Consider the following 247,447-nt stretch of genomic DNA (forward strand, 5'->3'; position numbering starts at 1 on the left):
CACCAGGCTGGTGTTTCAGGCACCTGATACCCTCTCAGGCCCCCAAGGTGATTCAGGAGTAGCTACACTGGGATTTACCAGAGGAGGGATGTTCTGGAACAGCTGCCCAGTAGGGACAAAAAACCCTAACTGGCTTCAAAACTGAGCTTGGTAAATTCGTGGAGTGGAGGGGATGATGAGACGGACTACAATGGCATGTAGCCAATCCATGACCACTACTAGCCAATACCTCCAATGGCTGGAGGTGGAACACCAAATGGGGAGGGCTTTGAGTTACTACAGCGAATTCTTCCCCAGGTGTCTGGCTGGTGGGTCTCACTCTCAGGGTCAGGAAGGAATTTTCCCCTGGGTCAGATTGGCAGAGACCCTAGGGGCTTTTCACCTCCATCTGCAGCATGGGGCACAGGTCACTTGCAGGTTTAATCTAGTGTAAATGGTGGATTCTCTGTAACTTGAAGTCTTTAAACCACGATGTGAGGATGTCAGTAATTCAGCCAGAGGTCGGGGATCTGGTACAGGAGCCGGTGGGGGAGGTTCTGTGGCCTTCAATGTGGTGGTTGAAAGATCAAACTCAAAAAGTAGTTTAGCAATAGTTCGCTGTCAAACTGGGAGGACGTATCTAGTGGAGTCCTGCAGGAGTTAGTCCTGTGACCTGTGCTAGTCAATATTTATGACTTCGATAATGGAGTGCAGATTATGCTTATAAAATCTGTGGATGACACCAAGCTGGGTGGGTTTACAGACATTTTGGAGGGCAGGATTAGAATTCAAAATGACCTTGCCAAACTGGAGAATTGGTCTGAAACCAACAAGATGAAATTCAATAAAGATATGTGCAAAGTACTTAACTTAGGAAGGCAAAATCAAAGGCACAGCTACAAAGGGGGAACAACTGGCTAGGCAGTAGTACTGCTGAAAAGGATCTCGGTGTGATAGTGGATCACAAATTGAAAATGAGTCACCAGTACGGTGCTGCTGTGAAAAAGGCTAATATCATTCTGGAGTGTGTCAAGGTTCCTTCCCCGCTCTGAACTCTAGGGTACAGATGTGGGGACCTGCATGAAAACCTCCCAAGCTTACTTTTACCAGCTTAGGTTAAAACTTCCCCAAGGTACAAAATTATTTTACTCTTGGATTTCCACTGCCACCGCCAAACTTTATCTGGGTTTACTGGGAAAACATAGTTTGGACACATCTTTCCCCCCAAAATCCTCCCAATCTTTGCACGCCACTTCCTGGGGAAGGTTTGGTAAAAATCCTCACCAATTTGCATAGGTGACCACAGACTCAAACCCTTGGATCTTAGAACAATGAAAAAGCATTCAGTTTTCTTACAAGAAGACTTTTAATAGAAGTAAAGGAATCACCTCTGTAAAATCAGGGATACCTTACAGGGTAATTAGATTCAAAACATAGAGAATCCCTCTAGGCAAAACCTTAAGTTACAAAAAAGACACACAGACAGGAATAGTCATTCTATTCAGCACAGCTCTTTCTCAGCCATTTAAAGAAATCATAATCTAACACATATCTAGCTAGATTACTGACTAAAAGTTCTATGACTCCATTCCTGTTCTGTCCCCGGCAAAAGCAGCATACAGACAGACACAGACCCTTTGTTTTTCTCCCTCCTCCCAGCTTTTGAAAGTATCTTGTCTCCTCATTGGTCATTTTGGTCAGGTGCCAGCGAGGTTATCTTTAGCTTCTTAACCCTTTACAGGTAAGAGGATTTTTCCTCTAGCCAGGAGGGATTTTAAAGGGGTTTACCCTTCCCTTTATATTTATGACAGGATGTATTAATAAGAGTGTTGTATGTGAGACATGGGAGGTAATTGTCCCACTCTGCGCTGCACTAGTGATAACATTAACAGGCATCAGGTTTAAAACAAACAAAAGGAAGTATTTCTTCACACAATGGAGTCACCTGTGGAACTCGTTGCCAAGGGATGCTGTGAAGGCCAAAACTATAACTGGGTTCAAAAAAGAACTAGGTAAGTTCATGGAGGACAGGTCCATCAGTGGCTATGAGCCAAGCTGGCCAGGGATGCAACCACATGACCTCAGCTGGAGTACTGTGTCCTGTTCTGGGTGCCACATGTCAGGGAAGATGTGGACAAATTGGAAAGAGTCCAGAGGACAGCAACAAAAATAATCAAAGGTTTAGAAATCTATGGGGAAAGGTTAAAAAAACTGAGCCCGGTCAGTCTTGAGGACAGATGACAATGGGGGACCTGATAACAGTCTGCAAATAAGTTATGGACTCCTATAAAGAGGATGGGGATCAGCTGTTCTCCATGCTCACTGGAGAGAGGACAAGGAGCACTGGGCTCATTCTGCAGCAAGGGAGAGAGAGGTTAGATATTAGCAAACATTTTCTAACTCTTAGGGCCGTTCAGTTCCGGAACAGGCCTCCAAAGGAGGTTGTGGAAGCCCCATCACTGGGGGCTTAAGAATAGGCTGTACAAACCCATCAGGGCTGGACTAGGGTTACTGTTGTAGCACAGGGGGCTGGCCTCTCAAGGCCCTTCCAGCTCCACATTTCTATGGTCCCATGCTCCACTGAGCAGGCGCAGGCTCATGCCAGGCTGCCAGGAGGCCAGGGAGAGGCTGACTGTGAATCCAAGAACCTCCCTTGGCGCCCAGGAGACCATACATCCATCCCCAGCCCTTACACGTGACTTGGATCCCAGGAGCAGGGGGTTCCCTGGGCCCTTCCATTCCCTGGGCACCCCCTAAGTGCTCTAGTCCATGTGCAGCTCTGTCTCCACCTGAGCCGTGGGGCTGACAGGCCGGCTGGCCCAGCGGGCTGGGCACTAGCATGAGCCCTGGGTTCAGTCAGTCCCTGGCTCTGTCACAAACTCCCTGTGTGGCTTGGGGCCTCGGTTCCCCCCGGTCCTGGGGATGGCAGCCCTGCCCTGCCCCTGCGAGTGGGTGAGGGTGAGTACCGGACACCTAAGGAGCCCCCAGAGGCTCTGGAGGTGGGAGCCAGGTACATACCATAGACAAATGGGCTCTCATGTAACAACTCCCCTCGCCTGGCTAGGGGTGACTAGTGGCTCCCTAGAGAGAGGGTCAGGGGGCTGGCTCAGATTGGTGCTGGGCACTGCCAGCCCCCACTGGGATTAGTGGAAGCTGTGGGCACTCAGATTGGAACACCCTCCATGCTGGGAGGGACAGGCCTCATCTCCACTCCTGGCTGAGGCCCCCAAGTGTCAGCGCCACAGCGTGCCCGCCCTGTGCTCAGAGTGGTTTGAGGCCCCAGCGGGACCTTTACCCTTCTCAGCACAGTGCCCCCTCAGCGCCCAGGGTCTCTCTGTCACAGAGCCGGCTGAGCACCCCCCAAGGGCCGGGCACCAGAAGCAAAGCGCAAAGCCTGGCAGGGAGCTAGGGGACCTGGCTCATGCCCCAGAGCTCTGTTTGCAGACCCTGTACGTGATACCCAGCCGGCTGATGTGGCCAGAGCCAGCCAGCCACTGCCCCAAACCCTGCCAGAAAGCGTGGGAGTCTCAGGGCTCTCCACCTCATCACCCACTAGGGCTGGGATCACAGGGGTGTCCCAACCAAAAGCTGGGGGCCTAGGCCTGTACCTCAGCTCTCCCAGTAATACCCACAGGTGAGTCTCAAACCCAGCGTGGCACAAGGGGAAGAGTTGCCTGCTCCTCTAGTGCAGGCCTTGCCACTGAGCCAGCCCCACACACCTTTCTGACTGCGGGCGCTTGCTCCCCAGCCACGACTGCTGTGAGCCAGAGCTCAGTGTTCCCATGGCTTCAGAGGTGCTTTTGAGGCGGTGAGCGGGACTTTGTAATTCTCTTTGGCTTGTCAGTGTGGCTGCTCTCGATAGTTCTTCGCACGGAGCCAAGTGCCTCTCTGCCCATGTAGTGCCGGGGCCCTGAAGGACTGGGCAGGAGAAGAGGCTGCCTCCTAAACGTTGTAGCCCTCAGAAATATTCCACGTTCCCCACCTGGAGACTGATGCCCATGAGGCGTCTGACTGTCCTCTGGCTACTGAATAGCAAAGGCTGAAGGAAGCACGGGGGTTTGAAAGTCTTTGACCAGGTCTCTGTAGCTTTTGTGTCATCCTCTCATACCTAAGGTACGCCCCCAGCTTCTCCGTGGGGTGTGTGGGACTCACTTGCTAGCTAAGGAGCACAGTAGCCACCTTGGGAATAAGGGGCACATTTAACTGTGAGGCAAAAGGTATAGTAACAGGAGAAGTGGGATCTAGTGATTAGATCTGGTGGGACTGGGAGCTTGGACTCCTGGGTTTTCTTCCCAGCTCTGGGAGGGGAGTGGGGTCTAATAATTACAGGGGCTGAAAGCTGGGAGCCAGGACTCCTGGATTCTATCCCCAGCTCTGGCAGGGGTCTAGTGCTTCGAGTGGAGGGCAGGGGGTCTCCTGGGAGTCAGAACTATCCTTCACTCAGGGTCCCCCTGAAGTGCTGGAGCCGGAGCTAGGAGGGAGCCAGTCACCTTCCAAACAAATGCCAGGGCCTGGGTTTGCAGACCTCAGGACGTAGTTGCTTGTGACCAGAGGGGTCCCTCCTGCCAGCAGCTGGAGCTTCAGGGCACAGAGGCTGCACTGAGGCATCCGTGCTCTGATCCCCAAAGCTGATCCCAGTCCTGGGGGGGACATGGCACTGGGGGTGCTGCCTCTGCCCCTCCCCCATACCCTCTGGCTTCCCCACCTTGCTGCTGTACGGAAACCTAGCTCTGCAGTGTCATTGGGGGCTGGGGATGCACAGGGCCAAGACTCTAAAAGGGGTCACTGAGGGGCATGGCTGAATAATATCAGGCCCAACACAGTGGCTGAATTAGGGGAGCATGGTCTAGTAGCTAGAGCAGGGGCCTGGGAGGCAGGACTCCTGGGTTCTATCCCCAGCTCTGATACTGGGAGGCTGTGTGCCATGGGTCGAGCTGTGTCATTCAGTGCCTCAGTTTCTCCATCTGTAAACTGGGCTAGTGTCACTGCCCCAATGTCACAGGACCTTGTGCTACCCGGGGCTGGAACAGACAAGAATTCTGCCACAGCTTCTGACCTGATGGTGCCCCCTGCAGGGAACCTCCTAGTTAGCACACACCCCCTCCCCGCCCCCAGCTGTGCAAGGCACGGCTGGCAAAGGGCCAGCAGTGCAGCAAAGTGCTTTGATCCTCTGGGTGATGGTTTCTAATTGGAGGGGAAACAATTTTCAGGCCAGGGTTTCCCAGCATGGAGATTCAGCTGGTCGATAAAATGCATTTCCTTGTCTCTCTGCCTTTGGAATCTATCGATTTCACTCAGAAATAGCCTGATGGCAAAGGGGATGAGTCAGACAGACATTGAGCCTCCCTGCTCCCCCTGCCTCCAGAAAGCAAAAGGGTGGTCTGGGGGGACCTGGCTGAGAGCAGGCAAAACCTCTCATGGCTGGGTACTGATGCTGGCCTGAGGTGGGGCAAGGAATCGGCATGGCAGTACAGGGCTGAGGCCTCATCTTTGTGCCAGCACAGCACCTACATCCCCCACCCCCGCAATGTATCGCACTGATCATCTCTGGCATAAGGTGGCAGCTCCAGGGGGGTGGCCTGCTCGGCTGCCTGCTCCAGGGTAGGCCATGGGAGCCAGGCAGGGGCTTCAGCTCTGGAGCTGCTGCCTGTGATGGTGTTGGTTTCAATCCCGCTCTGGCTGGCACTGAGCGGACAGGAGGAGCACGGGTGCGACAAAACCCTCCACGCTCAGGCACCACATGCTGAGCCCTAGGGAAGGCAAGGGAGGGCATTACTGGGGAGCGGCTGCCATCTTGTGGCTGTTGTGCATCACCCCTTCACACACAAACCCTGCAAAGCTGCGGCTGTGAGTTAGAGGTTTACAGCTGCAGACCAGCTGTGGGACAGTAGAGGTTCCCCTCGCCTCCATTTCCCGTATTCTGCCATTGAGGATCAAGAGATTTTCCTTGCATGCAAGGTTGTCTGGGAAGGGCCTCATCCCTGTTCCTGGCTCCTTTCCTCCCTGCATTCTGAATGCTGGGGAAATGCAAAGGGATAGCCTTGTGATCAAGGCGCAGCAGAGCTCTGCAACTTCTCACGGGGGCTATGCAAAGGCTGCAGCGCATTAACTAGCCTGGTTAATGGAAGCAGCACAATCCCCAAGGCAGATTCATGATTCCAAGGCCAGAAGGGACCATGGTGATCATGGTCTGACCCCCTGAATAACCCAGGCCCACAATAATCCCTACAGCTGAGCTCTAAGAAAAGTAGCCAATTATGATTTAAAAATTGCCTGTGGTGAACCCACCATAGCCCCTGCTAAATGGTTTCCATGGTTCATTACGCTCAGGGTTAAAAATGTACCCCTTCTTTTCAGTCTGAATGTGCCTAGCATCAACTTCCAGCCATTGGGCCATGTTAGACTTTTCTCTGCTAGACTGAACAGCCCATTGTGAAGTATTTGTTCCCTGTGAAGGTACTTTTATAGGCTAATCAAGTCACCCCTTCACCTTCTCTTTGCTAAGCTAAATACCCCAGCAGATCAATCACTGTAAGGCAGGCTTTCGAATCCTTTAATCTTTCTCATGGGCCTTCTCTAATTTAACAACAACCTTTTTGAATTGTGGACACCAGAACTGGACCCAGGATTCCAGCAGCAGTGTCAAATACAGAAGTTAAAATAACCTCTCTGCTCCTACTGGATACTCCCATACAAATCCCAGGGTCATATTAGCCCTTTTTACCACAGTGTCACACTGGGAGCTCACATTCAGCTGATTATCCACCACACCCACCAAATCTTGCTCAGTCTCTGCTGCCCAGGATCGAGTCTCCCACGTTGTAAGGAGGGCCTGCATTCTTCGGTTCTAGAGAGCGTGCATTTACATTTAGCCATATTAAAAAGCCATTTATGGAGCAATGCAGATCATTCTGTATCAGTGACTGGATGCAGTTACACTGGTGTAAGAGGATGAGGCCTGTATAGATTAATCCTGGATGGGCAACTCACCTCCGCGGAAGCAGGGAGACCCTGGCATTTCCTTCCCATCCTGACCCTTCCTTCCAGCCCACAGCCTGGAGCATTTTGTTGCCAATATTGCTATGGTCGATGCCATCTTTACGGGGGTGTGCGTGAGTCCATAGGGGAATAAGCTACAAAGGAATAAAGCTCCTTTTGCCTAGCATGGTTGCATCCATACTAGGGCTTGGGTTGCTTTAACTACACGGGGAGGGGGGAGAAACAACACTCCTAACTATCATGGAGACCAAGCCTCAGGAGAGGAACAGGGAGAATATGGCCCTGGAGCATCTGGAGAACATGCGCTGTGACTGTTCAACAGAACCCAGCCCCCAGGAGGGGGCCTCTAGCGAAGGAGCAGAGACGCAATGCAAGGGGTACTCTGGGCTCTTTTCAAGCTCTGTAACAATTCTGCAAGGACACAAACGGACAGGTAGGCGCACACGCACACACCTGCAGCGCTGGACAGATTTCCCTGGTGGCTCCACTGGCTGACTTGAAAGCTGCGTGAAAATTCTTTTCAGCAAGTGGTGCTAGGAAAGGTCAAAGGGGAGGAGGGGTGTCATTTCCCAGGCAGGTGGGGGACATGGAAAGGATCCAACATAAAGATGCAGCCACTTCTTTAGGACCAAAAAAAGACATCCTCATAATACTCCAATGGTTGTGGAATCCCTACTCCTGTCCCCTCCTCCCCCTTGAGAGCCCCCCAATTTATTACAAACATTTGAGAAAAAGTTTGCTACAGTTCTGAAAGCAGGGCAGACGAGCAGTAGAAGCTGCAAAGATGGCAGTACGAGAAACAATAGACATATACATGTGTCATCTTCAATCACAGTTAGGGAATGGGGCAAGCCTCAAGCTCCGCCCACAAGACAAGCTCCACCCACCCAGATCAGTAGGAGATTCCACTTACAGCACATTGTGTGCCTTCAGAATACACCCACCCCCTCCTTTGTTGCCAGCACTGAAATAGTTAATGACACTGACAGCCAACATTAGGTTTCAGAGTCAACACAAAGTAGAGACAAACTGGGGAAGGTCAAGCTTTCAGAGCTATCATTCCAGGCTATCTGCAGACCCAGGTACATACATGGTGCTGCATTAGTAGTTTTTCTTCACAACCAGACTTAATTCCAGAGCGTAAGTTGCCAACTCTGCCATTCACCCCCCAAACAGAGCCCTGGGGCTGTGACAGATCTGGGAAGAAGAGAGGCAAAGTCACAGCTGTAGCCCTTTTTAAAGACTGGATTCACTGGCAGGGGGGCTGGAACCTTTGTCCATTGGCTTATGGAAGATAACCTGGAGCAATAACATCGGGTGTGGTATGATGGGGCTTGACAAAGAGCAGGGAAAGCCGCTTGGTGTCCACAGTGGGCTGGAGAGCATCTCCTCCGAAGCTACTAGAACTTCTGGAAACCCAGGGGCTCCTTAAATGCAAAGCCCATCCCAAGCAGCCTGAAGGCATGGAAGGGGCCTGCCCCAAGTGGGGTGTGGCTAATTCACCCTTCCTATGTCAGGAGCCACCCATTCCAGAGTGCAGCATGCTAGAGGCCCAGAAACCTGCACCCACCCTCTGCAGCTTCATAAGTAGTAGCTGCATCAAGCTCTACAGCTGGATGGTGAGAATCCAGCACAGGCTACAAAGGATGATTTGAGCCCATGAGGGTGAACAGGGTCAGTTTTGAGTGTTTTTCTTGTGGAAAGAAGCCAAACTGGCAACTAGAATCAAAATCTTCAAAAAGTCTATACAAAGGTATATCATACAAAATATACAGGAAAGTTGTGCCAAAAAAACCCAAGACAATACAACAAAGGAGAGCACAGACAGTGTCAAACCACAGCTAACACATCCCTCACCTGCTCCAGAGACCTGGAGTGACATTGACACTACGCACTCTGAACTCAAAGTACATTATATTACACTATGTACAAGAATGTATAAAGATGCAGCATCCCCTTTGGCCTGGCCACGAGCTCCCCAGCATGAAGGTATAGCAATTCAGACAGTCCCTCATAGAAGCTACATGGTGGAAGGGAAGACAGTCCAAGGGAATGAAATGGTTAATCCTAACCCATACTCAGAATACAGCACTGCCACCAAGGTCCCAAGGTTTAACAGTCAGTTCCAGGTAACAGACAAGTCAAGTGCTTTGGTAGCTCGTAAGCCTCGAGGGTGTGGAACTCATCATTCCATCTCAGTGAAGCGAGCAAACATGGCTTTCCGCACTGCATCCTTGTATGAGTCGGCTGTGGAGACTCCGTAAGAACTCCCCTTAGCTCCCAAGCCAGCTCCTCGCATGCGCACTTGAGCCTGGAAGGAAACAGGCACTTTAGGATTGGGTGCACAGTATCCTGCACCCCACACCCACTATAGAAATCCCTATGCTCGCTACCTAAGGGAATCTACTACAGTGGGAAGTACAATACTTATCAGGTTATGAGAGAGGGGAGATGAGAGATTTGTTGCATTCTTTTAACAGCTATTTAAGTCCCTCTAGTAGATTTATTACTAGGAGGCCTGTCTCTGGGAAGGGCCCCCAAGTCCACAGTCTACATGCTTAGCTTTCACCTGTACACAGCTGACCTGCTGCCAGGAAACACGCTGTAACAGGATGAGGGAATGTGCCTGACACATTAGCCAAGCTGCTATTCAAAACAGAAAACATGTCAGACGCAGCCCCGCTAATAGAATCAGAATAGATGTTAGAACCATGTGCATAGAAGTGACCCACCTTGGAGCAGTACAATGGGATAAGCACCTCTAGCCTTGCCCACTTCCATGTCATCTTAAAGTCAGAGAAAACTAGATTCTGAATTATAGTAAATTTGGTGAAGTGCAAACTGTTCTAGCCCTTAACTTAACCCATGACCCCAACACTGACTGCTGCACTACATAAGTTTACCTTCTTGTTAGACAGCTTTTCAAAACTACATGTATGTCATCCTGTGCACACAGCTGCGGGACAGTTTCAGGAGCCCTAATCCCACAATGGTGCAGATCCTTGCTGACTGGGGAGGGGTGTCACAGCTGGGGGTTCATGCCAGTTCAGACCTTAGTTGCAGCATATTCTGCTCCAACTGTCAGGAAAGTACTTCTTCAGGGCATCTAATTGCTCGGGACAGCCTCCACTGTAATTAGCAAAGCCAACAGATCATACAGCCAGTAAATTCTCTCCTCCTACACCATGCTTACCTCAATGGGAGCTGTGATACCCTGGCATTTCCTTCCGAGTCCCGAACCTTCCCTCCAGCCCATGGCCTGAAGCATTTTGTTGCCAATATTACTATGGTCAATGCCATCTTTAGTGGGTTGCTCATAATTCCTACACAAGAGAATAAACCATTAGATTAAGGAAAGCTTGTTATGTACTCTAGAAAGGCACTACAGTGCCTGGCAAATACATACACTGTGCCAGCATCAAACACCTTCTTGCGCTTCGGCTCAGGGGGTTCCGGGATACCATATTTCTCTCGCCGTTCAGCAGCTCTGTCTCTGTATTTCATCTGCAATGAGATATATTCTGTAGGACTGAGTGCAAATGGCTGTAAGTGGGATGCCAACTCCACCAGACACCCAAAGTCAAAGAATTCCCTCTTGGCACTTTGATACAGCAAGAGCTAGGTGCTCAGAATACTACAAGTTACTGTTGGTTTGCACAGCTGCAGGTGCACCAAGTTCTGGGTTAATTGTTTAAGCCACCCTCATCTTTCACAGTCTATAATACCAAGTACAAGCATTAGAGATGCTGCTTTTGGAGCAGGCTGAACATTAACAGGAAACACTTTTTCTCTGCACATAAATACCCAGTCTATTCAACTGGGCAGTTTTGCCAACTGAACGGAAGATAGTTGGGAAGATTCACAGAAAGCCACAAATAGGAATCTATCATTCTGAAAAGCTTTTAGCAGTAAATAGAGGATAGGAGCCGTGTGTTTGATGACTTTGCATTAGCACAGAGGTTCTCTCACATACTCCACCTGTGACACCCACACCAGCTCAAATTTTGCATCATGACCAAAATGCAGTTTATAGTCACTCCACTAAAACTGAGGGTTGGTTTGGTTGAAGGGCTTCCTTTTCTCCCCTCCCTAGTGCTTGCACTATGCCCTGGACTTGACACTTAATCATGGTGAGGAGCAGGACAAGCAGGATCAAGGAAACTGGCTTCTCAAGATGTCGGAGCTGTGCATCCCTGGAGCATAACATGATGTGGCACAGGGAGTAATTACACTGGGGTGCGACTAGCAGGGCAATGAGGACACAGCTACTCCCCTCCCGAGTCCTGGCAAAATAAACAGAGCTCTGCAGTTGCTAAGATCCCCCACTTCCCAGCCCACTTAGGGTCACTACCTCCAGCATGGGAGCCCATACATAAAAATACTGCTGTATAGCAAAGAGTGAAAAAGTCACCCTCCCTTCCCCGATAAACAGAACTTATGAGCACCTGAATATTCAGGTCTTATTCACTGGGAAAGCCCCCCAAGCTTGTCACAAGGCAGATGTTTAGGATAATCTAGCTCCTGGTTATCCCCAGCTGGTGACATGGAACTGGAAAGAAACATCCCATCCATCACAAATGCATGTTCATCTCTGGATCCTGTCTTGCCACATGGCCACTGACCTCTCTCTCACGCAGCTCCAGTGCTTCAAGTTCCTGCTCCGACAGCCTAGATCGCCTGTAGATATCCATGTTTTGCTGTGTCAAAGGAAGTACATCACATTAGGAGGATGCTCAAGGAGGCCACATGGCTGCTGTTTTAGAACAGTAACACCTTGGTGGTATACCTGACGAACAGATGTTGGTGGTTTCTGGAAAGCAAAGCTTTCTAGTACAAGCAGTGCCACAGTACCTTAACTCCATTGTAAAACACTGCAACCTCAGAAATGGGAGCTGCTCCCACAAACAGTTACCTTGTGCAGGTCAGAGAGCTGCTGGTGTCGGACCAAGGCATCTTTGTTTGGAAACTGCCTCCTACACAGCAGACAGGCCAGCTTCTTCCAGTCAGTCAGCTTCTCTTCCTCATTCTCAATTCTTTCCAGCAGGTCCTCCTCATTATCGCTATCTCCACTGTAGGCAGCCACCAGGCCACGCTGGAAGGCAGGCAGGGCCACCATTAGCAAAGGGAACATTGTACAGGAAGGCAACTGCAGCAGGTGGCAAGATCCTCAGTTTAAAGAGTGGGTTTCACAGAAATGGGCACAACTGAAGGAAGTGCATCTCCTCACCCGCAAACTTCCTGACAGAGTAGGGCAACAACATCATGCAAGATCTCATGCCCTCCCCAATGGGCACAACTCTTCAAGGTAGTTCCACAGCTTAACATCAGGGACACCACATCTAGAGTCCTGCAAATCCACGGACATCCATTTTATATCCGCAGATGTGGAATCTGAGGACCATGTTTGTGGACTGGATGCGGATACAAATTTTATATCCGCACAGGGCTCTAACCATATCCTAGAAGTGGGAATGCAGCAGCCCTGGAAGAACTAATTATTCCTTCCAGCTGGTCTGCTACAACACTAACTAAAAAACTGTCTGCAGGGCCAGGACCCTTACCTGAGCCTATCCCTTTGCACAAAGGACCCCAGGACTTCAAAGCAGAACAGTATCAGCTGACACTCAGATAAAAGCTGGATGCCATGTTCCCAGCAGCATTATCCAAAGCTGCAGCAATATGGGAATGAGCTGAATGTGTGTACACTTACTTTGAGTGGATTCTCCTCCTCTCCATTCTTTACCACCTCTGGCATGACCTGCTGTCTCTCAGACAATGTGCCCTAGGAAAGAGAAAGACATGAGCTCTGGGCTCTGCACAGCTTGCCCTGCTCTGTAACCACGCTCCTCCACATGACTACCTTTTTCTCGAAAAGAGCAAAGCCAGCATCTGCTGCTGCCGATTCCCTCCTTTCTTCCTCCCTGGAGCAGAGTGGCTGGAAGCTATTCTTAAAATTCTCTTTCTGTTTGTTTAAGCTCTTTGCCCAGCGCTCCATGTCTTTAGCAATCTGAAACACAGACAACAGGGACTGAGTCAGACAACTCACTTTGCACGATGCCTCCTGGGACTTTGGATCTAGTCATTCCAACATCTCTACCCCCTGTAGGAGGTGACACACACACTTTGACCCTATGATCTTTTAGGATCTTAATAAAGCCGTGTTATGGGATCATATCATCATCCCACTTTTACAGTGCTTTTCTTTGAAAAGGAATTTTCACTGTCTACAGTATGCCAGAATTGAAATTTACCCATTGCCACTTGAAAGTCTTTGAGGAATCTAGTAACCAGCTTTGGCTCAAGCTACAGTGAAAGCAACAGCTTACAATTACCTCCTTAGCCTAGACACCAGCCCCTGTAGGCTGCTAGTCAAAGACTGTGGGGTGCTCCTGTTATGTTAGAACCCCTTGGTTTTCACAAAACTTTCCAACTCCTCCCCAGTTCTCTACTATGCCTACTCTGAGGTGCAGCTACCCATCCAAATGGCTCAACCCAGATGTCCCCTGCTTCAAAAAGAACCCTGAGTTTAAGAGGTTACATGTGACCATTCAGTTCCAGAAAAGCTCACAGATTTCCCATCCCAGCTGTGATCTGATTTTCTTCTCCTCACCTGCTGAGCGGTTTTACTCTTGGGTTTCTCTTTCTTCTCCTTCCCTTCTTTGCTGGAAGGTGCACTAGTTTGCTGGTATGTTATACCCTCTGCAGCAGGCATGTAGGTCTCTTTCTCGCCATCCCAGTAAAGGTACTGCTGGGTTAGGGCATTGTAGTAATACTGAGGGAGAAGTGAAAAATCAGACAGTTATCCATCTGAGATGAGCTAAGTGTACAAGGGACAACTGCTACTCCCCAACCAAGAGGAATGTTAGATTCAGATTGTTAGATTTGAGTCAGAGCTTTTCACAGTATCCCAAATCTCCACAAAGTGGTCAACCAGGTATCAGCCTGTTAAATCCCCTGCTTGCAACCACATGCATTCTAACCAGGTAGCATTACAGGAAGAACTTTCTCCTCTACTTCACAATTTCTTTTGGGACACCCCACTAAAGCCCAGAGCTAGACAAGTTTAACTAGATTCTGCAGAGCTAGAAGTCACACCAATAGGATCTATAGTTAGAGACCTATACTCATATGGGTTGTTCAGGGGAAAAAAAAGCAATGTGAAAAACTGCTACACTGTCGGGAACAGACAGCAGCCCTGAATCACTGTTGAGGGAGTGCGCAGCATTCACTATTTTACCCCCTCCCAGGAATGTCAGTTTCACTCACAGTTGATGAGGCATGAAACTAACAGACCTCAAAAATTATGATGGATGGGAAGAACTTGCGTTTACCTGGGAGTTAGGATCATAATAGAGCCCTGTTATGGGATCATAATAATATCCTGAAGACTCATCGTATTGGTAGGTAGAGGTGTCAGGGACAGCTGTAAAAATCAAGATGTGGGACATGATCGTTCCAGTTGAATTGAAACAGGTACCTTTTCGTTTCAGTTAAGACAACTGTGATTATAGCAACTACAAGGATAGAAAAGGCTATAACACACATTGCATTACCCCCAAGGATGGCTTCACTGCCAACAACATGGGAAGGAAACACTAAATCAAGGGAATATATTTATCTACTACCACACAACCACAGATGTGCTTCTGCCAACAAGTATGACTCAGCATTGCTTACCACATTTGGTGCCAGGGACCACACCAGTTGGAGAAGCTGACTGTGCCTGGGTGCTGGTGCTTGGCTGTGCTGTTTCAGTCTGGAAAGAATAGAAACCTCATTCAGGATGTCCTTGCAGGGTCCATGGAAATCAAGACCAGCAAAGCCAGCCACTAGCAACATATTAGTATGCACACCAGCTGTTCTTAACCCACGTGCTCTATATATTCTCTCTCTCTCTCTCAAAGAGAGGAATCAAAGCCAGTGTAGAAAGAATGGCAGATAGCTGCTCTTTTGTAACTAAAAGTTCCCGATAGACTAATTTCAGTCTACAGAGAGATTAAAGTTTAGGAAGAAATGATTCCCCAGTTTTGCTACATGCTCAGTTGCAAAGCAGCACAGGAATGCCCCATGATCAATTCCAACCCTGCCTGCACAGAAAGTCAGTTGCAAGAGCTCTACAAAGTTCTATATTTACCGGAGAGTCAGGAGAGTTGGGCTGTTGATTATATAGCTGAGGACTCTGGGATACAACAGCTGCTGTAGTGGTAGTAACTGGAGCACCTGCCAATGTATAGTTTGTCAGTTGGTCAGTGAACTTATTTCCTGGAACTCTTGGGACAGCACCTCATGCCAGAGCTAGAGTAATTCCACTTACTGAAGCGTGTATCAGCTCCCATTATCACCTCCAACAGTCCCCTTGGGCAAGGGCATTCAGAGAATTGTCACAGATAATGGGCATATAATTCAATCTACACAGACGGGGAAATACTTTCTTTACAGAAAGAAATATAAACAGACTCTCTGGGAATGGAACAGTTAATACAGCATGGTCAATACATGCAGGATCTTTCTTAGCATGAATGTTACGCATTTACTATGCCAGAAGGCAGCCACCTTGCCTACATGCAACAGTAATTCCTGGTAAACAACAGCTGCTAGCATCAAAGATTAGGCTGGAGCAGCTAAGGTGTGGCTTTGAGACAAATGCATATCTGAGTTCTATAGGGGAGTCCATAGCTGCCCTCCATTTTAAATGAGTTGCAACCAGAAGAGACTAGAGGTCCCTACATGCTCCATCTTGAGCAGACCTTGGCCACCCTGGTTTACTGGAGATCAGAGACTCCTTTATTCCAAATGGCAGAATCAGCTAGAACTGCTGACACTAAATGGGATTCACTTGATTCTGCAGAGATTAATACTGCTACACAACTCACATAACCCAAAAAAGAGCTACTCGGAAATGTAAAGAAGATATTACCTGATATAATAGCTGCTTCTGTGTCCAACGCTCCAGCCTGACTCTGGTAGTACTGCTGGTAGTCCTGCGAGTACTGTGAAGGGAAGCAAACGACAAAGTAAGCATCCAGTTGAACAGACTTTTGCCTCAGACAACGAGTAAACACGGTTAACAACATTAATCAACATTACCCACCTGCGCATACTGGGTATAACCATCTTGCCCTGGCTGGAGATAGCTGTAGTCAATGGTGCCTCCTTCTCCGCTATGAGGCTGCAAATTCCAGCAGACAGTTTTTATCAGAGACAAGTCAGTTCCTTTATTTCACTGTTTCTAAAACGTGCTAATACTGTATCCAAGCCAACAAGCTCACTAACTGTAGTGACCATTTCCTTCCTTAGTACCCTGCTCTGTGTCTCCATTTAGCCAAGTCAGGAATGTTAAACTGTCATTAGCGGGACTACGAATTCTCTAGTTTCATTTTAGCAAAAGTAACGTGCTAGTGTATGGAAGCCTCCCCACCAAATCCTACCTGGGTAGATGACCACTGAGCTGCAGCGATGGCTGTGCTTGCCACAGAGAAGGCACTGACCCGGTTACCATCTGGGAGAAGCAAATCTCTGAAACCAGGAAGATCAAGTCACAAGAATGAGCAAGTGATGCTTTCTCTCGGTCAGCCTCCGCGCAGGAAATCTCCCTGTATTCTATTGTTCCAAGGGGATTCACTGACCACGATACATGTGGATCTCTAAAGATACCTACAAACACCCTCTCGGATGTCCCAGCCAGCTAAAGTGCAGCCTGGCAAGTTTGGGGGAACAGGGGAGTTACTTTGAGGCTCACAACTGCAATCCAGAAATACTGAACAGAAATTATTTTGGGGAAATAATTCTGCATCTTTTAAAAAAAATCAGTAGCAGTGGCAATGACGGGCTTGAAATGCAGAGGAATAAGCAGCCGGAGTTGATGAGCCATTTCCCCAAACAGAATGTTGTACTAACAGCAAAGGCCATGATGACACCTGCAAGTCTTAGGCCTTGTCTACAAAACAGGGGAGGTGTACACACTACAAAGCTACTTTTGGCAGCAAAAGTCTGCTGTTTTGCAGACAAAATAGAACTACTTCAACGAGAGGCATAAAGCTCTTTGTGGCAAAGTAAAAGCGACAAAGCATCGATGTAGAGACTGCTGTTTGTTTCTGACATAACTGGCTTCCACCAGTATCCCACAATGCCTGCCGTGACTGCTCTGCTCACTGTTTTGATCTCTGCTGCCCTGCAGTCATGCACCCCTCCACTTTCAAAGCTCCAGAAGTATCCGACAGCTGAGCATGCTGCTCTGGAAACTAACCATTAACCTGGAATGCTCCTGTTCTGCCGTGCATTAGAAAGTGGAGAGGGAAGAACTGCTGTGACATTCCTCAGCAGGGGGAGCTGACAGAGCTGCTCAGGATGCCGTTCCCTGCAGCTGAGGAGGCTGTGGGAGAACTTGGAGGAAACTACAAAACCATGACGAGATAACTGGCTCTGTGGATGAGGGGAAAGCAGTGGACGTGGTATTCCTTGACTTTAGCAAAGCTTTTGACATGGTCTCCCACAGTATTTTTGCTAGCAAGTTAAAGAAGTATGGGCTGGATGAATGGACTATAAGGTGGAAAGAAAGCTGGCTAGATTGTCGGGCTCAACGGGTAGTGATCAATGGCTCCATGTCTAGTTGGCAGCCGGTATCAAGTGGAGTGCCCCAAGGGTCGGTCCTGGGGCCGGTTTTGTTCAATAGCTTCATTAATGATCTGGAGAATGGCGTGGATTGCTCCCTCGCCAAGTCTGCAGAAGACACTGAACTGGGAGGAGAGGTAGATACACTGGAGGGTAGGGATAGGATACAGAGGGACCTAGACAAATTAGAGGACTGGACCAAAAGAAATCTGATGAGGTTCAACAAGGACAAGTGCACAGTCCTGCACTTAGGATGGAAGAATCCCATGCACCGCTACAGACTAGGGACCGACTGGCTAGGCAGCAGTTCTGCAGAAAAGGACCTAAGGGTTACAGTGGATGACAACCTGGATATCAGTAAAAAGCGTGCCCTTGTTGCCAAGAAGGCCAATGGCATTTTGGGATGTATAACTAGGAGCACTGCCAGCAGATCGAGGGATGTGATCGTTCCCCTCTATTCAACATTGGTGAGGCCTCATCTGGAATACTGTGTCCAGTTTTGGGCCCCACACTACAAAAGGATGTAAAAAAATTGGAAAGCGTCCAGCGGAGGGCAACAAAAATGATTACAGGACTGGAACACATGACTTATGAGGAGAGGCTGAGGGAACTGGGATTGTTTAGTTTGTGGAACTAATGAGGGGGGATTTGATCGCTGCTTTCAGCTACCTGAAAGGGTGTTCCAAAGACTGTTCTCAGTGGTAGTAGATGACAGAACAAGGAGTAAAGGTCTCAAGTTGCAGTGGGGGAGGTTTAGGTTGGTTATTAGGAAAAACTTTTTCTCTAGGAGGGTGGTGAAGCACTGGAATGCTTTACCTAGGCAAATGGTGGAATCTCCTTCAACGTTTTTAAGGTTAGGCTTGACAAAGCTCTGGCTGGGATGATTTAGTTGGGGATTGGTCCTGCTTTGAGCAGGTGGTTGGACTAGATGACCTCCTGAGGTCCCTTCCAACCCTAATATTCTATGATAGGCAGGCAGACAAAGACAGCTGCTTCGGGAGAGATAGGTGTGCCTGCCGAGCACAGCCAGGGGCTGACATGGGGGGCACTGGGGGTTGTGAGAATTCTGTCAGCCTGCTGTCTCTCCCTTCCCCCCTCAACCCTTCAGTTGAAAAAGTGGCAAACAATATACTAGTATGCCCCTGGAACAATGGAATTAAGAAACCTGTATCATGTGATGCTGTATCTGCACCATGAGGCACTGCAACCCCTTCCCAAAGCACCCTGCTCTCTGTGTCGATGCAAGAGCTGTTAGTGTGGATGCACTTTGCTGACAGAAGGAGCTAGTGTGGACATAAAACAGCGTTTTTAATTAACAAGCTTTAATTAAAGCGGCATAACTTTTGCCGACAAAACTTTGTAGTGTAGACAAGGCCCTAACAGAGTTAGGAAAAGTTAAGTGCTTATAACTCACTTTCTGGCACTCTTTGCAAAATCAACACCAATTGTTTTGCCATCAATTTTCAATGGTGGCTGAAGACTTTGTAAAATCTGCAACAACTGAGATGCATCCTAAAAAGAGAAAATACCTGTCAACACAGTACAAGCTACCAACTGAAAAAGCAAGGTATTATTGAAGATTCAGTAGTGTTCATCCCAATTAAGTATCAAAAGTGCCAAACTCTAAGGAAAAGATGGATAAATTACATGCAATTGCACATACTATTTGCAAGTAGCTAAGAATACAAACATTTCCCCACTCCCTTCATACTACATAAGGGTAGATTTAGTGCTCTTGAGAGATGACTGCACTGATCAAAACCACGGTCTGTGGACAAGCTCTGAAAGACTCCCAGACGCAGCTTTGTCAATGTACCTTCCTCCTGATCTGCAAAACCCCTGGCTCTTCAATTCTCAATTGGTCAAAATGGTCTGTAAAATGAGGTCCACAGGGAACTTATCTGAGACTAAACTACCTGTTTTTAGTAGACATGATCAGGATTCAAACCTAGTCTACAGAAACCAGAGCACAGATCCTACCCTCTAATACCAAAAAGCTTTCTTTTCTCCTGTATGTACATGTTTCATTTAAGGATCTCTACGTGCTTTTTCACCACCATGAGGATAATGCAGAAATAGGCAAATGGTTAAGTGATACACTCACTGTTACAGTGAACCGGGCAAACCAGGAAATAGCAGCCAAGGTCCTAATTCCTCACTTCAGTCACTAGCCCACGTTGGCAATGCACTGCTCACAAGGCTTCCTTCATATTTTTAAATCAAAGTGCATTATTAAAATCTCACCATTGCAGAAGACAGCTGCACAAATGCAAAACCCCTATTCTGCTGGGTCTGCTTGTCTTTGATAAGGCGAATGTTATTGACTGCCAGCGAAGCATATGGAGTCAGTGCAGTCATGATGGAATCTACCACTGTGTGGGGAGCTATGTTTCGTAAAATGATGGCTGAGGAAGAAAGAGGCAAAGAGTTACAACAGTTATAGTCATAAATACTCCTCACAATACTTTTAGTTATTATGAAACCAACAGCTGTTGGAAGGTCCCTCAGCATTAGACCTTAAATAGCAAAAAGAAATGACTATTTTTAAAAAAAATTTACGAGAAATCTCTCTTATCTAGGAAGAGAAGGGGGGTAACTTTTTTCCAAAGTTTTATGCTACATGCAAATAAAACCTGCCTATACACATTATTGAATTTATGCTATAAGTCATACCTAATGAACATGCGTCATGGAGCACACTACGCTGAACAACCTGCACTGAAAAGGGAACAGGAAGTGGGTCCCAAATACATAGTACAACACAGACACTAGAGAGGATTTTTAGCACTGCTGTATCTCCTGCTAGATCATACTAACACATGAAGTCAAAGAAAAAGCACAGACACTAACTTACTATCGCAGTAGTAATCCACAGACTGAACAGCCTCTGCTGATCCAGGTGGTACCTCCTGTTCTGAATCTTCACGGGAAAGAGGAATAAATTGCTGTTAGTCATACAGCATGGACCTCTCACTCATAGTTAAAACAGACTCTTAATGAGCCAGCCTAGGACCTGTGATCCCATTTAGTTTCCAACTGTGACAGGAAATATTCCACGTAACAAAACGTGCTCAAAAAGCTGAAAGTGACTTACCAAATTTATCTGCTCCACAGCGGAAGCATTTTAACCGTCTCCTGAAGTTGTAAAGGCAGCACTAGGGGACAAAACAATTGTACTGAGATTTTACAGAGTTCATACCCTATCTGGCATGCTATGAAATGTCCATATGTACTGTATATCTTCATTATGATGCTATAATCAAAGAGACTGAACATGCCAGATTAGGTATAAGATGCATCACAGCTGCTACGCCACAAAGTATTAGAACAGCAGTTAACAGGTGATTCTACCTTAAATTAAATTACTCAGGTATTTGATGGCCTCCATTCTATGATCCCAGACATGTAAAATATCCATGTGCTACTATTACAGGCTCATGACTGCCACGCTAAGCCATCCCTCTCTGGTAGGCCACAATGTGCTACTATTGCTTACTTCCTGATTAACTAGACATGGTTTGATTTGCCATGGAGTTTTGGCAGCTTGGTCTTGGGCAGTCCAGTCTCCTCTGCAGATTACAGCATGCACAGGTAAATGAGAGGCAGCAAGCACTGGCTGGTACAACCCAGGTCTCCATATGGTTAACTTGTATAACTGCCAGAGAGAGCTGAGAACAACTTTTCTGTAAGATTTCAGAGTAACAGCCGTGTTAGTCTGTATTCGCAAAAAGAAAAGGAGTGCTTGTGGCACCTTAGAGACTAACCAATTTATTTGAGCATAAACTTTTGTGAGCTAAAGTGAGCTGTAGCTCACGAAAGCTTATGCTCAAATAAATTGGTTAGTCTCTAAGGTGCCACAAGTACTCCTTTTCTTTTCTGTAAGAGACAAGAAACAAGCTAGAGTGATGTAAAGCTTGCATGGAATCAACCCATCTCAACACTGCTGCAGGTAGACAACAGACAAAGCATTTTAAGTTTCAAAGATTGGTCCACTGAGCTCCACAGAGTGATCGGAATGGTTCTTTGGGGGCACAAACATGTTGCAACAGAAAGATCTGAAAGTTTAGTTTCTCCATTAAAAGCTGGCATTTGAGCCTAGCCTAGCCTGCTCAAGGCAGGCATCTTGCTGCGAAGCAGCATCAGAGTAGCTCCCATATAGGTGGGGTCAATGAAACCTGGCCTGCAGATTACCATTTTAAGACTTGTTATTTACACAAGCGTCACAGAAAGTTACATCAGCATTAAAAGAGACTGGAAACAGATTTACTATAACTGCTGCTTAGACAGATCGGCTATCACCACCAACACATCAAATTTAGTTTAGTGACCTATGTCTTAAATACATCATTTAAACTGTATGCTATTTGCTGTGCAACTTGGAACAAAAGATAAATATGAATGGAAGCTTTCTTTAGTGCCATGAAATGCCATGCTGCCAAACGTGTGACCCTGGAGGCTGCTCAGCTACAACATCCTGCCTGCGGGCCAGAGATCTAGTCATGCTCATACCCCCTTTAGATAGCGTTTTATTAAAATGGGGGTACAAGGCTGGGAAGCAATATGGACAGAGCAATCCGGTTTTTGTTCTTGCTGGGTCATTTCCACTTTGGGCTCAGCAAAGAACATGAGAATATTTACTACTGAATAGTAATTCAGTACTGGATTAGGGCGGTCATATCCTACATTAGCACTCAACCTCTACTATAGTAAATATGGAATTCAGCTGATGAATTCTTAAATCTGATGTCAGATGAGAGTCCCATTAGCTCATCTCAATCCTATGCCAAGATACTCAACCGAAAATCCTCGATCAAGATTGGATGCCTTTCTGAAAGATACACTCCAGTTCAGCCACAGGTTACTAGACTCAATGCTAGAACTGCTGGGTGAAATTCCATGGCCTGTGTATGAAGGTCACTTTATAGTAGTCCCTTCTGGCCATAATCTGTGAATTGCTGTCCATGTCACTCCAGGTCTCTCTTAACTGAGCACCTCCCTTTCATTTGATCTATGTTTCGTTTTATTTGGCCCCAGAGATGACACATTTTAATCTTATTTTGTTCCTTAGTATCATCTGATCTCACGTGAATTGGCAACATCTGCAAGGTTAACATACCTCTTTTCCCATATCATTAACAGTGGTAAACAGAACGGAACCCCAATGTTGATTAGAACTCTTTGCAGAAACCATACATCTTACCTTGTTACAAAGCCAGTCTTCAAATTTAGGCCTCGGGTTGCTGTAGTGCATTGCAATCTGCTTCCCCTGAATCACCAGTTTTTTCTGCAAGAAAAGCAGGTTTAAGTTATCCCTGTATCGAGGCACACGTGTCCATTTTCCCATGGCAGAGCACACTTCGGAGGAATCAGTGCTCCTGAATTAAATGGACAACATATGGGGAGGACGTGGAGGACCAACCACCGCCACCTACGCTCTGCCCATCCAATCCTGCAGAGAGGAGGACGTGGGCAGTAAGAGAATGGGATGTGGAATAAAGGTAAACGGAATCAGGGAGTGTTGACCAAGCTGTCAAATACTAAACGCTGACATGGAACAAGGAAGTGTCTCGAAGGAGACAGAGTCCTAAACCTGCTGCATTCAGTATCGCCAGATTTTAGGAGTTTCTTGCACCCAAGTATTTCTACTTCTGGTATACCACTGAGCAGCTTTTTAACCGTGTCCTTACTGCTTCACTTCTTACCCTACTCCAAACACCTACAGCTTTAAATGATAGCATTTTGAATCTTTTTTCCCCCTCAAGTGCTTTCTTCAGGATGTGTCCCTTGGAAATACAGTAATTTTCCCAAAGAGACCCTGCTTAGACTTCTTAGAAGTTGGATTATAAATGCCATCAACTGAAACATAGCTCAAAATGGATGCCTTTGACTAATGCACCAGTTCATGTGAAAGCCTGTGTAAGAGGTTTGTGTTCTTCATTCAGACAGCCAGGAACTCTCTTCAAAATGAGTAACTAGACTGCGAGTAAAGTTCTCCAAGGCGTAAGAAGAGATCATACTGCTTTCATCAGTGTCCTCTCAGTCAAGAGTGTGACATTACAAAGGGGCTGGGAGTTTTAATCTATTTCAGCAGCCAAGGTTCTGAGCTTCAATCATTTCTGAACCCTAGGTATACAGAGTGCCCTTTCAAAGTATGGCCATTTACAGGCTTACAACTTAACAGTTAATTCAGCTGCCTCTTTAAGTGTGGCCCCAGGGACATGTGTTGAGGTAGCATGGGCCAAACCCCAGACATTTTATTCAATTTTTTTTTTTTTTTTCAAATGAGGGTTAAGCTTTATTATACAGGCACTAAAGAAACATCAGGACCAGTCCTTTTGATAACAGGATCTGACAGATCTAGGGTGTAGCACATGAACAGGGCTTTCAAGTTCTGTACTGTTAGACAGGAGAAAGCTAATCTTGTCCTGTGGGCAGAAGGGAGGATTGGAGGGCCCAGTACTCGCTGGATATGCACACATATGAAACAAAGATGCTCGCATTTTTACAATACATCATCTTTTCGTCTAACAGTCAGCAGCAGGGCCACTGGGGAGTCTCAACTACTTTTTTCCCTACTGCTAGGGTGGCTCTGGTTCTTTCGGAGTGAATTTGGATTGTATCCATCTCAATAAATAACACATTAACACAGCTTTGTATACATTAAAACTGGGGTTATTTTAAAATTTTTTTTTGCTAAAGTTAATTTCTTGCCACCAGTAGTTCTGGTGCATATGCTGCAAGCAATAGACATTATGTCAGGAAAATATGACTTGAACATTTTGTTGCTGTGGGGCTATGATATGAAATGCATGACACTCTACTCTAGGAGGCTGCATGTTGTGACTTCTGATTACTGACACAAGAAGTCTCAAAATCCAACATGAATTTAATTTTCTTAAGTGTTAAAAATAAAGGACTATAATATTATGTGTGCCTCCCTTTTAACTTTAATGGTTTTCTAACCACACAAACAGAGCTCTCATTATATTTTGACTCAATGTGAGGAGAGCAATTTGATGAATTTTGCTGCAAGGACTGATAACGAATATCAAAATGCAGCAGAACTAAACATTCCCATTCATGTGCAGTGTATCAGGAAAACTTAATTGTAAAATGGAATGAACTTTTAACAGACTATCTATTCTGGTTTTCAGCTCCTATTATTCTCAGAAAAGAGGTCAGAAATACACAATATCACTTTGAGAAAACTGAGCTTCTAGAGGCCTTTAGCAGGTCCCATGATTTGAATGGACTCCAATAAAGAGTTCCCCCACTAGAGAGGGAGCTAGGGTCTGTCAGTTTACAATCAAATGTCAGTGCCTTCAGGGCTAGTACCAGTGATGCAGATATTCAACGTTACTACTGCACTCCTTTTAAAAGGTCTGGTACTTTGTATGGCAACAGTGAATGGGAAATGTCAGGTGGGAATAAAGAAGGATGTTTCAGAAGACTGGTCTAGGTAAGAGTTTTAAGAGCCAATTAGAACTGTACTATATAATTAAAACACCAGCACACAATTAAAGCAGTGGTTTATGCCTATTTGTTTAACCAGGGGTGGTTCAGCATAGCCAATTATTTTTCTCCTCATACTATCCTTGTTCCACTGTTACTAATTTTAATATATACAAAGCCTTTATTCTTTTAAGTCACTGTTTTGGAACAAACCACTCCTTCCACCTTTTGTTTATTCCTTTTCTTTTCTTTTTTTTTTTAAACTGTACAGACTTGTTCCATTTTCAGGAATATCTAGACTTGGTGAGTGAAGCAACCTGATTGGCTTCCATCCAGCTGGTAGCATCTTGAAAGTGATAAAACTCCACGAAGGCGAAACCACGGCTTACACCTAGAGACAGCATTCAGATATAGACGGGATACTTGTGTTAGTCAGTTCCTTTAAAACAGGTGAATCTCTCTCCAACTGCTTCATTACGTCATGATAAAGCAGCTTTACAAATGCGACGTCAACTGCTGGGATCTGCTTATTTTGCCATGGCAAGGAACCAAGCTGCCTTAACTGGCTACATTTTGCTTGATTTGAATCCATGTTTAAAGGTAACCATGCAACAGACTACATAACTGTCAAATGGGTTTATGCTAGTGTTACTTACCGATACCTTTTAACAAAAATCCCTGAAGACAGAGGTCTTTTACAGTGTTCTTCAGCTATCTAAAACCTATCAAAAGGCCACATTCCTTAGCCATGGCAAACCTTTTATTTTGGTTTTGTGTGCTTGCAGATTTGGGGTAATTCTGGATGTTCTTGTGTGTCTGGGGGTGAGGGGAGAGGAAAATGGCACCAACAGTCAGATTAGAGCACTCACCTGTCTTTCTCTTCATCAGCCTCACGTCTGCAGGCTGAGGGCCTTCGAAGGACTCAATAAGCTCTCGAATCTGTATGGAGTTTAGTCATCAGACAGTTAAAGTTTCAAATCTTGACAAATATCCTTTTTCTCACTGTGAACTAATTTGCAGCCTTCCACCCCAAATATTTACTCTGAATGAGAATCATTGTGCAAAATCACACTTGTGATTTTACTTTAGACTGAACTGAGAGAAAAGTACCACCTCTGTGTAGGAACTAATTTAAGAAAACTAATACTTACTACACCCAACCAATTCTCCCCTTATTTGTATTTAAGTAGTGTCTAGGAGATCCAGTCATGGACCAGGACTCCATGGTGCCAGATGCTGTATGAACAAGACGACTGTCTCTGCCCCCAGGAATCTGCAATCCAAGATATAATCTACAATACTCTTGTCTGCAAAATCGCTAGACCTGTCTCCCTTCCTCTCAAACTCAGAAGACTGAAGGGTATTTATATAAATACTGATCATGGCTTGCAGCCACCTTCTCTTTTTGACCTACTCTCTTCACATTCTCTCAAGGGGAAGAAAGGGATTTGTGCAGAATACTAACATCAAAGAACAAGGCTAACAGGTTAATAAGGCACCACTTCCTCAACTGTACTGAACCTGCTTAAAGCTCCAGAGATGCCCAACGAGAAAGATGAAAAAACCATCAGATTAGTAAGAAGTTCCCCAGGAGGGTGAAGAAAAAGGTTACTATTGGCAGAAACGTTAGAAAATGTATTAAAAGCAGATGAAAGAAATCCCAACGTGGCTCAAAAGGAAGATATGTAACAGCTCAAGAACAGCCCTTACAGTACAGGGAAACCCAAAGGCAGATTTGATCAACAAAGCACAAAGACAGTACATGGCCATCCTGTAGCTTTGCAAGTCAAACTGACCCATGGTTGACTATTGTTGACAGTGGTGTCCTTTGGAGCTGACTTTTACATACATCAACATGCCAAAGAAAAATTAAACAAATAAAGATAGCCATTGCAACTGTCTTCCCTAACCACAAGGGAAGGGCTGCAAATTTGTACAGCAGCAGTTGTTGCATTTTGGAAAGTGCAAACTCAAAACAAAATATGACCAACTGGTACATAAATTAAAAGCCCTACTTACACATTAAAGATTTGTTCAAATTAAATTCTGATCCTAAATGACTCAACATTATTCAAAGAAACTACACTACAGTCATTTTAGCTGTTAGCAGGCATACAAATCAATATTTAAAAACTGTTCAATACAGCTCAGCTAAATCCATTTAAATGCCTCAGAACAAGTAGCAATTTCACACACCATTTATGCCCGATACTCAGGATTCGAATAAAATAAACATCAAACTTAAATAAAAGCATTTACTGAAATTTTATAAAATGAATTGTTTGTTTCATACAAAGCATATATATACTCACATCGAAACTAATCACTATAGCATCAGACTAGTCATGAAAATCAGAAAATAAACTGGGCTGGCTAGTCACTACTTTCCTAGCTAAGTGAAATGCAAAAATTTAAATAGTAAAAGTGGCACACACACAAAAATCTTGGTTTTAATAATCCAGGGAGACATTACTAGAACAGACACTTCAGAATTACAGATGTAGTCTGGTTAAAAAATCAAATATGAACAGTTCTGCTTTTGTGGGTTTGGTATTATTTTAACAGGTATTAGGATTAGATTATTTTGGTTACCCGGCCAACCTGGCAGAAACAGAAGAGATAAAAGAACACTGATAACTAATCACTTCCAAAGACTATTGGAATTTGCATGAACACTGTAAAGACTCGAGAGTTATCAAAAAAAAAAAAATCTAGCTACCAAGCCCCCTTGTACTCCCATCAGCATTATGGCAGCCATTTTACCACTCCAAGAGCTGTTCTGACAGATTATGCTGGTGCAGAGATTTCTTAACAGGCTGAGAAGATAAGTAAATTGGTGTAAAACAGCCAACACATTATCTTCGGCCTTCATCAAAACAGGAAAATAAATCCATATTTTGTCCCTGGAAAAAATCTACGTCAGCTGCCTCTTCTCTACATTTATGGAAAAGTAAATAAAGAAAAATAAGCAGAATTAGCCCTGTAAGTAGTTACTTAATAGCATCTTTTCCATGCCTTAGCCAGGGATGGCTAATAACCACATGCAAAAGGCTTATTTTTAGATAGTTCTATTTTAAAGAGGCACACATGGCCTTAGCTGACCCTTTCACTTATTTAATATACAACAGCTACAGTTTAAACCCTTTCAAAATCCAAGGTTAATAATGGAAATATTAACCAGCCCTTCAAGATAGGATTGTTATCTTTGCAACCTTCAGGAAAGAGGCAGTGATAAATTGTACCTTTAATATGGCATAAGTAAGGCTAAGTTTATGTCATAGATGTCACCTGACCTCCTTGACATTCTCTGCTTCATCCCCAGGGGCTGCTGGACTCTGGAGCTGGCAGCCAGCAGGGGCCCCCTGCAAGATTCCAGCGACAGGTGACAGACTCCTGAGGGGGGCCCTCCTCAGGGCTCCAGCAAAGGGTGACAGCCTTGCGCAGGGGGAAAGGGGGGCCCCCCTCAGACAAGCTGCTGGAGGTGTCCCGTTTTCTCCTTGGGAAATACGGTTACCCTGCAGCTCCCAGCTGCTATGGGTAGAGGCAAAACCCCACAGCTCCCAGTCACCAAGGTGGCAGGAAAAACAGTGGAGCCACAGCAGCAAGTGCCACAGACAGATCACAGCTAACGTGAATTTTTGTTTATTGCCCATTACTTTTATTAAAATTACCATGACAAAAATCTTAGCCTTAGACATAAGTAAACCAAACCAATTTGGATCTCTTGGTAGCCTAGGTAAGCAAAGCCATTTTCTTTGGATACTTACATCGTTTTCTGTAACAGTGATAGGAAGACCACGCAACATGATGGTCTTGCTTTCTTTCTCATCATTAATGTCATTCCTGTAGTCGTGCTCTCCATAGTCACCATCAGAATGGTACCCATCTTCTGATTTATCACTATTCCGTCTCTCACGCTCCCTCTCCCTGTCCCTCTGGTGAGTGAATATCCAGATTAGCAAACATGCACACTGCTAATGGAGAAAGCTTATCACCCAATACAGAAAAAGAAATCCTAACAAAACTGGAACAAGCCCCAGCAGACCTGGAGCTTTAATTTGCAATCAGATGGTAATTCCAAAGAAATAGTAAGAGATGTATCTTAAGTAACTAGCGAAATTCCATTCCTGAGGAGAGTGGGTTTTACACGACTAATAAAAACTGTACTGGAAACCTTAGGGATGCTCTGAAGTGGTTGTTTAAAACCAGATTTGGTTTCTATCATCTCATAATGCCTTCTCCATAAAAGTGAACCTATCACTTCTGCCAGGAAACGGCTCCATGTCTAGTTGGCAGCCAGTGTCAAGTGGAGTGCCCCAGGGGTCGGTCCTGGGGCCGGTTTTGTTCAATATCTTCAGAAATGATCTGGAGGATGGTGTGGATTGCACTCTCAGCAAATTTGCGGATGATGCTAAACTGGGAGGAGTGGTAGATACGCTGGAGGACAGGGATAGGATACAGAGGGACCTAGACAAATTGGAGGATTGGGCCAAAAGAAATCTGATGAGATTCAATAAGGATAAGTGCAGGGTCCTGCACTTAGGACAGAAGAACCCAATGCACAGCTACAGACTAGGGACCGAATGGCTAGGCAGCAGTTCTGCGGAAAAGGACCTAGGGGTGACAGTGGACGAGAAGCTGGATATGAGTCAGCAGTGTGCCCTTGTTGCCAAGAAGGCCAATGGCATTTTGGGATGTATAAGTAGGGGCATAGCGAGCAGATCGAGGGACGTGATTGTCCCCCTCTATTTGACATTGGTGAGGCCTCATCTGGATACTGTGTCCAGTTTTGGGCCCCACACTACAAGAAGGATGTGGATAAATTGGAAAGAGTCCAGCGAAGGGCAACAAAAATGATTAGGGGTCTGGAACACATGACTTCTGAGGAGAGGCTGAGGGAACTGGGATTATTTAGTCTGCAGAAGAGAAGAATGAGGGGGGATTTGATAGCTGCTTTCAACTACCTGAGAAGTGGTTCCAGAGAGGATGGTTCTAGACTATTCTCAGTGGTGGAAGAGGACAGGACAAGGAGTAATGGTCTCAAGTTGCAGTGGGGGAGGTTTAGGTTGGATATTAGGAAAAACTTTTTCACTAGGAGGGTGTTGAAACACTGGAATGCGCTGCCAAGGGAGGTGGTGGAATCTCCTTCCTTAGAAGTTTTTAAGGTCAGGCTTGACAAAGCCCTGGCTGGGATGATTTAATTGGGGATTGGTCCTGCTTTTGAGCAGGGGGTTGGACTAGATGACCTCCTGAGGTCCCTTCCAACCCTGATATTCTATGATTCTATGAAATCAAGAATAAGAATGTGTTACTATATTTAGGGTTACAAGTTTTGAAGAAACTGGATGCTCATCAATAACTTTTCAGGCCAGTACATTTCATCACTAATAGTTTGCTAGATATGTTACTTATGATCCTCAATTTTTGCCTGTTTACAGGAAGGTGGAATTGTGTTGTATTTTCTGTTGTCAGCTACCATGGACTCTTAGCCAAACAGAAAATATCCAACTAAGACACTTAATCAAGTTAATTGTATATCTGATTAGTACTTGCAATGGCAAGGCATTTCACTGATTACTATAGACAAGTGGCAAGATCTATACTATGCTAATTACTGTGTTATCAGAACACTATTAAAAAATTCACTCACAGTCTGAGTGAATGCAAATGTTTTCACTTACCTCAGGGCTGTCATAATCCCGGCTGTCATAGTCCCGGCTGTCGTCATATCTCTCGCTCCTGCGCTCCTCACTGGATCTCTTGTAATCAGAATCCCTTCGCCTGCTTCTAGAGTCCCGATCATCCCGATCCTCTCTATCTATGATAGAGCCATACCTTCCACTCCGTTCAGTCCTACTCACACTGCAAAAGGGTAGTTTGTTCAGTTTGAGAATTCTCTCTCAGGGAAAAGCAGCAATTCAGGGAAATGCCATGGTTCAGTTTACTTTCAATACCATATCATCTGTGTCAGCTCAGGAAATTCTAGCGTTATCAGTTCAAAATTAACCAAATAAGATACAACACTGCCAAAAATGAATCAACTACCACCCGCTCCTCCATTTCGTAGCATCAGATTATTCAATAACACAATGGTCAAATTTGGATGAGAAGCTCTTGTACATATGGAGAGTACGCTAGTGTACACATTATGTGGAAGTGCAGTAATATGTAAATTGAAGAATGTGTGTAACAAAATATACAGATGAAAAATGCATTGACAGAGATAGGTTATTAGGCAACCTAACAGGTCTCTTCCAAACACCTCTGATAACAACCCTGATAACCTTTTGCTATTTTTCTAATAAACTCTTTTAGATAAAAAATTTTGTATAGGTCACCAAGCCTCAATAAAACAGGTACAAAACACCGCTCAGATGAGAGATCCCCGAAATCCAAAAATACATTCACGTTAAGGTTTTTAGTAGAAAAATATTTATCAGGTTCAAATGTGATAACTGGATATAAACCAGTCACATCAACTGGAGACTACTTTTCAAATACAAGAGTTGCTCTTCTCTCTGAAGGAAGGAATAAAAATAGTATCAAGTTCGCTGCCAGCGAGTGATTTCAATTATTTTGGTGGCACTGACTGCTTCTCCAGAGCTGTTTTCCTCCAACCCACATGTACAAGGAATGTGGAGGGTCCACATCATCTGACATTTTAAGCAGTAGTGGCTAAACTATTATACTAAGTGGAAGGTGTTTTCTTTTTCCAATTCCTAATTAATCAAAGCTGCTACTAAGAGTATTGTCAAAAGGTCTTACTGATTTGAAAACTTAAGACACCCTAATGGTTCTTTAAGACTACTAGATCCAGTTATTGAGCGGTATTCACCACTAACCCTGCCCCATAATGTGCTCCTCTAGAACCCCACCGCACATAAAGATTACTATATCACACCCTCTCCACCACCAGTAGCTAGCTTTTTTTTAAACGCCGCTAGAGACTTCCCTCCTAATAGCCCATATAGAAGAACCCAATACCAAACTAGTACCAATTTAACACGTAGTTCTGTTAACAGGCTTCTTTCCTTTTGAGGGAGCAATCTTCTTCGCTTTAGATTCTAATAAAATTCTCACTGGCTTATGACCTGCCCCTCTCGTGAATCCCGGGGTGCTGAGGAACACTGCCCTATAACAAGTGCATTTCCCTACCTATTGGCGTGAGAATAAGTCCTGCTTAAGCCCTAAAGAGAGCAGAAGGGTGGCCACAGGCTGCCCCATAAACTAGCGGATTTACATCTCATTCAGCCATCGGTGCGCTCGCGGGGATGGGCCCGGCGCGGGGAGCTGCCAGCGGCCTGGGCGGCTGCTCGGCGGCGGACTCCCAGTGCCTGCCCTCCGCGGCCCTACGTTCAGGGCGGAGAGGTGGAGCTCATCGGGCACCACCGATCGCTCTCCCGCGAGGAGGGCGCTACCTACCGTTTATCGGAGCCCATGGTCCCACGGCCAGCTAGCCTCCCAGCCCGGCACACGGACGATCAGCCTAAGGGACAAAGAAGAAGTAGCGTCAGACCGCGCACGGGAGCGCGCATGGAGGACGCTCAGGAGCGGCGCGCGAGACCTACGGAACCCGGGAGCGCGCGGGACAAGGGCCGAGGGAGGTGCTATGGACCAGCGCGCGGGACTGGGGGCGGAGGAGCCCCGCAAACGCGCGGGTCAGGGCCGGCGCTGGCCGGGGAGGGGAGGGAGGAGCCCCTACCAGGCAGTGAGGTGATGGGGGGCTCTCAAGGCCAGGCTACCCGCACTTACCGACTCACAAGCTCTGCCGACCCTTCTCTGCCGCTCCGTAAAATGGCGCCCAGGAAGCTCACCGTCTCCTGCCCACAATGCACCGCGCCGGCCGCCTGGAAGCTTCCAGCAGCTACGCGGGCGCAAGCCCCTCAGCCGCACGGCATGCTGGGAACTGTAGTGCCGGCGGCTGGAAGCCTGACCCCATCCGAGAGTTGCTGCTGGAGGCTCCCTGGGGAGACCCGTTCGCAACCGAGCCCAAAGAGGCGGCGGCCCTTAGCCTGTCCCCCAGGATCTCGCTCCCCACTACCGAGCTCCCTGGGTCCCCTCCTGCCCCATACCACCAACCCCCACGGGGCTGGCCACTGGATGGCCACCAACAGGACACGAGGCGCCCCGGAAGGCTGGGGAGGCTAGTGGGGTCAGCCCACCCAGTGCTTGATTTGTGCCGGGGCCGAGCCCCGGGCTTGGCCGATCACAGCCGGGCACTTCTGGCTTTGCGCATCAGTTATGGATTCAAATATATTGCTTTAGCCCAGCCCCTCTTCCATTACACACAAAGCCTGGGTAAGGCCGGAGCTCGCGGGGTAAGGGCCACCCGCGACACTGGGTTGGGGCACTGCGAGAGCAACAGTCGAGGGGAGAGGCCAGGAAACTGCAGCCTGGTGTGAGCTCGATCCTGGGGCGGTCTCTCAGTAACCCGCCGGGGTCAAGCACAGTTCGCGGAGCAGCAAAGCGGACAAGACCGCAGCTGTGTTAGCAACTCGCCTACCCTGGCATGCTTAGCCCTACCCAGAGCTCGCTGCCCGGTGGCAAGGGCCCAACAACGTGGCCCTTTGCTCCTCCTTGCGCCAGGGCCTGGCCCCAAGGCGGTGGCGAGCTATAGTGGGGCCTGAGGCCAAGGCACGGGGCTCTTCACCCTGGGAGCCGCCTGCCATCGGCCGCGCCTATTGCCCGAGCTGCGCACAAGGGAGCTGGCAGCAGCCCCTGTGCCACGAAGGCAGAGGCGAGACTACAGGTCCCAGCCTGCAGTGCGGCGGGGCGGAGCATTGCATGCCGGGAACCTTCTGGTGTCTGTGTGCCGGTCAGCGCCAGTACTGCACTGCAGGGGGCAGGAAACGTACCCCGAGAGCCACAGAAGGGACGTGTTGGGGGCAGGGGGAGAAATGCATCGGCCCTCAGGTGCGGGCGGGGGGCTGTGTGCCCCCTCCTTCCCCAGTGCTGTGCCCATACCAGCTTGTGAGCCCCACCAGTCAGTACCTGCAGAGTGGGGCAGTGCCTTCCCCCGGAGGGCGAGAACATACAGCAGCCCCTCCCTTTCTGTGCACGTACATGGAGCAGAGAAACCACTGCAGCAGCCTCTGCTCCTTCCAGCAGGCTGGCACACCCCATAAAGGAAAATACTCAGCTAGCTGCACCCCGAGTTCCTGGGCACCCCGAGAACAGTCAGTGCTGTGCAGAGCAGCAGTGGGGGTGGGGGGACGTGTGCAGTGTCATTGGCAACCATGGATTGGGGGATGGAGTTAGGAAAAAACGCTGGAAATAAGCCTTCTGGCTTCCTGTCTCCCCCAGGGAGAAATCGCTGTAGGCTGCTTAGATTCAGCTGTATGGGAGCTAGATAATAAAACCTGCAGAGCCTATAGATTTCATACCAGCAAATCCTCTTTGGCTATTCCCCTCCCCCAAAAAACCTAGGAAGCTGCAGGGAGAACAAAAAATACTGTACCGGAAGAGACAATGTAGTAGCTTGTCAGCCCCTGGTTGTGCGAGTCATCGTGCTGTCATTCTAGTGGCGGGTTTGCAAAGCAAGAGCTATGTTCATTTTGAGGAGGCCCCAGTCTCCAGCAAACTCACCAGGAGAAATGATGACGTTACAGCCCTCCTCACTCTGGTGCCTGAGACCCTCACTCAATAGTGAATTTTAGCCCCAAAATGCCTATGGGAGTGAAAGAAGTATTGTCCCCATTTTACAAGGGGAAACTGAGGCCCAACTTAGGTTAAGGGACAGGTCCACAGCCAGGCAGGGACTCAGTGGAGTGGCCAGGAACTGAACCCAGGTCTCAAGTTCTAGGGCCATTGCCCCACCTACTAGCCCATCCCTCCTACCTCTATACTAGGAGGGGGATGTGGATATGAAAAAGCAGCCAGACATGGTCTGAGTGACCAGGCTTCAGAAACATTGTGGGGACAATACCACAATCCTTGACATTTCTGCTGTCATGTGTATCTTATTGTATCACCACCACTCCCCTCTACAAAGCTCTTTCACCACCTCCATGAAACAGCACATGTTAAAGTCACATCTTACCAAGCTCCTGGGCTGTGTAGCAACAGCAGTATAATGGCATTAAATCCAGCTATGGCCATTCCCTTCCATTTATAGACAAGTGACTACATAGTATGGCCAAGTTTAAATGTTCCAAACTCATGAGATTAAAAGGAAAAAAAATAAAGAGAGATTTTTAAGCCAAAGTAAATGTTTGGGCTGTTTTATTTGCTGGTCAGGTGCACTTGATTGGGCACTTAACTTGCAAATTCCTTTCTAAAGAAGCTGACCAAATGCCTTACTAAAGCTACTTAAAATCAAAGTACACAGCCAATATTCATAACTTCGAATACAAAATGACATATGCATACAAATAGGATGAATATATTAAGTAGATCATAACATTTGCAGAGATATCGTTCCTCCCCTCTGTCTGCCAACAGCCTTGTGGCGTACCAGTCTCCCGGATCCAGGCAGGGGATGATGGAAGCCAGGGAGACCACGCAGAACTTCAGTTTCGCTAAGGGCAGGGCTACACTTGCAAATGTAGAGCACTTTGAGTTAAACCAGCCTTCGTAGAGTGCAGTAGGGAAAGCACTGCAGTTTATCCACACTGACAGCCGCAAGCGCACTGGCGTGTCCACATTTGCAGCACTTGCAGCAGCATTGGGAGTGGTGCATTGTGGGCAGCTGTCCCACAGAACACCTCTTCCCATTCTGTGGCTTGTGGGAAGGGGGCGGGGTATTCTGGGTCCTGTCCCAACGCCCCGTGATGCATCGGTTCACATCCCAGCAATCCCTCTGCTTCTGTCCACTATTGGCGCAATCTTTCAATGTTTTTGTACTGCACGCTCTGTCTTCCCTTTTGGTCTGTGGGAATGGAGCCCGAACTGCTGAGGAATATGCTGACAAGTCTCACCAGCACATCACGTTTGGCAGTCGAGTTACTCCTTAAGATCCAAAGTGACAAGTGAGGACTCTGATGATATTGACGCGAGTAACGCACATGACATGAGATCGCTTGTGGCATTCACGGACATGCTCACCACGGTGGAACGGCGCTTTTGGGCTCGGGAAACAAGCACTGAGTGGTGGGATCACATCGTCATGCAAGTCTGGGATGATGAGCAGTGGCTGCAAAACTTTCGGATGAGAAAAGCCACTTTCATGGGACTGTGTGAGGAGCTCGCCCCCATCCTGAGGCACAAGGACACAAGATTGAAAGCTGCCCTGATGGTGAAGAAGCCGGTGGCTATTGCAATCTGGAAGCTGGCAACTCCAGACAGCTACCGATTAGTCACTAACCAGTTTGGAGTGGGGAAGTCGACCATTGGAATCGTGTTGATGCAAGTTTGCAGGGCCATTAATTGCATCCTGTTCAGAACCGTGACTCTGGGTAACGTGCATGACATTGTGGCTGGCTTTGCACAAATGGGTTTCCCTAAATGAGGAGGGGCGATAGATGGGACGCATATTCCAATTCTGGCACCAGCCCACCTAGTCTCCGAGTACGTTAATCAGAAGGGATATTTCTCTATGGTTCTCCAGGCATTTGTGGATCACTGTGGGTGTTTCGTTGACATTAACGCAGGCTGGCCTGGAAAGGTGCATGACGCACGCACCTTTCGGAACACTGGCCTGTTCAGGAAGCTGCAAGCCGGGACTTTTTTCCCAGACCAGAAGATCACTGTAGGGGAAGTCGAAATGCCCATTGTGATCCTTGGAGACCCCGCTTACTCTTTAATGCCGTGGCTCATGAAACCCTACACAGGGAGCCTTGACAGCAGTAAGGAACAGTTCAACAACAGGCTGAGCCCCTATAGAATGACTGTGGAGTGTGCTTTTGGCCATTTAAAGGGCCCCTGGCGCTCTCTGTATGGGAAGCTGGACCTGGCCGATAACAGCATCCCCATGGTTATATCCGCGTGCTGTACCCTCCATTACATTTGTGAAGGGAAGGGTGAAAGATTCACTCAGGCATGGAACTCGGAGGTTCAACACCTGGAGGCTGAATTTGAACAGCCAGAGAGCAGGGCTATTAGAGGGGCCCAGTGGGGGCTGCAAGGACTAGGGATGCCTTGAGGGAGCAATTTGAGGCTGAAAGCCACCAGTAATGTCTGGTGCCCTGCACGGGAGTGAATTGCAGTGGTTCCAATGTTCGTAGGAATCTGTGTTTGCTATGTATGATACACTGACTTGCAGTGCCTGTTGCTTTCCTGGGCTAAGATAGCTTTTATGTTAGGCAATAATAAAGAATGTTTTCAAAGCAAAAAAATCCATTTAATGAAAAGAAAATGCATTTATTGAAAAGAAACACAACTGCTTGGGAAACACAAAGGGCAATGGGGTTGGGGTGGGGGATGGTACAATCACAGGTTTGCAAGAGTCCTGTTATCATACTCAGCCTTCCTGTTTGGAGTGCTGTGCAATGAGTGCTGCATTTTAGGATGGCTATACTGCATGGTGATGGGGGTCGACTGCAGTGGGTAAGGGTTGTAGTTTTCAGGGCTGGGTGGTGAAGCTTCAGGTGTTGGAGGCAGCTGGTGCTGATAAGAACCTGGAGATTGGGGAAAGTGGGTTGGAGGTGACATGGAGGCACAAGGGAAAGAGTTTTGGGACAAGGGCTGCAGGGGGGAAGGGGGGGCGGGCGCACGAGGTAGTGCTCCGCCTGCATGGCTACGATTGTCTGGATCGAGTCCGCTTGGCGCTCCATAATGCTTATCAGCCTCTCTGGGTTTTGGTGCCGGTGATCCGCATTCTGCTGGCGGACCCTCCTTTCACTCTCCTGCCACTCCTGCACTTTTTGATTTTCATTAAGGGAGTGCTGCATGACTTCATGGAGCACGTCCTCTTTGCTTCTACATGGCCTCTTCCTGATTCTTTGCAGCCTCTCAGCCGGTGATAACATGGACAGCTGAGATCTTAAGGTTGCATCTGTAAAGGCAAAATGCAACACTTAACAGAGGCAGCATTGTTCACATCAGACAGAGCAATCATTCCCCCGTATTTAAGGGCAAGCACAGTCTACACAATAGCATAATTTGCCCGTCCCAAAGCAAGTGCACATAACCCACGGGAGCCCCAAAATGGTGAGTAAGCACAGCATCAAGGGGGACTGATTCTTTCATGGCTGTACTGTCCTCTGGGTTTCTGTGCCTTGGGGAGAGCCAACAGCTGCAGGGGGCCCCTATACTGAACACTGTCCCCACATTTTCCACAGGAATTAGTCCTGGAAGATATCTCGCTGCTGAGGGTGACCTGGGAAGCAAGGGAGGGTCTTCTACTACAATGCGGCTTCCGCCCTGGCCCATATGCAGCTTGCCTGTGTGCAGCAATGGTCCCCCCGCCCGTCACTGCACAGTGGCGCAGACATGTTAGCCTGACTGGGACAAGGAGCACAGTGGCTCTCCCACGAAACCTGCGCAAGCACATTGCCCAAGTTCTGGATGAGACCTTTGAAGAGATCACTGAGGCCGATTACCGCGATGTGAGAGAGCACATCAACACCCTATTCTGCATCTAGGCACACATGCAGCCCTAACCCTCCTCGCCCCAAGAGCCCACACCGAATAACTTCCTTCCCAAAATAAAAGCCACTTACAGGGATCCTCCTCTGCTGTTTGTCCTTCCCCAAGCACCGGCCGCCGCGACTGGCTACCTTCCTCCTGGCTTGAGAACAGCTCCGGGCTGCATCCATCTAGTGATGCTGGGATGTCTTCCTCCTCGTCAGCACCCTCGCTCCCACTTTGCTACTCCTCCTCCTGCCTTGTAGAACTGTGCTCTGAAGTGTCCATGGTGGTACTCGGAGTGGAGGTGGGGCTGCATCTAGCTCTTTGTAAAAATGGCAGGTTGCGGGGACAGCACCGGAGTGGCTGTTTGCCTCGCGGGCTTTGTGGTAGGCATTCCGCAGCTCCTTCACTTTAATCCTGCACTGCAGAGCATCCCAGTCATGGCCCCTTTCCATCATATCCCTTGATATCTGCCCAAAGGTATCGTAATTCCTAGGGCTGGAGCGCAGCTGGGACTGAACAGCTTCCTCCCACCAAACACTGATGAGGTCCAGCACCTCGCCATTGCTCCATACTAGGGATCGCCTGGAGCGTAGAGGCATGGTCACCTGGAAAGATTTGCTGAGAGCACTCCACGCCTGGCTGAGCAAACAGGAAAGGGATTTTCAAAATTCTCAGAGAATTTAAAGGGCGGGTCTGATGGTTGGTCACTTGAGGACAGGGCAGTAGAGTTCAAAGTGATGACCAGAGTGGCTAGAATAGGCATTGTGGGACACTTCTGGAGGCCGATCAGAGCGCACTAACAGACCAGGGTGTGCACACAGGCACTATGGCGCTCCAGTGGGGGCGCATCAAACGTTATTCCACTCGCCGAGGTGGAGTACCAGGAGCGCTCTAGCCGCGGAGTCAGAGCGCTCTACGTGCCTTGCCATTGTGGATGCGTCGTGAGTTAGAGCGCACTGGGCTGCTTTAATGCGCTCTAACTCACAAGTGTAGCCATGCCCTAAGTAGCAGTTCAAGCCCCGCAGGTCTACTATGGGCTGCAGACTGCCCTTGTCTTTGGTGATTAAAAAGTATCAGGAATAGAACCCCTTGTTCCTGGACTCCACAGGAACTACTTCCACCACACCCGGCTGTAGTAGACCCTCCACCTCCTGTACAAGAAGATTCTCATGAGAGGGGTGTGACATTGCACCCCATAATGCTTTATGGAAATATGCTTACGAATGTAAATATGTCATGACTGGAATATGTTTTATGCTTCATATGCCATGTAACATATCTCTGCAAAGGTTATGATCTACTGAATATATTCCTCCTATTTGTATGCATGTATCATTTTTGTATTCAAAGTTATTAATATTTGGCTATGTACTTGTTTAATTTTAAATAGCTTCAGTGAAGCAGTTGGTCAGCTTCCTGAGAAAAGACTATTCTCAGTAAGTGCCCAATCAAGAAACACTTAAGCCAACAATGAACTTGGAGACATCAGTCCACATCTGAGCTTTCCCAGGCATGTGGCTTGGCTGGTAAGGAACTCAGTCATGCATGGACATGTGACTTGCCCATATGACTCCAAAAAGAAACTGGGACAAAGGACAGTAACTGCAGGGGGTGTGAGTGATTACGGGACCCAGACTAGAAGGAGGCTAGTCTGTAAAGGAGGCTTATTGGAACTTCTCTGAGGGTGAGATTTTATCTGTATTCAGCTTCTTACTGTATTAGGCATAGGCTTGCATGTTTTATTTTATTTTTCTTGGTAATTCACTTTGTTCTGTATGTTATCACTTGGAACCACTTAAATCCTACCTTTTGTATTTAATAAAATCACTTTTTACTTATTAACCCAGAGTATGTATTAATACCGGGGGCGGGAAAACAGCTGTTCATCTCTCTCTGTCAGTGTTATAGAAGGCAAACAATTTATGAGTTTACCCTGTATACACTTTATACAGGGTAAAACAGATTTATTTGTGGTTTGGACCCCATTAGGAGTTGGGCATCTGAGTGTTAGAGACAGGAACACTTCTTACGCTGCTTTCGGTTAAGCCTGCAGCTTGTGGGATGTAGTTCAGACCTGGGTCTGTGTTTGTAGCCGGCAAGCATGTCTGGCACAACCAGGCAAGGTTCTGGGGTCCCAAGCTGGCAGGGAAGGCAGGGGTAGTCTTGGCACATCAGTTGGCAGCCCCAAGGGGGTTTCTGTGATCCAACTCGTTACAAGGAAGAGGGACGGGGAGGGTGTGTGTGAAGGGGGGGGTAGAAAGTAACTGAAAGGTGTAACTCTGTGCCACCATACTGAGGACCCATCGGTCCAATATTATAGACGCCCATGCAGGGAAGAAGGAAGAAAGGCCTGTGATGGGTTGGATCACAGAAAACCCCTTGGGAACTGCCAACTGATGTGCTGGGACTACCTCTAAGCCATTTTTCCTGCCAGCTTGGGACTCCAGAACCTTGCCTTGTTTGAGCCAAACACTCTAGCCTATTACAAACCCAGACCTAGGTCTGAACCACATCCCCCAACAGCTGCAGGCTTAACTGAAAACAGCTTAAGAAGTGTTCCTGTCTCTAACACTCAGATGCCCAGCTCCCAATGGGGTCCAAATCCCAAATAAATCCGTTTTACCCTGTATAAAGCGTATACAGGGTAAACTCATAAATTGTTTGCCTTCTATAACTCTGATGGAGAGATATGCAAAGCTGTCCCCCCCGCCATTAATACATACTCTGGGTTAATAAGTAAAAAGTGATTTTATTAACTATAAAAAGTAGGATTTAAGTGGTTCCAAGTAATAACAGACAGAACAAAGTAAATTACCAAACAAAATAAAATAAAACATGGAAGTCTATGCCTAATTCAGTAAGAAAGTGATTACAGATGAAATCTCACCCTCGGAGATGTTCTAGTAAGCTTCTTTTACAGACTAGTCTCCTTCTAGTTTGGGTCCAGCAATCACTCACACCCCCGTGGTTATTGTTCTTTGTTCCAGTTTTTCAGGTATCCTTTGGGGGTGGAGACGCTATCTTTTAAGCCAGCTCAATACAAAATGGAGGAGTTTCCAGAGGCTTAAATAGACTTCCTCTTGCTGCAGGACAGTGACTCTGCGTCTGCAGAGCTGGCGAAAAAATCACGTGTGCAACATTCTGGAAGTATCACTGAGACTTAGGCCCATCTCTGCCACTCTAGTCCTGCGCCAGTCACCCAAAGGGCAGCACGAACCCCAGGAGATATGAGGAGTCATCGGCCGGAGAAGTCTTGGGAAGGTTCCAAAGTGAGGTTTGTTTTTAAAGCAGAGACTTTGGGGAAGGAGATAAGGAAACAGCACTGACAAATTTTCCATTTTATTTAAAAAAAAATTCTAGCAGCAAAACCAGTAACAATTTGAAAACAAAGAGAGACCATGACACAGAAAGAGAGAGGGTTGGGTTTTGTGGGATTCCACTTCATTCACTCAAGTTCCTTGTAACGGGCAAACATGACTCTCCTGACAGCATCCCGGTATGTTTCATTGGACTGCCTTTTGCTGGGCTTCCCTTGGGTTCCTAAGCCAGCTCCCTTCTTCTGACCTTCTGCCTGAAAACAACACAGACAGCTTGTTTTCACAATTCTTTGTGTTCTCCTCATCAGCACAGGCTGCCAGGGAGATTGCGTTGGCTTTATTTGACAGCTGTACTAATGACCTGGAAAAGGGGTTACATGGTACACTAACATGCCCAGAGAATACAGAATTGAGAGGAGTTGCTGATGCTGCCGTGGACAAAGAAAGCCAGACAGCAAACAATCTAGGAAGACAGACTCCAAAGCATGGGCAGTCAGTGGGGAGGGAACAATCCAGGAAGCAGCAATGCTCAGAGCACCAGGATGGGTGGGAGCGGACAAGAGGCAGTGGCAGCATGTAATACAGCCAGTAATGGAGGCAATCAGAACCAATTTGATTTGAGGAGGACACTGAGCAAAGGAAAAGAGGCTGAATCTCAGATCTCACAATCTTTCCCATTAGCCTGTCTGAACATCACAACTCTCAGTTGCTCTCCCATCACATGGGATTCCCACAGGCTCTCCTAGCTTGCTCTGAATTCTGACCTTGTGAACAAACAGTATCGTAGAGCCAGTGATTGTATTATGCAATACTGCCTGCCTAGAGCGACCCAACTAAATATTTCCCACAGCGTGGGAGTTGTGTTTACTTTTCAATGCTAGTTATTTGGATGCTGAGGGTCTGATCAATTCAACCAAGGGATCCAAGTCTCCAGAGGCTGAATGAAGCACAAGGCCCCATATTAACACGAAATGGGAGGAGAGGACCTTCCACCTTTGTGGCTTCTCCTTGAGAGCTTGACAGGATTGTCATGAGCTGAGGAATCTTGTTTGCAGGTCAGACTCCCAGGGCTCATCTGAGCTGGCTTTTCTACAGTGCCAGGGGGCAGCTGCAGGGGTCTCCCGGCCAGGGCAGAGTGAGCACCTGGGGACATTTTCTGACAATGTTTGAACTGGAGAGGGAATGGTGTGTTTGCTGCCTGGGACAATGAGCGTTCAAGCACATGCGTTACATTCCAAGCCTCAAATGATCTGCTTTGAATTATACACTGGATCGGAACATGCAAAATTCACAATGCATGCTATGTTGGGGAGTTAAATACATCCTCCATTCAGGGGACAGAAAAAATACCATGTGACATACGTAACCAATACCACACATATTTCACATATAGCAGCCAGCTAGTCACGTGCTAGTCTCATAAGGCAAAACATTTCAAAGAAATCCCCACATTATTTCAAACAAATGCCATTTGAGACTGCTTGAACTGCAAGGGGTAAAATGCAATGACTACATTGTTCATTATGGCAAACTCCCTCCACTGTACTTGTCAAGCACCACTGGCACGTGATTGGGCTCAATGCAAGTGAACCGGAGTGAAATTTCAGTGCCTGTGCTATACAGGAGGTCAGACCAAAGGATGTAATGGTCTCATCTGGCTTTGAACGGTACAAATCTACGAATAGGGGCTATTTCCCTCTTTCAGAAGCTGTGCACGATTCTGATCTCACCAGGCGGATCCCTACCCCCACATTTCTTTCAGATGGGAATGGGAAATGCTACCAAATTCAGGATTGTACTATCTGATTTTAAAAGGAAAGGAAGGTGTTTCACCTCTACTGGCGATGTCATGCCCTGCTGCTGGCGTCCCAGTCCTGAGCCTTCCTTCCAGCCCATAGCCTGCAACATGCGGCTTCCTTTGTTATTACTATCGATTCTTGCTTTACTCACAGGGTTATGGTCACTACAAAAAGAAAACAACTATAAGTATCCATACACATCGCTTTATTCTATTTTCCAACATGGTACCATGGATTTCAACACAGAATTGATTGCACCTTGGATGACATCAAGGGCTTTTTGCAAAGATGCTCCCATATTGCGTGCATGAAACATGCTGTTTGAGGCTTATTTTGGGTTCACTATGGTGCATTATGCATGCATAATTCAGGCACATTTTGGAAAATGTAGCTCCTGAAGTCCAGCTTCAAGGTGATCTGCAGGGGAGTGGGAGGGGAAATGGGTGCGTATCCTTAACAATATATTCTTTAAGATACCCAAAGAAGGCCTGAAAAGTTTTACGTACACACGCGTATACGTACAGGGTTTGGTTTTTATATATAAACTTTGGAAATATCAGGAATGGGAAGTCTGGCCCCTCCTTTCTTACTGGAGCTTTTCTTCTGAACACTGAGCTGGGAGGAATTGGGATCACACTCTCAGATTTGAGCTGAAGGGGTAAAGGTGTCCAATTTTTAACAAGGAGAGTTTTTCTTTCAACTGTTCTCACTGATCATTAGCAAGAACAAACAGCTTTCAACAGTCTGAACAACAATCACTTCCCCTTTCAGTCAGGTTCCACTTTTTAGGTATCTATGCTTTCACGCACACAGTAAATTCTCCAGTCATCTAATCTCTTCCAGGAAGAACGGAGAAGACAAAGACCTGACTTTCTGATCCACAAAACACACAGGGAAAAGCCTCCTTCCAAACCTTCACATGTCAAAAAGAAACAGGGAGCACAAACCCATTTCTCCTCTTTGAAGGTCACTTTTAAGCCAGCCTAGCAAACCCAAGGGTTTTATTCTGCCTAGGGTGCCTTGGCACCTGCAGACACACCATGGCGCTGTGCCCCAAGCACAGGCAGTGCTCTCTTTGTTCAGCCACTCTGACCGAGAAGGAAAAATGCCAAGTGTGTCTGTCTCAGCTGGAGCAGATGAAAACATGGCCCTGCTCCTCCTCCTCCTCCAGCCTGTTCTGCTCCCTTCTCTCTCTCTGTCATTCCAAACTACAGACAGGAGGACAAGGAGAGAACCAGTTGGAACAACATCCCCCGAGGAGCCTGGGAAGGGACACTCACCTGTCCCAGATACCTGGCTCCCAACTTCCTAGGAACAGGGTAGCCAGGCTCCTCTCTTCACCAGCAAGGATCTGGTCCCAGCTTTAAATCCCCCCTCCCCTGCCAGCACATGTTGCTCATTTCAAAGGGCCCCACTGTACAATTGGCATTGAGGCCACTGAAAGGCCAGAAAATTCATGAAAGGCTAAAACTCCACGTTGCTTTACACAGAGAATGCAGCCAGCTGTCCAACCCTTCCCCCCCTCCTCCGGCTGCCCTGCTGGCCTCATCTCCTCCAACTACACACAACGTGACAGTCTGGCGCACCCAGCTGCTGACAGCACCAGCAGCTCTGAGGAGTCCCGGATGCCCTGAAGGAGGCGGAAGAGCAGCTGGTACCTCTCAGAGTCCCAGGCCTCCTTCAGTCGTTTTCTCTCTGGTGAGTCCAGGCGCTGGAATCTCTCTCTCCGGTCATTTCCCTTGTCTTTAATCTTCCCCTTTACAGTGAGCAGAAGAGAGTTAGCATTAGTAGAGAAGCTATGACTGAGTCGCTGCCCTGCCTGCAGCTCCACGGGGAGCAGCAGTCTAGGTAATTGACGTGCTCCCCATCACCGTAAGACCCAATTGCCTCCAAGTATTTGTAAAGCCACAAAAGAGTCATCTTCTCCGCCCTCCTTCCCTTCCAGCCTGCGGGGAGATGCCTGGTTAGTGATCAGGGCGATATGTTTGGGGAGTGAGGGAGACTGCAGAACACAGCTTTTCCTCAATAAGTCATTGCCCTTCGTTCTGAGGGCAGCCAGGCCCCAGCGCCGCTTTTGTGGCATGAGTTCCACAGTCTGGGTCTGGTCCTGTGGAAATTCGGTTTCCCACACTCACAAACATCCCTCTGTCGGGGAGGGAAAAAGGCTCTCAGGTAGCTGGGACCAACCCCAGGGAAGATTTTGTTTATTAGACAAGAGAGCTGGATTCTGGGGAGCAGGCACAAAGGGGGACCTGGTACACACTCACCAGTGGGTTAGAGTAGCACACTGCATGTGGCCCAACAAAGCTAATAGATGGGACTGTCCTTCTGGGATTCCCAGGGATCAGCTGGAACTGCCACTCAGTGCACAGAGAACTATCAACATGCGGCACCTGGGGCCAGAACGCTGCCGGCAGCTCCTTCGCTAGCCCTTCCCTCAGTTTAACCTCCAGTCTGGCGCTTGGGGACTTGGGCCTCCTGCGCTAAACCACTCGGCAATCTGGGCACAATTTCAGAGCTGGGGGCCTGCTCGGAAGGGCCCCTCACTCAGCTGCAGAGATGTATGGGCAGAGATACTATGGGGCAGGGTGCAAGTCTAAGACCAGAACAGTATGGGCTGTATCCATCAATAACGCTGAGAAGGGGGCCCAGGACTGGAATAACGGGGCTGCGGGTCAGGACTGAGCTGCACTGGCAGAGCTCTGCATGCTCCTCCCAATCCAGACTGCTGGGTGACAGAGCTCTGCCATGGTTAAATCTTCTGGCCTGCCTTGCTGCACCTCCCTGGCTGCCACCTTACTGTGGCCAGCTCTTCTCGCTCTCTCTCAGCCTGCACGAATAGCCTCTGCACGGCCCGACTGTCCTGCGAGAGAATCAACAGCTGCTGCTCGTGAGTACAGATCACAGCTAGTTCTATGGCCTGGAATATTTGTCCTCTCAGCCGCCCCACCATCAGACCAGGCTAACCATGACATGTTCTAGCCATGTGGCTGGGTTGGTGGAGAGCCTCTCAGACTGGCATCCTTACGCACATGGAGCTTGGCTGGAAGCACTGATATATCATCAGCTGGGCAATGCAACCAAGGAATTGAGTCTAAGCCCCCTGGGATTAAACAGGCCTGCAAGCTTGGCCCATTGTCAGTCACCTGCACTGATATCCTGTGTACAGCTGGGCTCTACCAGCCTGGTTTGCATCCAGATCACATCTGTGGGCAGTCTGGAGTGTGGGGCAGGGGAGCCGGGGTGGGCTAGAGCTCTCTGGCAGGTTTGCAGCTGGACTCCAGCAGGGCCTAAGCAACCTCTGACATCACAATTAAACTATTCTAGAGGCACGTCTAGGGCTCCTGTCCTAACAGTGCAAAGGTGGAGCTGCAGCCCTGCAAATCCATGTCCCAAGGTTGATGGGGGCTCTGGAAACTGTCACATGCTTTGAACGGAGTAACTAACCAGCTGGGGTAGAACAGAAGAGGCTGGAGTTGCCCACCACCTTGATCTCATCTCCTGACTCCAGGGGCAGGCATTTCTCACTCCAGTTTATCCTGGGAGTAACCCCATTCTAATGATTGAGATCAACGTAAGAGATCCCTGAGATAGAAGAGATACATTGGATCCAGCCCATTCCCTTTCCTGAGCAGGGCAGAGAGCCAAGCTAGCAGACACAGCCACTTACTGTCTGATACTCTAAGCCAGCAGCTGAAGAGCTGCTTTCTTGGCCTACAGACTGACTGCTGGATAAATAGAAGGCTTTTATAGCCCTGTGTCTGGCACCATTCCACGGGGCCTCCCTCAACATGTCACAACATTGCTCCCAGCAAGTCCAGCATCCAGCCCACTTGGGATCAGACCGGAGCTTAAGCTGTGGCTGACACTGGATGGGGAGGGAGGAATATGGACATCAGCCACCCCTCCAGCATTGCAGACACCAAACTCCTGCTGCTCCCCATGCTCCGTAGGGTGTGTGCTGGCCCCTGCTTCACAGACTGGAATGCTCCAGCTCACATGAGCACAGGGGCAGCCTGCAGGGAGCCCTGTAAGGCACACATTGCTGGTGAAACAAGAACCACTTTACATCCAGGTGGGCTGATGGAAATCAAAGCAATTGAAATCAGTGATTTCAAGCTTTGATGTAACCCGTCAATTTTAATCATGTTTTGCATCTGTACTTCAGTTATTGCCCTAAAGAGAGGCTGATTCTCATTGGTCGGAAACCACTAAAACATGTTGATTTGCAGGTAAACAGCTTTTTCACTAAATGTGATGCTACTTTTCGCTAACCAGGAAGATACCCAATATTTACATGCCTTTATTTAAGCCACTCGACAGCTGCACTAAGTTTGCATACAAGTTAGGGTACCCTGAACATCCCACCAGCTCCAGTTGGAACCTCCTCTTTTTGCAAGGACAGCACCACACCAAGGCCATGCCCAGAGCCATTTGAGAGGAACAGCAGACTCAGGCTGTCGTCTGGCCGACATACTCATCTCTAAGGTCATACCTTTGTACCAAGGGCCACAGCATAAGACTCCCCAGACTGCACATGGTTTGCAGGCTGAACTCTGAATGCTTACAACGTGTGCATGGTGGGGGCGAGTGAACACTGGGGGTTGGCTGTGGGTTAGTGCAGGACCCTGCTTCGGCAGGGTGACAGATGTAAAGTGCTGAGCTAAAGCCTCCCCACCTCCACACGCACACACACCTCTCGCTCTCTCCTCTCCAGATATGCCAGCTCTTGCTCGGATCGTTTGATCTTCCTGTGAATCTCCAGGTTTTGCTGGAAGGAGGAAAGCAGAAGTCTCTGTCAGTGGAGAAAGCAAACAGCTGGAATCATGGATTGAATCTAGATGATTTGATCTTTGATTTTGTGCCCAAACAAACTTAACCTGTGACCTCCTGCCTGAACTGCATATATTAGACCATAACCTCCCACGCCGCTCAGCATTGCTGCTTTCATTTAATATCCATGCACTGGTTTATGCCCTTGGACAGTCAGATGTCTTTCCTTTCTCTTCCCAGCAAAGCTGTAGAGCATAGAATCACCGTCAATGCTTCATAGCCTTTTGTGTTCAGAGAGCATGTGAATCTGTACTTACTGAAGTGAGCTGGCTGAAGCTGTGCAGAACGCAGGCAGGTACTGTCCTCGCTTCTGTCTCTGCAACTCTGCCTGCATCCCCCTCTGTGGCCCACCCCACACCCTGAACTGTGTCGCTGTGTGTAGAAAATAGTGTCTAAAGATTCAGGTAGTAAGTGCTAGTTTGTATGGAGCACTCTCAGAAGTACCCAGCCAGGAATCCACAACACCCAACAGCAGGCTCCCTTCATCCACCCCATCAGAGAACTAGCTGGTAGCACATCCCAGGACAGGTATGCTCAGCCTTATCCCTTTAGCGCCCCATCTAGCTGAGGCAGGTTAGCCAATAACCACCCTACAGCACTGATGACTTTCTATACCTCATCTTCACACTATGTCCCAGGTGTAAAGGCACACAGCTCTCCTTAGGAACCCATAGGAGAGAATGCTCCTGTTAGCCTGCTGGGTTCTGCAGCCCATAATACCTCACTTCAGCTAGTTACAGAGCATCCATACATGTTGTCCACACACAAAGGCTCTGAACAGAGAGGCATTGCGGGCTACCGAGACAGCATCCGATCAGTTCCACCCACCCACCTCCTTCCCCTTCCCTCACAAATCACAGGCTAAGTCAATTGCAGCCCCGAAGAGTGGGACTAGCTGGGGCCCCCATAGGCCCTCCAGTACCTTGTGCAAGTTGGAGAGTTGCTGATGCTTGATCAGCACTTCCTTATTGGGGAACTGCCTCCTGCACAGTAAACAGGCCAGCTTATTCCAGTCGGTCAGCTTGTCCTCATCAAAGTCAGGCTTCCTGGGCTGCTCCTCCCGCTGCCTTGGAAGATGGGGAGGCTGTGGCGGCTGCGATTGCACCTCCTCTTCCTCCTCCTCCTCGTTGTCACTGTCTCCTCCATACTCACCCAGCAGCCCTATCAGAGGGTTCACCACCTTGGGCTGCAGACAGAGCAGCAGAGGATAATGCCACTTTGCATCCCCAAGTCTGTTCCGCCCTGCCAGGCCCTGCTGCCTCATGTGATATCCCCACCTCAGTCTCTGCCTGAGGAGAAGGGGGTGGCATTTCAGCAGCATGGGCACCACATTGAAGGAAGCTAGCAGCTAAGTAGTCAAATGTCCCCTGTATTCCCAAGATGGGGTGCCTGGCCATTAGCCACCCAGCCATATATTTAAGCACAGGGGATTGCCTCTCCAAGTCAGGAGGAACTAGGGATGGGGTGTGCAGCAGGATGGCTCTTTCCTGTATGCCAGCTGCAGTGTCACTCTCCCTGGATTTCCCAAGACCTTAAAAAGAGGGAAGGGTGGGTGAGATTCCTGAGTGTTGGCTACAGACCTCTCTGGTCCACGAATCTTGAGCAAAACAAGTTCTGAGTTAAACAAAACCAAAAAAAAACCCTCTGCAGTTCTCTGAACGTTCCTTTCTCTGGCTGATGAGCACCAGAAGCAGGAGTCATCCTAAAGCCAGGGTGTAAATCAAGGGGGAGCTAAAGAGATGCCAGGTGCAGAGAGAGCAGCCTCCAACCCCACTCCATCAGAAGTCTGCATAAAGCTAAGCAAACAGCATGGGGAGGTGGGGAGCGGAGGAGAAGAAGGGGGCCAAGGCTTTGGGGTCTTTGTGCAAATGGAGGGACCCCTGGCTGCATTCCTCTGCACTCCATACCCTGAAGCAACGGGGTTTGTGCCAGGAAAGCTCAATAGAGGATCAGGTCAAGATTCTATCTAGTTTAATTTTTCACCACTAACAAGCCAAACAGCAACACACGCTACGGAGTGTCTTACCGGGGCTGAGCTCTCTTCCTTCTTCGCTATGGGAGGCAATGGTTTTTTAAAGATGTCTTCCGCAGGGGGCTTCTCCTCTACAAATTCATTCTGAAACATCCAAGATCGGGAGTTAAACCAACAGTGTCCCGGAGAGCAAAGTGAGAGTCTCCAAAGAGCGGCTGGGAACTCACTTAGCGAGCATCCCTGACAGTCAGTCAGTGGAAGGATGGAAGGGTTTAATGTTGCAGACACACCTTCTATGGGCTCAGCAGAGGCTGTGTGTCCCCCAGAGGTAATGTCCTTGGAGTCTGACACAGCAGCAGCAGTTCTCCATGAAACCCCTCCCTCCCCACCAGTTTGTTGAGCACTTTCTGCTGGATCAGTCCATTGCAATAGTGACAGCAGCTGCATGTCCCTGCTACAGGCAGGCTGGGGTCTGGGAGCATGACAAGAGTAGGATTACCCATTCAGACACCTTCAGTCCCAGAGGACTATGCAACCTGCTGTATTGAACTCGAAGTGAGGGAAGATGCTGAGCACCCACTGTGCTCGTCAGCAACAGAGCTGCGTAATCTGCCTTCAGAATGTTCCCTGTTCAGGGAGCAGCTCTCTCCCACAGGTGCACTACAGCACGGTAAGGACAGGAGAGGAGGAGAGCGGTTTCTGGCTGCACTCATGTCAAAACCCCCATGCCCATCTTTCCCCTTCTTGCTGGCATTTTGTTACAGTAGCTCCCAGAGACCACAGTCAGAATCAAACCCCGTGTGCTCAGTGCTGTGCCAAACACGGCCTGCCTACGTATGTTTCTCTGAGGTGGATCACGGCTGCCAGCTGGTTCCATATTGCAGCTCCCCTCTGGGCACAGAGGTTAACAACTGTTCATATTGCAATAGCACTTGGGGGCCACAGTCCAGATTCGGGGCCCCACTGTTCTAGGTGCTGTACAGAACAGTAAAAAAGGATGCCTGCCCCTGTCAAGGTTCCTTCCCCACTCTGAACTTTAGGGTACAGATTTGGGGACCTGCATGAAAACCTCCTAAGCTTACTTTTACCAGCTTAGGTTAAAACTTCCCCAAGGTACAAACTATTTTACCCTTTGCCCTTGGACTTTCACTGCCACCACCAAACGTCTAACACTGGTATTATTATTATTAGGAACGAGTTCGTTTGGAAACGTCTTTCCCCCCAAAATCCTCCCAAATCTTACCCCCTTTTTTCTGGGGAAGTTTTAACCTAAGCTTAGGTTAAAAAAGTAAGTAAAAGTAAGGTTAGGATGTTTTCATGCAGGTCCCCACATCTGTACCCTAAAGTTCAGGGTGGGGAAGGAACCTTGACATGGTGGCAGAGCAGTGGGATTAACTTGAAATCATTTTGAGATCAATTTGAGATTTTCTGAACCAGAAGCACAGATTTTAAAAGGGAATTTTTTTTCCTTTGGGCTGCTGGAAAGTAGGTTTCCAACTGAAAGCAGTTAGAGTTTTTTTCTCTGCTTTGGGGCCAGAACAGAGACAAAAGGGAATTGTCTTTTGTGAGCTGGAGTTTTCTCTACCTAAAGGCAGGGTAGTTAACCTCCTGCAGGGAAATTCACCAGTCTTCACAGACCTGAAGAAGATTTTTTTTTTTTACCTAAGAGCAACCAGAGGGGTTTTCTGCCTATTTGCCTGGAGACAAAGGTGTTAGGGTTTGTTTTGTTTGGGTTTTTTTGATTGTTGCTGTTGGTTTGGGTTTTTTTAGGATTTTTCTGTAGGCTGACAATCACTATCAGAGAATATAGGTATCATATTACAGCACAGCAAAATTTGTTTTCTTTCCAACTCTCGGGTATAAAGTTAGTTAAAAACAGAGAGGTTAGGATGACAAACTCCACAGTTCAACAAAAGCTGGAATTAGCCAGATTTGAGGCTGAGAAAAAACAAAAGGAACATGAAAGACAGGCAGAACTCAGACAGAACAGGAATGGAGTCTTAGAACTTAGTAAGTAATCTAGCTAGATATGCATTAGATTCTGTTTGTTTAAATGGCTGAGAAAATAAGCTGTGCTGAATGGAATGGATATTCCTGCCTTTGTGTCTTTTTGTAACTTAAGGTTTTGCCTAGAGGGTGTCTCTATGTTTTGAATCTAATTACCCTGTAAGGTATTTACCACCCTGATTTTACAGAAGTGATTCTTTTTACTTTTTCTTCTATTAAAATTCTTCTTTTAAGAAACTGAATGCTTTTTCATTGTTCTTAAGATCCAAGGGTTTGGGTCTGTGGTCACCTATGCAAATTGGTGAGGATTTTTATCAAACCTTCCCCAGGAAGGGGGGTGCAAGGTTTTGGTGAGGATTTTGGGGGGAAAGACGTTTCCAAATGTGCTCTTTCCTAATAAAATAAAACCAGTTAGACGTTTGGTGGTGGCAGCGAAAGTTCAAGGGCAAAAGATAAAATAGTTTTAACCTTGGGGAAGTTTTAACCTAAGCTGGTAAAAGTAAGCTTAGGAGGTTTTCATGTAGGTCCCCACATCTGTACCCTAGAGTTCAGAGTGGGGAAGGAACCTTGACAGCCCCAAACAGCTTACGATCTAAGCTCTGCCTGAACCGGCTGAAGAGTTTGTCCCCTCCTCCCTCCAGCCCAGGACTGCTGCCGGGCTCTCCTGTCCATGTGTGGTTTGGGGATATGGGCTGGTTGCTCAGGGCATGCAATTGGGCGGGACACAGAGATACATTTGCTGGCATGTTGTCTTTATGTACCATGGGGGTTTTGGTGGCAGTTCTGTTACGATGCCCAGGTGCCTTTGGCATTAGGGGCCTATGGGTTACAAAAGATTCCTAGACTCCAGGGCCTGCAGGGACCATTGTGCTCATCTAGTCTGACCTCCTGGAGAACACAGGCCGGAGAACGCCCCACAATCGTTCTTGGAGCAGAGCTTTTAGAGAAACAACCAGTCTTGAGTTAAAAATGGTCAGGGATGGAGAATCCACCACGGCCCTGGGTAAACTGTCCCAATGGCAAATGACTCTCCCCGTTAAAACACATACGCCTTATTTCCAGTCTGAATTTGTCTAGCTTCAACTTCCCACCCTATAGCTGCGATCTAGCCATAAAGAACGGGAGGGTGGTCGTGACTCTCAGGTGGAGAACCCACACTCTGCAGTGACTCTTCTGCTCTTTCTCTGCCCCTGCTCTCCCTCCTAGACCTTCAGGAGAGCCCCTCTTAGCTCCTTCTTCACAGCTCAGCTGCCGGGCCTTAGACACTGGACCATTCTGATCACAGAGACTATTTACCTTCGCTGAAGTACTTCTGCCTCTCTCCTTTCTGTCCCTGCTAGATGTCTCCTTCCTTTCGCTTGTCCTTTCATGGCTCCCATGCCTCCTTCCCCGGCCGTTCGTAGGGGATGACACTGCTTCTTGGCCCACTGTGACTTGTTTCTGAAATGGAGTGTGTGCAAGAAAGTTAGCGAAAAGCAAACGCCTGGATCCCAGCATTAGACTGATGAGATGGAGACAGCAAAGGAAAGAGATTGCAAGGGCAAAGGGACCGAAGGAGAATGAGACAGTGGGAGTGGTACTGTGGACTTGGCTGGAACAGCAGCGGGGAGTCTATGGCACAGTAACCCTGACCACAGCCACAGGATGCTGATGGCTACTGTCCGTGGGGAAACAGCCCTCCATGGGGTTGAGAAGACCTGCTCTGGATAGCGCTTTCCCAGCAGGGCTGTAGCTAGCACTCTAGGCTCTATGGACACAACAATGGCTCAGCCGTACAGCCAGAAGACGGAGCGAGCGAGAAGACCCGAGATAAAGCTTGGTTTTCACTGTCCATCACATAATGGTGGCAGTCATGTGCTTTTAGTCTCTGGTGAGGTCCAGCAAGGGCACTCTGCCCATGGAATGTCTGATGAACAAAGCAGGGACACAGACCTCTGAGGTGGGACTCTAGGGGACAGGGAAAAGCATAGGCTGGAGCGAAGCACCCTTTAGAGCAGTGATACTCCGACTGAGGCTCAGGAGTCGCAAGTGGCTCTTTAACATGTCTCCTGCGATTCTTTGCAGCACGTGATATTAAAACACTGTGTGATTTCATTATTAACCAGTCTAAGTTATTAACCAATCAGGATGCTTTTACTATGTTATTAACCAATTGTAGTTAATAAAATAATACTTGGTCAGTCATTTTGCTGCAAGAATTAGACAGATTAGAAAGATTGGATTAAAAACTAAATATTTTCCCTGTCATACTGTTTAAGTATGACTATATAATACTATAGTAAATGAAACAATGAATTCACACGACTGTGGTCCTTTTGGGTAATGTCGATCACTAATTCGGCTCCTGAACCCCTGAGGTCTGAGTATCGCTGCTTTAGTGAGTTATCTGAACCAACGTGAATCCAATCAGTTCCAAATCTCTCCTCCCACCAAGTCAGTGCTGTGGACTCTCCTGGGAAGGCAGAGCTTCTTGAACTTTCAGGGGCACTAAGCAGGGGACAGGACGTAGAAATAAAGCCCAATCTGTATTCCCATATCCCAGACCTCCTTCAACTGCACCATCTGACTCCACAGGGGAAAGCGGCACCAACGCTGTGAAATGTGCTTCTTAGAGGAGAGTTCACACAACCTGCTATAAAACCAGCTAGGTGTATACTCCCCTGCCCACCCACTCACCTGTGTCTTGGGGTCGTAGTATAACCCAGCTATAGGGTCATAGTAGTTCCCAGTGTCAGGATCATAGATGAAAGTGGACACATCTGACGGAGCTAAATGGGAAGAGAGAAGAGCCAACATCAGATTCGCCCTAGGAGAAACTTTTACAAAAATACAGGTGTGCGCAAATATTGAGCTGGTGGAAGGACGACCAGCCCTGGAGATGGAAGCCCTCTCTCCACAGAGCACATACAGTGCAAGCTTCCCCACACTGCTCTGCCAATATCTTTCACTCCTCTAAGGCCGAGAAGATGAATTCATTTTCATGACCCATCCAGCTCCGACTTTGGTGGTGCCGGTTAATGCAATGCAGGCACATGCCCACTGGCACCTGGACTGAGACCACCAGCTGATTTCATTTAAAGGGACACAGACAAGTTGAAATCTGGTCAGTTTCAAACGAATGACTTAAAAGTGGTTTGAGAACCTGTCCTTGCCCCTACTTGACAAGGTGTGTGCTTCTACAATGAAAGCTGCTCAGAAACAGGAGGGGAAACACTGATCCTACGGGGCGCCCATGAAACGGGCTGCACACAAAGTGCTGTCAAAGGTCTCAGGCAGGCACATCAAGGAATATGAAGAATTTTTTTTCTCTCTAATCACCATCAGTAGCAGTGATCTGAGATGTCACAAGTAAGGACAGTCAATGCCACACAGAAGTGCAATTTTTTACATGCTATTTGTACAACCCTCCCATACAATTCCTGTAACTAAAAGAGATCGGGGGAAATATTTCTCTATTTTTTACACTGGATGATTGACTGTGTACAGTCAGTTTTGCTACTTTCCTTGTACAATCAGTTGGTTTCCCCTGTCTGTGTGGGTCTTTTACACACAGCAAGGGGGAGAGAAAAACCATAACAAAACAGGACAATGTGATTGTAAACCCAACAAAACTGGTAGGGGAACTGAGAGGCGAGAGTAGGACCAGAGCCTACTTTCAGCTCTTAAAAAGTTGATTGATTTCAAGTTGACAGTGCTCCTTTAAGCACCTATAAAGAAGAAGAGAATCCACTGTAAAAGCAAGGTAGAGCTTAGCCTTACACTGCGCTCGGCTGTGTCTCTGCGATTCGGCACCTCTCCTGTCCCTCATGCCCCTTTTGCCCTGGAACAAGAGAGCTGTTTAGACACAGGTCACAAAAGGAGACTATCTGGCAAGCACTCCTCTCTCACATGGGCTCCAAGAATGCAGGGTGACATGCCTTCAGCCACTTCAAATGGAGGAAGAGCCGGCATCGCTTTTCCTCTAATAAGGGGACAGATGTACTCTCCCAAGGCCTGATCCAAAGCCCACTGAAGTCAAGAGAAAGACCCATTTACTTCGTTAGGTTTTGAAAAGGGCCCCAGTTCAACATACACAGTGATCTCCAACCTGTGCTGTACACAGAGAACATTCCACATCCCATCTTCCCCAGGCCATACAGAAGAGATCCTGCCCCCACCTTGGATTGTCTGTAGCTGTTTTTTTAAAAGGCTCTTACGGGTAAGTACTTTTCTGAAGTTATGGCAGATAATGAGACAAGTATTGATTAATAGACATAAGCCAAGAGAGACTGATTAACTCTGTGAAGGCATTTCAGAGTACAGGCAACAACAAGTTCAGCAAACTTTGTCCTTGGACAGGAAATTGGCTAAGCAGAACAATACAAAAGCTACTGAATTTCTGTTGTGTGAACTGTAGACTAGTAAAGAAGATAGTTGCATTAGTTAGACTAGATGATCACAACGGTTCCTTCCAGTCATGGACTCTACAAGGAAAGAGTTAACATGATTACAATCCTTCTGGGAGGTGGTTTCTCGCAGGATGCTCAGTTCACCTTACACGGGAGGTGCTTTGAAATAAACCCCCAAACCACTTACATTTATAGCACGTTTGCTTACAGCTTACAAATCACTTTATACATCTCTGATGATCCAACACACCTGTTTGCACCAATCCATTAGCTTACTGTTCTGTACCTGTCCTTATGTCACTTCTGGACACTACATTTGAAACCAGTTGCCTGTGAAGGTACTTGTCCTCCAACGTAGAATGAATGTACTTTGTCTTTGACAGGCTTTTTCTTTGCTAATGTCAAAAGCTATGTTTAGCTTTGCGGAGTATTGTAGGATATATATATCTATCTTGACAAGAGTGAGCCAAGTGGACAGAATTGTGGTAAAGCCATAATATAATATGGTATGCCCTATGCTCAATAAGTGTGAACTGGCTAATACAAGCCAGACTATTCGATCCCTTCAAGTGTCTTCCCTGAACCCCTCTACCCTAGGTACTGAAGGTCTGACCACGGTGTTATAGACTGAACGGTGCATGTTGCAATGCCTAGGAGTTTGGAGCAGAGCAGAGCAAAATGTAAGTTTCACCCTTGGCTTAGTGTTCTGCCTTCAACCCGGGGAGTTTTTGGCCATTCAAAGGAAGCAGTCTGGCAAAGGAAAGCCCAGTCCCCCTGCTGGGCACCAGCAGCCCAATCTCCCCTTCAGCGTGAGTGCCATCATAGCCAACGGCACAGATGACGACAACCACAACTAGCCCGTTTTGCTAGCTACAGGTAAGTCACTCCACGATGCAGCACTCGTGCAGACCTACCGGGTTGTAGTAGAGTTTGTTGGCCTGCTCCCCGTAGTCATTTCTAGTGAGAGAGAAACAGAATTTTCTAATTAAAACTAGGTTAGCTTCATTTTAACCTCAGCATCTTCGAGAAGACCAGCAGGGCCACAAAGAGAAGAGGAAAGTCCTCTCAACCCACATGCCACAGGTCATATTACAGCCACCATGGGTCTGCGGGGCCACTCCTCTGTCAGATGTGAGGGGTCATTCCAACTCCAGGAAAGTTGTTGACTCAGCAAAGTCTCTGAGTACAAGCAATGTATTGAACTGGATAACCTTGCCCCCGATGCGCTCGGAAATGCCAAAGCCCCATCTCCTAACCCCCAGGAAATGGGAATTGGTCAGTGGACACCAACTTTAAAGGCCACTTGACTAGGACAGTGGTTCTCAACCAGGGGTATGCCTTCACATAGGTCTTCCAGGGGTTATATCAACTCATCTAGATATTTGCCCAGTTTTCAACAGGCTACAGAAAAAGCACTAGCGAAGTACAAACTAAAATTTCATACAGATGACTTATTTATGCTGCTCTATATACTATACACTGAAATGTAAATACAATATTTATACTCCAACTGATAAATTTTATTTGCATATGATAAAAATGAGAAAGTAAGCAATTTTTCAGTAATAGCGTGCTGTCACACGTTTTCATGCCTGATTTTGTAAGCAAGTATTTTTAAATGAGGTGAAACTTGGGGTCTGAAAGACAATCCAGCCTCCTGAAAGGGGAACAGTAGTCTGGAAAGGCTGAGAACCACTGGACTAGGACTCTTGCCATTTGTTTTTCAGACACCCAAGTCACCTTGTCAAACTTGGATGACTAAAGTTCCCCTCTTAAACTTCTGGGAAGGTACCTAATTACCTATCCAGGCACCTGTGAGCTATTTGGGTCCTTAAGCTTTAGGCATTCAAGTATGATAACGTGGCCTCAACTGGAAAGACTAAGGCACCACAGCCCGTCGTACACTGGATAGCGTTGCCTCTCATCTTCTCTCACCTTCTCTTTCCTGTGGCTAGGTTCACAATTACGGTGTGCCCATCAATGCAGATTGGGGGATCCAGGTTTTGCAAAACCTTCACCAACTGCACCGCTTCCTGGGGAAAGAAGAGACAAGCTTGCATTCTTCAGAAGGAAACAGAAGCCCACTTCCAAAATCCAGCCATAACAGAATGAACTCTGAGGTTGTTCGGGGTGAGATGTTTGAGGCTGAACCCTGGTGAGAATACAAGTCACCCACCACACAGTGTAACAGGTTCCAGAGCTGACTGGATATAAACCAGGTCTTATAGTTTGATTACTGAATTCAGTAAATCCATATCCACTAGGGTCTCTGAGCTGCTAGGAAGAGTTTTGCTGGGCTGGAGGACTCGACCCAGACCCTCCAGGGAGGGAGCCCTCTGAAGGATGGTTTGAGCTGTGCAGGTAGCAGCAGGTTGGAGTACCGCCCTGGGACAATAAACATTACAAGAGCCCCGTCTCTTTTAAACATGTTTCAAAGACTCTTCGGATGTGAGAAAGGGGGAAGTGCATATTTGGGCTCCCTGCCCATCCTCCGGCCCCTTCACCAGCCAGGGAGTGACCTTGCCTGGATCTTGCTTTTCCTGAGGGCTGCTGTTGCCACTAGCCTCTGTGCAAGGCAAGGCCAATAAGGAGGGAGTATTGAAATGGTTCAGCCTGATACAAAGGCAGATCCCTGCAGCTGGTTGGTATGTGAAAGTTTGCATCTCCTAGAGCAGAGGTGGGAAAACTACGGCCCGTGGGAGCATCCTGCCCTTGAGCTCCCAGCTGGGGAGGCTAGCCCCCAGCCCCTCCCCTGCAGCCTCAGCTTGCCATGCGGCCAGGGCTCTGGGTGGCGCAGCTGTGAGCTCCTGCCAGGCAGCATGGTGGCGTGGCTGGCTCCAGCCGGGCAGCGTGGCTGGCTCCAGCCGGGCAGCGTGGCTGCCAGTCCTGGTGCTCTGAGCAGCATGGTAAGGGGACGGGGGGTTGGATGAGGGGCAGGCGGTCCCAAGGCCAGTCAGGGAAGAGGGGATGGTTGGATAAGCGTGGGAGTCCCGGAGGGCCTGTCAGGGGGCAGGAGTGTGGATGGGGTTGGGGCAGTCAGGGGACAGGGAGCAGGGCGGGTTGGATAGGGGGTGGGATCCCAGGGGGCAGTTAGGGGTGGGGGTCCCTGGAGGGGGCAGTCAGGGGAGAGCAAGGGGGGTTGGATGGGTCAGGAGTTCTGAGGGGGGAATTCAGGGGGTGGGAAGTGGGAGGGGGCCAGACTGTTTGGGGAGGCACAGCCTTCCCTCCATACAGTCTCAGAACCACGATGTGACCCTCAGGCCAAAAAGTTTGCCCACCCCTCTCCTAGAGCTACTGATGCAAGAAATTCACACAGCTTAACGGTATCTATGATGGACTAAAGCTCAGACGGTTTGTACTGGAGAGCAAAAGGAAAGATGAAGAGTCGTCAGCCATTCCCCACATCTAGGACTAGGGACTCGGCTAGACAGACCAAAGCGGAACTAGGGAAGGCTGAAACTGTCCTGAGACTGTTGCTTCTACTAGCAAGACAAGCCTTTCCAAGGTAACTGTAGCGTGAACCTGGATGTCTATGATAGGACTATGTTTTCTCTTGCTCTTTCTCTGCACAGACCTTGGGGAAGGGTCAGGGCCACTTACAGCATGCGAGTCCAGTTCCACAAAGCCATAGTTGTCACTTCTCTGGCTAGCCCTTTTCTTAATGATGCTCACGCTGGAGGTGGAGAGACGAACAAATGGTGCCAGCAGCCCCACGATCACTTCCGGAGGGGTGAAGCGAGGAATACGCTTCAGCATAATTGCTGCAGCAGCCCAGGCAGGGGGAGGGAGAGAAGAGAAGACAAAGAACATTGCATGAAGCCAGCCTCTTAATCATAGAATCATAGAATCATAGAATATCAGGGTTGGAAGGGACCCCTGAAGGTCATCTAGTCCAACCCCCTGCTCGAAGCAGGACCAATTCCCAGTTAAATCATCCCAGCCAGGGCTTTGTCAAGCCTGACCTTAAAAACTTCCAAGGAAGGAGATTCCACCACCTCCCTAGGCAACGCATTCCAGTGTTTCACCACCCTCTTAGTGAAAAAGTTTTTCCTAATATCCAATCTAAACCTCCCCCACTGCAACTTGAGGCCATTACTCCTCGTTCTGTCATCTGCTACCATTGAGAACAGTCTAGAGCCATCCTCTTTGGAACCCCCTTTCAGGTAGTTGAAAGCAGCTATCAAATCCCCCCTCATTCTTCTCTTCTGCAGGCTAAACAATCCCAGCTCCCTCAGCCTCTCCTCATAAGTCATGTGTTCTAGACCCCTAATCATTTTTGTTGCCCTTCGCTGGACTCTCTCCAATTTATCCACATCCTTCTTGTAGTGTGGGGCCCAAAACTGGACACAGTACTCCAGATGAGGCCTCACCAATGTCGAATAGAGGGGGACGATCACGTCCCTCGATCTGCTCGCTATGCCCCTACTTATACATCCCAAAATGCCATTGGCCTTCTTGGCAACAAGGGCACACTGCTGACTCATATCCAGCTTCTCGTCCACTGTCACCCCTAGGTCCTTTTCCGCAGAACTGCTGCCTAGCCATTCGGTCCCTAGTCTGTAGCGGTGCATTGGATTCTTCCGTCCTAAGTGCAGGACCCTGCACTTATCCTTATTGAACCTCATCAGATTTCTTTTGGCCCAATCCTCCAATTTGTCTAGGTCCTTCTGTATCCTATCCCTCCCCTCCAGCGTATCTACCACTCCTCCCAGTTTAGTATCGTCCGCAAATTTGCTGAGAGTGCAATCCACACCATCCTCCAGATCATTTATGAAGATATTGAACAAAACCGGCCCCAGGACCGACCCCTGGGGCACTCCACTTGACACCGGCTGCCAACTAGACATGGAGCCATTGATCACTACCCGTTGAGCCCGACAATCTAGCCAGCTTTCTACCCACCCTATAGTGCATTCATCCAGCCCATACTTCCTTAACTTGCTGACAAGAATACTGTGGGAGACCGTGTCAAAAGCTTTGCTAAAGTCAAGAAACAATACATCCACTGCTTTCCCTTCATCCACAGAACCAGTAATCTCATGATAAAAGGCGATTAGATTAGTCAGGCATGACCTTCCCTTGGTGAATCCATGCTGGCTGTTCCTGATCACTTTCCTCTCATGCAAGTACTTCAAGATTGATTCTTTGAGGACCTGCTCCATGATTTTTCCAGGGACTGAGGTGAGGCTGACTGGCCTGTAGTTCCCAGGATCCTCCTTCTTCCCTTTTTTAAAGATTGGCACTACATTAGCCTTTTTCCAGTCATCCGGGACTTCCCCGGTTCGCCACGAGTTTTCAAAGATAATGGCCAATGGCTCTGCAATCACAGCCGCCAATTCCTTCAGCACTCTCGGATGCAACTCGTCCGGCCCCATGGACTTGTGCACGTCCAGCTTTTCTAAATAGTCCCTAACCACCTCTATCTCCACAGAGGGCTGGCCATCTCTTCCCCATTTTGTGATGCCCAGCGTAGCAGTCTGGGAGCTGACCTTGTTAGTGAAAACAGAGGCAAAAAAAGCATTGAGTACATTAGCTTTTTCCACATCCTCTGTCACTAGGTTGCCTCCCTCATTCAGTAAGGGGCCCACACTTTCCTTGGCTTTCTTCTTGTTGCCAACATACCTGAAGAAACCCTTCTTGTTACTCTTGACATCTCTCGCTAGCTGCAGCTCCAGGTGTGATTTGGCCCTCCTGATTTCATTCCTACATGCCCGAGCAATATTTTTATACTCTTCCCTGGTCATATGTCCAACCTTCCACTTCTTGTAAGCTTCTTTTTTATGTTTAAGATCCGCTAGGATTTCACCGTTAAGCCAAGCTGGTCGCCTGCCATATTTACTATTCTTTCGACTCATTGGGATGGTTTGTCCCTGTAACCTCAACAGGGATTCCTTGAAATACAGCCAGCTCTCCTGGACTCCTTTTCCCTTCAAGTTAGTCCCCCAGGGGATCCTGGCCATCCGTTCCCTGAGGGAGTCGAAGTCTGCTTTCCTGAAGTCCAGGGTCCGTATCCTGCTGCTTACCTTTCTTCCCTGCGTCAGGATCCTGAACTCAACCAACTCATGGTCACTGCCTCCCAGATTCCCATCCACTTTTGCTTCCCCCACTAATTCTACCCGGTTTGTGAGCAGCAGGTCAAGAAAAGCGCCCCCCCTAGTTGGCTCCTCTAGCACTTGCACCAGGAAATTGTCCCCTACGCTTTCCAAAAACTTCCTGGATTGTCTATGCACAGCAGTATTGCTTCCCCAGCAGATATCAGGAAAATTAAAGTCACCCATGAGAATCAGGGCATGCGATCTAGTAGCTTCCGTGAGCTGCCGGAAGAAAGCCTCATCTACCTCATCCCCCTGGTCCGGTGGTCTATAGCAGACTCCCACCACTACATCACTCTTGTTGCACACACTTCTAAACTTAATCCAGAGACACTCAGGTTTTTCTACAGTTTCGTACCGGAGCTCTGAGCAGTCATACTGCTCCCTTACATACAGTGCTACTCCCCCACCTTTTCTGCCCTGCCTGTCCTTCCTGAACAGTTTATAACCATCCATGACAGTACTCCAGTCATGTGAGTTATCCCACCAAGTCTCTGTGATTCCAATCACATCATAGTTCCTTGACATCACCAGGACCTCCAGTTCTCCCTGCTTGTTTCCAAGGCTTTGTGCATTCGTATATAAGCACTTGAGATAACCTGTTGATCGCCCCTCATTCCCAGTATGAGGCAGGAGCCCTCCCCTCACAGACATTTCTGCCTGTGCTTCCTCCCGGTATCCCTCTTTCCCACTTACCTCAGGGCTTTGGTCTCCTTCCCCCGGTGAACCTAGTTTAAAGCCCTCCTCACTAGGTTAGCCAGCCTGCTGGCAAAGATGCTCTTCCCTCTCTTCGTAAGATGGAGCCCGTCTCTGCCCAGCACTCCTTCTTCATGGAACACCATCCCATGGTCAAAGAATCCAAAGCCTTCTCTCCGACACCACCTGCGTAGCCATTCGTTGACTTCCACGATTCGACGGTCCCTACCCAGGCCTTTTCCTTCCACGGGGAGGATGGACGAGAACACCACTTGCGCCTCAAACTCCTTTATCCTTCTTCCCAGAGCCACGTAGTCCGCAGTGATCCGCTCAAGGTCATTCTTGGCAGTATCATTGGTGCCCACGTGGAGAAGCAGGAAGGGGTAGCGATCCGAGGGCTTGATGAGTCTCGGCAGTCTCTCCGTCACATCGCGAATCTTAGCCCCCGGCAAGCAGCAGACTTCTCGGTTTTCCCGGTCAGGGCGGCAGATAGATGACTCAGTCCCCCGGAGGAGAGAGTCCCCGACCACCACCACCCGCCTTCTCCTCTTGGGAGTGGTGGTCGTGGAACCCCCAACCTCAGGACATCGCATCTCATGCCTTCCAACCAGCGGAGTCTCCTTCTGCTTCTTACCACCACAGTGATGGCAAAATGAAAATAAACTTGTCTGAATGACTCTGATACAGCTGCTTACACAGACAGGCTGCTCACTTCCTCCCCCAGGTATAGCTTTATGTGGACGAAGACCCAGTCTCCTCTCATTGTCTGTGCCCCTGCTATCTCCGGGCCCTGTAGAAATCTGGGTCTGCCCCTCCTGATTTTGGAATCACGCACAAATGCAATCACTGCTGAATTCATGCCAGTGAGCCCCTGGCAAAGACAGACAAGAAGCAGCCAGGGCAGAAGGAGTTGAGGTCTGAGCTGGTCACTGGACCCCCTAGAGGAGACCTGAGCCAGGCTATGATTAGCAGGAAGCCTCCCTATTTGAGGACACAGATGGGTCCCTGGGAGGGAAAGGAGGGTGGGTGCAGAAGGGGGAGAGCAGAAAGCAAGGCAGGCCCTGACCTGCTTGGCTTTTCACAGGCCCTGTGAGCAATGAACCATCCCAGCTGGCTGCCTCCAATCTCCCACCTCCTCCCTGAACAAACCGGGCTTCCAGGGCAATTGGACTCGCTCTCTGTGCTCCTCAGAGCAGAGGGGGAGAGAGGAACAGGGCGCCAGAGCCACTCCAGCAGCACAGACCTCCTTGGGGCAGCAGGTCTGGAGCACAGCACAGAGGCGGGGCTGAGACCATGAAATTAATGGTATGGGGGTAGGGGCAGCTTGCCCTGAATTAATTTCATCGAGGGCAGTTTGGCCAGGGACCACTCTCTTTCCCCAAATCCTCTCTGAGAAACCCAAGCAGGGCCTCCCTCCCCAAATCCACCAGTACCTGAGCAAGCCAGGCAGAGACACCCCACTCCCCATCAACTATCCCACCCTGCAACAGATCATGAAGCTTCCTGAATTCACACTGAGGAAGCATCCCTCAGACAGGTGGCATAGGGAAAAGCCATTGCACTCTGTCAGTGACGGCCCAACCCCCAGCCAAACCCGGGTGCTCTGCACTTTGGCCCTTTGTCTGAAAGCCTGAGACTCAACTTACTTTTACTCTCGCCCTCCTGAGGTGCGGTCTGCTCAGCTTCCCTCCTGGCAGCAGGCTCCTGGCTCTCCTTCCAGGGAGGGTACCTTTTCTCCTGCGAAGGCCATCGCTCTCTGCCTTCGTCTCTCTTCCGAGGCTCAGGTTCCTGGGGCTGGCTCTGCTGCGGAGGAGCTGCATGCTGGGGAGGCTGTTTCTGAGGCTTCGGGTATCCTGATAGCTCTTGCTCGGGTTTTTCAAGCTTGGTTTCCGTTACTGGAGAAAAGAAATGGAATGAACCCATTTTCAGTGTCCCCCCCGGCACACACTACAAACCTTGTATTTTCTCCCAACCGCCGGCAGTGGGCTGGCAAACTGACTCTGCTGTCCTTTGATTAGCCACGTTTCTGAACATTTAGCAGGAACACGAAAGCTTCCTAGACTTCAACAGACAAGACATTAAAGCTCACATCATCACATCCCTGCTCCAGGAAGGAGCTCATAATTTGGCCTCCCTTTTGCCTAGGCCTACTTTCAGGTTCAGCTGTTATCTGAAAAATGGAATCCCAGATGGGTTTGGAGGCTACCTCCCGGATCCGGCACAGGATCAAGCCCACCCCTTACATTAATCACCCGAGACTTTTATCTACACTTTTATCACCCAAGACTATTCTTGAACACCTGTAGCCAGGAAATGTTAGTGATTGGCCACTGATTCTCCGACCTCAGTGTTCTAGAACAGCTGCGCGATCATGGACTTGTGTAACTACAGCACTGACGGGCAATGTAACGAGATTAATTATGAATTTGATAAGTTGCCTATCCATTCCAGGTGAGGAATAACCTCCCCCCCCTTCCAAAAACCCTTCTTTTGATTTGACTTTTAACATTTCTTGTACTAATTAATATTTCAGACTTGCCTCCCCTCCCCTATAGGCTGGATCATGTCCCCTCCTGCTGCCACCCCCACCTCCATCCTAGCAGCTACTCATGCTGCCTAGACAGGAGCAAAGGAGACACGTCAGGCCCTGGCCATATTCACTGCTAACACCTGTACTGCTTACTTGATAAGATCATGGTCTCACACCTTCCTCCCCGCTCACAATGTATTTCGTTCACATGTGTCACAGGGACAAGTGCACCCAAGATATACATTAAATGAGCCAGGGATGTCAAGATTACCCAGACTAGCCAGTCAGCCAGTCTGAATGCCATGTAAACCATATCAGGGTGGTGCGAGGCCTGTGGAATTCTCTATCTCCTGAATTTGGGCTGATCATGTTACAAGTTGCAGAATCAAGTCCACAGTGGACAGGGATGAACTGTCTGGTTCCCTGGTTACAGAGTAGTGTTTGGAGAGTATGATCTTCAGTACCTGGATTTAGGTCAGTGTCACTCCCTGAGGTATTGGAGGGATTGGAGATACTGAGTACATAACTGTACTTTGGATCCATGTCCTTCCAGGCCAGAGAAGGGTTGATGGAGATTGCTTACATCTCCTCCTTTGGAAGGCTAGGGACTTAGCTTCAATAAAGGAAGATCTTGTGCTACCAGCCATCCCGCAAAAGAGACACTTGGTGGTAACAACCCAGCTAACTACCAAATCTCCTGCTCTTGGCGAACATTAATGGGAAGGCTGTGGAAGACAACTCTCAGAGTGCATGGTCACCTCACATCTCTGACTTATGTCAGTCTGGGGCCAGTCCTGCGTGCAACACCAGCTGCTGTACAGACAGATCTGTCCGCTGTCTTCAACGCTGGGGATTGTGAGGAGTGGCTGACTTGCCAGCAAACCCTGGCAGGAAGCAAGGGGCTTGCCAGTCAGGTGTTTTGTCCCTCTCTCTTGGAGACCCTCTCTGGTTTCTGCTGTGCACGGTTCCACAGAGCTCTGTCTCGTTCAGGGTGTACAAGGGGCTCTTAGCAAGGCCAAGCAACAAACACGGAGGATCAGCTCCTCACAAATCAACAGAACTGAAGACAGCGGATGTGGGCTAGCTGGCTGAAGCTCAGTCCAGACATACCTGAAGTGAGGCTGACAGGATGGGGAAAGCAACCATCCCATGTGATGGAAACATCTGCCTCCTTACTGAAGATGGATCCTCTGTGACCGTTGCTTGAGGTTAAAATCAGGGCTATGGGTGGACCCCCAGCTGCTGCTATATCATTTAGCGTCAGTGACAAGGAAGGTTTTTATCAAGCCATGTCTAACCAAGAAGTTGCAAAGGTTTTTTTCAGATGTGGCTCTTGCTCTCATAATCAATGCTTTCGTCATCTCAATATCAAACTACTGTAATACGCTCTTAATGGGGCTGAACCTTAACCTGAAAATTCAAACTAATGCAGAAAGTTGCAGCTTGCTTTGTAAGAGGAATCTCTCATGACACTAGTGCTCCGTGGTTTGCACTGGCTGGCTACTGATTTCTGAGTGGCGTTTAGGGTGTTTTGAGCTATATATTCCTACATGGTTTGGGATCCCAACACTTGAGAGATCACCTCTTTATTTATGCCTCACTGCCTCAGCTGAGGTTGGCAGAGGCGCTAGAGTTGGCGTTCCCTAGGTTTAACTTTAGAGCCCATTCAATAGCATTACTGCCGCATATTAGACTTGCTGGATGCATCCCCTGGGGCTGCTAAGCTCTGAGAGCCCTCCAGACTGCACCAAACATTGTTACAAGTGTGCTGTGCAAATCCAAGCACCTCATTCCTTCTACTAAACCCCAGACTTCTCTTAGAGGGGAACTCGGAGAAGGCAGGGGGTGAGGTGGGATGGGAAGTGAGAATGAGCAGAGAACCCCATTTTTCATGATAAATAACCTCTTTCTATTCCAAGGCAGCCTCTGCATATGCCCACTGGTGGGAGTCTAGTGAGAAATACATATCCCAGGAAGATGGGCTGAGGACTTTTACCTAAATGAGGGGGAAGGAGAGCCCTCGGATGTTGAAGCACTCCCACCCCTGGCCATGCAGAGGACAGCCAGCATGCAGAGGGAAGGTCCCTGCACTTGCGGTAGGCCATGGAAAGGTAGAAACAGAGGTGGCTGCTCCACAGATTCAGTGCCAAGAGAGGGTCCTTGTGTGACCCCAATGGGCACCGCAGTCCAGAACACTCCCAAAGCTGTGCAGCATCTAGGGAACATCCAAAGAGGGAGGCTACCCTGATGCTAACTCACCGAGGACACTGATCTGTCAGATGGCTATAACCACATATGCAGCACAAATACTGATACAGTTACACACAGGCTTATTTTAAGTTAACACAACTCCTTATGATACAAATGTATACGGTACAGGTGAGAGAACATTTATTCATTCATATCAACACTGCAGCATGTAGCTGGGTTCAGAATGCTGGCTACATACCAAGGTTTTGTGCATGATTTGCACAAGAAATTGCAGAGATTACATGTCCAACTGCAGTAACTGCATGTGTAAATTATGTACGAGCATTTTCCCATGCATTTCTACAGATGGAGCCCACAGACACCTTTCCCTCTCTGAAAGAGCATATCCTCAACCCCAGACTGTGTGATGGTGATTCTCTTACTGAAGTCCTGCTCGGCGTGCACATCCTCTCCCTCCAAACCACTTTTGGGCTCTGTCCCTGGTCTGCTCCCTACAAGAAAAAGGCATAGCAGGAACTATTTCAAGGCCATCAGCCACAAAACATGCAGGAATTCACCCAACAGCTGCTTAGAGAAGGGAAGGGGTTCTCAACTTTTTTCTTTCTGAGCTCCCCGCCCCCACCCCCCCCAATGCTATAAACATTCCATGGCCCACCTATGCCACAAAACTAGTTTTCTGCATGTAAAAGCCAGGACCAGCATTAGGGGGTAGCAAGCAGCGCAATTGTCTGGGGACCCATACCACAAGGGCCCCCAGGAAGCTAAGTTGTTCAGGTTTTGGCTTCACTCCCAAGTGGAACGGCTCAGGGCCCCAGGCTTCAAACCCATACGGTGAGACTTCAGCTTTCTGCCCTGGGTCCCAGCAAGTCTAACACTGGGGCTGCTTGGAGGACGCCCTGCAACTTGCTTGCTCCGGACTCCTGGTTGAAAACCACTGGAGAAGGGGAGAACCCTACCCCTTAAGACTGTGTGTCCTTTTTGTGATCCACTCCATCATTTAAAGACCAGTCACACAGGGTTAACCCTTAAAACACATGCATTCCCATGGCCATCAGCTAACCAGACTAGTAAAATGAGGCACACAGCCGTATAACGTTCACAGCATCTGGAGGGGCCTGAACATTTAACTCGCTATACAGCTGTTTGTATCACCATTTGGTTAAGTTAGCCAAGAAGGCAGAGCTGAAAAGGCCAGCAGTTTGAGCTCTGCTTCCATAACACTGATGGTGGGTTGCTCATGTTACAGTAACAGTGAGAAGGAGTCAGAATCTCTCTAAGGATGGGGCTGCAGTGAATAAAGAGCTCTGAACAGAGCGCAGAGCATGGGGGCTAATAGGCATTGGCAGTTTGTTCTCTGGATCAACAGAGCTTGTAACACACACTGTTTGCCCAAGGTACGTAGACTTGCTCTGTAGGAGGCACAAGACATTCTGAATCTGCTAGCAGAAAAGCAGCAGCGCAAAACCTTGCACTGTGAATGCCTGGCTGTCCGACAGAAGTAGGTTCTTGGATGGAGAACCTGGTAAGACAGAGGTGACACGGGGAGGAACTGGCAGAATCCATGACCACAAACTATTGGGGGTGCCTGCTCTCCTGTCTCTTCAACTGCGCAGAGTCTCAGAGCTGATTGGACTCCGTGGTATTCCCAGACTCTCCAGCAATAGCAGCCAGCCAGACCTTTGACAGCCCCTTCCTGGGCTGGGCTATTGCAGTGAGAAGGCCAGACAAAAGCTCCAGTTGCTACAGTATGCAGCAGCCCGTCTCCTAAGCAAGGCCGCTAGATGGGAACACATCACATCCACAGTCTATACCCTACACTGGGGCACCATCTAATTCTGTGTCTGCTTCAAGGTCCTAGCCCTCATCTTCAATGCCTGTGGCAGTCTAGGCTGCGTAGCCTGGACCAGCTCTCACTCAGCATCCATCCCATAATGTTAGGAATGAAGGAGAACAATGACACTGAAGGAACAGAGGATAGTACTATCAGGTACTGGCAGCAGGATGTTCTGGATGAAGGGCACTGTCCTGTGGAACTCCCTCCCACTACAGATCAGTGTGGCCCTGTGCCTTGCCTCGCATGCAGAGCAAACAGCCTGGCAGCATATCTACTTCCAGTACTGCTACTAATTCTCTTATATGGTACCTAGATATCCCACTGCATGGCACAAAGAAACCAGTCAACAGAGACATTCACTCCCTAGGGCAAACAAAGGCTTTTAATCTACACGTATAAAACCCAGTTTGGCACAGTGACAAAATATACTTACCATCTCTCGGGAGCTTGCAATAGGAGCAGGAAGATCTGTACCCCACAGTACACACTTTACACTGCAGTGAAAGACAAGCAGCATGAAGGAGAGACATTTAAAAGGCTATTGTAACAGCTGTCAGCATGTTCCAAAAGTCAGTCACTGCTTCACTTTGAGAACGTAGCCAGGTTAGTTACATGAGCGAGTAACGCAAAGACTGTGTTTACACTACAAATTTACTTTGGTATAATCCACAGCCCTAAGCGAGGTAAGTTACACTGACCTGGTGTAGACAGTGCTATGGCAGCTGGAGAGCTTCTCCCGCTGACATAGCTACTGCCTCTCCTGGAGGTGGTTTTATTATGTCGATGGGAAAGCTCTCCCCATCGGCATACAGCGTCTTCAACAAACACGGTGCAGCTGCAGTGCTGCATGTCTAAAAAAGCCCTAAGAGCCTGAAGGAGACAGGATGAGTGACGTTAGCTTGCAGAGACCTGGCATGAAGGGTGGAAGCTGGTGAGGCACCCTGAGAACAGCAAGCGGGATTTTCAAGTGACTGAGGAGCACCAATCCCATCTTTATTAATTTGCACCACTGGTTGCTAGAGCTGCATGCCTGGCTCCTGGGCAACTTTTCTAAGACTGGGCACTCCTCCTAAAAAACAAAACCCAGTGAAGCAAGGACCAAGTCGCTCAGCACATGAAAAAGACTCTGCAGACCAGACCTCTCCTTGATTGCCAGCCACCCTGTACTTTGAAAGAATGCAGAGGTGCAGTTAGTTTTCCGTTTCTCAACTGATTCCTGAGGCAGGGAAGTGAAAACTCCCCCAACGTAAAGTGCAGTTTTACTGTGAAGGTATATCTACAGCATGGAGCCAACGCCAACAGAAAGACTGTTCCTGGCAGTGCAGGAACACCCCCTCCTGGATGACATTAACTATGACATTAACATGGGGAACAGATGGCCAGCCGTCTGTGGAGAAAGAGGTGGTTAGGGACTATTTCGAAAAGCTGGACGTGCACAAGTCCATGGGGCCGGACGAGTTGCATCCGAGAGTGCTAAAGAATTTGGCGGCTGTGATTGCAGAGCCATTGGCCATTATCTTTGAAAACTCGTGGCGAACGGGGGAAGTCCCGGATGACTGGAAAAAGGTTAATGTAGTGCCCATCTTTAAAAAAGGGAAGAAGGAGGATCCTGGGAACTACAGGCCAGTCAGCCTCACCTCAGTCCCTGGAAAAATCATGGAGCAGGTCCTCAAAGAATCAATCCTGAAGCACTTACATGAGAGGAAAGTGATCAGGAACAGTCAGCATGGATTCACCAAGGGAAGGTTATGCCTGACTAATCTAATCGCCTTCTATGATGAGATTACTGGTTCTGTGGATGAAGGGAAAGCAGTGGATGTATTGTTTCTTGACTTTAGCAAAGCTTTTGACACGGTCTCCCACAGTATTCTTGTCAGCAAGTTAAAGAAGTATGGGGTGGATGAATGCACTATAAGGTGGGTAGAAAGTTGGCTAGATTGTCGGGCTCAACGGGTAGTGATCAATGGCTCCATGTCTAGTTGGCAGCCGGTGTCAAGTGGAGTGCCCCAGGGGTCGGTCCTGGGGCCGGTTTTGTTCAATATATTCATAAATGATCTGGAGGATGGTGTGGATTGCACTCTCAGCAAATTTGTGGATGATACTAAACTGGGAGGAGTGGTAGATACGCTGGAGGGCAGGGATAGGATACAGAGGGACCTAGACAAATTGGAGGATTGGGCCAAAAGAAATCTGATGAGGTTCAATAAGGATAAGTGCAAGGTCCTGCACTTAGGACGGAAGAACCCAATGCACAGCTACAGACTAGGGACCGAATGGCTAGGCAGCAGTTCTGCAGAAAAGGACCTAGGGGTGACAGTGGACGAGAAGCTGGATATGAGTCAGCAGTGTGCCCTTGTTGCCAAGAAGGCCAATGGCATTTTGGGATGTATAAGTAGGGGCATAGTGAGCAGATCGAGGGACGTGATCGTCCCCCTCTATTCGACATTGGTGAGGCCTCATCTGGAGTACTGTGTCCAGTTTTGGGCCCCACACTACAAGAAGGATGTGGATAAATTGGGAAGAGTCCAGCGAAGGGCAACAAAAATGATTAGGGGTCTGGAACACATGACTTATGAGGAGAGGCTGAGGGAACTGGGATTGTTTAGTCTGCAGAAGAGAAGAATGAGGGGGGATTTGAGAGGTGGTTCCAGAGAGGATGGTTCTAGACTATTCTCAGTGGTAGAAGAGGACAGGACAAGGAGTAATGGTCTCAAGTTGCAGTGGGGGAGATTTAGGTTGGATATTAGGAAAAACTTTTTCACTAGGAGGGTGGTGAAACACTGGAATGCGTTACCTAGGGAGGTGGTAGGATCTCCTTCCTTAGAAGTTTTTAAGGTCAGGCTTGACAAAGCCCTGGCTGGGATGATTTAATTGAGGATTGGTCCTGCTTTGAGCAAGGGGTTGGACTAGATGACCTCCTGAGGTCCCTTCCAACCCTGATATTCTATGATAACCGCACAAGGGGATCTTGCACAACTGAGCATGCATCTAACTCCACCTCACTACCTTCAGAAAGAAAGGGGGCAAGGGAAAAATAAGTGAAATAAATCCTCCATTGCCAAGTACTTACACGTTTGCAGCGCCAAAATTCCGGGCACGGCGTGTACTCAAGGGTCACTTCTTTACCACCAATCACAAGGGTTCCCTGTTGAGACAAGGGAGTCAGTGACTAACATGCCAAACACACTAGGAAATTCAACGGTGGGAAAGAGGCTAAGAAAGTCCCAGGATTCCAACCCAATGGGTTTTGTAAGCAAAGTAGGACAGCAAAAAAAGCCAAAATCACCAGCTCAATTACAGAGCTGGAGGTTTGCCAAGGAAATGAAAGCAGGGAACCAGCCTTTGCCCCTGCCATGGCAGTTGCACTGGACTGCTGACATGGTTAGTGCCAGAGCAGCTGGCCCAGAAAAGCTTTGGCAGCTCCTCAAAGTGCAACAGACAGAATACAATGATCCCAAGATAAACATACATGGGAATTGCTTCGACTCGCTGCAAAGTCAACGGGTTGGGAAAGGGGCAGCTGTCCAAACTGCTCCAACCCAGCCACATTCTTGTCTGCTGGATGGGCCTCAGGAGAGGACACCTTGCTGGCATAGACACTCGAGAAGGAACAAAGGGGAAAACACCACAACCAAAGGCAAGAGGAATTTGGTACCTGTGTTGGCCTCTCCGTCCTTCCTCAGAACCTGGCTTTTCTCCAAGGAAACGTCCCACCCCATGGGGGAGGCTGTTGGCTTGGGAGAAGGCACAGCATGCCACCATGTGGAGAAGGTAGGTTTGGGGCTGACTTTGAGCGCTCAGGCAGTGGCCAGACAAGAGCTGAGAGCACGGCGGGAGGTGGGGGAGGGAGGGAGGGATAGAGGAGCGGACAGGACAATACATGTGGACTATCATGTGCCTGATCCAACTCTAGCACATTCATTTAGAGCTTCCCCTTGGGAGAAGACAGCAGTCTTGGCAGACACTTGGAGCCCTTAGGGACAACAAGCTCTGCTGCGATACAGCTAGGTATATGGATTTAAAAGGGTAAAACTAAGGGAAGGAGAAAGTCCTAGATATCCACTTGGACCCGCCTCTGAAACCACTAAGCAGTGAGGACTCCCAGTGGCATTCATCACAGTCACGCAGAGCCCAGGCTTATATACCCAGGGCGTCAGCGCTCACAAGAAATCCAGAGATTCGACTTGGCACCTGACAAAGAGTTTAGCTCTAGAATAGCTGGGAATAAGTCCCCTTCTCCTTTGATGCTGATTGGGCCAGGCTGTCTGTATCACCCCAGGTGGAGAATGGACAACCTGCACCCAACGCACACTGGCACATGGAGAAAATCTCGTGCTTTCTCTTCATTTCATGCTCTGGTTTTTGATGAGGAACACTCAAGGTTTTTTTTCAGATGCAGACTATCAGCCAGCTCTAGAGAACCCTGGGGACAACAATACTTCTACTTCCTCTCCAGTTTTCAGATGAAAAACAAACCATGCTCTCAGCACACACCCACACTCAGTTAAAGCCCCTTTTCTCCAACTACACACAACCACCGCTAGTGCAAAACAACTGCACTGCTTCAATTTTTTTTTGGCTTTTAACTGCTCCTATCTTCAAAACTGCTTCACCTGTGATAACAGAACCCATTACAGTACGAAGAGCACCACAAGAACAGCAAACACCAAATGAAACTAACGGATCCCACCAGCATGCTGGAGAAAGACAAAAGCACTTGTAGCTCAAATCATTACTCCAGAATGAACATACAACAGAAACCAATTTAGTTTGCAAAATCAAGTGCTCAACTCCAGACCTCCACCCGCTAGCTATCAATTTCTGACACCTGCACTCAAGCTCCTGCTCTCTGGATCTCACACCTGCTGCTCTGGTCTGCACTCACATCTGGAAGACACATTGTAGCATAAGAGAAACAGAGCACAGGTACAGTAATAAAGAGAGTAACCTTCGGTCTCCAACACACAGTGATGGTCTCCAAGCACAATAAGCACCTCAGGATTTGTCACTCGTGCTACAGAATTAAGTTAACCCAGCTTGCTTTTCTTTTTCATTTCCTCATTCAAGACAATCATTGGAAGGCACCCTGCGCCTCACCAAACCAAACTGTCTTCTGGCAGTACCCGGCTACTGCAGGATGACGCATCATCTCCCCTCAACTCCAGGCTCACTTTGGTTTCTAACAAGTCTGTGGGGTGTTTGCTTCAATCCCAGCAGACATAAATTCAGAATGTATTTGCAGTGTGGTGGAGTCCACCAGTGCAACCAGCTAATCCAAAGATGGCTCTTGCTAAGGGTCATTAATTACTAGCGTCAGCTGCTGGACTCCAGTTCCTTAAGATGTTTAGACTCCGGACTGGATTTTTGTTCTGCCTAGCACAATGAGGTTCTGAGGTCCGGTTCCCTTCGTTTGACCCTTTGACCACACTCCTGTCCCTGTTGTTCATTAGTTGTCCCCTGTAATTATTTGGTTTTCCAGGTCCTGTGGACCCCCCCTTAGGCTGGGAGGGATCCTTTAGCAGTGGGCGGGCTTTGCGGACCCGCCCACTTCCTGGATCCCAATATGGACAATGGGGTTCTGAGCTGTAACTCAAGCTCCTATGCACAACAGTAATGCAAATAGGTAATAATAAAATAAATAATAATAAATAATAATAATAATAATAATAATAGAGATAGTCTGACTATAGCAGCACCTCAAAGTTACAAATACCAGAGCTACAAACTGACCAGTCAACAACACACCTTATTTGGAATCGGAAGTACGCAATCAAGCAGCAGCAGACAAGAGGGGGAAGAAAAAAAAAGAAGCAAATACAGTACAATACTGTGTTAAATGTAAACTACTAAAAAAATAACGGGAAAGTTTAAAAAAAGATTTGACGTGGTAAGGAAACTGTTTCTGTGCTTGTTTCATTTAAATTAAGATGGTTAAAAGCAGAATTTTTCTTCATTATTATAAAGTTTCAAAGCTGTATTAAGACAATGTTCAGTTGTAAACTTTTGAAAGAACATCCCTAGCGTTTTGTTCAGAGTTACGAACAGCCTCCATTCCCAAGGTGTTTGCAACTCTGAGGTTCTACTGTACCTAATGTACTAACATGGCTCCCATTACCATCATATCTGAGCACTCCACCTTCCAGAGAGGCAGGGCAGTCCTACTATCTCCACTGCACGGACAGGAGCTGAGACCCAGAGACTGAGGCCATTACACTACTGTGCTGCTGTAACGTCTCTTGTGCCGCCACTCTATGCTGGCAGGAGACACTCTCCCGCCCACACAGCACTGTCCACATTGGCATTTTTGTCGGTGAAACTTATGTCAATCGGAGAAGTGTTATTTTCACACCCCGACCCACAAAAATTTTGCCAACAAAAGTCCTAGGGTAGACATAGACTAAGTGATTTGGCCACGGTCACACAGGGAGTGAGGCAGAGCAGGAATTGAACCCAAGTCTCCCACATTCCACACTAGCATCCTAACCATTCGGCCACCCCTCAGTGGGTGCAGGCAGGGCAGTGGGAGCTGGGAACAGCCGTTCATTGTGGAACCCCGAGTGAACCAGCAGCCTCTCCAGGCCACCTGACCCAGGCGGCTAATTAGTGTTCGGAGGGATTCCCTAGCACATAAACACAGCAAAGCACATTCCTGGGGTTATTTTGCAATGTTAATGCTCAAACCTCGTATGCATTTGTTGCCCCGGAGAATGGGGCGGCCATAGGGAAAGGGGTTTATGGGACGGCTGATCCTCCTACAGCCACCGGAAGAGATGCACTGAGGAGAGCTGGATAAAACAGAAATGGACCTGCCCATCAGGCATCACTTTGGGGGTTAGGCAGCCACCCCCCTCTCACTTTCCCTGCAGCCTGCCCCCTGTGAGCCAACTGCTCTCCTCCTCCCACTGGGCCCGTCCCTGGCTGTCTGCTGGAGGTGCTTCAACAGCCCCTCCGCCACCATACAGACTAGATGAGCTTGGCCAAGCTGACATCTGTAGCTTTTGCTGACACCTTCGTTGTGCACCCAGAGCATAGCGCTGAGACCCACAAGCCAAAGAACCTCTTCAGGGGTCACGTGTGGCACTGAACACAAGCACAAGAGGAAGCATGTACCTAAGGCTTTAAGGCAGAGGTAAGAGTAAATATGGAAAGAAGAGGGGTACAGAAGGCAAAGACTATAGGAACACGGATGCCTCCTTCAGGCCTGACAGTCCTTAGAGGAGGGAGAACACTCTCTCTGGGACCTGTAACACACAGTCAGAGACAGGCACCTCCTGGAAAATGTCCTGTGCCTGAGGACAGAGTGGGTGTAGCAATAGGCAGAGCAAGGAGGTGGGCTGCACAACCTCCTAAAGGAAGCAGTGGCCCCGTCAGTGAACATCAAGGCAGATCTCTAGAGCAGCAGCCTGACAGATTCCTCAACACCCAGGTTAATGGCATCTAAGATATTGCAAAGGACAGGGTGGCAATCAATAGGGTTGTATACCTGTGGAATTTGGCCAAGCCATGTAACAGTGCTCAGAAATCCCTACAAAGCAGCACCCCCACCCACACCACCTGTTGATCAGACACTGAAGCCTGCTTTGCAGGGAGAGGGCTTGGGTGTTACCCTCAAACCCTTCACTCCATACTCCATCCACTATTAGTCACGATTAAAAGAGGGGAAGTCGATATGCCAGCTCCTAAGACCTTCCACCAGCCACCACTACCTTTGCCCTTAGCTGGCACACTCCACCCGCACACCAGGCAGCTGTTTACCAATCTATACAGCAGCATCTGCAGTTATCATACCAGATCCCACATTTGAGAGCCATACGGTCAGACGGCAACAGGATCACCATAAGCCATGCCACCATGACTCAACACCTCACCTCCTGCTGTGTAAGGGATGGACTGCGTCATTCAGCCGAGATCCCTCTGAGCTTTGTCACCAAACTGATGATTCTGGGCCCTTTGCATGGCAGCAGCACAGACCACATGAGAGCAGAAGGGAAGAGGTGTCCTAGCATCACCCAGTCCCTCTTGACTGAGCTCTATGCCCTTCACCATGCCCAGGTGAATCGTAAGGATGTCAGGGGGAGGAGGGAGAAGATTTTGATGTTGCCGATCATAGAGCCATGGCATCAACCGGTCCCATGCTGGCCAAAGCAATGAACTCACGCTCAACCAACTCAATCTACTGCAAGCCAAGTAGAGAAGGTGCTGCCTTCTTGTGCGCCCAATATACTTTGCTGCAACCCGTAATCCCTATGGACAGAGGATGTTGCTGAATCCTTGGACTGTCATGTACAAAACATCACTAAGAAAGGTACCAGGATGAGGCCCCAGGAGCCAATTCACCTACTCAGAGCACACCAGAAAAGGCACAGGGCTCTGGCAGAGCTGGGAACCTGGCACAAAGGTCTCATAAACATTCAAAGCGGGGGGAGAGTGACTGGGTGGCACTCATCCCTCTAAGGACTCTGGGGAGTCCAGCTAAACCCTCCACCTTATAGCATAGCAAGATCCCTACGGGGATCCGGAAAACCAGCACGTTGGACCCCACAGGGCATGCAGGGGAGAGAGGTGGGAAGCCACAATGGAGTCAGCATGATCTCCTATGAACTTCTCCAAAGGCATGGGCCACAGGTCCAGCCATCCGACTCCTTCCCCACCCCTGTGGAAAAACTTTAGAGCCGACATGGACCAAGCCTAGTCCTCCTTGCAGGTGTCTGGAATCGTTCACTGAGGGTCGCTCTTGCAAGGGAGAGCCCCCGGTGACAACAGGCATGTGAGAAGGCATGGACTCTGTCCCCCACAAGCTCCTCGCCTGGGAAACATGCACAGGTTGTAATGGCCACTGTAGAGGTCTGCTCGGTCCTGCCCGTGGGACTGGCATAGCAGCAGCTCCATACCGTGTCCCTGCCATCCACTGTCCTCTGCCATGCAGACAAAGGAGCTGAGACTGCTCAGCACACTCACTCCGCAGTGCCGATAGCGCAACGAGGTGGCAGTGGCCAGCAGGAACAGGGCGCACAGTTGCTGTTGCTGCACCAACCCCACAGGCAGGAGGAGGGGAGCTGGTGTGTTAAATGAAGTGTCAATGAGAGCCAATGGGAAGGTAGAACTTTCAAAAATTGGGAAAGAAACTTTCCCTTTTTCTGTTGTTCTCAATGCTATAAGCAGGAATGCTGTGTAAAGTCTGAACCAGATATGAAAACCATCAGATCTTATCTAGAACTACTTTTAACAACCCAAATATGTAAGTAAATTAGGAATGTTCAAGAAGATGCAATTAGGTTTATTTCTGTTTATTTTTTAAGGCTTGTGGACTCCTCTGTGCTAACCCCAGATGCTTTTGTTTGCTTGTAACCTTTAAGCTAACCTCCAAGAAAGCTATTTTGGGTGCTTAATTTTTGGAATTGCTCTTTTAAAATTTAGCAAAAGCCTAAGTTCCAGATGTATTTTCTTCCTTTTTGTTTTTAATAAAATTTACCTTTTTTAAGAACAGGATTGGATTTTTGGTGTCCTAAGAAGTTTGTGCATATGTTTGATTAGCTGGTGGCAACAGCTAATTTCCTTTGTTTTCTTTCTCAGCTCTTCCTGTGGTGGGGGGGGAGGGTGAAAGGGCTTGAGGGTACCCCACAGGGAGGAATTCCCAAGTGCTCCTTCCTGGGTCCAAGGGTTTTGGTTTTTTTTTGCATTTGTGTGGTGGCAGCGTTTACCAAGTCAAGGTCAGAGAAAAGCTGTAACCTTGGGAGTTTAATACAAGCGTTTAATACAAGAGTTTAATACAAGCTGTAACCTTGGGAGTGGCAAGTATTAATTTTTAGAATCCTTGGGCCCTCACCTTCTGCACTTGGAGTGACAGAGTGGGGATTCAGCCTTGACAGCTGGTCTGACCCGAGAAGGCCCAGTTGTTTTTCTACCCAACCCGACCCACACCTGACACTTGTAGTCGGGTCTCATCAGGTTGGACTCATAAGAACATAAGAGCAGCCACACTGGACCAGGCCAATGGTTCATCTAATCCAGTGTCCTGTCTTCCTACAGTGGCGCTTCAGAGGGAATGAACAGGGCAATTTATCAAGTGATCCATCCCATGTCTAGTCCCAGCTTCTGCCAGAGCATGGGGTTCCATCCCTGATCATCTTGGCTAAGAGCCATTGATGGACCTGTCCTCCATGAACTTATCTAATTCTTTTTTGAACCCAGTTATACTTTTGGTCTTCACAACATCCCCTGGCAACAAGTTCCACAGGTTGATTGTGTGTTGTGTGAAGTACTTCCTTATATTTGTTTTAAAAATCCTGCCTATTCATTTAATTGAGTGACCACTGGTTCTTGCGTTATTTCAAGGAGTAAATAACACTTCCTTATTCACTTTCTCCATACCAGTCATGATTTTATAGATTTCTATCATATCTCCACCCTCCACCCCATCAGCTCTGTTCTAAACTGAACAATCCATCTTTTTAATCTCTCCTCACATGGAAGCTGTTCCATACTCAATCATTTTTGTTGCCCTTTTCTGTGCTTTTGCCAATTCTAATATATCTTTTTTGAGATGGGGCAACCACAACAGTGTGCCGTATTCAAGGTGTGGGTGTACCATGGATTTATATAGTGGCATTATGCTATTTTCTGTCTTATCCTTTTCCTAATGGTTCCTAACATAGTTAGTTTTTTTGACTGTCGCTGAAAACTGAGCAGCTGTTTTCAGAGAACTATCCACAGTGACTCCAAGATCTCTTTCTTGAATGGTAACAGCTAATTTAGATCCCATCATTTTGTATGTACAGTTGGGATTATGTTTTCCAAAGTGCATTGCTTTGTATTTATCAACATTGAATTTCATCTACCATTTTGTTTCCCTGTCACGCAGTTTTGTAACATCCCTTTGTAGCTCTTCACGGTCTGCTTTGGATTTAACTATCTTGAGTAGTTTTGTACCATCTACAAACTTTGCCATCTCACTGTTTTCCCCTTTTTCCAGATCATTGATGAATATGTTGAACAGCACTGGTCCCAGTACAGATCCTTGGGGTACACCACTATTTACCTCTCTCCATTCCGAAAACTGACCATTTATTCCTCCTTTTGTTTTTTATCTTTTAACCAGTTACTGACCCATGAGAGGACCTTCCCTCTTATCCCATAACTGCCTACTTTACTTAAGAGCCTTTGGTGTGGGACTTTGTCAAAGGCTTACTGAAAGTCCAAGTACACTATATCCATTGGATCACCCTTGTCCACATGTTTTTTAATCCCCTCAAAGAATTTTAATTGATTGGTGAGGCATGATTTCCCTTTACAAAAGCCGTGTTGACTCTTCCCCAACAAACCATGTTCATCTATGCATCTGATCTTACTCTTTACTGTAGTTTCAACCAATTTGCCTGGTACTGAAGTTAGGCTTACTAGCCTATAATTGCCAGGATTGCCTCTGGAGACAGGCTGCAGGGCTCTAGGCCACTGCCTCAACACCACTTCCATTTTTCCAAGTTAGTATCTTTTTTATTTCCTATTCATACTTCTAGCCTCCCTGAGTACCACCTTTGGAGTATTTCTTGGTCTTCAGTGGTGTTTGCAGCTGCTCCCAATTTAGTATCCTCCACTGATTTCATCCCATTGCTTTTTACTCCCTCCCCAATCATTACTGAAGATTTTCAGTAAGGCTAAACCAAGCAGTGCTCCTTGTGGCTGTGCACACCACATGAAACATCTCCCCTGCAACTTGGCACATTGCTGCTTATCATCACTTCCCTCTGCCTGTGGCCCTTCAGCCAATTTCAAACCCATGTGAGTGTTCTTATCAACTGCAACTTGAATAAATACCCATGAGGCTTTGTACCAGATGCTTTCCTAAAACCAGGATCTATCACAGCAACTATTTCCATTCACTGATTATGCCATTCTACACAGACATAGTCAAGTCCATGGTCTTCGTCCTTATCTTCAAAGAACTCCATGGCCTGACCCAGGGCACCTAAAAGACCATTTAAAGCTGCGGGATGAAGACTGTGGTTGACAGCTTTGCTCCTCTGGCACAATGGAACTCTCAACAAAGGGTAACACTTGTTGGTGCAGGAAACAGAACCTTCCCTGGGGGGTGGCCCAAGGCTGTGGACTAAACTCCCCCAGAAACAAAGGACCAGCACAAACTTCGCTGCTCCGTGCTCCAAGTGCAGAACATATTTCTTTGATCTTGCCTTTTCTTATATAAAACATACAGTCATAGGTGTATCTATTAATAAATAAAACAAACCCTATAAAAACAAGACACTCCACTGCACACACTTCTCGCTCTGGGGAGAGGATGAAAGAATAAACAATGTGTGACAAATGTAGTCATGATGCTTAACATGCTACTGGAAGGCAGTCAGATATTACAAGGATGAGTGTGATATAAAAACCTTTATAGAAGTCTGTCTGGTGTGCCTGGTTCATCATAAACCCATGCTGATTATTGCTTAAGGTTCTTCCACCCAATATAATGGGGGGTGTCAGGGTAGGAGAAGGTGAGGAATCACTGCAACAGCATTAACAGATTGTTTTTTCTAATACTGGCTTCTTTATTTTACAAGAGATTTAGGCTAAACTTACCATAAGGCTGGAGAAAAGTGACAGTGGTACCAGACTTCTGCAATGATCCCAGCTCTCAAGAGACTTAATTGTCCATAGTTCAATTACCTGAGTCACTAATTTCCTTAATACCCTGTATCAGCCAGACCTGCTGATTACATGCTTACTTTTTTCAAGTGCTTCTTTATCCAATCACTTCACCGCTGACAGTGTCCCCTTGTTGCCAAGAAGGCTAATGGCATTTTGGGCTGTATAACTAGGAGCACTGCTAGCACATCGAGGACATGATCATTCCCCTCTATTCAACATTGGTGAGGCCTCATCTGGAGTACTGTGTCCAGTTTTGGGCCCCACTCTACAAGAAGGATGTGGAAAAACTGGAAAGAGTCCAGTGGAGGGCAACAAAAATGATTAGGGGGCTGGAGCACATGACTTATGGGAGGCTGAGGGAACTGGGATTATTTAGTCTGCAGAAGAAAAGAATGAGGGGGGATTTGATAGCTGCTTTCAACTACTGAAAGGAGGTTCCAAAGAGGATGGATCTAGATTGTTCTCAGTGGTAGCAGATGACAGAACAAGAAGTAATGGTCTCAGGTTGCAATGGGGTAGGTTTGGGTTGGATATTAGGAAAAAAATTTTCACTAGGAGGGTGGTGAAGTACTGGAATGGGTTACCTAGGGAGGTGGTGGATTCTCCTTAGAATCATAGAATATCAGGGTTGGAAGGGACCTCAGGAGGTCATATAGTCCAACCCCCTGCTCAAAGCAGGACAAATCCCCAATTAAATCATCCCAGCCAGGGCTTTGTCAAGCCTGACCTTAAAAAATTCTAAAGGAAGGAGATTCCACCACCTCCCTAAGTAATGCACCTCCTTCCTTATATGTTTTTAAGGTCAGGCTTGACAAAGCTCTGGCTGGGATGATTTTGTTGGGGATTGGTCCTGCTTGAGCAGGGGGTTGGACTAGATGACTTCCTGAGGTCCCTTCCAACCCTGATATTCTATGATTCTATGAAAACAGCTCAGAGCAGTGAGGGGTAGCTAAGGGCTGTGTGCTGGGAGGGCTCCCCTGTGTCCCCTGTTTCCCGAGGGCTCTGCCAGCCACAGAGCCAGGGCCCATAGATTCATAGATTCATAGATATTTAGGTCAGAAGGGACCATTATGATCATCTAGTCTGACCTCCTGCACAACGCAGGCCACAGAATTTCACCCACCACTCCTACAAAAAAAAACCTCACACCTATATCTGTGCTATTGAAGTCCTCAAATTGTAGTTTAAAGACCTCAAGGAGCAGAGAATCCTCCAGCAAGTGACCCGTGCCCCATGCTACAGAGGAAGGCGAAAAACCTCCAGGGCCTCTTCCAATCTGCCCTGGAGGAAAATTCCTTCCCGACCCCAAATATGGCGATCAGCTAAACCCTGAGCATATGGGCAAGATTCATCAGCCAGATACTACAGAAAATTCTTTCCCAGGTAACTTGGATCTTACCCCATCTAAAACCCATCACAGGCCATTGGGCCTATTTACCATGAATATTTAATTACCAAAACCATGTTATCCCATCATACCATCTCCTCCATAAACTTATCGAGTTTAATCTTAAAGCAAGATAGATCTTTTGCCCCCACTACTTCCCTCGGAAGGCTATTCCAAAACTTCACTCCTCTGATGGTTAGAAACCTTCGTCTAATTTCTAATCTAAATTTCCTAGTGGCCAGTTTATATCCATTTGTTCTTGTGTCCACATTGGTACTGAGTTTAAATAATTCCTCTCCCTCTCTGGTATTTATCCCTCTGATATATTTATAGAGAGCAATCATATCTCCCCTCAGCCTTCTTTTAGTTAGGCTAAACAAGCCAAGCTCCCTGAGTCTCCTTTCATAAGACAAGTTTTCCATTCCTCGGATCATCCTAGTAGCCCTTCTCTGTACCTGTTCCAGTTTGAATTCATCCTTCTTAAACATGGGAGACCAGAACTGCACACAGTACTCCAGGTGAGGTCTCACCAGTGCCTTATATAACGGTACTAAAACCTCCTTATCCCTACTGGAAATACCTCTCCTGATGCATCCCAAGACGACATTAGCTTTTTTCACAGCCATATCACATTGGCAGCTCATAGTCATCCTATGATCAACCAATACTCCAAGGTCCTTTTCCTCCTCCGTTACTTCTAGTTGATGCGTCCCTAGCTTATAACTAAAATTCTTGTTATTAATCCCTAAATGCATGACCTTACACTTCTCACTATTAAATTTCATCCTATTCCTATTACTCCAGTTTACAAGGTCATCCAGATCCTCCTGTAGGGTATCCCTGTCCTTCTCTAAATTAGCAATACCTCCCAGCTTTGTATCATCTGCAAACTTTAGTAGCACACTCCCACTTTTTGTGCCCAGGTCAGTAATAAAAAGATTAAATAAGATTGGTCCCAAAACCGATCCCTGAGGAACTCCACTGGTAACCTCCCTCCAACTTGACAGTTCACCTTTCAGTAGGACCCGCTGTAGTCTCCCCTTTAACCAATTCCCTATCCACCTTTCAATATTCCTATTGATGCCCATCTTATCCAATTTAACTAATAATTCCCCATGTGGCACCGTATCAAACGCCTTACTAAAATCTAAGTAAATTAGATCCACTGCGTTTCCTTTATCTAAAAAATCTGTTACTTTCTCAAAGAAGGAGATCAGGTTGGTTTGGCACGATCTACCTTTTGTAAAACCATGTTGTATTTTGTCCCATTTACCATTGACTTCAATGTCCTTAACTACCTTCTCCTTCAAAATTTTTTCCAAGACCTTGCATACTACAGATGTCAAACTAACAGGCCTATAATTACTTGGATCACTTTTTTTCCCTTTCTTAAAAATAGGAACTATGTTAGCAATCCTCCAATCATACGGTACAACCCCTGAGTTTACAGATTCATTAAAAATTCTTGCTAATGGGCTTGCAATTTCTTGTGCCAATTCTTTTAATATTCTTGGATGAAGATTATCTGGGCCCCCCACCCAATCAGCTCTAAAGCGGGCTGGGAGCTGAGGAGGAGCTTCAATCCCCTGCAGCAGCAGGGGACGAGGGAATGCTGCAGCTGCCTGCTCTGTAGCACTAGCCAGAGCAGCAGCTGTCCCACACTGCCCAGCTCTGGCTTTCCGCCTCTGACCTGGCTGGGCGTGGGGGCCTGTGTGGAGCTGCCCTGGGACTGCCCTACTCTTGCACTGTAGGTTTGTTTGGTTTTTTTTTTGTGGGGGGGAGGGGAACTGTAACACCCCCGTGTACTCCCAACTCTGCTCATGAGCTCAGGGCTTTCGCCCCGAGGGGAGCACCAGGGCTCGGAGCTCTGGAATTCAGCCCTGCTGCTCCTGGCTGCAACCCTGTGGGGGGGGCGCCAGGGATCAGGGCTTCAACCCTGCAGCTCCTGGCTTCAGTCCCTTGGGAGGTGCAGGGGCTTGGGCTCTGGGTTTTAGCTGCGGGGCCCCGTGGCCCCCGTAAAAGGGTTTGTGGACCCCCTGTTGAGAACTGCTGATCTAGACTTACCTCCTACATAACACAGACCACACAACTTTCCTGAATTAATTCCAGTTTGAACTAGAGCATAATTTCCACCACAACCTTTGATGAGTCGTTCCAATAGTTAACTACCCTCACTGTTAAAAAATTGTGCCTTATTTCCAGTCTGCATTTATCTAGTTTCAACTTCCAGTCACTGGAGCATGTTAGACCTTCCTCTGCTAGACTGAAGATCCCTCTATTATCAAATGTATTATAGACTGATCAAGTCGCCCCCTTAACCACCTCTTTGTTAAGCTGAACAGACTGAGCCCTTGAAGTCCATCACTATAAAGAAGGTCTCCCAATATTTTAATGATTCTTGTGGTTCTTTTCTGAGCCCTCTCCAATTTATCAACATCCTTCTTGAATAGTGAGCACCAAAATTGGACACAGTATTCCAGTAGCAATGTGTCCAATGAACCCATCCCAGAAACCTCCTACATGCTTTCCAAGATACACAAACACAAGAACCCAGGCCACCCCATCGTATCTGGCGATGGCACTCTTACTGAAGGAATAGCAAGACTCAGAAACCAACCTCAAATCATGCACCAGAAAAATGGCCAAATTCCTCCAAAGCCATCTTCCTTCCTCCAGAAAATCTGCAGCATTTACAACTTCCCCCAAAATGCCATCCTTGCCACCATGGATGTGACTACTTTATACACCAACATCTGTCCCCATGACAGCATTAGCACCTGCCTCAGATATCTACAACAAACAATATTCTGAAATCACCCTAAACACATTGCCAAACTCATCCATTTAATCCCTACCAACAACAACTTCACATTTACCAACAAACACTTTGTCAAAACCATATATACTGGGATGGCTCCCCAGTATGTCAATCTCTCCATGGGCCACCTTCAGGAAGAATTTCTTGAAAAGTGCACCACAAACACAATGTCGTCTCTGAGAGATATGGATAATATTTTTATCCTCTGGACAGATGACCTAAACTCCACTATAGATTTCAACTTCAACCACCACTCATCCAAACCTATGGGTTCTTTTTGGGACTCTTCAGTCTTCTGCCATGTGTGGATTTAACAACAGCACTGGAAACATCTCCTCATCTCTGTTCCTGTCATACTCTGGCTATATTATGTTTAATCCTCCAAAAAAATTGGATTCTTGAAGTGCATTCTGTGAAACTGTTCCTTACCATGCTGAATTAAAAGTAGCTTGTGATCACCAGTACATTAAAATCTATATGAAATTTCACAGGTGATGCGACACAAAATAAACAAAACCACATGATAATGATATTCATGTGATTAATGGAATCTACCACAGCTCAACAATGTGTCATGGACCTATGACTAAGGTTAAGATTTTGTCATGGGTATTTTTAATAAAAGTCAGGGACAGATCACAGGCAATAAACAAAAATTCATGGAAGCCCACGACTTGTCCCTCCCTGACTTTTACTAAAAATACCACTGCTCCTGCAGTGAGAGCTGAAGCCGAAGAAGTCATGGAGGTCTGTTAAAGTCACAGAATGTGTGACCTCCGTGACAAAACCATATCCTTACTGATGAACAACAAGCCTGCACTCTTCTCTGGCCATTAAGCTATCTCCACTGTACCTTAACATTCCAAGCTGCCGAGGAGCTTTGCCTTTTCTTTTTTAAAATCAAGCCACCAGAGAAAGGTTTCCTTGTTCATCCCCAAACTTCCCAGTGAGGAATTTCCTCCTCAAAATGCAGTGGCCTAAAGACCCAGGACAGTCAATATACAGTCGTAGGCCAGTGAATATTTTAGGGTCCAATATGACTCTGCAAAGCTAGACATGGGAGCATTATATCAATGGCAAAGGGAAAAACCTAACATTCCAATGGAAGACACAGCATGTGCTTCTGGTTCTGGGGAGTCCAGAGATATGGGAACTGAATATCACAATGTTAGTATATATGGGGAAACTATTTTAAGGTTATTTTTAAAAGTGGCAAAGAGTCCTGTGGCACCTTATAGACTAACAGACATATTGGAGCATAAGCTTTTGTGGGTTAATACCCACTTCATCAGATGCATGTAGTGGAAATTTCCAGAGGCAGGTATAAATATGCAAGCAAGAATCAGGCTAGGGATAACAAGGTTATTTTTAGGTGTTTTAAACATAGTTGCATGTATCTTCTCCCTCAGAGGTCTGTACAGTTGGATTCATGGTAGTAGGAGCCTGGTCTTGTACTTGATAGGATATAACACAGATAGCATAAAGGATAGCTGATGGTATGGTGGGGTAAAAAGTTATTACTAGCACACATCTGCAATGAGATACAGAACTTGATTGCAAGTTCACCTTTTGAGAGTAATAAGCCAATCCCAAGCTCACTCCAATAAAATCTTTGTTCCATTTAGTATATACTAACAGAAACAGCATTCAAACTTATGGGAAAATACAAGCTCTATATAGTATATTTAATACCCCATTCAGTTTTTACTGATTTTTACCAAAAATTCCCAGGTTTTTCAAAAGCTGATTTGGGGGGGTTATTAATTTATATATCACATTAGATGGACGGATATGTGTGAATAACAAATTAGTCTAAGTGTAAATGAAAAGCTGCCTATTAAAGTAAGGCAATGTGGTGGAAAATTAACAGTACATTGTGTTAATGTACGGTTCATTACATAAACCACAGGATTTACACTGGTTTTACTTTCAATACTCATACTTTCCTCTATTTGCTGCTTTACTTTTGTTCTAGCATCCCCAATAGGAATCCCAAAATTTACCCAGAAAACTATTAAGTTAATTTTTTCACCCATTTTTACCCTTTTAAATTTTTTCTAACAAACAGATAAATTCCTGGGAAATTTTAAACAAAACAACATCCAAAAATGAAAGGTCTTGACTATATTTTATGGTGACATAACACAACAAAGAAAAAAATTTACTGGTAGCCAAGGAAAATAATTCAAACTGGAGAAATATGAAGCAGAAAGGATACCAGAAGCAATGTTATACATCGGCTGCATTGGCTAGAAGTTCCAAAAACACCAGTTACAATAATCTATCCTTGGGAAGCTAAAAATATCAATGTTTCAATTGCCTTGTCAAGCAGAGGTAATAGTAAATGAGACATCAAAAGAATAAGCACCAGCCTTAGTGATGGAAACAAAATACTTCTCAAGAGAGAAGACAAAAGCAATGCAACTCCCAGGGTCTTGATGGTCAGACATGGTGAAATGTTACCCTCAGAGTACTTCATCAGACAAAGCTCTGTAGAGGATCAGGCACCAGAAAATTCAGTTTTATTGGAGTTTAATTTGCAAGCTCTTTGCCACTAAAGCAAATCATGATGACAATGGGATGCTCAGCAGACTGACAGAACTCTGAAGTAAACAGCAACGTTATCAGCATAGTAAGGTTTCAGAGTAACAGCCGTGTTAGTCTGTATTCGCAAAAAGAAAAGGAGTACTTGTGGCACCTTAGAGACTAACCAATTTATTTGAGCATGAGCTTTCGTGAGCTACAGCTCACTTCATCGGATGCATACCGTGGAAACTGCAGCAGACTTTATATACACACAGAGCATATGAAACAATACCTCCTCCCACCCCACTGTCCCGCTGGTAATAGCTTATCTAAAGTGATCATCAAGTTGGGCCATTTCCAGCACAAATCCAGGTTTTCTCACCTTCCACCCCCCCACACACAAATTCACTCTCCTGCTGGTAATAGCCCATCCAAAGTGACAACTCTCTACACAATGTGCATGATAATCAAGTTGGGCCATTTCCAGCACAAATCCAGGTTTTCTCACCCTCCACCCCCCCCACACATACAAATTCACTCTCCTGCTGGTAATAGCCCATCCAAAGTGACCACTCTTCCTACAATGTGCATGATAATCAAGGTGGGCCATTTCCAGCACAAATTCAGGTTTTCTCACCCCCCCCCCCCCACCATACACACACAAACTCACTCTCCTGCTGGTAATAGCTCATCCAAAGTGACCACTCTCCCTACAATGTGCATGGTAATCAAGGTGGGCCATGTCCAGCACAAATCCAGGCTTTCTCACCCCTCCCCCATTTTTTCCAGGGACACACACACACACACAAACTCACTCTCCTGCTGGCAATAGCTCATCCAAACTGACCACTCTCCAAGTTTAAATCCAGGTTAAACCAGAACGTCGGGGGGGGGGGGGGGGGGGGGGTAGGAAAAAACAAGGGGAAATAGGCTCCCTTGCATAATGACTTAGCCACTCCCAGTCTCTATTTAAGCCTAAATTAATAGTATCCAATTTGCAAATGAATTCTAATTCAGCAGTTTCTCGCTGGAGTCTGGATTTGAAGTTTTTTTGTTTTAAGATAGCGACCTTCATGTCTGTGATTGCGTGACCAGAGAGATTGAAGTGTTCTCCGACTGGTTTATGAATGTTATAATTCTTGACATCTGATTTGTGTCCATTTATTCTTTTACGTAGAGACTGTCCAGTTTGACCAATGTAAATGGCAGAGGGGCATTGCTGGCACATGATGGCATATATCACATTGGTGGATGTGCAGGTGAACGAGCCTCTGATAGTGTGGCTGATGTTATTAGGCCCTGTGATGGTGTCCCCTGAATAGATCAGATCAGCGGCACTGCTATGGGTACCCGCATGGCCCCACAGTATGCCAACATTTTTATGGCTGATTTAGAACAACGCTTCCTCAGCTCCCGTCCCCTAAAGCCCCTACTCTACTTGAGCTATATTGATGACATCTTCATCATCTGGACCCATGGAAAAGAAGCCCTTGAGGAATTCCACCATGATTTCAACAACTTCCATCCCACCATCAACCTCAGCCTGGTCCAGTCCACACAAGAGATCCACTTCCTGGACATTACAGTGCTAATAAATAATGGTCACATAAACACTACCCTATACCGGAAACCTACTGACCGCTATTCCTACCTACATGCCTCCAGCTTTCACCCTGACCACATCACACGATCCATCGTCTACAGCCAAGCTCTGCGATACAACCGCATTTGCTCCAACCCCTCAGACAGAGACAAACACCTACAAGATCTCTGTCAAGCTTTCTTACAACTACAATACCCACCTGCGGAAGTAAAGAAACAGATTGATAGAGCCAGAAGAGTTCCCAGAAGTTACCTACTACAGGACAGGCCTAACAAAGAAAATAACAGAACGCCACTAGCCGTCACCTTCAGCCCCCAACTAAAACCCCTCCAACGCGTTATTAAGGATCTACAACCTATCCTAAAGGATGACCCAACACTCTCACAAATCTTGGGAGACAGGCCAGTCCTTGCCTACAGACAGCCCCCCAACCTGAAGCAAATACTCACCAACAACCACATACCACACAACAGAACCACTAACCCAGGAACCTATCCTTGCAACAAAGTCCGTTGCCAACTGTGCCCACATATCTATTCAGGGGACACCATCACAGGGCCTAATAACATCAGCCACACCTTGATTATCATGCACATTGTAGGGAGAGTGGTCACTTTGGATGAGCTATTACCAGCAGGAGAGTGAGTTTGTGTGTGTATGGGGGGGGGGGTGAGAAAACCTGAATTTGTGCTGGAAATGGCCCACCTTGATTATCATGCACATTGTAGGGAGAGTGGTCACTTTGGATGAGCTATTACCAGCAGGAGAGTGAGTTTGTGTGTGTGTTTTTTGGAGGGGGGTGAGAGAACCTGGATTTGTGCAGGAAATGGCCCAACTTGATTATCATGCACATTGTGTAGAGAGTTGTCACTTTGGATGGGCTATTACCAGCAGGAGAGTGAATTTGTGTGTGTGTGTGGGGGGGGGGGGGTGGAGGGTGAGAAAACCTGGATTTGTGCTGGAAATGGCCCAACTTGATGATCACTTTAGATAAGCTATTACCAGCAGGACAGTGGGGTGGGAGGAGGTATTGTTTCATATGCTCTGTGTGTATATAAAGTCTGCTGCAGTTTCCACGGTATGCATCCGATGAAGTGAGCTGTAGCTCACGAAAGCTCATGCTCAAATAAATTGGTTAGTCTCTAAGGTGCCATAAGTACAGCATAGTAAGGTTACCCTAAATCATAACAATAAGAAAGAGAATAGTGTCAGCATATGTACAGCCCACCCACAATTGCAAGGACCCCAACAGAGAAACAGTTGTAGCATGCCAGAACACGGACCAAATGGATCAGACCTCAGTCACCCTACAGGTATGGTCACAGATCACAGAGAAAAATCTTTGCTGGTGAGGAAGCAGCAGGAGATATAATAACCATAATGGTGACCAAAGTTTTTGTATCATTTCCTATCTTAGTGTATTTACTGTAATATTCCTGCAGCAACTAAAGGGATTGTCCCTACCCCTAGAAAGGAACCTTGCCAATCCATACAAATGACTAGGAGAGCCAGTGCATATTACAAAATGTGTCTAGTAGAGGAACAAACCACACCTATGCTTAAAGTTGCCTCTCGCTTTCTTTTATAAGCCATTATTCTCAGTTGCTTACCACTGCCACACTTTAAACTTCATAGGCTGAAATTGTACGTGCTTTTCATGCGCCTCATGCTGTATCTTTTTGTTCGGGGAAAAACCTTTTTGCCAGTGCCAATATTTTTCTCAATAATTTCTTTAAAGAGCTTCTAGTATCTCCAGCCCCAAGAACAGCAGTTACCATATGCTAAGTAATCCTATTTTCTTCAAGTATGTGTCAGTGCAGATCCAACTGTAGGTGAATGGCAACCAGTCTCCTCTTCTAGACAGTGAGAGGGAGGAGTATCACTCATGTTAATTAACTAATGATTGAAGTTCTGCTCTTCTGAGCTTGGCACCTGAGCTCACGGCCATGTCATGTGTACGATGTTTAATGAAAGGCAGCAGGTTGCTCCATGCGGCTGCCTTGCAAATCTCTGAAAACGGATCATTTCTTAAGCAGGCTGATGAGGTTGCCTATGCTCTGGTGGAGTGCAGCTTGACATGCAGTGGGAGAGGTTACCAGCCAGCTGGTAACAGGTGGAAATGCACAATGTGATCCATTGGAGAGTCTGTTAGAAGAGATTGCCTGGCCTTTCAATACATCCAATGTAGCCATAAAGATGGGGGAGAGCCAGAAGGGCTTCCTCCTCTCTAGGTAGTAGAGCAGAGCTCTGGAACCATCCAGTGCATGAACTTTCTTTTCTACTGAAGAAGAGTGAGGTTTCTTGGGGTGTGATCTCATCACCGCCTTGTCCATGTGAAAGGACAGGTATGGCAATCCAGGTCCATAAGGGTCTGCATCTCGCTGACTCTCCGTGCCAACATGATGGCAATATTCTCTCCTTCTGGGCCAGGCTCTGAAGCTATTTGTAGACTGTACTGAGGCCTTGGAAGCCAAATATTTTAGTGTTCTTTCAGTGCATGAGCTCATTAACAGAGTAAATGTGACATCAGAGAGAAGGATTAGGGACAAGTTCTTTGTATACACAATGAATGCTAAGCTCAAGGAACTTACTCAAGATACCATTGGAAGGTGTAAAAAGGACTCTATGATCTTTTATGAAAGAGCAAAGAAGTATCTGCACAGCAGATATGACTTCTCTCAAGGCAGCCTTCACAGCAAAGTATCCAAGCTAGCTCCTAGAAAACCCATCTGGTTTTATTAGCTAACATTTCTGCATTTGTGGTCATGGTGGTGGGGCCAGGGTGGGGGATGTCCTGTATTCTGGGGATGTATCAGTGGCCACCCTAGCATCAGGGGGAATCTGTGGGAAGACAGAGGAGACCTTGAGAATACTGAAGGGAAAAAACGTGTCTGGCAGACATCTTATGCTCATGATACCCCTGGAGCAAAAGGCTTCGCATCTGGCATTTTCCGCTGCACTGTACAGGTCTATGGTTAGGTCCCCTCACTTCTAGAATATCAGATCCAGGATGAATTTCTGCAGTGCCCATTCAAGGTTGGTTACCATGTTCCTGCTCAAGCAGTCTGCAAGGTCATTGTTGACCCCTTGAAGATGCAGGGCCAATAGGGTTAGTGTGTTGGTGACACCATTCCCAGAAATCAATTGCTTCCAGGCAAAGTGGGGACGAACACGCGCCTCCTTGTTTGTTGATATAGTGCATCATCAACATATTGTCCATCATGATCTGCACTACAGAGTTTTATGGAACAGGCAAGAATGCTTTACAGGCCAGCTTCATGGCCCTCAGCTCTAGGAGATTTATATGCAATTTCAGCTTGCCTGGGGACTACACAAGCCTTGCATTTAGGGCACATCTACACAGCAGCTGTATACGAATATGTACCCAGGGGATTGGGCAGGTTTGTATTCAGGCAGCAAGCCTGAGCCACCGCCAGTGCCACCAAAGCACTATGTTTAGCGCACTAGCTCTGCTCAAGCTAACGCATGCCTGTCTACCTGTCCTGGGAAGCACATTCCAGTAGCTGTGAGACATAGCCTGTCGCAATGCCCACAGGCGAAGTTTGGTAAGCAGTAGCATGTAAGTACATGGTGACACGTGTCCTTGGAGTGGTAGGCACATGCAAACCTTTATGGGCAGTCTCACCGGTGTCATGTAAAAGCTTGAAGGGACCTGACTGTCCCCCTGCAGATGAACTCACATTGACCAAGAATCAAGTTGAATTCCTATGAACTGAAAGTGTGAGAGACAATTTCTCATACTTCATTAGGAGAACAGGGAGAGCACTCATTCTAGGGCTGCCTCGGTCTCATTCTGGACTTGCACCTGATCAACCAGTCCTCCAGGTTCGAGAAGACATGAAGTATCCATTTCCTTAGATGTTCTGCTACCACTGCCAGGCACTTTCTGGCACAGTCAAGGAATTATGATCTGATTGGAATAACAGAGACGTGGTGAGATAACTCACATGACTGGAGTACTGTCATGGATGGATGGATATAAACTGTTCAGGAAGGACAGGCAGGGCAGAAAACGGGGAGGAGTTGCATTGTATGTAGAGAGAGCAGTATGACTGTTCAGAGCTCCAGTATGAAACTGCAGAAAAACCTGAGAGTCTCTGGATTAAGTTTAGAAGCGTGAGCAACAAGGGTGATGATGTGGTGGGAGTCTGCTACAGACCACCAGACCAGGGGGATGAGGTAGAAGCAGCTTTCTTCAGGCAACTAACAGAAGTTACTAGATCAGAGGCCCTGGTTCTCATTGGGGACTTCAATCACCCCGATATCTGCTGGGAGAGCAATACAGCGGTGCACAGACAATCCAGGAAGTTTTTGGAAAGTGTAGGGGTCAATTTCCTGGTGCAAGTGCTGGAGGAACCAACTAGGGGCAGAGCTCTTCTTGATCTGCTGCTCACAAACCGGGAAGAATTAGTAGGGGAAGCAAAAGTGGATGGGAACTTGGGAGGCAGCGACCATGAGATGGTCAAGTTCAGGATCCTGACAAAAGGAAGAAAGGAAAGCAGCAGAATACGGACTCTGGACTTCAGAAAAGCAGACTTTGACTCCCTCAGGGAACTGATGGGCAAAATCCCCTGGGAGAATAACATGAGAGGGAAAGGAGTCCAGGAGAGCTGGCTGTATTTTAAAGAATCCTTATTGAGGTTACAGGAACAAATCATCCCGATGTGTAGAAAGAATAGTAAATATGGTAGGCAACCAGCTTGGCTTAATAGTGAAATCCTTGCTGATCTTGAACACAAAAAAGAAGCTTATAAGAATTGGAAGATTGGGACAAATGACCAGGGAAGAGTATAAAGATATTGCTCAGGCATGCAGGAGTGAAATCAGGAAGGCCAAATCACACTTGGAGTTGCAATTAGCAAGGAATGTTAAGAGTAACAAGAAGGATTTCTACAGGTATATTAGCAACAAGAAGGTGGTCAGGGGAAGTGTGGGCCCCTTACTGAATGGGGGAGGCAACCTAGTGACAGAGGATGTAGGAAAAGCTAATGTACTCATTGCTTTTTTTGCCTCTGTCTTCATGAACAAGGTCAGCTCCCAGACTACTGCACTGGGCAGCACAGCATGGGGAGGAGGTGACCAGCTCTCTGTGGACAAAGAAGTGGTTCAGGACTATTTAGAAAAGCTGGACGAGCACAAGTCCATGGGGCCGGATGCACTGCATCCAATAGTGCTAAAGGAGTTGGCGGATGTGATTGTAGAGCCATTGGCCATTATCTTTGAAAACTCATGGCGATCGAGGGACATCCCAGATGACTGGAAAAAGGCTAACATAGTGACCATCTTTTAAAAAGATCCGGTAAGATGGATCGGGGGAACTATAGGCCAGTCAGCCTCAACTCAGTCCCTGGAAAAATCATGGAGCACACCTCAAGGAATCAATTTTGAAGCACTTAGAGGAGAAGAAAGTGATCAGGAACAGCCAGCATGGATTCACCAAGGGCAAGTTATTCCTGATTAACCTAACTGCCTTCTATGATGAGATAACTGGCTCTGTGGATGAGGGGAAAGCAGTGGATGTGTTATTCCTTGACTTGAGCAAAGCTTTTGATACAGTCTCCCACAGTATTCTTGCCAGCAAGTTAAAGTAGTATGGGCTGGATGAATGGACTATAAGGTGGATAGAAAGCTGTCTAGATCATCGGGCTCAATGGGTAGTGATCAATGGCTCCGTGTCTAGTTGGCAGCTGGTATCAAGCAGAGTGCCCAAAAGGTCGGTCCTGGGGCCAGTTTTGTTCAATATCTTCATGAATGATTTGGAGGATAGCGTGGATTGCACCCTCAGCAAGTTTGCAGATGACACTAAACTGGGAGGAGTGGTAGATACGCTGGAGGGTAGGGATAGGCTACAGAGGGACCTAGACAAATTAGAGGATTGGGCCAAAAGAAATCTGATGAGGTTCAACAAGGACAAGTGCACAGTCCTGCACTTAGGACTGCACTGCTACAGACCAGGGACTGAGCACCTAGGCAGCCATTCTGCAGTAAAAGTCCTAGGGGTGACAGTGGATGAGAAGCTGGATATGAGTCAACAGTGTGCCCTTGTTGCCAAGAAGGCTAAACGCATTTTGGGCTGTATAAGTAGGAGCATTGCCAGCAGATCGAGGGATGTGATCATACCCCTCTATTTGGCATTGGTGAGGCCTCATCTGGAGTACTGTGTCCAGTTTTGGGCCCCACACTACAAGAAGGATGTGGAAAAACTGGAAAGAGTCCAGTGGAGGGCAACAAAAATGATTAGGGGGCTGGAGCACATGACTTATGAGGAGAGACTGAGGGAACTAGGATTATTTACTCTGCAGAAGAGAAGAATGAGGGGGGATCTGATAGCTGCTTTCAACTACCTGAAAGGAGGTTCCAAAGAGGATGGATCTAGACTGTTCTCAGTGGTAGCAGATGACAGAACAAGAAGTAATGTCTCAAGTTGCAGTGGGGGAGGTTTAGGTTGGATATTAGGAAAAACTTGTTGACTAGGAGGGTGGTGAAACACTGGAATGCATTACCAAGGGAGGTGGTGGATTCTCCTTCCTTAGAGGTTTTTAAGGTCAGGCTTGACAAAGCCCTGGGGGGGATGATTTAGTTGGGGATTGGTCCGGCTTTGAGCAGTGGGTTGGACTAGATGACCTCCTGACGTCCCTTCCAACCCTGATATTCTATGATTCTTTGACTTTGGGGAACACTCTCAGTCCCATGCAGAGTCTGAAGGGCATAACCTTGTATTGGTAATGATTCTTCCCCACCATGACTCGTAGGTATTTCCTGTGAGCTGGGGGGATAGCAACATAGAAGTACATGTCCGGCAAGTTGAGAGCCATGAACCAATCTTGGGCCTGCAGAGATGGGATTATGGAGGCAAATATTACCATCCTGAATATGAAGCAGTGAATGCATTTGTTGAGTCTCTTCTGGTCTAGGATAGGTTAAAGACCCCTCCCCATTTCTTCTTCAGAATGAGGAAATACCAGAAGAAGCTCCTTCCCCTGTGTTCCTGAAGAGCCCCCTCCAGGGCTCCTAGTTGGAGCAATGAGCCCACTTCTGTTTGTAAAAGGCTTTCATGAGATGGGCCCCTCAGGAGGAATGGGGAAGATGGGTGGTTAGGGATAGCAACTGGATGGAATGGCTACAGGCGATTACCTCAGCACCCATTTGTTGATGGTGATATCTGACCATGACTGGTGGAATGAGGCACAGCAGCTTCCACAAGTACTCACTTGAATCATCTTAGAGCTGTCAAAATTTACTGCCACGTGGACAGAGCACTGTGCGTGCCTGTGGGCGACAAGGATTGACATCAGCCACTTCTTCCACTGATAGTCACCTGCCTGTGGTATGAAGGCATCTTTTGGCTCTGCTGCTCTTGCAGTATGCCAGAGGTGAGTAGATTCCCAGGGGCTCAGAGATTCCGAGACCAAAACGGGTAATTGTCTGACCTCTATAACACAGGCCAGAGAACTTTCCCAAAATAATTCCTAGAGCAGATCTTTTAGAAAAACAGCCAATCTCAATTTTAAAATGGCCAGTGAAGGAGAATCCACCATACGCTTAATTACCCTGTTAAAAATTTGCACCTTATTTCCCGTTTGAATTGGTCTAGCTTCATCTTCCAGCCATTAGATCATGTTAGACCTTTTTCTGATAAATTGAAGAGCTAATTATCAAATATCTGTTCCCCATGCAGGTACTTATAGACCGAGATCAAGTCACCCATAAACCTTCTCTTTGTTAAGCTAAATAGACTGAGTTTCTTGATTCTATCACTATAAGTCAGGTTTTCTAATCCTTTAATAATTCTCCTGGCTCTTCTCTGAACCCTCTCCAATTTGTCAACGTCCTTCTTGAATTCTGGACACAATATTTCAGCAGCAGCCACACCAGTGCCAAATACAGAGGTAAGATCATCTCTCTGGTTCTACTCGAGATTTCCCTGTTTATGTACCCCAAGATCACATTAACCATTTTGGCCACAGCGTCGCAGTGGGAGCTCACATTCAGCTGATTATCCCCACATCTTTTTCAGAGTCATCGCTTCCCAGGATAGAGTCCCCCACTGTGTAAGTATGTTCCTACATGTATACATTTACGTTTCCCATAGGGCTGCCTTGGAATCTTTTATTAAATGTCATGCACTTTTCATTTTCTCACTAAAAATCTCTGACCCTTCAAATGGCAAATCCTCAATTGTTGTTTACACTTTGTGGGGAATGCAAAAAGCCTGGAACCAGGATGCCCTCCTCATGGTCACCACAGTGGCCACAGACCTAGCCAGAGTGTCAGCTGCATCCATTGCAGCTTGCAGGGATGCCTGTGACTAGTTGTCCCTCTTTTACAACATCCTTAAGCTCCTCTCTAGCCTTGTGGGGAAGCTTGCTGATGAACTGCCCCATGTTGGAACGTCATACTGCCTCACTCTGCCCCACATTGGAAGGTCATATTTGGCTTGGGGGGCTTGGCTATTGGCCATTTGTAGCTGGACCGATGCTGAAGAGTAGGACATTCTCCCAAACAGGTCCAATCACTTGGGATTTTTACCTTTGGGTATATTCTTTGCAGAGTATGATCTCTCTTGGATGGTGGAGACTGCAAGAGATTCAGGGCTGGGGTGTGAGTAAAAGTATTTGAACCTGGACGGTGGCACCAGCTACCTTTTTAAAAATGTTTCACTGTTGATGATACTGTGGCTGGCATTTGCCATACACATCTGGCTGGGCCTAGCAATCCCTCATTTATAGAGGTGGTAATTTGGGTGCAGCTGCGGCCAATAGAGTATCAAATTGTTTGCGAGAATTCTCAAATACCATTGAAATCTCAATTGCCATTGATTCATAATTAGAGCTCTTGAAATGCCCTGAAGTTATCAAGCATTGGCATCTATGCTGTGGTGACTGCCTCGTCAGGTGATGAGGGGAGCTCTTTAGGGGGTGACTCTGGGGCTGATGGGTTTGTGCCTCCCAGTATTCTAGTGTCTGTGGTCTTGCCAATGAGGCTGTAGGAGAAGGACATCTTCTCTTTCTCAAAGGGGAGTCAAGCGGCTCTTTGAGGCTTGGGAAAGTGTGCCTCAGAAAGGCGAGGTGGCATCCTGTATGGGTACTGGTGGCTGACAGACTGCAGGTTGGGCCACTGCCAGTCCTGTGGTGGCTGAGTTCCAAAGAAGCCCTCTGGTCTTCCAGTGGTGCCACATAGGGACCATATGACAGACAGATCGACACCAGCAAGGAGGTATGCCTCACTGATGACAGGTATATCTTCGCCATAGAGGGTGTCCATGGGTATGGTTTTGTAGATGCTGGGATTGTTGTTGGTACCAAAAGGTCCTTCGGTGGATAGTTCTCTGAAGACGTCCATGCAGCGTGCAGCAGCAGTCAAAAAAGCAAACGGGATGTTAGGAATCATTAGAAAAGGGATAGAGAATAAGACGGAGAATATCTAATTGCCCTTATATAAATCCATGATACGTCCACATCTTGAATACTACGTACAGATGTGGTCCCCTCATCTCAAAAAAAGATATACTGGCATTAAAAAAGGCTCAGAAAAGGGACACTAAAATGATTAGGGGTTTGGAACGGGTCCCATATGAGGAGAGAATAAAGAGGCTAGGACTTTTCAGCTTGGAAGAGAGGAGACAAAGAGGGGATATGATAGAGGTATATAAAATCATGAGTGGTGTGGAGAAAGTGAATAAGGACAAATTATTTACTTGTTCCCATAATGTAAGAACTAGGGGCCACCAAATGAAATTAATGGGCAGCAGGGGTTAAAACAAATAAAAGAAAGTTCTTCACACAGCACATAGTCAACCTGTGGAACTCCTTGCCTGAGGAGGTTTTGAAGGCTAGGACTATAACAGGGTGTAAAAGAGAACTGGATAAATTCATGGAGGTTAAGTCCATTAATGGTTATTAGCCAGGGTGGGAAAGGAATGGTGTCCCTAGCCTCTGTTTGTCAGAGGGTGGAGATGGATGGCAGGAGAGAGAGAGATCACTAGATCATTACCTGTTAGGTTCACTCCCTCTGGGGCAACTGGCACTGGCCACTGTCGGTAGACAGGATACTGGGCTAGATGGACCTTTTGTTTGACCCAGTATGGCCATTCTTATGCTGACAATGGTTCTGCTGCTCATTTCCCCGGTATCGGAGTTGTGACTGGCAGTGGTGCCTTTGAGCCCAGGACCATCATGACTTATGCCTCTCAGGTGGCAGGGATAGTTTGAAATATCTCTTTTGTTGGCCCAGAGTTTGCAAACATTCTTCAATGTGAACTTTACCATATTAACCTGTATCTGTCACTGCTAGATTACTTAAGGCTACCCTTGAAGACAACTCTAGACCTTTAATTGATACAGAATGTGGGTCCTGGCAGGTACATGAGTGCAACGCTTGGGGCTCTGCTCTGGTGTGATTCAAGATGTAGAATCATAGAATCATAGAATATCAGGGTTGGAAGGGACCTCAGGAGGTCATCTAGTCCAACCCCCTGCTCAAAAGCAGGACCAATCCCCAATTAAATCATCCCAGCCAGAGCTTTGTCAAGCCTGACCTTAAAAACTTCCAAGGAAGGAGATTCCACCACCTCCCTAGGCAACGCATTCCAGTGTTTCACCACCCTCCTAGTGAAAAAGTTTTTCCTAATATCCAACCTAAACCTCCCCCACTGCAACTTGAGACCATTACTCCTTCGCCTGTCCTCTTCCACCACTGAGAATAGTCTACAACCATCCTCTCTGGAACCACCTCTCAGGTAGTTGAAAGCAGCTATCAAATTCCCCCTCATTCTTCTCTTCCGCAGACTAAACAATCCCAGTTCCCTCAGCCTCTCCTCAGAAGTCATGTGTTCCAGAACCCTAATCATTTTGGTTGCCCTTCGCTGGACTCTTTCCAATTTATCCACATCCTTCTTGTAGTGTAGGGCCCAAAACTGGACACAGTACTCCAGATGAGGCCTCACCAATGTCGAATAGAGGGGGATGATCACGTCCCTCGATCTGCTCGCTATGCCCCTACTTATACATCCCAAAATGCCATTGGCCTTCTTGGCAACAAGGGCACACTGCTGACTCATATCCAGCTTCTCGTCCACTGTCACCCCTAGGTCCTTTTCCGCAGAACTGCTGCCTAGCCATTCGGTCCCTAGTCTGTAGCTGTGCATTGGGTTCTTCCGTCCTAAGTGCAGGACCCTGCACTTATCCTTATTGAACCTCATCAGATTTCTTTTGGCCCAATCCTCCAATTTGTCTAGGTCCCTCTGTATCCTATCCCTGCCCTCCAGCGTGTCTACCACTCCTCCCAGTTTAGTATCATCCGCAAATTTGCTGAGAGTACAATCCACACCATCCTCCAAATCATTTATGAAGATATTGAACAAAACCAGCCCCAGGACCGACCCCTGGGGCATTCCACTTGACACCGGCTGCCAACTAGACATGGAGCCATGTAAGGTGGTTGTCATTTATAAATCTTTCTGTATTCTGGACTCAGGCTCCCCTGCGACAGGGGAGGGTCCCAAAACCTGGGCTCAGACAAAGACCAAGACCAAGCCTGAACATCTACACCAGTTTTACAGCCCTGTAGCCCAAGCCCTGACATGGGACAGCTGTGTCTGTTTAATTTCAGTGCAGACATATCCTCCTTCTCCTCCAAATCCCTCAAAAAAGCTCTTCTCCTATAACCCCTCAATCATCCTAATTAATCCCTTCAAACAATAACTAAAATGTAATTACATGTCAGAATAATACAGAAATAATGACTAACACCAAGTGACTGTATCCCCTTAAACCACCCTTACTGTGTAGAACAATGCCTCATTCTGTGTATTTCTCCCTTTGCCTTACCTGTTACTTTCCCTAGTGTTGCGGTTGCTTGCAATCAGTGTGGATCGCAAGCTCTCTGGGGCAGGGATCGTGTCTCTACTCGTTATGTAAAGCATCATGAATACCTTGGGCACTAAATACCCACGTGACAGTAAATAAAGAAATACCAAGTCGGGAAAAAAAGTCAGGCTGGAAGGTTTTGAGATGGATGAAAGTCAGGTGAGAGAGCTCCTTTCTTCCCATGAGCGTCTCAGACAACTCGGCTTGTTACTGTGAACATCCAGTCTGAAGACCAAGCATACATGGATTTGCGTTTATTGGAGCATGTGGCCCTTAGATTGCACATTCATTCCATTCAGCCTGCCTTGAATTTAGTGCAGTATATTCCACAGAACAGATGCCAGCTGGACAGTGACAGGGGCCGTCAGGGGAGGAGTGCAGTTGAAAGTCTCCTCCTCCAAGTCACTCCTCAAAACTCACCTCTCACTTAAGACGGAGAAAATTTCATAAAAAACAGCAGTCTGATGAGGATGAGGCAGGTGGTGAGTTGAGATCACTGCTCCTGATTGGCTAAGAATTGTGCCCATCCTTTAATTTTTGTAACCCTCCTCTACCCACTACTGCACCCCATGTGCTCATCTCATCCGCCTATTATAGAGGGTGGGCGCTTTGGATTGTCATCCATGTACAGTATCTAGCACAGGGGTGGGCAAAGTATGGCCCCTGGGCCGGATCCAGCCCGCCAACCATTTTAGGCCAGCCCTCGAGCTCCCGCTGGGGAGTGGGGGCTGGGTTTGCCCCCCTCCAGCAGGGGAGCAGGGTCGGGGGCTGCTCCACGCAGCTCCCGGAAGCAACGGCATGTCCCCCTATGTGCTCCAATGGCCCCCTCCAGCGCTCCAATGGGAGCTGCAGGGGCAGTGCCTGCGGACGGGGCAGCGTGGAGAGCTGCCTGGCCGCGCCTCCATGTAGGAGCTGGAAAAGGGACATGCTTCTGCTTCCGGGAGCCACTTGGGGTAAGCACTGCCTGGAACCTGCACCCCTGAGCCTCTCCCCATGCCCCAACCCCCTGCCACAGTCCTGATCCCCCTCCCATCCTCCAAACCCCTCGATCCCAGCCTGAAGCACCCTCCTGCACCCCAAACCCTTCATCCCCAGCCCTACACCAGAGCCCTCACCCACCCCCCCGCTCCCCACCCCAGCCCGGAGCTCCCTCCCACACCCTGAACTCCCCATTTCTGGCCCCACCCCGGAGCCCTCCCACCTCCAATTTTGTGAGCATTCATGGCCCGCCATACAATTTCTTTTCCCAGATGTGGCCCTCGGGCCAAAAAGTTTGCCCACCCCTGACCTAGCACAATGGGGTCCCAACATAGCTGGCTTCTAAATGCCACCACAGCATAAAATGAGATGGCTAGACCTGCTGGGTTACTTCCAAATGCCAGCTAAAGGTCAGGGTAGTTAAAGAATCACTCTTCACCACAACCAACGCTGCACACCTTCAGACAATACTGGAAAAGGCCCAGCAACACACACATCTTGCACCCTCTCCTGAGTAGCCAGCCATCCGGCAGTATTTTAAAGGTTAAATGCTGTGAGCACAGTGCACCACCAGGAGTTCTCCACACAGGAAACAGAACATTAGCACCTTCAAAAACATAAACTGGGAGGAGGGTATTATGGAGAATGAAAGGAAGGGGCTGCTAGGCAACATGAGCAGGAAGTTCCAAGGATGAGTCTTCGTCCGCACATCAGTAAGGAAAATATTCCACTAGGCATTCACAATCAGCTGTTTTCAGACATTTGGAATTTATTTTTTTCCTCAACCAAGTTTTATCAGAGGAAGTGCAGCATATGGATGAGGGACATGGCCAGTTGGCATTTTTCAAATAAAGCCACTTTTAAGTTATTCAGGGCCAGAGAAACCCTGAACGGTTTCTTAAACAACAAGTATTTTATTTGACGCTAATTTTTTTTAAATGTCAAAATGAATTAAACTTAAAAAAACCCTTTGGATTTAAAATGAATGGCCCAAAGGTGATTGTTCTGGAAAGCAGAAAGCAACTGACTACAGGAATGAAATCTTTCTTTTTTTTTTTTTGTTAATATGTTTTTGTATAATTGAGTGCCAGTCTGATAGCTCTGAGACTGAAGTTTTCTGTGCATTCAGAGGCAGAGCAAGCTTCTCCCACAACATCCTTCCTGCAGCACCACTACCAACGTAACTAAAACCCTGACCTGGAGGGAGCAACTCTACGGGGTGAGAAGAAAGTTCAGCCTTCATGGACTTTTATTTCTTGGTCTCTCCTGTGAGATTGCCAGCTACTGGCACCTGGACAAATATTCATTGATAACACAACTGTGACCAACCAATTTCACTCAAGCTAAACAGCCATCAGATGACAACAGCTTTTGATCACTAACATCTAGAGTTAGATTTGAACCAAGAAACTGCTTCCTCGACCACAGCTACGGTAAAATGCCGCTTCTGCAACTCCTTGTCTACACTAACGCTGTAAGTCTATCTAAGTTACACCAGTTAAGTTACATAAGTTAAGTCAACGTACTTTACATTGACTTAAAGCGGTGTCCACACCGTGCTATGTCGACAGGAAAGTGCTCTCCCATCTACTTAGCGCATCTTCACCAGACCCTCTACATCGACACCGGTGCATCAATGGCAGCAGCACCAATTTAGCACAGTAGCGAAGACAAGCCCAGTTTCAATTGTAAAGTAACACTCTTATGGGTCATTGAGGTACCAGTTCCAGGTCTGTAGTTGAGTTTGGTTAAGATTTGCACTTAAATCAGAGATTCAACCTGTTATGCATGAAGAATACAGCATATCTTCCCCAAAATTACAGAATTCACTCTGAGAACAGAATGGATTTTATAATTTATATGTGAATTGGTTAATTGATTTAGCAGTTAAATTTAAAAATGGGTCCTTTAAGAAATAGAGTACTGCATCAGAGTTTTTTCCCCTCCCAAATGATGGATAGAATATCACAGACTTGTCAAACTTCCATATAGTTGAAATGCACTGAAATCTTGTGCAGGGACTACATGTAAAGACTTTTTTAGGTTTAATGGCCATTTTTTGCCATTATTCTTCATAAGTGAAAATTTCTCCTCCAGCAGGGACCGAAAAATAGTGCTGTAGTTCAGAGAAGTTCATGTAACCATGTAAAATTGCCCTCTTTCAAAATAGCTTCCATCATCTCTTACTGTTTTCAAATGAGACTGAGGCCACAGGATAGACTTAGCAAAGATAACTGTGCAGAGGGCTGCCATCTTCCTGGAAGGCAGCTTGGCTTCACTGCCACTGGGAGTGAATTAATGGCCATTTTGAAAGCAGAGTTCCTTTGAAGAAGGTTTCAGGTTCTATCCTCTGCTGACAGATACATGATTTAAGGTTGATACTATATATCTCTTAGAAATATCACATGGTAACGACATTTTCTGAATATGTTTATTGTTCATGTATGAACTTTAATTTAAAAAGCCCAAGGAGAAAACACCCAGAGAAAAACAACAGTAAGATGAAGTTGGAGAGAACATATCAGCAATTTAGTGCAAGATACATGACAGGGATGTTGTAATTATCCCAAAATCAAAAGTGGTAAAACCAGAAAACCGAGAGCTAAAGTTACATTTAAAATAAGTTGTTTTATACCAAACATGTTAAGGTATGAAACAGAATTGTTACTTATCTTGCAGTAAGTACGTTAATGATTCTTCCAGAGGTGTTGTCCACATGGATTCCACTTATGATTCCATTTTTAGTGCACATGCACCCCATGCAGGCAAGATCAGATTCTTTTTGCCAGCAATTCTGTTGGAGCTATGCCTGTGCCCTAGATATGCTTGCACCCTCTCACCTGAGGGGGATTAAGAGCAGAATGGGCCCAACCGTCCCCCAGTTCTGCCAATACAGAACCCCAAAGGAGAAGGACTCGGTAGTAGCGGGGAAGGAGGACGGGTCGTGGAATCCATGGAGACAACACATCCAAAAGTTCCAGAGTTACTGTAGGATAAGAAACCATTCTCTCAGAGACTGTCCACACAGATTCCACTCTTGGTGACTAACAAGCACTGACCAGCTTGGAAGTGGGCAGTAGGAGTCCTACTTAGGACATGCCTACCAAAGTGGGTATCGAATCTGGAAGCCTCTACCAAAGAGTATGGATCTTGTAAAGGTGGATTAAGCTCCACGTAAACCTTCTTCAAGGAATGAGGGAGTTTGGAGAAATCTGGGAGATGAATAAACTGGTTCACATGGAATTCTGAAACAACTGTGAGCAGAAACTTGGGATGAGGCCAAAGAGTGACCCTGTCCTTATGACTAATGCGGGGACCACCCACCATAAAGGCCTGAATCTCCTCTACCCTTTGAGCTGCTCATGTAATAATCACTAAAGAGATGGTCTTCATCGATAGGCGGTAAAGGGAACAGGTTGCTAAGGGCTCAAAGAGTGGGCCCCATCAACTTTGCTAGTACTACGCTGTGGCCCCAAGAAGGAGAGGTCTCCTGAACTGAGGGGAGGAGTGGGACATGAATAAGGAACCTTATCACTGCAGGGTGGGAACATACAGCATGGACCTGAATAGGAGGGTGATATGCAGATGCTGCTGCTAGATGGTCTCTTTACGGAGCTGATTCCTAGATTCCAAGACCAAAAGGGACCACTGTGATCATCTAGTCTGCCCTCCTGCATAGCAAAGGCCAGAGAACGTCCCCAAAATAATTTCTAGAGCAGACCTTTTAGAAAATCACCCAATTGTGATTTTAAAACGGCCAGTGATGGAGAAGCCACCACAACCCTCAGTAAATTGTTCCAATGGTTAATTACTCTCACCGTGAAATATTTACACCTTATTTCCAGTCTGAATTTGTCTAGCTTCAATTTTCAGAACTGACTTTATCACTATGTATAGCGCCCATGCTTCCGGGTTTCAGCTCGCCAAGTGCAGGGGCCAGGAAGGGATTCCCCTCCCCGCCCCCAAGTTTATTCTGGTGTTTATCTCCTTCTTCTGAAGCATCAGGGATGGCTATGGCTGTAGATTGGACAGAGAAGAGGAGGGCTGAGAGGCATGCCTCAGTTTCTATCCATACACTGCACTGATACTGAGTGAGTGCAAAAGGGTTAACACTAGGGGGAATGAATACGCTCATTAAAGAGCTGGCTCAAACTGACCCACGTCAACAGAGGAGCCAGCAAGACACAGAGCTGCCCCAAGGTCTGAACAATCAACACCTGACAGCAGGAAACCCCAGCAGGAGGGACTTGGGAACTAAGTTCCCAAGATGTCAGGTGACTGGAAAAAGGGGCCTTTTTGGAAGGATTCAGGAGCCCAGACGGGAGAAGACAAGAAAGGGTGCCAGAGATGGAGTCCATCACAGCCTGGCTGGCTCATCACAGAACCGGTTTGGCCAGGGTGGATTATGGGTTAACTTCTGTCTCTCTGCTAATTTAAAACTATAACATTGCATGTGCCAGGTGACTAATAAATGTTTACTTTCTCTTGAAAAGGCTGCCCATGTCCCTGTAAATTCTCCCTGGGAGCATTGCATCCTGAATGGACATGATACAAGCCTCCCACAGGAGACTGGAATGGCAAGATTCATTGCAGGGAGCGAAACAGGAATTGCTGGTGTCAAAGACCCAGTCTCAGAATCATGGAGACCATGGGCCTGCCCCTGTGGAACTGTGTGGGTCCTTGGGTCCTGGCACACTGAAGGCTTCACTCCCAGCAGACTGGTTATAGGCTGGGGGCATAGACCAAACCCTGTGATTCTGCAACAATATCATTTAATGATTTCTTTGCTATTGTGGGGGCCTCAGGCATTAGCGACCTCAGTGCCTCGTATTTTCTCCCTGTGGCCCATATCAAGCCCCTGTGGGCTGTAATTTTGGTTGTCGGATTTAGTGTGCAGGTGCTGGGTAGTGACAGAGGTCTGTGATAGACAGGAGGTCAGATTAGATCTGGTGGTCCCTTCTGGCCTTAAACTCTATGACTATGAGATAGGTTTTCTAATTCTTTAATCATTCTTGTAGCTCTTCTTCTGAACCCTCTCCAATTCAGCAACATCCTTCTTCACTTGTAGATACCAGAATTGGGCACAGTACATTGTACACTGGCCAAACCAGACAGTCTCTATGTAAAAGAATGAATGGACACAAATTGGACATCAGGAACGGTAACATACAAAAGCCAGTAGGAGAACCCTTCAATCTTCTTGGACATTCTATAACAGATTTAAAAGTGGCCATGCTTGAACAAAAAAACTTCAGAAATAGACTTCAAAGGAAAACTGCAGAAATAAAATTAATTTGCAGATTTAACACCATTAATTTGGGCTTGAATAAGGACTGGATCACTACAAAAGCAAAGGACAGTTACCTGTTCCGTAACTGGCATTCTTCGAGATGTGTCGCTCATGTCTATTCCACAGTAGGTGTGCGCATTCGCCGCGTGCCCCGGTGCTGGACGTGTTCCCTTAGCAGTACCCGTAGGGGGAGCGCTGCTGCGACCCCTGGAGTGGATCCTCTATAGCGCGCTGTAAGGGGAGCCGCACGCTCCCCCCACCCTCAGTTCCTTCTTGCCGGACCAACTCCGACAGAGGGGCAGGAGGGCGGGATGTGGAATAGACGTGAGCAACATCTCGAAGAACACCAGTTACGGAACAGGTAAACGTCCTTTCTTCTTCGAGTGCTAGCTCATGTGTATTCCACAGTAGGTGACTGCAAGCTATGTCTGATGGAGGTGGGTAGGAGTTCACAGATTCCCTGGCTGAGGCACAGCTCTACCGAAACCAGTGTCATCCCTGGCGTGGGAGACAATCGCGTAGTGCGAGGTGAATGTGTGAACTGAGGACCAGGTAACGGCTCTACAGATGTCCTGGATATGGACATGGGCCACAGAGGCAGCCGATGAGGCCTGAGCCCTTGTTGAGTGCACCCTCACGATAGGTGGTGAGGGAACCCCTGCTGGGTCATAGCATGTGTGGATGCATGATGTAATCCACCAGGAAAGCCTCTGGGTGGAGATCGGTTGACCCTTCATGCGCTTGGCTGAAGCAACAAATAGTTGCGAAGACCTGCGGAACGGCTTAGTCCGATCCAGATAAAAAGCCAGTGCCCTACGCACATCGAGCGAATGGAGGTGGCGTTCCCCGTAAGAGGCATGAGGTTTGGGGCAGAGGACAGGCAGGAAGATGTCCTGGCTCATGTGGACAGCGGAGACCACCTTAGGGAGGAACGCAGGGTGTGGGCGGAGCTGAACCTTGTCCTTGTGAAAGACCGTGTAGGGGGAGTCGCAGGTCAGGGCCCTGAGCTCCGAAACCCGTCAGGCTGACGTGATAGCCACGAGGAAGGCTACCTTCCATGAAAGGTGAGACCAGGAGCATGTGGCCAGGGGCTCAAACAGGGCCCCCGTGAGGCGGGATAACACCAAGTTTAGATCCCACTGAGGAACGGGGGTTCTAGCATACCGAAAGGACAGGTCTAGCCCCTTGAGAAAATGCCCGGTCATGGCATGGGAGAAAACCGAGCAGCCCTGGACCGGCGGATGCAATGCTGACATAGCCGCCAGGTGCCCCCTGACGGAGGAAGGTGCCAGACTCTGAGTTCTAAGGTGAAGGAGGTACTCAAGGATAAGTTGGAGCAGGGCAGACCCTGGGGAAGTACCCTGCTCGCCTGCCCACCTGGAGAACCTGGACCACTTTGCCAGGTAGGCTTGGCGCGTGGATGGCTTTCTACTTTCTAGGAGTACACGCCTGACCCCTTCCGAACACCTTCTCTCCTCCGCACCTAGCCATTGAGCAGCCACGCTGTCAAATGGAGGGTGGCCAGGTTGAGGTGGAGGAGAGTAGGTCCGGGTGGAGCAGCAACCGCCACGGCGGGGCCACCAGCAAGCCCAGGAAGGTCCTGTACCAATGCTGCCGGGACCAACCTGGGGCGATCAGGAGGACACGTGCCTTGTCCATTTTCACCTTCTCCAGGACTTTGCCGCTGAAGGAGAATGGGGGAAAGGCGTAGAGGAGTTGACCTGACCATGACAGGAGGAAGGCGTCTGAGATCGCTTTCCTCCCCACCCCCCCTCTGGAACAGAACCGGTGGCAACGCCAGTTCTGTCAGGTCGCAAACAGGTCTACTTGGAGTGCCCCATGCTCAGAAGAGCTGGTGAGTGACCTCCGAGTGGAGCAACCACTTGTGTTGGCAGGAGAAAACCCTGCTCAAGCTATCGGCCTGTGTGTTGTTGACACCTGGCAGGTGGAAAGCCTTCAGGGAGATGTCGTGGGCTATACAAAACTCCCAGAGCCTGAAAGCTTCCTGGCAGAGGGCCGAGGACCTCGCCCCGCCTTGCCTGTTGATGTAAAACATCGCAGCGGTGTTGTCCGTGAGTACTCTGACCACCTTGCCACACAGTTGTGAGCTGAATGCCACACAGGCTAAGCGTATTGCCCTGAGCTCCCTGACATTTATGTGAAGGGACAACTCCCAGGGATGTGGTCGGCCTCGGAGTTCCCTGTGTGGGCCCCCCAGCCCAAGTCCGACGCATCGGACATTAGGTCTAGCGACAGGGTCAAGTCCCGGAAGGGAATCCCCTGGAGCATATTGATCGGACAGGACCACCACTGTAACGAGGCGATCACCGGCGCCGGTACCATGAGGACTTTGTCCTGCCTGTCCCAGGTCTGGGAGAACTGGCGTGGCAGACCACATACGTGCATGCCGCCATGTGGTCCAGGAGCTGCAGGCATGCCCTGGCTGTGGTCACGGGGAACTCCATGACCGAGGCTATGAGCCCCTTCAGGGTCTGGAACCTGCCCAGGGGAAGGAAAGCTGGGGCCTTGCAGGCATCCAGGAGAGTGCCTATGAATTCTATGCACTGCACCTGAACCAGTGTCGACTTGGCCCCATTTACTAGGAGGCCTAGGTTGGCACACACAGCCAAGAGCAGCTCCACATGGTCCTGTACCTGAGACCGCGAGCTGCCCTTGAGCAGCCAGTTGTCGAGGTAGGGAAATATCCGGACCCCTCGGCATCTGAGGTAGGCCGCCATGACCGCCCTACACTTTGTGAATACCCTGGGCGTGGTGGACAGGCCAAATAGGAGGACTGTAAACTGGTAGTGGTCCTGTCCCACCAAGAAACAAAGGAAGCCTCTGTGCCCCTCAAATATATGAATATGGAAATATGCACCCTGAAGGTCCAGGGCCGCATACCAATCACCAGTGTCCAGAGAGGGTATGATACATGCCAGAGAGACCATGCGGAACCGGCATTTGGCCATAAACTGATTGAGGTCTCGCAAATCCAGGATAGGCCTGAGCCCCTCTTTCGCCTTCGGGATAAGGAAGTAACAGGAGTAAAACCTTTTTCCCCGGAACTCCCTTGGAACTTTCTCCACAGCTCCCAAGCTGAGGAGCCAACCCACTTCCTACTCTAGCAGGGGTACATGTGATGGGTCCCCCTGCCAACCCAGGGATGCGGGGGGGAGGCTGGGCGTGAGAGAAACTGTAGTGTGTAGCCCTGGGAAATGGTGTTGAGGACCCAACGGTCCAATGTTATTCGGGACCATTCCGCAAGGAACGCGCACAAGCGGTTGCTGAAGGCAAACGTTATTGGTAGGAGGGTCCTCTCGGGAGGCACCCGGGTACCCTCCTGCAACCAGTCAAAAACGCCTCTTGCCCTGCTGATTGCCCCTCGAGGGCCTAGGCTGTGGGGCAGAGCAAGACTGCCTCTGAGGTCGCCTCTTTTGGGTCTTGGACCTCTTATTAGGTCTCTTAATGAGATGTTCCTACTAGAGATCAGAGGTATTTCCTGTGGGCTGGATGAATGGCTACGTGAAAGCAGGCTGAGTGCCACGAACCAGTCTTGAGGATTCACTGAAGGGATTATAGAGGTCAGAGTCACCCCTGCTGAATTTGAAATTACATGAATTTGTTGAGATGTTGAAGGTACAGAATGGGAATGCTAACTGGGATGAGAAAATAATGCCAACAAAACCCCTGCCCCTGAGGATGCTTTCTCCAGTGCTCCAAGCTGTAGAAGCAAGTCCACTTCTTGTTTTAGCTCATGGGAAGGGTCCCTGAACAGAGCTAAGGAAGAGATTGAAATTGGATAGAATACCCCTCGTTTACAATTTACAAAAAACTCATTGGTCTGAGGTTGTCCAAGTCCAGGTTTTCCGAAAATAAAGTGGTGGTTGCCAAAATCAGGGAGCTGAAGGGAGGTGGCTGGAAAGGAAGAGATCCTTTGAAGGTTCTGTCAGGATATCAAGATTGGTGTTAAACCTGTTGCCTGATAGAAGAGACAGACTGTGCAGCAGTAGAGGAAGAGGGTCGCTATCACTGAAACCTCTGCTTCTTTCTTGGTGGCTCCAAGGTCCTTGGAGACTGGTAATAGTACTGGGCCGAGGGACGCTGCCTGAAGGAAGTCTGTGGTCTCGCTTGCTTCCTTCTTGGGGCTTTAACAACTCAGAGAACAAAGAGTTGCCCAACAATCCTTTAAGAAATAGAGGGCTTCATCTGCCTTTGATTAAGACGTTCATTGCCCTCACAGGTAACGTTTGGACCTCCCTGTAAATCCCTGAACACTGGAACCAGGTAGAACGTCTCATGGCCGCTGGTGTAGACACAGTATGTGTCACTGTGTCGCATGCATCCAGTACCGCCTGTTAGGATGTGCAGGCTATCAGCTGTCCTCAGACACGATGGTCTTTAGCTCCTCTTGGTGTTCATGAGATAATTTGTCCCAATTAAAATAATTAGTGATTAGCCCCACATACATCTGGAGGCTGACAGATAAGAGACTGAGTCTGAAAAGTCCAGTCTCTTTGGGTCTTTCTCCCTCGTTGTGGACCTGGGAGGCCCCTCCTGCTTCAACCTCTCTTGGACTGTACCTACAAGTGACCCTAGTACTAGGTGGGAATAAACTATTCAGATCCCTTGGAAGGAACGTTGTACCTCCTGTCAGATTGCTTGGATGTGGTCAGAATGGATGCTAGCATGTGCCACAGGACTTTTGCAGGTTCCAACAGTCCCTTTTGTTTATAGGTATCGTAGGGTGCACAATGTCTAGGAGTCTGAGAGGTTTCTCTTGAGCCACTTCCAGAGTGTTTACTGTGTACCTGATGAGCTCTTGGAATGCCTTGAAGTCATCAACTGAAGGAGGCGTTGAGGGACTAACTGCCTTGTTGGGAAAGATGAGATTGCAGCAGGGAACAAGTTGTTCTTCTCCTTGTAGATGTTGTTCTTAGTCACTTGCCTCTCCAAGATTTGAGCCTGCACTAGTTGATCTGGCTGTAATAACTTATATTGCCTCTTTGGGGAAGGGGGTAGACCCTAGTGGTGGCCAAAGAGGCAGACTTGCGTGAACAGCACTAACCCCCTGGGGCATCCAATAGGGCCTAGGCTGATATGGGCATAGGCATTGGAGTGGGACTCTCATAGAAGGTACCAGAGGAATGTTCCCTATGAGCCTTAGGTCATTCTCTGCTATCCCTTATTGAGCCCTCCTCAGAGTCTCTTCCCCCCTTGGGTAGCACAGTGGGAGTCAGGAAGCAAAGCGTGTAGGAGAGGAGTCCCTGTTGTGCTTTAAGGGGGATGACAAAAGGAGTACACCTGTTCCAAGCCAGGGGCCATCCTGTCAGGAGTGCCCTGGCTCTGTTGTGCTCTCCCTGGCTGGGCAGGAGGTGCAGGCAATACCAGAGATATTTCCTTTGCCTACTGTATTGACATCTCAGTAGCCAGCAGGTTACACCACCCTCAACCCCTCAAGAAGAGGAGACTCCAGTACCAAGCCCAAAGATAAATCACCTTATATGTATATGCCCTTAGTACTGGTACAGTAGGTACTGACGCACTGGGCACTGAGAACACAGTTATGGGATTGCCGAGTGGTGAGGGATCAGTTCCAGGAGAGACAGTCCACCGGTTTAGTCGGCACTGCTGGCACTCTCCCAACACTCAGTAGCAGTGCACCAGAGGAATTCAAAGCAGCCACTCCACCATGTGTCAGACCAAGCCTTGGGCCTTGATTCAGTAGGCACTAGAGAGGGTGAGCTAACCCTTGGCTCACCTCTGAATTTAAATTGTCAGAGGCTGGAATGGTGGCAGATGACCGAAATTTCTTGGCTGCCGTAGCTCAGGGTGGAATCCTTGCCCACTGGAGCACTTGTGGACAGGGGAAATGCCTGGAGAACTGAGGTTTAACTATCTCCAAGGAGGCTTGCATAGAGTGCTCCAGGGAGAACAATATTAGATGGGCTTCTCTAGCTTTTTGAGTATGCTTATAGGAGGAGACACATATGTTACATTGTCCCTCTCCTAAACAGAGCAGACACCTGGATTGTAGATCATTGAAGCTTCAGAGGAAGGACAGGTTTTAAACACCAGGGATTTCATTTCTGCCATTTTGCTAGAGCCCCTGTACAAGGGGGTTTCTAGCCTAAAAATCAGAACCTGACTGAAAAGAATAGTGTGTGCATCTCCAACAGGCAACAAGCCTACCGAAGCACCAACACTAAACAAGCACAGCGGGGAGAGAAGCAGCCAGACACTGCCTCGCTGCCATGGGTAGTAAGAAGAACATGAGGGATAGCTGGGTCAACTCCACTCTTTATGCCTTTGAGTGTGGGGGATGCACAAACACCACCCATGGACACGGCTGGCCAAAATAATCTGATTTCATGTGCCTGGGACACGTGTACCAAGAGAGAAATCAAAATGGAATCCATGTGGGAAATCATGGAAGAATGCAGGTAGGGCACGTATACTACTTTTACTCTGTCCTGCAGTGACACCATTGGTGGGGGAGAGGAGATGGGGAGGAAGACCCTGTAAATCTGTAACAATGAGTTTAACCTGGAACTACAAACACTAAGTTGCCTTACCAATGACCGCATATAGTGCATGGTTACACTGTCATGGTCCTAATCTGGTGTCCAACGTGTGGAGAAATGGAGCTGAAGCATGAAGGCTGGCACCCAATCCAGAACATTTTGGCCTCTCAAAAACACTCCACTCTGCATTATGTTTAATTCTAAAGGAGCTTATCCTTTGTAAAGTGCTTTGAGAGCACTGGGTGAAAAACACTATGTGCTACAGATTTTTACCATCTCCTTTTCTCAGGCCAGGCAGTTGAAGGCCATCAGAATGACCCCCCCCTTCCCCAGACTCCAAGATGCCATGTGTTTCTTCACAGAAGAGAGGGTCTCCCCCAGTTTCTCTGAAGATAAAAAAAAGAAATCTCTCCTTTTGCATACAAAGAACATCCTGAAGACAACACCCTTTCCAGAGATCAGATTCCTTGAGTCATGTGTCTAGAGCCCTGCCCTTCATTTAGAGTAAAATTTATTCGATGCCACGCTTGACGTCTGCGTACCTTTGAGAATCTGCTTCTGAAAGTGGCCTGCTCATCTTCTACAAGGCACTGAATGCACTCATCTAATTCAATTACCGATAAGAGAGACTTGGCCATAGAATCTGGTCGCTGTGAATGCAAACATTCAGCACTGACACCTATGAGGTGTCACACTGAAGCACTCAAACCAACATGCTACATTTTGTCTGTTATTTCATTGTAATTGGGCCTCATCTTTGAATCAATCACAGAATCATAGAATATAAGGGTTGGAAGGGACCTCAGGAGGTCATCTAGTCCAACCCCCTGCTCAAAAGCAGGACCCATCCCCAATTAAATCATCCCAGCCAGGGCTTTGTCAAGCCTGACCTTAAAAACTTCTAAGGAAGGAGATTCCACCATCTCCCTAGGCAACGCATTCCAGTGTTTCACCACCCTCCTAGGGAAAAAGTTTTTCCTAATATCCAACCTAAACCGCCCCCACTGCAACTTGAGACCATTACTCCTTCGCCTGTCCTCTTCCACCACTGAGAATAGTCTAGAACCATCCTCTCTGGAACCACCTCTCAGGTAGTTGAAAGCAGCTATCAAATCCCCCCTCATTCTTCTCTTCCGCAGACTAAACAATCCCAGTTCCCTCAGCCTCTCCTCAGAAGTCATGTGTTCCAGACCCCTAATCATTTTTGTTGCCCTTCGCTGGACTCTCTTCAATTTATCCACATCCTTCTTGTAGTGTGGGGCCCAAAACTGGACACAGTACTCCAGATGAGGCCTCACCAATGTCGAATAGAGGGGGACGATCACGTCCCTCGATCTGCTCGCTATGCCCCTACTTATACATCCCAAAATGCCATTGGCCTTCTTGGCAACAAGGGCACACTGCTGACTCATATCCAGCTTCTCGTCCACTGTCACCCCTAGGTCCTTTTTCGCAGAACTGCTGCCTAGCCATTCGGTCCCTAGTCTGTAGCTGTGCATTGGGTTCTTCTGTCCTAAGTGCAGGACCCTGCACTTATCCTTATTGAACCTCATCAGATTTCTTTTGGCCCAATCCTTTGGTCTAAAGCATTACCAAGCCGGGTGAGATCTGAACCAGAAACCATGAGAACATTGTACAATTATAGGGATAAAAGTTTGCACAATTCAGTGATCCCAATCAAGTTTATAGTACTTTCTTTCCACCTTCTGTAGGTGGAATTGAACAAAGTGAACCCAAACTTGATTGATATCTTGAGAACAAAACAGACAGGAACCAGTATATCAAGAAGTGAACCCAAATTCACACATCCATTTTAATGTCCCTATGACTCTTTGGAAGAGGAGCTAAATCCAGCCATAGCTTACATAAAATGACACATGACAGCTGCAAAGAGACAGCAGAGAAAATGATCCTGCCTTCCTCCATCCCAACTACTGTGTACAGGTTGAAGTTTCTTCAGTCATTAGACTCACCAGCCTTATCTTACTGTTCCACACAATCCAAGTGCCAATAGCTCAGGCGTTAGAGGAGGGAAAATATTAGCACCAAGGAAGCATAAAAACAAAAAATAAACAAACCTATGTTAAAATGCTACCCAAAGGTGAACATTCTTCTGAGCCTTGCCCTCAACATAGTGAGGTCTGGTATACAGGTAGATCCTTGAAGAGAGATAATCCAGAAGGATCTGGTAAGGTCATATCGCTCTAAAACTGGCTGGAAAGACACTACAATGCACTTGGTATTGTGCCCAATGGTGGGCTGGGGAGGATGACAAATACCACCTTTCTCACAATGTGCACACCACTGAGAACTGTTAATGGAAGATGGACTCTTGGTTGGGAAGGTGTATCTATCACCTCCAGACATCAAGCCATCATAACAGGAGAAATGGGTTCCATCTTCAGACATCTGTAGGGAATTTGAGCCAGGGTTCTGAAGTTCCCCTTATAGTGCCTCACCCTGCATGCTTCAAGAAATCTCAGTAACATTATTGTCTCACTACTTGTCATGGCTCATGGGGATCTCTTGCTGCTTTGGGGAGGACTTTAAAAGCACCTAAGGCAGTTAGGATCATGAGTTCCATTGTCTTTCAGTGGGACTTTGCCCAAAGGATTTAGGAGCTTTTCAAAAATCTCCCCTATTAACTACTCTACACATACACAAAGGAAATTGACTACTCTACTCCAAACATTAATACCCTACATGCTATCTTGTGTTCCCTCTAAGCTGTGTGGTCAGGCGGCTGCCCAGGAGTTATTCAAGTGCCACGCACATCCAGCAGCATGTGTTCAGGTCCTTCCCCCCCCGCTGCTTTGTGGCCACGTTGCTCCTGCCCTCTGCCTTGGAGTCCCTGGCCAGCTGCTCCCGGGACCCTCCTGCTGGCTGTGCAGAGTGCGGGGAGAGGGGGATGCTGATGTCCCTTCCCCCACCCCTGTACCTCATCTCCACAGAGCATGGGAGGGGGGACAGGGCTCAGGAGCAGGAAAGCTTCTGAGGTCTGAATGAGCCTTCAGAGCCATGAGTGAATGCCTTAAAGAGAGAGTGCATGGTCTCTCAGAGACTTCCCCAGCAGCCAGCACAAAGAGTCACACACACACAGTCTCTCACAGAGTCTTTCACACTCACCTCCCAATACATATTTGTATTATTGTTGTTGTTACTCCTTGGTAATTCCTGCAATGCACATATATTCTCGGTAATTTTATTCTTTCAAAGTGCTGTTATTTTAGTGTTTTGACTGGTCTATGCATTTCATAATTTTTATTTCTCTTTTACACTTAAATTTAATTCTTTGAGTAGTGAATTATAAAATGCCTAACCTGTCTTGGCTGGAATTATTATCCCTATGGTAACTTTTTAAAAATATATATTATATCTAGGTTTTTTGTTTCTACTGGTGGCACACATCTGCAAATACCTCAATGCACATAAAATTTATTCCGCATATGGATGGAAAAAATTAGAGGGAACATTGATGCTATCCCCCCTCTGCAGCACTTTGGTGCCAAGATGATAAGCACCTTAGATATACTTAAGACAAAATAAATAATATCTACATTTATGGTTCCTCACACTGAGTCTATCAACTTAGTAGAAGTGCCTTTGAACTTGCCTTAAGGCGGATCTCTGCCCTGACACGATGCTATTCCTTCACACAAAGGTCCTGCTTACACCCTGTAGGAGCAAGGGACCAGATGGCTACATAGACTGGGTAGTGTTTATATCTCCAAAGGTACACATAAGGCGCATCCTTCACAGTCTTAACGCAAGACAAAAATCTTAGCTACCAAGTGGCCTGAAGGAACAAGATGCCAAAGGCCGCATCACTTAGGAAGGGGCCTTGTATTATGACAATGGCTGAAACAGGGTTTTTCTTATTTTAACTTAGCCTCTGCAGTAAATCACATCCTACAGATGCTTACAGACCCATAAGAGATGCATGGAGGAGAGCTACCTGTGGTTTGCACTGCATGTAATATTCACTGGCAAAGGATTTCACATTGCTTCACTTTTCAACAATCCAGTCAATGAATATTGCACAGTATGGGGAGAGTCGAGTGCTGTTATTCAATGGGGGTGAACTGGAACGTTGCGAGCACTAGTGTGCAACCTCACTTCCACAGGCAGGCGCTACAGATGCACTCTAAAAAAGAGAGCTCTTATCCACTCCACCTGGCACTCAGTAAAGGCTTACATTATGTAACTGAGCGTCAGGCAAACATTATATTCCATGATGTTTGCCAGGAGAAAGACAAATGCTCCTCAAAAAAAGTGAGGGAGGAGACTGAGCAGAGCAGGTAGCTGCACAGCCCAACTGGTCGCAGCAGGTTAGTTTGGAACCAAGTTGGCTAATTTGGTTCCTTTGCTCCGTGAGCTAGTAGGGCAGAACACAGCTCCTCAGCAGGAGGATGCGCACCTCACCTGGCAGGCTGGTGGAGCAGCAACATTGATGGGCTCTTGTCCTTAGCTGGGGAAGGGTCAATGAACTGTACAGCCTTTGGAGGAGGGAGATCCCAGAAGACCTTCCATGCAATAAGGGAAGACCGCAAATGAAGATTCAGGGGAAGAGACAGAAAGGCTGAGATTGTGGGAGATGAGGGAAGGAAAAGACCCAGAGAAATGTTAAATACTAGAAGAATGAATCAGTTTCTCAGTTAGTCAAAAGCCGTACAATGTGATGAATTCCCCTTAGCATAAGGAAGATCACTCTGGCGCACAAACATTAAATCATCCCCCTATGCATAGATAAGCACACACTGCAGCCATGTCAGAATGCGAGAACGGATATATACATAGGCATCTATAAGATACCAGGAAGTACAACTCAACTAGCCAGCAAACAAGACTCAGGCTAATGACAGATCTATAACACTGCTGAACTAATCACTTCCCTTTCTCAGGCAATAAAACTCAAGTGACACAGTGATCTAAGGTGGCAGTTACCATGGCGAAACAAGCAGGGGTGAACAATCGGGTGACCCAGCAGCTCAAGACCCACTGAAAAGAGGCTGTGAGTCAGCTCATGACAAATGCGTGTAAGCAACTTTGAATCAAATACAACAAAAGAAATCAACGACGTTGCTGTTTTAGCTGAACATCCTCTCATCCGAACAACATACAGCCCACTAACGGTACCTTTTAACAGCCCACTGGGCTACAAAACATATTAGTTCACCATTCTGCCTGCTCCTCAACTTGGTAGGAAAGTTTATGGGAGGAATCACATCACAGGGATGAGACACCTTCCTCCCACTCTACAAATGAGAGCAAGCAGTACAGGAGACTCCAAAGGACACTGCCAGAAATCCTTATGGTTTAAACCAGGACATTTTGAATACAGAACACAACAGAGGGACATTTTCCCTTGCAACATGCAAAGCTGCAAAACACCCCCTGTGCTTAATACAATTAACAAGAAAAACAGGGTATGTTTAACGCAAACCAGAAAAGAACACGCTTCGTTTTTATCCCAGGACGCTGGTGCCAAGAGGAGTGTGTGACCTGAATGGGGCCTTCTCCTGCTCTCCTTGGGTGCGTGTGGGACATTGGAGTTTACACAGCATGCTGAGGACCTGTAACCTGGGCACGCTTACAAACATTACCACCACTACACACAACTGCAGGAGACAGTAACCTGGAAAGTGTTTCCTTTGCTGAGCAAGTGAAGGGCAGAATGCCTTGCACCCAGGAGAAATATTAATCCTAGAAAAGGTATATAGAGAAGTCTGTTCTCCAATTACATAGAGAACATTTCTTCAGGTTTCTAGACCAATCAGAGGCCCCCACAATTAATACCTCCTGCCAATGCTAGACAAAATTCATTTCCAGCATTCACTTCTATGCTGGATAACAGTTCCCTACATGGATTACAATGTGCTTCTTGTCATGCACACAACGTGCCCCCCAAGACCACCCCACAAGTGCTTACAGATATTTTCAGGCTGAAATTAAGCAGCAAATGCATTGGGGACAATTATAAAAGTCTTCCACACTCAACGTGCTTTGGGCTGAGCATCATAAGTTGTTATTGCAAAATGCCTTCAAGGCCTGTAAATCCTAACCCCTCTGCCTCAAAGGAGGTAAATGGCAGAAAGCAAAATAGCAATCCATTGCTCTTCCAACAGCCACATGGATTTTAACAAACAGCTGTGGTGAAGTAACTGCTGATCATTACTAGGCTCTACTCCGCAGATATATTAGTTTAATGAAAGGATAAAGGAAGAGGGACACACAAGAGCAGAAAAACTCTAGACGTTGATTCATCATTCTGATCTCACCAATGGGGGGTCTGCTTAGGTAAAGCTAAGGGCCTGCTGCTCCCCTCTGGTGCATGGCAAGAGGGGAAGGAGGCATGAGTGCATTAAGAAGAAGAAATGGGAACAGGTGTCACTGCAGTAGAAACTGGCAGCTCTTTGGTATGTGTCACCTACACGGACACATAGATCTCTGTGCAAAGTGAGAGCAAATCATGGAACAACCAATCTAGCATGTGCCCACAGAACTCCAGCATTATAGTAAGTCTGTCCAGGAAATTAACGCTAACCTCCCCTCCACAACTTCCAGACCCCTGTAAGGGAGCAGGAGCAAACAGCAGGCAAGGGTCAGCCACTGGCAGGAGGGCACACGAAATAACCATGCTGCCAACATTTCTTGGGGCAAGGGGCCTGGGAGAAGTTTAGTGTGGCAGGCATGATGAGTACTGTCAAAATCAGTCATTTGCCCCAATTTTCCATTAGTTCTCCTATCCACAAGTCTGACAAGTCACACACCTTGTCCCACACACATCACCATCAGCCCTATCTCACAGAGCGAAGAAAACATCCAAGTAGCAATAGATGCATCTTTTTGCTTCTCCCCTTCTATCCACTATAATGATGGAAGGGAGTGCAAGGAGAAAAACACTCTGCCCTCCTAACATGCAGTGGAAGGCTTGATTTCACTATTCACTGAACACAGTAGCTCCACTGTAGCTCAGATCCCTGCTTCATTTCCTCCCAGAAAAAGCTGATCATTTGGTGCCCAAGAACAAGTCCAGGGGGTTTTAAATGAAGCCAGCATTTATCCTGAAGATGAGAGAGCCCTGCCACGGAGTCACATTTCCTACAACGGACTGCAGCCCCTCAGATAGATCTAACTTAATACCAAGAAGCAGTGTCCTAGTAATTACTTCTTTCATGAGGCTGATCCTGAAGAAGCCAGAGCACTAATCCCACTGGGAGGAACACACCATTGTGCCTGGCAGGCAGCATTGAGTATGTACATGAAGAAGATGAAAGAAGATCGACCTTATATATACAAGGGACAATTCACCTTCCCTCAGGTTTTAAAGGATGGAAAAGTTTTTTGGAAGAAGCCACATAAATCAGCAGCATTAAAGACCAACACAGATAAGTCCTCTGAATATATCCTGCATCTCACCAAAGAAGGCCAAGATTGCCATGTGAACAGGGAAGAAATCTCCACCCTCAAAACGCAATGACGCAGACAACTGACAATGAAACCAACAAGAGCAACAGCTACCAACATCATTAAAACAGAGGCGGCCAAATGCAACCCAGGGAGTTCTGCAAAGCAGCTTGCAGCCAACCTTCTCTAACACAGAGGTGCAGGCCCCTGGAGTTCCAGTTTGCAGCCAGCAATTCTCCATCCTGACCTGAGCAAGCAGGCAGGAGGAGGGCGATTGCAATGTTTCCCATTTCATACATATTGGAGGTGACCTTTGAGCTACTGGCAAGTTGCCAATGCAGCCATGAACTGAGCTGAGTTTGGCTGCCCCTGGATTAAAGTGACCTCTTTGTGCCATTAACCCCTGAAATGTCGCCATGCTAATTAGAAATTGGGATGTTTTAATCCATTTAGCTACAGCTGTGAAAACTGTGGGGTGAGCAGTGGTATGAAAGGCATCCTTCCATCACAGAATCAGGACAGCACAGGAGAAGAGGGAAGTTTCTTCACCTCAATGCATTCAGTAGAAAACCTCCTTGGAAACCCAATACACACACCCATGCTACATTTACTGGACAAATAGCTGGACCTGGTAAATCTGTGATTTGGAATCTGGAAATACCACAATAAACCAAATGCTAGTTTGTATTAAGTGAAGGGAACAAGGAAAAGAGTTGCCAAATTTTATACCGTCAGTGTCAGCGTAAGTTTCCTGCCTCTATGAAAGACCTCACTCCTAGCACGGGAGATGGCTGTTTGGTAGTGGGGCTGTGGCACTCCGGGGGGAATAGCTCGGGGAAGTTATTAGTTCTTGGTCTAGCTATATTATTTGATTTGACTGGGGTAACCAACAGGTTTAGTTATTAGTATATTGTTAAAAGATTATCCAGGGCATCCAAGCCACTGCATAAGCACTCTTATTAGAGTTTGTACAAAATCAGATACATTCTCAACCTGGTGACATGACATTTTCTCCCTAACAACTCAGTCCTGGGCCCCACCCAGGAAGAGATTAAAATGGTGCAAGCTCCGTCTTGTGGGGACGGAGAGATGACATTCCCCCGTCCATCCATCATACAAATGAGCTCAATTTGGACTCAGAGCTCAAAGGACAGTTACCAGCCTCACAGCAGGTATCACTGATTAAAAAAAAGTTTAGGATTTTGTCCTAAATTAGAGGCCATTTTCCCTAATTCTGTCAAGCACCACATACTGGTCACCCAGGAGGGTGGGATGGGGGAGCCCTAGCTGACCCAAGTCTCACCAAAGTCAGTGGGAGCCTTTCCACTGATTTCAGTTGGGTTTCGATCAGGCTCATGCTGAGGAACACAACTTGCCACAAATTATCCACTAACGACTGTTGCAATGAACAGGACGCTGTCACGACTGGGAGGTTCTGACAGAACTGGCCTAAGAACAGACCTTGCAATGTTCCCATCGAGATGGTCATCTTCTAGACATTCTCCACACACGCTGCCAACAGGATGATCAGAAGACATCATTACACAAGGGGCCTAGGAGGTGCCTCCACCAGGATGCACGTGGCGGGATGGATAGACTACCCAGGTGACTGCTGGCGCCCTATCATAGTGGGGATGAGACGTGTGTCTGGGGTCTTGGAACATTTCCTCTGTGCTGCCAGCACTGCAGAGTGCAAGCAAGTATTGGAGGGGGGAAGGGAAGAATAGATATGCCATGCCAAGGGGCAGCCTGCGCATTTCCCCAATTGGACCCTCTCAGGTGTGTGTAGGGTAACTTCCCCGGATTCCTACATGAAACCTATGTGGGGTAGGAATACTCCCTAGGTGCCTACAGGTGCCCCATCGCAAAGTGAGGGATGGGAACCTTACCGGGCCTTACCTCTCCTATTTGAACAAAAACAGACACCTGCTCCAGCATCTGTGGATGTTCCAACAGGAAAGTGGTCAAGCTTGACAAAGCCCTGGCTGGGATGATTTAGCTGGGGATCGGTCCTGCTTTGAGCAGGGGGTTGGACTAGATGACCTCCTGAGGTCCCTTCCAACCCTGATATTCTATGATTCTACCCAGATGGAGAGGAGCTTCCCAGGTGCCCAGGGCTGTCCCATCAGTGGACCCTGGCCACTGCAGGTAAGACGAGCTGAGAAGAGGAGAGCTGGGTGCATACAGTGGTGGTTTAGTTACTGTGCTGTTCACACCAAGTTATGTACAGGTTTTCCCATGATAGTGCGTTTTACATGGAAACCATCATGGTGGCAGTCAAAGCATGGGTGGCAACACGGAAGGGAAGTCAGATTTTAGCCTCACCCACTGTGAGAGATTCCATTAAAATGGTACAAATTCCAGAGCTCCCCTGCAAGCATCTTTTTTGCCAGGTGACCTCATCGGGGACACCAGCAATACTGGCATCACATCAGCCTGTGCACATTCCCACTGGCGTTAAAAATCAGAAGCCATAGGAGCATTTCTACAAACATTTTAGCACCAAGTTTTTAGAACAGGAACATGCTCAGACTTTGCACTGCTATTGTAACTGTAGATATACACACACACGTGCCACATCTAACAGGTGGGCTGTATGCACATTCATACAATTCTAAAACTGTGACTCAGTTTTTAAGTTGTGTGGTTCTCCTCTGGCAGAGGAAGCCAGTCTTTAGGCAAGGAAGCCAATGGTATTCCAAAGTATGAATGGGTTAGATCACTACAGCAATTTTTGCTCACATGCAAAACTGAAAAGGAGGTGGGAAGCCATTCTCCCCCGACCAGGGGCTAAGTGAGAGGGATCTAGTAGAGGGCAGCACTGAACTGCGATCAGGTAGTTGTCTCCCAGGTGATCAGTCAGTTCCCTGAAATTTCCAAGGAATGGGTGATAACAGTAGATTTCAGTTCTTCTTGTCTTCTGTGATTTACAGCTTTTGAGGGTCAGATACTTGCATGGTGCCCAACAGCAACAGACTCAAACAATCAGATCTAAATTACTGCTACAGTTGGGAGCTTATTCCGTGAGAGAAAGGCTAAGAATTTTTTTAAATTTAGAGTTCAGAAACATCTAGGGTGACTAGACGTCCTAATATAATCAGGACCACCCCAATATTATGGGCTGTGTCTTATATGGGCAACTATACCCCACCCCTCTGATCTCTGAAAAATGTCCTGATTTTTCACACTTGCTATCTGGTTACCCTAGAAATGTTCAGATTTACCAGGTACAACTGTGCATAGGCCACCCTTGCAAATGCAACTCCAACTTGCCAAAGGACAACATGAATACAAAGAGAGACACATATATGAGGAATCCCCCCCACCCAGATGAGCCACATGGAAAAGTAGCAGGCAAGTAGCATTTGAACTCATCAGCGCTGCATACCCGAGGCCTCGCCCATAGCGACGCGTGTTTGTGTCTAACTCAAACCCTGTGTACAGGGGACAGATACAATTACTGTGCACAGACAGGGCAGTGAGGAGTTTCACACTAGCAGAGCTCTTTCCAACTGTGAGTATAAACCCACAAAGGCAACAACCTGTACTGGGAATCTTTTTCATCTCCAAGCCTTTAAATCTAGCCAATCTGCAGGTGTGCTCAAGTTGAAACGGCAGAACATTCAGAGCCTCTTGGCTCTTTCACAGAGGCATTGCAAAGCCTTTTGTAAGTTTCTGGGAACACTAACATTTGAGCGGCAGTGTCGTGTAAAAACAAGAGCCGATCTTCTTTTGAACCATTTCAAAAATCACTGACTCTCCACCCGCCCCCAGCAAAACAATATTCTTCTAGCAGCATTCGACCGAAGTGTAAAGCAACCTGATTGGCTTCCATGCATCCGATGGCCTCTTCCAAGAGTGAAAACTCCACGCAGACATAGCCATAGTCGTAACCTGGGGACAGCATTTAAATACAGACGGGAGTCGTGTTAGTGCCTTGTAATACAGAAGAGCCACATTTAAACACCCAATTTCCCCTTCCCTCAATCACAAACCCTCCTACCACCACCCCAACCTCTCTGCAAAATAAAACACAGAAAATCAGTGGCTGACACTCGGGTGCTGTTTAGGTCCGTGGAGTTGAGCTCAAGTTTTGGTTAGACACAAAGATGCTCTAAGAAACTCTCATTTCCCCTTCTGAAACAAGACAAGTGTGAGACCCCCTCCTTAAAACAGGTAATAGTGTGAACAATGCGCATTTTTAAAGAAGACAGACAAGACACTGAGTCAGGTTTATAATAACTAGGAGGCGCAGGCTGCTCTGAAACAAACATTGATTAATCCACAACAATAACTTTAGTGCAAACCTGGCCAGCATGTATTCTGTTTTTCTGAGTGACTAGTATTGTAATCCTCAGGATGCTTCCAGGAAAGAGCTAAAGTGCATCCTTGGCCTACATTAACTTTTGCTCTTTAACAACTGCTTTTTGAGTCTCAAAGTCCTTTGCACTATGAGCAAAGGCACAGAAGCAGGGCTGAAAATTCCAACCTTTTCTCACTGTGGCTTTTAAGCTAAGCCAGTGCATTTCCTAGGCATGTTTTGTACATTTCACAAAGGGAGGTGGGGGTGATTCAAAGTAAAAACACATCTTCATAGCACAAGAAATATAAAATGCCATTACTCCTTTTCTCTTTTCTGAAAAAGCCCTTGGTCAGGCGTGAGGGATTTTATTTTGTAGTCCAACTGTCTGTGCAGTAATGCAGATGTTTCATAAAAAGGGTAGGGTTAATGTTACTTGGTACAGAATTAAGGCAATTTCTATAACATTTCACCCATCCCTCTCCCCAAACATTTCTTTCTGATGGATACCCTTGACCTGGAAGAAGTGCTTTGATCCCCTCTTCCTCCCATACTTTGTGGTTGACTGATCAGTAGGTCTGTGGAGAAAGCCCGTCTTTAGGCACTGTCTTGGTTGAGTGCTCCAGTTCCCACCCTCCCAAGAGCATCCTGCAGTGACTTTACCTCCAAAACAGCTACGATTCAAAAGGTCTCATTAAAACCATGAGTGATTAAGAGGAGAACATGCTGAACTAAAACAAAGGAAATGAACTGCATGTCGCATATAGTCTGAAATTCTGCAAAAGCCAATGCACTTCCGCACCGTTCATTTCAGTACAGGCATGGTATTCCTTACCCTCACATCTCAAGTGCTTACCCACTCCTCGGCTTTCCCAGTCCTTTCCTGGCCTGTGATAGGGCAGTGTGCCAGAAACCCAGTATCTGGCATGGAGGGTCTCAGGTCATCCTCTCCCTTTGTCACCCTGGGCTCCCTCAGTTATACCTTTCAGATGACTTGGATACAGTACATTCCCTGCAAAGGTATTTATGTCCGTGTCCTTTTTCCTGGGAGATGCCAGTCTCTTAGGAAATGTCCAGAGTGCATTAGCCAAATCCATTCAGACTTATATTTGCTGCACTGGACATTTTTGGTTCCTGTATTTCTTGTATCACATTTGCAACATCAAAAGTTCTTTTGAAGTCGAAGCCACACAGTACAGTTGTCTCCTGACTCAACTTCACATCTTACTACCCAAATTTCACACTCACACACTCTGCACCTTGTTCTAGCCCAGCAACGCCGGGTTTGCATGTTTATTGTTCCAAGTATCAACCTGAATCCAGCTCCCTTTCTGCCTTGCATGTGAGCTTCAAAGAATAGGGCCTTGTATAGTCATATAATTCTCTTCCAAATCTCAGTTCTATTCTGTCAGTAATTAATATTTACTAGAGATTACAATCATCCATCATACTGTGCAAATGCAATTCAGATAAAAATTGCAGTTTGGGATTTAACTCGGTGAATGAAATCTAGGCTGGCACAGCACAAAAGCAGAATGGAACCAGTATCGTACACAATATATAGCAAGCACCTGGAATTGCAGACATAAGATCAGGCACTAGAAGAGACACCCAAGGTGAGAGGAGGAACAGAAAACAAATTAAGCTAGATGTTCCTGGAGTATCAATTCTGTTCTGCAATGCCCCAGTTGCATCAGGGCACCTTGCAGGGGAAAAAGTTCTTTGCTCCTAAGAAGAGGCAGGGCTCTGAAAAGGAGAGTCACTAAGAAGAAGCATTGCTGCCCCTCACTGGGAAACTACTTTGCATTCAGAGCAGACTCTGGTTTAATTGTTCACTGCATAGCGTTGTGGCTTACGTGATACATTTTTTATCGTGTTCAAATCCAGAACCCCACAATCACACACACACACACCTCTTTCAAAAAGGGCTGCAAGAATGGCATTTGCAAGCACTTAACCAAGTCCTGATTCAGCCTGTTGGAAAGTATTTCAGAGAGTTACTGTAATCAGAGAGCCAAGACCAGGATGCCGGATGTCTAATCTGTATATGTATATAAAGTAGACTGTGTCTACTGACAGGAAGCAAGATTGCACTACGTTTACCTCATGTTTTTGCCTCCCTATTGGCCCAATCCTGATTCAAATTCCTGTAAAGCTAACGGGCCCTGCAGGTGCTCAGCACCTCTCTGGCTTTGGCTCCACACAACAGATCTGACTGAGACTAGGGGAAGGATGTCAAAAACAGAAGCCCATGCCAGTGATAACAATGTAAAGAACTCCCAACATTTGGAAGAATGTATGCTGCAGAGATAAGAGCCATTTCAAATACACTAAATGGAGAAACTTAAAGAGGTAGATTGTGATCTCGAGAAAAGGAAAGTGGAAAACATACAAGTGTCCAGTAAAGCAGGACACAGGGGAGGGAAAACTCGGCAACTCTGGAAGAATTTTGATTCACCTGCTGTTAGCTCTCCCTCCCTCTTGCATCCTTGCGGTAAGAAAAAAAAAACAATGGGGAACTGAAAACAGCGTGGTGCAGCCCTAGGATGTCCAAGCTGTGCCTAGAGAAAGCTCCAGACCAGATGTTCAGTTGGCGAAAGGCCATGAGAACTGAAATCATGTCAGAAGCATTTGGGGTGATCCTCTACAAGTCACCCATGTGCAGAAGGTACTAAATTAGTCACAAAAAAGAACAGAGCAAGTAAAGTCAGGAGTGCGACGTTTCAGACTGCTAACAAAGATAGCAAGGGAAAGGGCTGAGTTTTCTGTCTCTGCCCTGCCCCCAATATGATAGGCATGTTTAGTGTTATGAACTATGCCGAACAGCATTAGCATCTGACTAAGGTGATTGCCCCTGGCCAAAAGCACAATAAAATCAAATGCAGGAGCATCCTTTCTGACAAAGCCAGAAGAAAGGGTGCAGTGTGTTCCAGTCAATCTGCATAAATAGCTATAAGCTAGAAACACAGGCTGACAGGGATGCAACAAAGCTATGGGATTCCTTCCACGCCCCCGAGAAAGGCACCAATCAATTAGATCTGGTAATTGCCTGACCCTATACATTAACTGTTGTACCCAGAGCATCAAACTCAAAATGAAAACCCAAGACTCGGGGAGTGGAGACATTTTTTGAAGTGCTAAAATCAAAGATGGCCAATAAAAGTAGAGCAGCAGCACAGTCACAGCAGACCCATGCCATGGCCTGTTTGAACGTGAAAAAATTATGTTCACATGCAATAGTTTGTGTTAAGATCACATGATAAAATCCAAAGTTGTCTTGACTTGATCTTTCACCCACAGATTAGAACTAGGGGGAGGAGGAAGCATTGTAAAGACCATCTTAGGTCTAATCAGAAGGGAAGAGGGCAGTTCTAGGCTGCTATCACAGTAGCCGCTAATGGTTCATTTAAATATGAAGCAGGTTTTTTGGAATGCCTGGCTTTTCTCTCTGCTGAAGAATTCTTCCCAGCACAGGGGCCTGGGGCAGGAGCTGAGCACCCCCACCCGGGAACTCTCAAAGTTGGTGCCTCTGGAGGCAAGGGATTTAGCTCAATTTCCCCAGCACCATTCTCTCATGGAAGAATTAGGGCCCAGGCAGGAGTGATCTCTTACTAGGAAGGACAGGCGTGTAGCCTGCACGAAGCCACACTCCTTAAGTTTCCAGGCACTCACGCTTGCCACCAATCTAGAACCCTATGGAATGAAAGAGCCCCAATGAGAGTGGCGGTGAGAGCAAGCCAGTGAAGGAATCCATGCAGCAGGAGTTTGGGATCAGGGAGTCATGACTAAGGAATAGTCTCCTCCAATACCAAAGGAAACCCCAATCGCCTAGAAATCTTAATTCAAACTTTTAAATACACTTCAGAAAAACTTGTCCACTAAAGTGAGGATAAAAGGTTAGGCAAAAGTTTGACACTAATTTCCAAGTGACAAAAGCTTCTTCTGAATTTGTAATAGTCATTTGGCAAGAAAATGCTTGCACAGGCATTAAAGCATGCCATTTAATTTTTTAAATCAGCAAATTTTACTAAGTATGCAGATATATACCAGGAAGTACTATGAACTTTAGCCATTGAAATAACTCATTAACATTGTAAAAGTACTACTTAACCTTCATACAGACCACTGAATCCATTCCACCTTCTAGACTTACAGACAGGAGATGTTTGGCTCTCAAACATAAGATGAAACCATTCCTCAACATCTGCAATGCTAGAAATAAATATCTAATACAGTGCACAAGACTGAGCTCTAATCCTTTAATCTTCCATTGGTTTATTGGATATTATGGATGAGTTCTGGGTTTAGCGATATTTTAGTACCTTTCTTTGTATTCTCATTTTTATATCTTTGGGTCCACAGAATTCAGTAAAGCTTATTAAACAAATTTCTTAAAGTCATATCTGTTTAAGAGTGACACATGAAAACTTTCAGTGTCTATTTGGCATATCACTAACTATAGTGTTAAAGACACAATCCTCTAATTTGGTCAAAATTTAGATTTATGATCTTTATGAAATTTAAGATGAATCATTTTTTTTAATTTCAACCAAACTGTTTCAAACCTCAAATATTTGGAGAATTTGAAAGTGAAATGGACTACAATGAGAGTGAAACTGAATTTGCTGATTCTCAGTGTCAAAACTAAAATAGACAAAGTAAGCCAGGGTATGTAGCGAAGAGTAACTTGGAATTTTAAAATGTTTTAGGCTTTAATAACCCAAGATGTTATCTGTAATGTAGGTAAGGAAATTTATCTCAAGTACATCTTAAATTGAGTCTCCCCTTTAATCAACTCAGATTATTTCCTTACATGAGATAGATGACATTTGCAAAGAAAAAATCATGCTATTTTGAACTTTAAATCCACTATAAAGAGCATCGTAGAAAGACAGGAGTGAAAAGAGATTTTTTAGAATAAACCCCCTGTTCGTCCCAATGATTAGAAAACTGCCTTGATTAACATTGGCACAAATACTTAAAAACAGTGTAAGTTAGTTGTGAAGTAGTAACTAGAGAAGTAACAAGAGGCATTTTTGATGGCCCCAAATTTTGGATCAATTTTACTAAAACCTGCTTCATTTTAGTCAAGTATGACGAGCTACCAAAATGTGACACTGCCTCCTCCCTCAGCAGCCTTATTTCCAAAGTTGAACTAGAGACCTTCCAAAGTGAGACTGCCAGTAGCCTCAGGGCACGTCCAGACTAGAAAAAATGGCCAGGTTTTAATGTGTTAGCCCACAGCAGATGCATTTTAACTAGCAAATTAAACCCCATTTTACACCTAGTGTAGACTGGAAAAGTAGTGGTTTTAAAAGAGTTAACACTGACCACAACGTTATCAACTCTAGGCACTAAGTCGTATTTAACATCATGTAAATTTTTCAAAAGCATCTAAATCCCATTGTCCATTTATGCCAGAAGGAAGACACTGGATGTGGTTTAACTTTATTCTTAAATGTCTGGGAGTAGCTGGCAGATAAAAGTGTACAGTGCAGGTAATCCCATAATCCTTTCAATATATACCCTGGGGTCTTCCGTTGGCCCTCCACCTTACCCATCCTGGGACCTCACCATCCCCCCCATCGAATGTGGGTTAAGGGGGGCTATAAAGAAGGGAGAGTTGGTTCCCTGCCATACCAGTCATAGGAGACCTGAACTCCCGTTTCTGCTCCTTTAAAGAATATCTCCTTTAAATGTTTTACCAATCCATGTATCTGGTCATTGTATCCCTAGAGAGTACCTACACTGGACATCCGCCACGTTTAAAATACGGGTTGCAACTTCATAGCCTACTTCCTTTTCATGTTTGCCCCAACAAAGCCCCCGCAAACCTGCTGTCAGGAAGGCAAAAAACCCTCCACTGCACCTTGGCCAATCTGGAGTTGAGGGAAAAATTCCTTCCCAGCCCCCCCGAGGAAGAAGCAACTAAGGCAATGCCCACAGCAGATGCTGACAATACCCAGTATCTCGCCACTAGTATAGCTCCTTCACTTAGTCCAGGTAAAAGAGGACTTTTCCAGCACTGGCATGCACCTATACAATCTCCCTTCTGCTGGTCCCTGGTGGATGAGGGGGATAGGTCTGAGTCCCCACACTAACCTGGTCTGCAGCAGAAAGTCACTTCCTGGCTCTCTAGCCCGTGAAGGGAGCACATATTTTCCAGTAAGCCAGACCAAGGCCATCACCACTTAGTTTGTGGTAAGGTTATTGTCCAACTATGCCAGAAGGAGGACAGGAGACACTGGATGTGGTTTAATTAGGCCTCAATTTTATTCATAAACATCTGGGAGTAGCTGGTAGAAAAAAGTGTACAGTGCAGATAAGTCCATAATCATTTCAATATATACTTAAGGGGCTTCCATCAGCCCTCCTCCTTATCCACCCTCGTCCCCAGCCAACCCGCTGCTGGGACTTCACCATCCCCCCCCCTCGAATGAAGGGTAGGGGGGGCTACACAGGAAGGGGGTTCGCTCCCTGCCGTACCAGTCATAGGAGCCCCACACTCCCATTTCTGCTCCTTTAAAGAATACCTCCTTTAAATCCTTTACCAATCCATTTTATCTGATCACTGTATCCCTTTCCACCAGAGTACCTGCACTGGACATCTGCCACAAGGAGACACCAGCAATTAGCTTGACTGTCTCCCCCGAACACCTAGCTGGGTTCCCAGACATCTCCTAATACCCTCTTTAATATCAGCCAAAAATATGTCAGCTCCCAAATCTGACAGGTGGACCCCATCCTCCCTGAATAATTCTGGTGCCCTGTATGCTATGGCTGGATGCGAAATTACCAACCCCCCTATGCCAGCCATGAATTTGGCCACCTCCCTATTCACATACCTCCTAGCCTTGTCAACCCGGGGGGGCTTCAAAGCTCCATCCCACACCCTGCGTTGCAGCATGTCCGACCACACCATTTTTACTCCTGGGAAAAGTTCAAGGATCTGCCCCAAGTCCCTCTTAGCTCTGATCATTAGGTCTACCCCTTTACACATTCCCAAATCATTTTCCCCAAGGTGAACCACAATTATATCTGGAGCCTGCCCATGGGCCCCCAAAGTGTGCAGAAGGGGCATCAGTTCGTCCCATAACATGCCCCTCCTCCCATGCCAGCTCAGGACTGCTTCACCACTGAGGCCCAGCTGCGGACCTCCAGCCAAACTGGAAGTCCGCCTATGCGCCCAATCAACAATACTGTGCCCGCAGATCCAGACCACCGTCTGCCTGGCCCGTCCACCAGCATCTGGAATGAGAACACAATGGAAAATTAACACTGATTCCCACATGGGGTCTCATGTACGTTCTGTACACTTCAGAATGAAAATGCCCAATTGCCTGAATTGCCCTATCCCCAGACCCAGCTGGGCAACTGCCGCTGCTACCCTGATCCTGAATGAGCGAGAACTAAAATCATGTGCTGGGAGCCTCAACCCCACATGTCCAGGTAAAAGAGGGCTTTTCCTGCACCAGCATGGACCTAATACAGTGCCCCGCTCTCTTCATGCTGACCTGGCCTGCAGCAGAAAGTCATTCTAGCCCTTAGAGGGGCACACATCTTTTCCAACAAGCCAACCAACAGCCCTCACTGCTTAATCTGCAATGAGGTCACTTTCAACACTAACTTAGGCACTTACAAGCCAACACCCCATTGACTGTCAATGGGACTTAAGTTTTCTTTTCAAAACTGACTTTGATACCTTGGAGCCTAGGTGCTTTTACAAATTTCTACCAGTCACAACTTAAAACACAGACTTTTTTGTAATAATCTAAACATCCTCTAAAACAATGCTTTGGAAATGACAAAAACAAACTTAAAAACCACTCCATAAATCTGGATTTCTAACATAGGACACACACTGTCAGCATAAGTCACGCAAAGCAGAAACTCAGATTCTCAGCCAGTCTGTTAATTTTGGATGCACCTTCTAAAGACTCTCCTTGCCTCAGACACTGCCAGTATATAAGACGCAGCACGCAACCAGATGGTTAAAGCTTAGGTCGCAACTTTATTAGCTAAGAAACAGCAACATAGAAGAGGTAAGAAACAGTGCTCCCAGCCCAAACCAGCCAGTAGCTAATGGTCCAGCCTGGCTCTCAAATGCTGATCATCCAGGCATCCCATACACTCAAGGGGAGGCGAAGGATTCAGTCCAGTATCTAGTTTGGGAGTGGCTGGGTCATTACACATATTGAATCTATTTCCCCATGTTAAGTATCCTCACACCTTCTTGTTGTCAACTGTCTGAATGGGCCATCTTGATTATCACTACAAAAGTTTTTTTCTCTCCTGCTGATAATAGCTCATCTTAATTAATTACAGGTTTCAGAGTAGCAGCCGTGTTAGTTTGTATTCGCAAAAAGGAGTACTAGTGGCACCTTAGACACTAACCAATTTATTTAAGCATAAGCTTTCGTGAGCTACAGCAGCCGATGAAGTGAGCTATAGCTCATGAAAGCTTATGCTCAAATAAATTGGTTAGTCTCTTTAAGGTGCCACTAGTACTCCTTTTCTTTTTGCTTAATTAGCCGCTTACAGTTTGTATGGCAACTTCCACCTTCTCTGTATGTATGTGTATATCCTCTTACTATATGTTCCATTCTATGCATCCGATGAAGTGGGCTGTAGCCCACGAAAGCTTATGCTCTAATAAATTTGTTAGTCTCTAAGGTGCCACAAGTACTCCTGTTCTTTCTATATAAGAAAAAGTCCCAAAAAATGAGATTGTCCCTTTAAAAACGGGACATCTGGTCACCCTACACTTATACATCCCCAGATCATATCAGCCCTTTCTGCCAGAGCATCGCACTGGGAGTTCATGTTCAGTTACATGTCTGCTATGACCCCTAAACCCTTTCCAGAGTCCCTGCTTTCCAGGCTACAGTCCTTGTGTAGAGATGGGCTGCATTCCTCAGTCCCAGATGTCTGAGCTTGGATTTGGCTGTAGTAAAGACGACATAGCACACAAATGTACGGTTAAAGCACACACCGCAACTTTATTATTAAACATCAGCGTCAGAGGGGTTAAGAAACACCACCCCTTACCAAATCTCCAGCACTAACAGTCCAGCGCAGCTCCCAATTATTGTTTTCCACAACAGCTCCCATCCCTGTACCCAGGTTTGGCACCTGGAAACCGGCCCCTGTTATCAGCCGCCTGCTGCAGGGCACGTCAGCAATAAGCATGGATTTTCCTCACTTTCCCCCCTGCCCACAGAGTGGAAAGAAAATGCCCAATCCACCCTTTTAGGTCTGCCAAAAATATGTCTAAGCTCTCGGCAGACAGCTCCACACCATCTTTCCTGTATATGTTACGGCCCACATAGCAAATCTCCCGATGGGTGATCGAGCTCCCCATTTCCTGAAGGAACTTTGCTACCTCCCTATTCACACCCTTCCTGGCCCACTCAATCCCAGTGATTTTGGTGGCTCCTGGCCAAATCTGCTTCTGGAGCATCTCGGACCACACCAGCTTAACCTACTTCAACAATGAGAAGCATGTCCCTTTTTATCTTGAGTACTAAGATAACAACAGTAGCTGTCACTAGGCCATTTTCACCGAGATGCACAATAAGAACCTGCAGTGGGCAAGAGTGAGCTGCTAAAGAATGCAGGAGTGGCATTAGCTGGTCCCACAGTATGCCTTCCCTGCATGCCAGAACACATGAATGGCTTCGCGTCTGAAGCCCAACTAGGAACCATTTCGACTGCTGGTGGCCCGCTTGTGGGCCCAACGAATAACACTGCGGCCGATTATCCAAACGTCAGGCCGAGATGCTCCATCATTCCCTGCAAGGATAACAAAAATACCACCATATTTAACGGGACAACAGTTCTATCCTTCCCTTCCTGAAGGCAGCATCCCCCAGCCTGGGGGCGGAGGTTGCAGTCTGACTGCCAATGGCCTATAGACTGAATTGCAGGTGCATTGCAACCTAACGCGGCCTCAGAAGCAGCTGCCCCTCTTCCAAAAGAGAGGGAATCACAGACACCTAGTTTTCAGCCCAGAAATATAATTCCCATTTTAGCACCAGAGGGAAATGGAATCTGGTCAAGTACTTCACGTCTCCATGAATAAACTAATGGCTCCCACAGGATAGCTGGAAAGCCTGGAATACACGCAAGGAAAGCAAATCCTTTCGTCATCACATTCCCTTAAAGTCTGGGATCCTCTGCCAGCCCCATCAATTTGGAGTCAGCACCGCAGATCCCAGGCCCCAATGGAGGTCATTCCAGACCAGACACATAACTGAACTATCATTAGCAGACACTGCTAGGATCTCACTTGCCCAAAGGCACCCAAAAAAGGCAGCCACGAATGACACGTTGAAGAAAACAGCTTTGCAACGGCTAGCACATGTGCTTGGTAAGGCCTGAACCAGATCAAAAGAATCTGAATCATGTGACACCTGGGATCTTCAATCGCAACCAACCTTTAAGATGCCTCTGAACCACAAATCCCCAGGCAATAATCAGGGAATCCTGCAAGCACCACAAGGTCACCCATTGTGATGAGACTGTGCAAGAGCAAGGGGGATGTTAGAAACAGATTCCGTAGGCAGTCACCTAATTTTAGGGGCAGCTCCTGCCTGATTTTCCCATCAGTCAGACAGGGGAAGTGGAATGTCTGCCCCTTTAAGGACATCGTGCATATTACCAGCAGCTGCCACACTAAGGTGACTGGACCAGCCCAGCTGCCCCTTCCACAATAGCCAGGCAGGGAAGTGGAGGTATCTGATCCTTTCATTGTATCCTTGCACACTGCTGGGGTGGCAGAGCAGCTGCTGCCCTGGGCAACCATGACAGTGCTGCTCCAGCTCAGCCCGACTGCCATCTCCCCACCAGCTGGGACATCGCTGGAGGGTCAGGAGGATGGTAGTTTGCATCCTAAGAGCCAAGCTCCCTCTCCTCCAATCTGTGGAAGAGGCAAGCCTACAATGGACCAACAGCTTTGTGATCTGTACTTGCTGAAGCTCCAGTATGGGTAACACTCAAACACAGAACCTGGCAACTCCTAAAATTCAAACTTTGTTAAATCCACTTTGTACATCCCAAATACCTTTGGAGCTATAGATTTTTCTACCAATCCAAGAGCAGCTTACTCAAGGACTGTGATACCTGGACCCGGTCTCAGTTGCCTGAGGCATGTCGTCACCAAGTCCACGCAGATGAAGATGAAATTCCCTAGTCACACTCATCCTGAATAGGATTGGAGATCACCTGTTGCTTTTGTCCCCTAGATCTGAGGGGAAAAGGGTGACGAAACTTCCCTGCTGTTATTCCAGACGTCAAGGCCACAATCCACAAGGAAGGCCCCACTAAGGCATCTCAGAACCAGAGATCTGAATCAGAGGATGTCCAGAAAGTCAAGTGGCACCTCCTTCACCAGAGCGACAGGCCCAGCCACACTCCCACTCTATGTTGCATTCTCCCCCCTCTTGGGTATCTTCAACAAGGCACCAAATGAAACAGCAGCTAATGGCACCTCTGCATGGCCCATGAACTGGCCAATCCCAGCTGTGGGGGATAAACGGGCAGGGGGGAAAGGCCACCACACTGATTTAGCAAAACGAATCCACAACAAACAAACAGATCACCACATTTTAGAGCCAACTCTCTCACTAGATTAAAGAGGACAAGAGCACTCAACATTGCTTCCAGCTCATTTTACTCCCCACCACATGCAACTGTATTTAATGAGCTGGATAAGCAGAATTCAATAACCACATCAGCAAACTGGTTGTTCATGTTATCTGTAATCTACCAAGAACATATAAGTGCTTAGGTCTATCAAACGGTTAAATGACGAAAGCTAAACAAATTACGACAAATATACCTGTTACCTTAATGTCCTCCAAGTGCCTAGGCTCTGCATCACACTTCAGTCTCACTCAGACCTCAGCAGTACTAATTACAAAAGGGGGAACTGAGAACGAAGTAGCACCCCTCATTCTAAATTTATTTTAAATTTACACATTAGACCCCAGAGGTTAATGCAGCTCTTCATAGTCATATGCTTATAGTCCAAAAATAATCATAAACGATTACAGCTGTATGGTTAAGATTTTCAAGGGAGTCTAAGGAATTTGGGCACCATTTGGCATTTTTGAAAATATCCAGCCATAAACTGGACTGAAATGCTTTTAACAAATGGTAAAACAGAGTAACAGCAGCAGCGGAACACGTACATAGACAAGCAAAGATATTTTAATTTTCATTATTTGAGCCACAAGGCTTTGTACATTCCAAATCTACAACTCTGTCTACACACAAAGTTGCATCAGTTTAACTACAGGTTTCAAGCCAATTTAATTAAACTGGTGGAAGTGTGTGTATGGCGACTCACAGTACCTGTAATTTGCAGATGCTAGCTAAACCAATAGAAGTGAGGGTTCAACTGCTATAGGTGTCCATACAAGGGTTTGCACCAGCTTAACTTTATTTTAAACACATTTAATTTAAACCAGTGCAACCTGTATGTAGGCAAACCCTGAGTTTAAACTTCTGTAGCAAGGTCAACTCTTGCTGGGGAAACAGAGAACCCTGAACTTGCTCTTTACCATGTAGTAAAATAGGAATTCTAACATTTAACTCTTTGGTTTCAAAGCATATTTGTAAGTTATATATTCTGCTAACAGTTAGGGATCTTAAAATGTGGATTTGGAGGCAAGTTAGACACATTTAACTTCAACTGTATCCTAACATAACTTGTCAGTTAAAAAAAATTTCTGGCCAATACACTGAACTAAAAAATAAAAGTGCTAATTAAAATCTTCCTCTTATTCTGCTGTCATCTAGATACCAGTACGAGAACATTTACAGCAGGATATAATTTCAACAATTCTACACCAGTATTTTACACAGTGAGCAGATTTTTCTGAGAACACAGATCTGTCACAGGATCATATTAGCATTACCAGTGCAAACAGTCAGTGGTTTGAGGCATTTGGGAATGGACGAACTTAAACCAACAATACTAACATAGCATGTGCCTGGGAGTGAAGAGGCTGGTATGGTAGAGAGAAGATCAGGACAAAAAATACTGAAGGTACCTGAAGAAAAAACTGAGTTTTTAGAAGAAGTCTTCAATAAATCCTAATTTTATATTACCTTTGATATAGCAACACTTCAGGCAGATATTTGTACTGATGCAGAGAAACCTCCCAGACCAATGAACCACCGTAACAAGCTATTTTATTTTGTTAACTTTTTTCTCTCCCTCCGTCCAAAAAACAACAACTTTTAGAAGTATTGCATTAGACTTCATGAACATAAATTCAGACAGGATCAACTCCTGCTGTGATGAGTTCTGCATAAATATGCAGGAGTTCAAAACACTATTGTTACTGGAAGAGATGCACAATAGTACATAGTTTAAGACTATGTAAATGGCAGCACTGCCTGAGCCACTAAGTTCACTTACTATATAACTGAGGAAATAAATTCTGTGCTCCTAATCTTTGCTAAGGTATAATACACTCTGTGTAAATAATGTCTACACAAATTAATTTTTTTTCCATCCTCCATGTTAAAGTTTTCTTCCCGCAGAGGGTTCAGGTGATGTGATGATACATTAAAGGGGACATGATAAGCTAAAACAAAAAACCAAACATTTGGCACATAATCCTAACCACCAGGATAAAGTTCTGAATTTAAGACCTACCTGGCCCCTGGCCTTTGCAGGTCCTGAAGTCCAATCCCACGGCAGATAATCAGCTTCTAACACTAATACACAATGATCTCACATTTATCATGGGGCAACCCCATACCAACTCATCCCAGATGAACTTATTTATCCAGTACATGGGACGCCCAATTATAAACACAATATCGCAACGCTCATACATTTTATTTTTAAATAGTAAAATAAACTGGTTAAAAAAACATAAAACCATTAAATATTGTGAAACATATCAAACCATCTTTTACCCAAACCACACCAATTCTAACAGGGAATCACTAGTATAGTACATGCTGAAATGTCAGCAGCTGATGATTCTTGGTGGGACTAGAATTCAGAATATACAGGAAAAAAGTTCTTAGCATTTGATGTAATTCTGGGTTTATATGAATTTCTCTGCTAAACCTGTGTGCTACATAAGTCATATGTAAATAAGATAGACTTCTTTAAAGCCATGAAGAGTTGGATGGAAGGGCAGGGGCAGAAAAGATTGTTTCCTGGTATTGGATGATAGGTTATAACAGAAACCTTGTCCAAAACCCAAAAACTGAGATGTTGCTCCCTAGTTCCCTCCATACACCCCCTTTGCTCCTCTCCCAATCCTTTCTCTTTCTATTCCTTTGCCTTCTTTTCTGTTCTCCCCTTATTTTGGAGGAAAGGAAAATCAATAAAATATAAAAAAGTAAATAAACCAGGTCCTATTTCCCAACCACTGTAGACTGAGAATACAAAACCATAAACTCTTGGCAAGGTAAAAATCTACCACTTTATTAATGATAAATAAGTTACTGCCCCCTCTGTACTGAAAGGGTAGCACCACACACACTCAAAATACAATGACAGGTTTCAGAGTAACAGCCGTGTTAGTCTGTCTTTGTAAAAAGAAAAGGAGTACTTGTGGCACCTTAGAGACTAACCAATTTATTTGAGCATGAGCTTTCGTGAGCTACAGCTCACTTCATCGGATGCATACAGTGGAAACTGCAGTAGACATTATATACCCACAGGGACCATGAAACAATACCCCCTCCCAGCCCACTGTCCTGCTGGTAATAGCTTATCTGAAGTGATCATCAAGTTGGGCCATTTCCAGCACAAATCCAGTTTTCTCACCCTCCGCCCTCCCCCACACAAACTCACTCTCCTGCTGGTAATAGCCCATCCAAAGTGACCACTCTCTTCACAATGTGTATGATAATCAAGGTGAGTCATTTCCAGCACAAATCCAGGTTCTCTCACTCCCTCACCCCCCTCCAAAAAACCACACACACAAACTCACTCTCCTGCTGGTAATAGCTTATCAAAAGTGACCACCCTCCCTACAATGTGCATGATAATCAAGGTGGGCCATTTCCAGCATAAATCCAGGTTTTCTCACCCCCCCACCCCCATACACATACAGTTTGTGTGTGTGGTTTTTGGAGGGGGGTGAGGGGGTGAGAGAACCTAGATTTGTGCAGGAAATGGCCCACCTTGATCATCACACACATTGTGAAGAGAGTGGTCACTCTGGATGGGCTATTACCAGCAGGAGAGTGAGTTTGTGGGGGGGGGGTGAGGGGGTGGAGGGTGAGAAAACCTGGATTTGTGCTGGAAATGGCCCAACTTAATGATCACTTTAGATAAGCTATTACCAGCAGGAGACTGAGTTTGTGTGTGTATGGGGGTGGGGGGGGTGAGAAAACCTGGATTTGTGCTGGAAATGGCCCACCTTGATTATCATGCACATTGTAGGGAGAGTGGTCACTTTTGATAAGCTATTACCAGCAGGAGAGTGAGTTTGTGTGTGTGGTTTTTTGGAGGGGGGTGAGGGAGTGAGAGAACCTGGATTTGTGCTGGAAATGACCCACCTTGATTATCATACACATTGTGAAGAGAGTGGTCACTTTGGATGGGCTATTACCAGCAGGAGAGTGAGTTTGGGGGGGGGGGGGGGGGCGCGGAGGGTGAGAAAACCTGGATTTGTGCTGGAAATGGCCCAACTTGATGATCACTTCAGATAAGCTATTACCAGCAGGACAGTGAGCTGGGAGGGGGTATTGTTTCATGGTCTCTGTGTGTATATAATGTCTACTGCAGTTTCCACTGTATGCATCCGATGAAGTGAGCTGTAGCTCACGAAAGCTCATGCTCAGATAAATTGGTTAGTCTCTAAGGTGCCACAAGTACTCCTTTTCAAAATACAATAAACAACAATGCTGCAGCAACAGAAAGGCACTGATGCCAAAAGAGATACCAAAAACTTTTAGAAATATGAAGGCAAACATAACATATTATACAGATTAAAACAATTTTATCCTTAAACTACAACCAGTGCATCCTTTGAGAGAGGGCATGCAGAAATGACCCAGTCCAAAGAGGCAAGAGGGGTTGACCCCTCTTGCCCCTTCACTGGAGAAGCCCCAACCCCTTCAGCCTAGAGGGACTAAAACAGTCAAAGCTGCTAAGTACCCTGAAAGGGACAACACTTCTCCTTGCTGTGAAGGGTCACAGCCTAAAGACTTGATCCCGTGGGAGGGGAAAAAAGCCACAATATTGAAAGGTTGTACGTTTCAGCTTTATTAAGGACAAAATATTACAACAGTATATACACAGAATATCCCAGATTCTAATAAAGAGCAGGGACCATCAATAAAAAATTCCATAAGAGGGTTGGAAGCTGCTTATGAGGCAAAATGGGGGCAGAACAGGAGCCCTGAATTAAAATGCTACTAAACACTTTATCATCTCATACTTATCAAATGATCTGTGATGGGAGATTTTTACTAACTCATGTAGGAAAGAAACTAATTCAATAAGAAATGTTAACGCAGGCAGACTGCTGACTCATGAAGGGAATAGGAAGTTTCAGATTTTGTGCTGGGGAGGTGAAAAGGTAGAGCACAGCTGTATTCAAAAAATGTGTCGCAAAAAGCTGTGACAGTGTTTTATGGACAGCCTTGTCTGCTGCTGCATTTCAGGGTTGTTGTATAAATCATTCTCTGTAGCAGGGCTAATCAGTTAGTCAAGTACCTCTGCACAGAGTCTATCAACAATCCATTGCCTACCTCCCAGACACCTCCCTGGGTGAGGATAAAGTCCCAGGGAATGCCTTCTACTGGAAAGAGGTGGACTACTACAGCAGACTTGTCAAAAGCCAATTGTACATCCAGCTGGAAGGACCAATAAGAGCCAGTATTACTGTTCAGCAAGGACCAATGCTTTGGTCCTGGCCACTCGAGCTGGCTACAAACAAGATTCAATTGCTTCTCGTAGGCTGGCATTGAAAATACCTTCCCCGATCTCTGACAGGTGAACACCATCTGGGCTGAACAGCTCCGGGGAAGAATACATAATCTGGTCATGCCTTAAAACTGAGATCCCAAACATGCTGCAAAATTTGGAGAGTTCCTTAATAATCATCTTCCTGGACTTCTCTACAACTCCTGGGGGTTTGTCTAACACTGGCCATGTCCTAGGCAGTAGAGTGGACCACACAATCTTTGTCTTGGGAAACATTGAACACAACGTTGTAAGGTCATTTTTCATGCTCTTGATTAAGCCCAGCCTTGATTGGTGAGCCAAGTCATTTTCCCCTAAGTGTATAATTATCACATCAGGCAAAACACCCCTCTGCACGACAGACTGTATTAGAGACAACAACTCATCCCATAGCATGTCCTTCGTACCCAACCACGATACATGAGCCCTGATGGGGTCTATCCCTAATCGTGCTCCATATGGATGGCACCAACCCCTCTTCCACAGTGAGGTCACCACTGTGTGGCCACAAATCCACACTTCCAGAGGATTAGCCTGAGGGGGTCGAGTCACTCCTGAAAGGAAACAACAAAAGGCTTCAGTTTAGTATGATCCTGCCCCCCACCTCCTCCCAAACAATCCCCACTACCCAGACCATCATCTTGCCTTGCGATGCTATGTAGGGTATGTGAGCTTGCAAATATGGGTATTGTGGGGCTAGCAGTGTCAGAGTGGTGGTACTTGAAGCCTTTGAGAGGTGGTGGGACAGGAAAGTGCAGCAATGCCTTGTGCAATTTCACCAGCACCGGCAGGCTGTGATAATGCAAGGCAGCAGTTTAAGGAAGCTGCCATGTCCCTCCAACTACAATCATGGCTGCTATGAGGGATCTGGGATTAGGTTAGATTTGAAAAGAGTACGCCAAAGTGAAGGGACAACAAAGTCCTCAGGACATAACAAGCAAGAGCTCTACTTTAATGTAGAGAGAAACCACTCTCCCTTAGCATGCTCCCTGGATGAGGAAAATGGAGAGCTTATGACCCAACGTGGGGATGCTCAGTCCAAGAAAGAAATATATAAAATCCCCACTGACAAGGTGTTAACTACTAGACCTACCATGAGCTCTTACCAAGTGAATAAGCCTTACATACAGAACACAATTTTAAATTTTAACAGACATCTACTGAAATATTTCTGACGCTAACCATCCACTGCTCTGATATACGGGATAGACTGCACCAGGAAGAATCCCCTTTTTAGTTTGCCTGTGGAGCCTACAAATTGAAACGTAAATGGGATTCCAATGTGACAAAGCTTAGCCAGAATGAGTGCGAAGTTAAATTCCTGGGTCAAGTACCAGGAAGAACTGCGTTAAACAACTGGTGTGGAATGGAGCCAAGGACACGGCGGCAGTGCACATACTGTCCACCTGCCAGGCCATTTCTGCAGGGCTATGGAGATCAAACACAAATTGGCGTGCTTGATTCCAGGGAAGGAAAGCGGCTACGTTAATATCACTCCCTTGCTGACTGGACTACAGAGCAGTACTCAAGGGACACAAACAAGGGAAAGAGCTGCAAAAGTCACTAAAAATGAGACAAAAGGGTTAAAGAGGGAAAGGATTCAGCGCCTATGAAAAAAGGTAATGGGAAATGGTCTTTGGTGCTGATGGCACTCATCAAAACCAAAAATTATTCCAAAAATATTAAAATAAAATAGAACAGCTGCTATTAACAAGCAGCTTCTAAAAGAGGTCATGCACATTGTAAGGTAATACCATTAATTCCCTACACAGCACTATTGTTATTGGCCAATACAAATTTCCTATCCTCCACAATTGGACACTTGCACTCAACTGGTCCCTCTTCCTCCTCCTACTGGCAGGGATGACACCTCTCTTGTCTCCCCCCTGCTCTGAAGACTAAGATCATGCCTCTGGTATCATGGCACAAGTGTCCCCTCCATCCCCCCCAGCTCTGGTGCTCAGTCCTTCCATGACACCCTTGTCCAGTTCTTGCATCACAAATACACAGGGGCCCTTAGGATCATAGGTCTGCCACAGCAGTGCCTGTCCTCAGATACATTTCTGGGATGCTCCCTACCTCTAATACAAATCTAGTCAGCCCCGCTCCCTGCACCCAAGTCAGCCCTGTATTACTACCCAATTAAAAAGGTATTCCCAGCTCTCACTATACAGTGCCCTCAGGAACTTCCCTTCACTTCATCTTTCCACAAGTTTTCAAAGGAAACATTTATAGGATCTCCTTGATAAAAAAAGGGGGGGATTCATTCAAACCCCAAGTCTCCCTGCTTCCCAACATTTCTATGCAGAAATCATTTAAAATGTACTTAAATAGGCTGCTGTAGACCTCACTTCTCCCTCTACCAATACTACCTCCACCCTGGCTCACCTGATCCCTCCAGCTCCGCTTCACGGGACTCCTCTCTGGGCGCTCCGTTCTCCACCTCGGCCAATGTGTCCATCCTCCGCAAGGGTCTCCCAGCCCGGGAAGAACTCCTCTTGGCTCCCCAGATGCGCTCGTAGAGTAAGCTGGCACATCCTCACAGGTCTACCAGCAACCTCTCCTTGAAGCTCATTTCCCCTAAACAGCTTCCCCAACCGTCGGTACCAACCCTAGCACGAATCTCAGTTGAAAAACAGACCCTTCCAAGCTCTTTCCACCTCAGAGAGTTTCCAGAGGAACAATTCACTTGAACAGAAGGCTGAGGATGGTGAAGTATAGCCCACCTCATGCTCTCATTCATAACTTTGGTTTGTCTTTGTATTTGGCAAATACTGGTGCAGTGTTTCTTAAAGTAACATGACTCATAATAGGCAGCCAAAGGCCCTTCAAAATAAAGACAGCTCCTCACCCTCTGGTGGGCAGGGCATACATACAGTGATCCTGAATGTTCTGTGCACACTGGACACACAAGATCATTTCTCAGTCTCTTTGTTTTATGTTTAAACCCTACCTAGAAAAATAGAAATAAAGATTGAAGAAAAAAGTTTGGAGGAGCTATGTCTGGATTTTAAAGTACAAGCAAGTTTATAAAGTGAAGAGTTGTGTTCATGTGAGATCCCTTGAAGAGCTTCAAACTTTTCTGGCAGTGGCAGCATCATGTCAAATTTACAGGAAGTAACATGGGAAGAAGCGAAGCACATGACAAAACTGGTCCAGTGGCATTTCACACATGATTAAAAGCTCCACCACATACAACACACAAGGTTAGGTGTCCTTGAAAACCTTGACCCCTGCTGGGCCACTGGAGATCAAGTTATTCTGAATGGAGAAAAGGGAGCTATTAGTCAATTACATAACCACTTGTCACAAGGCTTTCATAAGCAAATCACTAGTATCTACCAAAAAGGCAGCTCATCTTTCACTCTGACTGGGAATGCTCACTTATCAGAACAAGAAGAAGGGGTTACAGAGCAAAATGGCTTCTAACTCTTGAGAAAACACTACAGACACCATTCTCAAGACATTAACTGAGCTGGCAACTGATACCCTCCAAAAAGGTACAGCCAGAGGAAGAGACAACAATCTAAACTATTAATGTACTTATTTTTGATGACATTATCACACATGATTATGGTGGGGGGGGATACAAAAAAAACCCAAAACTGTCCGAACAAATTTTCTTGGTACCTCTAACATGTAGGTACACGCATTAGCCCAAAAGTTAGAGGTCCAACTTAAACCACGTAAACATATGGAAGCTCATAAGGTAGAACATATTTGGTCTGAATATTAGACGTCTAACACAAATCTGTGAATGTCCTGGGTGTTTGGGTTAAAGTCAGGTGAACTCATAATATAGTAGTTAAGCCAGTTCTCTTGATTAGTTTCTCTACTTTTTTTTTAAACCAAGATAATTGTTTTACTGTTTGTATGCCTCTTAGGCCAAACTGTCTAAAGGGTAGATAGCCCATATGCATATCAAAATCACGCACCATTGTGTCAGAAACAGTACTGAAAGATCAGCAAGTGCAGAGATTAAAATGTTTTTCCCTTAATGCACATGCATCATTGTTAAAAATGCATCTTTATAAGCTTATATAAATTAATCAAGCTACTAATCTCAGAGAAAGACTAACTACTGTAAAACACATTTTGTCAAATTAGTCTTGAAAAAAGTCACACAGCAAGACTCAGGGTAATAAAATAAGATTAGGGCCCTAACAAATTCACAGTCATGAAAAACGCGTCCCGGACCATGAAATCTGGTCTCCCCCTGTGAAATCTGGTCTTGTTTGCTTTTACCCTATACTATACAGATTTCATGGGGGAGAGCAGTGTTTCTTAAACTGGGGGTCTTGACCCAAAAGGGAGTTGCAGGGGGGTCACAGTATTGCCACCCTGACTTCTGTGCTGCCTTCAGAACTGGGCAGCCGGAGAGCAGCGGCTGTTGCTGGGCACCCAGCTCTGAAGACAGCGCCCCGCCAGCAGCAGTGCAGAAATAAGGGTGGCAATACCATACCATCACAACCTTATTTCTGTGCTGCTGCCTTCAGAGCTGAGCGGCCAAAGAGTGGCAGCTGCTGACTGAGGGCCCAACTCTGCAGGCAGCAGTCCAGAAGTAAAGGTAGCAGTACCACAACCCCCACAACAATAACATCGCAAATCCCCTCCACACACACACACAAAACTCCTTTTCGGGTCAGGACCCCTACAATTACAACACCATAAAATTTCAGATTTAAATAGCTGAAGTCATGAAATTTATGATTTTTTAAATCCTATGTCTGCGAAATTGACCAAAATGGACAGTGAATTTGGTAGGGCCCTACATATGATAAAAAGAGCTTAACAGTCATTAAACTGTTCTGAACACTAATTATGGGACATTTATTCCACACTGAGTGTTGTTAGTTATTGGTCACTTCCTTTCCCCAATATCTGCAGTCCTCCTTCTCTCCAAGACACATTGCCAACATGAAGTGCACAATTAGACTCATTAATAACATTAAAATAATATATAGTTCTTGCTGTGTTGACACAGACATTGCACTCTTACCCACGCATAGACGGACTTAGCACTAGTTCTTTTGAACTATGCTGTCTTTTTTTTCACCAAAATAATCAATATAGCTGGTGTGCATAGGTGTATTATCTAGCACCTTCCATGATGAAATTTGCAGCATGATGTTGCCTTTGATTGTATGCATATTTAAGCACACACACCATTACTGCAGTAGTAGAGTCCCAATCTTCCAAACAGGGCTCCTACTTCCAAACACACTTAACTTTTCAGAAAAACCAAACTTTGAGCTCAGTTTTTCTGTTTCTCAGCTCAATTTTTGTAAGTTGGGTTTAAGTAAGCTTTCACCTTTTTAGTTACCTGATCAGAAGATGTTTTCCACATTTTTAGAAAGTTACTTTGTTGTCACACACATACACAAAGGAAAGTTACTGATGTGATAAGTTACATAACTTCTGAGATTCCTGACTGGTATTTAAATTCTCAGGCATGTTACAACAACATATTTTGTTTTGTATCGAATCTCAAATCTTTGGATTGTCAAAACAATGCATCTGGCTAAAGCATGGTTATGTGGACTATGAATAATTCTGCACTACTGCAGACAAGTCAATAGGAAGCAGAGCTACTGACCAATCAAACTAGCTGACACAGTTTTAAGTAGCCCACAGAACATAAGCTACTTTTTAAAATGTCAACCCTTTCCCTCCCCAAAAAAGTATTTACTACTATTTTAAATTAACAGAAATACATTTCTTGCTAAGATGATGACATGACAACTGAAACAGAACATTTCATTTACAGAGTATAAGGGAAATTTGCACTTCTTGGGTTAAAGAATAACCCAAGAATAACCCATCAGTGGGCATTAAGGCCTCAGCATGCAGCTTCAGACATTACCGCCCACATGTGGACACCTCTGGAAACTGTGGGGCAATAGCTCTCTACCAAAAGCCTAACCATACATCCAAATTGATTGGAGGTGCAAGACTTGTGAAGAGAAGCCCAGGTTGGAATTCATTTTTTACTGAGAAGGAACATCATACTCCTGAGAAAGAGTATTAGACAGAACCATGTCTGTATATGTACAAACATGCAGTGTTGTAGCTGTGTTGGTCCAAAACATTAGAGAGACAAGGTGGGTGAGGTTAAAAAAAAACCAAAACATATTACCCCACCCAGCTTGTCTCTGTGTACAAATATAATGCTTGAGAATTGTGGTGTTGCACTGTATTAATTTCATAAGCTTGATGTTAGCCACGCTGTGTTACACTCAAGGAGGATGGAAGGGAGCAGAGAGGCACTACCCATATCCTCAGTGAATCCTGCTTGTTAGGCAAAAGCAGGTGACATCACTATGGGACATTCGTTCGTTCAAGGGACTGAGGAAAGATGGAGGCACTCCTTTGACAGCTGCTCAGAACCAAAAATGTAATTAAAGCTTTCCCTTTGTGAAATACTCTTTTGTTCCAGGTTTAATTGTAAATAAGTAATGCATTGACCCCAGGCATTACAACTATCCAGCAAGTAACCCAGACCAGCAATGGTACAATGCAATGGCCAGCATAGAAACTTTAGGTTTTTTTGTTTGTTTGTTTTTAAATAAAAACACAAGAGTCTCCTTCTTTTAAGGGTTTGTAAAATGAAAAATTCACTTTGGAGCAGAAGCTGTTCAGTATCATCAGAGCAGGGAGAGATGCTTTCAGATGGTTTCCCATTGAATCCAGAATTTTCTTTCTATTGTAATTCTAACAACATCCCCAGGAATCATCCCTCATTCCCTACCATTGCACTTCCTTGTTTCGACACCTTTTTTTCCACCTAGAAAGAAACCCTGCAAGTCTTGTGAATACATGTCAGAAGCACAAAAAAGTGAACCAGGAAGATGAAAAAAAAGTCATCCTTTGATATGAGGAAAGCCATCCTAATCCAGAATCTGGTACTTGTGTATACATACATATACACAGGACCCTCGTTACAACGTGGGATTTGGGATCCATATGCACTACCGCGTTAAAATGAATTGCAATTAAAGTAATTAAATTTGGGATCCATGGCCGTGACCGCATTATATGCGAATTCGCGCTATATAGACGTGTGCTCTAGCGAGGGTCTGGTGTGTGTGTCTATAGATATATATAAATAGACACACACACACACACACATATATATATATAAAGTTACATTTTGACCTGTGTTTCATAGCTATGATGTACTACAATAGCTTGGGATTACAAAAATAACATTTGTCAGTGATGCAAGGTCTCATGAGAAGTCTATTTGTATAGAATTTTTTCCAGAGTGCAGTCACCTCATGGTTAAGACCGACTGCCCAATAAAAAGATTTAACAGGTAACCTCTATAGGGAACAAACATTGTCCACTGTGCATACAGGTTTAACAGGTAACCTCTATAGGGAACAAACATTGCCCACTGTGCATACAGGTTTTGCTCCTGAAGGAGTTCATCAGACAGTTTAGGTGCTTTCTGTCACTCACACATGGCTAGAGCACAGGTAGTACATGTGCTTAACTTCTGAAGTACCAAATCTATGACTGATGCCATCAATCTTGAAGGCGGCAAGAATATAGACTAGTATTTAGATGACTCAATAGGTATTTTCAGGCCATACTACCTAGGATTATGGCACCAAACAATTTAAATAAAAAGAATAAGTGAGCACCAGTCTGATAAAGGCCTCTTGATAACCCCACCCCAGCTCCCTAAGACCAGAAGCACTGAAAAAACTCTCTCACCTGAACTATAATCTTTTAGGCGCAAGTCTTTCACAGGTGTCCCATCAGGCGCTCGGAAAGCGTTGAGAATCTAGAGAGACAAACCAAGAGTCCACATCAGTTCCACAGCACACACCAAACCAAGGCTACTTTAGCAAGGCAAGATAGCTTTTACTGTACTCTACTTCCTCTCTCTAACACTCTCATAAGACTTCTGTCAGTTTTGGATTCCCAACTCCATTACAAAGTGACATATTTTCCCACAGAGTCTCCTTATCATCTGAGAACTGCCTTTTAAAGAGAAACACTGTCGTTACAGAATTCAGGTGCATGGAGCTCAGTTATTTAGGTTTTAATGACCTCTCCATTCAGTGTTTTCTTCTTAATGTGTTGCAATCACTTCTCTGGCCATTTATTACTATTAAAATCACTGACTGTTTGGGCCTTTATTTCCTCTAACATCCCACTATCTCAGGACACAGTAAGTTCCTCACCGGAGTTCTCAGGCACAATTCTCAAGAAGTCTGATAATCATAACCAAACTAAAGAGCACTACATTGCAAGAGGCTCACAGTCTGGAACTGCCATGAGATACACCCTGGGGCTGACTATTGGAGCTCTGTGGAAGTAACTTTTTCTACCACCTCACAGAGGAAGGCTAGCAACCAGTGTTGGCTTTTTGACTAAGCTCAAATGAAGTACGAGATGTTTTTTCTGTCTCTCCAGGATACTATTTTAGCACCTCCCAGCTATTGCCCATGGAGCGGCCTGCAGCTCACTTGCATACTAACTCCCTTTCTGGCTACAAAGTGAATAAAGATGAGGTAATACAGGAATATAAGGCAGCCTGAAAGAAAGGGAAGCGAAAAGCCTTAGGCCCTCCAGATAGGCTTCAGCAATCAAGCTAAAAGTGAACTACATTTCCCCACCTATGAGCACTCAAGAGTGTCACCTCTACATTACTCACAGTCAAAGTCTCAACAACAAGAAAAAAGTAGCACTGTGGTCACCTCTAAAACCTGGGATTTCCATGTGGAAAAAATCATAAGCTGGTGTAAATCGCACTCTGCCCACCTCTTGGACATAAAAGGCCTGAAAATACATTTTAGATTGGCAATTGCTTATATTTTTTGTTTAAAAGAAACAAAAGTTGCTCTTCTCTAATTAAAAATCTCTTCTGTTCTTCAGACCATGCTGGGAACTGCTTACAACATTTGGGATATTACATATTCTTGCTACAGATTTTGAGAAACTTTGGAGGAATTTAAAAAAACGCACTTACATCATCCTTTGTGGCAGTTTCAGGCACTCCCCCTAGCCGAATGAGCTTGCTTGGTTTCACATCTTTGGGGCAGGTCCTGTAATCTTGGTCCTTGAGTTCAGAATCAAGATAGTTTTACAATTGAGACACAGTTGTCCGTAAGACATAAAACAGTAACAAAATAAAGCAGGGTACAATTCATAAGCAGAATGGCTCCAACAGCCCTTTACAACAACAGTATGTTTTAGGGATGGGCAGCCATGTTGGCTGGTTGTGGCCTTTCAAACTTGGAGCTATTTCAAATGCATTTAGATTCCGCAAAGAAATTTCAGTTTAGTCCCAGTAAATACTTGTCTACATGCAATATCATTCAGAGTAACCCTCAGTCACTGCTAAGAAGTGGCCAAACTCCTGGAAAAATCATGGGCTCTAAAAGATTTTAAAGAAAAGTGAGACAAGCCAACATAAAGTTTCGTTGTGCTCCTAAAAGCAGGAGATACTTGGAAATTTTAAAAAATAGCTTGAATTATTTATTTTGATATTACTTTGGACTAAATTAAATGTGTGGTGTAGAGGGAATGAGTGGGGGTAGAAAATTAGAGGATGAGGAGGCATTCAGGGAAGGACCTATACAGGGATAAGACTGCTACCCCTAAGATATGGACGGAAATCTCCTTCACTACCCCTCCCTTCCTTTTTTCTCATACTTTAAATAAAAAAGGATCTGTTTTGGCTCATTCAGAGTTTTTACAAAACCACATACCTGAAGATCCTGCCTAGAATCTTTGCTGGGTTTTCCCTCTGTAAAGGACTTGCCGTGCTCATAATCAAACAGCTGACTCCCTGGCAGCCGGTGATCTACATCTCTGTACTCAATGTTTCTGTAATCAGTATCTTGTCTTCCGAGGAAATCCAGACCACCTTCGCCCTTTAGCACAAGACTAGAATCTGATCTTTGATGTTCAGTACCAGAAAGCTGCTGCTCATTTGCAAAGGTCTGAGGTGGCTCATCTCGGTCTTGAAGAGGCCCACGGCTATTCTGGAAATCTAGTGAAGACTCAATTTCAAGACCCACTCCAAGGGACTCTTCTCCTCTCGTTCTCAGCTCTGAATGTTGAAACTCTCCTTTCTGGATGCCAAAGGGAGATCTGTCTAGAATGAGATCACGCGTGGACTCTTCTCTCTTGTTTGTGCTTAAGGCAGATCGCTCTCTGTCTGTTAAAGGTACAGCAGACTGACTGCGCCTAAAATCTATAAGATTCTGATCCACAGGGGGAATCTCCCTGTCTGTAAAGTCCATAGTAGGAGCAATGTCTCTGCCCCTAAAATCCTGATCAGATCGAGACTTGTGCCTATTTCTGAAATCTGAAGGCTGTGTCTCCCTGTCCCTAAAGTCCAGATCAGAGGTACTCATGCCCCTGAAGTCCACATCAGGTACATCCCTGTTTCTAAAATCTGAATAGGAATGCTCTCTGCCCCGATAGTGTAACTCAGGCATGTCCCTTGCCCTGAAGTCTGAATGGGCTCCATCTCTACCTCTGAAGTCCAGATCAAATGAACCCCTGCTCCTGAAGTCTGATGGGAGGTCCTCTCTGCCTCTATAGTCCATGGTATGAGCTTCCCTGTCCCTATAGCTCATACGGCTTGCCTCCCTATTTCTATAATCCATAGAAGAAACATCCCCACCTCTGAAGTCCATAGAGGGCCCCTCCCTATCTTGGAAATCTCCAGAGTACATCTCCCTGCCCCTAAACTCAGAAGAGGGTGGTTCCCTGCCCCTGAAGTCCAACTGTGAGTCATCTCTGTTCTGAAAGTCAGAAGGTGGGAAGTCTCTGCTCCTGAAATCATGATGACCCTCCCCACCTCTGAAATCACTCCGAGGTCCATCTCTAGCTCCATAGGTGAAAGAAGCTTCCTCTCTGTTGGCAAACTGAGGATTGAGAAGGCCTGAGAGTGCCTGGATATCAAAAGGAAGTGATTCTCTGCCAGAGAAGTTGCCAGAGTGTCTTTCTTGAGCAAGACTATCAAGGGAAGAAGGGTATTCCCTGTTCCACCCGGGAGCAAACCTTTCTTCTTGGCTCCCACTGTAGAAATAAAGACAGTATTATTCATAAAGTGCTCAGAGTCTGAGCTCTACACAGAAGAACATTCTTCTCGAAGCTCTAAGAGCCACAGAAGGCATTGACGTTTGGCAGTTTAAGATGAGGCAGCATACGACAGTTGTGAAATAGTAAACTTGCATGCTTCCATTTCACCACAATTTCTAGAAGCACTCAACAGGGAAAACCTGCAATATTAATGGGTTAATGATGATAGCAATCCACATAACCCTGCACTATATGCAGCTAGGGAGCCAGATGAGGCTCCCTGAAGTGGTCTGTTTGCTTGAGCATCATTTTGCTTTGGTTCTCTTAGCACGGATACAAAAGGTTATCTTACTAAATGGTCATGAGGTGGAGGTTACCTAGTCATCTCAATTAGTATGCTATGTAATAGTTTGTCCTCTTTGCTAGGGCGTGATATTGCAAGATGCTGAGCACTCTCAATTCACGCTGACTTCAGTAAGAGTTTGGGAGTGCTCAGAGGTTCCTAGGAAAAGGTCAAGTGTTCAAAACTGTGTAGCTTGCTTGTGTCATACTAGTTCCCCAGCAACGGCACCTAATTTATGTTGCTAAAGCCATGGGCTCTAATTCTCTATGCACAGTGAGACTCAGAAAGAGGTTTTTTCTCAAGGAGGTGGGTTTCAGAGTGGTAGTCGTGTTAGTCTCTGTTATCAGCAAAAACAACGAGGAGTCCTTGCAGCACCGAAGAGACTAACAAATTTATTTGGGCTTAAGCTTTTGTGGGCTAAAACCCACTTCATAGAATCATAGAATATCAGGGTTGGAAGGGACCTCAGGAGGTCATCTAGTCCAACCCCCTGCTCAATCCCCAACTAAATCATCCACGCCAGGGCTTTGTCAAGCCTGACCTTAAAAACCTCTAAGGAAGGAGATTTCACCACCTCCCTAGGTAACACATTCCAGTGCTTCACCACCCTCCTCGTGAAAAAGTTTTTCCTAATATGCAACCTAAACCTCCCACACTGCAACTTGAGACCATTACTCCTGGTTCTGTCATCTGCTACCACTGAGAACAGTCTAGAGCCATCCTCTTTGGAACCTCCTTTCAGGTAGTTGAAAGCAGCTATCAAATCCCCCCTCATTATTTTCTTCTGCAGACTAAACAATCCCACTTCCCTCAGCCTCTCCTCACAAGTCATGTGTTCCAGTCCCCTAATCATTTTTGTTGCCCTCCGCCGGACTCTTTCCAATTTTTCCACATCCTTCTTGTAGTGTGGGGCCCAAAACTGGACACAGTACTCCAGATGAGGCCTCACCAACGTTGAATAGAGGGGAACGGTCACGTCCCTCAATCTGCTGGCAATGCCCCTACTTATACATCCCAAAATGCCATTGGCCTTCTTGGCAACAAGGGCACACTGTTGACTCATATCCAGCTTCTCGTCTACTGTAATCCCTAGGTCCTTTTCTGCAGAACTGCTGCTTAGCCATTCAGTCCCTAGTCTGTAGCGGTGCATGGGATTCTTCCGTCCTAAGTGCAGGACTCTGCACTTGTCCTTGTTGAACCTCATCAGATTTCTTTTGGCCCAATCCTCTAATTTGTCTAGGTCCCTCTGTAGCCTATCCCTACCCTCCAGCGTATCTACCTCTCCTCCCAGTTTAGTGTCATCTGCAAACTTGCTGAGGGTGCAATCCACACCATCCTCCAGATCTTTAATGAAGATATTGAACATAATGAAGATATTCATCAGATGCATGGAGTGAAAAATACAGTAAGCAGTATAAATATTACAGCACATGAAAAGATGGGAGTTGCCTTATTAAGTGGGGGGTCAGTGCTAACGAGGCCAATTCAATTAAGGTGGAAGTGACCTATTCTGAACAGATGACAAGAGGGGGTGAATATCAAGAGAGGGAAAATTACTTTTGTAGTGACCCATCCACTCCCAGTCTTTATTCAGGCTGAATTTGATGATGTCCAGTTTGCAAATTAATTCCAGATCTGCAGTTTCTCATTGAAGTCTGTTTTTGAAGTTTTTTTGTTGAAGAATTGCCACTTTTAAGTCTGTTACTGAGTGTCCAGGAAGATTGAAGTGCTCTCCTACTGGTGCTCTCCTACTGGGAGTGGATGGCTCACTACAAAAAGTAATTTTCCCTCTGCTAATGACAGGTTTCAGAGTAGCAGCCGTGTTAGTCTGTATCCGCAAAAAGAAAAGGAGGACTTGTGGCACCTTAGAGACTAACAAATTTATTTGAGCAATGCATCCAATGAAGTGAGCTATAGCTCACGAAAGCTTATGCTCAAATAAATTTGTTAGTCTCTAATGTGCCACAAGTCCTCCTTTTCTTTTTCCCTCTACTGATACTCACACCTTCTTGTCAACTGTTGGAAATGGGTAACATCCACCTTGATTGCATTGGCCTCGTTAGCACTACAAAAGTAATTTTCCCTCTCTTGATATTCACCCTTTCTTGTCAACTATTGAGAATAGGCCACTTCCACCTTAACTGAATTGGCCTCGTTAGCACTGACCCCCCACTTGATAAGGCAACTCCCATCTTTTCATGTGCTGTAATATTTATATTGCTTACTGTATTTTTCACTCCATGCATCTGATGAAGTGGGTTTTAGCCACGCAAGTTTATGCCCAAATAAATTTGTTAGTCTTTACGATGCCACAAGGACTCCTCGTTTTTTCTCCAGAGGTAGTTTCATAACATAAGAATGGCCATACTTGGTCAGACCAAAGGTCCGTCCAGCCCAGTATCCAGTCTGCCGACAATGGCCAATGCCAGGTGCCCCAGAGGGAGCATACCTAACAGGTAATGGACCAAGTGATCTCTCTCCTGCCATCCATCTCCACCCTCTGACACAGGCTAGAGACACCATTACTTACCCATCCTGGCTAATAGCCGTTTATGGACTTAACCTCCATGAATTTATCTAGTTCTCTTTTAAACCCTGTTATAGTCCTAGCCTTCACAACCTCCTCAGGCAAGGAGTTCCACAGGTTAACTGTGCGCTGTGTAAAGAAGAACTTCCTTTTATTTGTTTTAAACCTGATGCCCATTAATTTCATTTGGTGGCCCCTAGTTCTTATATTATGGGAACAAGTAAATAACATTTCCTTATTCACTTTCTCCACACCACTCATGATTTTATTTAGCTCTATCATATCCCCCTTAGTCTCCTCTTTTCCAAGCTGAAAAGTCCTAGCCTCTTTAATCTCTCCTCATATGGAACCCATTCCAAACCCCTAATCATTTTAGTTGCCCTTCTCTGAACCTTTCCTAATGCCAGTGTATCTTTTTTGAGATGAGGAGACCATATCTGTATGCAGTATTCAAGATGTGGGCATACCATGGATTTATATAAGGGCAATAAGATATTCTCTGTCTTATTCTCTATTCCTTTTTTAATGATTCCTAATATCCTGCTTGCTTTTTTGACTGACGCTGCACACTGCATGGACGTCTTCAGAGAACTATCCACGATGACTCCAAGATCTCTTTCCTGAAGCTACATCTAAATTACCAATAGGTTTTATGGGGATGAAGCAATCTGTCTCATTTTAGCCAAGTCTGACTCCCACGCATTTTTAAAAAACTTAAAAGGTAAACAGAAATAGAGCAAGAATCTTTAAAGAACAATCCCAAATCCTGATAAATCAGTAGACATCTCCACTTCGGTAATCTTAGCAAATCAAGTTCACCTTAAAGTTCACAAAGATAGAAGCATTCACCAATGGACATGTGAGATGACATATTTGAATTTAGTCAGATTATCTATGGATATATTGAAAGCAGTAATGCAAAACAATTATTATAACTTGGATCAAGGGAAAATAAATAATTCTCCAACACTTGAAAGAATTATGCTAGTTCATTTTCAATAGGAAAAAAAACCACCAGGAAAGCATCATCATCTAGAACCAGCCAGAACAGTATTAGTTCAAGGGTAAAATAAAATCACATACAGCTACTCATATATAAAGCATACAAGTAGGGAAATGACTTCTTGGCAATCTCTCCTTGTTACTGACTCAAACAGCAGAAGTATTCTCATTACCTCAGAACCCTGTGGGGTAAATTTCTGTTGTGAGGAAGTACACTCAGCAGATTCATTCAGGCTGGACAAATAAGTGAGTTAACAAGGACAATGAAAGAACTAAGTACTAGTGACTAAACAGTGAAATAGCCTAGCTCCTGATACCTCTCTTTTTCTAACCCCAAATTCCTGATATCAACACATGGTCTAAATGACAGCCAGAGGAATGTAAGCAAGAGAAACATTCCATTGTGTTGATACTTCTTGTTTGAGTGTAAGGACTGTTACAATGACATTCACAAGTGTCTCACTATTGTACATTCCACATTCTGAGCTGTACTCCCTTAGATTTCTCTCTCAATAGCGTGGAAGTACCCTAACCATTCACTACAAACAAGTGACCTTAAAGGCCGTGAAATTGCAGATATGTTTGAAACCAAGAAATGTTGAAACCAAGATCCAACAGGATCCACATGATAATCTTTAAAAATGCCTTAACAGCTTCTAGAGTCAAAGTTAGATGTGTATTAACACCTTAGCTAACAATGGCTACGTTAAATTTAAGTGTATGTTCAGCAAAGGTGCAAGGAGGAGAAGCAGAAATGCTAGAAGCAGCTATCTTTGCAGAAGAAATAACTAGCAGGAATTTACAGGAAGCTGGAACATTTTGTGTGGTAGAAAACAGGCAATTTGAGCCACTCAGAGTAGCTCCACAGTGGTCATATAGCTCACCCAAAAACAGTTTCACAATAGCAAGATGTGCAGTGAGTAATGACAAACAGTAAACAGAGAAGAGAGCTCCATAGCCCCTGTTACTTTCAACATTTCACATAAGAAGAGCCTTGAAATATAAACTCCAAATCCAAATGCTTACCGGAAAGGGCCCATTCTGTTGGCCGGCCGAGGGTCTCCCCACATCTTTCCCTGTCTGGCGGACTTCCAAAGATGGGTAAATTCCTTCCACAAACAATGACAGACAGCAGAACCTGTGGTGGAAATAGCATGACAATAAGCCTGTAGACATCTATGAAAAATATCATAGTTTAAACAAAGTTTTGTATATCTGAGATTCAGAAATATAAGCAACATGCTGCAGTGCAAGAACACATAAATGCAACAATTAAACTCCTTCTTTTACTAAGTTTATATGTCCCAAACTATTCAACTTTTTTTTTTTAATCAGATTGTCAGAATGGCAGGGGATAGTAATTTACGATTTATTTGTCATTAATACCACACTTCCCACCTACTGTGTATTCTAATTTACTATTCACATTCCAATTAGAAAGGAGAAAACACTCAAGATCTACAAATCAATAGAGCTGTAATTTAAAAAAAAAAAAATCAACGTACAACATTAATTTTTAAGCCAGGCACAATTTCTGACAGAAGCTCTTGGCTGGCTAAGTATGGAAACATTTCCATTCAAATGGTCTATCATAGTAGTTCCCAAACTAGGGGCGCCACTTGTTCAGGGAAAGCCCCTGGGGGGCCGAACCGGTTTGTTTACCTGCCGCGTCCACAGGTTCGACCGATCATAGCTCCCATTGGCTGCGGTTCGCCACGCCAGGCCAATGGGAGCTGCGGGAAGGGTAGCCAGCACATCCCTTGGCCCGCGCCACTTCCCGCAGCCCCCATTGGCCGAGAACGGTGAACCGCGGCCAGTGGGAGCCGCGATCAGCCGAACCTGTGGATGCAGCAGGTAAACAAATCGGCCTGGCCCACCAGGGGCTTTCCCTGAATAAGTGGCGCCCCTAGTTTGGGAACCACTGGTCTATCATGTTTATTGTGCTATCTAGAGGCACTTGGATTAGAAACAAACATCTTGCTCACAATTGGTTATATAGGCACCACAAAAGTGCACAGTTCTAATCGGGATGGATATATCAGAACACAGGTAGTCTCATTTGGATCTCTTTCCAGAGGCTACGAGAACATCCACAGCAAGTCTAGCCCCCTATTATGTTTCATTTCCACTTTAAGATTCTTCTTGTGGTCTGATTATTAGCATAACCATCGGATACATTCATTGTGCTAGAAGAAAAGTGTCTGCCAAAAAAACTTATAGGACTTGTGGAGAAGACCAGAAGAGGCCCTGACTTTAGCACCACCAGCATAGATAGCATCTTCCTCACCCCGACAACAAGACTAGTCTATAAATGCACAGCAGTCTTTTCTGGACAAATGGGCTGCTAAAAGCAGGAAGCCATGGCATGGAAAAAGGGGAACATGACTACAGAGGATGTATTGCAGGCTCCTGATCAACCCCAGGAAAACACAGAACCCTCCAGTGTAAGTGAAGAGTGTTCTACTTTGGATGGCTCATCATGACAGTTTTCAAAGTGGGAAAGATCAGGAAGGGGAAGAGTTAAAGGAAATTGAGAGTGCATATGATAATCACTTCTGAAAAAATAGAAAAGTCCAATGGTCTGTCTGTGGAGTTATCACAAAAGTTGGTACTAGCGGGCAGAGAGTAGGTTGTCTCTCACAGCTGACATACTTGCAGTATTGCATAACAAGTAGGGGCAGACAGAAGAGGGCACTACAGAAGTGGAACCGGAGAGGTTCCAAACAGCAGTAGTGGTACTGCTTAAAATTCCCATAGGGCTGTCTTTAGTGTTCCAGCACTGTATAGACAACTAGCAGAACAGAGCACAGCACCTGGTGAAGGACAAAGGTGATACTGGATATAAGATTATTTCAACCCTGAAACACATGGGTAATTTGTCCAACATATCAGCAGATGGCTAGCTATGGCTTTGACCTTAAACAGCTGGGTATCACACGTATGAAAAAACATTTCAAGGATATACATGAGGTGGGAGTGATATAGATACAGCAGCCTGAGTTAGCTGGAGAATTGCTCGTCAGCACTGCACAACGTTGTCAAGGCAAGCACATTCAGGGCAATGGACGCAGACAACAATCACTCCCACAGCCACCTAGAATGGAACAGCAGACACAGAAGTTTGAGAAAGGTCAAAAATACATCTCAAGAGACCCTTACTGACTTCTGCCTCTGAAAAGATGCTTCGCCCATGTGGAAGATGAGGATGTCCAGAAGTTGCTGGCTACTGTCAAATACAGGTCCAAGCAGTTTCCCCTCCCAAACGAAAAAAGGCTATGGTAGAACTTTATTGAGCAGCAAAGGATGCAACACAGCTGGCAACAGACAGCTCCAAAGGGCGTGGGGGAGGGGTGCATCAGATTACAGGCCCACTAATGCACAGCAGGTCAGCCTTAGCAAACTGATTTGCCAGCATGAGATACACTGCATGTGTCGTTTTGAGAAGCAGCATGCTGTCAGCAATGTATTGGAGGAAATGCATACTGTCATACAAGCGTGGCTGCTCTCCCACAGCTTTCATGGCCTCTGACAGAGGACAAAGCATGAAGCAGCAGCCTATGTCAGCTGTTTCGCATTCATATCCTGCTTCACACTCCCTCAACCAAGCAGCACCGGAGCTTCTCTGAGGGAAGTGAGCAAATGCTGATCTGGTAATTATATGGCCTCCATCACAATACTATTTGAGATCATCAATGATTAACGAATGAACAATCAACATTAATGAATTTATCCTATTACCCCTGTAATTTACATACAGAAAACTGAAGTGTAAAGAGACTATGTGACTGTGCCAAGTTCACACATGAAATCTCACTGAGCCAGGAACTGAACCCTGATCTCTTAAGGCCCAGTCTAGTACCCTAACCACACAGCCACCTCCTTTCTCCTCCTCCTTTTTGCCTGCACACACTTCAGCTGGTCTTCCACTGCATGTAATGTTCTCCAAGAGATTCAGATGACGCTGACTCTCTTGCCATCAGAAGCAGGAGATGGTGACACAACCAAACTGCATGCTCCATATGTTGCATCAGCTCAATAAGCACTGTGCTGCCCTCTGAGCTATACAATGCATTGTGCTGCACAGCTTACAGACCCAGAAAGACAGTAATCTGTATTTCATTTGGTCAGACTGGCCTCTTGAAAGGACTATGTGGCACCTAGAGACCAAGGCTTAACTAGCATTAGCTGGGTCATTGGGCTGATATGCCTACTAACGAAAAGTTCTGAGGTCAAGTTATACAGCCAGTAAAATGACAACATAACTGCAGCACAGGCCAAAAACACATTGCGCAAACTCAGAGGTAACTACCACCTCAGGAACAAGAGCACATAGTGACATATGTGAACTGCAGATTTAAAAATACCCTGGTTACCTTCCTCCTGTTGAGGCAAACACCCTACCAAAAGCAAAAATTAAAACATGGACCAAGTACATTCAAGGGGACCCCATCCTAAACTCTTGCAGCAGCATCCCACTCAGACAAAAGGGCAGTAGCAGCTGCTCATATGGGAAGACCAGGCACTGTGAAGCAGCCTGAAGGATTTTGAGTTCATTAACATTTCCCCTGCAAGATTCAAATGAAGCCATCACTTCACAAACAGCAGATGGCTACAGGATACAGTTGTAGTGGCTGCTAACACAGACCCTTATTATATTAGCAGCTCAAGAGAGATGCAGGGCAGGAACTCTTCCATGTAGCTGTCCCATTGCCTAGGCTGAACCCATTCCAGTGATTACTCCAAATAGCTTTTGGATACAGCAGGAGCTATGGACACTGGCCATTAGACCTCCCTCTACAAAGGCTACGTTGAGGATTTCATCAAAATTATTAAATCCCTGCTTCTGTCTAATTATCAAAAGACTGACCGCATAACTACTAGTAGCAGCTGGGAAAAATAGCCTCAGACAAGCATAACACAGGGTGAATAGTAATATGTTCTCCCCGGCATGCCCCATGCAAGAAACTAAAACCTGCCAACTGCCTTATGAAGAAAGCACACTTTCTACCTGGGGACCATTACCAACCAGTTAAACGGATGGGAGATGCTAGATAGCACAAGCATTCCCTACATCCCCTCAGTCATCAACTAGTGCAGTGTTGCCAATTTAGTCATTTTCCATCTCCTGTAAATTTGAGCATCCCCACTAATTTCAATTCCTGGGGAAAACATTATGATATTACCCTCAATGCCTGAGGGAGTGGCCGTTGGTGTAGTAATCCTGACCCTGCTAAAACTGTGATACAGCAGCATAGAATACTGTCCTGGGGGGAGAGAGAGCCAATGAGAGAGCAGCTCAGCTGGGGAAGCAGCTTAGAATTAATCTGAAGGGCGGCTGAGAGAGAAAACAGAGGAAGGAGAAGAATCTATATGCTGAGCTAGCAGAGAATAAAAGTAGGGAGTGAGAAGGAGGAAAGAAGGAAAATAGAAAAGTTTTCAGGTCAGGAGAAGAAGAAAAAAACAGACCTGGGCATGGAAGCAGAAACTTTTAAAGAAGGGAAGTAGAGGGAAATAAAATCTACCGATGCACAGGAGAGCATCAAGGGAGAAAAATGAAAAAATTTAAATGGTGAAAATGGGAATTGATCAAGAAGTTGTGTGAGATGAAAACAGATCCTGAAAACATTAAAATGGGAATGTCACCCACAAAGGACCTAAAGCACATGAACAGAGAGAATAACTGTTTGAACATCTATTGAAGGAACACAGTCCAAAGGCGCCTAATGGACAAGTAAGGGCACACTAGGTGAAGAAACCCAACTTGTAAATAAACATGGTGCAAAGAGGTACAATCACAGGAACACAATCTAAGGAGCACTCCAAGCCAAAAAGAAGAAAAGGACAGCAAGAGTGGAGCTGGACTTACAGCCAAGGAGAGGAAAAGTTGATTCTTCTCTGAAGTGACACAGGATATTGTTGAGTAATTGCTTTTGTTCTTGCATTTGTAATTTTGGTTGCTCTGGATTACAAATGGAAAGATTAATCTTTATTTTTTGCACACACTCTGCAAAAGGGTACATCTTCCAGAGCAGGACTGTGAGCAGAGAGCAGCCCTAAGGGTCTATTTACTGTGGACAGCAGCTGGTCCCTGCCAGTATTAAAGGGATCTTGAAATTACAGCCCTGCTGGCTGCTCTCCTTCTTGCCCTGCATTATATACAATGCTGAAGAGAACCATCATTCTCCCAAAAAGAAAAGGAGTACTTGTGGCACCTTAGAGACTAACAAATTTATTTGAACATAAGCTTTCATGAGCTACAGCTCACTTCATCGGATGCATAGCTCACGAAAGCTTATGCTCAAATAAATTTGTTAGTCTCTAAGGTGCCACAAGTACTCCTTTTCTTTTTGCGAATACAGACTAACACGGCTGCTACTCTGAAACCTATCATTCTCCCGAGTGCCTGGGCTCAACTTCCTCACACTAAAAGGGTGCTGATACCAAATGTCTCATTACCAGTAACTTTAGAGAAGTGAGTTTACACTAAGGGCTCACAGGTATTCTTGCCCTACACCTTTCTATCCCCTCCTATAACTCCTGATGTCATATGAACCTTCCGTTTGTTCTCTTTTCCCCCCTCCTCCCTCTTCTACAACTCAGTCTTCACTCTCCTCCACAATCTCCAAATGAAATTCTATAACGGTGGCTACCCTACTTTCACTGATAACTATCTTACGTTCACAAGAAGAGTGGTGTGAACATGTTAACTCAAAATCCAGTTTCTTGTTTGCAAATGCTATTTGATAGCGCCACTCTGGAAGCAGCAGGAGATGGTGAAATTACTTCCCAACACTCACGCCTCCCCCGCCCCCTCAAAAGCCCTATACTTGATTATTAAACTGCTCCGCACATAGCAGTGGATGTTGCACAGCTCTGTCAGCTTTGGTAGAGTCCAGCTGACATGAAACTGATGAACAGGCACTTGTACTCAAGTTTCCAGTTATACAAGTTTCACTAAAATATGAGAGGTAGAACCAAGCACCACCAATCCATTCTTTTTGAGAGCCTTTATAAACAGAATCCCATGTATTCCACAATTCCACAAGAACTGAATTCACCTGTTGCCACAGAACTAAGCACCAGAATCTCAGCTTTCATTTTAAAAAAGCATTTCTAGTCCTTACTGTTGCGAAGATAATTTAAAAATATGACTCAAGGGTAACTAGAGGATTATATACACTTTTTTGCTTCTGTAGACTGAGTCCATTGCACATACCAGGTTCCCCTAGTGCCATCCCTCCCCCTCCCCAGGTGCTGTGTACCCCTCATTCCTCCTCCTCCACGGCAAGGGTTTCATATGCCTCCCACATTTTCCCCTTGCCACATACCAGGCACATGTCCTTCATGTCACCCTCACACTATACCATCTCCCCCTTCTTCCTCCACGCCAGAGGTTCAGTGTGTTCTAACCCACCCCCCACATTCTCCCCATGCCAAGGTCCCCATTTCCCCCTTCTCTTCATGTCATGAGCACTGGGTGTGCCCCCATTCCCTCCTCTCTACCACCTCTTTCATTTATTTGGTTTCTGTTTCTGAGGGAAGTCTTTAAGGATGTCCACATTTTTAGAAACTGTATTGGGAGAATCAGCACAGCTGAGATGGGTGAGTATATTATGTTGGAATGTTTTGATGACAGCCAGCAACTAGTTCTACAGACAATTACAGAAGTGATTGAAGCAGTTGGGTCTGCTAACCAGAAGCCAGAGGCTTCATGTGTCCCACATTTTCCGCTTTCCAAGTTTTTATCAAAATCAGAGTTCTGCCTGATGATGCTTAGAACAGTCCCTATGCAGTGGTGTTGTAGCCATGTTGGTCCCAGGATGTTAGAAAGACAAAGTGGGTAAGGTAATATCTTGTATTGGACCAACTTCTGTTGGGGAGAGAGACAAACTTTCGAGCTACACAGAGAACTTCTTCAGGTCTGGGAAACGTATTCTGAGTGTCACAGCTAAACACAAGGTAGAACAGATAGCTTAGCATAAGTAGTTGGCACATATTCTAAGATTCCTTTCAAGGCAAAGAGGCCTGTTAACACCCATATAGTGATAGGGCAAAAAGGGTGGTTAGTGGGTTACACGTTGTTGTAATAAACCATAAACAGTCCCTGAAACTTTGGAATTGAACTGATAATGGCCTTCAAAATTTATCAGACTGAAAAATGCCATCAAATTGATTGTCAGACCTCACTTTGCTTGGCCAACCAAAGTACTGATACCCTTTTCAGAACGTACAGAGCATCAAACAACAGCTTTAAGAGATGAGAACATTCCCATTCATCTCAACCAGAGCCATGTAGACTCTGATTCCTTGGCCATGGCATATATTTATTTATTTGTTTGTCTTTTGAGATGCCACAAAATTCTGCATTTTTGCTTCACAGTTTCCCATTCTGCTGTAGCCAGGTGCTCATCAATGTACTTTCTGTCTCCCAGACTGCAGTGGCCTTTTGGTTTCTAGTGTTCCCCCCAGGGGAAGTTAAGTGGATTACAGTGAGGACGGCATCCATGGCTACAGGCAGCAAGAATTTGGAGAGCCAGAGCTCAAGTCCAATGGGACAACCAGAAGCTGGGCTGCCTGGAAGGATAAGCTTCTGAAGCCAGGCCCCTCCACCCTCGGCATACACAGGGACAGAGGGGAGCGGTGCTTCTGAACCAGGCAGACTGCAGGAAATCGTAGGAGCCAAGGCTTGTGGAGTGGAGCCAGGCCACCTGGAGAGCACAACAAAAAATCCTATCCTTAAAAATATCAATGAACTTTACACCAAATAGTATTGTCAACTGTGAGCCATAGCAGTGCATGTGAAGGGGATAGGGATGCAGGATATTACACAGTAATAAAAAATATTAATGTTAAGGAATTTAGGATTGTGCCTAAAAATTTAGTCCAATTATTCCAGAGTCCTGATTTATAACTCCTTTAAAAAGAGCAGCTATCACTCCAACTACAACGAACATTCAGGAGGTTCCATCTGAACACAACAATATGGGACTCAAATATAAAAATTATAAACACTACGTTACTTTATTCTCTTCCCTCCCCCACCTACAAAGTGCCCCCCAAACTTCCTAGTGGAGACACAGAAAAGGGATCTCTCAAGGGAAGGAGGGGAGGATAGATGACCCTTTTGAGGCCCCACGAGAGAATGACAAATGGGCCAGTGGAAAGAGGGAGTCAGTGAATGGACCAATGGCCCTTGACTCTCCCAGTGGATGGGGGGGGCGGGGGGGGAGGAGGGCAGGACTGATAGCAACCTGTCCAAGACACTGCTCCTCATGCTCACTCTCCCTCCTTTGCCATTACTGTAAGAACTTCCTCATGTGAACATGAACCATGTGATGCAATTACAAAAAAAGTGAATATTCTGAGGTGTTGTGATGCTTCTTGGGGGTACCCAGGGTAGGTGGTAGTGAGGTACCTCACAACTCTTGGTGTGAGGAAGGTTTGGGTCAGCTCCCCAACTCCAGCCGCCATGGCAACCAGCCCTGCCCTCTAGCAATCACAGGCCCGGCTGTCATTCTACAATGACACATCTGGGTTAGGAAATTGCATGTAAGGCCATGAATGTAGGGCTGGGGCAGGGGGTTGGGGAGCAGGAGGGAGTGCGGTGTGCAGGAAGGGGCTCAGGGCAAGGGGTTGGGGCGGAGGAAGTGTGGGAGGAAGCTTAGGGCAGGGGTGCAGAGAAAGGGACAGAGTGTGGGAGGGGGCTCAGGGCAGGGAGTTGAGGTTCAGGAGGGGTGCGGCAGGGGGCTCAGGGCAGGGGGTTGGGATGCGGGATCCAGCCCGGCACCACTTACCTGGAGCAGCTCTGGGGTGGCAGTGGTGCACAGTGGGGCCAAGGCAGGCTCCTTACCTGCCCTGGCCCCATGCCGCTCCCGGAAGCGGCTGGCACCATATCCCTGCGGCCCCTGGGGGAGGGTGGGGGGCAGAGGGCTCCGCACACTGCCTTCACCTGCAAGTACCTCCCCAAAGCTCCCATTGGCCGTGGTAGAGACTGACAGCTCACGGCCCCCCTGAGGGGTCCAGACCCCCAGTTTGAGAACCCCTGGACTAGATGATCATGTTGGTCTCTTCTGACCTTAAAGTCTATGAGGCAAACTGACAGCATACATTTCTCACTCAGACTTACAGACTGGCTGTAAAGCGCTGCTAGGATATTGGGTGAGGTAGATACGAGGTTATTTTATTAATGAAATCTATGCTCTATAATGCATGTTATGATTTTATTTTACACTAGGGCTGTCGATTAATTGCAGTAAACTCACACAATTAACTCAAAAAAATTAATCGAGATCTAAGTTTCCTGTAAGCTGCGCAACAGGCTATCAAGGGCCACACAGGCAGGGAGAGGTGCCCCTCCCCCAGCCCCACTCTGCACCACCAGAGCTCCTGCAGCCAGGATAACAGCCAGGAAGAGGCACCTCTCCCCCGGCCCCACTGGAGACGCCCTCCCCAGCCCAGCTCCACCAGAGCTGCCACAACTTTGGAGAGGCACCCTTCGCCTGGCCCAGCCGAGCCAGAGCTGCCGCAGCCAGGGAGAGACAGCCAGAAAGAGGCACCTCTCCCCCAACCCCGCTGGAGCTGCCATGGCCGGGGCGCCCCTTCCCCTCCCCCAGCCCAGACCAACTCTGCTGGAGCTGCCACAACCTGGGAGAGGAGCTCCTCCACTGGCGGAGCCAGAGCTGCTGCGGCCATTGAGAAGCACCTCTCCCCTGGCCCGGACCCAAGCTGCTGTGGCGAGAGAAGCTCTGTCCCAGCCTTGAGTCCCCTCCCGCACCCCGAACCCCTCATCCCTGGCCCCACCCCAGAGCCCGCATCCCCATCCAGAGCCCACACCCCCTGCACCCCAACCCTCTGCCCCAGTCCTGAGCCCCCTCCCACATTCCAAATCCCTCAGCCCCACACCCACCACACATCACCTCCATATTGGTGCACATTACAAAATTCATTCCCCACATGCACATAAAAAATTAGAGGGAACACTGATCACAATTTTAAAAATTAATCGCAGTTTTAATCACCCTGTTAAACACAACACCAATTTAAATTTATTCAATATTTTGGAAGTTTTTCTACGTTTTCAAATATATTCATTTAAATTACAATACAGAATACAATGTGTACAGTACTCACTTTATATTATTTTATTAAAAATATTTTCACTGTAAAGATGATAAACAAAAGAAACTATTTTTCAATTCACCTCATACAAGTACCATAGTGCAATCTCTTTATCGTGAAAGTGCAATTTAGAAAGGTAGACTTTTTTTGTTACATAACTGCACTCAAACACAAAACAATGTAAAACTTTAGCGCCTACAAGTCCACTCAGTCCTACTTCTTGTTATGCCAATCACTGAGAAACAAGTTTGTTTACATTTACAGGAGATAATGCTGCCAACTTCTTTTTTTACAGTATCACCAGAAACTGAGAATAGGCATTTGCATGGCACTTCTGTAGCCGGCACAGCAAAGTATTTACGTGCCAGATGGCCAAAACATATGAATGTTTAGGCCACCATTCCAGAGAACATGCTTCCATGCTGATAACGCTCGTTAAAAAAAATGCATTAATTAAATTTGTGACTGAACTCCTTGTGGGAAAATTGTATGTCTCCTGCTCTGTTTTACACCCGCATTCTGCCATGTATGGTAATATCAGTCTTGGATTATGACCCAGCATGTTGTTTGTTTTCAGAATACTTTCACTGCAGATTTGACAAAATGCAAAGAAGATACCAATGTAAGATTTCTAAAGATAGCTACAGCACTTGACCCAAGATTTAAGAATCTGAAGTGCCTTCCAAAATCTGATTGGAACAGCATGCTTTCAGAAGTCTTAAAAGAGCAACACTCCAATGCAGAAACTACAGAACCTAAACCACCAAAAAAGAAAATCAACCTTCTGCTCGTGGCATCTGACTCAGATGATGAAAATGAACATGCGCTGGTCTGCACTGCTTTGAATCGTTATCGAGCAGAACCTGTCATCAGCATGGACACATGTCCTCTGGAATGGTGGTTGAAGCATGAAGGGACATATGAATCTTTAGCGCACCTCGCACATAAATATCTTGCAAAGTCGGCTACAAGAGTGCTATGTGAACGCCTGTTCTCACTTTCAGGTGACATTGTAAACAAGAAGCAGGCAGCATTATCTCCTGCAAATGTAAATAAACCTGATTGGCTGAACAAGAAGTAGGACTGAATGGACTTGTAGGCGCCAAAGTTTTGCATGGTTTTATTTTTGAATGCATTTATGTATTTTTTGTACATAATTCTACATTTTTAAGTTAAACTTTCATGATAAAGAGACTGCACTACAGTACTTGTATTAAGTGAATTGAAAAATTCTTTTTTTTACAGTACAAATATTTATAATAAATATAAAGTGAGCACTGTACACTTTGTATTCAGTGTTGTAATTGAAATCAATATATTTGAAAATGTGGAAACATCCAAAAATATTTATATAATAGCATTTTGTTATTGTTTATTTGCAGTTAATTGCAGTTAAACCTTCTAATTGCTTGACAGCCCTATTTTACACATAACCTTTTGAATATTTCTATTCACTATTACTCGAATCTCTATGCTTTGTTAAATAAACATACCCTTGATTTCACTATAAACCAGGGTGGATTTGATTTAATTCACTAGTGAGGAAGACTCAATTTAATCATGGATTTCTACATAAAAGTGCATTCTTGTTGGCGGTTATAACCTTAATACATATTCTTCACAACTCAGAAATAGATGTAAGTTTTATTTTTAGAAAGTACGCACTATACATTTTTAAAGTGATTTATTTTGAAAACTTTTCAGATTAGTTTTACAGCTATACCAGAAAATGAATGATTGTTTGGTTATTTCATTAACCAAAGATAACTGAAGCAGATATTTATGAAGTCATTGGGAGATGAACTATCTCCAATTCAACAGGTTAATCATTAATATTTGGAGAATTTTCTTGCCATGATGTATTAGGAGGAGAACATCACCAGACAGACATTTAAACTGTTTTATTTAACTAAAACAACAAACTTAGGTGTTCTGGATTTTTTTCTTCAACAGCAAACCTATGATATTTTAACAAAACAAGCATATGAATTTTTGAATTTAGTTAAACACTGAAGTGTTTTTAAATCAGGTTTGTTTTTGTTAAAATTCTTTTTAACTAAAATAGTTAAATGAATTTAAAAAAAAAATTATATTGACTGTCAGCCAGGTCATCATGAGAAACTTAAAAGATTGGCTTCTGCAGCTAACTCAATTGTCTTCATCTTCACGTTCCTGTTTGTTCATAATCTGGAAAAGAAAAACAAGCTTTCCTGCTTTTTCAGGTCCCAAACGATTTCTCAATTTGGAATGAATTAGTACAAAGGAAGAAAATATTCTTTCTACACTGACAGAAGAAGCTACTGCTGTTAAAAGTGAGATTATCACTTCAACAGTCTCTGAATCCAAGTGCTTAAGTGCCTTCCACCAGTTCGATAGTGTGACTTTCTTTAAAACGTAAGCAAACATATTTCTTGAATGGTTCTTATTCCCAAACTGGGTCTCTTTTATGGCCTGCTGCCATTATAGGTTTCCCCTTCTAGTGAGAGAATGGTATGGTAGATCTCAAATCAATCACGGCTACACTCCGAAAGACCTCAAGGCTTCTGGAATATGCTGCACAAACAGTTTCACTTTTGTTTCTACTGCTTGTCCCTCCCTTCTCACATTTATCTCCAGACTTCTTCTCCTTGTCCAAATCTACTCCATCCCCAACAATCTTCTATTCACTGAACTTTTTGAAATTTTGCACCTTTAGAGAGAGGTAAGGGACTGACTCTGTGTACACAAATTTGCAGAATGACAATAGGGTTGAGGTCTGTTATTTCTCAACTCTATATATTATTTATTTATTTTAAAATATTTTTGCTGTTAACAAGCATGTTATCTCTGGAGAGACAAATCCACAGTTTGAGAACTGCAAAACTAAGCATCTCTGATGGTATCTTCTAGACTGAGGATTGAGTCCCATTGGGTAGATAAAAAGATTAACCTAAATAATCTATACAGAAGCCCCTGGAACTCCATAAGATTAGGTCCCTAACCGATGAACTATTGGAACTCATTTACAAAACTTTTCTTAAACATTACATGAATATATTGTCTCATACTATAGAATTAGAATTTATAATCCCTAGTCCATGATGAGATATCTTTAAGATATAATGTATCTTGACATTGATTTTTATCCACCCTGCTATAAACAGATCTAAGTGCTGTGAGTTAAGTGGAGCAGTCATCTAAGATAAAACTGGTAAACTGGGGAGTATTGCTTCTTTGGAAGTAGTGAATCAGTAAATACTGCAAGTGTCCAGCGGACCAGGGGTTAGACACTCCAGGGAGATGCACCCATTGCTGGTGGAGTTGGGGAGATGATCCCCGGCAAGCTAAGACAAGGCTTCCTAACACTAAGTGTAGGTGGTAGCGAGGTGCCTCACAACTGTGGGTACTCCCGGGAAGGGTCACAAGTCCCCAGAATGACATTAGCCTTTTTTGTAATTACATCACTTTGTTGGCACACGTTCACTTTGTGATTCACTATAACCCCTTGATCCTTTTCTGCAGTAGTACTGTCTCCCCAATTATTACCCATTTAGTAGCTGTGCGTTTGATATTTTCTTCCTAATGCTTTATCTACACTATGACAGGTTTCAGAGTAACAGCCGTGTTAGTCTGTATTCACAAAAAGAAAAGGAGTACTTGTGGCACCTTAGAGACTAACCAATTTATCTGAGCATGAGCTTTCGTGAGCTACAGCTCATTTCATCGGATGCATCCGATGAAGTGAGCTGTAGCTCATGAAAGCTCATGCTCAAACAAATTGGTTAGTCTCTAAGGTGCCTCAAGTACTCCTTTTCTTTTTGTCTACACTAGCACTTCTATCGGCAAAACTTTTGTCAATCAAGGGTTTTACACCCGACTGACATAAAAGTTTCACTGACAGAAGCGTCAGTGTGGACAATGCTATGTCAGCAAGACACTCTCTTCCGGCGACATAGTTACCGCCACTTGTTAGGGGTGGTGTAATTATACCAGCGGGAGAGCTCTCTCCTGCTGGCACTGAGCAGCTACACAGTGGTGCAGCTGTGCTGCTGTAAGGTCTGTAATGTAGACATAGCCCAAGTGTACTACTTTGTACTTTTATGTACTGAATTTTATCTTGTTGATTTTAGACTAGTTCTCCAATTTGTCAGGGTAAAATACTTGCAACCCCTACCACCTTGGCGTCATCTGCAAATTTTATAAGCATACTCTCCACTCCATTATCTGAATAATTCATGAAAATATTGAACAGTATCGAACCCAGGACACACCCCTGCAGGACCCACTAGATACATCCTCCCAGTCTGACAGCGAACCAACAATTTCCTGCTTGCTTTTCAGATCTTGTGATAGACTTTATGCCCATGGCTACAACTGGGGAATTTTTAGAGCTCTCCCACTGCCATGCTATCAGTATTGTAACCTCTGCTCTGGAAGGACAAAAGGAGAGTCATCTAAGCAAGGGCTCCCAACATTGTTGACATGATCCACTAATGAAAAGCTAGAAACCAGCCTTCACTATCCTCCAGTATGGGGCAGAAACCATACCATCCACATATTACCCTCCATTTATGGTCCCCAATTTTGAAAATTATTTTGGGCTGAATACCCCACTCTATCCCATTCACTGCCCCAATAGTGCCCAGAGATGATGCTCTCCTGATAAGAGACCAGATCATCTTTTTCCACAGCCCAGATTATGTCCACACTGACCCTTCGTCCAATTTTTCTTTTAAAGACAGCAAGCTCTCTAAGGTAGAGACTGTCTCTTCATACATGTCTGTACAGTACCTGGCAAAACGAAGCCCTGACCTTGATCAGGGCCTTGGGGTACTACCATAACAAATTATAAAAACCTTAACTACAGACATTTCTGCTCCACCAAAAAGAGTAACAGTCTGACTTGACTATACAGGCCACAGATCCCAATACAAACTCACAAGACCAGACAGAGATCCCCTTGTACTGTTGACAGAATAAAAGTTTAATGCATGTTTGTTTCATGAAACAATTAGCAATGTCCTCCCAATAGTAAGGGAGGCAGTATAAAGATTGGTTTGGAATTCTGAGAGAAATTTCAGAACAAGATTTTTCATACTATAACCTACTTTCCTCACTTTCAAATGTCTGTTATACTACCACATTCCAATAAGGTTCTAAATAAATATTATATGCAAAAAAAACCTACATTAAAAGAAAGTAACAGTTGCAGTTAGTTACTCAAGAGCCAAAAAATGTAGAATTTTTTGGTGAACACAAGTTTAACTCTCCCCCCAGTGCATATGCATCATGTGTTAAGTTTATTCCTAGGGGCTCGGGCTACAAAGTTAGACTCACATTCTTCCCCATATTCATAGAGGATATGTCACTATTGACAATAAGTTTGTACAAAGATCCAGTGTCGAAGTATGCATTAAACTATTTATAAAATTACTGCTGTATCCAGGATTGTTCAGGAGAGAAAATACCGGACTCTTTCAGTCCCAATCCTTTCCACCCATCATTTGGGCATCTGAGAGTACAGTTACCTGATGGACACAGTGCAATTGTGTACACAAGTTATTAAAGCAATTGCAAATCTAAATCATATGAACTCATGGGTACTGACAGTAGACAGTGAATTCATGGGTACAGTGCATCTACAGGCCATTGTAATGCTGTGTTAATCTGAAACTTAGGTTACATTCAAAAATCTATTTTCATACCCATAAAAACCAGAATGAAACATAGTTTCTGCAGTGTTAACCTATTACAGAAGCTGATCAAGCAGATTGGAAGTCTGGTACCCCAGGACTATGATTGCGTGCCATTCCAAAAACAATACACAAGTTTTCATATAACCTAAAATACAAGCTTTACACCTGTATTAGCAATTATTATAAATATACATGTTAGACTGCAGAAACACCCATATTTATAGTATCATACAATAGGCATTAAATCTTATGCATGCACATTCCAATTGGCCTGGCAACAGACACTGTGAGCCAGCAGGGCCACAATTCAACCTTACTGCAAGCCCTCATCCCCACTAATACACCCTAATGTTTTCTTCACTCAACCCTGACAGTCCCATAAGGAACCTTAAAAATTAACTGTGCTGTCCCAGGTCCAACACCTCCAGGGCTATGAACCCCCGGAACTGAAACATCCCAGCTACACAGCAATTTACCACATAGCACCCTGGCTAGGAACCCCACACAGTGGGAACCCCTTTTAGCCCACTGCAAACCCTGTAATCAGCCCACCTCAACCAAAAGCCACTGAAATCCCCCATGGCCAGCTGCCTACCCAAAAATGGCACCTTCCTAGCCAGGACCCTGCACTACCAAACTCCCTGAAGCTGGGAACCCCTTGGCAGACCCCTCAATTCCCACCCTGTTCTGCAAACAAGGATCCTGCAGGCTGCCCTCATGACCTGAATCCCTCCCCCCCAACCCAAAGACTGCAGTCTCCCCAGCAAAATGTCACAGGCAGGAAACTCCTATTAACAAACTGAGCCAACCCCAGCCATACTTCCTCACACACCACAACCACACCTCAAACAAGAGCACCTGCCTCTCCATGGCAAATCCCCAGCAAAGCCCCCACCCCCCACGAGCCCTCCCCAAGGCCCATGATGATTAACCTCCCGCCACCCCACTATGACCCCCTCCTCCAATGAGACCTGAGGGGCAACCCCACCCCACACATAGAGACCCCCCGCCCTGAGAACTTGCATAAACAACCACACATATCCCCAACTGAGAACCCACATAAGCGATGCCTCCTAGTGCCCTCTCCCACCCCTGCCAGGATCACTCCCACTGTTAAAGCCCCTAGCCCCCAGAAAGCCCATATGCCTGCCACCCAGCTGGAGCCCGCATGCCCCCCCCCAGAGCTCCCACCCGGGAGCCCACATGTTCTACCCCCCACACCTCCAGGGCACCCCCACACACACACACACATTTCCAGTACCCACTGGACATCCGACTCCACACACACACACCCCTCCAGCGGCCCCCCCCCGTATGTCCGACCCCCCCAAACACACAACCCCCCGCATGTCCGATCCCCCCTACTCTCACGCAGCTCCAGCGCCCCCCCGCATGTCCGACCCCGCCACACACACGCACAGCTCCAGCGCCCCGCCGCATGTCCGACCCCGCCACACACACGCACAGCTCCAGCGCCCCCCCGCATGTCCGACCCCGCCACACACACGCACAGCTCCAGCGCCCCCCCGCATGTCCGACCCCGCCACACACACGCACAGCTCCAGCGCCCCCCCGCATGTCCGACCCCGCCACACACACGCACAGCTCCAGCGCCCCCCCGCATGTCCGACCACCTCTACACACACATGCACAGCTCCAGCGCCCCCTCACATGTCTGACCCCCTCTCCACACACGCACAGTTCCAGCGCCCCCCCCGCATGTCCGAACCCCCAAACACACGCACAGTCCAGCGTCCCCCCGCATGTCCGACCCCCCCTACATACACACAGCTCCAGCGCCCCCGCCGCATGTCCGACCCCTCCTACACACACACAGCTCCAGCGCCCCCCCGCATGTCCGATCCCCCCCCGCATGTTCGGACCCCCCCTACACACACACAGCTCCAGAGGCCCCCCGCGCATGTTCGACCCACCCCAGCGCCGGGAGCCCACATGCCCCGACCGCCCCAGCGCCCATCCGCCGTGAACCCAGCCCGCCCCCGGGAGCCCCCCAGCGCCCCGCCCGCGCTCCGCGTGCCCCGCCGCCAGGCGAGCGCGGCCTGGCCTGCGCGGGAAGCCGGAGCGGAATGGTGCCGTTCGCCGCCGCCTGCCCGGGGGGCGGGGTAGTTGGAGGCTCTCGCGGCTCCCGCTGTCGCCAACACCCCAGCAAACCGGGCGCCCCCTCACCTCAGACACCAACGGAACCGCCGCCCCGGGCCCGCAGCAGCGCCGAGAGGAAACCGGAACTTCCGGGGCAGCGCCCCCTGGCCGCACCATGGGACACAGAGTCCGGGCCCGCCGCCGCACTACCACTCCCAGCATGCACTGCACAGCCGCCCGCCGCGGCCGCTATGCGAGAGGCGGGGGGCGGACTACAGTTCCCAGGTGCCTTGCAGTTCATGCATGGACTCCGGCTTCTCCAACGGGGAGTCACCCTGCAACTTAGCGTAGAGCATGGGGCCAGGCGGGGCAGGCACCGAGCCGGGCAGCGCTTCCCTTTGCAGCCAGGCAGTTCAGATTAGCCCGCAGCACGCACAGCATTCACGCAGGCCTATGCAGCGCCCCCCCGAGGCAGCACGCGGGCAGGCCACCCGCTCTGGTGGCACTAGCACTAAAGCCCCAGCTCCTAGAGGCATGTGATTCCACGCGACTCCCTGTCGGCCAACATTAAAAGACAGGGAGATTCTAGCCCTGATGGTTGCAATGAGGCAAATAAAGAAACAAAAATTATGATTTCAAGTCAATCTCAATATTTTGGGGGCTACCTCACGATTTTTTAAAGTTCAAGGTTGGCAAATACCGCAAGAGACATAATTGTGAAACACAGCCACAAATCAATGTGAAGGCAATTGCCAATGAGACACATGACTAGAGGGGGAAAAGGGATGGCAAGAATGTAAGCTACTTCCCTAATAACATCATCAACATGGCTACAGAAATGAGTGATTGACAAGGAGAAACATAACAGAGAAGACAACTGGCAGAGCTGAGAACCATAGGCACTGATCTCAGTGGAGCTGCAGATTTGGGCTTTGATGGAGCTAAAGCAATGTCTGGGTGCTACACTCGACTCGTTTGCAGCGAGTAAGCACTTGCATTATACATCCACTGAGTAAGTCGCTGTCTAAACCTGGCAGTTATTAAATCACTGGTAACTCAGCCAGAAGAATGATCTGTCTAGAGCATCGAGACAGAGTGATTCTGATTACAGCAAGCAAAGGCCTCTGCTCTCTACTGATACGCAATGGTTCCACAGACATGATGCTGTCATTACCTTCCACTAACATCACCTATATGTTTTGACCTTCTGGAGGATATAAAAGGTTCCAGCTAGTGGCCTTGCCCATTTCATCTCATCCCAGCTCTTGCTTCGGGATTTGCTAATCTTAAGAACAGCCCCATGCTTGGCTGGCGAATGAGACCCCTTCGTATAGTAAATGGGGGTGCAATGAGGAGCACCCATGCCTCAGTTATTGTAATAATAATATCTAGCTCTTACGTACTGCTTTTCATCAGTAGATCTCAAAATGCTTTAAAAACGAGGTATTATCCCCATTTTACAGAAGGGGAAGCTGAGTCACAGAGAAGCAAAATGACCTCCCCACAGTCACAAGCAGGTCTGGTCTCCTGAGGTCCCATCCAGGGATTTATTGATTAGGTCACATTGCCTCCCTGCTGCCACTATAGAAGTGGGAAAGTGTATAGGCAGGTGTCCCTCAAATACTTTCTTTGTTCAGCACTGGGTTTGGATGATGTGCAGTGAATGAAGCACAGGGCCACATATAAGGATTAGGATAACAATAAATATTGAACTGTTGCTTCCTTCGCTGAGCATTGTCCATACTGCGAATTAAATGAGGCAAATATCCAGTGGAAAAAATAGCTTGTGACAATGCATTTAAACACTGTGATCATGCAGTTATGCAGATGCACAAGGAGGCAGAGTTAAGATTCTGCAAAGCACATTAATTTAATAATTTCCTGGCTTTTGAGTGCTTCACTGTTCAGCCTTAATGTTATTTTAATCTCATTTTCTGTATGGAACTTCCTAGTCTTATTAAAAAGAAATTGAAATTCTTGTTACAAAAGAACGGCCATATGATATGGAAAGGCATGTGTGGACAGATCAGGGATCCTGCCTCAGTTATTGCATATGCAGTGTATTGTAGAGCATTCTACTGAGGTCTAGCACACAGCACAATATTTTCTTCTGCCCTTCAGTTAATGTTGTCAAAGAAATTAAGGGAAATAAGAAAAGTTTTGTCAAGTGTATTAGCAGGGGAAAGAAATATTAATTAATATTAAGATAAGTTCATGGAGGATAGGTCCATCAATGACTATTAGCCAGCATGGGCAGGGATGGTGTCCCTAGCCCCTGTTCATCAGAAGCTAGGAATGGGAGATAGGGGATGGATCACTTGATAATTACCTGTTTTGTTCATTCCCTCTGGGACACCAGGCATCGGAAGACAGGATGCTGGGCTAGATGGACCTTTGGTCTGATACAGTATGCCCTGTGACGGGTTGGATCACAGAAACCCCCTTGGGGCTGTCAACTGATGTGCCAAGACTACTTCTGCTCCTGCTTTCCTGCCCTGTCAGCTTAGGACTCCAGCACCCTGTCTTGCTGAGCCAGACACACCAGTGTGCTCCAACACAAATCCAGGGTCCAAACCATGCGCCTCAAAGCTGCAGACTTAACTGAAAGCAATTGAAGAAGCGTTCCAGCCTTTAACACTCAGATGTCCAATTCCCAATGGGCTCCAAACCTTAAATAAAGCTGTGTTACCCTGTATAAAGCTTATATAGGGTAAACTCATAAATTGTTCACCCCCTATATCACTGACAGAGACACACAGACACACAGCTGTTTGCTCCCCCCAGGTACTAATACATACTCTGGGTTAATTAATAAGTAAAAAGTGATTTTATTAGTTACAGAAAGTAGGATTTAAGTGGTTCCAAGTAGTAACAGACAGAACAAAGTGAATTACCAAGTAAAATAAAATAAAACACGCAAATCTAAGTCTAGTACAGTAATAAAACTGAATACAGATAAAATTCTCACCCAGTAAGCTTCCTTTTACAGACTAGTCTCCTTCTAGTCTGGATCCAGCAATCACTCACACCCCCTGTAGTTACTGTCCTTTGTTCCAGTTTCTTTCAGGTATCCTTGGGGTTAGAGAGGCTCTCTCTTTAGCCAGCTGAAGACAAAATGGAGGGGTCTCCCACGGGCTTAAATAGACTTTCTCTTGTGTGCAGACCTCCTCCTCTCTCCTATGCAAAGTCCAGCTCCAAGATGGAGTTTTGGAGTCACCTGTGCAAGTCATAGAATCATAGAATCATAGAATCATAGAATATCAGGGTTGGAAGGGACCTCAGGAGGTCATCTAGTCCAACCCCCTGCTCAAAAGCAGGACCCATCCCCAATTAAATCATCCCAGCCAGGGCTTTGTCAAGCCTGACCTTACCATTACCCACATAGTATCTTGAATGTCCCCAGGAAGACTTCTTATGTGGACTAGAGCCTTCCAACATCCATTGTTCATTAAAGGCTTCTTGATTGGGCACTTAACTTTGCAAATTCCTTTCTAAAGAAGCTGACCAAGTGCCTTACTAAGGTTATTTAAAATCAGACAAGTATACAGCCAATATTCATAACTTTGAATACAAAAATGATACATGCATACAAATAGGAGGAACAGATTCAGTAGATCATAACCTTTACAGAGATATGTTACATGGTATGTGTAGCATAAAACATATTCTAGTTATGTCATATATACATTCATAAGCATATTTCCATAAAGCCTTATGGGGGGGCACCGTCACATGCCCATTCTTATGTTAATCAGAAAGTTGATCTATTTAATAAATGAGGGTGTGTGAAATTAATGAGGGTTCAAAAATGGTTGTAATCCTAACAAGAAAACAAAGAAAGGCTGGGATAATTGACCAAGTCAAGCAAGACCCCTCACTAGAGTTACCACCTGGCTGGTATTTGACCAGCCTGGCCTGTTTTTTTATGGATTTGCCAGTTGCCAGAAAAACAATTTAATCTGCTGCGGTTTTTCACATGGGTCTAAATGTTTGCATTATTATCACAATACACTGGGATAGCTAATGTTAAAAGGTTCTGTGTCCCGCTAAAAATGCTGCAGTTTTCCCACTTCCTCGATTTAAGCAATACCAGATCAAAACTCTTGAAAATATAGCAGCTGCCTGCCCACCAACACGCAAGCACACCTCACAGGTGTGAGAGAGGGTTTGAGTCACATATGTGAGACATTATCAATCTTATCATAGAATCATAGAATCATAGAATATCAGGGTTGGAAGGGACCTCAGGAGGTCATCTAGTCCAACCCCCTGCTCAAAGCAGGACCAATCCCCAACTAAATCATCCCCGCCAGGGCTTTGTCAAGCCTGACCTTAAAAATATCTAAGGAAGGAGATTCCACCACCTCCCTAAGTAACTCATTCCAGAGTTACACCACCCTCCTAGTGAAAAAGTTTTTCATAATATCCAACCTAAACCTCCCCCACTGCAACTTGAGACCATTACTCCTTGTTCTGTCATCAGCTACCACTGAGAACAGTCTAGATCCATCCTCTTTGGAACCTCCTTTCAGGTAGTTGAAAGCAGCTATCAAATCCCCCCTCATTCTTCTCTTCTGCAGACTAAACAATCCCAGTTCCCTCAGCCTCTCCTCATAAGTCATGTGTTCCAGTCCCCTAATCATTTTTGTTGCCCTCCACTGGACGTTTTCCAATTTTTCCAAATCCTTCTTGTAGTGTGGGGCCCAAAACTGGACACAGTACTCTAGATGAGTCCTCACCAGTCTCAAATAGAGGGGAATGATCACGTCCCTCGATCTGGGGGCAATGCCCCTACTTATACATCCCAAAATGCCATTGGTCTTCTTGGCAACAAGGGCACACTGTTGACTCATATCCAGCTTCTCGTCCACTGTAACCCTTAGGTCCTTTTCTGCAGAACTGCTGCCAAGCCATTTGGTCCCTAGTCTGTAGCGGTGCATGGGATTCTTCCGTCCTAAGTGCAGGACTGTGCACTTGTCCTTGTTGAACCTCATCAGATTTCTTTTGGCCCAATCCTCTAATTTGTCTAGGTCCTTCTGTAGCCTATCCCTACCCTCCAGCGTATCTACCACTCCTCCCAGTTTAGTGTCATCTGCAAACTTGCTGAGGGTGCAATCCACACCATTTTTCAGATCATTTATGAAGATATTGAACAAAACCGGCCCCAGGACCGACCCTTGGGGCACTCCACTTGATACCGGCTGCCAAGTAGACATGGAGCCATTGATTACTACCCGTTGAGCCCGACAATCTAGCCAACTTTCTATCCACCTTATAGTCCATTCATCCAGCCCATACTTCTTTAACTTGCTGGCAAGAATACTGTGGGAGACCGTGTCAAAAGCTTTGCTAAAGTCAAGGAACAACACGTCCACCGCTTTCCCCTCATCCACACAGCCAGTTATCTCGTCATAGAAGGCAATTAGATTAGTCAGGCATGACTTGCTCTTGGTGAATCCATGCTGACTGTTCCTGATCACTTTCCTCTCCGCTAAGTGCTTCAGAATTGATTCCTTGAGGACCTGCTCCATGATTTTACCAGGGACTGAGGTTAGGCTGACTGGCCTGTAGTTCCCAGGATCCTCCTTCTTCCCTTTTTTAAAGCTGGGCACTACATTAGCCTTTTTCCAGTCGTCCGGGACTTCCTCCGATCGCCATGAGTTTTCAAAGATAATGGCCAATGGCTCTGCAATCACATCCGCCAACTCCTTTAGCACTCTCGGATGTAGCGCATCCGGCCCCATGGACTTGTGCTCGTCCAGCTTTTCTAAATAGTCCCGAACCACTTCTTTCTCCACAGAGAGCTGGTCACCTCCTCCCCATGCTGTGCTGCCCAGTGCAGTAGTCTGGGAGCTGACCTTGTTCATGAAGACAGAGGCAAAAAAAGCAATGAGTACATTAGCTTTTCCCACATCCTCTGTCACTAGGTTGCCTCCCTCATTCAGTAAGGGGCCCATACTTTCCCTGACTTTCTTCTTGTTGCTAACATACCTGAAGAAACCCTTCTTGTTACTCTTAACATCTCTTGCTAGTTGCAACTCCAAGTGTGATTTGGCCTTCCTGATTTCACTCCTGCATGTATGAGCAATATTTTTATACTCATCCCTGGTCATTTGTCCAATCTTCCACTTCTTGTAAGCTTTTTTTTTGTGTTCAAGATCAGCAAGGATTTCACTATTAAGCCAAGCTGGTCGCCTGCCATATTTACTATTCTTTCTACACATCGGGATGGTTTATCCCTGTAACCTCAATAAAGATTCTTTAAAATACAGCCAGATAAAATCTTATCTCTATGTGTGAACTCTCTAGATACTATAAGTGGCTGTTGGAGGGGGCAAGGGTTATGGAGTTGCTTTGTGGTTGGGGTTATGCCAGGCTTGCCTTGTGGGAAGGGTGCTGGGTTTTTTGTATTTCAAAAGTGGTAACCGTCCCCTTCCCCCCACTCAGGCCAGCCCTCCACACTCCAGCTAGATCCCCACACTCAGGCCGCTCACCTCCTGCCACTCTGGCTAGGCCCCCGGAGCCAGGCCCCTTGCCACCCGTACTGTAGCCAGACACCCACAGCTCCTTCACATCCCCCCCTCACTCTGGCCAGCCCTGCCAACCAGACCTCCATTTGCACTTAAAAAGTGGGATAACACAGGGAGCTCGACCTACATGATGAGCAATGAAGTGCACCACTCTCTAGCAGAAAGTAAGGAAGACTTTGTAAACACAGTTATCAATAGCCTAGAAATGGAGAAGGAGGAACAGTCAGAAAATAGAAAGGTATGGAGTACATGACACCTGTACATGGAGCCAATTTACCTTAGACACTGCACTGGGAGCAGAACCAGGGATTGATAGCACCTAATGGCAGATGAAGCCCAGCTGGGAAGGAGCTGGGATAGGATTTTAAAACCAGGAAGGGAGCACAGGGATGAGGTTTGCAGTTGTTCCTTATGTTATTTTGGCAGGTGACGTTGAACCTGGGACTTCTGGAGCTTTGTACCTGAACCTCTACTGTATGAGCTAAAAGCCATATATATGGCTCTTAGTTAAGGCTGTAGAGCAGACTCATTAATCTCTCAGTGGTCTTGGTGCCACTGGATGGGACAGAATATCACACCCAGAAGGTGTGTGGGTTACACCTAGAGGGAAGGGGAGTTGGCTTGGGACAAGGAGGTGCTGTGCTGTAGAGGGAGAATAGGCCCTGGGGTCCTGCCTGGACTAGGAGTTGTACAAGAGGCCCAGAGGGATGAAGTAGCCGTGGGAAGAGGAGGAAGCTGTAGTCGTAAACCAGGAGATAGAGGGGAAGTGGGGAGGAACCCAGGAAAACAACAATATGGCCTGAGACTGAGCAGACCTATGTTTTTAGTCCTAGGCCACCTGGGCTGGAACCTAGTGGGCCTGGGTTTCTCTACTAGCTGCTGCCATAGGACCCAGAGTTGGGACAGAAGACTACCTGAGGTGGCTTTTGGACAGTATCCAGGTGGACTCGGTTACCCTTGAAGATGGGGAGATTACATGGTGACCTGGCCAAGGGGCTGAATCACAAAGAGGGAGCACCTTGAGTCATGGGAAGCGAGAGAGAGGGGCCACAGCATGAGTAACTGATGGAAGAGGGTGCCAGATGGGAGCAAGAGCTAATTCCCAGACCTAGCCCAAGGAAGTGCACGTGCAGTGAGTGGAACCCCTTCACGATGCCTGGTGCCTAACTCATCCCTACTGTAACACCCCTGGCTTTGGTGAAGTTACCCTGGGCATGAGCTTGGCCTCTAGAGCATGAAGAAACAGAGGAAGATGTTTTTGAGAAATCTAGGAAAGCCCCGGGATGGGAAGAGAAACAAGAATGCAATTCTGAGCTCCAAAAAAAGGACAGGAGAGTGATCTTGGCAATTACTGTCTGGCAAAATAATGGAATAGCTAAAAGTCTGCAAACATAAGAATTCCTAGGCTGTCTCTGAGCCAAGGTCCACCAAGTCTGGTATCCTGGGGCTGACACCAGATGCTGCAGAGGAAAATAAGAATCCTGTGCAGTAGCAGATGTGGGATAACCTGCCCCCCTCATTAGGTCTCCTCCTGGCCTCTAATAGAGACAGGGTTAAGTCCTGAAGCATGAGGTTTAATTACCCCGTCCAAAATTTGTGTTGTCACTAATTATGTCAGCTATGGATAGTCTTGATATCATATGAATAACCAATCCATTTTTAAATCTTAATTCTTTGCCTCAGTGACATCCTGTGGCAGTGACTTCTGCAGTCTAATTACAGACTGTGAGGGGGAAAATTCCTTTTAACAGTTTCAGATTTCCTACCTTTTAACTTTGTGTCCCTTGTCCTTGTATTATGAGACAGGGAGAACACCTGCTCCTTATCTGCCTTCTCGAGACCAGGTGGGTGACGGAATAACTTTTATTGGACCAACTTCTGTTGGTGAGAGAGACAAGCTTTTGAGTAACCTGAGAAAGCTCTGTGTAGCTTGAAAGCTTGTCTCTCTCATCAACAGAAGCTGGTCCAATAAAAGCTATTACCTCACCCACTTTGTCTCTCTCATATCCTGGGACCAACCTGGCTTCAGCTACACTGCCTACAATTCTCTAGAATAGATCAGTCATTATTTTATATGTGTTTATCATCTCCCCCCTTATTCATCTCCTTTCTAAGGTGACAGTCCCAGTCTTTCCAATCTCTCTTCCTGGGAGTTTCTCCAGACCTTGGATCATTCCTGTTGTCATTCCCTGAACAGCAGTTCTGCAATATCCTATGTGAGATGGGGTGTCTAGTACCACACATAGATGGGACAACACTACTGCTTTATATAAAAGTAGTAGAATATTCTCCATATTCTTCTCCATCCGATTTCCTATGCAGCCAAACTACAGCTGGGTGAAATTTTTCAGCAGGAAACTTTTTTCCACCTAAAAATGCAGGTTTGGGTCAGCTGAAACGTTTTTCAAATGCATGTCAAAGCTACTGAATTGTTTTGGCGGCAGGCGGGGGACAAAATTTGTAAAAAAAAAGTTTAATTTGGACATTTTCAAAACAAAAGTTTTGATTTTTTTATTCAAAATGATTTTTTGTTTAGAATTTTATTTCTTTTATTTTAAAGTGGGGGCAAATCGAAACAGAAACAATTTTAGTTCCAGGTAGAACAAAACATTTAATTCTACCTGACACAAATTTCTTCTTTTTCATTTCAGCCATTGAACTGAAGAATCAGTTATTTCCACAGCGCTAACCTGAACATCTCATTAGCTTGTTTGACTGCACCTGCCCATGGAGCAGCAGTGTCCACTGAGCTGTCATACAGTGACACCTAGATCCCTTTCTTGTGTTGATGCAGTTAAATTGGACCCCTGAAAGACATCAGGTAGCTTAACATTTGCCAACAGTGAATTGCATTTGCTGTCATATTATCTATTTCCTTAGCTTGGTTAGGTTTCCCTGAAGTTCTGCGCAGTTCCCTCTGGTCCTAACCTAAATAGCTTTGTGTCCTCAGCAAACTTTGCTACCTTACTGCTCACCCGCCTCTCCAATCATCTCTATAGAGCCATAAGAATTACAGAAAACAAACATTGGTAAAACACCTCAGTGATGCCAGAGCTCAGGCGTACAGACCCTGGTGCAGCGAATTGGCTGTGAGTCACTGGTGCAGGCTTCTCTCTGCTCTCATCAGAGTTCAGGCTGCTGCTCTGCTTCACTCTCTCATCAGAAAGACTCCTTGTACGGAACTTATTCCTCTCCCTGAAACAGGGTGACCAGATTCCCAGTGCAAGTGGGACCGTCCTGATATTAGGGGCTTTGTCTTATATATGCAACTATACCCCTCCCCCCTGGAAAAATAGCATACTAAATTTTCCACACTTGCTATCTGGTCACCCTACCCTGGAAGCAGAGGTATGTTATTAGACAGGCATAGCCCCTGGGTTTCGGTCAGCCTCTGGGTCTGGTTGCAGCCAGGACCACAGTTGAGCACAGTGCAATGGAAATAGAGGAGAACATTCACGCAGGCTGCTCTGTGCTAAGGGTTTCACAGCAGCAGCTTGCATCAAACTGTGCTGGACAAAGCACTGGTGCCCGCTGAGGGGACCAATGCTGCACTAGTCCCCAGCGTGGGGGAGAATGGACGGCCCAGGTGACCCGTGAGGCCTTTTTCATCTGGCAAGTGTCATAGGGGAGGGATAGCTCAGTGGTTTGAGCATTGGCCTGCTAAACCCAGGATTGTGAGTTCAATCCTTGAAGGGGCCATTTGGGATCGGGACAAAAATTGGGGATTGGTCCTGCTTTGAGCAGGGGGTTGGACTAGATGACCTTCTGAGGTCCCTTCCAACCCTGATATTCTATGAGTCTATGATAGCTGCCCAGCAGACTGCACTGAGTCCTTGTGGACTACAATCCCCAAGCTGCACTGGGGTATGTGACACTGGAAACGGACCTAGAGCGAAGCAGCTGTGCAGTACTTTCCTGGCTGGACTCTGCAGAAGCAGGAGCAAGCTCAGCGGGCCGCCCTGGGCAGTGTGTCTGCGATTATAATGACAGTGTGTCCAGAGGAGGCAGCAGCAGGCAGGCCGAGGGCCCCCCCGGGCATTCCTCCGTCCCACTTTGTCTAGGCTTTGCAGAAGCAGCCACTGACGCTGGGTTCCTGCTAGAGCTGCGAAGCAGGGCCTCCTGAGCGCAGCTGGGAGAACCGCACAGGTTGGTCCCTTTGAGTCTCTCTCTGTCCTTGCGTGTTCCCAACACTGCTCTTCAAGGTCCAGCTGTCCCGGGGAACCTGCCCCCTCTGGCTGTGGCACTTGGGCACCGAGATGCCGCCACCTCCAAGACATCTTCTAGGCATAGCGAGTGGGGTCTTCAAGGAAGGGTGCCCAAGTGAGAGATGTGCCTGATCTCCCTCTGGCAGCGAGCTGCCAGCGTTCCTGTGTGGGGAGGGGATCCTCCTGCATTGGGAGTGAAGGCAGGATCAGAGTGGGGGCAAGGACAGTGAGGGGAAGACAGGAGCATCCCTGCACCCCTGGCTGTGCTTCCGTCTGGTCTTACCCCATCTCAATTTGGGAGCGGGTGGGGATGATGAGGGCAGACAACACAAGCCCAGATCGGTGCTGGTGGAAGCTGCCAGGCTGGGAGCCCTGAAGCCTAAAGAACAGTCACAGCCCCCAGGGGCACCAGGGCATGCTCCTCCCCTGCCACCCAAGGGCCCTCATGCCCAGGTGCTGGGCCATGCCAGTGATAGTGGTGGGTTTCCAGTGACCATGGTCTTGATGTCAGCACCTGCCCATGAAGCCTATTTCCCACAGCCCACCTAACTATCCTCAGTTGGGAACCGCGATCACAACCATCTTGGGCCAAAGTCAAACTGGCAGACCAAAGGCTCCACATCCCATTCCCTGTGTCTGTCACTGGTGAAATCCCACTGCTGGGAAGTGACCAATGAGACCCCTCAAGCTGAGTGCAGCAGAGACCTCTTCAGCTGCTTTCCAGCTGGGCCAGTCAGAGAAACCACTGCAGCCCCTGGCCCTTGTGGTGCCAAGTGATGCCTCTGCCTGCCAACTCCGCACTGGGGAACCCCTGCTGCCAGCGCCCAGAGAAGCCATAAGTGGCTACTTGACAGAGGTTTGGAGCGACTGGAAGGGGAAGCAACAGGGCTTAGAGTTAGATCTGCCATGGCTGGAAACGGCAGCTGTGCCGGACAGTACCTGGTGTGCTAGAGCAGGGCTGTGTGAGAAGCTTCCAGCATGCTGCACTTTTTAAAGAGAACTAAAAATTCACTGTAACTTAGGTACACATGACCATGACTTGATTACATTTATAACGTGCATGCAGAGTAATGATCAGACCAATGATATGTACCCTTGGTGCTTTAATAGTGCTGTATTCACAAAGCTGAAAATAATTATGAGCCAAATCAGCCGGGAGGATGAATTTAATCAGAAAAATGGGAATGATAACAGGGAATCATTTCAGAACATTTGTTAGCAGATGCCTGAAAAGCCACAATCAAGGAGGGAAGGCTGTCCTGGTTTAAAAAGCTGACTTGGTTTAGAGGGGAAGTGAGGACAGCTATAAAAAAATACAACAAATGGAGGAAAAGGGAAGTTGATAGTAATGAATATAAATCAGAAGTTAAGAATTGTACAAAACTGATAGGGAAGCCAAGGGACACGAGAAATCTATGACCAGCAGAGTTAAGGACAATGAGTTTTTAAAATATATTGGGCATAAAAAATGTCCTGGTAATGGTCTTGGTCCATTACTAGATGGACACGGTGGAATCATCCGTAATAATGGCAGAAGTGCTCAATAAATATTGCTGTTCCGTATTGGAGGGGGATCAGATGATATAGTCTCATCACATAGTAATTACACTCTTTCCATTTCACTAGTATCTCCGGTGGATGTTGAACAGCAGCTACTAATGTTAGACATTTTAAAATCAGCAGGTCAAACTTGCATCCAAGAGTTTCAGAAAGGCTGGCTGAGGAGCATGCTGGACTATTAATATTGATTTTTTTAAATAAAACTTGGAGCACTAGGGAAATTCCAGAGGAGTGGAAGACCACTAATGTTGTGCCAATTTTTGAAAGTGACCTGGATAATTATAGGCTGGTCAGCCTGACATGGATCCTGGGCAAGAGAATAGAGCAAGAGAATGATATGGGACTCGGTTAATAAGGAATTAAAGGAGGATAATTAATGCAAATCAATGGGTTTATGGAAAATAGATCCCATCAAACTACCTTGATATCTTTTCAAGTTTGGTTAATAAAGGTTGATGGAATATAGTTAGACTTTTCTAAGGTGTTTGACCTGCACCACGTGACATTTTGGTTACCTAGGGAGATGGTGGAATCTCCATCCTTCGAGGTTTTTAAAGCCTAGCTTGACAAAGTCCTGGCTGAGATGATTTAGTTGGGGTTGGTCCTGTTTTGAGCAGGGGGTTGGAGTAGATGACTTCCTGAGGTCTCTTCCAACCTTAATCTTCTATGAGTCTATGATTTAAAAAAAATAGAATGATATAAAATGTACATGACCCACATTAAATGGATTAAAACCTGGCTAACTGACAGGTCGCAGTGTAACTGTAAACTGGGAATCGTCATCGAGCGGGTGAGTTTCCACTGGGGATCAGTTCTTGGCCGTATGCTATTTAACATTTTTATCAATGACCTGGAAGAAAACAAAATCAGGGATAAAGTTTGCAGATGACCCAAAAATTGCAGGAGTGGTAAATAATGAAGAGGACAGGTCACTGATTCAGTGTAATTTAGCTTACTTGGTAAACTGGCTGCAAGCAAACAATATGTGTTTTAATACAGCTAAATGTAATGGTACACATCTAGGAAAAAAAGAATGCAGGCCATACTTACAGAATGGGGGACTCTATCACGGGAAGCAGTGACTCTGAAAAAGATGTGGGGAGTGTGGTGGATGATCAGCTGAACATGAGCTCCCAGTGTAACAAGCGAATGTGAGTCTGTAATGCATAAACAGAGGAGTCTTGAGTAGGCGTCAAGGTTATTTTATCTCTGTACTTGGCATTGTTACGACCACTGCTGGAATCCTGTGTCCAGTTCTGGTGCCCACAACTCAAGCAGGATGTTGATAAACTGGAGAGGTTTCGGAGAAGAGCCATGAGAATGATTAAAGGAGTAAAAACTATGCCTTATAGTGATAGACTCTGTCCATTTAGCTTAACAAAGAGAAGGTTGAAGGTGATCACTATCTATAAGTACATGGAGAACAAATAATTAATAATGGGCTCTTCAGTCTAGCAGACTGCACTATACAGCTTGACAAATTCAGACTGGTAATAAGGTGTACATTTTTAACAGGGAGTGCAATTAACCATCGGAACCATTTACCCTGGGTCGTGGTGGATTCTCCATCACCGACAATTTTTAAATCAAGATTGGATACTTTTCTAAAAGATCTGCTCTAGGAATTATCATGGGGCCTGTCCTATGTGGGAAGTCTCGGTCTTCACAGACAAGGGCAGCTCTCAGACTGCTGCACTGAGCAACCCAGTATGGGGAGGAGGTGAGCAGCCCTCAGTGATGAAAGAACAGGTTAAGGACTATTTCGAAAAGCTGGACATGCACAAGTCCATGGGTCCTGATCTAATGCATCTGAGGGTGCTGAGGGAGTTGGCTGATGTGATTGCAGAGCCATTGGCCATTATCTCTGAAAATTTGTGGTGATCGGGGAAGGTCCTGGACGATTGAAAAAAGGCAAACATAGTGCCCAAATTTTAAAAAGGGAAGAAACAGAACCCAGGGAACTACAGCCTCACTTCAGTCCCCAGCAAAATCATGGAGCCGTCCCTCAAGGAATCCATTTTGAAGCACTTGGAGGAGAGGAAGGTGATCAGGAACAGTCAACATGGATTCACCAAGGGCAAGTCATGCCTGACGAACCTGATTGCCTTCTATGATGAAATAACTGGCTCTGTGGATATGGGGAAAGCGGTGGATGTGATATAGCTTTACTTTAGCAAAGCTTTTGATAAGGGCTGTCCCTAGCCATTCTGGGGCCCTATGCAGCCCCCCTCATGGGGGGGAAAGGGGGCTAGCCCCAGGCCTCCGTGGAGGGACAGGAGCAGGCTTGGAGGGCAGGGGGGAACCGCCCCTGAGCACTCACTGGTGGCACAGCTGGGGCCAGGTTGCTGCACTTCCCGCCACTTCCAACCCCTGATGCAGTCCTCAGTGGAGTGGGGGTGTGGCTGGTGTGGGAAGGGGCAGGGCAGGGGTGGAGCAGGGTGGGAGATTTGGGGTAGGAGTGGAATGTAGGCGGGGCTGGGGCAGAGCAGGGGCGGGGGCCATGGGGAAGAGGCGGAGCAGGGGCTGGAGCAGCACACAGCTGTGCAGGGCACAAGGAAATGTGGTGCCCCAAATTTCCTGGTGCTCTACGCAGCTGCATACTTTGCGTATGGATAGGGATGGCCCTGCCTTTGATATGGTCTCCCGCAGTATTCTTGCCAGCAAGTTAAAGAAGTATGGATTGGATGAATGGACTATAAGGTGGATAGAAAGCTGGTCAGATCATTGGGCTCAATGGTTAGTGATCAACGACTCAATGTCTAGCTGGCAGCCAGTATCAACTGGAGTGCCCCAAGGGTTGGTCCTGGGGCCAGTTTTGTTCAACATCTTTATTAAAGAGCTGGATGATGGGCTGAATTGCACCCTCAGCAAGTTCCCAGATGACACTAAGCTGGGAGGAGAGGTAGATATGCTGGAGGGTAGGGATAGGGTCCAGAGTGACCTAGACAAATTGGAGGATTGGGCCAAAGGAAATCTGATGAGGTTCAAGCCCTGTCTGGGATGATTTAGTTGGTGTTGGTCCTGCTTTGAGCAGGGGATTGGACTAGATGACCTCCTGAGGTCCCTTCTAACCCTGATATTCTATAATTCTATGATCACAAGGGTCCCTTCTGGCCTTGGCATCTCAGAATCGAAAGCCCTTCCAAATGGGAGTCGATTGATAGCGTGCATCTGATACTGGTAGTAACAGATACACACTTGTCCAGCAAGTGCTGCCTTTCACTTCTTGCATTTGGTTTTGCTGCAGAGAACTGTGAGTGAAGGAGGGAGGAAGTATTTTAGCACAGGAATTGAGGAGGACAAAAGTTTGTTTGTTTAGCTGTTTATTACCCCAGAGCCAATGCCACCCTCATTAGAGCTGTAACTCATTAAACAGAATGACAGCTGTAAGATGTCTTCAAATAATCAAAGGGAACGTGATCTGAAAGGGCGACTATACATGGAGATGTGTCACGTACAAATGGCTGCATTTCAGAATTGTGGAAAATCAGTTAATCGTTTGGGGCCCCAGCCAGGATCTGAGGTCAGAGCTTCCCCTGTAATAGCTGATGCCTTGTCACCCTTAACGCAGCAGGACACATGTAGTTCCTTGAGTTGTGCTAAGCATTGTGCAAGCCACTGTTGGAGAAGCAGCACAGAGCCCTGAACTCTGGTCTTTTCAGACTGTGTTTAAGGACAGGAGATGATGCAAACTGTTGAGACAAACTACAGAGCTCAGAGTCTGCACTGTGGCAGCTGGCCTCACACACATGCCCCAAATAAAGACAGTAAAGCTAAAGTACCAGAGCTAGTCCCAGATCAGGTTCATGCACTGCCTTCAGGTCCCGCTTTTGCTTTCAGTTCCCTTTGCTAGTTCCCGAAATGTGCCTGTTTCGGAGCGAAGAGAAGAGTCTGTTTGTCTGCCTGAGTATGCAGTGTTGTTGTAGCCGTGTCGGTCCCAGGATATTAGAGAGCCAAGGTGGGTGAGGTAATATCTTGTATTGGACCAACTTCTGTTGGGGAGAGAGACAAACTTTCTAGCTACACAGAGTTCCTCTGCAAGTCTGGAACAGGTACTCAGTGTCACAGCTAAATATGAAGTGGAGAAGGTTGTTGAGCACAAGTAGCTAATGGTCCCTTGCAATATGTGTTAACTACTTATGTCTGTCCTTAGTGTAATTCCAGCCAAAGCAGGCCTGCCACTTTGTGCACCGCTGTGATAGACGTTCATTGATCCAGATTCTGTTTCAGCCTCTACTCTGCCCACGAGCAGAAAATGAACGAGTCTGATACCCAGCCTCCAGGGCTTTACATTCTGCCATTCAGAACATTTGGGCCCTGTAAAATTATAAGGGGTTACCTACCACCCCACTGAGATCAGTGGGTTGGCTGATTAGCCCTGCTGCTGCACTTGGGAAGAGACCTGCACCTTAACTGGCTGATTCTCATAGAAGGAGGAGCAGAAAATGGAGCAGGGGCTGCAATAACTGCAAGAGGCTGCGGCAACTGTTGGGTGGAACTGCTCTAAGAGACAAATGGACAGCGCCAGACTGTGGGAAGTCCTGTTACCACAAGGCTCTGAGGTAAGAGCCAGGAGCTTTTGGGGTGATGAACTTACAGATACGAGGGACAGAGGTGGGGAAGATTGATCTTGTTTGTTGAGAAGACTTGCAATAAAACAAATAGAAACCACCTTCCCTGGGCTCAGTGAGAAGGTTTAAGGCAGAATTCCCCCAGGGAGGGCACTGGCCCAGCAATTGCAAGCCTAGGTCCAGCCAGACGGGGGCGCTATAAGGCAGGCCCCAATCATTTAAAGTGTTAAAGGTGGCAGCTCAATTCTCCCCACAGGTCTTGAGCCTGCCCCCATGACTTCAGTGAGCTCAGACCCCCCCCCCATGTGTTCATGTGCCACTGCTGTGCTGTGACTCCTGCATGTGAAAACATAAACCATGCCACTGTGCTCAGTGGCCCATGCTCTTACTTGATCTCTGCAGCCATGTGTGGGATCCATGGGCTCACCTGGCGTCAGCCTCACTTAAATATTTGCATCTGACCATTGGTCCTGTTCACCTCACTTGCAGCTGAAATCTGGCTGCCCAATGACATCTTGCCAGCCTAAGCAGAAACGTTTCAGAGCTATGTGACAGGCCTGGGCTGCCCAAGTCATGTCCCAACATCATGCTGGCTGTGGCCCAACACAAATCAGGCTGTCTTGCAGCATGGCAATTCCTGATGGGTCACCACCCTCCAGCAAGGCTGGGGGAGGGTCTTCTGTGCAAAGCATCACTACATGCTGAGTTAGCAGGTGTAAGCTGTGGATGTGACCCCCTGGGGTTGTCACATGCTAGTGACCTTGCTTACGTGCAACTTCATTGTGGGACAGAATCCTGCTTTGGAGGGGGGAATCCAATTGGACCCCAAGGGGGGACCCCAAGTAAGGCAGGAAACTCAGGTCCCTGCAACGCTCACCATAGTAATGATGATAAGGGGGGTGGTCTATCTGGGGTGCAGCGAAAGCAGCCCTGCAGGGACAGCCTCCCTCCAGCAGAAGAAGAGAGCGTACCCAACCCAGAGCAGGGGCCGGTGACTCCAATGCATCTTTATTATGAACTGTAGCACCTGAAGACTAGAAGTCCCAGCATCCAACGCTTCATGCTTGGCTCGTGTGGGAGCAGGGCATGCTGGGAACTGTTGTCTCTTACAGCAGCACCTTCACAGTGGAGAGGTCAGACTGGGTCCTGCCGTTGGGTCTCTTGGATTAGAAGATGTAATCATGGTGCTGGGAGGCTTCCTGGAGGTTGCACACTTTGTAGCGTATGTAGGCCATGAGCTGTCCACCCAGCCGGGTACAATAACCTGTTTCACCTAGCCTTGTTCTCAGAAACTGCTGGACTGTTCTAGTTGAAACGTTACAGCTCAGTTCAGCCAGAGGCAGATGCCCAGCACGGAGAATTTCAGGCTGAATGGTGAAGGTTTGGCTGAGTTATGAGCAACTGAAAACAGGACTGTATAATGGGAAGCATCAGGAAACCTTACCTCAAGGGTCACCCCCACACTTCTTGGCTTATATAGGCCAAGCTGGCCACCCAGCCAGAGCACTCACCCCCATTTGGTCACTCGGGATACAGGAGTGCGGGAGCTGGCCAGAGTGGGGTGAGGCAGCCCACTACCCCTACCCTGAGGTCATTGCCTCAGTCCCTGTATGACCCAAGGTGATCTGCGTGGCAATGAGTCTGTTCCGGAGATCTGGTTTTCTCCCAAGTCAGCAGGGTTCTTGCCTGGAACATTTCCTGAAATTCTGGAATTGATCAAACGCATTATCTGAGAGTTACTGCTTTACAAACAGAGCAGTGCTGTGAGTTTAGTGTAGGGCTTTGCTTTGCTCTGCTAGTTTAATCAGTGGAGCTCCCAACCTCGCCTATAATTAGAGTAGCCCTGTAATGGCTTTTACTCCTCTTAAGTTACTGTTACGTACTCTGAAACTTGACTCCATCTGAATGTACAGAATAAGGCTGCAGGATTTTCCCTGTAAAGCCTAGAATGTCTGTTGAATCAGGTCGAAGCAATGAAAGAGCTACAAGCGTGGCTGAGAGCATTTTGTTAGAATATCCCCAGGTTCAGTCATCATTGGGCTGCGTGGTCTATTACTGTCTAAATTATTACATTTTCAGACATTATGGTTTTACAAATTGCCATGCCAAGAGTCCCAGGCTGTTGTGGTATCATAAGAACATAAGAACGGCCCTACTGGGTCAGACCAAATGTCCACCTAGCCCAGTATCCTGTCTTCCGACAGTGGCCAATGCCTGGTGCCCCAGAGGGAATGAACAGAACAGGTAATCATCAAGTGATCCATCCCCTGTTGCTCATTCCCAGCTTCTGACAAACAGAGGCTAGGGACGCTATTCCTGCCCATCCTGGCTAATACCCATTGTTGGACCTATCCTCCATGAATTTATCTAGTTCTTTTTTGAACCCTGTTATGGTCTTGGCCTTCACAACATCCTCTGTCAAGGAGTTCCACAGGTTGACTCTGTGTTGTGTGAAGAAATACTTCCTTTTATTTGTTTTAAACCTGCTGCCTATTAATTTCACTTGGTGACCCCTAGTTCTTGTGTTATGAGAAGTATTAAACAACACTTCCTTATCTACTTTCTCTACACCAGTCATGATTTTATAGTAATAATATCTCCCCTTAGTCTCTTTTCCAAGCTGAAAAGTCCCAGTCTTATTAATCTTTCCTCATATAGAAAGCCGTTCCATACCCCTAACCATTTTTGTTGCCCTTTTCTGAACCTTTTCCAACTCCAATATATCTTTTTTGAGATGGGGCGACCACATCTGCACACAGTATTCAAGATGTGGGAGTACCATGGATTTATACAGAGGCAACATGATATTTTCTGTCCTATTATCTATCCCTTTCTTAATTATTCCCAGCATTCTGTTTGCTTTTTTGACTGCTGCTGCACATTGAGTGGATGTTTTCAGAGAACTATACACAATGACTCCAAGATCTCTTTCTTGAGTGGTAACAGCTAATTTAGACCCCATCAGAGGTAACTCAACCAATCACCAACTGTTACTCTATAGCTAATTTGCATGTGACAATTTCATTGGCTGTATGAGGGAGACTTGCACAAATGGTGCAATTGCAACACCTGTGAAGCAGCAGTGGGCTTTGGTCTATGACCCAAAGTGCCAGACTGGAGCTGTGAGAGAACCAGAATGTCTGTCCCACATGGAATTTCCAAAAGGAGTTTGTTCTAGATCTTTCAGCCTGTAGCCTGGGGAGCTGAGCGCGCCGGCTGCCCACCAGTGCAGGAAGCCAGCCAGAACTGGCTACCGATCTTTCCCAGGAGTCAGGAACCTGACAGGCTACCATGGAGCTGGAGTTTTCTGATGAGAAAGCCATTCTGGGAATTTTAAATTGCGTCCTCTAAAAAATGTAGAGCCCTGTGAGTGACCTTTGTTTTGCGTCATGAAAGACGTTAACACTGAATTCTGCAAAGCCTACACTGGAAGAGTTTCATCCCAGGATCATGGGCTGTTTTTTTACTCTGAAGAGCTGTTTGTTCGATGGGACTGACATTATTGCTAGCTCATGAGTCTAGTGGTTTGGGGTGGGGTTTTGTACGTGTTGTGACGGCTTTATGGAAATATGCTCATAAATATATATGACATAACTGGAATATGTTCCATGCTACATATGCCGTGTAACATATCTATGTAAAGGTTATGATCTACTGAATCTATTAATCCTATTTGTATGCATGTATCATTTTTGTATTCGAAGTTATGAATATTGGCCGTGTACTGGCTTGATTTCTAAATAACCTTAGTAGAGCATTTGGTCAGTTCCTGGAGAAAGGAATTCGCAAAGTTAGGTGCCCAATTAAGAAGCACTTAAGGAACAATGGATGTTGGAAGCTTCCAATCCACATAAGAAGTCTTCCTGAAGACATTCGAGTTACCGTGTGGGCAATGGCTTCTGCCTGTAAAAACTGTGAGACATACATGGACATGTGACTTGCCCAGGTGACTCCAGAACTTCATCTTGGAGCTGGACTTTGCATAGGCGAGAGGAGGGGATCTCCACTCACAAGAGAAAGTCTGTTTAAGCCCGTGGGAGACCCCTCCATTTTGTCTTCAGCTGGCTAAAGAGAGAGCCTCTCCACCCCCAAGGATATCTGAAAGAAACTGGAACAAAAGACAGTAACTACAGGGGGCGTGAGTGATTGCAGGACCCAGACTAGAAGGAGATTAGTCTGTAAAAGGAAGCTTACTGGAACTGAGGAAGCAAAAGTGGATGGGAACCTGGGAGGCAGAGAGCATGAGATGGTCGAGTTCAGGATCCTGACACAAGGAAGAAAGGAGAGCAGCAGAATACAGACCCTGGACTTCAGAAAAGCAGACTTTGACTCCCTCAGGGAACTGATGGGCAGGATCCCCTGGGAGAATAACATGAGCGGGAAAGGAGTCCAGGAGAGCTGGCTATATTTTAAAGAATCCTTATTGAGGTTACAGGAACAAACCATCCTGATGTGTAGAAAGAATAGTAAATATGGCATGCGACCAGCTTGGCTTAACAGTGAAATCCTTGCTGATCTTAAACACAAAAAAGAAGCTTACAAGAAGTGGAAGATTGGACAAAATGACCAGGGAGGAGTATAAAAATATTGCTCAGGCATGCAGGAGTGAAATCAGGAAGGCCAAATCACACTTGGATTTGCAGCTAGCAAGAGATGTTAAGAGTAACAAGAGGGGTTTCTTCAGGTATGTTAGCAACAAGAAGAAAGTCAAGGAAAGTGTAGGCCCCTTACTGAATGAGGGAGGCAACCTAGTGACAGAGGATGTGGAAAAAGCTAATGTACTCAATGCCTTTTTTGCCTCTGTCTTCACGAACAAGGTCAGCTCCCAGACTACTGCACTGGGCAGCACAGCATGGGGAGGAGGTGACCAGCCCTCTGTGGAGAAAGAAGTGGTTCGGGACTATTTAGAAAAGCTGGACAGGCACAAGTCCATGGGGCTGGATGCACTGCATCCAAGGGTGTTAAAGGAGTTGGCGGATGTGATTGCAGAGCCATTGGCCATTATCTTTGAAAACTCATGCCGATTGGGGGAGGTCCTAGATGACTGGAAAAAGGCTAATGTAAGTGCCCATCTTTAAAAAAAGGAAGAAGAAGGATCCTGGGAACTACAGGCCAGTCAGCCTCACCTCAGTTCCCGGAAAAATCATGGAGCACGTCCTCAAGGAATCAATTCTGAAGCACTTAGAGGAGAGGAAAGTGATCAGGAACCATCAGCATGGATTCACCAAGGGCAGGTCATGCCTGACTAATCTAATTGCCTTCTGTGATGAGATAACTGGCTCTGTGGATGGGGGAAAGCAGTGGATGAGTTGTTCCTTGACTTTAGCAAAGTTTTTGATACAGTCTCCCACAGTATTCTTGCCAGCAAGTTAAAGAAGTATGGGCTGGATGAATGGACTATAAGGTGAATAGAAAGCTGGCTAGATCATCGGGCTCAACGGGTAGTGATCAATGGCTCCATGTCTAGTTGGCAGCCAGTATCAAGCAGAGTGCCCCAAGGGTCGGTCCTGGGGCCGGTTTTTTTCAATATCTTCATTAATGATCTGGAGGATGGTGTGGACTGCACCCTCAGCAAGTTTGCAGATGACTCTAAACTGGGAGGAGAGGTAGATACGCTGGAGGGTAGGGATAGGCTACAGAGGGACCTAGACAAATTAGAGGATTGGGCCAAAAGAAATCTGATGAGGTTCAACAAGGACAAGTGCAGAGTCCTGCACTTAGGACGGAAGAATCCCATGCACGGTTACAGGCTGGGGACCGACTGGCTAAGCGGCAGTTCATAGAATCATAGAATCATAGAATATCACGGTTGGAAGGGACCTCAAGAGGTCATCTAGTCCAACCCTTGCTCAAAGTAGGACCAATCCCCAACTAAATCATCCCAGCCAGGGCTTTGTCAAGCCTGATCTTAAAAACTTCTAAGGAAGGAGATTCCACCACTTCCCTCGGTAACGCATTCCAGTGTTTCACCACCCTCCCAGTGAAAAAGTTTTTCCTAATATGCAACCTAAACCTTCCCCACTGCAACTTGAGACCATTACTCCTCGTTCTGTCATCTGCTACCACTGAGAACAGTCTAGATCCATCGTCTTTGGAACCCCCTTTCAGGTAGTTGAAAACAGCTATCAAATCCCCCCATATTCTTCTCTTCCGCAGACTAAACAGTCCCAGTTCCCACAGCCTCTCCTCATAAGTCATGTGTTCCAGTCCCCTAATAATTTTTGCTGCCCTCTGCTGGACATTTTCCAAATTTTCCACATCCTTGTTGTAGTGTGGGGCCCAAAACTGGACACAGTACTCCAGATGAGGCCTCACCAAAGTCGAATAGAGGGGAACGATCATGTCTCTTGATCTGCTGGCAATGCCCCTACTTATACATCCCAAAATGCCATTGGCCTTCTTGGCAACAAGGGCACACACTCATATCCAGCTTCTCATCCACTGTAATCCCCAGAAGCTGGATATGAGTCAACAGTGTGCCCTTGTTGCCAAAAAGGCTAACGGCATTTTGGGCTGTATGAGTAGGGGCACTGCCAGCAGATCCAGGGACTTGAGGCCTCATCTGGAGTACTGTGTCCAGTTTTGGGCCCCACACTACAAGGAGGATGTGGAAAAACTGGAAAGCGTCCAGCGGAGGGCAAAAAAATGATTAGGGGACTGGAACACATGACTTATGAGGAGAGGCTGAGGGAACTGGGATTGTTTAGTCTGCAGAAGAGAAGAATGAGGGGGGATTTGATAGCTGCTTTCAACTACCTGAAAGGGGGTTCCAAAGAGGATGGATCTAGACCGGGGTCCCCAACGCGGTGCCCGTGGGTGCCATGGCACCCGCCGGGGCATTTTTGTGCACCCACAGGACACCCCGAGGCTGAAATGCTGCTGAGAAGCATTGTCATTTCTCAGCGGCATTTCGGCGGCGACATTTATTGCCACTGCTGCTTCTCGCCGGCAGCATTTCGGCGGCGGGGTGTCTGGCGCCTGCCACAGTCTTCTGGCAATAGCAATATGATCTAGACTGTTCTCAGTGGTAGCAGATGACAGAACAAGAAGTAATTGCGGTGGGGGAGGTTTAGGTTGGGTATTAGGAAAAACTTTTTCACTCGGAGGGTGGTGAAGTGCTGGAATACGTTACCTAGGGAGATGGTGGAATCTCCTTCCTTTGAGGTTTTTAAGGTCAGGCTTCACAAAGCTCTGGCTGGGATGATTTAATTGGGGATTGGTCCTGCTTTGAGCAGGGGGTTGGACTAGATGACTTCCTGAAGTCCCTTCCAACCCTGATATTCTATGATTCTATGGTGAGGTTTTGTCTGTATTCAGTTTTATTAGACATAGACTTGTGGGTTTTATTTTATTTTGCTTTGCTTGGTAATTCACTTTGTTCTGTCTGTTACTGCTTGGAAACACTTAAATCCTACTTTCTGTTTTTAATAAAATCACTTTTTACTTATTAATTAACCCAGAGTATGTATTAATACCTGGGGGGATAGGGGGCCAACAGCTGTGCATATCTATCAGTGTTATAGAGGGCGAACAATTTATGAGTTTACCCTGTATAAGCTTTATACAGAGTAAAACTGATCTATTTAGGGTTTGGACCCCACTGGGAGTTGGGCATCTGAGTGTCAAAGACAGGAACACTTCTGTAAGCTTCTTTCAGTTAAGCCTACAGCTGTTAGGGAATGTGGTTCAGACCTGGGTCTGGGTTTGCACCAGGCTAGCAGGTCTAGCTCAAACCAGGCAGGGCACTGAAGTCCTAAGGTGCCAGGGCAGGAAAAAAGCAGGAGCAGAAGTAGTCTGGGCACATCAGGTGGCAGCTCCCAGGGGGTTTCTGTGATTCAACCTGTCACATGTGTCTTATGGAAATATGATGAAAGGCGTGCCACCAACTCATGAATTTTCTCTCATTCAAAATGGCCACCTTTTCCCATTCCTGGCAATGGGGCCTCCATTTCCCTACAGGCTATCTGCATGAGAGTGGAAAGCTGCCCTGAATAAAGCTGGCTGCTCCCTCCCACTGTTTTCAGTTAGATTGACGCTATGCCCACAGGCCCATGGCTGCCAGTCTATGGCTCAGGGGGGTGGATGGGCCAAAGAGCCTGTGAGGAGCAGCAGAGACCCTGTGAAAGGGGGATGGGGAGCATGATGGGGAGCAGGCATGGGGGGCGGGGCAGGAGGCAGGTTTAGGGGGATGTGGGGACAGGAGGCAGGCTGGGGGGTGCAGAGGACAGTGATGGGAGGCAGATGGAGGGGACAGCCTGGCAGGTCCCCCAACCAGGTGGGTGAGGGGAGTCCCCTCCCGGCAGCCAAGAGAAGGCAATATCAGTGTTGCCAAGCCAACACTCATGAACTGATTGGGAGTCACAGGGTTTGGCACATACAGGGGGTCCAGGGCAGCAAGAGGCAATGGAGGAGGTAATCAGGGAAGAGCTGCTGCTGGGTCCAAGGCCCTGGACCCACCAGCAATGCCTCCCGCTGCCTCAGCACTTCTCCTTGCCTTGGGATCCAGGTAGGAGAAAAGCCCTGGGGAGCAGCAAAGCCCGGGACGGGGAGTCAAGCCAGTAATAGGCACAGGATGGCAGCTCCCCATCTGAGGGGTGCGGAGAGGGTAAGTGGGGGCTGCCTCTGAGCAGCCAGGGGGAGGCGTGTATTTCAGTGTGTGCTGGAGGTTGCCTTGTCAACCTGAAAGGATCACACATGCAGCGCCACAGGAATGGAGGGAAGTTAGAAAGCCAAAAGACAGGCCGGGAACCATGGTCTGAGGATGTTTTTGAAGTCCCATGATTTGGGGGGCCAACCGCATGGTATGTGGGGGTCCACTCATGAGTTTGGCTCTCCTGAGGTTGGCCATACTGGATAAGGAGGCTGGATGAATAATAATATTCAGAGAATTCCACAAAAATCTGCCCGCTTTCAAAACAGCTGTGGTCTCCCACTGTTCTCCGAGGGCCACAGGCTGCCCATGTCTCCATTCACCTGTTCCTCACAGTACTTTTCTCTTCCTCAGCATGGGAGGTCCACCTTTCCCCTGAAGGCAGCTTGGTTTCCCTCATGGTAAGAGGAATAGGCGATGGTGGCCGTTCTGAATAAAGGCAGCTAAGCTGAGGGAACCCTGTGGCCTCAGTCCTCTTTGAAGCCCTAGGAGAGAGTGGCCAATTCTCCATGGGTTTCTCTGAAGATTTTATGGGCCAGGTTCTGCTGACAGATGAACCATCAGTTATGAAAAATGGTGGCCAAACATGAGCATATTTAATCTAAAAAACAACTTATTGCACCATGAGGGAAAACAAAGTTGAGGGTCACACATGGCATTGCTTTTGTAGGCTGCACTTGGTGTGTTATCCAACTTTTTATGTGACAATGGCTTGTCAGGTTTTCTGGGGGGAATCCCCCGCTATCCAATGAGATAGACTATCACTGCTAGCAACTTTACAGGCTACTGCAGGGTGATTCAGTGGACTGGGACCCCGGAGGCCTGGGACTAATATTTGGCTCTGCCACTGCTTTGCTGATTGATCTTGGGCCAGTCAGTCCCTCCCCGTGCCTCAGTTTCCCCATTAGTAAAATGGGGATAATGGTACTGACCTCCTTCTTAAAGCACTTTGAGATCTATCGATGAAGAGCACTAGGTAAAAGCGAAGTATCGTTATTGTTCAGTTGGCTAAGCCACTCCTTCTCTTTTCTGTGCTTTATCCATTTCAAATACACACACCGAATGCAGGGAGAGGTGAAGCAGTGCCAGTGCAAAGGAAAGACTGCCATCCCTCTCTGGGCAGAAAAGCCAGCGCATGGGCTAGTGTCACAGGACTCCAGTGTGGTTTGAGTGGTGGCTAGGCACTCACATGGCACAGAGGTGAATTCAACCCAAACCCAGGACAAGTAACAAGGGGACCAGTGAGTTGGCCTCAGGCCCTAGAAAGAGAAAACCAATGGGATCAATTAAATGGGACTGTGGAAGAGTGGTGAAACACTGGAATGCGTTACCTAGGGAGGTGGTAGAATCTCCTTCCTTAGAGGTTTTTAAGGTCAGGCTTGACAAAGCCCTGGCTGGGATGATTTAACTGGGAATTGGTCCTGCTTCGAGCGGGGGGTTGGACTAGATGACCTTCAGGGGTCCCTTCCAACCCTGATATTCTATGATTCTAAGAGAAGAAACCCTGCCGGTATTAGAGCAGCTTTTGTGACGCCTTTCCAGGAGCTTTGTTCACCCCAACTGAGTCAGGAGAATTAGGCGGTGAATGCTAATGTGACCAAAATCTCAGCTCTGCTCAAGGTCTAGACAAGGAGGCTGAGCTCTTTTATCTTTAGCTTTCAAAGTGTGTTACAAAGAAGGTCAGCATCATCCCCATTTTACAGATGAGGAAACTGAGGCACAAGGGCGGTCACCCAACAGCAGAACCAGGAACAAGAGCCTGCCTCTTCTGAGCCCCCTACAGCGCTCAATTCACTAGGCCACCCTGCTCCTGTCAGAGTTTGAGCCTTGTCTCTAGCCATTTCAGTACATCTTTGCTTGACACCAAGAAAACAATCAGTAGCAGTGGTGGGATGGTGCTAGTGACAGGCCTAAGAACAAGGGGGGCAGGGGTGGGCACGGACAGGACACCCATCTCTTTGGCCTCCTCTGTGCTCCCCCATCACTCCCCAGCGAGTGAGTGGCTGGGATGGATTCTGCTTAAGATAGCAGTGTGGGGAGCTCTTCCTCATGAGAGCCAAGCCTTTGGGAGCGTGAGTGAGGAAGCGGGGGGGGGCGGGGGGGGGAGAAATTCTCACACTAGAATGGCTCCAGGCTCCACGCCGATTCCTCCTGCTCACATTCTCCCACTGGACCGGTGAGGTGCTGGCATCCAGCTGGTTCAGGAGTCTGGTCGGGATTGGGGCCAGCCATGGGCAAGTGACTGAATGAGCCATGCTTGACTAACTCCCTATGCCAGCTTCTCACCCTTCCCACCCAGCTCCCACCCGCTTTCATTATGTTACTGCTCTGAGGATCTCTAGAGCCATCACCTCCCCTCATTCAGACCGACCAGCCCCATTAATGAGGGATGGGTCTTGTTCCCTCTGACCACTCTTCCCCACATGGCTCCTCCAACTGGCCCTTCTGGCCCAAAGCAGCCAGTAGCGCTCCAAGGATCGTCCCAAGGCTTGTGCTCCACATGCCCCCATTGAAAGCTTGTCAGGGCTTCTCAGAGGACTTGCCCTTTCCCTTGTCACCCTCCCCAGGACCTGCCCCCATCTACCACTGGCCCTTTTGTGGCATGGCTCCCACAACGGAAGAGAGAACTCCAGGCCCTTCCCATGGCTGAGTAACGCAGATGTAATCTCAGCCTGGGCGTAGAAGAGGTACCTCCTGTAGATGTGTCCCACCTGCGATGGATAGGTGGTGCAGAGATGGCTTTTACACTCCTGCTCCATGTGCTACCAGAGACATACCCAGCTGTTACCTCCCCCTAATGAGCTCCAGACCATGATCAAAGAGAACTGAGCTACTTACCCTCTGGCCCATTCCCCATTGCTCCTGTCATCCCACTCAGACATTCCTGGTTAGGTTTCCCCCCTCACCACCGCTCTGATGTGATGCTCACTATGACGTGGTGCTTCCGTCTGCCCACGCTGGGGAGCAGCAAGACCAGGCAAGAGAGCAGCTGGATGTGGAGTGCTGACAGTCTTCTTTGTGTGCAGGTCGCTGCCAGCCTCTGAAGAATGGCTGCTGATGTTCACAAGAAGAAAGGCTGGGAAGTCCCCAATGGGTCCTTGGTGCCAACAGATGGGCAACCCATGGAGAGGTCGGAGAGCCCCACCCCAGGGCTGGTTCAGGGCACGGAACCAGGTAGGGGCAGGGGATTATTGCATGATTCATAGGGGCCATGCTCACTCCAGCAGTGTGATTGCTCTGTTGTATTGGGGGGGAAGAGGGCGAAAACAACTTCCTCTTCCACTTCCCGGGTTAGCTTGGGAAGGAGACTGGGAGGAGCAGGCCACCTTAGCTGAGGTACCGTGACTGGGACGATGGACAGGCGCACAGGCCAACCAGCAGGAATGACGTGAGTGAGGGCCTGTCTCCGGGCTGATCACGTGACGTTATCCCCATGGATTAAGCTGTCCCATGCATAGGCACGGGAACTAGGGGTGTGGGGAGTGCCTGCCACCCTGCGCCCAGGATCCCAGCTGCCAGCCCTGCTCTGGGGCTCTGCTCCCCCTGGCCCCGCACGCAGGCTCCCAACCCTGCACACAGGGCTCCACTGCCAGCCCCGCCTCTGCGTCCAGCTGTCGCACCAGCCTTGACCACTTTCCCCTTTCCGGGAGATATGGCCCCCTGCTCCCAGCCCCAGATCTGGGGGGAGGGGGAGAAACAGACAGGGGTCAGGCTTTCAGCACCTCCACTATTAAAAGTGTCCAGTGCCACTGGTCCCATGGTGGCAGAGCTAGCATTGGGAGTAACCCTGGAGCCAGCATGGGGAAGAGTCGCCATCCTTGCTCTGAAGCTGCTATGGGATTAGAACAGACATCATAACTGAGCCGCTTTCTCCACCTGGGAACAGATCAGGAGAAGGGGCCCGACTCCACAGCTGGGAAGATCTCTCACTCTGACTGGCGCCCCAAGTCATGCCCACAACAAAAATGGCCTTCTGACCTTCTACCCTGTCCCCTCCTGATCCCACATAGTGAATTCCTTCATGAGATATCCTGGGTGGAATGATGGGGGTTGGCTGGTGTAACGATGCAGCCTTTGATGGGACATTACTTTGAGAGTATCAATTCAGGACAAATTGCTTAGAGTAGGGCAGTTGCAGGCCAAGGCTGCGTTTTCTTTGCCATTAAGGCACACCAAACCAGCCAAACAGAGAGGACTTTGGTCTCACCCCACTGGCTAACCATAAGTCATACAAGCAATTCCCTTAGACACTCCAGTTTCCTAGTATCGCCACCAGTGCCACTTGTTATGGGGACGAATGGTAATGAAAACCAAAACCCCAGTACAAGAAAAAAGGTTCTCCCGATCCCAAAGGACCAAGCCCCAGACCCAAGTCAATATACAAATCAGATCTTACCCACAAATCACGCTGTTGCCAATCCTTTGGAATCTAAAGTTTTATTCATAAAAAGAAATATAGATGAGAGCTAAAATTGGTTAAATGGAATCAATTACATACAATAATGGCAAAGTTCTTGGTTCAGGATTGTAACAGTGATGGAATAAACTGCAGGTTCAAATCAAGTCTCTGGAGTACATCCACAGCTTGGATGGGTCATTCAGTCCTTTGTTCAGAGCTTCAGTTTTTAGCAAAGTTCCTCCAGAGGTAAGAAGCAGGATTGAAGACAAAATGGAGGGGTTTCCAGGGCCTTTTATATTCTTTCTCTTGTGGGCAGAAACCCTTTGTTCTCCTGTGCAAAATCACAGTAACAAGATGGAGTTTGTAGCCACCTGGGCACGTCACATGTCCATGAATGATTCAGCTTTTTGCAGGCCGACGCCATTGTTTACGCGTTAGTTTGAACGTTCCCAGGAAAGCTCAGCTGTGGATTGGCGTCTCCCAAAGTCCATGGTCATTTAAGTGTTTCTTGATTAGGTGCTTACTGAGAATAGTCCTTTCTCAAGAAGCTGACCAAATGATTCACTGAGGCTACTTAGAATCAAAACACATTGAGATACAAGTACATAGCCAATATTCATAAATTCAAATACAAAAATGATACACACATACAGACAGATAATCATAACCAGCAAACTACAACCTTTCCATAGACATCTCACTTGACAACCTTTGTACAATATTTGCTGCAAATATATAACAGTGATTGCAACAATGATCATACAGTTTATGTCAATAACGTTACAGCTCTGTGATGGAACCGGGACACATGTCAGAAGTCAAGGCTGCCATGTTTGCTGTGGGATGGTTGGTGGGGTAGCCATCCAGCCCAGGGATTTATAGGCGAGACAGCATCCCACAAGCCCTCTATAGTTAATGAGAAATAACTGTGCAGTTGTTATGCAGATCAGATGCCCCAGCCAATCAGCAAGCAGGGAATTGCGGAAGAGGACAGTGAGCATAGGGTGTTGCGAACGTGTCCAGAACCATGGCACTAACAGGCCTGTGAAGGGCAGGGGACCTGCAGTGATCCCAGTGGCGAAGATTCTGTGTTGGTGTCTCACCACCATGGGCACGGTGGAATGGAGCTAGAGAGGTCAGCTTTCCCCATGGAGTGACTTGCTGGAGGGGGTGGGGCTGAGACAATCATAGAATATCAGGGTTGGAAGAGACCTAAGGAGGTCATCTAGTTCAATCCCCTGCTCAAAGCAGGACCAACCCCAACTAAATCATCCCAGCCAGGGCTTTGTCAAGCTGGGCCTTAAAAACCTCTAAGGATGGAGATTCCAACACCTCCCTAAGTAACCCATTCCAGTGCTTCACCAACCTCGTAGTGAAATAGTGTTTCCTAATATCCAACCTAGACCTCCCCCACTGCAACTTGAGACCATTGCACCTTGTTCTGTCATCTGCCACCATTAAGAACAGCTGAGCTGCATCCTCTTTGTAACCCCGCTTCAGGTAGTTGAAGGCCGCTATCAAATCCCCCCTCACTCTTCTCTTCTGCAGACTAAACAAGTCCAGTTCCCTCAGCCTCTCCTCATAAGTCATGTGCCCCAGCTCCCTGATCATTTTCACTGCCCCACACTGGACTCTCTCCAATTTGTCCACATCCTTTCTGTAGTGGGGGGCCCAAAACTGGATGCAGTACTCCAGATGTGGCCTCACCAGTGCTGAAGAGAGGGGAATAATCACTTCCTTTGATCTGCTGGCAATTCTTCTACCAATACAGCCCAATATGCCGTTAGCTTTCTTGGCAACAAGGGCACACTGTTGACTCATATCCAGCTTCTCGTCCACTGTAATCCCCAGGTCCTTTTCTGCAGAACTGCTGCTTAGCCAGTTGGTCCCCAGCCTCTAGCAGTGCATGGGATTCTTCCTTCCTAAGTGCAGGACTCTGCATTTGTACTTGTTGAACCTCATCAGATTTCTTTTGGCTCAATCCTCCAATTTTTCTAGGTCACTCTGGACCCTATCCCTACCCTCCTCCCCCCAGAGAGCATATCTACCTCTCCCCCCAGTTTAGTGTCATCTGGGAACTTGCTGAGGGTGCAATTCATCCCATCATCCAGATCATGAATGAAGATGTTGAACAAAACTGGCCCCAGGACTGACCCCTGGGGCACTCCACTTGATACCGGCTGCCAACTAGACATCGAGCCATTGATCACTACCCGTTGAGCCCGATGATCTAGCCAACTTTTTGTCCACCTTATAGTCCATTCATCCAATCCATACTTCTTTAACTTGCTGGCAAGAATACTGTGGGAGACCATATTGAAAGCTTTGCTAAAGTCAAGCTTTCCCCATATCCACAGAGCCAATTATCCCATCATAGAAGGCAATCAGGTTGGTCAGGCATGACTTGCCCTTGGTGAATCCATGTTGACTGCTCCTGAGGTTCCACTGAGGGGAGCAGGCCCCTGTGTGGGAGGCCTAGCAGCAAGGAGCTCCATTCCGGCTGGGGACGCCCGACCCTTCCTCTGGGACCTTGGCAGTGCAGCTCCAGTGGTGACGCATTGCCAGCCCTTTTAACGCACCCACCCCACTGCCACTCCAGGAAACCTCCCGACAGAGGGGCCTCAGGCAAAGGGTAATGCAGGCTTGGGCTGCAGGGAGTTTGCTGGACTGGCTGTCAAGTGAGGGGTGAGGAACAATCTGTGCCCGCCCCTAGCCCACGGGGGGATTTAGATAGCACGGTTTGCAGAGGGCACTCCCTGGTGAGGGATGGTGCCATGGAGTCTGGGCGTGATCTATGGGAAAAACCAAGTTACTGCCCTGGTGCAGCACTGGCCCTTTAAATGTGCGAGTCACAGCATTACAAGGGCTGTCATTCGGTCCCCGCATCAAGGTCGTGCCCACTGGGAGGGGACCCCACTAGGAGCATGCCATCTGGGCCCTTGGTGGCTGGTTCACTCTACTCAGTCACCCCCTGCTCCACGCTCCCTGCAGGGGCTGGCCAAGGCTCCCTCCACCAACCCCCAGTGCTGGGGCTGGCTCAGCGGGCAAAGGCTGCAAGGGCTGGGGGTTCCCTTGCCCTGTGCCCAGTCCCCTGTGTTATGCCTTGGGCAGCATCTCTAAACCACAGCTCTGCATGGCCTTGGCAGGGTGCCTGCCTCCCCAGCCCAGACTAAAGTCTCCCCACAGCTCCGGAGCAGAGATAAGAGAGGCCATAAAACAAGGCGCCTGCCCCAGGCTTGTGCTGGGATGGGAGGGGGAGGAGGTGGTGGTCACACTGTCTGGAGAGGCTCAGGACTGTGAGTGCCGACCTCAGGACAGACAGTCACAAACAGGGCAGACACCCCAAGCTGGTGGTCTGGTCTATAATCAGATTTCACCAAGCCAGTAAAAAATGTGAACTCCTGGATCACTGTCACAGTCTCACCATGGAGTCACAGAGTCCTGCCACTCAGACAAACTGGACTTAGTGATAAATGGTCACTTACATCAAAAATCACACCACACATTTGGGTTGCTCCCAGTCCCAAGAGACCAGTCACTTACCCCAGATCAGTTGGTTCCCTAGATCTTACTCCAAAGACAACGCCTCTGGTCAGTCCTGTCATTAGCAAGCCAAAGGTTTATTAACTAGGAAAAAGGTATAAGGGAGTTATTTACAGGTTAAAGCAAGGGAATATATCCACACCAATGAGTTACCATCTAATCCTAAGAGCGACTGAGTTGCAGTGATCTGTCAATTCAAAATCTCTTTCAGGGCGGACTCAAGAGGCAGCCCCTGGGGATCTCTGGCTTCAGGTTAGGCCATGTCTACACTAGCGAGCTTACAGAGGCACAGCTCTCCCAATGCAGCTGTGCTGCTGTAAGAGTGCTTCTTTAGCCGCTCTATGCCAGTGGGAGAGAGCTCTCCTGTTGACATAATAAAACCACCTCCACAAGCAGTGGTAGCTGTGTCAACAGGAAAAGCTCTCCCACTAGCACGGCGCTGTCCACAATGGCGCTTCTGTCGGTGTAACATGTCGTTCAGGGTGTGTTTTGTTCACACCCCTGAGCGACATAAGTTATACTGACAAAAGTGGTCACGTAGATGTAACCCTTCTGCCAGGCCAAGTTGATAGCAGCAAGGGCCGGGTTCAGTACACAGGGGTTCCCTCTCATCAAAGCAAATGCAAAACTGGCTCGAGCCCCCACCCAGTGACCTGGGAAAATCTTACACACCCCCTGGGCGCCTCAAAGAGGCAATACTTCCCCTCTCGCAAGCACAGAGTCTTGGTGTAGCAGAGAATCTTTAATAACATGAGGTAAACGACATCAGCGTTAAATTGGGGAAACACCACAACTAGCGTTCATTAACCAAACCATGAGCAAAGACCCACCCCAGAAAATTGGGCCACATCCTTTCCTTCGAATTCTTGAGTCCCAGAACCCGAAGGTCTCTTGAGTCCAGCAATCCACAAATCACCCAAAGTTCAAAAAGTCCAGCCCCAGAGTTCAAAAGTTCATCTGCAGAGTGTTGCTACCCAGTCTGGCTAAAATGTGCCTGTGTGGGGGGAAAGAGGTAAGGGGCACCTTACATGTCCTGAAGCTGACTGCCCCACAGGGCTCCGCTCCACCACAACCGGCTCCGCTCTGCACAGCTTGCCATCTCACAAACACTTCTCTCCGCCATTTCATGAACACACTGCTGTCTCACGATCGGCTCCACCCTGCACAGCTCACCTCACCAACACTCCACCAGCCTATCCACAAACAGCACCACTGCACTCTAGTTCTTCCAGCTCCCCACTACTTGACACAGTGCTCAGTGATCCCAGCTCATGGTAGGGGGAGCCTTAGTGCTGGTGCACCATAAGGCCAAAATGAATTCAGCACAGTACCTGTAGCAAGACTCTTAATAGACCCAAAATTAGCTCTGACATTCCACAGTGGAGAGAGACAGAGGTACAATTGGTGTTTCAGACCCTCACAAAGGGGCCCACACCACCAGATACAAATACCTGTCTCAAGCCTCTCTCAATTCACAGAGTTTTGGAACCCATGTCCCTTGCCTAGCGAGTGCTACTTAGTTGATGGTGAGTCCCTCCATCATAACAAAAGGCCAAGTACAGTTCCAAGCACAGTTCCCATAATACGGGTAATAACAATTTATTCTTCCCGCCCCAGTAACAGAGACACTGGGGATCCCACAACAGCCAAAGTGACCATTTGGACAGTTATGGCCTCATTCTAGGTGGGGTGGGTGTGCCTATGCAAATGAGATCAGCCCCTGAAGTTCTTTTCCACAACTTGCAACACCTCACCACCAGATGTCAGGGTGGAGCTCATCCTGACTCTGCTTACATAGACATGGCCTTAAGAGTCTCTGTCCCTTCAGATTTCAAACAGCCAAAAAGATGGAAAACTTTCCTGTGACTTGGTTTTATTTTCTTCATTCAGCTTCCAAGTCCACAGGACAAGCTTCCTTGCAGGTAGCATCTCCAAGGTGCGGATAGGACCGTTAACTAATCCTTTGGATTGAGATGTTTCTTGATGGCCCACCTGATTTTGGAAGGGTGGGGGGACAATTCCTGTGCCTGGGTTCACAAGTTCAGAGCAAACATTTTCAAAGTTATAAAATAAAACTTACCTCTCTTCTTATAGCCTGGGATACAGACATTGCAAGCGAGATTATTGCAGGCAGCAACTTACAAGCATTTCACAGAGTCAAAACACCCAATGTCTTATAAGAATGTAATACCTCTTTTGAGCAAAACTACCATACAGGTGAAGTGGTCTGGTCTTCAGCTATGAGTTTGTCAGTTCTTAGCTAAAGCCTGCAGCCTGGAAAAAAGCTGGTATCTGGCCTGCCAGCATCAGCAGGGATGCAGGGGTTTTGTGTGCGCAGCCCCAGTAGGGCACAGATAGGTCCGGCAGCACCATTCTGTGGCAGCAGTCAGAGGACTGCTAGGCTCTTCGGTCAGCCATGTTGCTTTCTCTTTGCAGGTGCCTGACAGCCCGATGGCTGAGCCAGCCGGGCCCTGGGTGCAGGCATTAGAGGTGCTGGCTCTGCTTTAGGAGTTGGCCTGCTCTGCTACAGAGATGGGGCTCTGGCACAGGGTGGGGTTCGGAGACTTGGGGCCTCTCTCTAGCAGGGGGATGGGGACACACGAGCCTGACTTTGTTATTGGTCCTGCAGGGCTCAAGTGGGGTTCCCCTCCATTTGTGGTGGTGTCTCCCAGGGTCTGGCTTATTTCTCCCCACCATCCAGCTGACTGTCCTAGCTTGTCTTAGAGCAGCCATCTTGGCACTGGAGAGGAGAGGCTAAAGCTCTCCGGTGTCTTGGTTTCCAGGGGCAGGCCAGGAGGGGGGAATGTTTGTTCACACCCGCTCCTATGAGGACCTGACAAGCCCCGAGGATGGAGACGTTGCGTCCAGGAGCCCTGAGGAAGGGCGAGGGGACCAGGCAGACCAGACCAGCATGGCACATATCAGCAAGGACTTCAGTGAGCTCAGCACACAGCTGACAGGCATGGCATTAGACCTGGAGGAGGAGATGAGGCTGAGCCAGGAGAACGAGATGGATCTTTCGCCACAAACGGCCCGGAGGGACTCAGCACGGTCAGAGAAGGAGGATGAGGACGTGACCATGGAGGCCTGGCGCATGCATCAGAAGCATGTGTTCGTGCTGAGCGAGGCGGGCAAGCCGGTGTATTCCCGCTACGGCTCAGAGGAGGCGCTGTCCAGCACCATGGGAGTGATGATGGCCCTGGTGTCCTTCCTGGAGGCAGAGAAGAATGCCATCAGGTCTATCCATGCAGGTACCATTGCAGGCAGGGGCCACTTGAGGGCACATGCTGCCTCGGGGGGTATTAGCTGGATCTTAGACGTGATGCTCCGCTGACGACCGCTGCACAGAGCGGCTGGAGCACCAGCTTGGACAGGAGCTCACTGCTGTCCTGGGAGCAGGGCAGGCGCTGGGCCCAGCCTCCAGCTGCACACACAGCTGCCTGATTTGCAAGTGCAGTTACCACAGCTGCATGTGTGAATCCAGTCATCTGCTGTTGGTGAGTGCTTTGAATGTGCGTGCAAATTGGGGGCATTGTGAGATGGTTACAGAGGGAGGCAGATGAGGAGACCAGGGGCCTGTGTGTTGGTGTCTCCCTGGAAAGGGCATACGAAAACCCGTGGCTCTGACACAGTGCAGGGGAAGTGCTGGGTTTCCCTTCCCTAGCGAGGTCCAGGAGCACTGGGTTGCTGGAGGAGCCTACCCTCAGTGTCCACCTCACTGCAAGGCAGCCATCCTTGCTTCTCAGGCCTGACTGACACTGAAAATGTAGGTTGATTAGCTGCAAAGAGATGGTAGCTAAGTCTTCCATTGGCCTAGATGCGTCTACACCAGGGGTTAGGTCGTCATAGCTATGGTGCTTCCCATAGTTACGACAACCTAACCCCTGGTGTAGATGCAGCCAGGCCAACAGAAGACCTACGCACCATCACTCAGGGAGGTGGTGTTCCTACACCCATCAATTGGTGTAGGCTGTGCCTGTGCTACGGGGTTGTGCCGGCATAGCTATGACAACGTAGCTCTGACACTGTAGTGCCTGTGGCACAGACATGGCCTCATTCGCTGACCCTCCGGAGCCACGAGAGCTCCCTGGTATTTTCCAGCGGTGTGCTGCCCTGGGCTGATGTGTCCCTCTCTCTTCCTCCTGTGCCGAGCAGATGGCTACAAGGTGGTCTTTGTGCGCCGGAGCCCCCTGGTGCTGGTGGCCATGGCCCGGACGCGGCAGTCGGAGCAGGAGATCGCCCATGAGCTCCTCTACATCTACTACCAGATCCTCAGCCTGGTCACCTGGACCCAGCTCAACCACATCTTCCAGCAGAAGCAGAACTATGACCTGCGCAGGCTGCTGGCGGGCTCTGAGCGCATCACCGACAACTTGCTGGACCTGATGGCTCGGGACCCCAGCTTCCTGATGGGTGCCGCGCGCAGCCTGCCGATGGCAGCAGGGCTCAGAGACACCGTAAGCACCTGCCTCCAGCAGGCCAAGGCCAAAAGCCTGGTGTTCTCCATCCTGCTGTCCAGGAACCAGCTGGTGTCTCTGGTGAGGAGAAAGGACCAGTTCCTGCACCCCATTGACCTGCATTTACTCTTCAACCTCATAAGCTCCTCCTCCTCCTTCCGTGAGGGTGAGGCCTGGACTCCCATCTGCCTACCCAAGTTCAACTCCAGTGGCTTCTTCCATGCCCACATCTCATACTTGGAGCAGGACCTGTGTCTGCTCCTGGTCTCCACCGACCGTGAGGACTTCTTCACCATTTCCGACTGCAAGCGCCGCTTCCAGGAGCGCCTGCGGAAGCGTGGCGTGTCCCATGCCTTGCTGGAGGCACTGCGCACCCCCTTCTACAGCGTCTCCCAGGTGGGGATCCCAGACCTACGACACTTCATCTACAAATCCAAGAGCTCAGGGCTCTTCACCAGGTGAGTCAAGGCGGGCATAGTCTCCATCGCCAGACACGGAGCTGAGGGGAGCACGCACGGCTGGGATGAGTCCCTGGGGCTGCTCTGTGCCCATCAGAGCACAGGGGTAGCTCCCAGCTGTGGCCATGCCAATCAGTGCCAGCCAGGGGCGCTTCCCTGCCTGCCAGATCCTGGGATGCCCCAGAGCCACCACTTGTGCTTACAGCTGCCCTTATATTAGAGCCACACGCGGCACCTCGTGCACCAAAGGGCAAGTCAGGGACACACGAAGCCCTGGGGTGTGTCATTGTGGGGTAGAGTGGATCTCTCCCAGGTGTGCCCTGAGTAGTGGGCTGTGGGGGGCATTCAGTGCAGAGGGGATCCCTGCAGGCCTGGCACAGGGCTCCAGGGTGGCAGCTCCAAGGGGGTGCCCAGCAGCCAGAGTCAGGGAGCTCATGAAGTAGTTTCCCCACCCTGACAGTGATTGGTGCTCGGGAGAAGACACCCACCGCACCAGCCTAGGTGCCTCATGTTCCCATTGCTGCTCCCACCAGTGCAGTTTCCTGCTGCCGGCCAAGGTAGGCCAGGCTCCAGGCGGCTGGTGCCAGTGGGTCTAGACCCTGTCTGCACTAGTGCTCCCAGCACTGCTCCAGCTCGGGGAGCTGCGTCACTGGTGGCATGATGGGAGGGGGAACATCCAGCCAGGCTGCAGTGTATGACTCCAACTGCAGCCGCCTTCCTAATGGATTGCTCTGGAGGGCTCACTTACTCCCATCCCCCAGACCCGTGCTGGGCCCAGAGTGCTCCTCTGCACTGTCCCTCACTGGGGGTGGCACTGATTCTCAGGGACCTCTGTTTCTGGTCTAGGAACAGCTGCCAGGCTTCCAGGGCAGTGCCATTTGGAAGGTCCCCTTGTGCGTGGCTTGAAGACTGGTGTGGGCTGGGGGGGCATAGAGAGGCCTCCATGGCAAATCCTGGCAAAAAGCAAACACCGGGAAGAGCTCCACTGCAGTGATCTAGCAAGGCCTGTGTGTTCATTTGCATATTACATTACCCAGACCTCTTTGCACCAGAGACAGGGAGTGGTGAAGGACATGCTCCTCCTCACTTTGCAGGCTAGCTGCTCTTCATAACTCCTCATGCTGGGTCCTTCATTGGGTCCAAGCGTTTCCTTGAGAGGAGCTGGCAGTGACAGGCAGGTGCCAGCCAGTGTGCAATTTCCATCAGAGTCACCTGCAAGGAGCTGGCAGACACAGGTGGGTGCTGAGATCTTGGAGTCATTGTGGATAGTTCTCTGAAATCATCCACTCAATGTGCAGTGGTAGTCAAAAAAAGTGAACAGAATGTTAGGAAATATCAAGAAAGGGATAGATAATAAGAGAGAAAATATCATATTGCCTCTGTATAAATTCATGGTATGCCCACACCTTGAATACTGCAGGCAGATGTGGTTGCCTGATCTCAAAAAGGTATATTGGAGTTGGAAAAGGTTCAGAAAAGGGCAACAAAAATGGTTAGGGGTATGGAACGGCTTCTATATGAGGAGAGATTAATAAGACTGGGACTTTTCAGCTTGGAAAAGAGGCAACTAAGGCGGGATATGATAGAAGTCTATGAAATCATGAGTGGAACAGAGAAAGTAAATAAGGAAGTGTTATTTACTCCTTCTTATAATACAAGAACAAGGGGCCACCAAATGAAATTAATAGGTTGCAGGTTTAAAACAAACACAAGAAAGTATTTTTTCATGCAATGCACTGTCAACCTCTGGAACTCCTTGCCAGAGGGTGTTGTGAAGGCCAGTACTATAACGGGGTTCAAAAGGGAGCTGGATAGATTCATAGAAGATAGGTCCATCAATGGCTATTAGCCAGGATGGGCAGGAATGGTGTCCCTAGCCTCTGTTTGCCAGAAGCTGGGATTGGGTGACAGGGCATGGATCACTTGATGATAACCTGTCTGTTCATTCCCTTTGGGGCACCTGCCATTGGCCACTGTCAGAGGACAGGATACTGGGCTTGATGGTCCTTTGGTCTGACCCACTATGACCGTTCTTATGCTGGCTACTGGTGATCTCCATCAATGTGCAAGGTGTGTGGGTGGTCTGCACATGCTTCCCACTGGGCTCAGTAGCTTTCTGTGACCCAAGGGGGTGCCCAGAGGACAAGAAGTTCCATTGCTCTGTTGTGTGGAGCTTACCCTGGTCAGGTTAATGTTCTGGGGGGTTAATCAAAGGGCAATTTGTTTTTCCAGCCCTGAGATTGAGGCTCCCTATGTCAGCGAGGAGGAGAAGCAGAGGCTGCTGGAGCTATACCAGTACCTGCACAGCCGTGCCCACAACTCCTCCCGCCCTCTGAAAAACATCTACTTCACAGGACCCAGCGAAAATCTCCTGGCTTGGGTAAGAACCACTCATCCTTCCATCAGCTGCCCCACATCTAGAGAGGTCGTAATGGACCAGCCAAGCCTCTGTCATTTGAGCTAAAGGACTAGTGCTGTCAGTAGTAGTAGACTTTTCTCCTCTTATTAGGACCAGCCACTAGAGGGGGCAAAGACCAATATGCCATAATGGGGGTAACATGCTGAGATAGGAGAGCTAGAGTACACTGAAGTGATCTGGTTAGCATGTATGTTCAACTGTCCTCTGCATGGAATTTCCTCTGCATGGAACCTGGATACCAACACACTGTTAGGATAAGTGCCTGGGAAATACCTGGGGAGAGAGAGAACTGCTCAGGTGTGTCATAAGCCCTATATTGTTTGCTGCTCAGGGGAATCTCCTTTAGTTCAAGTGGCAGAGTCCTGGGCTTTTGGCATAGGCAGGCCGATCTGAGTTCCAGCCCTGCCCCACCACAGAGTTCCAAATGGCCATGGTTTTGCAACACAGTGACAACCATGATGTACCAGGTAACCAGGGGTTTCATAGATGATTCCATCTAGTCTGCCCCCCTCTGTAGAGACTGCCCCCCAATTATCCCTGTTTGAACTAGGGCAAATATTATAGAAAAACATCCCATCTGGATTTAAAAATGGTCAGTGATGGAGAACCCACCACAACCCTGGGTAAGTGGTTCCCACGGTTAATTCTCCTCACTGTTAATGTACACCTTATTTCCAGTCTAGATTTGCCTACCTTCAAGTTCCACTCATTGGGCTGTGTTAGACCTGCTGGCCTGAAGAGCCCATTGTTAAATATCTGTCCCCCTTTTAGGTACCTACAGACTGTGATCAAGTCACCCCTTCACCCTTTCGTTATTAAGCTAAATTGATTGAGCTCCTTGTGTGTCTCACTATAAGGCAGGTTCTCCAATCCTTTAATCAGCCTCCTGGCTCTTCTCCGAACTCGCTCCAATTTGTCAACGTTCTTCTTTGCTGCCGTACTCTTTTGCTGCTCTTCTGAGAGGCCATCTCTAGCGTGCATCCTCACACAACAGCTGTGTGACCTTTAGGTTGTAGCACGATGACGCTGTGGGACCCCATGGTGATACAATGTGAATACATGGCAGGAGACTTCTAGTGTTGTTCTGCAAGCCTGGGATTGCCCCCTGCTCTGGCTTTTGTGGGAGAGCCCTAGCCTTGTCGGGGTCCTTGATGTGCCAGGATGCACCTATTGCAGCATGTACCCATTGCAGCATGCAATGCTCCATACTGAGCTGAGATAGTTTCCAATATGCAGTGCAGCAAGGCCTTTCCACAGGCCTCATCTCCATGTTAGAGGTGAGGGCTGCTGCGTTCTAGGAAAAGTAGCTGCTGGTCTATGGCATGAGTGGGCATAACTTGAGCATCTGCCTGGGATGGAAAGGTTAAATCCATCGGTTTTTAGTACAAATCCAGGGAGCTCCTGGGGGGAAGGGATGGCCCTTACAGGGTTTAAACTTTCATAAGCAGAATGGACAATGTTAATTATGGAAACGTGCCAACAACCTTTGCTCCCCAGTTAGGAGGTAGAAAGCCCTGTCCACTTGCAGTCTCTAATGTACATATCTTCATTACCCACCCATGCAGCAGTGCTGCCCTTCCCATTGCTCAGATGGGGAAACAGGCCAGAGAGACTACATGATCTGGGCCGAGGTCTGTAACAGGGCAAGGAATTGAACCCCCATCTCCTAAGTTAGTGACCTCATCGCTGGGCCATCCTCCGGACCCTTCCTGGCATCTGGAGGTAGGCTCTGTGCCCAGGCACTGACTGGGATTCGCTCTCATCCCTTCCGTAGGTGACCAGTGCCTTCGAGCTCTACGTGTGCTACAGCCCCCTGGGGACCAAGGCAGCCGCTGTCAGCGCCGTCAACAAGCTCATGAAGTGGATCCGCAGGGAAGAGGACCGACTCTTCATCCTGACACCACAGACCTACTGATGGGTGCTGTGCCGTGCCAGCCATGCCCAGAGCATTCCCAGCTCTGATCAGGACACCCTCCAGGGCAAGCCCCGCCCTCCCAGTGTGCGTGGGGGATGGCGGGAAAGGGAGACCCTTGGGAAGCAGAGCCCTCTGCCCCCAAACGCAGGGAAAGCACATTAATGGGGTTGTTAAATAGCAGATTTTAGAGACCCTAAAGCTTCCCGAGTTCCCCTGTGCTGTGACCAGGACCCAATGGAGACCCCTGCTACTGAGGGGCCACCCCACCTGGACACGCATTCCCCACTACAGCCTCCAGCCAGTGCTTTTACCTTACCTGCCACTTCTCAGCCTCTCCACCCTGTCCTGCTTCCCTCCCCTGTTGCGACACTCATCTTCATTCCTGGGGTATATCCCTCAGTCTCGGGTGGAAGGGATCTACCCGTTGCTAGCTGCCTCCATGGTGGGCAGGGGAGGGGTGGGCGCTCAGTCTGCACTGGGCTCCTAGGACCCCTGGTTCTTCCTGCAGCACCTTCCCTCTTTTCTCCATCATTAGACTATTCCCAGAATGCTGAGGTGGCATCTCCACTGCTCCACCCCCACCCCCCTACCCCTGGGGTCCAGGTCTCTGAGCCAGGGGTCACTGCCTGGGAGCCACAGAACCTGTTGGCTCCAACTCCAGCCCAGCCATCTGCCAGGCCCGGGCATTCGGCCTGGCTCCCCAAGGGACAGGTTCTCAGGGGCGTTGGTGGGCGGGGCACATAGGGCGACTTGCCATGAGCAGGAAGGGCCCCTTGGTGTGGTCCCTCTCCCTGCTGCCTTCCAGCTTTCCCCTGCTCCTTGCATCTCCACACCAGCGTCTCCCGGCCAGACCAGTCTGGCAGCATTGCGGGGCTAGAGGCAGGGACCCGGACAGGAAGAACAGACCCTCTGGGCTCCAAAGTGAGGAGGCCTCCATGTTGCCTTGTGTTGGTGGGGTCACCCTGGGGAGGCCAGGGTGGCTGGGTCTCCAAACCCAGAAGGATTCACCCCAAGGTCTCCGTTAGTCAGTGCCGGCCTCTCCCGCCCCCAGGTATTCCCTGGATCTTGCCCAAGCCCAGATCGCGGGCAGTTTGCCTGTCCCTGTGGCTGGGTTTTCGGAGTCAGCTCAGCAGCTGATCCGTATTCATGGCCACAGCGGCACCAGATCCTGGGATGGAGCTGGAGGAGGAAACCAACATCACTGAATAAAGGCTGCAGAGAAACAACAGTGGTTTTATTGCAGGGAGATGGCCATGTGGTGGCAGCAGAGGATAAGAGCGGGGAAGGGCTGGGGCCAGAGTCTGAGGTTAAAGTCAGTTTCCGTTGTGAGCCCCATTGGGACCCCTGTTCACTGTCTCTGAAAAGCCAAACGATCTTCATTGTAGCCCAAACTGTCTCTGGTGTAGCCTGAACGTGCTCGGCACAGCTGGATGTCCTGCTGTTCTTCGGTGCTTTACAATGATTATCAGTTGTTCTTATTTTCAGGAATTTGCAATACTACAGCCCAGAACAAATGTCCCATGTGGGGTTAATAAAGTGGGTGCCATGGCCCAGCAGGGGCAGGGGCCTTCAGCAGCCCTGCAATGTGCCACTGACCCAAGCAGACTTTGGAATTGCACCCGGATGGTGCCAGTGGTGGGCCCAGGCCAAGCCAGCACCATGTACTTGTCCACGGCCACACCTGGCTCCTGGGCCCTGCCTCAGCACAGATAAGAGGAATAAGCTATAGCGATACGAGGCACCTTGATCCTATCCTCTCGGTGTAGCTGCAGTGGTAAGATCTCACCCCCCTGAACTGCCAGTCACCCTGGGCCAAGAGGAGAGGATAGAGCAGCCCTGGCTGTCCTCTCGGCCTGCTAGGAGATGTGTCCCTGGGGAACAAGGAGTGTGACTAGCAGGTGGCCATCACTGATCTGTCCCAAGAGACCACAGGGCGGGGGAAATCAGGCCCCCAGCTCCAAGGGTGGAAAAGGAGGATTTGTCTAAGGCTTGGAGGTTCTTTCCTTCACTTGTTCACTGTGGGCCCATGAGTGTGAAAGGCATTTTGGGAACACAGGGAGCTCTCCATAAGCACCGTACAGGGCTGGGGAGTGGGGAGACCATTGGGAGCAGCTGGTGCCTGCTGCCCAGTGGGGAAATCTGGACTCCAGGATCTGCACAGTGCAACTATAAACCACATCCTCCCTGGCAGATTTCACAACCCTGCCAGTCATTGCCTCATCTGCCCTGAACCTTGGCCTACAAAGCTCAGCAGTAAAGGGCACCCATTCCATGCAAACCTGGGCCCCCCTTCACCGCAACCAGCATGGTGAGTCTCTAGGGGGCTGAGTTCTGGGGTGTCAGTGACCTGGTTTGAGAAGGGCAGCCTTCCTTCTGCCTTTTCAGGCTCTGTTGCTATCTTGGGTACCTGGCCCCCATGACCAGCATATCTGAGCCCCTCAATCCAGAAGAGACTTATCCTCATGCCCCACCCTCCCATGCACAAGAGCTGTACTCGGGTAGCAGCCTCAGCCATGGGAGGCCCGTGGTGAACTTCCTGGGCTGTCACAGGCCTCTGGTGTGACCCTGGGCAAGTCACTTAGCCTCTGTGCAGTGGGGATGCTAGTCCTGTCCTGCCTCATGGCAGTGCAAGGGAAATGCACAACAATTATGCCACGTGTTGAGAGCCACTGATGCTCTCTACGAGGTATAATTATTGTTTTACAGACGGGAACAGAGGCACAGCAACCAACCAAAGCTCACTCAGGGAGCCAACCAAAGCTGGGAACTAAATCCTGGTCATCTGGCTCTCAAGGTAAGGCCTAGCCACGGGGCCAGCCTTCCTCTCCATGCTCAACCTCTACAGTCCAATTCCTGAACCTCTGACACCTTCCCCTTCCTTCCGCTGTGCATGACGCACTACCAGGCCTGGGTCCAGCACAGCGACTCTCTTTCGGGGAGTAGTCCCACTGGAGAATAGGGCGAGGGCTGCTCCCATGCATGTGGGTCTGCAGGGCTGGGCCCTTTGCAGAGAAGGGTAGCAGCTCTCAAATGCCGACAGTGTTACTGCTCCAGTGCGTCGATGCACTCAGCATCCAAAGAGTGGTGGTGTCTCCTCAGAAGCAGCCAGCAGAGGATGGATGAGGCCAGCAGGAGGGGACGGCTGGCAGCGAGAAGGGCAGTGTGAAGACCAGGCTGTGGATGGGGTTCATTGCCCTGGGTCAGAGAGGCTGGCCCTGCAGGAGGACCCCTGGGGAAGAAGACTCAGTGATGCGATCCGGAGTAGATGAAGGACTCGGGGAGGTGGATGGAGCCGGTGGAACAGGCATGCTGGGGGTTACAACATGGCAGTGCCAGGCAGAGCCTTCAGGAAGAGGATGAGGTGCGTGGGCTCACTGGGTGAAGGCTGGAGGCCGGTGGGTGGATCTGAGCAGGGAGCAGACAGGACCCCCATGGTGGGCCAAGGGAGGAGAGTTTGGCTGCAGTGGGCAGAATAGGCTGGACAGGGGAGGGGAGGAAAAGAAGGCTGCAGGCTTCAGGCGAGGCATGAGGCGCCCAGGGTGGGAGAGAGCTGATCCCAAGGGGACGGGGAAGAACAATGGGGTTTGGCAGCAGCCGGGCCAAGTTTGGGGAACAGGGAGGGTGAGGGGCCCCAGTTTTGCTGCGTTTAACCTGGGGAAGCTGTGAGACCTCCCTGAGGAAATAAGAGGGGTGCGGGGAGGGGAGCCCTGGCAGAGGCAGATCTGAGTCAAGGGCACCGAGAGAGCAGCAGCAGCACCCTGGGGGCAGACACACTTGTCTGGGGTAGGGGCAGGTTTAAAACAGGAGAGCAAGCGCCAGCAGCTCCTGGGGAAGGAGGAGCCCGCTGGAAGAGGGTCTGAGAGATACAGGGAGGACGGGAAATAGGAGAGGGCAAAAGCCTGGGGAGGGGCCGGCGGGGGCAGGAGAAGGGAATCTTGAGGGGGGAGGGATAATCCCGAGGCCCAGGACAGAAGAGGAATGAAGGGCAAGCATGTGGCGAGGAGACCCCTTGGCTCAGCGAGGGGGGCTAGTTACTCCGGGGAGGGCTTGTGGCACCTTAGAGACTAACAAATTTATTTGAGTAAAAAGAAAAGGAGTACTTGTGGCACCTTAGAGACTAACCAACCTACTTGAGCACAAGCTTTCGTGAGCTACAGCTCACCTCATCAGACGCATACCACAGTATGTGTCCGATGAGGTGGGTTAGTCTCTAAGGTGCCACAAGTACTCCTTTTCTTTTTGCGAATACAGACTAACATGGCTGTTACTCTGAAATTTATTTGAGTATAAGCTTTCATGAGCTACAGCTCACTTCATCGGATGCATTCAGTGGAAAATACAGTGGGGAGATTTATATACATGAACAATGAAACAATGCGCGTTACCATACACACTGTAAGGAGAGTGATCACTTAAGGTGAGCTATTACCAGCAGGATAGCGGGGGAGGGGGGAGATGGCGGGGGGGGGGGAAAACCTTTTGTAGTGATAATCAAGGTGGGCCATTTCCAGCAGTTGACAAGAACATCTGAGGAACAGTGGGGGGTGGGGGTGGGGGAATAAACATGGGGAAATAGTTTTACTTTGTGTAATGACCCATCCACTCCCAGTCTCTATTCAAGCCTAAGTTAATTGTATCCAGTTTGCAGGGGCCGGGGAGGGCACGAGTACCCACTGGCGCTGACAAGAGTTGGCACCTGTGCATATAGCAATACAAATGGCAAAAACCCCGTTGAAGCTTGGGGCACCTCTCTGCTGGGAGTAGTTGGTCCCAGTGTCAGGGATCCTGGGCAATGAACTACTTGAAAATCCCCTTGAGTGTCTGATTGACTCTTTCCCCTAGGCCATCTGTTGTGGGGGTGGTACACGGATGTGCATCAGGGTTTGATTTCTAATAGTTCCCATACCTCTCTCATCAGTCGGGATGTGAAATTTGTCCCCTGGTCTGTTAGGACTTCTTTGGGAAACCTGACCCTCGCAAGGATTTTCAGTAACTCATTGGCTATCATCTTAGCATTCGTAGACCGTAGTGGTATAGCTTCTGGGTAACCAGTGACATAATCCTTGATGACAAGTATATGCTGGTGTCCCGAGGTGTTCTTCTCTAGGGGGCCTATAAAGTCAATCCCTATCCTTTCAATGGGGGCATCCACCCAGGGGAGAGGCAATAGTGGGGCTTGCAGGCTTTCCTTAGGTGCTGTCAATTGACCTCTGGGACATGAGGTGCATAAATCCTTAACCTCCTTAAAGATTCCTGGCCAAAAGTATTGGGCCAGGAGCCTTGATTGTGTCTTGTTTTTCCCCAGTTGTCCCCCACACATGGTTGTGTGGGCGAAACACACTAACCCACAGCGGTATATGCGTCATACTAGCAGTTGCTTCCTTATCTCTTGTATCTGCTTGTCTTGGTCAATGCGATATAACCAGTGTGCCCTCAGGGCAAAATGTGGGTACTGCCGGGCCTTTAGGGGATCCATGTCTTCGTCATCTGTCGTGACTACTTGTTCGAAGGCTTGACTCAAGGTCTCATAATTTCTTTGTTGCACGTGGAAATCAGAAAACCTAGTTAGATTCTCCAGGTTAGATTCTTGCAGAGGGGGTAGTGTATTGGGGCCCATGGATGTTTCTTCTCCAGGCTCATCTGCCTCGCAGGCATCAGTTCCAGCATTTGTGGCCTCCATTACACCTATGGAAGAGACTGCCTCTCTCACTTCCCTTTGCTCTCTCCTCACTATCCATTTCTCTGTCTGAGATTTTCTTTCCTTCGGTCAGGAGGTCAGGATCCTTAAAAGGGAACAAGACCCCCCCAGCACCTCCTCTGGGGTGTCTTCTTTGGGTCCTGGTGCTAGGGGAAGCTTCTGTAAGAGCTCGGAGAACTACAGCCAGTCCCAGCCTAATATCTCTGAGTAGCGGAGGTCTGTAGACACACATTCTCTCATCTGACCTTGGTGCCCATCAACAGTTAGTCTTATAGTTGTGATGAGGTACTGTAATATATCTCCATGGATACATCTGATTGGGATTTTCCCCTTCTTGAGTTTCCTTGCCACCTTGGCTATTCGTTCCCAGATACATGTCTGATCACACATTGAGTCTACGAGGGCCTGTGTCTTTTCACCCTCCACTTCAACTGGGATTGTGAGTTTCCTCGGGCTTTTTCTTCATGCCCTATTCTCTCTGGTCCAGATCACTCCAAAGTTATACTCCATGTAGTGGCAGTTGCAGAATCTGTGCCCCTGCTGACTGCAGGAGTAATAGATCATTACGTCTGTCCCTTGTCTTCTGGCAGCTGTATTACCTTCTTTCTGAGTTGCAGCGAGCCAGTTCCTGTATAGATATGAGATGAGGAGTTGGTAGGGGAGTTAAAGGCATGGGCCTATTGTTGTGGGGAAATCTGACCCATGGACCTTGAGGTATTTTTCTTCCCCTTAAGCTGCCAGTCAGTTGGATAGCAGTCTACGTCTTCCTGGAGTTCACCCAAGAGGGACCACCACTTTTGGGTCCCTGGCTCATTTCCTTCTGTGGTATATCGGGAGCCATCGTTCCCTCCAAGAGGGAGGAGGCCTCAGCTAGGGTTAGCGGCAGGTGTCTGCAAACCCAGTCTCGACCAGTGAGCAGAAGAATCAGTATGAACTGTTCTAGGGCTATGAGCTCGGCTACTTGGGGCCCCATTCAAGATTCTGGTTTTAGCAATCACCATTAGGAGTCCTTCCGCCTCTGGGCAACTGCCCGGGGCCATGCCTTATGGGGGGAAGAGGTGGTAGCACAGATGGTGAGAATGCTGACAGTAGGCCTCTTCATCTAGGCCTAACCTATCCAATATGGCTGCCTTCACTTGCTCATAGTCTTGGGGTGCTGTGTCGTCCTGACCTCGATACACTGCCTGGGCTTCCCCCATGAGGAGTGGGGTGAGCCGGATTGCCCACTGGGCTGGGGGCTAGTTCGGTGCCGTGGTTATCCTCTCAAAGGTAATCAGGAATGCTCTGGGATCATCATCCGCTGTCATCGTGGGGAGCTTCGGGCCCGGAGTGATCCCTGGATTGGGGGGAATGTGTTTCCCACAGAAGCGGGATGCTGGGGGTTAGCAGCTGATACTAGCAGCCACTCGTTTTAACAGCTGTTGCTGGTGAGCTGCCATCTGTTCAATCAGCTGTTATTGGGCTGTGGAGTCTGCCAGCTATAGCAGGAGCTGAGTCATCTCCATAGTTCTCAGGTGTAGGTAGAAGGGGGAAAAAAGGAGAGGAGGTTCTGTTTTGTTTATGGCTTCCCATCTCTGCAGGGAGGGGCCTCTGCACACAGACCCCACTTCTGGTACCACACTGTCTCCAAGTCGCAGCTGCCCTCGCTGGGACCCCCTTAGATTGCCCCTGGTCAGGGCAATTCTTTGACTCTTCACTTTCCTGAGTCCAGAAGTGTGCCTCACTCTCTGAGTTGTTCTCGGGGAAGCAGCCAGGAGCAGGGGTGCTGCCCTTCTGCTGTCCCAGGTCCTTCTGCCTCCCCTTCCATCTCTGCACTCTCCCCTTTGTAGCAGGTTTTGTTTCCTTCAATGGGCGCAGCTGGGTGCCCGCCTCCATGACTTGCAGCTCAGGCAGCTGTGCGTGGGTGTGGCTGGGCTGCTTGCCCGCAGACAGGAGAGACTCCCCTCCCCCTCCTGCCTAAGCTCAGTATGTGGTCTATAGACCCCATTACATAGCCACTGAAAGTCATTCCGCAAACGGCAGGGGGCGAAAAACCTCTGCATGCCCCTAGCCATAGACATTCAGATCCAACCACCAGATTTGTGGCCCATCCAGCCCTCACGGTCCTTGCTGCTTCCCCAGCCTGGCTGGACTGGTGCTGGACACTGGGCCCAGTTCTGTGGGCCTCATTTGAAAACGGATGTTGAAAAATTGCAGACAGTGCCCAAAGGAGCCATGACAATGACTTGAAGGCTGGAGAAAGTGCCTGAGAGAGACTTTGAGAGCTCGACTGGACCACAGCAGGTATCTCCCCAGGGAACATATCCCAGGTACTGAACTCACCAAGAAAGGCAGAACCAGAACCACTGGCTGGAGTCACAGCCAGACACGTTCACATTACAAATATGGGAGGGACACACTTTCGACAATGAGTGCTGCACAAACTCCGCTGGGCAGTGCTGGATTCTCCGTTCATTGGGGTCTGCAGATCCAGCTGGGCCAAACACAAGTCACTGGGCTCAATGCAGGGGTAGCTGCGGGACATTCTCTGGCCTGCCCTGTCCAGCAGCTCAGGTTAGATAGGCTCGTGGTCGCCTCTGGCCTTACGTTCTATGAACATGACTGCCTAGGACTTCACAGCCCTCGGTCACTGGTGTGGAAAGAGAATGAGTGATACTAGAGCTCAGGGGAAATGTGAAATGCACAGATGGGAGTCGGCACAGGGCTTAAAAAAGGTCTGTAAAAAGAGCTGGGGTGGGGAGAGGCTTCCTGCTGTTGCTGACACTGCTGCTCACAGGGGGCAGAGCAGGCCTAGTGCACCTGTGGCTAGCTAAGTACCACCTAGGAGAGGTCACAGGGGGCGTGTGAGCCCATAAGTCAGAGAGTAGGGAGGAAAACAGGAAGTGTCAGTGAGGGGGCCTTGAAGAGGATGCGCAGGATGCCTGGGGTTGGGGAAGGCAGGTGAACCTGGGTGCAGGAAGGGAGCCTGTCTCCAGGGAGAGCACTGGGAGTCACCACTTGGTAATGGGGGGCTGTATTGGGCTTTTATTGACTGATGAGCCTTCTGCGAGGGAGGGGATCCCTGGAAGCTCCAGCTGTGGACACTGTATTGCTGGGGTTGGGACCCTTTTTGAGTATGCATGCCTTAAGGCCTGGGTAGGTGCCCAACTCCCATTGGCTCTCTCTGGGACTTAGGGATCTAGCTCAACTTTATGCCTCTGCAAACCTCCCCCTGTATCCTGTGTGGGCTGCAGCCGCTGGAGAACAGCATGCTTCAGCAGCGCTAGCATTGCCTCCAGCTGGGGCAGTGCCTTGCACCAGTCATGCACCATCCTGTACTACCAAAGCCTGTGCAAGGGAGAAGCTCCATCTGCTCCATGCACTGAGGCCTCCCTGCTGCTCTGCATACACTGTCCCCGAGTAACAGCATTACAGGTCACCGCCACTGTGCAACACAGCAGATCCTCTTAATTAATAGGAAGTCACTGTGGCTGCTACGATTGCACCACAGGGTTAAATGACCTGGTGTTGTTGGAAGGGGACAGAGTCTGGTACGTTACTGGAAAAAGCTGATGGCTTTGAGAACCAGTACTCCTTGTGAGGTCTGTATTCAATACATTTGAGCTGTTCACTTCCTCTTGGCAAACCGTCTGCAAACAGATCCAGCCCTGGGGATGTCTTCCTTCTCACCATGCTCTTTTCAGAATTGATCAGGCTTGGTGACCAGTCACATACATCAAGGATTGGGGGAAAATGGGGGTGGGGGAATGGAAGGAAAAAATAGGTTTGGGGAGATTTCCTTCCCCTCTCCCTTGTTTGTTTAATTCCTTTGCTCTGAAATATTTCTGTGAACTCAACATTGGTGTGAAAGACAGCAATTTCAATTGATGGAGGAAAACTTTAAACTCTTCTAAAATGTTAAGAGACGTAATTGGAACACCCAGGGTTTTGTGCTACGTGTCTCTGTGAGAACTAGAACCCAGCCAACTGCGTCCGTTTGAATTTAGGCTTTCATCTCCATGCCTGTGTGTGCACTCTGATTCGGGATTGCCACAGACTCACAGGTTGTGCCCACTCTTGGCCCTGTATGGTCCCTGGGGGGAACCCCCTTCAGTGAGACAGCCCTTCTCAGGGGTCCACTCTCTCTCAGGAGTTAAGCCCCTCCACCTCCTGGAACTGCACCTCTCTGAGCCTTAGCACGTCTGTCTCTTGCCGTGGGCCCCCTCAGGGAGTCCACTCACTCTGGATGCCCGGGGCCTCCACGCCCAGAGAGAATAATGCAACCCTGATCTCTAGACCGGAGTGACTCTCAGCCAGTTTAAAACAGGAGGGTTTATTGAGCGTCTGAACACAGCATAGGAAACTCTCTGGGCCCTCAGGCCTGGCCTCCCTCAGCACAGCACATTCAAGTCTCCCCTGCATCCAAGTGGGCTCTGCCTGGTCTCTCTCTCCAGTCCCAAGCCCCCCTGCTTCCCAGGTTGGCATTTGATATCACCTCCCTCAAGTCCTGCCTCTGTCCATTGTCTTCTACACAGGTAAACAGTGTCGCCTGGGCCTCCTCTCCTTTCTTCCATCCTCTGGCCCTCTGGCTGGAACCAGCTGCTCAGGTCACCGGGGTCCTCTCTCCACAGCCCATTGTCCTCCCACTGGCCAGAACCAGCTGTGACTCCTGAGCTGGGCCTCCCAGTCACCAGGTCACCAGTCGCTGGGGTATCCATTCTCCTGGCCATTGGCTGGGGTCTCAAGTTCGTTGCTCGTCCTCTGTAATAACAAACTCCCTCTCCCATCCCCTCGTTAAACCAGTAACACCTAGGGAAAGTGAGTCCATCCCCCTGTTGCCGGCACCCAGTGCCGAGAGGCTGAACAACAGCTTGAGTTGGTTCGTTACCCGGTGTGCTACACTCAATAATCACAACGGGGTGGAGAAGCAGAAAAGTTTATTTGAAGCTTCAAATAGGTACAGGGAGATTTGAATCTCAAATCCTGTACCCAGAGCAGGAAGTTACACAAGCTTTTATACATCCTTTTCCCAGCATACCTATCCAATAGCAAGCTGCCCCAAGTATCCATATAGCCAGCCAATCCAGTTCCCAGCTAGTTTCCTGGTTCTCTGTATCATTTGTTAAACTATACATAAAGCTGCTTTATTCAGCATTGTTCTTCCATATCTGCCCTGTGTGGCCTTGCTTAGTTTCAGGCAGTCTGACTCTGCAGCATATTGTTGCAGATTCTCAGCATAACTGCTGTGTGTGCCTCCAGGCGGGGGGGCCAAAGACACCTGGGCCTAGTACGCAGAGCTGCCGCAAGTGCCTCCAGGCGGGAGGGGGGGCCAAGGACACCTGGGCCTAGTGCGAGGGGGCTTCATCGACACTCGTGGTCTTCCATCCCCTCGAGTTACCTAGTGGCCATGCCCCAGTGTCCCCAACACCCCTCTGCATGCAAACCATTGGAAAAAACAAGGAAAGACCAAGAAAACCTCCCACTTTGTCACAGGGATTAAGAGGGTTCTGTTTCTACTGACATTAAACTGATTAAAAACTGGCTCCCATTATATTGAAAGAGGACATTTTAATCTGAAGGACAGGCGCTGAAATAACGAAAAGCGTGAATTCACACTGGTGGAGTTCTTTGGATTTATTCCAGTTTGCAAGTAACCGAGCCCAAAGTTACGGAACTGGCCTGGCACCATGAGCAGAGAGGAAGTGGGTAGTAGCTCTGATGATTAGAAAGGAGTTTGGCCACTGGGTGGAGTGTCCCCAGGCAGATCCTGCTAGAAACCTGGTCTGGCCTCAGCACTCCTGAAAGAGAGAGATAACTGCATTTTACCCACATGTCTTATCTCTGTATGTAAAGCAGTGTCACCAACTCTTGTGATTTCATCACCAGGCTCATGATATTTGGTGTTTTGGAAAGCCCCAGCTGCTGGAGTCAGGTGATTGTGGGAGAATTGCAGTTTGCTTTTAAAACTATCCAGCAAATTTCTGGCCCTTGTGGGTGTGAAGAAACAGCTGGAAAATGTAAGCCAAGGTTCAAAACCCAGAAGGCAATACACAGAGCCCCAGTGAATTGCTGGTTTATAAAATCTCATTATTTTTAAGACAGTCTCAGGGCTGGGAATGGCTGGATGTCTGATTTGTGAGTACTCAGGGTTGGCAGTGCTATTAAAGCGATGCTGCCAACTGGATTTTGTCTCCTAGACAACTCCTGGAAGAGCATGTGTGTGGGTCCCTGGGCTCCCTGTAGCTGTTTTGGCCAGTTCGGAAAGCAAAATCACACCCATCCTCCTCAGATGCGCCCCTCCCTCCATTCACTGTGCAGCTCTCTGTCTGCTGCTTTCGGTTCTGCTCTAGCTGGTAACACACTTTGGCTGGGCTGTGGGAGCAGGGATTGTGTCATCATCATCAGCACAATGTAACTTACAAAGTACCCTCAAATGCACAAAGGAAAGTCTCTATCTCTCTACCTCTCAGCTCTAGCAATCCCAGGGGGGATTTGTTACAATCATTAGTACAAGCATTTTCAGATGGAAATGCAATTCCAAAGACAAAGGTCCTTTAAATCAGGTAAAGTGTTTAACTCATGCATGCTAGGTGTTGGCAAACTCACTGGCTTTGCTAACTATTCCTCACAGACAACAGCGAAGGGCGTATAATACCACACTGTTATGGCTGCCAGTTACTGCCTCCCCCTACCCCCATCCCCCACCCCACAGCATACCCACAATTGCTCAAGCTACAACACTTCGTATCAAGTTTTTAAGAGACCTCGGCACATTGTGGGGCTGATCTCTTTGGAAAAGTAACCCCATAAAGAATGCTGTTTGCCACAGATCTGTAGAGGGCTTGTGGAGAAACAAAACCAATCAGTGCTGCAAACTCCCAAGATTTTATCATGTCTCTTGCAATATTAACTTAATTTTTAAAGCTCCAGCTCCTGGACTTATGTTATTTCAAGAGAATCTCAGCTCTGATTATTTTTAAGCTCTCACCATTTTTAAGCCAATCTCATGATTTTGTGGGGCCTGACTCATGCTTTTCGAAGGCTCAGAGTTGATGCTAATGTGGCCCCCTGCTGATCACCATCAGAAATGTTTAGCCAAGAAAGTTAAATCTTGTTCCTGTGATCCTCCTGCCTGCACATGGGGGGCTGCCTCCCTGATCAGGGTTTGCAGAGGGGGAGCCTGCGAGCATTAGGGATCTAGCTATTAGTTTACTGTCCTAAGAACACCTAAGTGGAGACCACATCTTCTTCTATGTTTGTACGTTGCCTAGAACAATGGAGCCCCAAATCTGAGTGGGGCCATTGGACGCTATCCCAATATAAATAATAGCAGTGCTTCTCGACAGGGGTTCCTTTGGGGGCACCCTGAGTGGAAAACTTTCCACTGCCAACAGCTGATCAGAAATTTATGAGCTCCAAAGTCACACACTCAGAGGCTGACGGCAGAGCCTAATGCAGCCCCAGTCCAATCTCACAGCACTGCCTGCTTGCAGAATGGCCAGGTGGAGCAGAACCAGAGGACAAGAAAGAGGAAATCAGTTCTAACGGCTCCTACCCACCTCTGGACCACGGGAGAGAAGCAGACAAGCAGGACTGGATGTAGGGGATGTTGCTATAGTAGTCATGTTGTAAGGTGCCAAAATACCACGGTGCTGGGTCCTGTAGAAAAACCGGGTCAGCCCCTAGGCTGGTTGGGGCAGCTGGGAAGCACTGAGTATCCTAGTGTGGCCTCACCCCGAGACTAATGGGGGCACAGACAGACTTCTCCATTGTTCTCTGGTTTCAGAGTTTTCTCTGGTGGTTTTACCATGTGTTTCTAGCTGTTATGGCTTCAAAGCCACCTTTCAAAGCCTGGAGTGAGTGAAGCTGATACAGTGAGCTGTGCCAGAGTCTGCAGAGAGCCTGAGACAATAGCTATGGGGGGACGGTTCCATTTATTTCAATGAGTGCTAACTCAAGGATACTTTACATGTCAACCTTGCTAACTACATCCCTCCTCACCAAAGCAGGGATGTCATAAATATAAAGGGAAGGGTAAACACCTTTAAAATCCCTCCTGGCCAGAGGCAAAACCCTTTCACCGGTAAAGGGTTAAGAAGCTAGGATAACCTCGCTAGCACCTGACCAAAATGACCAGTGAGGAGACAAGATACTTTCAAAAGCTGGGGTGAGAGAAAAACAAAGCCTCCCTCTCTCTGTCTGTGTGATGCTTTTGCCGGGGACAGAACAGGAATGGAGTCTTAAAACTTAATAAGTAATCTAGCTAGATATGCGTTAGATTCTGTTTTGTTTAAATGGCTGAGAAAATAAGCTGTGCTGAATGGAATATATATTCCTGTTTTTGTGTCTTTTTGTAACTTAAGGTTTTGCCTAGAGGGATTCTCTATGTTTTGAACCTGATTACCCTGTAAAGTATTTTCCATCCTGATTTTACGGAGATGATACTTTTACTTTTTCTTCTATTAAAATTCCTCTTTTAAGAACCTGATTGCTTTTTCATTGTTCTTAAGATCTAAGGGTTTGGGTCTGTATTCACCTATGCAAATTGGTGAGGATTTTTATCAAGCCTTCCCCAGGAAAGGGGGTGTAGCATTTGGGGAGGATTTTGGGGGGAAAGACGTTTCCAAGGGGGCTCTTTCCCAATTATATATTTGTTAGACGCTTGGTGGTGACAGCAAAATAAAGTCCAAGGACAAAAGGTAAAATAGTTTGTACCTTGGGGAAGTTTTAACCTAAGCTGGTAAAAATAAGCTTAGGGGGTTTTCATGCAGGTCCCCACATCTGTACCCTAGAGTTCGGAGGAGAAGAAGGATCAGATGTGCAGCACAATGGGCCCTGCTGCTCCATGACTGGGGCCGTTGTGCTAAATTAGATGGAATAAATAGGCCAAGAGAGCACGACCCCATCACTGTCCAATGCTGAACAGCTCACCAAGGCTCAGTTAAACTCCCCATCTGACAGTTGATTGGATGGTGTCATAGGTTGCAGTAAGTGTCCTTTTTGGGGGAAAGAGAAGCAGGGAGTTGAGATGGGCTGGAGCTGTTGTGAGCCCAATCCCATTTCCTGCCAGACAAAACAAGCCAAATGCACACAAACAGGGGAGAGGAAAAAAGAAAATGCAGCTTCTGTCTCTGGCACTGCTGGAGAGACACAGGCCTGGCACATGCTCCGAGCAGCCCCTGCGAGACCTGGCAAACCTGTACCCGCGCTGGGTGGTTTAGTACATTGCTTTTAGCTGCTTCCTGGGTCCCAGGAGTGTTACAAAACACGGTCTTGGCCAGTTCAGCCAGGTCTTAGTAGACAGAAGGGAAAAGGAGAGCAATAGGAAGGAGAAGCAAGAAGGTCGGGAAGAAAAAGGAACATAAGAACATAAGAATGGCCCTACTGGGTCAGACCAAAGGTCCATCTAGCCCAGTATCCTGTCTTCCGACAGTGGCCAGTGCCAGGTGCCCCAGAGGGAATGAACAGAACAGGTAATCATCAAGTGATCCACCCCCTGTTGCTTATTCCCAGCCTCTGGCAAACAGAGGCTGGGGACACCATTCCTGCTCATCCTGGCTAATACCCATTGATGGACCTATCCTCCAGGAATTTATCTAGTTCTTTTTTGAATCTTGTTATAGTCTTGGCCTTCACAACATCCTCTGTCAAGGAGTTCCACAGGTTGACTGTGCATTGTGTGAAGAAATACTTCCTTTTATTTGTTTTAAACCTGCTGCCTATTACTTTCATTTGGTGATCCCTAGTTCTTGTGTTATGAGAAGTAGTAAACAAAACTTCCTTATCTACTTTTTCTACACCAGTCATGATTTTATAAACCTCAATCATATCTCCCCTTAATCTCTTTTCCAAGTTGAAAAATCCCAGTCTTATTAATCTCTCCTCATATAGAAAGCCGTTCCATACCCCTAACCATTTTTGTTGCCCTTTTCTGAACCTTTTCCAATTCCAATATATCTTTTTTGAGATGGGGCGACCACATCTGCACACAGTATTCAAGATGTGGGTGTACCATGGATTTATATAGAGGCAACATGATATTTTCTGTCCTATTATCTATCCCTTTCTTAATTATTCCCAGCATTCTGTTTGCTTTTTTGACTGCTGCTGCACATTGAGTGGATGTTTTCAGAGAACTATCCCCAATGACTCCAAGATCTCTTTATTGAGGGGTTAACAGCTAATTTAGATCCCATTATTTTATATGTATAATTGGGATTATGCTTTCCAATGTTCATTACTTTGCATTTATCAACATTAAATTTCATCTGCCATTTTGTTGCCCAGTCACTCAGTTTTGAGAGATCCTTTTGTAGCTCTTCGCAGTCTGCCTGGGTCTTAACTATCTTTAGTAATTTTGTATCATCTGCAAATTTTTCCACCTCACTGTTTACCCCTTTTTCCAGATCATTTATGATTATGTTGAATAGGACTTGTCAGGGTTCCCTCCCCACTCTGAACTCTAGGGTACAGATGTGGGGACCCGCATGAAAGCCCCCTAAGCTTATTTCTACCAGCTTAGGTTAAAAACTTCCCCAAGGCACAAATCCTTTGTCCTTGGATGGTACGCTGCCACCACCTAGTGATTTAGACAAAGAATCAGGGAAAGGACCACTTGGAATTCCTATTCCCCCCAAAATATCCCCCCAAGCCCTACACTCCCTTCCTGGGAAGGCTTGAGAATAATATACCAATCAAATAGGTAAACCAGAACTTTTCTTTTAAAGAAAAAAAAAAGGAAAAGAAGCACCTCTGAAAAATCAGGATGAAAGGTAACTTTATAGGGTAATCAGATTCAAAACAGAGGATTCCCCTCTAGGCAAAACTTTAAAGTTACAAAAAACAGGGATAAACCTCCCTCTTAGCACAGGGAAAATTCACAAGCTGAAAACAAAAGTTAATCTAATGTGCCCTGCCTTATTTACTTACTCTTTTTGCAATATTGAGACTCACTATAGGTTGGTTTATAGGAGAAGGAGTTTTCTGACCTGGGCTTCTCTGCTTCCCAAGAGAACACACAAACAAAGAGCACAAACAAAGCCTTCCCCCCAGATTTGAAAGTATCTTCTTTCCCCATTGGTCCTTTTGGTCAGGCGCCAACCAGGTTATTTGAGCTTCTTAACCCCTTATAGGTAAGGAGGAATTCTAGGCTACTCTTAGCTGTATGGTTATGACACGCCCCCACAAATCACAGACTGTGCTGGACAGCCTGTACCACACTGGCTGTGATTTCTTCCTGGAGCTCAAGGAGAAAATAGAGTTTATAAGACACATGCATCTCTAGATATACTACTGATTATATAAAAACTAACAATATATTCCACATTTCAAGGACAATTTTAACCAGTTGATTCTGGGATACTTTCACAGGAGAGTGCATCAGCCACTTTGTTAAAAGTTCCTGGAATATGTTGTATTTCAAAATCAAAATCTTGGAGAGCTAAACTCCACCGAAGAAGTTTTTTGTTATTTTCCTTGACGGTATGAAGCCACTTCAGTGCAGCATGGTTGGTTTGCAGGTGGAAACACAGTCCCCAAACGTATGGGCGTAGCTTTTCCAGAGCGTACACAATGGCGTAACATTCCTTTTCACTGATTGACCAGTGGCTTTCCCTCTCAGACAGTTTTTTTGCTCAGAAACCCAACAGGATGCAATTCTTGATCTGGACCTTCCTGCATTAAAACTGCTCCCACAGCACGCTCGGATGCATCTGTGCTTACTAGAAAAGGTTTGTCAAAGTCTGGGGCCCTGAGCATAGGGTCAGACATGAGTGTCTCTTTAAGCTGGTTAAAGGTCTTCTGACACTCATTAGTCCACTGAACTGCATTTGGCTGGTTCTTTCTGGTTAGGTCGGTCAGTGGGGCAGCGATTTGGCTGTAGTGCGGTACAAATCACCTGTAATATCCGGCCAAGCCTAAAAAGGATTGGACCTGTTTCTTTGACTTTGGGATAGGTCACTTTTGGATAGCATTCACTTTGGCCTGTAGGGGATTGATAGTTCCTTGACCCACCTGGTGTCCAAGGTAAGTCACTCTGTTTAGGCCTAATTGACACTTCTTAGCCTTAACAGTTAGTCCTACCTCTCGTATGCGCTCAAAGACCTTCCGGAGATGCTCCAGGTGTTCTGCCCATGAGTCAGAAAATATGGCCACATCGTCAAGATAGGCAACTGCAGATTCTCCAAATCCCGCTAGGAGACTATCTACAAGTTTCTGGAAGGTGGTGGGTGCATTTTGCAGCCCGAAAGGGAGCACATTAAATTCATACAGCCCTACATGAGTGATGAAGGCTGACCTTTCCTTGGTGGATTCATCTAGCGGTACTTGCCGGTACCCCTTGGTTAAGTCTAAGGTACAGATGAACTGGGCATGTCCCAGTTTCTCCAATAGCTCATCTGTGCGAGGCATTGGATAGTTGTCTGGGCAAGTCACAGCATTTAGCTTATGGAAGTCCACGCAAAAGTGTATTTCCCCATCTGGTTTAGGGACTAGAACCACTGGAGATTCCCATGCACTGTTAGAGGGGCAGATCACACCCATCTCTAGCATATCCTGGATCTCCCGTTCTATAGCAGTTTTGGCTTGAGGAGACACCCGGTAAAGTTGGGCTCTAATTGGGTGAGCATTACCTGTGTCAATGGAGTGGTATGGCTGTTCGGTCAGTCCTGGGGTGGCCAAGAACATCGTCACGAATCTAGTGCACAGCTCCTTGATCTGCTGGCGCTGCATATGCCCAAGGGTCATGGAGAGGTTCACCTCTTTCACGCCACCGTCACTATTTCCTTTGTAGTAGACACCTTGAGGCCACTCAGCGTCATTTCCTCCTGGGCTGTAAACTGACAAGCCTATAATTCTCTGGAATAAAAGGTCTTCAGAGAATCAACATGGTACACTTTTGGCTTTAGGTTTGAGGTGGGGAATGCTATGAGATAGTTAACAGCTCCCAGGCGCTCTTGGACTGTAAATAGCCCTTCCCATGACGCTTCCATCTTATGGGCCTGAAGTGCCTTCAAGACCATGACCAGGTCCCCTACTTTAAAGGAATGTTCTCTGGCATGTTTATCATACCAGGCCTTTTGATCTTCCTGAGCATCTTTTAGGTTTTCTCTAGCAAGGGCTAAAGAGGTTCAGAGGGTATTTTGTAGATTGTTTACAAAGTCCAGAATGTTAGTTCCTGGAGAAGGCATAAACCCCTCCCATTGCTGCTTCACCAACTGCAATGGCCCCTTAATCTCATGGCCATACACAAATTCAAATGGTGAAAACTCTAAACTGGGATGTGGTACAGCCCTCTAGGCAAAGAGCAATTGCTGTAACACTGGGTCCCAATTGTTGGAGTGCTCATTTACGAATTTACGTTTCATGGCCCCCACAGTTCCATTAAACTTCTCCACCAGGCCATTTGTTTGATGGTGGTAAGGGGTGGCAACCAAGTGGTTCACCCCATGAGCTTCCCACAGGCTTTTCATGGTCCCTGCCAGGAAATTAGTTCCCGAATCTGTAAGGATGTCGGAGGGCCAACCTACCCTGGCAAAATGTCTGTTAATGCCTGGCACACACTTTTAGCCCTGGTGTTGCTTAGAGCTACTGCATCCAGCCATTGGGTGGCAAAATCCATGAAAGTCAGTATGTACTGCTCTCCTCTGGGTGTCTTTTTTCAGAAAAGGACCCAGAATATTCACAGCTACTCGCTGAAATGGAACCTCAATGATGGGGAGTGGCTGGAGAGGGGCTTTGACCTGGTCTTGGGGTTTTCTCACTCTTTGGCACACCTCACAAGACCAGACATAGGTAGAAACATCCTTGCCCATTCCCTCCCAGTGGAATGATCTCCCCAAACGGTCTTTCATCCTGTTCGTCCCAGCATGGCAACTAGGATGACAGTGGGCTAAGCTTAAGAGCTTTACCTGGTACTTAGTTGGAACTACCAACTGTCTCTGCAGATGCCAGTCTTCTTGGTGCCAACCAGAAAGAGTTTCCCTGTATAAAAGTCCTCTTTCTACAACAAACCGGGATCGATTAGAAGAGCTGAGAGGCAGTGGGTTGCTCCATGCCGCCGTCCAAGCTCCCTGTAGGCTTTCATCTGCTTCTTGTTCAGCCTGGAACTGTTCCCTTGATGCTGGAGACATCAGTTCCTCACTGGATTGTGGACTTGGGCTTGGTCCCTCTGGAAGCGATGCAGGTGATGGGGTTGTTTCTGTTGACTGTGAACCGCTCTCTGCTGGTGCACTGTGGGGTATTTCAGGCTCCGGCTGAGCCTTTTGTGTAGGCTTAGCTGCTGCTGCCAGTGCGGGCTTGGTGGTGCCCTCTGGTGTTGGAGCTGTAGACTGGGTTGGAAACGCTGGATTCAGTACTGGCAATGGTTCTGGTGCTGGTTGTTTTGCCAGTTCTGGATCTGGGACTGGCTCTGGCTGGGTCTCTGGGACTGGATCCACTATGGCTGTTGCCGTCGTTGGCAGGGGATCCGGTTCCATCACCTCCGTCGGGGTCTCTAGTAATATCGACGGGGCCCTAGTGGAAGGCTCAGGAACAGGGATAGGTGTGAAAGCTTGCTTAGCCTGGCTGTGGGTGACCATTCCCACCCTCTTGGCTAGCTTCGCATGGTTGGCCAAGTCTTCCCCCAGCAGCATGGGAATGGGATAATTATCATAGACTGCAAAAGTCCACATTCCTGACCAGCCCTTGTACTGGACAGGCAACTTGGCTATAAGCAAGTTTAAAAATTTTGACATGAAGGGTTGAATCATCACTTGGGCCTCTGGGTTGATGAGTTTGGGGTTGTCAAGGTTCCTTCCCCACTCTGAACTCTAGGGTACAGATGTGGGGACCTGCATGAAAGACCCCCTAAGCTTATTCTTACCAGCTTAGGTTAAAAACTTCCTCAAGGTACAAACTTTGCCATGTCCTTGAACCCTATGCTGCCACCACCAAGCGTGTTAAACAAAGAACAGGGAAAGAGCCCACTTGGAGACGTCTTCCCCCCCAAATATCCCCCCAAGCCCTACACTCCCTTTCGTGGGGAAGGCTTGATAAGAATCCTCACCAATTTGTACAGGTGAACACAGATCCAAACCCTTGGATCTTAAGAACAATGAAAAAGCAATCAGGTTCTTAAAAGAAGAATTTTAATTAAAGTAAAAGAATCACCTCTGTAAAATCAGGATGGTAAATACCTTACAGGGTAATCAGATTCAAAACATAAGGAATCCCTCTAGGCAAAACCGTAAGTTACAAAGACACAAAAACAGGAATATACATTCCATCCAGCACAACCTATTTTATCAGCCATTAAACAAAAGAAAATCTAATGCATTCCTAGCTAGATTACTTACTAACTTTTTACAGGAGTTCTGAAGAGCATTCCTGATCTGTTCCTGGCAAAAGCATCACACAGACAGACAGACCCTTTGTTCCCCCCCTCCAGCTTTGAAAGTATCTTGTCTCCTCATTGGTCATTTTGGTCAGGTGCCAGCGAGGTTATCTTAGCTTCTTAACCCTTTATAGGTGAAGGGGTTTTGCCTCTGGCCAGGAGGGATTTTATAGTTCTGTATACAGAAAGGTGCTTACCCTTCCCTTTATATTTATGACAGGGGTCCACTAAGGATTGGTGGATAGCTGACACCTGTGCTCCAGTGTCCCTCCACACTGTAACCTTCTTCCCACCCACACTCACAGTTTCCCTTCTCTCTGAGGTACCTGGGAGGCATCTGGGCCTGAGGACCTTTGGTGTGATTCTGGTGCAATGAACTGAAGTCTGTTGGGGTTCTTGGGGCAGTTGGCCTTCACATGCCCCAGCTCATTACATTTAAAACATCGCCCTGCTGACTGGTCACTGGGGCGAGGTGGGTTGCTGGAGAAAGGTGTGGTGGAACGATAAGGTGTTTGGGTTTTAACTTGGGATGTAGGTGGGGCCTTGGGCTGCCCCCGGTGATAGGGTGTCATCTCGGGTTGCCCCTTCTGATAGTCGCTCCAACTGCTACTAGTTTTTTTCTTTTCTGCCACCTCCACCCATTTGGTTCCAATCTCCGCTGCCTCGATTACCATTTTGGGCTTCCCATCTAGGATGTACCTTTCTATTTCTTCAGGAACACCCTCTAAGAACTGCTCCATTTGCATGAGGAGAGACAGATCTTCCAGAGATTTAACGCTTGTTCCTGATATCCAGGCATCCCAATGTTTCACAATGTGGTAGGCGTGTTGGTAAAATGCCACGTCCGGTTTCCACTTTAGGGCTTTGAACCGCTGACAGGCATGCTCGCGTGTTAGCCCCATTCTGATTCTGGCCTGTTTTTTAAAAAGTTTATAACTGTTCATGTGTTCCTTAGGCATTTCAGTCGCCACTTCTGCTAAGGGTCCACTGAGTTGTGGCCTCAGCTCTACCATGTACTGGTCTGTAGGGATGCTGTACCCAAGGCAGGCCCTTTCAAAATTTTCTAAGAAGGCCTCTGTATCATCGCCTGCCTTGTAGGTGAGGAACTTTCTGGGATGGGAAGCGGTACCTGGAGAAGGATTGCTAGGGTTGTCTGGTATATTTTGTGTAGCCCTTGCCAACTTTAACTCCACTTCATGCTTCTTCTCTCTTTCTTTTAACTCCAGGGCTCTCTTGTGGGCAGCTTCTTCTGCCTCCATCGTTCTGTTGTGGGCAACCTCCTATGCATTTATTTCTAGTTGTCTTAATTCCATCCGTCTCTGATGTTCATTTTCTTTCTCTTGTACTTCCAGTCTAGCCAGGTCTAGTTTATTAGCTGCTTCACTGGTAGTCATTTTTCTGCTTTCTTGTGCTTAACTCTAGCTATACCCGAGAGTTAGAAAGAAAAAAAAATAAAACACCCATGAATTCCCCTGCAGGAGTTAACTACCCTGCCCTCAGGCAGAGAAAAAAACCTCCAGGTGCTCCAAAGCTTAAAAAAAATCCTTAAAAAAAACACAAAAAAAGCCCTCCCTGCTTTCCAAGCAGCCAAAAGGAAAAAAAAAATTGTCCTTTTAAAATCCTACTGTGCTTTTGGTTCAAAATGATCCCACCGCTACCACCATGTCAGGGTTCCCTACCCACTCTGAATGCTAGGGTACAGATGTGGGGACCCGCATGAAAGCCCCCTAAGCTTATTTCTACCAGCTTAGGTTAATCCTTTGTCCTTGGACGGTACGCTGCCACCACCAAGTGATTCAGAAAAGGAATCAGGGAAAGGACCACTTGGAATTCCTATTCCCCCAAAATATCCCCCCAAACCCTACACCCCCTTCCTGGGAAGGCTTGAGAATAGTATACCAATCAAATAGGTAAACCAGATTCTTAAAAAACAGAACTTTTCTTTTAAAGAAAAAAAAAGTAAAAGAAGCACCTCTGAAAAATCAGGATGAAAGGTAACTTTATAGGGTAATCAGATTCAAAACAGAGGATTCCCCTCTAGGCAAAACTTTAAAGTTACAAAAAACAGGGATAAACCTCCCTCTTAGCACAGGGAAAATTCACAAGTTGAAAACAAAAGTTAATCTAACGCACCCTGCCTTATTTACTTACTCTTTTTGCAATATTGAGACTCACTTTGGGACGGTTTATAGGTGAAGGAGTTTTCTGACCTGGTGCTTCTCTGCTTCCCAAGAGAACACACAAACAAAGAGCACAAACAAAACCTTCCCCCCAGATTTGAAAGCATCTTCTTTCCCCATTGGTCCTTTTGGTCAGGTGCCAACCAGGTTATTTGAGCTTCTTAACCCCTTATAGGTAAGGAGGAATTCTAGGCTACTCTTAGCAGTATGGTTATGACAGGACTGGTCCCAGAACAGAGCCCTGGGGGACACCACTATTTACCTCTCTCCATTCTGAAAACTGATCATTTATACCTACCCTTTATTTCCTATCTTTTAACCATTTATCAGTCCATGAGAGCACCTTCCCTCTTACCCTGTAGCAGGATGCACGAGTGGGGGGTGTATGACAAAGTCTCACATCCCAGGTGCTGCTCATGAGTTAGCCAGAGCTGGTGGGATCCCCTTGCTCTGGCCTGGCCTTCTCAGGACATTTATCAGGCTGATGGAAGCCCAGTTGTGTCCCGGCGGATCCTGGGTTCTCTAGAGATGGTGGGGGCGGGAACCAGGCTGGAGGTGCTTTCCCTCTTCGCTTTGCCTATCTCCCAGCCAGCAGTTGTTCATTTCCTGCAAAAGTCTTTTTTTTTTAAGAACCCCCAAAAATACAGGGGTGGGGTCGCCCAGCCCCTCATCATTGTGATAGCCAATTAGGCCTCATTTCCTACACCCCAATTGTGGGCCGTTAATTTTCAGGCCCCCACATCTCTGTTTTATCAGACCTGATTTGAACAGAGTCCCTGACTCATCAACAGCCTCTTTGTTTGGACGAATTGAATCTGTCTCCTGTTCGCACCTTTCCACATCCCCATTCCATGGTACACCTGCTTGGAGCATGTCACAGCCATGAGCCACTTTCCCACGCTGATCGCACAATGAAAGCAGGCCCCACGGGCCTCCATTATTAGCCCAGGCCTTGCGGCGCTACAGGCGGCTCTGGGTGTTTACTGACTGTCTTTCAAAAAGATTGCCAAGGTGCCTAATCAGTGTATATGTATGTTTGTGAGTAGCTGCATTCAGTTATGGATGTGTGTATATGGGTGTGTTAGTGCTCACGCATGTATCTGTGAATATGTGTGTGTGTACATGTACAGGTATATATGTGTGTGTGTGCGTGCGTGCACACAATTATGTGTATCTGCATGTGTATGCATGTGTGAGTGTACAGGGATGAGTGTGTATCTCTGTGTGTGTGCACGTGAGTGCACAGAGTGCATGTATCTGTATGGGTGTATGTCTGAGTGTTTGCACATGTGAGTGTACAGGGTGCATGTGCCTATCTCTGTGTGTTTGCACATGTGAGTGTACAGGGGTGTGCGTGTCCATGTTTGAGTGAGTATCCGTGTGTATCTATGTGTGAGTGTACAGGGGTGTGTGTATCTATGTATGTATGCATGTATGAGTGTACAAGAGCGTGTGTGACTGTGTTTGAGTGAGTGTACGGGGTTGTGTGTGTGTATGGGGTGTGAGCATATGGGAGTGTGTGAGACAGTGTACGGGTGTGTATATGTCTGTACGGGGTGTGAGTGTATGAAGGTGTGTGTATATACAGGGTATGTGTGTGTCAGTGCATGGGTGTGCATGTCTGGGTTTCCACAGTATGCATCCGATGGAGTGAGCTGTAGCTCACGAAAGCTCATGCTCAGATACATTGGCTAGTCTCTAAGGTGCCACAAGTCCTCCTTTTCTTTTTGCACAAGCTGTGAGTATATGTGTGTGTGTGAATGTACATGTATGTGTATCTGTATAGGGTGTGTGTGTGTATGAGTGTACATATGTGTATCTGTATGGGGTGTGTGTGTACGAGTGTACCTGTGTGTGTGTGTACATGTATGTGTCTGTCTGTATTGGGATGTGAATGTATGTGTGTCTGTATCGGGTGTGAGTGTACGGGTGTGTGAGTGTACGGGTGTATGTGTGTGTCAGTACAGGATGTGTTTGTCTGCAAAGTGTGCATGTGTGTTTATACAGGGTGTATGTATGGGAGTGTGTGTACTTGTACAGGGTGTGTGTGTAGGTGTGTGTGTGTGTGTGTGCAATGTGTTTTTGTGTTCATGGTGTATGCCTGTCTGTCCGTGTGTGTCCGGGGTGTATGTCTGTCTGTCTGTTCAGTGCGTGTGTGTGTGTCTGGCCAGTCAGTGTGTATGTGTCTGTCTGTCTGTCTGGTGTGGGGGGGGAGGGGGTATATGTGTATGTCTGTCAGGTATGTGTGTCCATCCGTCCGGGGTGTCTGTCTGTCTGTCTGTCTGTCTGGTGTGTGTCTGTTTGTCTGGAGTGTGTGTGTGTGTGTGTGTCCAGAGTGTGTGTGTGTCCCCGTCTCGGGTTTGTGTGTGTGTGTGTGTCTGTCTGTCTGGGGTGTGTTTGTGTCCAGGGTGTACGTGTGTTTGTCTGGGGTGTGTGTGAATGTTTGTGTCTGTCCAGTATGTGTCTGTGCGTCCGGGGTGTGTGTCTGTCCGGGGTGTGTGTGAATGTGTATGTGTGTCTGGGATCATAGAATCATAGAATATCAGGGTTGGAAGGGACCTCAGGAGGTCATCTAGTCCAACCCCCTGCTCAAAGCAGGACCAATTCCCAGTTAAATCATCCCAGCCAGGGCTTTGTCAAGCCTGACCTTAAAAACTTCTAAGGAAGGAGATTCTACCACCTCCCTAGGCAACGCATTCCAGTGCTTCACCAGCCTCCTAGTGCAATAGTGTTTCCTGATATCCAACCTAAACCTCCCCCACTGCAACTTGAGACCATTACTCCTGTGTGTGTGTGTGTGTGTGTGTCCTGGGTGTGCTTGTGTACGTGTGTCTGGTGTGTGTCTGTCCGACGTGTGTGTAAATGTGTGTGTCTGTCCGGGGATGACAGGCCGGCTAGCTAGGCACTCACAGCTCCCGGGCTCTCGCGCACGTCACACCCCGCGCTGCCGAGGGGCTCCAACCAGACTGCGGGCGGACCCGCTGGCAGGAGCCCGCCCGTCGTGCCGGCCCCAGGGCGGGAGCTGGCGCGTCCTTCCCACGGCTCAGCTCGCCCCGCCCCGGAGGTGCCCGGCCAGGTGAGCGGAGCGCCCAGGTCGAGCACACACGGGGTGGCCCGGCCCGGCCCGGCTCGGCTCAGCTCAGCGGCCGGCGTCTGCGG

At 47.3% G+C, this 247,447-nt stretch overlaps 3 protein-coding genes across 7 annotated transcripts; 1 reads left to right on the forward strand and 2 right to left on the reverse strand.

Annotated features, from left to right (window-relative positions):
- Window positions 1-8,703: 8,703 nt before the first annotated feature.
- RBM5 (RNA binding motif protein 5) lies at window positions 8,704-32,879 on the reverse strand. Of its 2 annotated transcripts, none has more exons than XM_077821260.1 (25): window positions 32,794-32,879; window positions 32,464-32,527; window positions 30,723-30,903; window positions 28,809-28,976; window positions 25,911-25,980; window positions 25,359-25,432; window positions 22,790-22,873; window positions 20,684-20,744; window positions 20,444-20,509; window positions 19,834-19,994; window positions 19,004-19,101; window positions 16,407-16,494; window positions 16,070-16,147; window positions 15,896-15,968; window positions 15,113-15,198; window positions 14,656-14,734; window positions 14,310-14,401; window positions 13,589-13,750; window positions 12,839-12,985; window positions 12,689-12,760; window positions 11,891-12,070; window positions 11,601-11,675; window positions 10,385-10,482; window positions 10,172-10,301; window positions 8,704-9,289 (listed from the first exon to the last, which is right to left on the reverse strand). In XM_077821260.1, the coding sequence occupies exons 2-25, from the start codon at window positions 32,478-32,480 to the stop codon at window positions 9,164-9,166; spliced, it is 2,466 nt and encodes an 821-aa protein (XP_077677386.1). In that variant the 5' UTR covers window positions 32,481-32,527; window positions 32,794-32,879; the 3' UTR covers window positions 8,704-9,163. The 2 variants fall into 2 exon arrangements, with proteins under 2 accessions (XP_077677386.1, XP_077677387.1); XM_077821261.1 differs by having other exon boundaries at window positions 32,802-32,819.
- An 8,994-nt stretch (window positions 32,880-41,873) lies between these two features.
- On the reverse strand, window positions 41,874-178,489 carry RBM6 (RNA binding motif protein 6). Of its 3 annotated transcripts, none has more exons than XM_077823078.1 (22): window positions 178,442-178,489; window positions 160,488-160,599; window positions 154,266-155,586; window positions 153,524-153,613; window positions 152,263-152,332; window positions 127,119-127,192; window positions 73,300-73,374; window positions 70,663-70,723; window positions 68,818-68,886; window positions 65,301-65,549; window positions 60,467-60,627; window positions 58,802-58,899; window positions 57,781-57,823; window positions 56,238-56,298; window positions 55,155-55,246; window positions 53,775-53,918; window positions 50,526-50,615; window positions 49,422-49,685; window positions 48,363-48,437; window positions 45,325-45,422; window positions 43,701-43,830; window positions 41,874-42,121 (listed from the first exon to the last, which is right to left on the reverse strand). In XM_077823078.1, the coding sequence occupies exons 2-22, from the start codon at window positions 160,529-160,531 to the stop codon at window positions 41,996-41,998; spliced, it is 3,435 nt and encodes a 1,144-aa protein (XP_077679204.1). In that variant the 5' UTR covers window positions 160,532-160,599; window positions 178,442-178,489; the 3' UTR covers window positions 41,874-41,995. The 3 variants fall into 3 exon arrangements, with proteins under 3 accessions (XP_077679204.1, XP_077679202.1, XP_077679205.1); XM_077823076.1 differs by lacking the exon at window positions 178,442-178,489 and adding an exon at window positions 165,328-165,438; XM_077823079.1 differs by lacking the exons at window positions 41,874-42,121; window positions 43,701-43,830; window positions 45,325-45,422; ... (1 more) ...; window positions 49,422-49,685; window positions 178,442-178,489 and adding exons at window positions 49,700-50,030; window positions 165,328-165,553.
- A 10,329-nt stretch (window positions 178,490-188,818) lies between these two features.
- On the forward strand, window positions 188,819-222,384 carry MON1A (MON1 vesicular trafficking associated A). Of its 2 annotated transcripts, none has more exons than XM_077822807.1 (6): window positions 188,819-189,030; window positions 206,897-207,044; window positions 214,596-215,063; window positions 215,968-216,727; window positions 218,960-219,107; window positions 220,921-222,384. In XM_077822807.1, exons 2-6 carry the CDS (start codon window positions 206,918-206,920, stop codon window positions 221,059-221,061), a joined length of 1,644 nt encoding a protein of 547 aa, XP_077678933.1. In that variant the 5' UTR covers window positions 188,819-189,030; window positions 206,897-206,917; the 3' UTR covers window positions 221,062-222,384. The 2 variants fall into 2 exon arrangements, with proteins under 2 accessions (XP_077678933.1, XP_077678934.1); XM_077822808.1 differs by lacking the exon at window positions 188,819-189,030 and adding an exon at window positions 195,148-195,211.
- Window positions 222,385-247,447: the final 25,063 nt, after the last annotated feature.

The sequence above is a fragment of the Eretmochelys imbricata genome, chromosome 7 (genome assembly GCF_965152235.1).
Source record: "Eretmochelys imbricata isolate rEreImb1 chromosome 7, rEreImb1.hap1, whole genome shotgun sequence".
NCBI lineage: Eukaryota > Metazoa > Chordata > Testudines > Cheloniidae > Eretmochelys > Eretmochelys imbricata.

Bases quoted from the DNA above. Each gene is read 5' to 3' on its own strand.
- RBM5 (XM_077821260.1), bottom strand. The intron at 20,510-20,683 runs GTAAGTCACTTT...TTTCCCGTGAAG, and splicing joins CTGTGGAGCAGATAAATTTG to ATTCAGAACAGGAGGTACCA. The intron at 11,676-11,890 runs GTAACTGTTTGT...CCTTTGACACAG, and splicing joins AGCTCTCTGACCTGCACAAG to CAAAACATGGATATCTACAG.
- RBM6 (XM_077823076.1), bottom strand. From the start codon at position 165,403: ATGCAAGAACAAAAGCAATTACTCAACAATATCCTGTGTCACTTCAGA. The intron at 65,550-68,817 runs GTAAGAGAATCA...TCTTTTCTCCAG, and splicing joins GCACGCCGAGCAGGACTTCA to TAACGGAAACCAAGCTTGAA. The intron at 42,122-43,700 runs GTGAAACACCTT...TGTTGTTTTCAG, and splicing joins GCATGACATCGCCAGTAGAG to GCAGAAGGTCAGAAGAAGGG.
- MON1A (XM_077822807.1), top strand. From the start codon at position 206,918: ATGGCTGCTGATGTTCACAAGAAGAAAGGCTGGGAAGTCCCCAATGGG. The intron at 207,045-214,595 runs GTAGGGGCAGGG...CTTGGTTTCCAG, and splicing joins GGTTCAGGGCACGGAACCAG to GGGCAGGCCAGGAGGGGGGA. The intron at 215,064-215,967 runs GTACCATTGCAG...TGTGCCGAGCAG, and splicing joins CATCAGGTCTATCCATGCAG to ATGGCTACAAGGTGGTCTTT.